This window comes from Schistocerca gregaria, chromosome 1 (genome assembly GCF_023897955.1).
Source record: "Schistocerca gregaria isolate iqSchGreg1 chromosome 1, iqSchGreg1.2, whole genome shotgun sequence".
Classification (NCBI taxonomy): Eukaryota; Metazoa; Arthropoda; class Insecta; order Orthoptera; family Acrididae; genus Schistocerca; species Schistocerca gregaria.
Window position 1 is genome coordinate 262,000,072 of NC_064920.1, and position 288,358 is coordinate 262,288,429.

The window sequence follows — 288,358 nt, forward strand, 5'->3', positions numbered from 1 at the left end:
CTGACTTTCGGAAAAGCATCATCCACATAATTCCGAAGACTGCAAGAGCTGACAAGTGCGAGAATTAACACACAATCAGCTCAACAGCTCATGCATGCAAGTTGCTTACAAGAATAATATACAGAGCAATGGAAAAGAAAATTGAGTATGCGCTAGATGACGATCAGTTTGGCTTTGGGAAAGGTAAAGGCACGAGAGAGGCAGTTCTCAAGTTGCGGTTAGTAATGGAAGCAAAAACTAAAGAGAAATCAAGAAACGTTCATAGGATTTGTCGACCTGGAAAAAGCGTTCGACAATATAAAATGGTGCAAAATGTTCGAAATTCTAAAAAAAAGTAGAGGTAAGCTATAGCGAGATTCGGGTAATATACAATATGTACAAGAACCAAGAGGGAATAATGAGAGTGTACGACCAAGAGCGAAGTGCTCGTATTATAAACGGTGTAAGACAAGGATGTAGCTTTCGCCTCTACTTTTCAATCTGTTCATCGAGGCAGCAATGATAGAAATAAAAGAAATGTTGAGGAGTGGAATTAAAATTCAAGGTGAAAGGCTATCAATTACACGATTCGCTGATAACATTGCTATCCTGAGTGAAAGAGATGAAGAATTACATGATCTGCTGAACGAAATGAACAGTCTTATGAGTACAAAGTATGGACTGAGAATAAATCGAAGAAAGACGAAGGTAATGCGAAGTTGTAGAAATGAGAACAGCGAGAAACTTAACATTAGGATTGATGGTCACTAAGTAAATGAAGTTAAGGAATTCTGCTACCTAGGCAGTAAGATAACTAATTACGGACGGAGCAAGGGGGACATCAAAAGCAGACTAGCAATGGCAAAAAGGGCATTCCTGGCCAAGAGAAGTCTACTAATATCAAATATCGGCCTTAATTTGAGGAAGAAATTTTTGAGAATGTACGTCTGGAGTACAGCATTGTATGGAAGTGGAAGATGGGCTGTGGGGAAACCGGAACTGAAGAGAATCGAAGCATTTGAGATGTGGTGCTACAGACGAATGTTTAAAATTAGGTGTACTGATAAGGTAAGGAATGAGGACATTCTGCGCAGAATCGGAGAGGGAAGAAATATGTGGAAAACACTGATAGGGAGACGGGACAGGATGATAGAACTTTAAAGTCAGTACCCCCATTACACTCTTTTTCATTTGCAGAATTACATTTACACGATCATGATTTCGGCTTTAAAGTGCTGTTATCAAGTGTTTTAACATTATACAGTGTCTAAGACGGCATACTGTCGTATTTAAATACACTATTAGACACATTGTCTAAGGGTCAGTATTTCTGGTAAAAGCCTACTGCTTTATCATCTTGAGTCAAAATCCTATACTCAGTGATAAAACTAAGTAGTAGGTTTTTACCAGAAATATTGACCCTTAGACAATGTGTCTAATAGTGTATTTTAAATAGGACAGTATGCCATCTTAGGCGCTATATAACATTAAAACACTTGATAATGGCACCTTAAAGCCAAAATCATGATCGTGTAGACATAACACTGCAAATAAAAAACAGTCTAATAGCGGTACTGACTTTACAGAAATATATTATGACTGTGGCCCCACATTATGAAAAAATTATTAAACGATGATAGGACATCTGTTAAGACATGAGGGAATGACTTCCACGGTAAAGGGCACAAACTGTAGAGGAAGACAGAGATTGGAATACATCCAGCAAATAACTGAGACTGCAAATAACTGAGATGAAGAGGTTAGCACAGGAGAGGGATTCGTGGCGGGACGCATCAAACCAGTCAGAAGAGTAATGAACAAAAAAAAAGTGATAAAGTCTTGTTTTGGTATTTTTTTACCATCAGCGCCCAGCGCGTGGACCTTCCTGCTTCACTGCAGTCCATGCTCCATCATTACGATATCGTAGCTGCCCCAACCAGGGCTCCTACAGCATCGATATGACCATTGATCTTTTCAAAAATACACACAGTTTTACATCAGTGAGCTGTTTTGTGGAGAACATTAAAAAATACAGTGCAATCGTGCACGTTTACCGCTAAAGCGCAACTTTATTTTAATTGTAAGCTACCCGTGGTTAAAATCTGGACACAGCGGCTGCGGACTCCTTGGAGGTGCATAGCCCTGCTGTGTGTTGTGTAGTTAATCGCCTCTGTGTTCAGGAATCGACTGTCACAGCCTGAACACTTTACATAAAAAGACAGTTTGGCAATGTGGTTATTTTTCATTTTTTAATGATTAAAATATAGTAACTGAGTTTAGTGACACGTTTGTTTACATGACATGGAAATAATATCCTCATATTTTCTTATTACTAAGCATTTGCCTGAAAGTTTACAATTCAAACAACAATTTAACACACACCATTTTCATTTGCATTCAATTTTGTTTTAATTCACATTATTTAACAATTGCATCTTATAATAGCAATAAAATAGTATAATTAAGACTGATAATTACAATAAAATTTCAAGTATTTAAATTTACAGATTCTATTTTAATTACTGTATTTGTTTTATTTGCGTTTGTACTATATTACATCGAATAACGACGTCTTTTCAATGCTGTGTCCGAAATGTTCAGTATCTCAGTTCACTTAATTCTACAAACGGGCAATGTTATGTTCTGTAAAAGACACTGTTGTCGTCAGCATAGGGTGACAACCAACTACTGTCGTTGTACACCCAGTACCTTAAAGAGTACTGTGCGTGTGACGCTCTAACTGAGATCAACAGAACCGAATGGCCAGCGCGTGACTTTTTGTAGTATAGCTGCTGTGTTCATAGACGGGTTCATAGAATTACGCTGAGCGGCCAAACCATAGTTCTCAGATTAAAATCAGAGCGAAGCTTGCTGACATAGTAGCATAATTTCTCCCTTCATATGCAAATATTAAATATTTTCCTCAGGCATTCTTTTTATGTCATACATTTCGGCGTTTAGCTGTAAATAATAGTAAAATAGGCAAGGAATACTCCACTCAGCTGTCTTTGGGTATTATTTTCATATTCGACAAAAATATATACATATACATATAAATTCTAGGGTCAGGCGCGCGGGATAGCCGCGCGGTCTATGGGCGTCTTGTCACGGTCCACGCGGCTCCCTCCGTCGGAGGTTCGAATCCTCCCTCGGGCATGGTTGTGCGTGTTGTCCATAGCGTAAGTTAAAGTTAAACTTACTGGCAGATTAAAACTGTGTGCTGGGCCGAGACTCGAACTAGGGCCTTTGCCTTTCGAGGGCAAGTGCTCTACCATCTGAGCTACCCAAGCGCGACTCCCGACCCGTCCTCACAGCTTCAATTCTGCCAGTACCTCGTCTCCTACTTTCCAAACTTCGCAGAAGCTCTTCTGCAACCTTGCAGAAGAACATTCTTGAAACATCCCCCAGGCTGTGGCTAAGCCATGTCTCCGTCATATCCTTTCTTCCAGGAGTGCTAGTTCTTCAAGGTTCAAAGAAGAGCTTCTGTGAAGTTCGGAAAGTAGGAGACGATGTACTGGCAGAACTGAAGCTGTGAGGAGAGATCGTGGGTCATGCTTGTGTAGCTCAGATTTTAGAGCACTTGCCCGCCAAAGTCGAAGGTCCCGAGTTCTAGTCTAGGTCCAGCACACAGTTTTAATCTGCCAGGAAGTTTCGTATCAGCGCACACTCCGCTGCAGAGTGAAAATCTCATTCTAGTTTAAGTTAGGTTGTGTGTAAACTTAGGGACCGATGATCCAAGATGTTTATTCCCATAAGATCTTACCACAAATTTACAAATTTTTTTTCTAAAGTCATAAATATAGACAACCGAACAGAGTATTTGAGAAGTATATTAATACTCACCAGTTACTGAACAAAAATTTGTTCAGTTGCGTAAAACGTTAATTAGGGCAACGAAGTTTGGCACCTTTTAAAGTCCTAGGAGAAACTTAGATTTGTGCACATTTATCTGCTATCGTAGTTCTTTGTAATTTTTTAACAGGAATTTTTTCGGCGACTGTCGTTACACTATATAGTAACATATGTGAGATATCAGACAAGTAGTGTAATTTGTGAAGAGAAATTATTCACACGTCACACATGTAAACATTGACTTACGGATAAAATTATAACGCTGTGTTGACAGTAACCTAAAATTATCATGCACAGTATACTTTCCACATAGGTCATCAGAATCAAACTCTAATACAGAAATATAAACTGATTCTACATATCCTCTGTCTACTACAATCGAGTGTAGAAGGACATGATTGTTTTTATACACCAGCTGCATACTGAAAAGTACACAACGTCCCAAAACATGTTGGGGGATGAACAGAGGAGGATACGCACGTTGTGTCAGGCTGGTAAAGCAAGCCAGCGTTTACTCTAAGAACCAACCTCGTTGTTGACCACAAATAATTTATAATGTTAACCTTACATGTTTCGGAAGTAAGAGAGTGGAGAAGTGTTGCTGGCTCCAGTTCGGCAAAAGAGCGGATCATCCTCCAAATCGCAAAGTATTTATTTCCAAACGCATCTTTTATTATGTGTTTGGTGTAGATGACAGTGATGAATGTATTTATGAAGTAGTGATTACGTTATAGCTGACGCCGTCTCAGGTGTTCGACGTTCGTAAATAACGTAGTCATAGCGCAAGCTACCTCCAACTGTATGTGAGCCGGAAATTTAAGCAATTTCTAAAGATACGTCACCACCTAATGACAAAAATAATTAATTTTCATAAGAAAATTACAGGATTCCCAGCTTAGAAATTAGCAGCAAGTCGTTCATGCCCAGTGAATACCCACTGCAGGAATCAAACTTTGGTGTAATGGATGGATGTAGTTACTACAGTAATTCGATAAAACTGTAATAATCGTGAGATAACTGTGTCCAAATCAGAAACTAACTCCAATTAACTGAACAGATATAAGAAGTATTACATTACATACAAGATGTATTTATCAAGAAGAATTCCTCAGATGAAAGTGTACAGTAACTAATCACATAGTGACCCTTCATTGCTAATTTCATCAACTGAAATACCATGTTTGACTATATTCACTTGCTGCATTTATTTGCATATTCCGTTTTACTGTTTTGTTAAAACAGGTCATATCCACATAGTACTGGAAGATGGTTATATCTTAAAGACGTTATTGACTAAGTGTGTCAAAAGATATCCTTTTATTGTATCATTCATGAGTGGGTGTTACTTCACAAAATGAGTACCCTGTATATCACTTTTTGTCTTTTGAGTACAAGTGAAATCGCAGCCATACTAAAATAGAGTATCTCGTCGAAATTATGACAGATCATTTTCACGGAATAATATTTCTTTTAGCACAGTTGAGAACACTACTGTAACTTTGAGTTATATATAACTTATGCTATTTCGGACAGCAAGTAGATTAAAGCATGCTGTCACATACATAAATGAGTGCTCATTTAATAACTATCAGCCCAGCTATTCAGAATGACACAGTTATTTTTAACATAACTCACAGCGTATTCATCTCTATTCGGCGATCTTTTACCATAGCATAACATATGTAATACTACTTTTTCTCCAGTTCCTGTTTACGATACAATCTTTAAAAATACATAGAGAAGATTAACAGCCCAATCTAATGAGTGTTTTACATTACCAAAGTACACTAAAGTAAAATGGTAGAGGACTACTATACTGTACTTAAACACGCAGGTACACAGTTCACCTACAGATACTGACATTTGTTCCGTCATCAGTTTTTGTAGATACTAGGATCAAATATTCTTTAATATTCCATAGTGTATAAGAAAGTACTATTCTGTTCAGAGTCTAGTATGTGGTTTCTTCCCCTCTGTTAACAGACTGGCAATGACAGCCACAGCTCTACTGCTGTGTCTGACTTCACATCAGCTCTCGCTAGACCTCAAAAATATCACCAGCTGCACATCGTTAAGGATGGAGAAACGGAAAATCACAATGCATGGAACAGGTAGTTTTGTAAGCCAGTGTAGTCTGATCTGAACTAGTGGCAAGTGACAGGTAGAGGGCTGGACTCCTCCCACCGCCGATACACCAATGGGAGGCTGGCATTGCCAGCTCCCAAGTGTTGCCACTTCCGCTGCACTAAGCATTGTACCTGCATGCAAATCCTCAGTGAACATTTGCACTAAGAGATTCCTATTAGGGGTAGTTTAACGTACATGGTGGTGTGCGATGAAAATAGTCGAAAGAGGAGCATAGTGGGGATACTGTAGAGTTCTATATTAAGCATGAACTACAAAATTTTTAAGTCATTTTTGCAGGAGATAGAGACTTTAAACTCAGTACATGTTACAGGTTAACTACTGTAGAAATTCAAAATACGGCGTTTTACGGAACTTATGTATATCAAAGACAATGCGATATGCAATTCTGGAAAGGTCTATTGTTGAGCGAGAAATTTTTGGTAATCACATTAAAAGTATTACAGCGAGTTTAGTAGCTTTCGAGACGGGACGTGATAAGCTTGAGGCTATTTTCCGTTTAGGAATATTTAAGCCATTTTGAAAAAATTAGGTTACAGCCATTATGAAACGAAATATAAATTGTCACATCGGCGGCAATCAGGCATTGAAATGAACTATACGGCGACAAACGAAAATTTGTGTCGGACCTGGACCGGATTTCCCGCTTATCCGAATACACTTCCTATATAACTCAAATTGCCAACTTGTCGCATACTTCTTACGTAGTGCCCCAGTTCACCACACACATTGCTCACAGCCATTCGCTGATTCCCTAAAAAATTCAGGGGAGAGTGCATCCGCACGGCAACGATATTAATGGCCGTCAAGGCATTTATGTTTAAATATTAATTGTGTCAGTTCTTTCGTACATGCTATATGTTTACAGATGTGTGATGTCTGTTCTTTCGGACATTCTCTACTTACATGTACTAATTAAAGGTAACAACAGAGTTTCGAAATTCTTAGAGATCTTCGCTCAAAGGTAAACAGATTTTTACGTGAGGTTCGTTGTATACAAAGGCTTTAAAGGGCCGTTTTACCTCCACGGAGAGCGCAGCCATATGACGGCTGACTGCAGTCAGTACTTGTTGCTACAGTGTCACAACTTTGACTTTTAAACTTCAGATGCCAACTAATTTAAACCGTCACACTACGTCTCCTAACGAGCTGTATGTTCACTTCTCAGTCACTTGTCGTTTAAACACATTATGCACAATATGATATTGGACGGAAGGTTCTGGACGTGTACCACTGAAATCCACCAGGTGTTTGATCCCGACGCGATGGTCGAGAGCGAACGAGCGCGTCGCCTGCTGTGCCAGGCGACGGCGACGCCCCCGCCGGCAGCCCCGCCTACCGCAGCACCCTGGCGATGCCCAGCAGCGGCAGCGCGGGCTGCAGGCCCTGTCAGATGGTGGGCAGCCGACCGCCCACGCCACCCCCGCCGCCGCCCCCGGGCGCCGCAACGGCACGCGGTTCCGGACTGACGCTGCCGGGAAGGTGCGGTAGCAGAGTTGTAGTACCGCCGTACGACGAGTTCTGAAAAGGAAAGGGAAGCGCTGTTAAATTCACATTTTCTCTAACATTATTGTCGTGAACAGAGCAGTCGCTGTAGTTGTAGAACTATAAATCTCCTCAATATTTTGTATGAAACATGTAATAAAATGCACACTGTGTGAAGAAAAAAACACAGTGCAGGAATTACCCGAATGGGATTAAAATATATATAATTTCCGGGAATTCAGCCAGGTAACACTTTCAGCGACCGCCGATATTTCGGCGGGAGAACACCCCGCCATTTTCAAGGCAAACTGCAATGGACTGGCGGCGTACATGCTAATTTACAACCTCGGTTCTCGGACTGAAGCAGGAAAGATAACACACACACTGAATACTAGTGCCACCAAAGATGACCATAGTCAGAACTATCGATAGTGAGACTATGAATTCGCAGGTGAGGTAATATAGACTCTGTCCCTCTGTTTTTTGACAAGGGAGAGAGCCGGATTCCAAACAGAGTTTAAACAGAAACCTCCATCCCTGTTAACGAGGTTGCTCGCTAATTTAATCTGAACTGCCTCACTAATATCACTGTCCCAATAGCTGGACGTGCATGCCAATATCTCGGTTTTATTATATAACACGAGGTGACCAGTATCCAAGCAATGTTCGGTAATAGCAGATCTTCTTGGCTGCTGTAATCGTGTGTGCCGTTTATGCTCAGTACATCGGTCCTCCACGGTCCTGATAGTTTGACCAATATATGCCATGCTGCAGCTACAAGGAACACGATATACACCCGCCTTACGCAGTCCAAGATCATCCTTAAAGGAACTCAAAAGTGCTCTAATTTTAGATGGAGGTCGGAAAATACATTTCACTTCGTATTTCCGTAAAATACTACCGATCGTGTTGGGCGTGTTTCCTACGTAAGGCTAAAAGGCACTAGACTTAGGTGTTGACTCAGAATTATCATCAATCACCCGATGTACAGTTGGTCGATAGCGCAACGCACGTTCAATCTGTCGATCACTATAACCATTTTGACGAAATGTCTGCCTTTGGTCATCTTTGGTGGCACTAGTGTTCAGTGTGTGTGTTATCTTTCCTGCTTTAGTCCGAGAACCGATGTTTTAAATTTTCATGTACGCCGCCTGTCCGTTGCAGTTTGCCTTGAAAATGGCGGGGTGTTCTGCCACCGAAATATCGGTGGTCGCTGAAAGTGTTACCTGGCTGAATTCCCGAAAGTTATTTGAAAGTTGTATACGCCAGGAGAAATTCAGGTCTCAAACCGATTACAATTTCATAGAAATTGGATGATTTATTCAAGAGAAAGAGCTTCACTATGTGAGCAAGTCAATAACGTGTTGTCCCATCCACGGCAATTCAGCAAGCAGTTATTCTTCTTGGCTTTGATTGCATTGTTGGATGTCTTCCTGAGGGATATAACGCCAATTTCTGCGCAATAAACGTGTTGGATCATCAGAATCGCTAGCTGTTCGGAGTGCCCTGTCCTTAACGTTCCACAAGTTCTCAGTTGGGGAGGGATTCGGCGACCTTGCTGGCAAAGGTACGGTTAGGCAAGCACGAAGGCAAGTGCTGGAAACAATCGCCATATCCGGGTGTGCATTATTTTGCCGAGTTGTTAAGCCCAGGATGGCTTGCCTTAGGGGGCATCATAAAATATCGCCGACGTATCACGGTGCTATAAAAGTGCTGCGGTTGACAATCAAAGGGGTCCTACTATGAAAAGAAATGGTACCCCAGGCCATCACTCATGGTTGTCGGGATGTATAGCGGATGACAATCAGGTTGTTATCCCACCACTGTTTGGGGCGTCTCCAGATACTTCGGCTCGGAATCTCACTAACAGTAATAGAATTGTATTCAGTGATGAGTCTCATTTCGAACTGAACCCCAATGACTGACGAAGATGTGTTTGAAGACGCCACGTCAGCAGTGGGACACCAATCTGCTCGTCATCCACCACACGACCCGAAAATGGTGTTTTGGGATGCCGTTTCTTTTTTTCATCAAATCTCCTTCGATTGCCATCCTGGCACTCTTACAGCATAGCGGTACGTCGACGACATCCTTCTCCCCGTTTTCTTGCCTCTCATGGCAAGCCATCTTGGGCTTACTTCCAGCAAGATAATGCTCGCCCGCACACGGTGAAGGTTCCATTGCTTGCTTTCGTGCTTGCCAAATACTACATTGGCCAGAAAGATTGGCAGATCTTTCCCCAATTGATAACGTTTATAGGATGGCAGACAGGGCTCTCCACTCAGGTCTGGATTTTAACGACCGATGGACAGAATTTGGCACGATGTCCCTCAGGTAGACGTACAATAACTCTATCAATCAATCTCAAGCCAATTAACTGCTTTCGTAAGGGCCAGAATTGGACCAACGCGTTTTTGAGTTGCCCAAATTGTGAATCTCTCTCTTTTGAACAAATTATCCCTTTCTTCTTGAAATTTCAATCATCTGTTTGGCTATACAAGTACATCACATCTACCGACTCCCATCTCATTCGGATAATTCCGTCGTGGTGCTTCGAGAATGAAAGCAATTTCGGACCGACTCCTCGCGCAGCAGAAACACAATTTCAAGAAAGCCAGATGTTGCACTGGTTAATCATCGCTAAACAAATACCGCACTGTTGGTCATTAAAGTTGCAACACAAGGAAGGATAGCAAATAACGAAATTCTAATTATCGTCATCATACAATATAGCAGGTAGAATACATGATTACTTTTATAGATGATTTTATGGGATACACGCTGGAAAACATAGCACAAGAGCTGTAAACTCTGGCAGCAACCGTGCAGACCGCCACCATTATAGGGGCATCGTGGCAATTTTCAGTTGAAAATTTTCAGTTCTAATAGGCCTAAATTAACTCTTGAGCCCTACATGCCAGACAGAAGCATCCCCTCATCATAAAGTTGTTTGTTCTGGCAAAGAACGCCGACAGGCGAAGTTACCCGCTGGGCGCCTGAACAACCGATGAAGTAAGCAGGACGCAACCAGAGCGTCAGGTGATAAATGGACGCTCTCTCTGGTCCTGACCCTCCTTCAAGGCTGACTTCTCTCCTTTCCTCTCCGCCTTGGTGGTTCTTGGACTGATCCGTTGCCTAGCGACACCCAGTATGACCCACCTGACCAGTACACTGATCTCCAGTTCCAGTGTGCGCTACACTGTTTATGTACGCGGCAATATACTTCGCATTTTATCTTGAATCTTTTGTTTTCAGTTGTAACCTCCACCTGATGCTCACTTCCTGGCATATTTTCCAGACACCACAGCAATACTTTTAACACACTTGGCATCGAATCAATTTTATCTCGGATGGCAGTTACAGGTACGTAATTACGTGCTGCTTCAGCTCTATGCCAGGCTTCGTCAGTCAAAGTATCTGGTGAGTGGTGGCATACCAGTCTCTCATTAACACATGGATAGATGTTTTTAATGGGTCAGAGACATCAACAACATGTTGGCCAGGAAAACAATCGAACCCATTCCATATTGAGGTACCGGGTAGTTAGAATGAAAATGCGGCTACTAATTGAGATCCAATCTGGGCTGTAGTTATCATATGGCAGCGATCTTGTTAGATATCTTTTGCTTTAACTCGGACCGATTTATGCTGGAAAAATAATTAGTTCTTATTTTGACCAACAGGTGCAGATGTGTGACTGCAAGAAAGATGTACAGAAATGTTTCCATAAAATGTTTCCACTCATAACGGATTAGGAAAAGGCCAATGGCAGAAAAAATGCTTTTCTAGCGTCGCAATACTCGAAAATATCCACAGAAGAACGCTTGTGAGGCAAACATGTAAGCAAATTCACAGTCTGATTGTAACTAATTAGGCCAACTCTTGATGTGAGTCTCAGTGACTTACATCTTCTTTTTCAACATTTGTGAATTTAAACTGTTCCTAATCACCATTTCAGGAGCGACAAAAATAAAGCATCACTTCATACACAGGAAAAATGTAATTGATGATATCGATTGATGGTTACTGCTGTTATTGCAATTTTCACAGGTCTACTGGAGACTTTGCATCACAGAATTATGGTGAAAAGCCTCTCTGTATTTCCTAAATTATTTTACACATTTATGACGTCACAATATTCTAAAATATCTGCAAAATATATCAGATACGTAAAAGGAGTGAGGTTTACATAAGTTATCTCGGACATTATTCAGGTTAAGTACAACAAAACGCTTTTAGGCTGAAATTATTTATGTTAGAATATTGTAAAAGAGGGCAGAAAAAGTAATTTTTGTCGTTGTAACAGAATACAAGTGTATCTAAGAGTGTATTCAGTCCGATAATGTGTGTACTGGCATGGCTTAAATTTTCTGTCGTTAGTCATAAGATTAGAAGGGTGAGGGGGGAGGAGCGAAGATAATGTACCACAAGAATAACTGCAATCGATGACAAGCATTACAAACAAACTTCGGCAACTAACTAATTAAAGTGCCACAATACACACACACACACACACACACACACACACACACACACACACACACACACACACACACACACACGATATTCTTTTTAGAGAAGAGAAGAATAAGGTATTCGATTTTCGGAGGCAATAAGGTGCTTTATTGCCACATATCACTTAAACTGCAGAACAGCAGCGACAGTTTTCTATACACACACGAACACACACTCACGACCAAAGTCGGTAACAGTGAGATATGTTACTTTTCCAAAGACAATGTCAGACCCGATATTTCTAAAATAAATGAAATTAGTTGTCATTTATTATGAAACGTATCACACTTTGCAAGCACAGCGAAGCTCCAAAAATTAAATAACTCAGCATCTATAGTGACTCTGTAACTTATTGAAAGGCATATCTCTACGAAAATTTCAACAAGAAAGATAAACATTTATTATATGTAAGTTTTTGTAGACCTTACAACCACAAAGCATAAAATTAAATACATCCGCACTTAAATTGTCTGTATTACTCAATAAATCATAGGTTATCAGATACCAGTAATTCTATAACATTAAATTATACAAACACCTAAAAATTGGCCTCTTATAGGTAAGAAACGAGGGTTACTTTAGTTTCAACTATTTCTTTTGACTATTTTCCAAGCTCATCCAACTATCCACATCCCATATGTGCAGATCATCGTAATCATAGTATTTACTACCAGTTTGTTTACGGGAGAGCAATCTTAAAGTAATGTTATTGTGCTAACTGCTCAGTGATGGGAGTTTTTCTGGAAATCACCTTATGTTATGGTACATTACAATAGCAGATGCCTTGTCTATTGCATATTGCTGTGGTGTCTGTGCCGATTGTGCGTACCATATCATGCAGGTGAAACACGAAGACGTGCTGATTAGCAGTGCCGACTAGAGGTCACCCCACATTGCTTTAAAAGTCTTTTAGCGTATCTTAGTCTCACTACAATATGTCACATATTTAATATTGGAACATAGTGGAACCATTTTCTTTCATCAGGGGCTTTAACCGCTAGAAGATGATAGTTGCAGCTCTGGGAGGAATGTCTGTAGACTACACCTTTTGGCAGAATGGCGCTGGTTGCACTATTTAGCATTAAAATATGTATATAGGTAATTCTCACGTCTGCATTACTGATTAAAATGCATGCTTACCGTAATATAAGCAAGACCTCTACGAAAATCATCAGGGGCTTTAACCGCTAGAAGTTGATAGTTGCAGCTCTGGGAGGAATGTCTGTAGACTACACCTTTTGGCAGAATGGCGCTGGTTGCACTATTTAGCATTAAAATATGTATATAGGTAATTCTCACGTCTGCATTACTGATTAAAATGCATGCTTACCGTAATATAAGCAAGACCTCTACGAAATTCAACTAAAATTAAATTGCATATTTCAGGTTACTTACACATTGCAAGAACAATGATGCTTCAAATTAAACATTGCCACATCTTAAGTGTCTGTATGCCTTATCAAAATACAACACAGCCTGCATGCTTATGGTAATATGCAAGACCTGTATGAAAATTAGATAAAGCTAAAGTTGTATTATATACAAGATTTCGCACTCTCTGCAAGCACAATGAGGCATCAGGTACATGTGCTTGCAGAGATACCTAACCGCTAACGCCTAATGCCTAATGCGTAATTCCCAATGCATAACCCCTAATGTAAGACATTTTCTGTAAGAGCGCCATTCATTACCAACTACCATTGGTGTAAGTGTAAAGTGCTAAAGAAATGACACAACACGAAATAGAGAACATAACGATGTCACGACGTAAGCACACCTACTTTCTCCCGTAGATATTTGCAATAACTTTTACTGACGTTTCTTTCCTCCAAATACCCCCACGTTTCCATTGTAAGATAAATGTAAACACATCATTTTTAAATGACTAACAGGTAGCACAGTGCGACATTTTAACAAATACACCGATAACGCACACTGAAACTAGCAGCACAGAATGATAACATTTATTTACAGGTGAAAACCATAATACAGAATTACTGTACTTCTTCGAAATGATTTACAGAGCTTCCTTGCCGATTTTTTGCGATATTTCACTTGCCGTCTCCCATATAGGATAAACTGTTGCTTTACCTTGGAAGGCGTGTCTCACAGTCACTAATTTGGAAAATTTACTACGTTAACAATAATGTTTACTAAACTTATGGGGTCCTGCACAAGGTTAAAACACATGATCCCTTCTGTTCCCAGGTAGAAGAGTCAAAAGTACCCTTTATTTTGATTCCGAATGCTATGGGATGTTCTATCCCAATACAGACGTATGAACTGCAACTAAGGTTCTGACAGCGTTAAACCAAGGCTAAGTGCACGAGGCAGAGGCATGTGTGCATCTGCTAGTGTAGTGGCAGCCTGCATCACAGAACGCTGCAACAGCTATTTGGAATTTCTGCTGCCACGTAAGGCTGTATGCACAAGTTAAGGTTACTCCAAGCAGAAATGAAGAATTATTTTCAGTGTCATTGTAGCTAGGCTCAATACCATTTCTTCCAAATCCGTCGGCAACAAACGCAAAATAATTTTATTTAAAAAAGCGGATAAAGTGCCACTAGAAGCCTTCCTAAAAGACAATTTCCATTCCTTCCGAACTGACTATGCGAATGTAGACGAGATGTGGCTCAAATTCAAAGATATAGTAGCAACAGCAATTGAGATATTCATACCTCATAAATTGGTAAGAGATGGAACGGATCCCCCGTGATACACAAAAAAGGTCCGAACGCTGTTGCAGAGGCAACGGAAAAAGCATGCGAAGTTCAGTAGAACGCGAAATCCCGAAGATGGGCTAAAATTTACAGACGCGCGAAATTTGGCACGTACTTCGATGCGAGATGCCTTTAATAGGTTCCACAACGAAACATTGTCTCGAAATTTGGTAGAAAATCCGAAGAAATTCTGGTCGTATGTAAAGTACACAAGCGGCAAGACGCAGTCAATACCTTCACTGCGCAGTGCCGATGGTACTGTTATCGACGACTGTGCCGCTAAAGCGGAGTTATTGAACGCAGTTTTCCGAAATTCCTTCACCAGGGAAGACGAATGGAATATTCCAGAATTTGAAACACGAACATCTGCTAGCATGAGTTTCTTAGAAGTAGATACCTTAGGGGTTGCGAAGCAACTCAAATCGCTTGATACGGGCAAGTCTTCAGGTCCAGATTGTATACCGATTAGGTTCCTTTCAGATTACGCTGATACTATAGCTCCCTACTTAGCACTCATATACAACCGCTCGCTCACCGATAGATCTGTACCTACAGATTGGAAAATAGCGCAGGTCGCACCAGTGTTCAAGAAGGGTAGTAGGAGTAATCCATTTAACTACAGACCTATATCATTGACGTCGGTTTGCAGTAGGGTTTTGGAGCATATACTGTATTCAAACATTATGAATCACCTCGAAGGGAACGATCTATTGACACGTAATCAGCATGGCTTCAGAAAACATCGCTCTTGTGCAACGCAGCTAGCTCTTTATTCGCACGAAGTAATGGCCGCTATCGACAGGGGATCTCAAGTTGATTCCGTATTTCTAGATTTCCGGAAAGCTTTTGACACCGTTCCTCATAAGCGACTTCTAATCAAGCTGCGGAGCTATGGGGTATCGTCTCAGTTGTGCGACTGGATTCGTGATTTCCTGTCAGGAAGGTCGCAGTTCGTAGTAATAGACGGCAAATCATCGAGTAAAACTGAAGGATATCAGGTGTTCCCCAGGGAAGCGTCCTGGGACCTCTACTGTTTCTGATCTATATAAATGACCTGGGTGACAATCTGAGCAGTTCTCTTAGACTGTTCGCAGATGATGCTGTAATTTACCGTCTAGTAAGGTCATCCGAAGACCAGTATCAGTTGCAAAGCGATTTAGAAAAGATTGCTGTATGGTGTGTCAGGTGGCAGTTGACGCTAAATAACGAAAAGTGTGAGATGATCCACATGAGTTCCAAAAGAAATCCGTTGGAATTCGATTACTCGATAAATAGTACAATTCTCAAGGCTGTCAATTCAACTAAGTACCTGGGTGTTAAAATTACGAACAACTTCAGTTGGAAGGACCACATAGATAATATTGTCGGGAAGGCGAGCCAAAGGTTGCGTTTCATTGGCAGGACACTTAGAAGATGCAACAAGTCCACTAAAGAGACAGCTTACACTACACTCGTTCGTCCTCTGTTAGAATATTGCTGCGCAGTGTGGGATCCTTACCAGGTGGGATTGACGGAGGACATCGAAAGGGTGCAAAAAAGGGCAGCTCGTTTTGTATTATCACGTTATAGGGGAGAGAGTGTGGCAGATATGATACACGAGTTGGGATGGAAGTCATTAAAGCATAGACGTTTTTCGTCGCGGCGAGACCTTTTTACGAAATTTCAGTCACCAACTTTCTCTTCCGAATGCGAAAATATTTTGTTGAGCCCAACCTACATAGGTAGGAATGATCATCAAAATAAAATAAGAGAAATCAGAGCTCGAACAGAAAGGTTTAGGTGTTCGTTTTTCCCGCTCGCTGTTCGGGAGTGGAATAGTAGAGAGATAGTATGATTGTGGTTCGATGAACCCTCTGCCAAGCACTTAAATGTGAATTGCAGAGTAGTCATGTAGATGTAGATGTAGATGCATTAATGTATATGCCGCATTTAATAAAAATTATGTACAACAATATTTGTTTTCGTATTCTCTAGCCTGACAAAAAGCTTCTAACATGACTCCTGTTAATGATTATCTATATTTGGGTAACCTTGGAAAATAGGCAAACCGAGGCAGCTCAAAATATAGTAACCCTTGTTTTTACTTATATGGGGCTATGTGCCCATGTGAAGCCAATTTTTATGTATTTAAATTTAATGCAATCTAATTACCATGTCTGCTAATGTACAGTTTACTTAAGTAATACAGATGATTTACTTATTCAAATGTTTAATTTGAAATCTCACTGTACTCACAGACTGCGCAAAATCTTAAACGTAATACATATTTATTTTATTGCAGCAATTTTCGAAGAGGGCTAGGAGCTATTGCCACAAGCATGCTTTTTAATAAGTTATACAGACAGTTTAGACGCTGAAATATTTAACTTTTGGAATTTCAAAGTGTTTGCAGAGCACTGTGAAACATATCACAGTAAATAATAAGTAACTATATTTATCTCCGAGATATACCGACTCTGACACTGTCATTGGAAATCTCACACTTCATACTGTTACTGTCTTTGGTCATCTTTCTCATGATTGTGTGATTATAACAGTCCACGTCATTCTGCAGTTAAAATGATATGTCGTAATAAAGCACCTTATTCCCTCCTAAAATCGAGCACCTTATTCCTTCCTTCCCTAGTACCGGAGGTGGTCCTTTAATTAGTTATTGTTGTAGCTGGTTACAGGTTTTAATTTCGTGAGACAGAAGTTTTTTTGTAATACTTGTCATCGATTGTATTTTTTCTTATAGTGCATTTTCTTGGTCCCCTTCCTCCTCTTAATATGTTGCTGAACGAAAGAAATGTAAGGTGTTGACAGGCAGGCTTTGTCAAACAGAATACACTTTACACGTTTACATACCGTTGCAACATTACTTGTTTCTGATGCACTTTGGAATATTGTGACATCATAGATGTGATAATGCAGTTAATTTAATCCTCACATCGCTTCTTTTGTACTTAACCTCAACTACGAGTATAAAAATTTTTGCAATATTTGTTATCAACTGTATTTTTCTAGTGATATGCGCTCTTCACTCTACCCTTCCCCCTGAAACACACTTTAGAGTTCACAATAAAGACGAGATATGTGTGAAAAAATCATTTTGATGTTCACATAGTGTGATAATCCACATAAAAATCACATATTTTGCACCGATTGAATGTACACTTAAGGTATTTAGATACTGCTACATCATAAAAATTAAATTCTCTGACGCAGTTTGGAGTATTGTGACATTACAGTTTGGTAAGGAAATAGACTTGAGCGTTGCAGGATTTTTTGTTACAGTTAACTTGACCTATTTCCTAGATAATTGGTGTCAACAATGAATTTTTTGCGTTGCTGAAACATTTTGTAGACTATTAGAATACTGTGATATCATAGATGTGGAAAATAACATAGGAAATACAATCAGTAAGGTTTTACAGGACCTTGGAACCGTTGTTCTGATTGCGAACTTCGTCAAAAGTTGTTATTGCACATAGCCTCCAGCACATGTGTCATTTGTAATAATAATAGTAACTGGCAATCAATACTATTGATTAAATTTTTGTGTCTTATAAAGTGGCGCTTGAGAACAATTAAAATTAGAGTCTTTTTTATTTTGAGGATTTTTGTGACGCACATTAAGAGTAAGCCCACCTAGTTATGTTCAGAATGTCAATTTGCTTGTTTGTGTAGTGTAGTATTCTTTAGTGTAGTATTTTACCTAATGCGTATCTTCCTGCTGTTATAAGCCTGTTCCGGTCAGTATTACTACATCGATTCTAGAGGTAGCATTAGACACATAATTTAGAATTCTGGACACTAATTTGGCGACTATGTCTGTATGTGGAAATAAAATTACGAAACTTGCACCTTCCTTGGACTTCAGATCTATTTTTGCGGACACTTCAGAATACTGTGACGCTTGGCAAACACAATTAATGTGGAGAAGAGTTGGAAAGACTATTGTGGCATTTGAGAAGCATCATTAATCTATGACTCTGTTGCATCTCAAACGAAGCGCTGTACACTGAATGAGGAATTAACTTTTCTATCACTGCAGTGCACATTTCTACAGTGCAACCATCTGTTGGTAACAGTAAGAGACTCATGGTGCGACAAACGAACGATGCGTGTTTCCTGCAATATAGCTATCTGTTGATGACAGTAAGAAACACATCGCTCAAAGATTGAACTCAGTTCACTTTATACAGTACAGCACAACACTTGCATGCTTCTTCACCATGAATTCCACATTGCGGGCGTAGTAAATTTAACTTCTTGTATCAAATATAATTACGTTACATGATCTATTAAACTGTGGTTAACTCTACATAAACTGACCCTTGCCCTCTTTCCCGCCCCCCATCCTCCATCAACCCGCATTCTCTCTCTTTCCTCTCTCCCTCCTCTCTAACCTTCCCTCCATTGGCAGGCCCTACAAATTTTACTGCAGTTACATTGTCTTCTTTTGGTTCTCTCCATGTATGTAACATCAGTGCAGCGTGTGTTTAGTGTCGTCGTCCTGTACTGTGAATGTCAGTTTTAATTGTGCTATTCGTGTCGCCAGTATCTCCATGTTACGTCTTCATTGCGTGCTATTTTAACTGTTTGTGGCTTTTATACAATAGTGCTCCATTCAACTACCCCTTTTTTGTACATTGTAACTACACTTGCTTCCTCTTCTCATGTGCACATTTCATCTTTTATCCCCTTATTTTTATATGTAATGTTCCCCCTGTGGTAATTTATATAATCTCCTGGCTGAAAAGCGGAGACCTGTACCGCTGCCAGCTCACCCCTGCCCCCATATGGCGGGGGAATGAAATGACAACAAACGGGAAAACATTACGGAAGCTGTAAGTTTGGGTTTTGCAAGCAAATTAACAATCTTATTCTGTTATATATAGCTCTACAATTCCACATTTTTGTACATGTTCGCAATGCATTCCGTATAATGCCGAACAGAATCCATTAACTCCGAAACAGTATCATCTCTATTACGATCTCCCAGGCCTTAGATTTTTTTGTCAAGTAATCACCCTATTTTCGCGTATTTGAATATAATACGCTAGAACGTTTTGGTTGTCCTCACGCATGTACTTAAAGGTTGTTGTACACGTCTGATGTTATATCTTTCAATTTTCATATAAAATAAAGAAAAATGATAATATTTTATTTCAAATTGTTACACTCATCTAGGTTACCTAAGTGGTTATAATTTATGTCATCCATTGTTTTTTCGAGTAATGTAATGATTAAAATTGTAATGATCGTAAGCTGATAACAGCTGGACAGTGACACGATACAACACTAAGTTGAAGCGTATTAAAATGCCTTTATATCATGTAATAGTTCTTGGTTTCAAGTTGCTATTACCAATATTGATTAACGTAGCAGATTCTGTTATGACATTTATTATATGTTCATCTATTGTAATTTGATTACATTTCATGACACTTATGTACATTTATTTTGTTATGGTTTTGAATTTATTCCTTCACATGTATATTTCAGATATTACCCATATTGGTTTTATGATCATGTTGTATCAGACCAGTTATTGCTCACAAATGTTTTCCACTTTGATTATTGATAAACACTAGCTCCGTAACGTTTTTTTTTTTTTTTTTTTTTTTTTGCAATGCTACCTAACGACACACTTTTCATGCCGTTAGTATGAGTTTCTCTTCGATAAATGTAACAAAAATGCTTTTGTCAAATTTGTTCATGAGGTGTTGGCATGTTCTCAATCGCAGTCTGTAGAAGTCTGTAAAGTTAATCTTAGACTTGCTTTGTATGGTCAAAACTAGCAATACCTACTGGCCATCGTTTACCTCTTTGATAGTTCAGTCGCCACACTCAGTTCAGCACTGGTTCTATTCGATAGACGAAGTATGCCTACATGAAATGAGATTTCGTATTGTATTCAGTTTATGTATTCACTTTCGTGAGCTTTGTAGTCAAGTTTGGTTTTTATGTAAGTACAGTATTAATTGGAATTTCTGTATGTTGGTATACTTAGATGCACGCTTATGTATATTTTCTATCATTAATTTCTTGTACAATTCACTCCATAGCTTCAGTTTGAGAATGAAATTTTGAAACGTGTAACGCTTAATAAGGACTTTAGCGATCAATATCTTTCTATATTTCGAAGTTGTCTTTGAAACGTATTGTTGCTTAAAGGTTTTTCTTTTTACTTTATCATAAGTAGGTTCGTGTAGAAAAGTTTTGAACTTGTTGAATGGCTGGCAAAATTAGCTGTTTCCCGTGTATGCAGTTTTCCAGATTTTGATATAAGTAGTGAGCTGTTGTAAGGCGCAAAAAAACTATCATCTCTTTGTGACGTCGAAGCGAACGTACTATCCACGACGTCATCTCTTAAAGATTTACTTTAAGATTTCGAAAGTATTTCAAATCCGTAGCTGTTTCATCAGGGAGACATCACCTCAGATGCATCTCCATCTTGGATGGTTTCATAGCATCATTGTTTAACACTTCGTTGCATATAAGGCACATAGGTAGTGCTTTGTCTGAATAATCAACCATGTACTATCTACTTTTCCTTTTAGATTTGGTAGTGCTTAGTATCAGTCATCAGTGGACAAAAATTAAGCTATTTAAGTAAATGTAAGACATAGCGATCAAAATCAACCCTCTCAACCTCTAGGCATGATCGGCGCCTCTACAAGCAATCTAAGGAACTACAACCAGAAAATCCAATAAAAAAAATAATTTACTGTTTGACTTTAACGTGTACACCACTTAACTAGAGTCTGTTCACAAAGATGAATGAGGGCTCCCCAGCTCTGGATCGGTGAGACTCGATAAAAGTCTTTCAAGTTCGGCCCGTTCATATTTTGTATCCGCTCGCTGCCATCCACTGCGATATAACACAGAACCTTGTGTATGTAGCCATGTGAACTGATTTTTGTGTTGTGTCGTAAATTAATATATGTCTTGATGTGTGACGAAGCCAGTTACTCTCTCAACTCCTCTGAGAAGGGCAATGGGGGTAGCACTTTATGGAGCGAAGGAAGAAAAGTAATCAATGATATTGCTGAATGTAGCAAGTAAGAGAGTGAAAATGAAGAATTGCTTCGTCCTTTCTCTTAGCAGAGGAGACGAACAGTGACACACACAGGAGCAAGTTTCAGCTATGAGAGACGAATTAGAAATTTTGGTAGCGACATACCTAAATGGGATCCATTCTCGCGGAGCCCCCATTTTCATCTAATGCATCGCAACTTTATTCGGTGACGCGGACTCATTGCAAATGAACGATATTTCTCACTGTGTGTTCTTAAACACAACAAATAAATTTCTTGCATGTTGATTGCGTTTGACTTCTAGAAGAGTTTTTTGTCTTTCTAGTTGCTGATATGACTTAAGTTAAACGGGTGTGAGCATAACAGGAGCTGATTATTTACTTTTGAGGCAGGAGTTTCATGTCAATGAAAGTGAACCGTAGGGCTTGGGAAGGTTAGCTGCGTTCACTTCTGAGGATTGGGCTATTGCTTTACTAAGGTACCTACGATTTTTCAAGGTAGAAATCATTTTTTCTGTTACATATAGTTCAGTACCAAACGTGCCTCTCAATTATTGGTGTCCAGCTGTTGTAAAATGCTAAAAATTCTATCATCATGTTTCATTCCTGGCTACAATCGCAATAAGTAAAAGGACTTGAACTTTTTACTTAGCGATATCAATCGTAAAGCTATTATGAACAGCTCAAAACTGCAGATCTTTCGAATACGTGTGTGTCTAGATTCAAGTGGAGCAGGTAATAAAAAAATTAATCTTGTATATTGTTAGTATTGGTCGTCATTTTCCCCCAGATGCTGTCTAAATTATTCTTTATGCTGTAGATGAGAAAAATTCCATCTTTTTCAAATGAATTTATATTGGTGCACCATAAATGTTTGCCTTATCCATGTTAGTCGTATTCAATGATCTATAACACAAAGAAAATAATTTAGTTATTAATATCTTGCAATGAGACCTGTAGTGATTCTTGGCAGTTCATTTCTATTTATTTTTCTACTGTATCGTTGTGTTTTCAATTTACAGTGATTAGGAAATAAAAATAAACCCATAATTTAGTCAGTATGTCGGAACGTGCACGTCTTTGCACATCTTCAAAATGAAAATCTGTTGCTGGATGACATTCAGTACAGCGTTGCACCACTATATGCTTCAAACGTGGACCTTCCCTGGCACACTGTCCACAGTGTGAGTGAGACGCAGCTACTCACTTCAGTAATTTCTTCCCCTTTATTGTCATTTCATTCCCCCGCCCTATGAGGGCAGGGGTGAGCTGGCAGCGGTACAGTTCTCCACTTTTCCGCCAGTAGATTATGTAAAATACCACAGGGGGAACATAACATATAAAAATAAGTGGATAAAAGATGAAATGTGCACATGGGAAAAGGAAGCAAGTTAGTTAAAATATACAAAACAGGGGTAATTGGATGAGGCACTTTTATATAAAAGCCACAAACCGTTAAAATAGCTCTCAATGAAGACGTCACATAGAGACACTGGAGGCACGAATAGCACAATTAAAACTGACATTCACAGTACAGGTCGACGACACTGAACACACACTGCACTGATGTTACATGCATGGAGAGCACCAAAACAAGACAAAGTAGCTGCAGTAATATTTGAAGGGCCTGCCAAGGGTGGGGAGGTTAGAGAGGAGGGAAAGAAGAAAGAGAGCTGGCGAGTTGATGGAGGATGGGGGGCAGGAAAGGGGGCAAGGGTCAGCTTACGTAAAGTTAACCACAGTTTAATAGATCATTTAACGTAAGTATATTTGAGACAAGAAGTTAAATATACTACGCCCACAATGTGGAATTCATGGTGAAGAAGCATGCATGTGTTGTGCTAAAATCGTAAACTTAGTCACATGAATAGCATCAAGCGCTAATATTGTCAAAATGCGATGAACCAATGCATGATGCATCATCTTTAATTAAAGGAGCTACACAGTGAGGCAGATACTATATGGTGGTGGCCAGCGAGAACAGTGGCTCCATCTCTTGGGATCGAGTGAATCTATAGAGGAAGCCTGGCAAGACAACTACATCAGATCAGCCATGAAGACTACAGCACATGATACTAATGTATATTCAGATTGCATCGTATATAGCTCACAAAATCAGATGATTATGGCTGATAAGCAACCTTACAGTATTTGGATCAAGTCCAAGACACATTTCATAAACTGTCTTCAAATAAATGTAAGAACCATTTCCTACTGAAAAACTCCTGTCCATTATGCAATCAAAGGGGTTGATAGATGCAATGTGTACATATTTCAAATTCTCCCAAAATGTCTAACCCATCTCCTTAGCATCCAATGCAAAGCCTACAATACATTCTGCCTCCTGAAACACCTTTCTGGCAAAACAGGGGGACTGCATCCTTCCCGCATCCTTCATATCTTCAAATCCTTGCTCCATCCCATCCTTTGTTACATCACTTTTGACTGGGCCTCCCACCCCTCCCAAATTCTATAAGGCCCTCCAAATCCTTGAACACAATGCGTTCCATCTCACTTTCTGTATCTGTCTCCCATCCCACATGAGGATCCTATATGATCTCACCCACTTCCCACATCTCCTTCTTTTCCTTGAACACATCTGTATCCTTTACACTACTGAAAAACTCCTGGCCATTAAGTAATCAAAGGGACTGATAGATGCAATGTGTACATATTTCGAATTCTCCCAAAATGTCTAACCCATCTCCTTACCACAATGCGTTCCATCTCACTTTCTGTATCTGTCTCCCATCCCACATGAGGATCCTATATGATCTCACCCACTTCCCACATCTCCTCCTTTTCCTTGAACACATCTGTATCCTTTACACTAATCACTACCTTGATCCCGCTCACCCCACTGGTGTCTCCATTCGTCTCTGCTCCCTGGCAGCTGCTGTGGCTTTACCGATGCTCCTCCCCCCTCTGTCCATCTACACACCCACCCTCCTCACCCAAGGGAACTGCCACTGTCTCCACCCCAAAATTTATCCTTCCTTCCTACTCTGACCCTCCTCTTCCCCTCTTCTCCTGCCCTTGGGCTTCTCCTCCTTCCCCTCCGCTCTCTGCTATTTTCTCCCTCCTCCCCCTTTCCTTCTCATTTCTCCTTTCCCAGTCCATGGGCTCCCTCTCCATTTTCTGCCCCTTTCCTCGCCCCCTTCCTGCCTCCCTGCTCTGACATGGCGCAGTGGTTAGACACTGGACTCGCATTCGGGAGGACGACGGTTCAATCCCGCGTCCGGTCATCCTGACTTAGGTTTTCCGTGATTTCCCTACATCACTCCAGGCAAATGCCGGGATGGTTCCTCTGAAAGGGCACGGCCGACTTCCTTCCCCATACTTCCCTAATCCGATGAGACCGATGACCACGCTGTCTGGTCTCCTTCCCCAAAACCAGCCAACCAACCATCCTCTGACAACGCCCCATCTGTCTTTCCTCTCTCCCTCCTCTCCAACCTCCTGTCCCTTGGCAGGCCCTTCAAATTTTACTGCAGTTACCTTGTCGTGTTTTGGTGTTCGCCATGTATGTAACATAAGTGCAGCATGTGTTCAGTGTAAAAGCAGTTTTTAAATGTGCTGTTCGTGCCACCAGTGTTAAAGTGCTATATCTTTATAGAGTGCCATTTTAACCGTATGTAGATTTTTATGTAAATTTACCTCATCCAACAACCCTTTTTTTGTATATTTTAACCCCAATTACGTCCCCCTTCTTATGTGTACGTTTCATCTCTTGTCCCTGTATTTTGTACATGTAATGATCTCCTGTGGTATTTCATGTAATCTCTTGGCTGAAGAGGGGAGAACTGTGACACTGCCAGCCCACCCCTGCCCCAAAGGGACCAGTGGAATGAAATGACAATAAAGGAAAAAGAAGTCTAACAGTCGACTATGAGGGGTGACGTGCAAAACCTAGAGTCCTGCAGCTATCGGCAACAAGCCATACTCCTTCAATTCTAAATGATGTCCCAGAGCACTGGAATTGCTGGGGTATGTGTGCTCTCTATACCGAGAACTAAAATCTCTCCCCATCTTAAGAATGTAGAAATTATCGAAATCTCCACATTGTATCTTATAAACACTTGGTTTACTAAAAAGTCTTCTTGGTTTCTGTACTACGTCAAGTCGTGATTGCATGTGTAAACTATCTTCTAACGACGCAGTTTTCATGCTGTTGGTATGAGTTTCTCTTCGGTAAAAGTAACAAAAGTGTTTTTGTCAAATTTGTTCAAAGATGCTGACATGTTGTTAATGGCAGTGTGTAGAAATCTGTAAAGTTAATCTTTGCCTTGCTTTTTGTCAAATTTTTTCACAAGATGATGACATGTTGTTAATGGCAGTGTGTCTAGAAATCTGTAAGGTTAATCTTTGACTTGCTTTAAGTGGTCAACGCTAGCTAGCACCACCTACTGTCCATCGCCTACCTCTTTTATAGTTCAATCGCCAAACTCTGTTTGGTACTGGTTCTATTCGATAGACGATGGCACTGAGAAGTATGCCTGCATGAGATGAAATTTGTATTGTATTCAGTTTATGTGCTCATTTTCGTGAGCTTTGTTCTATAGTTTGATGTTCATGTAAGCATGATACTATTATACTTCTGTATGTAGTTGCTAAAAGTCTGAGAGGTACTTTGCACTAATCTCTACAGTTTGTCTCCAAAACAAGGAAAAAATTCGAGGTAACGCTTTTAATACTATTTTATTTTCACAGTTATGTGAAAAAAATTACGAGAACTTTTATCGATTAGTCCTTCACACTGATGTAGTCTGTGTGCCAAAGTCTTAAGTTTCACAAGATTTTTCCCATTTTTGTAAGTGAAAATTTATTCAAGTAGAAACCAGACACAGTTTATTTAACAGATTTGTTTACTAACTTTAATGAGATTAAACTGAAGTTGCAAGTCGAAATTTGGTCAAATAAAATCCCGCATTTCAGCCTTTATTTCCAGAATCAAACTAATGAAGCAAAATATTGGACGCTGCGAAGTGTCACAGATTCCCAATTTGTCACAGGCAAACTATCAGAATGATGTTTCAACACACGTTCAACATTTAAATGTCCTGCACACGGTTTTTGAATTTCGTTTTGAAGAAGTTTTACCTACTTAATTACCACTGTTGATTATAGTCCATGCAATGACAAATAAGAAGTACTGATCGCAATAAGCATTAACGAAGAACTTAAAGTACAGTTTACAAAGGGACAGCAGCAGTTCTTGCTTAAGACAGACATACTTGCTGCTTGTCCCGTGTTATGGGCTATCGCGAGGAAGTTTCTGATAGCGTTTACACCTTTATAACTCGTGGAAAGAGGCCTCGACGTGGTTTCCAATCTTCTTGCAGAAAGAGAAACACACAGGAAATCACTGACACAGGAGATTTAAAGTTAATCCTGACTAATTTGAAGCTATGTAGTGAAAATTTGCTAATGAAGCATCAAGCTCATCCATCCCACTAAATGTATTCATATATTAATTTTACCAGACATGCATTCTGTATCGTTTAAATAAAAAAATGTATAAAATTAGTATACCTTATTTTACGTTTTCATTCGATCCGTCTACAGTGAAGTACATACAAGTGAGTAGTACTGTTTCAGCTGTCACAAAGACGTTTGAATATTTAAAAATGTACTATATAAAAGTCAGGGGAGCCACTCATAACAAAAATCCTTCGAATGTGGTCAGGAAGACAAAAAATGTTTGGGGACCTCTCAGATAAACACTCATAATTCTACATATAGATGCATACATTCATGAATTCCTTCTGAAAGTGTATTTTTAAACAGGAATCCGTCTTTGTTCAGTATAACTATTAGTACCCAGACTCTATGATAGACGATAGATATGCTGTATCTGGCTTCGTCGGTTGGTATCCGGTCGACTGTTCGCGATCTGCAGAACACGTTAAGATTCGCAGACGACAAAATGACTCCTGGCGAAAATCAGAAACACAGGCAACAACTTTTGAGTGGAATAGTACTTACAGCCCTGCTAAGTGATATTAGTGTTTTGTTCCGTGACCAAAGAGTGAAAGCATCAGCGAGTTTCAAAGCTATGTACAAAATGTGCCACATACGTGCAATACGGTGCTTGGAGAATATGCATGTGTGTCTAATCGTTTCTAGCGTGTCCGAATTGCGAAATGCGGAATTCGATGACGCTGAAGAAAAGAAATTTAATAATGTTTCCTCTATTATAATACTTCTGCTTTGAATACAGAATCAGTTTCGTTGTCTCATTAACTCCACGACATTAAGGTCACATACTTTGGCCAGTTTCATAAATATAACAGTCGTAAGGGAAGAGGCAGACTCTCTAGCATGGTATCATGTTACGACCTCTCGAGCTGCATAGCTACATTCATGGCCTCAAGTTTGGAATCACTTCTCATAGAACTTTTCGTTTACCTACCTAATGTTAATAAATTCCGCGTACCGGATTATTTTTCATTGCTTTAGAAATCTGATATTTCAATTTCCTGCATTAGATTTTAGTAGCAGTTCATTTTTTCCAGTGAAAAGCAATTTTCATTGAATCTTTTTACGGAGTGTATCCTATAAAATGTACGAATGACTTATCGATTAAACGATACTCATATTTTTTTGTCGAAGTAGTAGTACAGTGCCATATTACGTGTCAATAGTGAAACTGTAGGTCTCAAATTGAAAACAAACGTATGAACTAAATCTTTATTTAATATTGTCTAACTACTTCATTCTTGCAAAAGGACTTTACATCAAGTCTCTAATATTAAAATCAACAGACCACACAGCAAGAATTACTTAATTTGCAGACTGCGAGCTAATCGAAGACTGCTGCCCTGACAACATGTTATCAAAGAAAGAAGCTTCTACTAGCCACATTATCCACAAAAAAAATGGTACCATGTTACATACGGTCAAATAGAAAGCATCACCATGAGGATTTTGCAAGAAAATGACAAGACATTCTTCGGGTAGGACAGAAATAATGCTTCTAGAAGCTACATTTAGTTTCAGGAGCAGTAGGCTTTTATGAGATGGTAAACATTCACTAGATAACCGAAGTTATCACAGAAGAAATATGATATACTCGATGGTGTCATTCCGTCAGTATGTGCACTGAACTGTAGAACTGTAGCGATCACTGATGGTTTTCAATGAGGCGACTTCCAGGTGTTACTCCCAACATGGGAAATGTGTGAGTTGATCGCGAACCGAAATATATTCGTACTGTCGCTTCACTCATAGAACAAAAACAGTCGCAATAAATTATAGCCGGATTCATACAAAATCTAATTCATGCCTACCAGTACTGATACATGCAAATACGCATACGTAGAAAGCCGTTAATTTTCTAATATAACAGACGGATGTGTTTACTAACAGACTGAAGTATTACTGAAAAGAAAAGAAAAGAAAAGAAAAGAAAAGAAAAGAAAAGAAAAGAAAAGAAAAGAAAAGAAAAGAAAAGAAAGCTGGTGCAGCCAGTGACTGACTGCGGATTTCAAATAGACGTCAGTGTATTTGGAGTGGTAGGGTGGGTCAGCTAGGAGAGCACTGTTCGCATCATGCAGAAAGCCTGTTTCGGTTCCTTGCAGTAGAAAGTAGTTTTAATGTTCCAGGAATGGGCACTTCAGCACACACTCCCCTAAACAAATGAAGGCTACACTACAAATAAAAGTAAATAAAACTACCAGTCTGCGGCTACGTAGCGCAAAAGTGTGAATAGCCCGAATCAAACAAAAACAATGCTTTATCGTCATATATTCCATATTAATACAACAAAGTATTGAAACAGAGAACACGCTAAAAGGAGACGAATACTTGTTTGAGTACAATTTATTTAACACTGCCACTGCCAAATATTTCTGGGTGATTCCAAACTTTGGCCACAACTGTATACCTGCAACGCGTGCGTCGACTGAAGAAGGAAGAAAGATGGTCGATTGCAGACAGCCGCCTCAAACCACGGAGCAGCCATCTGCGATCCGAAGAGGGCACTGCTGCGACCTTGTTAAGAGAGGGCACACACCGCCCCTGACTGAGGTATCTCCTGAGGGTGACAGGGGAAAACCGCTGAAATGTTGTTGTCTATCGACTATCTTACTCTGCTAACCGTAAGAGAAATTTAATGAAATTTGAAAATTTTTTGTTATCTCTAAAATGAGGAAACAATATCATAAATACTTAATTTGCGCTCCTTGTACGAAACAATGTTTTGAAAAACTACAAGTAGTGCAAGGGAAGAGCACAGGATTAACCATAATTGAAAATAACATGGCAAGTGTGTACTCACAAAAATGTTGAAAGATACACATAATAAGAAGCTAAGTATAAGCCTCTGTTTTAGTGCATCGTGACACTTGGAACAGTGAAATTTGTAACTGGTGGAGAGACATATTTTCAAAGTACACTATAATATTAAGGTTACATACAGTACCCCAGATCCGAAAAAGCTGGCCAATATTCGAACAACTTACATGCTTTGGCGATAGGTTACGAGGAGTCCAGTGTAAGATTTCCAAACCATAAAGTGGGGTAAATTACAAATTAATCTGCAAACTGCTTTACATAACCATATAAGCTCATTTCTTGCAGATCTTAGTATTGCTGATTACAAATGTGGAGCTATACATTAACATCCATGAAAAGTAATTTTAAGCAGTGATAGATCCATAACATGTAAACAGTAAGTGCAGAGTCACAAATCACTAGGAAGAATAAAATATGTTATTGCAGAAGTAGTTAGATACAATACACAGAAACTGAAATCTGATTTGTTAAGCATTTCTTGCACATAGTGACAGGTATTAACTTTATACCACCCAGACGTATGTATAATTTATATCCTACGAAGCGCTTTACTGTCTGTATGTGAACGCTAGTCTCAGGTATTACCGTAGTGATTTTCGTACGAATCTCACTAATGAACAGACTGATTCATGAGGAATGTTTGTGTACATAGTTTACAATTATAGTGATGCTGACTGTTTAACATACGTGCTGTTATCTGCTCCCTATTTAACAGGCGTTTGGTGGACATCTAGTGGTAACTATGGGAACGACAAATTACTCAACTACAGCGCAGACGCTATCTAGCGGGAAAAACTGTGAACTACAGCCGCACTCCAGAGAGCAATGAAGCTTTACCAGATTCTGTATACATCCACACATTTGTTCTAGACATAATATAGATTGTAATCACCCGTCGCGTTTTTCTGTCACTATGTTAGGGCCCATATCAGTAACTACTTTAGAATTTTGCTACGGGTATCACTACAAGATAAACTGATTCACGAGGAAGGTTTTTTGTACACAGATCGTCCGGCAATAGGTAGCGCTACCTCTGAACAGCCGGGCCGGGTCTCCAGTTCAATAATAAATTAACGTGTCTCCTACACTGACTTTGTTCTAAAGAACGAATTAACAAGGGCCACATGGGTTTTCCTGAAGGCAGTACTCAATGCCCACAATTATGTACTTGAAAGAAAACATAAACAGAAAATTTATCTTCATTAACGAGGTAAATATAACAAATAATATTTTAATATAATTTCAAATTTGCTGTCAGCTTCATGTTTATGATCGGTGTGACTCTTTGTTCTCATGTTTATGTTCGCTGTAACTCTTGGACCCTTATTAAACTATATTTTGTTATGCATTAGCAACAGCTATATCATATAAAAACACTGACATTATTAGATAGAAGTCTTGTTGTTCTTTAGAGTGAACCTGGTACCAATGGGCAGCAGAACAATAAAATGTTTCTAAATAATGGATCTCAGGCAAATGCATAACCATGGTTTTAAAATTATTAAAATCAATTCATCACCGTAAGTGTACATTACAAAACTGTAGATTTTGAACCGTGGACCAGATTTTGAGTATTTGGCAGCCATACGTCATACTCACTCTGGATCTGTCGCGTGTTTTCCGCAGCTTTTCGAACTCCTCCAGGTCCGCCTGAGGAATTTCGTAGTGGAAGTTGTCGAAGAACTGGTGCTTCAACAGTCGCTCGCAGCTCCATCTCCTGACAGGATCCATGTCCAGGCATTTCTGCAAGCAGCGCATTGATTTTAAGTAGGAGATAGCCACAGGTGCAAGGATGTATCACACCCACTCTGTCTTTCCGTGGGCCTACTTCATGTCTTTTCCGAATCATTGACGTACGCTTGTAAGGAACATTCTACAAATTCTTTAATAAATATCTATTTTCAGAAGTATAACTTACACCATCCCGCTATAGAGTAGCCCAGAAACATTGCGCACAGAGACTAAAAATCATGCCTTAACAAATCTGAGAAGTAGCCATCTTGTCCCGTAAACCCTCCTCCAAAGCCCTACAAGAAGCTGCTCACGCTTGTGATACTGCCTCCTCTCCATCATACACTCCGTTCTTCCCTTGGACCCCTTCAGCTCCATTGCAACTTGACCACCATTGGTACCTATTCTATTGTCCTAGCAACAGCCTAGTCATTGCGTAAAGGAAAACCGTTCCGAGCATTCCACCTTCGATACTTCTGTCATACAATACATAAGCGTCCTATCCACCCATCTAAAATGTTGCTCTTCCTTGATCTAACACTTGATCTAAACCTGACCTGAAATACCCACCCTATAAGTGAATAAAAGAAAGTCCACAACAGATAAAAACTGTATGCAGCTGAACACAGAGAATACGTAAACACTACCAACATCGATATTCACAGTATAAAAAAGGATTCCACATTTCGAGAGCCCCCCCTCCCTTGAACCATGGACCTTGCCGTTGGTGGGGCGGCTTGCGTGCCTCAACGATACAGATAGCCGTAAAGTAGGTGCAACCGCAACAGAGGGGTATCTGTTGAGAGGTCAGACAAACGTGTGGTTCCTGAAGAGGGACAGCAGCTTTTTAAGTAGTTGCAGGGACAAGAGTCTGGATGATTGACTGATCTGGCCTTGTAACACTAACCAAAATGGCCTTGCTGTTCTGGTACTGCAAACGGCTGAAAGCAAGGGGAAACCACAGCCGTAATTTTTCCCGAGGGCATGCAGCTTTACTGTATGGTTAAATGATGATGGTGTCCTCTTGGATATAATGTTTTGGAGGTAAAATAGTCCCCCATTCGGATCTCCGGGCGGGGACTACTGAAGAGGACGTCGTTATCAGGAGAAAGAAAACTGGCGTTCTACGGATCGGAGCGTGGAATGTAAGATCCCTTAATCGGGCAGGTATGTTAGAATCAAATAGGTAAAAAGACGAGGGCTAGTAGAAATCCTTGGGTAACAAAAGAAATATTGAATTTAATTGATGAAAGGAGAAAATATAAAAATACAGTAAATGAATCAGGCAACAAGGAATACAAACGTCTCAAAAATGAGATCGATAGGAAGTGCGAAATGGCTAACCAGCGATGGCTGGAGGACAAATGTAAGGATCTGGAGGCTTATCTCACTAGCGGGTAAGATAGATACTGCCTACAGGAAAATTAAGCAGACCTTTGGAGAAAAGAGAACCACTTGCATGAATATCAAGAGCTCAGATGGAAACCCAGTCCTAAGCAAAGAGAGGAAAGAAGAAAGGTGGAAGGAGTATTTAGAGGGTCTGTACAAGGGCATGTGCTTGAGGACAATACTATGGAAATGGAAGAGTATGTAGATGAAGATGAAATGGGAGATACGATACTGCGTGAAAGGGTTTGACAGAGCACTGAAAGACCTGAGTCGAAACAAGGCCCCCGGAGTAGACAACATTCCATTAGAATTACTGACAGCCTTGGGAGAGCCAGTCCTGTCAAAACTCTACCATCTGGTGAGCAAGATGTATGAAACGGTCGAAATAGCCTCAGACTTCAAGAAGAATATAAGAATTCCAACCCCAAAGAAAGCGGGTGTTGACAGATGTGAAAATTACAGAACTATCAGTTTAACAAGTCACAGCTGCAAAATACTCACGCGAATTCATTACAGACGAATGGAAAAACTGACAGAAGCCGACCTCGGGGAAGATCAGTGTGGATTCCGTAGAAATGTTGGAACACGTGAGGCAATGCTGACCCTACGACTTATCTTAGAAGAAAGATTAAGGAAAGGCAAACCTACGTTTCTAGCATTTGTAGACTTAGAGAAAGCTTTTGACAATGTTGATTAGAATACTCTCTTTCAAATTCGGAAGGTGGCAGGGGTAAAATACAGGGAGCGAAAGGCTATTTACAATTTGTACAGAAAGCAGATGGCAGTTGTAAGAGTCGAGGGGTATGAAAGGGAAGCAGTGGTTGGGAAGGGAGTGAGACAGGGTTGTAGCCTATCCCCGATGTTATTCAATCTGTATATTGAGCAAGCAATAAAGGAAACAAAAGAAAAGTTCAGAGTAGGTATTAAAATCCACGGAGAAGAAATAAAAACTTTGAGGTTCGCCGATGACATTGTAATTTTGTCAGAGACAGCAAAGGACTTGGGAGAGCAGTTGAACGGAATGGACAATGTCTTGAAGAGAGGATATAAGATGAACATCAACAAAAGCAAAACGAGGATAATGGAATGTAGTCAAATTAAATCCGGTGATGCTGAGGGAATTAGATTGGTAAATGAGACACTTAAAGTAGTAAAGGAGTTTTGCTATTTACGAAGTAAAATAACTGATGATGGTCGAAGTAGAGAGGATATAAAATGTAGACAGGCAATGACAAGGAAAGCTTTTCTGAAGAAGAGAAATTTGTTAACATCGAATATAGATTTATGTATCAGGAAGTCGTTTCTGAAAGTATTTGTTTGGAGTGTAGCCATATATGGAAGTGAAACATGGACGATAAATAGTTCAGACAAGATGTGAATAGAAGCTTTCGAAATGTGGTGCTACAGAAGAATGCTGAAGATTATATGGATAGATCACATAACTAATGATGAAGTATTGAATAGAATTGGGGAGAAGAGGAGCTTGTGGCACAACTTGACTAGAAGAGGGGATCGGTTGGTAGGACATGTTCTGAGGCATGGAAGAATCACCAATTTAGTATTACAGGGCAGCGTGGAGGGTAAAAAGCGTATAAGCAGACCAAGAGATGAATACACTAAGCAGATTCAAAAGGATGTAGGCTGCAGTAGGTACTGGGAGATGAAGAAGCTTGCACGGGATAGAGTAGCATGGAGAGCTGCATTAAACCAGTCTCAGGACTGAAGACCACAACAACAACATTTTGAGAGGTAGTAGTAAGGGCCAAGAAATGTGTCAATAAACAGCGGCTCTAAAATGTAAACTTTAATACCTGTGAGTACTTGTTCATCTTCACTGTCGTGAAACACATCTCTTCTATTGCAAACACTTAGTTGTTACGAACAACCAACAGAATGCAGCAAACAAGTGAGAGCACATTATTATGTTACTATGACACAGCAGAGTACATAAAGGAAAGTGCTTGCTGTTACATACCACGTGCACTTCTGAGCCGTCGTTAAAAGAGGTACTCAGTACCGTGTCCATACATAGTAAGGCAAGCTTCTGTTCGACGTCTCTCTAAATTTCTCCACATTGGGCACAGATGCTGTTGTTGCAGGCATTTATGATGCGTTTCTATAGTATTTTTACATAATTATTGAAGCTTTGGTATGAAAGACTTCGATGTTCTCATAACAGAAGTAAATAAGATCGAGGGAACGAACTGGACAAAATAAGGGACCGTCCCGAGTTATTCATTGCTCTTTAAATAGCTGTGCGAGGTATTCTCGGGCGTTTTGGAGAAACAACATGTCCAGGCGTTTCTGGATTGGTACTATCTCTAGAAGGAAAGGAAAGTCGTGTGTTAGGAACTGACGATACCTTGCACCTATCGACCTTACTGGTAGCACTAACGCCTTACTAGTCTATTTCTGCCGACACATTAATTGAAAATCAGCGCTGGTTTCTGGCTTGGTTCAAATGGCTCTGAGCACTATGGGACTCAACTGCTGTGGTCATTAGTCCCCTAGAACTTAGAACTACTTAAACGTAACTAACCTAAGGACATCACACACATCCATGCCCGAGGCAGGATTCGAACCTGCGATCGTAGCAGTCGCACGGTTCCGGACTGCGCGCCTAGAACCGCGAGACCACCGCGGCCGGCAGGTTCCTGGCTTCTCCAAGTGCATTTGGATCGTACGAATTGACAATACCAAGTCGCGTGAAAATAGCCTTATCTGTGAATTGTGAAAAACGGATGTTTGGAAGAGCAGTTAGAAGAAGTGCATGCTGGCAGACTGACCATGGTGATCGAAGGGCTTGGACATGCTGTACGCGATATGGGTATAGCAAGTGTTCATGCAGTATCTTCGAGACTAGAAGATGAACCCAATAGTGTACGCTAGTTCCAAGATCTTCTCCCACTCGTTGCAATACCCGATCCTACCTAACTGGATCATGAAAATGCCAAGTCCACCACTATCAGCCTTTGTTGGAACGATGGAGCCAGAGTCTGCTAGTCACTGGAAAACGCTGGAATAACTGTACAAATAGTACCTTAGATTGTGAACATTTTTCAGCACTCACTACACGGGATCGACGGTTGTTTCCATTTACCAGACCATAATAAAATATCGTGTCTGTCATTTCCCGTGTAGAACAATACGCTTCCATTACGCTGATAAGTGCTAAGATAAAACAACAATTTAAAGCATTTGACAAACTTATGAAAACAAACTGGTTCCTATAGAGCTAATGTATGGGCTGCACTTATCAAGAACTGCAATACCGTCTACATGTATAACAACATCAAGAGCTCTTTACTGCTTGCTGAATCCAGCTCTACATGTTAAAGGAAATGTCCTGTCTGATGGAATCAGACTTGAAATTTGTAGAGGGTGTTGATTTTATAGTGTAGGCATCGTTTACTAAGGGATTTTCCGAAATTCCACCTCTGAGGGGGTGACAAAGGGGACGAAAATGTTTTCGACAAAATGTCGTTATTAAGATAAGGCAGAACTACGAAAATTTGTATTTGCTTTCTCGGTCAGCATTTTTAAAAAATCAACCCCTAAGGGGAAATATGGCGGGTGAATATTTTAAAACTAAGTCGTTATTAAAGAAGTTGGTTGGTTGGTTTGGGGAAGGAGACCAGACAGCGTGGTCATCGGTCTCATCGGATTCGGGAAGGAAGTCGGCCGTGCCCTTTCAGAGGAACCATCCCGGCATTTGCCTGGAGAGATTTAGGGAAATCACGGAAAACCTAAATTAGGATGGCCGGACGCGGGATTGAACCGTCGTCCTCCCGAACACGAGTCCAGTGTCTAACCACTTCGCCACCTCGCTCGGTATATTGAAGAAATACTAAAGCATTTTAAAGCTACATATAGGAATATTTTTATCTGACTTCTAGGTAAGAAATAAAAACAATACGCGTTTCAGTGCTTTTGGAAATTCAACACATATGGGGGTGAAATATGGGATGAAACGCTTTATGAAAATATTTAATTACGAAATCAGAATCGCTTTTTGCTCAGATGATGATGATGTAGTCCGTAACAGAGCGTAGGGGACGATGCGGGAGACCCGCACCGCTGTACTAGGCAAGGACCTGGTGGAGGTGGTTTGCCATTGTGTTCTTCCGACCATAATGTGGATGAATGATGATGATGAAGACAACATAGCAATACGCAGTCATCTCAAGGCAGGTGAAAATCGCTGACCCCACCAGGAATCGAACACGGGAGTCCGTGATGGAGAAGCCAGAACGCTACCGCGAGACCACGAACCGCGGTTTTGGTCAGAAACATACTCAAAAAGATCATGCGTCTACGACTTAAGTTTGAGTGAAAAGTTTAGAAGGTGTTGCAGAATCGCTTTTTTGTCAGATGATGATGATGTAGTCCCGTACTCCGTAACAGAGCGCAGTTATTTAACAAAAAAAAATGGTTCAAATGGCTCTGAGCACTATGGGACTTAACTTCTAAGGTCATCAGTTCCCTAGAACTTAGAACTACTTAAACGTAACTAACCAAAGGACATCACACACATCCATGCCCGAGGCAGGATTCGAACCTGCGACCGTAGCGGTCGCTCGGTTCCAGACTGTAGCGCCTACAACCGCTCGGCCACCCGGGCCAGCAGTTATTTAACAGTCACCACGACAACCCGCTTTGTCAGAAATCCATAGAAAAGAAACATATCTTTAATACAATAATTTTTCATTAGGCGTAATACATGTTGATAAACTACCCTTATTTTAATTACGACCCATACTAGTAATTTCTGGTGACAAAATAGGTACCATGTTTAAATAAGGTTCCATGTACAGGAATATCGGATTGAGATGAGAGAGCTCAGTACCGAATGTAACTTAGCCGATTTGTCTCGTTCTCTTTTTAACTCGCAATGACTGGCAGCCATGTAAGGGATCACTAACTGTTTTACAGTATGTAGGTTTGATCAGTGGGGGTAATAACACAAAAATTCAATTCAAGAAGAAAAAAAAAATTGTGCAGACCATTGAATCGATGCTAGTAAAGCAGCTTGACTCAAGCTTGTGGATACGAACAGTTGAATGTGTCCTCATTTGGTTACTGCACTCTGTTGGTCGTTGATATTAGTGGAAGGATACAGTACTATCCGATGTAGAAAAGATTTGCTACATTGAGTACAGTAATACCCATTGTATAACAACATGCTTCGTTGTTCATGTTAGAACAGCGGTTTTATGGTAACACAATTTTATTCAGTACACGGAAACTGGATACTGATGTACAAAAGGACAATTTGTATATATAATTATTCATGTGCACTTCCTTCAAAGATAGATCCATATATCCAGTTTTGTGATGTTTGAGAAATGAGTGAATGGTTTGTTGTCTTCTGAGTACGGACAGTGAATGTGGAATCTGTAATTATCTGTAAGACAGTCATCTGGTCACCTTTGGCAGAACCAAAGAAAGGAAGTATTCCAAGAGCACTAGAGGGCCTGGAGGGTGGCTGACCAACACGAACGGTCATGTTCCGACACTCTGTCGCTGATTTCTGTAATTGAAACATCTGTCTTCAGTGTGCTCCGTAAAATTAAAGAATATGGGAAAGGTACGCACGCGGAATATTTAAGACAAGCGAGAAATAATGATTTCGCTTTTCAGAATATCAACGAGAACAAAACTTATTGGTGGAAGGTTCATGTCAAGGTAGGCAGGTAAAACCCATGGGGAACTTAGGATTCTTTAGTAGTGACCAACAGTCACAATGAAACCACGTGTGGTAATTTTAAACTGAGAGACTTGCGTGTGTAAGTAGAAATTGAGAATATTTAAGAATTTTTTAGATATTATAATTAAATATTTCCCGGAGGCATTTAAGTATCTCCATTCTTCAATAATGATTTAAGCAGAAGAAATGAATTAAAATTTGCGCTGCGGTCGGAACTCGAACCCAGGTCTTTTATTTGCTAAGCAGAAATGCTAAACGTCACACCATCACAGTACAATGGACAACAGTGCTGTAATCATTCTACTTAGATCAGTATCGTAGATAATGAAGAGACTTAAATGTCTCAGGGAAACATTTAATTATTAGTTCTATAAAATCTTCTATGGTACAGAACTTTCCCATTACGTCCAACGCTGGGGCGCTATTCCAATGTCGGATAGCCCTAGCAGTAGTGACAATGTAATGGATAATAAGCAGAAGATATGAACTGAAGTTTGTGTTTGCGACGGCACTCCATGGGTAGTTCGTGCAGCAACTGTACTGCGGTCGTGTCATGGTTAACAATGGTGCCTAGCAAACACGAAGACGCGGTTTCGAGTTCCTGCCTCATCACAAATTTTAATTCATTTCTTCTGCTTCGATCATTATCGTATTTAAGAACCGCGTGTGCAGAATCAGAATTAGCAACAAGCACTTCCACATGGTCAGTACTGACTTTATCTCAATCTGACCAAGAGATAATGGAAAACATAAGAGCTTTTGCAAACTTTCAGTTGAGGATCCGTGTGTGAGACAATTAAGTAATCATGATACCAAAATTACCGTTATTAATTACATTCGTGGGAAGCAAGTTATAAATTTTGTTACTCTGAGAGGGAAAAAGGTGAGTTAGCCATCTTCCCAGCAACACAATGAGGGTTACATTTCAGTGGGAGACAAGCGTAAATCGTCCAGAGTATGTGGTAGGCCAGTAGGAAAGGTTACGTGTGAAATTTAATCCGAAAGTCTGTGACTTGTTAATCTGGGTTAAAACATTATTGTGGGGAAGATTTGATGCGTTCTGGCTAATGTCAGTTGTTCTGTTTTATTTTACATGTTAAATCTATGTAATTTGAAGGGGGCGACTTAGTTGCAAGTAGTTACCAAAGAAGCAAGAATTTTTTTTAATAGCCTGACTGCTTGTAAATTCTCTACGTTATTAATGAATGAGCTGATGATAATCAGAGAGAGAGAAGTAATGGATATCCGTAACAATTCAAAAAGTGCACTACAGTAATAAGGAAAAACATTAAGAGACCATATGATATTGAAATGTGCACTTAATATCATGCCCACTGGGCAGAGCATTCCTTGTTTTCTTTTATGTTTAAATTATTGAAGGAAATTTTGTGCCATTGTGGTGGCAGAATCTCAGAAAATGAAAGAGGAGATATGATACAAAATGGTGGTCATGATCATTCAATAGAGGGTAGGTATTTTTTAGACATGACTCCCATAAGCGCCCTATTACTAGAATAGCCAAGTTCTGATAAAATTATTGCAATAGAATGGGAAAGAGGTCTTGCGAAGTTGGAGTGAGTCCATCGGAAATCTTTACAGAGAGTGCCATATTTAAAATTTATTTGCCTGATGCGTTTAATTTGATTGCATTGAGATAGTTGAAAAGAAAAAAAATATAGCAAAACAGTTGGGTGACAGGGCCTTGCCATCAACGTATAGTTGTAGTGGCTATGATAAGTCATATCAACATTTCCGATGCACAAATATTAAAAGCACTCGCTTGGCAGGCCACACATCTAGTAGGCCTGACCGCTGTACACAACAGGTGGAAGAGTTTGCGACCGGAAAAGATAACAGTAGTAACCTCTCATTAGCAATCCGAGTGCTAAAGATGAACAAGTGCTCATAGCTCTTAAGGTACGCATTTTATAGTCTGTGTTCACTGAGTCTTTTTTTATTTTGTCTGTACTACGACCTCTCAAAATATTGACTACTTTGCAAACAAGATACAATCACGAGTGCAACGCCTAGAGCGTGTCCCTCTCTAGTTCCTCCTACCTTCCACCAGTAGCATCCTGCGCCATCTTATGAAGATAATTCATCTAGGATATCTTCCTCTACCCTACATTTGCGTCAAGCTCCCTACCCAACACCGTATTTTATCTCTCATCCTTGAATATCGTGATCTGTAATCGAGCCGTTATTAACAGGTCTAACGTTGCCTGAACACATGGTATGGTCTCTTAATGTTTTTCCTTATTACTATAGTGCACTCTCATTCCCATAAGCTCATTAACTAAGACCTAGAAAATTTACTAGCGGTCAGGCTATTCAAAGAAAATGCTTGCACCATCTTATGACACAGTGGCTAAATGGCACAGACGCTTCCAGCGTGGTCAAACAGTTTGAATGTCAAAGAATGAAATGACAGACCATCTCTCTGAGAAGAGAGCCGCACCGATAGTGGAAAAAATGAAAGTGAAACATCAATCTGTTTCAGAATCTTGAATGACATTTAGAAAATGAAGGTCGCCTCCAGCCTCACATACATTTAGCAAACACACCGAACAGACAGCTGGGGAAATTTTGAAGCTGTGTCAGGCCATTCCGTATGACTTCTCTAACCACCTAATCATCATGGACTAGTGCAGTGTGTATCACTATAACTCTAAGATAATGGCATAAAGCAGGCAGTGGAGCAGTGGAAACGCGTGGATCCACCAGCACAGTAAAATGCCAAAATCCAACCGTCATTGGGCAAGATGTTGCTGAGTATTTCTTACAAACTGCTGTGATGTGGTACTAACAGATTATGCCCGTGAGGGGTAAATCGTCTAAGCATCGTGCTACTGAAGACTTCCAACACGAAGTATCGTGGGAAGCTGTGTAAGAGAACGCTCTAGTTCATTCTATGTAGAACGCAATCACACATGCTTCGATCAAGAACCCCGACAAGTTGTCCATCGTTGGGAAAAATGAGTCTCATTTTAGGGTCGGGGCTTGACTCTTTTTTCCGAGATGATAATTAAAAGTTCACGACTGTCCATTGTAAATCACCACACTTACTAGTGGCAAATGCTTATGTAGAGGCTCAGGGGCGTGGAGCTCTGTCGTGGATAGGCGTACCTTGAGCAGGTCGATGGCTGTGTTGGAGGCGCTGGGGAGGCGCTGCTCCAGCGTCTCGCCAGCCTCAGGAGGCGGCAGCTTCACCCCGCAGAAGAACTCGCTGGTCCGGAAGACGCTCTGGTGCCGAGGAATCAGCTCACCTGCGGGAGGAGCCACACAAGTCAACATCCTGCTAACAGCATTGTTCTAGTTCGTAAACTTACGATAGGAGGAATACCACGTATGTTGCTTGGCTCAAATGGCTCTGAGAACCATGGGACTTAACATCTGAGGTCATCAGTCCCCTAGAACTTAGAGCTACTTAAACCTAACTAACCTAAGGACATCACACACATCCATGCCCAAGGCAAGATTGGAACCTGCGACCGTAGCGGTCGCTCGCGTCCAGACTGAAGCGCCTAGAACCACTCGGCCACCACGACCGGCGAACGTTGCTACATGTCAAACATACAATGGTGTTTTTCTATTACTTTTATGAATTTTAGACGAACCTCGACACACAAAGGCCATCAGAAAAACACCATGGATGAAAATAAAATATACATGACACACCAAAATTGTACATATAACACCGAATCTAGCTTTGATAATGATTACAGCTAAGATCTGAAGAAATTCCACAGGTTTGTTGAGGTATTCTATATCCAGAATTACAAAAAGCCCCAAACATTTTCCATGGTATTAAGATCGGCTGATTTAGCGGGCCGGTCCAAGTGCGATAAACTCCCCGAGTGTTCGCCAAACGAGAAAAGTATGTGTGCATCCACATGAAAATGGCTGTCGTCATACTGGAAGACGGGAGTGTACACAGTCTTCATAAAGTGCAGAAGACAGAGCAATAAAGTCACCAATAATGTTGAAATAAACGTCCTAGTTCATGATCATAGTGATGGGTGCACCGAAGTCATGATACTAGAAACACTCCAAAACATCAGGATCGTCCGTACACTTTTTATTTATTTGTTTATTGTTCCGTGGGACCAAATTAAGGAGAAGTCTCCATGGTCATGGAACAAGTCAATACATGAAATTACAACATGATAGTAGAAACAGATAAAATGAAATATAAAAAGCATATTCAGGAGACAAGTCGTAAGTTTAAATAAAGAAAATCAACAATGTAACACTGGAATTTGCTTAATTTTTTAGCTCTTCCAGGAGCTCCTCGACCGAATAGAAGGAGTGAGCCATGAGGAAACTCTTCAGTTTGGACTTTAAAGAGTTTGGGCTACTGCTAAGATTTTTGAGTTCTTGTGGCAGCTTATTGAAAATGGATGCAGCAGAGTACTGCACTCCCTTCTGCACAAGAGTCAAGGAAGTGCATTCCACATGCAGATTTGATTTCTGCCTACTATTAACTGAGTGAAAGCTGCTAACTCTTGGGAATAGGCTAATGTTGCTAACAACAAACGATATTAAAGAAAATATATACTGTGAGGGCACTGTCAGAATTCCCAGACTGTTGAATAGGGGTCGACAAGAGGTTCTCGAACTTACACCACATATAGCTCGAACAGCCCGTTTTTGAGCCAAAAATACCCTTTTTGAATCAGAAGAATTACCCAAAAAATAATACCATACGAGATAAGCGTATGAAAATATGGGAAGTAGACTACTTTTTGTGTTGAACTGTCACTTATTTCAGATACTGTTCTAATGGTAAATAAAGCAGGAATTAGTTTCTGAACAAGATCCTGGACATGGGCTTTCCACAACAGCTTACTATCTATCCGAAAGCTTAGGAACTTGAACTGTTCCGTCTCGCTTATAATATGCCCATTCTGTGTGATCAAAATATCGGTTCTTGTTGAACTGTGAGTTAGAAACTGTAAAAACTGAGTCTTACTGGGATTTAGCATCAAATTATTTTCCACAAGCCACGAACTTATTTCATGGACTACATTATTTGATACTGTTTCAATATTATACACAAAGATCCTTCACTCGCGCCTTGCGTCTTCTGAAAGAGTAAAAGTTCCACTGGTCGGACCACACTATACATCTCCACAATCTGTATTTTGTGATCTGAGGATGGCTGATGCCGGCTGAAACCGGTAATTTAATTAAAAATAGCTGTAATTATGCGCAATTATCGATTTATTCACAAAACAATCACTGAGTATGGTGTCCAGCGTGACAGGTATGACCTTCCTTCCACTACGCGCAGCTTCATGCGCTGTTGTTTACAGTTGCCTTTTGAGGTACATGACTCCAAATGGCCATCCATTCCAATTCCCTTCGCAATGTTCGCTCGGAATCTGGTTGAGATAGACTTGCTTTCGTTGACAGCAGCAATTCCTGTCCGATCTGAGCCGACTGTCATTTAATCGTCTCTGGTCCCTGCCGGTTAGGACCTTTCCGTTCCTGTCGGTTAGGTTAGTTTTACAACCACGTGCTTACGACTCGTTTAGCGTTCCTAATAGACTCGAAGGACACACCGCGTTGACGAACCAGTAAATCTAGCATCTTGATTCACGGTGTGCTCATTGGCACGTGCAACCATGGCAGCTCCTTTCTGGAGTAGATCCTACTTACTACGTTGATTCCATGCAAACGACTGGCACTTACAGATGACTGCACTGCCGTCACTTAGGTCAGTAGTGGAGAGAAATGCCTGGGTCATTTCTGCACCAACTGCAGCGCTCTAAACCGACTAATATGCTCATTTAATAGCGTGACTAATATTTTATCTTCAGAGCTATGACAATGTCTGAAAAATGAACAAAGATGCCGTAATATACAGTAACAAATGGTTTAATGTTAAAAAAACGAGCAATATACAGATAACCTTTGAAGAATGGTTTCTGTGAAACTGTAATGTGTTTGATGAAAATTGTTTTTGACATTGAAATGTACACTAAAGTTGATAGTATTAATTTACTTTCATTTATTTAAACTTTTTTATCGGAGCAAGTTCACTCATTATCACCCTTCATCAGCGATTGGCTAACTAAAGGCATATCAGTTTTTACTTGGTCTATATTTTCTTAGTTAGCTGCATATGATGGGCAATAATGCCTGAAACTAGTCTGGCAAATAAGTACTAATCATAGGAGCTGTAAAAAGCTACGTTAACATTTATTTTTCAAGAATGGTGTTCATGACATACACTACGTTACCTTATCACTAAGTTATAGTAAATACACTGTAAGTAGTAACGCTAAATGTAAAATACCTCGAAACTTCCTGGCAGATTAAAACTGTGTGCCGGACCGAGACTCGAACTCGGGATCTTTGCCTTTCGCGGGCAAGTGCTCTACCAACTGATCAACCAAAGCATGACTCACGCCCCGACCTCACAGCTTTGCTTCCATCAGAACCCCGTCTCCTACCTTCCAAACTTTACAGAAGCTCTCCTGCGAACCATGCTGGACTAGCACTCCTGAAAGAAATGATATTGCGGAGACATGGCTTAGCCACAGCCTAGGCGATGTTTCCTGAACGATATTTTCACTCTGCAGCGGAGTGTACGCTGATATGAAACTTCCTGGCAGATTAAAACTATGTGCCGGACCGAGACTCGAACTCGGGACCTTTGCTTTTCGCGGGCAAGTGCTCTACCAACTGAGGACGGGGCGTGAGGCGTGCTTGGGTAGATCAGATGGTAGAGCACTTGACCGCGAAAGGGAAAGGTCCCGAGTTCGACTCTCGGTCCAGCAGACAGTTTTAATCTGCCAGAAAGTTTCATATCAGCGCACACTCCGCTGCAGAGTGAGAATCTCATTCTGGAAATATCCTCTAGGCTGTGGCTAAGACATGCCTCTGCAATATCCTTTCTTTCAGGAGTGCTAGTCTTGCATGGTTCGCAGGAGAGCTTCTGTAAAGTTTGGAAGGTAGGATACGATGTACATCTACATCCATACTACGCAAGCCACCTGACGGTGTGTGGCGGAGGTACTGGTGGAAGTAAAGCTTTGAGGACGGGGCGTAGGTCTTGCTTGGGTAGCGGAGTTGGTAGAGCACTTGCCCGCGAATGGCAAAGATTGCGAGTTCGAGTCTCGGTCCGGCACACGGTTTTAATCTTCCAGGAAGTTTCATATCAGTGCACACTCCGCTGCAGAGTGAAAATCTAATTCTGGATCAAATATCTCGCTAAAACTGTTGTGTCGTTTTTTGAAACTGCCTGCGTTCCCACATAAATATTGCACCGTATCGTTACCTAGACGCTTGGTGCTTAGATCTCAAGACAATATCCCCATACTGGCAGACAATAAGCGATGAATATAAACATTAAATGCTCCTGCTCGTATGAAATGATACATGACCTCTTCAAATGTGAGTAATTGTAAAACTGAACTATTTTTATTGAGAAATCGAATAACTAAAACTTTTATAACAGCGTAAATTAGCAAAAAACTGATTCAACGGAGCGAGTGGTACAACGATTAAAACACTGGATCCACATTCAAGAGGTAATGGCACATATCTTTTTTTCGTTTCCCGTGTCGTTCCTATATCAGTCTAGATGAATTCTGAAACGGATATGCCTGCGGTAATACGGAAAAAAGAATTTTAATACTTTGTCTACACTACCCAAATTTAACAAGATCATGCCGCGTAGTTCTAAAAATAGCGACGTTCTATTGTGAACAAGTGTTAATGTTTATAAGCTTGCCTGTCTCACCACTCGTGAACTGACTTCCGTACAAAATGTTCGCTAAAAGTGATAAGAAGGTTATTACATGCTTGTGTTAAGGGATAAAAACGCAGCATTTGACTGTAAACCATGCCATTAGCTGGGCTACCCGCTTTCGATAATACTCTTCCGTCAGTCAGATCCGAACACGCATTGTTACCTTTTTCCCTTTTGCCTTCTGGGACCAGGAGATTAGTCTGATCTTACAACCAAATTACATCGTCTGTAACGGCTAAAACCGGATAACATGATTTCAAATTACAAAGGTACACTCATTTATCGGCAAAACTCTGCTTTTGTCTACGATCGACGTTCAAAAGCTAACAAGTCTAAAGGCTACAGGAGCCTAAGTTGCTCAAATAACAATATCGTGTAACAGGTAGTTATGACCAGTAAATTCACAAGAACTGTAAATCAAGTATTATTCTGGATGAACCTAAACATTTACTTGAAACGATGTATGTTAACAAATCCAGTACTTAAAAAGCCATCTTTCCCAAAACAAAAGTTTCTTCTCTTATGTTGACAAATGTTCTTCCTTAGTCATCACTGAAATGAAAATGTGGACTTTTAATTAAGTGATTAAAACACAGCAGAAAGGAACAGCTAATGGAAACGATCTTCATGATATCATCACTGCGGCTTTTACGTTTGTCAGGTATGGGTACTCCATTACGTCAATTGCAAGGCTAAGAACCGCTGTGCATGACAAATTAATTTCGTCTACACAAAATGATGTGGCCATCTGGTCAGCTGTTATTTAACGATAAATGCTGTATCTACTTCCGATCAGCATAACACGACCGGTGTGAGCTATGAAGATGCTATGACCTTAACGCGCAGCTATCGGAATCCACCATCGGGCTTTGCCATTGATTTTCTACAGGTGGTGCGCCGGTGCTACTAAATTATTAACAGACAGCTCACCGACCTTGACACGAACCGACAAACGTAGACAGCAAAGTTGTGTAGACCGCTATCTGCTATTGAACCCGAACGTTGCCAGATTTTACCTTAGCACGACAGTATAATGTGCCAACAGCAGCCAGTACACAGACGGAATTGAGGGGCAACTGCTCTGTACAGTTACAACAAGATTCTTGCGACTGCAAGGTAACTCTGTGCCAGCTGTCAGTGGCAAGTTCTGATGACTCAAGCCTCGCTGATTGTCCTGCGCCATTTGTCAGCAGGGCACATCTTTAAGTTATACTGGAGCAACTGAGCCGGAGGTACTCCAGTCTAACTTGTTCCACTCTCTCTGCGCTGATGACAAGGGGCTGTCACTGTTCTACTAACTCCAAGTAACACCAGAAACAGAGGAGTGTCCCTCTATATAATGACATGCAAACTGCCGGCCACAACCTAAGGAAGATTCTTGCAGCTACATATTTTTTCGCACACTCCTCCACATAATCCGGTTCTAGGCGCTTCAGACTGGAACCGCGCGACCGCTACGGTCGCAGTTTCGAATTCTGCCTCTGGCATGGATGTGTGTGGTATCCTTAGGTTAGTTAGGTTTAATTAGTTCTAAGTTGTAGGGGACTGATGACCTCAGATGTTAAGTCACATAGTACTCAGAGCCATTTGAACTCCTCCATATATTCCAGCCGTTTATCGCTTGGTCTTCCTCTTTGGTCGTTTGCTTCACATCTCTGTTTCATTATCTTCTTGGGATTCCTCTTGTTTACCACTGTCTTTAAGTGCCCATGCCATCTTAGGCTTGATGTTTTTATGCTACAGGGTTTCCTTTTTCACTTACCTCTTTATTCCCCTCCTTGTTACTCGTATACTACTTCTAAATAGCTTCATTTCACAGGCCTGTAATCTGCTTACTTCTCTTTTCTTCGTTACCCATGTTTCAGATGCATAGGTCAGTACTGGGATGTGGTAACTTGTATATGTAGCTTCTTTGCTTTCTTTGTGAGACGTGTTTGTTCCAGGCTCCTGACACTTCGCAGGAATGCTGTTGACTGTCTGCCACATTTACTGATATGTTTCTCAATTCTTCCATTTTCCTCTCTCACCCTTCCCAAATGCTTAACGCTTTCCATCTTCTTCAGCTGCTCACCTCCAAACCTTATTCCTCTGCTTGATCAATCTTTCTTTATAGTTGTAAACAGGACCTCAACATTTGTTTCATTCAACACTGACTTGCATTTTTTTCTCTAAGGATCCAGTTGTTCCTCAACGAACGAACATAGCTACTATTATCTTGTCTTCTCTAGTCTTTTCTGCCCGCTTTGTCATTATCTCATACAAGACCTCAATAGAAAAGAGAGGTGACAATGCACTGCCCTGTTTCACACAAACTGTTTGCTTGAACCAACCCACTCTTTCACTGAGGTATGTATGCAGACTGATGTGGCAAATAAAATTTTGTACCAAGGCCAGTATTCGAACCCGGTGTTCGTGCTCACCTTCATTTCCCACGTTAATACAACTTATACTTCACAGTACGTTACCTGCACTCTGCTTGTTGTCTCTTATTACACTCCCTTCTTTTCTATTGCTTCCCAGACACTAGAAAATGCCCTTTCTACATAAAAAAGGTCGTCATATGGCCTTCCCCAAATTGATAGTGGTGTTCTTGCAGCTGCCTCTCTGCAAAGATGAGGTCAACAGTTGATCTTGCAGGTCTGAAGCCATGCTGTTCTTCTCTGAATTTGTTCTGGACTCTTGTTTCGATTCTGTTCTCCAGGATTATTTCATCTACCTTGGCACACTGCGGTATCAGTGTGACTCCCCTGTAGTTTCTACAATCCTTTCTGGTCCCTCTTTTGAATATAGATACAACTAATGCCCTTTCCCAATCTTGTGGAGTCTTCTCATTCCACACCAACCTCATCACACGATACAGTCACTGTTCTTTTTGCTGCCTTCTTGATTTCGACACTTACTTCGTTCCCACCTGGTACTTTTCCTCCTTTCCTTTTGTCCACTGCCACATCCACTGCCACATTCTTTCAACGTCAGGTCCTTGCCTCTCCCCCCCCCCCCCCCCCAATCTCCCCAGAGTCCAGAGTTTACTTCTACCTCCTTATCCTTATCTCTGTGCGTTAGGATTTACCGTGTGGTCAAAGTACTCCTTCCACGCTATCCTCAGTGTCTCTCTATTATTGTCGAAGTACATCAATATGTCACACAACGTAATAGTTCAGCCAACCTTTTATAACGTATTTAAGAACTATTTAAAAGTTAATCCTCGTTTCGGATGACATGAGGTAACAGAGCACGTAGTATTGTCACTTACTGTGGAATACATGGTTCAGCCCACACTTGGTAGAATTCTTACCTTTAAAAAAGCTTCCAGGAAGTTACTCAAGGAGGAACGTCACGTGTAAACGAAATTACAATGGTCACTCACTGGTGGGTCGATTGAGGCACTTCCTCTGTTTTGAAGATCCACCACTTTATTTCAATCAGGTAGAAGAATTATTATATTTTGCACATGATATATTACTATCGAGCCGAGAAATGACGTAACAGTACAGAAAATAGCACACTATACGTTGAGGTGACAAAATTCATGGGATAGCGATATGCATATACACAGGCAGTAACTCGTACACAAGGTATAAAAGGGCACAGAATTGGCGGACCTCTCCTTTGTACTCAGTATTTCAAGATCCACAGTGTCAAGAGTGTGCCGAGAATACCAAATCTGAAGCATTACCTCTCATCAAGGACAAGCAGTGGGCTTCACTTCATGACTGAGAGCAGTGGTGTTTCCGTGGAGTTGTCAGTGCTAATAGACAAGCAACGCTGGGTGAAAAAAACGCAGAAATAAATGTGTTTTAGGCCTCTAAGTCTGTAATGCCTTCTTATGGTCAGTTGAAAACGTAAATCTACATACCATCGTGTTCACGTGTCCCCTGTGTCGTCCACCGTGACATCCATCTATTCGTGATTACAGCTGTTTAACACTTCTTGCAAATGCCTGTTGAAGAATATACTTGCTATACTGCTCTTGCTATTACTTCCCAAATTAATATTTGGTCAATTTTTCTATTTTATTTCTTGTAAAGCTTAGAGATTAACTATTAACTTTCAGTCTTTCCCTTCTACACGAATTTTCTGTACGATCACCATGACATTTATTTACTTCGCTTTGCCAATCAACTCCTCTAAGACAACAAATACACCACCTGACAGAAAAACTGGAACCGCGCAGAAGACATAGTGCACGCACACCGTTTTTATGTTCCTTGTAAATTCGAAATCAGTGCACACTCCGCTGCAAAGACCAAATTCATCCTGGAAGCCGCTTCGCGATATCGTTTCTTCCAGCAAGGCCCGCAAGGTAAACAGGAGAGCTTGGATGAATTTTGGCAGGTTGCAGATGAGGCACTGCAGGAAGAAAAGCTATCATAGCGGGTCGTGAGTCATGCTTCGATAGCTCAGTCGGTAGAGTATCTCTTCATTCTCAGTAACAATATTTTTGCCATTGTGAGCGAAGTAATCAAGTGAATTTTATGAAATACAACCTGTATCGGACAGGTAGCAACAGTCACGTGCCTTGAATGAACTTAATAACAGGAAAGTTGTAAAGCAGACTCATGTAACTGGTGTCGGCTTAGCTATTAGTAGTGGTCAAAAAAAAAAAAAAAAAAAAAAAAAAAGTTCAACTTGATAAGCTGATAGGGATATATTCAGTCTCTACAGCTGTGAAAAATTTCGAGCATATATCCAGATACGATCTCCTTCTAGCATTAACGTTTCGATTGCATGCTTTCCAACCATTCAGACAGGACAGCACATCATCAATACAAAAACTAAGGTACAAGCAATAGCTTGCACGCTCTAAAATACCTCTATTGCTCTCTTCACTGGGAAAACATGAGATTTAGTTACAGTTTGGGATCTCTGCGGAAGGAGGTGACTTCTGTCGACAACACTGATGGTAGTTACATAGGAAAGAAGCGGCAATGCGGTATTCGTACCGAGCGTCTTGCGGATGAGATAGAGCTGGTCAACGTCAGATTTACCGGGCCACAGCGCCTGCCCCTGCAACATCTCGGCGAATACGCAACCTGCAACAGTAAACGTACAGTAGCAGCATTCCAAACTAGTCTAAAACACGTTGTCAAAATAAAAGTATCCAAAAATTTCTCTTATAATATAAAGTAAGAAATTAGTACTCAAATAGTTATAAAGAACTTTGTTAATATGTAAGAATCTTCAAACCGTTCTTTTACAAAAAAGTTCTTTTGAATTGATGATTTTCGTGTGAATGAAGAGTTATCAACAGCTTTAGATATTATGTGGTCTTTTGCTGAGAACACTACCAGTTTCACACTGTTACGGGTGCATGCTCAGGTGACGCAATGATTAGCCTCAAACAGTCAGGAACCTACGATGTCCCGTTTGTTTGAGAACTAATCACTGCATCACCTGACGTGCGCCCATAACGGTGTGGAACTGATAGTGTTCTTAGTAAAGGACTAGGTAACAGCTAAATCGGTTGAACCATCTTCATTCAACTTTTAGGGAAAAAAAAGTTTTGAAGATTCTTAAATATTAGCAATGTACTTTTTAGCTGTGGCTGTCTTATTTAGAAAATAGTATGTAAGATAAAAATAAAATTGAAAACTTACCTGATTATCCACTATTTCTACAAATTATCCAAGTAGAGAGATGCAAGGCTACAAAGGTGGTGTTACTTATATGGCGAAGTAGCGGTGTTTATTGTATAGCTGCGTATCAAGTACTGATGGACAGTACTGCAAACAGTACTTACTGTTTAAATTTGTACGTAACCACGAGGGTCACTCCAAAAGAAATGAACACTATTTTTTTTAATCCATCTTTTATTCTACATGTTTGAGAGTTTTAGAGTGTGTAGATACATCCTTTACAAACAATATTTTCATTTCTCCACATAATTTCCGTCCTTCGCAACTGCCTTACGCCATCTTGGAACCAGCGCCTGTATATCCGCACGGTAAAATTCTGGACCAATCTGTTGGAGCCACTGTTTGGCAGCGTGCACAAGCGAGTCATCATCTTCAAAGCTCGTTCCACGAAGAGAGTCTTTCAGTTTTCCAAAGAGATGATAGTCACATGGAACCAGGTCACGACTGTTAGGCGGGTGTTTCAGTGTTGTCCATCCGAGTTTTGTGAACGCATCAATGGTTTTTTGACTGACATGTGGCCGTACATTGTCGTGGAACAGCAGAACATCCTGCTTTTGCCCATGTGGTCGAACACGACTCAGTCGAGCTTGGAGTTTCTTCAGTGTCGTCACATATGAATCAGAATTTATGGTGGTTCCACTTGGCATGATGTCCACAAGCAAGAGTCCTTCGGAATCGAAAAACACTGTAGCCATAACTTTTCCAGCAGAAGGTGTGATTCTGAATTTATTTTTTCTTAGGTGAATTTGCATAATGCCACTCCATTGATTGCCTCTTTGTCTCTGGTGAAAAATGATGGAGCCATGTTTCATCACCTATGACAATTCTTCCAAGAAATTCATCTTCACCATTCTTGTACTGTTCCAAGAATTCGCTGCATACCGCTTTTCTTGTTTCTTTATGAGCCACTGTCAACATCCAGGGAACCCATCTAGCACAAACCTTTTTTAACGACAACACATTCAGTATTCTGCAAACACCTCCTTCCCCTATCACAACGTAGCGTGGCAATTCGTTCACTGTGATGCGTCTGTCAGCAGTCACCAATTCGTTGACTCTCTGCACATTGTCTGGAGTGTGTGTAGTACGAAGGCTGCAACTGCGAGGACAATCCTCAATACTGCCGTGCCCGCTTTCATCACGTATCCTGCTTGCCCACTGACTGACTGTACTGTGATCGACAGCAGCATCTCCATACACCTTTTTCAACCTCTTGTGGATGTTTCCTACTGTCTCGTTTTCACAGCACAGGAATTCTATGACAGCACGTTGCTTCTGACGAGCGCCAAGTATAGCAGCCATCTTGAAGACATGCTGTGACGGCGCCACTCACGGGAACAGGTTGAACTAAGTTTGAAAACAAGCGGAAAGGATGTATCTACACACTGTAAAACTTTCACACATGCAGAATGAAAACTGTATTTTTACAAAAATAGTGTTCATTTCTTTTGGAATGACCCTCGTACCATGTGTCAGAAATAGCAGTGCAATCATGTAAATATTCACCTAACAATAGTAGATAAACAGCAGATATTTAGTATAATTAAGAAGACAGGAGATTTTTTTCAGACTAGCGGCGTTCTTTGTAATTTCCTTGTAAAATTTAGGTAGGAGAAGGATCAGTAGCACTAAGAAGTATAGTGATGGTATGTTGTTAATATGGGATTTTTTTACAATTATTTTGTCTTTTGTTAATGTGTGCTTTGTCCTATCTTGTCGATGGGAATGCATGAATTGTGTAGTTCATGTCACAGACGTGATGATCTGCGCGCTGTTGTCATCTAGGAAATGGTCGTATTAACGTTACTCCAGCGTGTGCTTTGGAATTACTAAGGAAAATTGTGTGCTGACAACCTGGAGACAATAGAGTGAAGATGCAGAGTGAAACACATGGACAGACCATCGTCCGCGCTGCGCTGTGACCCGTATTGGCTATAGCCGCTGTCGCGTACACACCAATGGCCCAGACGTCGACGGGCGGTCCGTACTGCGTGTCTCCGACGAGCAGCTCGGGAGCTCGGTACCAGCGCGTCGCCACATAGTCCGTGTAGCTCTCGCCGGGATCTGCCAAACAGACGCGCAGTGTAAGCTAGTTGCTATGCGAGGGCAACTTACCGCGTCACTAGTCCCCCCGGCGACTCACTGGGCACTGTTCTATATGGAGGCAGCCCGTCCTGTTTGCCGACGGCAGCTAGTGGCGCCACTGAGCTGCTAGTGGCAGGGACCTCAATTGCCCTGCCCAGTCAACCAAAACAGATACGGAACGTTGTAGTAAATGGAGTTTTTTATCTGTGGCCGAATAGTGGCACCACTCCTTGCTTGACAGGAAGATTCGAGCTCATGTGGTACATCACTCTAGCTCGTACTATCTGCACCACAAACTTTCAGTAGCTTGTCTGCTACAGTAAAGATTAGACTATATTTGTTGTAACTCCTCACGATTTGTTAATTTTTTAATAGACATAGAAATACCAAATAATGTCACGCGATTTTTAACACACTGAAGCGGTATTGCTTCTTGCTTTATAAACACTACTAATTACTCATCTTGTGGTGTTGCAGTTCTTCTTGTTATGTCCGTTCTTGCTACGAAATAGGATGAGAAATTTCGCCTTATGCAAGACACCTTCTTCCTCTTTTCTTTCATCCAGACGTGTTTCAGCATTTTTTGTTCTATCTTCAGTGGCTTATTTTTTTTATTATCTAACTTACATGATACTATTGGATATTTATTTTGGTAGCTATTCTCCTACACAACCTACAACTTCTCATGATTTTGATATTATGGTCCTTTCTCATAAGTTGTTGGTGAATTGAATAGGCAGATTTTGTGACTTACAGTCCCTTGACACTGCACTTTCTCCGATTTTTCAGAACATAGGCAGAGTTTTCGCCCACCATTACGTGTTGTTGTGGCTGTGTAGTATTAATGAAATCAATGAAATGAATGAAATGAATATTACACAACCACAACAATACGTAATGGCGGCGAAAACTCTGCCTATGTTCTGAAAAAACGGAGAAAGCGCAGTGTTAAGAGATCATAGGTCACGAAAGCTGCCCACTCACTTTGCCAACAACATATAAGAAAGGACGACAATATAAAAATCATGAGAAATTGTAGATTGTGTATCAGAATAGCTACCAAAGTAAATGTCCAATAGTTTCATGTAAGTTAGAAAATAAAAAAATTACCCACTGAAGACAGGACAAAAATTGCTGAAACACGTCTTGGTCAAAGAAAACAGGAGAAAGGTGTCTTGCATAATGCGGAATTTCTCTTCCTACTAGTAATTACTGTAATTACTTAGCATAGCTAATTAGTCTTCCGAATCTTATAAAGTTGTATAACACACATTATGAGAAGTAAAGTAGGGACTATAACACGAGGTTTTTCAGTGTTTAGACGAATGTTTCTCCTGCTGAAAAGCACCTGTTTAGTTGTTGGTTGATTCCTGTTGAATTTTCATTTACACAGTCAAGCAACTCGTAAAACGACAATTTTGGCACCGCAAGACAACTAAAGAAACATGGACGCCAAATGTATTCCTTAACATCTGTGAGCACTTTTTCATGGTAGTCATCAGAAGCCTTACGGTGTCCATTTTTGCGCCCAGGTTTACTAGATTTTGTTTTTCTAGTGATTGTTTCCGTCCCATTCTGAATATTCAACATTCTTCCTGGGAAGCACTCTGTAGAATGTTTTCGCATTTTCTAAACCCTCCGTTTTTTTTCTTTTTTTGATAGAAGTGCAAAGAGAGTTCTTCATCGGATGCTATTCAAATAAATATTCACCGATTAGAAGTGAGCAATTATTCAAATGATAACAGATGTCAGGATACTTTATATCAGATAGCCTATATAGTTCCGTAATATCAACGACTTCTGTCTAGTCATGTAACTAAACTGTCGTATGAAGTTGATTTTAATCAGAGGAATCCTCTTTTTGTTGCAATATATGTAGTCATTAGTACATAAAATTCAAAATAAATGTACTAGCACTGCTAGTGATAGCATCCTTGTCTTACACGTTGTAGCGCTTCTGTAATCGGACGACGGAAATGTGCGTATTTGATGGTAAACGTCGAAGAGAAGTGATTTAATACGCAGGTCATACTGGTTGTGTGTGATAGGATTAAAATCATTGGTGCAGGTAGAGTGCATTATTTAGCAACAGTGGCATTTTGTGGGAAAGCAGCTCACACAATTACAGCAAGAATAGGTCTTCCTGAAAATAGCCCATTAGACACTCGTCAACAGATGTCTTGGCATAATACCTCTCTTAACCCCAGGCCAACCACTTCGACTCTAAAATCATTGGTCTCCGGCGAATTAGTGTGGCGGACTGTAAAATATGTATCACACATGTCTTTAGAATAGATTGAATGGAAGAGAATCTGGCCGTCCTCGAAGGAAATTTTCCAAGACACAAGCTCATGGTGGACAAATGTAGAATTTCCCAATGGTAACATGTTTCTGAGGGAATTTCCTTGGCGAATTAACAAAGTTAGCACCAAGAAGACCTAATGTTAGCCGCAAACATGTAATTTCAAACCCCAGTTAAACGTGGCTGGAGGCCAAATGGGTAACGAATGGGAGTAAAATGTGTCAGATTTGTTGCGGAATTTGGAGAGCATTAAGCAGTCGTGTCAGGTGTACCTAGTTGGTGTGTTAAAAGCACGTGGGCAACAGGTGGGGAGGGAAGGGGGACTGAGACAGCTTTATGTAGTATGTGCGAAGAATGCAGCTCACAAACCTCTTGGAGGGCGTACAACAGCCGAACCAAAGGAAGCATATCATGTGTGAAAGAAAAGAGAGGTCCGAGATTCTCCATATCTGGTTCAGCACTAAGGCACATGGGCTGCCCTGTTCTCCCTGATGAACTTCACCCATCCATACAGAGCAAGTTCCTTCAATTCGTGATGCTATCTATACGTTCTTTCACCAGATTTTGATGGAATTAAAGGACAAAACAGCACCTGTCCATATGTTCTGTAACGTATTCAAGGCATTTGACTGCAAAACCACAAAATTTTACTGCAGAAACAAGCATTCTATGAAATTAATGGACAGCTAACAGATGGCTCACTCCATACTTCAGAAAATTTAAATTAATAGTTCATAAACTGTAGAAAGAGGGTATTTTTCTGATTGTGGATAGGGTTAAATCATTAGTGGACTCTACAAGGTTCAATAATCTGTCCACTGTTTCGAAATATGGTCTCTCTCTCTCTGTTTCCTTATTTATTTGTAATACAGTATATCAATTCCGCACACTACACGATACAACAATAGTGATAAACATAAATCATGAGCAAGAGTTAGGAAGTAATGTAAAATCTTCGGAATTTTAGAAGTGTACATGTTAACGACAGTTTGAACCTGAAATAACAAAATTTTAGAGAGCCTTAAATAACTCAGTTCAGCCACTTTTATCCTTTATGTTATTTTAAGTCTTGTAGAGAGTAATTTAATATGCTTTGCACTAATATCAGATGGAATTATATTCTGGAGTGGCTCATTATTAAGAAGTAAAGGATTCGTTGGACAAAAGAGTACCATAAAAATATGTGGTCCTCGCCATTAATCAACTTGAAGACAACTATTTATGAGATGGGTATTTTAACAACAGTACAACAGGACACATTCTCCGTCATGAATTTGTTGTAGATAATCAATTAAGAAAACGAATAAGGATATCCATAACTACGATGTAACAGAATGAAAAGACATTCATTCCTATTCATTGCTTAGAAAAGTATGAATAACGTGCTACAAAAAGCTTTGATGACTTACGCAGGCATAATGTTTGCCTGACAAATGGTAAATTTAAATTTCCTTCGTGGTGAACGACAAATATATTTAGATACTTGAAGCTTATTCTGTGTTAAACTGATACATCCGGCACGTGCTGTGTTGTCCAACTCACCAGACGACATAAATTTTTCTGAGTTCCACCTTACGTGATCTGGGGCTCCACATTAAAATAACAGCAGCAGATATCATTGGGCGTACAGTTTTGGCCGCCGCCCTTCGGCCTCTAACAACCACTCCATGACCAGAAGAGTGCGCAAAATTGTAGCTGCAGTAATTCTGTGTTAATTTAGACTAATTAAGACGTTGCATTGTTAAATAATATCAACTTTTGTATCTATACACATCTGAGGTGATCAAGAACATGCTCGTAATGAGTAACGTTATGTTAAGGTAAACAGAAAATAAATAAGAGTATAAATATGATTGGCTGCAGCGTATCACAGACTAATTTAGCCACCATGGTCACAATTAATTTTTCACATCTGTTATTAAAAGAAATATTGTTTTCTGTTATGTGAACTTATAATGAAACGCTATTTAGGTAAGATAAAAGCATGTAAAGTTCCGCGTTCTGGCTCTGATGGGCCAGTCAGGCCAGACAGACCGCCGTGTCATTCTCTGCCAATGGGTACAATGAGCGCAAGGAGAGCAATGAAGGAAGCGGCAGATACTGAGATAACCGATTGCGAAATTGAAAAGCAGCTACAGTCGCTTAGTAGTGGAAAACCTTCAGGACCATATGAGATACCTACAAGATTCTATAAATATTATGTGAAAGAAATTGCTCACTTTCTAGCAGTAATTTATCGTAGATCGCTTGAACAACGAAAGGTACCTAACGACTGGAAAAAAGCGCAGGTCATTCCTGTTTTTTGGAAAGGCTGTAAGACAGATCCATACAATTATAGACTTCGATGTCTATCTGTTGTAGAATTATGCAACTTGTTTTATGCTCAATAATTATGACGTTCTGGAAAAATAAACAGCTCCTCTATAAAAATCAACATGGATTCCGCAAACAGAGATCCTACGAAACTCAGCTCGATCTGTTCCTCTATGACATCCACAGCAGCGCTCAGGTTGACGCCGTGTTACTTGATTTCAGTAAGGCATTTAACATCATCCTTCACTACCGTTTAATGAAAAAAATACAAGCTTACGGAGTATCGTTGCAGACCTGTGACTGGATTCAAGACTTCCTTGCAGATAAAACTCAACACGTCGCTCTTGACGGAACTAAATCGACAGATGTAAAGGTAATATTCTAAGTACCACAGGGAAGTGTGATAGGACCGTTGCTGTTCACAATATATATAAATGATCTCCTAGAAAGCGTCGGATGCTCTCTAAGGCTATTCGCAGCTGATGAATGTGTTCATACCAAAAGTAGCAACGCCAGAAGATAGTAAGAATCTGTTGAACGACCTGCAGAGAATTGATGAATGGTGCAAACCGTGGCAGTTGACCCTGAACGTAAATAAATGTAGCATATTGCGCACACATAGGAAAAGAAATCCACTACTGTACAGCTACACTATTGATGACAAACAACTGGAGACAGCGTCTGCCATAAAATATCTAGGCATAACTGTCCAGAGCGGCCTTAAGTGGAATGACCATATAAAATAGTGCGAAAAGCATACTCAAGACTCTGATTCATCGGAAGAATCTTAAAGAACTCCTCCACAAAAGAAGTGACTTATAAGGCCCTTGTTCGCCTGATTCTTGAGTATTGTTCATCTATCTGGGATCCCCATCGGGTAGGACTGATAGTGGAGATAGGGAAGATCCAACGAAGAGCGGCGCGTTTCGTCACGGAATCATTCAGATGGGGAGAGAGCGTTACGGAGATGCCAAACAAACTCCACTGGCAGAGGTTACAAGAGAGACGTTGTTCATCACGGAGAGATTTACTATTGAAATTTCGAGACAGCACTCTTCAGGAGGAGTCAGACAACATATTACTCCCCCCCCCCCCCCCCCCCCTCCCACACACACACACACACACACACACACACATACATCTCGCGTATTGATCACGAGAAGAAAATTCGAGAAATTAGAGCCAATTCGGAGGTTTGTGGACAATCGTTCTTCCCATGCACTATTCGCGAGTGGAAGAGGGTTGGAGGGATTAGATAGTGGTACTGAAGGTACCCTCCGTCACACACGATTATGTGGCTTGCGGAGTATGATGTAGATGTAGATCGGATGTGGTATGTGGTTAGCACACCGCGCTCCCGGTCGTTGTCGGGTTTCTTGGCGTTGGAACCGTTACTAATCTGTCGAAGAGCCCCTCAGTCGGCCTGACAACGCTACTACACCCCTTTACGAAGCCTCCCTACAAGGAAATATACATGGAAGTTCCGGGAAGCGAAGCCCGCTCTCCGTATGGTCGTTAGCCGTCCCGAGTACTCAGCTACGGGGCGGATTTCAACATTATTTAAGTACCAATTGTATTAATAGCCTATAAATTGAATCATTCGACTTCATTGTCGCATATGATGCAAAGTGGTTCAAGGAACTTGTAGCTGACTACGTAGCTTGTGCGCAGCGAACCTGTTCGATAAGGGATAGTTGCCCCACTGCACTGCAATACGGAACGTCTAATGTCACACAACGTGTCTCTACGGTTAACCAGGCAAAACGTCCTGGAAGAGTTTGGCTCTTTTAGCAGCCAGTCAACATTTAATGATTCTTCCTTCCTAGGGGCGTCGGTCATGTGGAACGGTTTGAAATTCCCCTCATTTTATTACAAATTACTGTAACATACAGTAGCTTACACTCAAAACGTGAAAATTTCCTTTAGTCAATACATGCTTTTTTAACAGTCATCCGTCACAAGATCTACACTTATTTCCAACGACTGGTTTGTGAGTTTCGTACAAGAAAGCAACTAAACAAGAGTGGTTTGCTAATTGAACACAAGGGTAAGAGTCACGAGTCATTGCGTCAGTACTTACTAACTCGAATATTTGATGCCCCGATACCAAATTTTCTATGTAGCTTTCCTGGCATTCTTTCTTCCAGAAGTGAAAGTACAATGTAGCACGTTTTAATTTACTTAGTAAAACCAACACATGGATCATATGAATAAATCAGTTGAATCTCTTAAGTGTAAACTGACAGCAGATGGATTAAACATCTTAGAAATTCAAGCCTTAACTAGCAATTCATCAAATCTCAATACATTTAGTTCTGTGGAAGACGCCGCACTAGGGCTGTAGTCGTAGTGTCAGCTTTGTGATACCAACGTGAATCATGTTCAATTTTCTCTTCTATTTGTTATCCAACTTTTTATTGTAACTCTTCGTGCAATAGAAGTCCCATTAGTCTCGCTCTTTATTAGCCTCACCGGCGTCTTTCTATGAAACTGTGTTCCAAGTCATTCTCTTTCTCAGTACATCGTTAATAATCTACTTTCGTCGCTCCCCTAACCCCTTACCGCAAAAGATTTTTATTCATATCTCTTTCAGTTTTACTTACATTATTTAGTGAATACAAACATCTCATACAGACCTAGTAACGAAACAACCCTAATGTATAAGAGAAGTTTACTTTTTAAAATTGCTACATTTAATGCTTAGTATTCAAATTATATCCTTTGTAATGAATTAACCACAAGTCAGGAAGCACAAAATTTGGTTCTGCCGAAATAGAACACTATCACTAAATATCTGGCGCACCCGCTGATGCCAGTGGTAGCAAGCATATATCTGTATTTCAGGTAAAACGATACATTTGCATATATCGCTCTTTCACGTATTACTACAAATAGGTTATATGACGGGAAACAAGCAAAGATTTTTAATTTTTTTTGTTTTAGTTTTCGATCTAAAGTTGGGCAAAATCGACTGAAACTGGCAATAACAAGTAAACAGAAAGTGAGGAATACTGTTTTTCTCATAAAAGACTTTTTAACAAATTTATAAATTTCATAGAGTGAACGAACTAAACAACAACCAGCTGAAATGACAATAGTTACGCTCATTGCATCAGCGTACATTTCGCATTATCAAGACGTGGTTGGACTAAAAATCTCTGGAAGAAGTAAGAAATGATCGCAAGAGGAGGCCTACATTATGTAATAGTCTTCTGAGTTAACTGAAGAGAACGACCAAAGATATGAAATGTAGTGAGCCTGTGAATCTGGCACGATGGTACTTGTTGTAAGACGCTCGGCGTACTCACTGGTGAGCCTCGCGAAGCCGAAGTCGCAGAGCTTGAGGACGCCCGAGGCGGTGAGCAGGATGTTCTCGGGCTTGATGTCGCGGTGGATGGCGCCCTGGGCGTGGCAGTAGGCGACGGCGGTGAGCAGCTGGAAGGAGAGCTGGCGAGACTCCGCCTCGGACAGGCCCTGCGGGTGGCGCTCCAACTCGGCCAGCAGCGTGCGCTCGCAGAACTCGAACACCAGGTGCAGCCGGCGCTTGCGCCGGAACACCTCCACCAGGTTCACCAGGTTCGGGTGCTTCAGGCTCTGCGCACACCACCCCAAACTCGCTCAGTTCACTCCCACCTCTTACCTGCTACTTGCCGACGCCTCCAACAAGTTCGGGTGATCCAGGCTCTACAGACAGCACGAGAAACTAAGCTCAGACCCCAACACAACAATCAAGTTCACCTGCTCACACATTACTGATTGTAAAATATCTTTTTCAGAACCATCTGAAACTTACTTCTAAGAACTCTGCTAATTGTACCGAAAGATAGCTCCCCGGGTCTCAACTCAATGTGCATATGGCTGAGCAGAAATCGTACTGGTGAATTTTTTTTTTAGTTGGAAAGATAATATATAGGATGTTCGGAAATCCCCATTGCAAACATTTAGGATTTGTAGAGGGGAGTGAGAACACATGTCTGGAGACGTAACGTTACCGTTCTATACTAACATGAATTCTTTACGGACGAATGGAAAAACTAGTAGAAGCGGACCTCGGGGAAGATCAGTTTGGATTCCGCAGGAATGCTGGAACACGTGAGGCAATACTGACCCTACGACTTATCTTAGTAAATAGATTAAGGAAAGGCAAACCTACGTTTCTAGCATTTGTAGACTTAGAGAAAGCTTTTGACAATGTTGACTGGAATACTGTCTTTCAAATTCTGAAGGTGGAAGGGGTAAAATACAGGGAGCGAAAGGCTACTTACAATTTGTAAAGAAACCAGATGGCAGTTGTAAGAGTCGAGGGGCATGTAAGGGAAGAAATGGTTGAGACGGGAGACAGGGTTGTAGCTTATCCCTGATATTATTCAGTCTCTATATTGAGCAAGCAGTAAAGGAATCAAAAGAAAAATTCAGAGTAGGAATTAAAATCCATGGACAAGAAATTAAAACTTTGAGGTTCGCCGATGACATAGTAATTTTGTCAGAGACAGCAAAGGAGTTGGAAGAGCAGTTGAACGGAATCGACAATGTCTTGAAAGGAGGGTATAAGATGAACATGAACAAAAGCAAAACGAGGATAATGGATTGTAATCGAATTAAATCGGGTGATGCGCAAAGGAGTTTTGCTATTTGGGGAGCAAAATAACTGATGATGGTGGAAGTAGAGAGGGTATAATATGTAGACTGGCAATGGCAAGGAAAGATTTTCTGAAGAACAGAAATTTGTTAACATCGAGTTTAGATTTAAATGTCACGAAGTCGTTTCTAAAAGTATTTGCATGGAGTGTAGCCATGTATGGAAGTGAAACATGGACGATAAATAGTTTAGACAAGAGAATAGAAGCTTTCGAAATGTGGTGCTACAGAAGAATGCTGAAGGTTAGATGGGTAGACCACATATCTAATGAGGAGGTGTTGAATACAATTGGAGAGAAGAGGAATTTGTAACACAACTTGACTAGAAAAAGGGATCGGTTCGTAGGGCATTTTCTGAGGCATCAAGGGATCACCAATTTAGTATTAGAAGGCAGCGTCGAGGGTAAAAATCGTAGAGGGAGACCAAGGGATGAGTACACTAAACAGATTCACAAGGATGTAGGTTGCAGTAGGTACTGGGAGATGAAGCTTGCACAGGATAGAGTAGCATGGAGAGCTGCATCAAACCACTCTCTGGACTGAAGATCGCAACAACAACCGTTCTATGACGGTTTAAGTTCAGATGTGTAACGATTCTATGTCTGCTGAGGGAAAAAAAGTCTCAGCTTGTCCAGGTATCACTAGGGTAGACAGAATGACTTGTACTACTTCAGATGGTCACCTGATGTCACTTGACGTCTGTCTTGCTCCGATACCTACTCAATGCCGCGCGGGTGCACGGTTCGTGTGGCTCCTCCCGTCGGAGGTTCGAGTCCTTCCTCGGGCATGGATGTGTGTTGTCCTTATCCTTAGTTAGATTAAGTAGTGTGTAACTCTAGTTACCGATGACCTCAGCAGTTTGGCCCCATTGTACCTTCCCAAAAATTTTCAAGAACAATTCAGTGCCTGTGCGTCACCGATACTGTAAACATGGTTCGGTACACGTTTCCGGAATACTCAGGCATGCTGCTTGTGTAGGACGAAGCTAGTCAACTGTATCACGAACAATCACACAAACGTTTTGCCGAAATTACGCAGTGGCTCCGTGAAACAGGGTTGTTCCATGGCAACGCAGCTCGCCAGAATTTACATCGTGTTAGGAGAACCCGTTAACGAGTACTCGAACAATTGCGCGTGTGATGTGTTTTACTCACGGTATCGTCTGGGACATTCTGCGTGAGCAACAATTACATGTGCCTCTTACAAACGGTGCACTCTATGGGTCCAGCCGATTTTCACAATGCGTCACCTAATGCACGTAATTCCGACACCTCCATCGACACATCCGTGTTTCCACGTTCACAGATGAATGTAAGTACACTAGTGACTGTGTTCTGAATTTTACCATTTGTTGGCTGACGAAAACAGTCCATCCTCGCACGTTCAGAGACTTCAACTTCGGTTTGATATTCACGTTTTGGCAGGAATTTCGGACGATCATGTGACTGGACCGTACTTCCTTCCACTCAAGCCAACTGGTCCCGCATAATTTATTTTCCTACAAAACCTATTCGACTCGTTCTTGGAAGCCCGTCAGATAACGTAATTTCAGCGTGATTGTTCACCCCATTACATCTCAGGTGCGGTTGGGAGACATCTCAACAGAGTATATGGTGAAAAATGGATGGGTCTTGGTGATCCAACCGTGGCTGCCGTGACTGCCGAATTTAACTAGTATGACCACATCTTTGCGGTCGTATGCAAATTTACGACACTCCTGTAGAGACAGAGCAAAATCTGCTGGCACGAGCTCTGGCCGCTGCACTAGACATTGAAGAGACATCAGGTTGGGTGAAGAGTACGTACGAGAACGTGCTTCTTAGGTACAACGTCTGTAACTCTAACAACGTTGGTGGTCACCACACCGAGCCTCTGTTGCAATGCGCCAGTACCGTTCTGTGCGTACAGAGCATGCTGCTCGCCCCCTCCCCCCCCCCCCCCCACCCCTTCTGTCGAGAATTTGAGGATGATATTTCTGTGTAGTTTGAAGCACTGAATTGCATGGTAGTGAAACATGGACTGTGGGAAAAAAGGAGAAGAAGAGAATCGAGGCGTTTGAGATGCAGTGCTGTAGAAAAACGTTGAAAATTACGTGGACGCATAAGCTAAGACATGAGGAGGTTCTCCAGAGAACTGACGAGGAGTGGAACATGTGGACAACATTGACAATAAGGAGGCACAGAAGGGTAGGCCATCCGATAACAGAGAATAACTTCCATGGAAGCAGACAGAGCAGCAGAAAAAACTGTAGGGAAGACAGAGACTGTAATATATCCAACAAATAAATGACAATGTTGGACGTAAGTGCTATTGTGAGATGGAGAGATTGGAAAAGGAGAGGAGGTTGTGTTGAGACACATCAAGTTAGTCAGAAGACTGATGACAAAGAAAAACTCCTCAATTCAAGAAATCGTCGATATTACAAACGTAAAAATAACATTCTTAGCCAGAATAGGGAATCGAAACACGGACATTCTAAGAACGAAAGAATAATTAAGCTAGCGAAAAAAATATTCATACTGTTCCAAAGTATTATGAACTATAGGAATTCTACATCAACTGAAATATAGTTTGCATGGTCAAGCGGTTCTAGGCCCTTCAGTCCGGAACCGCGCTGCTGCTACGGTCGCAGGTTCGAATCCTCCGTTGGGCATCGATGTGTGTGATATTCGAAATGGCTCAAATGGCTCCGAGCTCTATGGGACTTAACTTCTAAGGTCATCAGTCCCCTAGAACTTAGAACTACTTAAACCTAACTAACCTAAGGACATCACACACATCCAAGCCCGAGGCAGGATTCAAACCTGCGACCGTAGCGGTCGCGAGGTTCCAGACTGTAGTGCCTAGAAACGCTCGGCCACCCCGTGCCATGTATGATGTTCTTAGGTTAGTTAGGATTAAGTAGTTCTAAGTCTAGGGGACTGACGATCACAGATGTTAAGTCCCATAGTGCTTAGAGTCATTTGAACCTTTTTTTTCAAGTTTCCAAAATCAGTATTTCACTCTGGAATGAGGTTTATGCTGCTCTGAAACTTTCTAACAGATTCAAACTCTGTGCTGGGCCACGCCTAGGGCCTTTTATTTCACAGGTAGAGCACTAACCGACTAAGATATCTATTCACCTCGGGTTTTACTCAGTCCAGAACCGCGCGACTGCTACGGTCGCAGGTTCGAATCCTGCCTCGGGCATGGATGTGTGTGATGTCCTTAGGTTAGTTAGGTTTAAGTAGTTCTAAGTTCTAGGGGACTGATGACCACAGATGTTAAGTCCCATAGTGATCAGATCCATTTGAACCATTTTTTTCGGGTTTTACCACTAGCATTGAAGCTACGATTATATATGTCTGCAGGCTTTCGTGGCCAGTGCCACTGACGATAAAATAAGCCATTAGACAGCGTCAAATTCCTCTTCAAACATTCACTACCCAGCAGCAGGAAAGCTGTGAGAGCGTGTCGTGAATCGTTACATCTGATAGTAAGTTTCGGGCAAACAGTATGATTACATGTGTCATCAGGCTTTCGTGTCCAGTACCACTGATGATAGAATAAGTTGTTGGACAGCGTCAAATTCCTTTTCAAACTTATTCACTGCCCAGAGTTTATAGAAAACTTAGAATTCAGACAGGTATTTAGACGCCGCTTAGCACCATACCCAGCCCAAAACCCATCTGCTCTGAACACTCTGCCTTCGCTTGCATCCCGCACCAGTGACAGTTACAGCTTGCTATCAGTGCTACATTTCCTTAAGAAAATATTGACGGCCAACAGCTGTAACATCTTACTGTAAATAGAATCTTAAAATAAAAGCAATAATAATGAAGCAAACAATAAGAACGAGGTACCTGCTGCTCATTGTGTAACGTTACTGGTTGTGTCTAGAGTATCCAGCTCCACAGGCAAAATCTTACCGAAGAATTGATTAAGAGATACGTTTTTCAGTCAACACAAGATTAAACACTTGCTCCGAACTGTAATCGACGTATATGACCGCTTCCATACTGTGAGATTATCAGAAGTGTCGTGTAGCTGTTGTAAAATATATATCAACGATACAGGAAGAACAGTAAAAGAACGTGTTAAGTAACACGAATGGCACACTCTTCGACTACGGAGCACCAGGAAGAATTTGATCAGCTATGCATTTTAAGAACATAAGCGCGCTAACCAAAGAAATAAATAAATGTAGGCGGAAAGCCCGAGAAGTAACTGAAATATCGAAGAATGAAAACAGTTTCAATAGAGATGATGATTAGAGCCTTCCATCTTCGTGGCACCCTATCTCCAGGAAGTATACATGCAGCCGTGCCTAGGGAAAAACAAAAAACAATTACGAGGGAAACTGAAACTGTACAAAGACGATAATATAGTGGTTTCACCCTCTATGGCAATATCTACTTTCAGTATTTACCTAATGACGACAGTCCTACCGAAGAGTTTTCCCCAATAACTCCGTTTCTCCGAAGTCCGCCCCCGGTAGCTGAGCGATGCCGACGAGGTAGCTCAGCGTGCTCGATCAGAGGGTATGCTACCCTCTGTAATAAAAAAGAACTGAGTGAACGGATCAACGAAGAACCTGAAGGGTATCATCGGACGTCCGCGCCGAACAAATTCAACGAACAATATAGATCAAAATGAGATCTACCATAAAGAAAGTCGTCAGCGCGACAGAATGTCAGTCCTAAGGGCCCGGGTTCGATTACCGGCTGGGTCGGAGATTTTCTCCGCTCAGGGACTGTGTGTTGTGTCATCTTAATCATCAACATTTCATTCCCATCGACGCGCAAGCCGCTGAAGTGGCGTCAAATCGATAGACTTGCACCCGGCGAACGGTCTACCCAATGTGAGGCCATAGTCATACGACGTTTTTTATTTCTCCGAAAAAGTGCGGGAATATAGCTTTTCATAAGTGAATGTGACACTGTCTTTCGTCATTGTTTAGCCATCTAGTACCAGCAGTGGAATAGTGAAGAAGGCCCCGCCAAAGTGGTCGAAACGTCGAGTAGTGAAGAAGAGTAAAGAGGTATATGACGCTGCCTATCAACTCAGAAGATTTTGTCGTCAAGATGATTGTACATCTATCTTTCCAGCAAGCATCCGTCGATAGGCAAGAACCTTAACATTAGTCTTCCGACTCGTTTATACCGAAAAAAATAGAAAAATATAATAGCCAGCAGCCCGAAGATTCGCTTGAGCATGACATTGCTTTACATGGCACAGTCCTATTAAAAATGTTATACGCTTCTCCCCCTAAGATCATAGAATCTCTTCACTCAGCTAGAAATACAGGACCCTGCAGTTCAATTTTGTATTTCAGCCACTAAGTTGATCAATATTTTTCATGCACTAAATATTGCGAGAGAAAACGTAGCGCCAGGTCAAATAGCCCTACATTACAATTTACGGAATTCACTCTGTCTCCGTAATCTATCAACGTTCGCTTTAGAGCCAATTTCTCAAATAATTCTTCTATAAAACGATAGTCTTCTCTCTCTCTCTCTGTGTGTGTGTGTGTCGTCAGTTTGATAAAATCCTCTGTAATATTTATGATCTACTTATTCCTTCATTATTAATTTCACAAATCTTGAAGTCCAGTGTTTATAGCTGGAGGGTCCTAAATTGAATCGCTCGACACAAGGATTAGTATGTTCAACAGCAGAGTACTGTGTGTCTCTCTGGGTGAATAGTCCCTGTGTGAAAAAGACAGATGTACAACTTAACGAATCCAGGCGCACTGTTAGTGGGTCAGGTACGATCTACTACCACATAGTGGTTATCCATTTTGGGTCACATTCACCTCCTGGTATCAAACAGGTGAGTGCGTCACTACGTGAAGACCAGAAGATTTTTGACAACCCCGACCCTACAATATTTAACGATGAATTTCCTGTGGAACAAAATAAGTTTAAGCTCAAGACATCCCACTCTTATCAGAGACAGGTTTCTTGCTGAAAATGAATGCAAGCCATCGATGAATGGAAACGGTGTTGGTAAACTTCCTTACAAGAAGGAGAAATCCTCGTGACTTGACCATCCTAGGGCAATTTGGACTACCCTGAACCGTATCCGAACGGGCCATAGAAGACTTGCAAAGACCTTGCACAAGCGGGACAACATCACTACCTTGTGACTTTGGTGCGGAACAACAAATTTGCTCACGTTCTATCACCATGTCTCATACGTGCCTACAAACGTCCTTTCGAAGATATACTAGCAGTGAAAAACTATGCCTACACCTATGATAGAGGACTGTGATGAATTATTGATGTGCAGTAGTCTAGTAATCTTTCTACATCTGCAGCTACTCTCGTGAATCAAAAACGCTTAATTTATGTCTTACGATAAATAAATAAATAAATTTATGGATTTGTAGAGGATACTTGTGCTCTGCTAATGATAAAATTTTTGAAGACCCAACCACTCTTCTATAGCTGTCAACACCACAATTCTGTGAAAGTAACTTTGCTCTCCGAACACAGAGCACTGTTTGTGCAACAGATAGTTGAATATAGGTTGTCGCCTCGTCACTTGCCTTCGGGGGAGCCCCCGGTAAAGGTCAGCAGATTGTCAACTAAACTAAATAGTCTAAGAATATCACTGCTACTACCGCTATACGAGCTGTCAGACAAATTCATAAGCTCTGTGCCGCAGTTCGCGAACGATGCAATTACGTAAAGAGGTTCATTTCATTACACAGTTGTCATGAGTTGCCGAGGATATGGTCTACGCTTAATACAAAGACAGTCAACGTAAAAAAAATTAAACGAAATGCGTGTAAACAGACAAAATACTCGATAGCATGTAATTACAAAAACAGTGGCCTGACACTGTAATCATTCGTAGTTTTACGTAACGATGTAAGGTGTAACATCACATAATCTATCCATGGAGAAGACAAATGACATGCCTATTTATTTGAAGTGTAATTCAATATTAAAATAAATGGCTGAAAACAAAAGAAAAATGTTTTTCCCGACCTATTCTTGTGTATTTTTTCTTGGTCTGTGATCCTGTCGCGTTGTGTCAAGGGAGAAGCTGGAGATAATTTACAGAAGAGCTGCAGAATACATAAAGGGTTTGTTTGTCTTCGCGAGAGCATCACAGAAATCATAGCCTGCAATGGGAGACCCTACAACAACAGCTCTGTACATCATGGAGCGTCTCAATGTAGACAGTGGCAGTTAGCACTGCACTATGAATCAAGAGACCTATTCTTTAATACAATGTATATCTCGAGAATTGACTATGATAGTAAAATTAAAGAAATCCCGCGTATGCAGTGGGTTCATATAGTTCAAATGGCTGTGAGCACTATGGGAATTTGCATCTGAGGTCATCAGTCCTCTAGAACTTAGAACTACTTAAAGCTAACTAACCTAAGGACATCACACACATCCATGCCCGAGGCAGGATTCGATCCTGTGACCGTAGCGGTCGCGCAGTTCCAGACTGAAGTGCCTAGAACCGCTCGGCCACAACGGCCGGCTATGAAGTGAGATGCCAAAACCTAACACAAACGCGACTGGAGGGAGGAGAAATTACTCCAATATTCCATGTACCTCATACCACACACCGGGTACATATGCACACGTAGATGCAGATGCAAAATTCTTTTTCGAAAATCCTCTTCCGTCACCAAAGGTATTATTAAACCTTCTGAAATGTTCAAAAATTGTGAAATCGTCCTAGCCTAGATCAAACAAAAACAAGAGGATTAAAATTCATGTAAAAAAGCACGAAGCAAAGGTGCACGGAAAAATACTGTAAGCATTATTATAGCACCTTATCGCAACAACCTTCGTGCAGGATAAAGATCTCCGGGTGGCGTGGCGCAGCGGTAAATCGATAAAGCGCTAATAAAGAACCCCGTTTCAGACGTTTGGTGCCGTAGGAATTAGCGAAAAAGAAAAGCACAAGAAGGTTTTATTTCAGTTGGTTATAACGTAATAAATACGTCGTCAGCAGTCACCTTACGCGCATCGCGATTGCTATGCAGATATGTTGTATGTAATGTTTTACCAATTGCAAAGTTACATCAAACAATTAAAACCCAAGTTCCCAGGTGAAGGCGGCCTTATAGCACAAATTCTAGAACCTAGTGGAGATGTAGGTGTAAAAATTATAAAAGAAATACTGCATAATGTCTGAGACACCGAAATAATTTCAGAAAACTGAAGGGTTGCATTTATTAACCCACGTCATAAATAAAGGGGACAAAAGAGATATCAGTGTTTACAGAGGAATCATCATATCATTAGAATACGAAATCTATCATTAGAATACGAAATCTATCATTAGAATACAAAATATTTTCGAAAACTGTTCTGCACGTAGTAAATCCTCTAGATGGTACACAAATCAGAAAGTATCAAGTTGCGTTTAGGAGTAGCAGATACATCCCAAAGAAATATTGTAAACCCCAAATAAATTACGAGATAGGTGAGAGTATCAAGTTAAAATATGATACTTATATCTGTTCAATTGGTGTGAAAATTATAAAAGAAATACTGCATAACGTCTGGAACACCGAAATAATTCCAGAAAACTGATAGGTTACATTAATTCACCCACATCATAAATAAAGGGCACAAAACAGGTATCAACAATTACAGAAGGATTTTCATAAAGCATTAGAATACAAAATCTATCGTTAGAATACAAAACCTATCATTAGAATACAAAATCTTTACGAAACCGGTTCTGCACATTCTAAATCCTCTAGTAGATAAACAAATCATGGACTATCAAGTTGTGTTTGGAAGTAACACATACAGTTCAAAGAAAAACTGTAAATGTTAGATAAATAATGAGATAGGTGAAAATACCAAGTTAAAAGATGGTACTAATATTTGCTCATTTTAAGAAAAGCATATAATTCAATAAATAGAGGCTTCCTCCTCAGAATTCTGAAGGTATTAGATAGGAAAACTCCGGAAATAATTAAAGAAACTCTCACAAACACAGTATCTATAGTACAATTTCCAAATTGTATTATCAGTCTGACAAGGAGGCGGTTTGTCACCAAAATGGAAGAAAAGCAAAAAACTTATAATTGAAGTTGGGTTAAGCGAAAGAAGCAATAAACTGTTTGGCCTTTGTAGACGATCTCGTAATAATAGAAGCAACCCCAGATAATTCGAAAAAAAGATCAGAAATTCTGAAGGGAAGGCTGAGAAGATAGTTCTAAAATATCGTTTCGAAAGACAGAACACATCACCAATGGAAGTAACTAAACAAGAGTTTTAAAAATTAAGTATGGCAACATCAAGAAAAGAGACAACGTTAAGTATATGGGTGAAAATATAAACACAAAATGTTTAAACAAGCAATTAAAATCAGGATTGAAAAAATGATAATTCCATACATCTAAGTGAGAAATCCATACAATAAAAATGTTTTTCTAAAGATGGTAAATGAAGGCATTATAATACTGTTTTACATTAGACGTAGTCTATGGATCAGAGACAGTTCTTTCATCCAGGTAGAAAAGGGCATTAGAAAATTTGGAAAAGAAAGGAAGAAGAATCCCGCGAAAACTATTAGGTCTAGTCAAGAACAAAGATGGCAAATCGGCTTCCAGACCAAATAGGAAAATATATTCTTGCTGCCCTTAACAGCTGAAATTTGGAAATTTGTGGTAGGTTCTGTGAGACCAAACTGCTGAAGTCATCGGTCTTTAGGCTTACAAGCTTTATCTAACTTGAACTAACTTACGCTAAGGACAACACACACACCCAAGCCCAAGGGAGGACTCGAACCTCCGAAGAGGGCAGGCGCGAGAACCGTGTCAAGGCGCCATAAACCGTGAGGCTACCCCGAGCGGCTTTAACAGATGACATCAGCAAAAGATGTATTACACATTATGAACTTCAAGAGAGAAAGAAGGAAGACATATGAACAAAGAAGGTCCACTCATTACTCAAAAACAGGAAAACAGACAAAAAAGTACTTCGAACAAATTCAGACTAGCAACCAAGAAATTCAAAGCTTTTCAGGAAGCCAAAAGAAACAAAGAACAACTGTTGTCAAATGATCATAGTGAAAAAGAGTTTATTACGTCAAAATGAAAGAGTTTTGGTGGAAAATGGAGGAAAAGAGAAACAAATAGTTATCTTGGTATGATCCTTAGTTGAGCTGTAGCGACATTAAAACAAAAAAATTCAAAACCTATAAGTACATGAAGAAAAGTGAGGAAGTAATTACAAGTAAAAAGATCGACACGGAAAGGCACGGGATAACTGCAAGAAATTTTGTGCTGTGGCCAAAAGAATTTGTTATATTTCATAGAACTAACTTTTATTACGTAAAAAATTAGCTTATGACGAACAAAGGCCTTCATTCTGACACAATCGACTTGGAATAAATCGGGAAATCGCAACCAACCTCTGAATAGTAAAAAGACCAGATGATTCAGATGAGTTAAGTCACCCACATGTTAGTTGTAAGGCAAAAAGTATAATTACGGGGTTTCGTCTCGATGAGTGGATTAGAAGGGAAAAATGCATCTGGCCCTTTGGTGTCTGCTTATCGTAGGGAGCAAATTCTTCAGAAATCATAAGCCAGATACCTATACTACGAAATGACTTGACGACACAGGGGGAGACCATCTGTATCACAAAGGTATACAATCCGCCACTTGGCTGAAAGCTACACGCAGGTCAAAGATGTGATCGCAGATCACAGTGTAATAATAAACAAACTATGTGCTAAAATATCAGAGACCTTGTAAGGAAGTGGAACACCAAAAAATTAATAAACTTCCGACAAAGGCGTCAGTCAGAGGAAGATCAAAAACACTGAGAGACATTCAATAAATTAGGAACGAAAAATAACAAGAAAAAAATAATTAGCCTGGTGAAACCAGTAAAAGATTAGAATTGAGGGACTACATACATACGAGTAACAGAAGGAACTTTCAAACTTATAATTGTTAGATGGATTTGACGCAGTGTACACAATATAAATCAAAGTTAGGAGCATATGTCACTTATAAAAAGAAGTACAAATAACTAAAAGTAGATGGCCGACAAAAGAAAGTAAATAAGTGGAAAATCAATGATTTTTGGGAAAATATGATTCTGTATACACAAAAATCAAGAAGTTACACGAAATTAAAAGGCAGACTTCCGCAGAGTGGGCGCCTCAGCATCGAAAGGTTTGAAGTTGGATAATGTTTCCAAAAGGCTGTTGTTCTGAAATAGTACTTTATTAAGTACTACTAGCTAATTTCGAATTTTTGCTCGTTGCCAAGAGCAACTATAAACATAAGAAAACACTAGAATTACATGGAGGTTCAAATTTAAAACGCTTTACTACCGCACTGCATACAATTATACGTCAATTATGTACTCCGACACTTCCTGGCAGATTAAAACTATGTGCCCGACCGGACCTGAGTTCGATTCTCGGACCTGCACATAGTTTTAATCTGCAGGAAGTGTCATATCAGAACACACTCAGCTGCGGAGTGAAAATCGCATCATGTATGTTGACGCTTACCTCATACCACTTAACGAAGTTCATGTATCCACATCTACATCTACATGGATACTGGCAGAGGCTTCATTCAATTCTTAATTATTCCACTTTCGCACAGCGCGCGGAAGAAACAAATACATGTATCTTCCCGTGCGAGCCCAGATTTCCCTTATTTTATTATGATGATCGTTCCTCCCTAAGTAGATCGGCGTCAAAAAATACTTTCGCGTTCGAAGAAAAAGTTGGTGGCTCAAATTTCGTGAGAAGGAAAACGACTTTGTTTCAATGGTGTCCATCCCAAATACTGTATATGTCGGTGATTCTCTGTCACCTATTTCGCAGTAATACAAAACGTGCTGCTCTTCGTTGATGTTTCTGGATGTACTTCTGGTAAGCATCCCAGACTGCTTACCAGTACTGCAAAAGAGGACGAACAAGCGTGGTACGGACCTGTAATTCAGTGGATGACTCCTACTACCTTTGTTTAATATTGGTGTGGCCTGAGCAACTTTCCGGTCTTTGGGAACGGATCTATCGTCAAGCAAGCGGTTGTATATGATTGTTAAGTATTGAGTTATTGCATCAGCATACTCTGAAAGGTACCTGATTGGTACAATCTTGACCACAAGCCTTGTGTAAGGTGTCATGCAAATCCAACACCTTCCATGAAAACCCTGACATAATAAGCAAATCTAGTAGTATGTCACATAGCTCCGAATAAATCGTGACATTAAATTAACCAAAGTGATACGAGTAACGAGTGAGCAAATGGAATACCACAGACTAACACAAGAATGCCTAAATGCATGTCGTACCTTCCCACCGAGAGACCAACGCAGTTCCGAGGGGAGAAACGAGAACAGAAGCCGAGAGCAGAACCGTGTTAAGCTAGAAGGCCCTACGATAAAGGACGGACTGGACACCCACATCGCCAGCTAACCACTAGGGCTCACCACCCACACGTTTTAGCGTGAGACATTTTCGCGTCTTAGGTACGTGAAGGACCACCCCCCAGCCCACGTTAAAAGATAGAGCCCTCCAGAAGAACAGTATAGATCTCACGATAACGCTAAAAGGACCACACGAGCTGCAGGTTTTAGCGTGAGACTTTTTCGCGTCTCTGCTACGTTGCAAACGTTAAAAACATTGCCCCACCAAGAAAAGTATAACGTTCTCATTGGATAGACAGAATTTTTGTAGGCGGAGCTTAAGGTTAACATAGAGACCCTGATTGGTCAGATGAAAACACAGCCAGATAGTTTTTTTAAACCAACTTCGGTAAATTGTAGTAAGGAGAAGTTAAGAGGAGAGCTTCCGAGATGGCGAGGTGAGCGGAACTGTGCTGCCCGCCGCTGCCCTGACGCTGCCTAAACACCGACAAGGTAATGAACGCACGCGATGCCGCATTTTTGAGCTCATAAGGCTTCACTCAGAACTGCAGAAGTCTCATCTGTTACACCCCCTTTTTGCGTAATACTAGTGTCGATCGTTAATTAAAACTCATGGTGTTCACATTTGCCACTTGAAGAACAGATCTGAAACGCAATGATTTTTCTTTTATATAGTTATTGAGAAGCCACATCAGCCACTGTAATTTACGACAAGTTAGATAATTAATTGAAGATAATTCAGGTCACTGTAGAGCATTTTGATAGTTTTCTCTTTTGTGAAACTTAAATTAAACCTAGATTATAGATGTGATATTGCATAGGTCATCCTTCGATCCATCGTAGAACTTGGAAACCCATTCAGGGAATATTCGTTCACATTTATGTTGAACGCTGTTGGTTTTTACCATCCTGTATTAAAACATTTCCTTTTATCAATAGTGCAATTTATAAACGATGTTTTGTGAGTAGAATAAAATTTCCAATGGTAAACTTAACTGCTTTTTTGACGTTATTTTACCAGCTAACTATTAATAGGAAAGCCTTGAACCCCTTCCACTAAATTTAGTTAGTATTAAGATTCTTTTACAGGGAGTGCAGTGGAGCTGACGCTGAGATCATTAAGTATTTGGCTATATCATCGGTAGTCTCACTGAACTCTTCTGAATTCTACATGTCATGTGTGGTCTGGCGTCTCCTTACCAGCAACAGGTCCCAGGTTCAAACTAATTAATTCCCTAAAAAAACACGCTCAGAGTGGTAGGGAGACACGATATAGAACAAGCAGACACCACCATGAATGTTTAGACTTGCTTTCATTAAGCTGCTTCACTACTCCAAGGAAATCTACTTCCAATTTATTCATTTTGGCAGCTGGTCTTGATTCGATTTCTTTAATATTTGCTTCGGCTTCTTTAGTGAAGCGATTTCGAAGGGCTGTGTTCAGTAACTCTGCTTTCGCAGCACTGTCGTCTATAGTAATTCCGTTGTTACCGCACAGAGGAGGCACTATCTGTGTCTTGCCGCTAGCATACTTCACATTTGACCAGAATCTGGATTTTCTGCGGCATTGATGTCTCCGCTAAATTACGAGCTTCTATAATCAATTAAGAGCATTTGTAAAAGATCGTCAATCTTGGAGATTTTACGTTCGTTAAAATTTGGCATGCCTTTTTCGTTCTTACCGCCACTGTGTTCTTTCCCGTTTATTTGGTATAAATCTCAACTGCTGCCGATATTATTTCTTTTAATTTCAGTTACATCTGGTCTACTCTTACACAATTAATTTGGAAGGAGTGAACATTGCCTCTCAGGAAGGCCTCAAGTGAATTTTCATCTGCTTCTTCGAGTAAGTTTATGTTTCGTTTATTTTTGGAAGGTTTGGGGGTTACAGTATTCAGTCTCGCTACGACTGCCGTGTGTTCACTAATCCCTGTATCCGTTTTGATGCGCGTTATTAGCTCAGGATTATTTGTGGCTAAGAGGTCAAGTGTGTTTTCACAACCGTTTAATATTAACTTGGTCACATGAACTAACTGCTCAAAATAATTTTCAGAGATTGTATTTAGCACAATTTCGGATGATGTTTATGCGTATCTCGTGACTGAAACATGTGTTTTCACCAACACATCGAGGGTAAATTGAAGTCACCACAAAGTATAATTGTATGAGTCAAGTACTAGTTTGAAATTAAACTCAAGTTTTCTTTGAACTTTGCAGCAATTGTATCATCTGAGTTGGAAAGTCGGTAAAAGGATCCAATTATTATTTTACTGCGGTTGTCAAGAACGGCCTGTGCCATAAGTACCTCACAGGAACTATCTGCTTCAGTTTCAGTACAACATAAAGTACTTCTAACAGCAGTAAACAAGCCACCGCCAACTGTGCTTGGCCTATCCTGTCTAAATATCGTTAGTTTCCTCGCAAAAATTTCGGCTGAACTTATCTCCGGCTTTAGCCATCTTTTAGTGTCTATAACGATTTGAGCGCAAGTGCTTTCTATTAGCGCTTGGATTTCTGGTACTTTCCCAACACAGCTACGACAATTTACAACTTTTATACCGAAGGTTGCTGTATCTACGTTCTTCCTATATTTGAACTGCACCCTTTGAGACCCTTTTTGTATTTTCCCGAGACATTCTAACCCAATATCTACACCTACGTGATTACTCTGCTATTCACAGTAAAGTGCCTGGCAGAGGGTTCAATGAACCACCTTCAAGCTGTCTCTCTCTACCGTTCTACTCTCGAACGGCATGAGGGAAAAATGAGTACTTACATTTTTCTGTGCGAGCCCTGATTTCTCTTATTTTATCGTGATGATCATTTCTCTCTATGTAGGTGGGTGCCAAAAGAATGTTTTCGCAATCGGAACTGGTGATTGAAATTTCATGAGAAGATCCCATCGCAACGAAAAACGCCTTTGTTTTAATGATTGGAACTCCAATTCACGTATCATGGCCGTGGCAATATCTCCGCTATTTCACGTTAATACAAAACGAGCCGACTTTCTTTGAACTATTTCGATGTCATCCGTCAGTCCCAACTGATGCGGATCACACACCGCATAGCAGTACTCCAGAAGAGGACGGACAAGCGTGGTGTAAGCAGTCTCTTTGGTAGACCTGTTGCACCTTCTAAGTTTTCTGCCAATGAATCGCAGTCTTTGGTTTGCTCTACCCACAATATTATCTACGTGATCGTTCCAATTTAGGTTATTTGTAATTGTAATCACTAAGTATTTAGTTCAATTTACAGCCTTCAGATTTGTGTGACTTATCGCGTAATCGAAATTTAGCTGATTTCTTTTAGTACTCATGTGAATAACTTTACATATTTCTTTATTCAGGATCAATTGCCACTTTTCACACTATACAGATATCTTATCTAAATCATTTTGCAATTTTGACTTTCCTTCTATTACTACGAACTGTGACCTTTCTGACAGGAAATCACGAATCCAGTCGCACAACTAAGGCGATACTCCGTAGGCACCCAGTTTGGTTAGTAGACGCCTGTGAGGAACTGTGTCTAAAGCCTTCTAGAAATCTAAAAATATGGAATCAATTTGACATCCCCAGTCGATAGCACTAATTACTTCATGAGTATAAAAAGCTAGTTGTGTTTCACAAGAACGTTATTTTCTGAAACCGTGCTGACTATGTGTCAATAAATCGTTTTCTTCGATGTACTTCATAATGTTCGAATACAGTATGTTCCAAAACCCTACTCCAAATCGACGTTAGTGATATAGGCCTGTAATTCATCGATTACTCCTACTTCCCTTTTAGGGTATTGATGTGACTTGAGCAATTTTCCAATCTTTAGGTACTGATCTTTCTGTGAGCGAGTGGTTGTATATAATTGCTAAATATGGACCTATTTTATGAGCATACTCATACAATAAACCGGCCACTCCACGCCACACAGCCTCTGCTACACGTGTAGCCGCCTCCAGCGTGTGATGGCCTCCTGACTTATTAATCTGTCGTTAAGTAATCACATTGTTTTTGAGAAAACACCACACCAGTGCAGTTCAGAATCTTTCATATTTCTTGGTATCCATTTAATTGTGCTGTATTGTTACGTTTATAGATGCAATAGACAATGAACGAAGTTCGTAACTAACTGATAGTGCTAAAAAAAGAACAATAGTCTGGTGGAAACGATGTCATTCTTCGAATTAAACACTAATTTGTTAATACTTGCAGTCACAACGGTTAACAATTACGTTTAGAGATGGGAACAGATAGTAACAGCGTATTAACAGTACTTGTATAGACTTGAAGAGCTGCTTCACAGTGCAGTAGAAGGCGTGAAATTAATATGTCTCTAAGAAGAACTTCAGCGAAGTCTGAAGAATTTAGCGCAGCTAGAAGACCTCAACACACAACAAAACATCCCGGAAATTCCAGGCATCCAGGACCGCAGTTATATAGACAAAAGAGGTTAAAGAAACAATGTATGGATTGAATACATCAAGCTATAAGACGTATTGAATGTACTCTGCGTGCGAGGCCCGCAATTTTTAACATGCTTAGATTTCTGCTTTGAAACAGGTGACCATGCCTTAAACACAAACACTGTCGGCTATAATGTGTCCACGGTGGATTTCTTCCTGTGGTGTTGCAAGAAGTCGTTTACCTAAGAAACATATGTAGCATGACCTGATATTTACTTTGGAGCCATATTGAAAGCACATTGCATGTTTAACGCGCTTTTCGTCATGAAAACTAAATCTGGAGAGCAAGCCCAGAAAACCTCTATTAGATTACGGACAAGACTCCAAGGAGTATTTTGATGCAAATCATGTACATATACAGTACATAAACTACGAAAGATACAAGAGAGTTTATTATGAAACGTTTACCAAAAATGCTGGTCATTTGGATTCTAGTGAAGTGTGCCATTGTATAATATGCAACAGGAACATTCGGGAGGGCGGTATAAAATTTTAAGTGTGACTGAAATGCAAGCATTTAGGCTGACGGTCTTCATTTTAAACCATTGCTATGGTTTAAGTGGTTACTATATGTCACTTAAAGTCTGATTCCCCATTTCCACCCAGCGAGGTGGCGCAATGGTTAGACACTGGACTCGCATTCGGAAGGACGACGGTTCAATCCCGCGTCCGGCCATCCTGATTTAGGTTTTCCGTGATTTCCCTAAATCACTCTAGGCAAATGTCGGGATGGTTCCTCTGAAAGGGCACGGCGGAAGTGGAGACTCACAGTTGGGGCTAGATGCTTGAGACATTCCATTTCGGAAATCATTGGGGAATTCGTTATTCCAAGATCCACAGTGTCAGGAGTGTACCCAGAGCTGACGGTCTTCATTTTAAACCATTGCTATGGTTTAAGTGGTTACTATATGTCACTTAAAGTCTGATTCCCCATTTCCACCCAGCGAGGTGGCGCAGTGGTTAGACACTGGACTCGCATTCGGAAGGACGACGGTTCAATCCCGCGTCCGGCCATCCTGATTTAGGTTTTCCGTGATTTTCCTAAATCACTCTAGGCAAATGCCGGGATGGTTCCTCTGAAAGGGCACGGCGGAACTGAGACTGATGACCACACTGTCTGGTATCCTTCCTCAAACCAACGAACCAACCAACCCCATTTCCAACCATTAATACATCTCGAAAAACTCCGTATAGGATCGTCTATCATATGAGTAACTATGACCCTAAAAGTTTAAGACCCTCCCCCCTCCTTACTTCTAAAGGACACCTTGCAGATAGTACCAAACAGGAGATGCACTAGCAAATGTACAGTGAGGTGACGTAAGTCTTGCGATACTTCCTAATGTCGTGTCTGACCTCCTTTTACCAGGCTTAGTGCAGCAACTCGACATTGCATGGATTCAACAAGTCGCTGGAAGCCCCGTACAGAAATACCGAGCCATACTACCCCTACAGACCTCCACAACTGCGGAAGTGTTGTCGGTATAGAATTTTGTACACGAACTGACCTCCCGATAATGTGCCATAAATGTTCGATGAGATTCACGTCAGGCGATCTGGGCGCCCAGATTAATCGCTCGAACTGTCCAGAATGTTTTACAAACCAATGGAGAACAATTAAGGTCTTGAGACATGGCGCACTGTCACCCAGAACAATTCCATCGTTGTTTGGTAATTTGAAGACCATGAATGGCTGAAAAGGCCTCCAAGTAACCGAATATAACCATTTCCAGTCAGTGATCGTTCAGTCCGACCAGAGGACTCAGTCCATTCTACGTAAATACAGCCCACACCATTATGGAGCCCCAAGCAGCTTGCACAGTACCTTGTTGACAACTTGGGTCCATTGCTTCATGTGACCTGCAGCATACCTCAAACCCTACTATCAGCTCGTGTACTACCAGCTCGTACCAACTGAAATTGTGATTCATCTGACTTGGCCACGGATTACCAGTCGTTGATGCTCCAACCAGGGACAGTTTCTGTAGGCGATGTTGTGCTGTTAGCAAAGGCATTCGTGTTACTAGTCTGGTGACATGGCCCATTAACGCCAAATTTCGCCACACTGTCCTATCGGATACGTTCATCGAACGCCCCACAATGACTTCCGCCGCTATGTCAGGGAGTGTTGCTCGTCTGTTTGCACTGACCGCTCAACGCAAATACCGTTGCTGGCGGCCGTTAATTGAAAGCCGTCGACCACTGCGTTGCCCATGGCAACACCTGAAATTTTGTATTCTCAACACACTACTAAGACTGTGGATATCGAAATACTCAATTTCCTAACGATTTCCCAAATAGTATGTCCCATACTCCGCAAACAAAGTCTCTTAATTCCCGTCGCGCGGCCGTAGTCACGTTGGACATCTTAAAATCCGATTCCGAAGATATTGGGCAATGAAGTGAGGAAAATATAATCCTTGTGAGTGGTAACTACAAAAATTTGATACGATTAATTATCATTCCTCTTCTTTCTTCAAATGTTAGACGTTTGTCTGTTTCTTCCACTTTTTCAGTACCTCTACTGTCGGTGGCTAGTTTCAGTTCGATCTCTCCATATCTTTCTTGGTATATCTACTGATCTTTTGCATATTGGTCTATCATTCGTTATTATTTTGGGCGTTCTGTTTTCATTCATTCATGTAGGATTATCTCTGTATTTATTTCTATACCCGTTGACCTATTTATTTACGCTTTTAAGTTCCGATTACTGTCTGATCTTTGTATTATGTATCATATGAGGTAATCTATTGCCAGCTGCTCTTCTGAAAAAAAACAAAAAAACTCCATTTCACAGTTCGTATTCTTCATTTTGATCTGTTGCTGTTGAATAACAATTGTTGTTGTTGTTGTTGTGGTCTTCAGTCCTGAGACTGGTTAGATGCAGCTCTCCATGCTACTCTATCATGTGCAAGCTTCTTCATCTCTCAGTACCTACTGCAACCTACATCCTTCTGAATCTGCTTAGTGTATTCATCTCTTGGTCTTACTCTACGATTTTTACCCTCCACGCCTTTCATCCAATACTAAACTGGTGATCTCTTGATGCGTCAGAACATGCCCTACCAACCGATCCCTTATTCTAGTCAAGTTGTACCACAAATTTCTCTTCTCCCCAATTCTATTCAGTATCTTCTCATTAGTTACATGATCTACCCGTCTAATCTTCATCATTCTTTTGTAGCACCACATTTCAAATGCTTCTATTGTCTTCTTGTCTAAACTAGTTATCGTTAATGTTTCACTTCCATACATGGCTACACTCGATACAAATACTTCCAGGAAAGACTTCCTGACACTTAAATCTATATTCTATGTTAACAAATTTCTGTTCTTCAGAAACGCTTTTCTTGCAATTGTCAGTCTACACTTTATATCCTCTCTACTTCTATCATCGTCAGTTATTTTCCTTCCCAGATAGCAAAACGTATCTACTACTTTAAGTGTCTCATTTCCTAATCTAATTCCCTCAGCACAACCTGACTTAATTCGATTACATCGTCGCTTTGCTTTTGTTGATGCCCATCTTATATCCTCATTTCAAGACACTATCCATTCCATTCAGCAGATCTCCCAGGTCCTTTCCTGCCTCTGGCAGAATTGCAGTGTCGTCGGTGAACCTCAGAGTCTTTATTTCCTCTCCATGGATTTTAATCCCTACTTTTAATTTTTTTCGTGTTGCCCTTACTCCTTGGACGATGTTAAATAACATCGGAGATAGGCTACAAACCTATCTCACTCCGTTCTCAACGATGTTGAATAACATCGGAGGTAGGCTACAACCCTATCTCACTCCCTTCTCGACTACTGCTTCCCTTTCGTGACCCTCGACTCTTATAACTGCCATCTGACTTCTGTGCAAATTGTAAATAGCCTTTCGCTCCCTGTATTTTACAACTGCCACCTTCAAAATATGAAAGAGAGTATTTCAGTCAACATTGTGAAAAGCTTTTTTTAAGCCTACAAATGCTAGAAACGTAGGTTTGCCTTTCCTCATCTATCTTCTAAGATAAGTCGTAGGGTCAGTATTACCTCGCATGTTCCAACATTTCTACAGAGTCCAAACTCATCTTCCCCGAGGTCGGCTTCTACCAGCTTTTCCATTCGTCTGTAAGGAATTCGTGTTAGTATTTTGCAACCGTAACTTATTAAACTGATAGTTCAGTACTTATCACAGCTGTCAGCACTTGCTTCCTTTGGGATTTGAATTATAATATTTTTCTTGAAGTCTGAGAGGTTTTCGCCTGTCTCACACATCTTTCTCACCAGATGGAATTGTCATGGCTGACTCTCCGAAGGCTTTCAGTAGATCTAATCGAATATTGTCTTAAGGCTTTCACTGCTATATCGAATTCTTCACGCAGTATCATATCTCATAATTCATCTGCATCTACCTCTTTTTCCATAATATGGCCCTCAAATACTTACTCCTTTTATAGACCCTCTTTAAACTCCTTCCATCTTCCTGTTTTCCTTTCTTTGCTTAGGACTGGTTTTCCATCTTAGCTCTTGATATTCATACACGTGGTTCTCTTTTATCCAAATGTCTCTTTAATTTTCCTGCAGACAGTATCTATCTTACCCCTAGTGATACATGCTTCTACATCATTATTTTTGTTCTCTAGCCATCCCTGCTTAGCCATTTAGCACTTCCTGTCTATCTCATTTTCCAGACGTTTGTATGCCATTTCCCGTGCTTCATTTACTGCAATTTTATATTTTCGCCTTTATCATTTAAACTCAATTTCTCTTCTGTTACCATAAAATTTAGACGGCACTGCCATTGTATAACATTATTATGGTTTCTTCCTTCACGTATTTGTTCAATATTCTGTGTAGGGTCCGATTAATTTAATCGGAACTTTCAATTTTTTATATGTCTTTTTCGTTTGTGAAGGCAATGGTATTTGCCAGGAAGTTGAATTCATTCACACTCTCCATTCTCTGGTTGATTCTTAAATTTTTTTTCTCGGGATCAGGTTTTGACCCTTAAAAGCAACATTTGTGTGTTTATAGTCGAGAGTGTCATGTTATAGCTCCTGGTACTTATATTTACACTGAACTGCCATAGAAACTGATATTGGCATGCGTACGCAAATACAGAGATATGTAAACAGGCAGTATACGAGCACTGGGGTCGGAAACACCTATAAGATAACGTGTGTCTGGCGCAGTTGTTAGATCGGTTACTGCTGCTACATTTGTAGGTTATCAAGATTTAAGTGAGTTTGAACGTGCTGTTGTAGTCGGCGCACGAATGATGGGACACAGCATATCCGAGATAGAGATGAAGTGGGGATTTTCCCGTAGGACCGTTTCACGAGTGTACCGTTCTAACATTCTGGGTGGTGTCTGTTTGTTCTTCTGTTTGTTCTATATCGTGTCTCCCTACCACTTTCGCGCAACGACGCTCTGAGCGTGTTTTATAGGGAATTGACTAGTTTGAACCTGGGACCTGTTGCCAGACCACACATGACATGTAGAATTCAGAAGAGTTCAGTGAGACTAAAGATGATATATCCAAATACTTAATGATTTCAGCGTCAGCTCCACTGCACTCCCTGTAAAAGAATCTTAATACTAACTAAATTTAGTGGAAGGGGTTCAAGGCTTTCCTATTTTTAGTTTGCTGGTAAAATAACGTCGAAAAAGCAGTTAAGTTTACCATTGGAAATTTTATTCTACTAACAAAACATCGTTTATAAATTACAGTATTGATAAAAGGAAATGTTTTAATACAGGATGGTAAAAACCAACAGCGTTCAACAAAAATGTGAACAAATATTCCCTGACTGGGTTTCCAAGTTCTACAATGGATCGAAGGATGACCTATGCCATATCACATCTATAATCTAGGTTTAAATGAAGTTTCTCAAAAGAGCAAAGTATCAAAATGGTCTTATCTTTAATTACTTATCTAACTTGTCGTAAATTACAGTGGCTGATGTGGCTTCTCAATAACTATATAACAGAAAAATCATCGCGTTTCTGATTTTTATTTCAAGTGGCAAATGTGAACACCATGAGCTTTAATTGACGATCGACACTAGTATTACGCAAAAACGGGGTGTAACAGATGAGACTTCTGCAGTTCAGAGTGAAGCCTTATGCGCTCAAAAATGCAGCATCGCGTGCGTTCATTACCTTGTCGGTGTTTAGGCAGCGTCAGGGCGGCGGCGGGCAGCACAGCTCCGCTCACCTCGCCATCTCGGAAGCAACTCTTCCTAACTTCTCCTTACTACAATTTACCGAAGTTGGTTTAAAAAAACTATCTGGCTGTGTTTTCATCTGACGAAACAGGGGCTCAATGTTAACCTTAAGCTCCGCCTACAAAAATTCTGTCTATCCAATGAGAAACGTTATACTTTTCGTGGTGGGGCAATGTTTTTAAAGTTTGCAACGTAACAGAGACGCGATAAAGTCTCACGCTAAAACTTGCGGCTGGTAGTGGCCCTTTTTATGTTATCGTAAGATCTATACTGCTTTTCTGGAGGGCTCTAGCTTAACATGGGCTGGAGGATTGTCCTAATGTAACAGATACGCGAAAAAGTCTCACGCTAAAACTTGCGGGTGGTAGTGGCCCTTTTTATGTTATCGTAAGATCAGTACTGTTTTTCTGGAGAGCTCTAGCTTTTAACATGGGCTGGGGGGTGGTCCTTGACGTAACGGAGACGCGAAAAAGTCTCACGCTAAAACTTGCAGCTGGTGTTGTCTTAGTGGTTAACTAGTGACGTGAGTGTACAGTCCGTCCCTTATCGTAGGGTCTTCTAGCTTAACACAGTTCTGCTCTCGGCTTCTGTTCTCGTTTCTCCCCTCAGAACTGCCTCTGTCTCACGGTGTGAAGGTACGACATGCATTTAGGCATTCTTGTGTTAGTCTGTGGTATTCCATTTGCTCACTTGTTACTCGCTATAACTTTGGTTAATTTAATGTCACAATTTATTCGGAGCTATTTGATATACTACTGGATTTGCTTATCATGTCAAGGTTTTCATGGAAGGTGTTGGATTTGCCTGACACCTTACACTGTGAATATCAGGAGTCCGGTAAAACATCAAATCTCCGATATTGCTGTGGCCGGAAAAAGATCCTGCAAGAACTGGACCAACAACGACTACAAACAATCGTTCAGCGTAACAGAAGTGCAACCCTTCCGCGAACTGCTACAGATTTCAGTTCTTGGTCGTCAACAAGTGTCAGCGTGCTAACCATTCCACGAAACATCATATTTATAGACTTTCGGAACCGAAGTCCCACTCGTGTACCCTTGATGACTGAACGACACAAAGCTTTGCGGTTCTCCTGGGCCCATCAACACCGTTATTGGATTGTTGATGACTCGAAACATGTTGCCCAGTCTGACGAGTCTTGTTTCAAATTGTATCGAGCGGATGGACGTGTACAGGTATGGAGACAGCCTCATGAATCCTTGGCCCCTGCATGTCAGCAGAGGACTGTTCAAGCTGGTGGAGGCTCCGTAATGGATACGACGCTGACAGGTAACGTGCATGTAGGTATCCTGTCTGATCACCTGCATCCGTTCATGTCCATTGTGCATTTCGACGGACTTGGGCAATTCCAGCAGGACAGTGCGACACCCCACACGTCCATAATTGCTAAAGAGTGGCTCCAGGAACAGTCTTTTGAGTTCAAACAATTCAGCTGGCTACCAAACTCCCCAGACATGAACATAATTGAGTATGTCTGGGATGCCTTGCAACGTGCTGTTCAGAAGAGATATCGACCTGCTCGTAATCTCACGGATTTATGTACAGCCCTGCAGGGTTCATGGTGTGAATTTCCTCCTTCACTACATCAGACATTGGTGGTGTCCATGCCATGTCGTGTTACGGCACTTTTGCGTGCTCGCCGGGACCCCACGCGATATTAGGCAGGCGTACCAGTTTCTTTGGCTCTTCAGTGTAATCTATAAATGATTTTTTTAGGGTGTCCTTACTGCCAACTATTAAATGTTAGTTATCAGGGAAGAACGTTGTCATGCGTTAAAAAGTAATCAGTTTAAAACTCCATTTATTTTACTCATTATCTCAACACATCGCCAACACAAACATTAAAAAGTTCTGAAAAGGAACTGCATCTTTGTAGTGAGCTTACAGTCTTTTCAAACATTTTTCTTTGCAGACATGGCAATTTTGGAGTCTTGGATCATTTGTTGAATTACTCGTAGGATACTTTCACAATGTAGAGAGGAGAATGGTGTGTGAAATATTAGAAAGGAGAGCCATACCACAACAGTTATAAAGGAAAGAACTGCAGTGAATGCCTCAGAATAAATCTACTATTTTTTATTACTATAGAACAACTGCAGATGACAAACTGAGAAATAACACAATTGCAACAAAAAATATAAAAATCCAGGAAAACCACAGCTTTTGGTACAAGGTTTCTATACAAAACTTTGTGTGTTTTTCAAATTCGTAAATATTGTCTTTAAAATTCGAATGTATATGTGTGAAAGTAATACAGAGCGTTTTGTTTCTTTTTAATAGACAGATGAAGAAAGCCGGTTGTTCCTGCTGAAACTTCAGTGAAACATGCATGGGAAACAAACGTCAAGAGAAAAATTGTGTTTTGCTCAAGGTAGACTACCTCCAAAAACAAATCTGCTAAATGAGCGTTAGTATATAAATAATTTCACACAATTAGTCGATAAAATCTCTGAATGCGCTCAGCTGCAGTACAGAAGAGTAACTATGAGTGAAAAACCCCATTTTCCAAGGTCTTGAATTCGTCAAATACCGAGAAAGTCAATAAGACCTCCCAGTAGAAGCTAGTGACCTACGCTCAGGATCAATTGTAAATCGACGACTAGACACAAACAGGAAGGGAAAGGAGGCAGAAGAGATGAGCGACAGCTGGGGAATTCCCGTTGTCTCAAGATACAGAAGAGAGTTAGTCTAAAATAATGTCTCACTGCTTTCTGCCTCAAAATCTTCCGCTTACTATTAAACTTACAACCATTTAAATTGCTTAAACAATTGTCTGATGCACTGAGAATTCTTTCGATGACTTCTGTGAGAGAAAGCTCTTATGGTACAAGAAGTCTTCCGGAGCGTGATTCATCGGGAGTGTTTCCTGTTCTTTGGACTTTGTTCAGGAGTCGCTAGACACTTGGTCTTGTTGGTGCTGGTTTGTGAAAATTTCGAACGAAATCTTATTGCTGCTCCAGGTAAGATGAACCTCACAGCCATACGCTGACAGTCACATGTATTTCTATCGTGTTCTTCTTGATTATGCTCGAAAAAATAGGCCCACGTAAGGGCTATAACTATTTGTTATGTAAAATAGTGGCTATTATTTCTTACAAGGACACCTCCCCATCGCACCCCCCTCAGATTTAGTTATAAGTTGGCACAATGGATAGGCCATGACAAACTGAACACAGATCAATCGAGAAAACAGGAAGGAATTGTGTGGAACTAGTTTTTCAAGTCCTATCCACTGTGCCAACTTATAACTACATCTGAGACGGGTGCGGTGGGGAGGTTCCCTTCTTAGAAACAGATCAAGACTTCATGACCTTGCTCTACATCGTGCGAATGTGAAACAGAAATGAATAAAACTTCGGTTCACAAAAGATGAGTTATATTTTCCTGCTGTTCAGAAGAGAACATCATTGACAAATCATAAACATCTGAGTGTAGGGTGGGGCCGTCCGTGGAATGATTGCGGGAGGTAGAGACAGACAGTCTCATGAGAAAGGGAAGTCTCTTGCTGCCGCTCGTCTGTTGTGCCTCCTTCCTCTTTCTGTCAATTTACAACAACCAGTGATAGAATCAACGTATTTGAAAGTTTTATGCTTAACGCTAAAGAAAACGGCATCCCTTATCAGATAGCAAACAAATTAGACCGCGAAGATTATGCATCTCGCCAAGCAGCGTGATACATTTTGACAGAAGCTGCAAACAACGAACAAACTCATGGATCACATTTTGTTCACTGGTAAGGTAACATTCCACACCTGCGGAAAAGTTAAGGCACATAACTGCTACATATTGAGAGACGAGCAGGATCACACTGTCGCTGTATGGCTGAAAGGCACAAAAACTGCAGTTTATTGACCCTCCATTTTTTTCAGGAGATACAATTACACGAAACATTTACTTTCATGTGCTGGAGGGATTTCTTGACAGCACAGTTTCATCAAGAAGACATTTCTGCGACAGCTGTCTTCCGTCAGGATCCAGCACCCCCTCATTTTTCTTTCACAACGTGTGAGAACCTAAATACCCGCCAGGGTAGCCGAGAGCGCTAATGCGCAGCTAACTGGACTCGAGTTGGCGCGATGGGCTCCGGGTAGAAACCGCCCAGCGGCTTAACGACGAGTGCTGGTATGCCAGCCAGCCTGCATGCGGTTTTTAGATAGTTTTCCACAACCCACTAGGTGAATAGCAGGCTGGTCCCCACGATCCGCCTCATTTAGACGACTCGCAGACATTTGAAATGTTTGCACTATTCCATGTCTTTCAATAAACACAGAAAGCTGGGATACACTAATTCTGTCCCAGGGAGTTCAGGTGACCGCAGAAGGGCATTCGGCCACCCTCTGCAACTAACGCTGCCATTTGCACTATTCCATGTCTTTCAATAAACACAGAAAGCTGGGATACACTAATTCTGTCCCAGGGAGTTCAGGTGACCGCAGAAGGGCATTCGGCCACCCTCTGCAACTAACGCTGCCAAGTCAATAGTATCACAACCGACCCTGCGTTGAAGCAGGACTAAGGCTCCGAGAAAGAAAGAAAGAACGTGTGAGTACCTAAATCGAAGATTCGACAACACATGAATAGGCAGAGATTAACAACATTTTAGTCATCGCGTTCACTTGATTTGACACCCTTGAATTTCTTCGCTGGGGACTGCATAAAGTCGAAGATGAACATAAAAAAGGTAAGGTTCCTACAGACTTTAAGAGTTCAACATTTTTGTTAGATAAATGCCTCCATTATTTCGTAGAAATGGATCAAGACATTATAATCATTCTGCATTCACAAGATCAATCATCGCTGATGGCGCTAGGATCTCACGGAAAGAACATAATCTTTCATGAGAGACGGGTTCCTTCTAGTCTATGCTGGCGGGGTGGAAGCGATGACCTTCCTATACACACAAAAGAAAATATTCTTCTGAAAATTATATGTACTGGATTCACCAGTGGCTATTTGCAGGTCTCCACAAACACAACCCTCGTTTTCCTCTTATTCTAGTGTGGAGTGATATTTAGCAGTTTACACGGAAGTAAATTCATCGCGTGCATGATAACTGCATGGAGCACAGTTCAGACCTCTGCGCATTTTGTCGCACGCGAACTACACCGTAAATAACACGTCAATACAACAGAGGAGAAACTACGGGACGGTAACACCACTCGAAATATTACTCGGCAAACTAAACAGAGACTCGGCCATTGCAAAAAGTGACTTGGTCACGTGACCAGTTACAACCAGGTTAAAATTCAAAGTAGTGTACCTTGATATCTCGCAGTGCAAGCACTGAAACTGATTTCGGAGTAAGCCTTTTTGGGTGGCAGCGATTGTGTACTGTTAACATCATTAATTTTAAAGAAAATCTTTCAGCCACTGTATTTACTGGAAACCTTACCACATGGACTGGTATTTGCAAGCTATCGCTACCATCATTCAGCATAGAAACGCTATATTCTCAGGACTCTGGTGCACGGAGCGGAAGCCGTTTCAGATGCTGAAAAGCAAGGGGAAAACTGAGCCACTTAAGGTGTTTGTTCCAAAAAAACAGCTACAACAGACAACAAATTTCGTTAGTTTTTCTTTGAAGACACGTATACAAAAGGCTCGTGAGGAGGCCACGAAGAATTTTGTCGTTGTGTCTCAGTAACAAGAAATATTGACCGGGTCGTAAAAAGGCATAAAATCGTTCCAGTGTTCAAACCTGTTTCAAAAATTCGAAGACTCGTCATGCCCGTGAGTCTCACAACGCCAGAAGTACACGAAAATCCGTGTGAGTGTGGACAGCTTTTTTCCGGGCGGGTTGTGCGGACATTTCCGAAACAACTGGTACCACACATTCATATAACACAAGAAGTATTTTCTCTTAGGCTACATTCAGAAATTAGCAGTAGCAGACCGCACTCTGGATAACGCACAACGAATTTCATTCGACGAGACATCTGTCATTAATCGGACAAATAGTTCCTATGTCATAAAAGAAGCGACATTTCTGCCAACACCCACAATAGTAGCGATGGTCTGCAGCTAAGCACAGCTTGGCACCCGATCGTGGGAAGGTTATATCATTCGCTATGGGTGTGAAACGAAAACATCCCCATACTCTGTAATATGACACTTGTGCGGGGACGAGTGACGTCACAAACCGCACTAGGGTTGTTTCAGAACGACAGCAGCAGTCACAGGACAAAGACCGAGATGAACGCGACCTAAAGTTAGTGGACATTCAGCCACGTGATGCAGCGCCAACAGCAAGAAAATTGTATCAGAATATGTCACAGTGAAGCCAAGAGTTTTTGCTTTTTGCGTATTGATAGGTGTCAGAAACACCTGTTGTGTTCTTAATCACAAGAATATAACAGCTGATACGAGCAACGGCACTATCCCGAGACATACGTTTGGTTGCTTCTTGGTGTCACTGGACAATTGGCTCTAAGGCCTGCCCTAACATCACCACCAAACAAGCAAAATAACCTTTTCTATCCCTGATAACAACCAATAACCCAGGCTGAATTATGGTTTTACACTCTAACAATTTAATAGTAACAGTTGAAGCGAAAGTAAAGCCGCTGAGTGCAATCGTCTAGCAAACTGTAAATAACATTTCAAGCACAGAAAAAATCTCAGACTATCTGATATTAAATACTTTTAATGCATGTCTCATGTTCCAGAAACTGGCACCAGTGAGTCCCACACACGATGCGCCAATCTAAAGAGTACTCTCGATTTAACGTAAATACATGCGCGACGCCGGAAAAAAGTTATTGCTGCAGTCATTAAGATGGAAAGGGGCTTTGCCTGACAGCCAAACGTCGTTAACGACATTTATGTTGTCGTTAGTTTTAACCTAACTTTTTACGTAACACAGGGTGTCTAGTATTGATTTTTGTTCCTACAACCTACAATTACAGAAACAGAACTGATAATCATGCAGTATTGTTCAAAAACTTGTGTTCCACATTGCACCACAAATCACTCTATCACTTGGCGTGAGAGAGTTCATTTTAGAATCAAAAGACGTGTTTATGAGGGTATAAGAGTGTTGACTGTATTTGGAGAAACAAGTACGCAGCTTCGGCTGCATTATGTGTGGAACTAAATTTGTGAATCAGAGCCCAAAATACAAAACGCTCAAAGACGTACTCTGTATAGATACTTCTAGTCATGGCGCCCACAGAAATCTTCTCCAGAGGAATCTAGATTCTAAAAGGGCTAATTTTTATCCACCTCATTCGAACAGCAAAGAACATGTTGTCCCAAAGTTTTAATGTAACAGTAACTACACAAAAAATACTGTATCTCAAACGACTAATATTCATCTCGTCTTTTTATGGTAGATCACTTAAATGCGTAACCTTTAACAGTATATGCACTGGAGACCCAAAAAAGCTGGTACACCTGTCTAATATCGTGTAAGGCCCTCGAGAACACTGAGAAGTGCCACAACACGACGTGGCATGGACTTTACTAATTTCTGAATTAGAGCTGGAGAGAACTGACACCATGAATCCTGCATGGATATCCATAAATCCGTAAGAGTACGAGGGAGTGGAGATCTCTTCTGAATGGGACGTTGCAAGGCATCCCAGATATGCTCAACAATGTTCATGTCTGGGGAGTTTGGTGGCCAGCGGAAGTGTTTAAACTCAGTGTTCCTCGACCCACTTTGACACAATTCTGGGGTGTCGCATTGTCCTGCTGGAATTTCCCAAGTCCGTCGGAATGCACAAGAGACATGAATGGATGCAGGTGAACAGACAGGATGCTAACGTACGTGTCACCTATCAGAGTCGTATCTAGTATCAGCGGTCCCATGTCACTTCAACTGCACATGACCCACACCATTACAGAGCCTACATCACCTTGAACAGTCCCCTGCTAACATGTAGGGTCTAAGGATGTATGAGGTTGTCTCTATACCCGAACACGTCCATCCGCTAGATACAATTTGAAACGAGACTCGTCAGACCAGGCAATACGTTTCCAGTCATCAACAGTCCAATCTCGGTGTTAACGGGCCCAGGTGAGGCGTAAAGCTTTTTGCCGTGCAGTCATCAAGGGTACACGAGTGGGCCTTCGGCTCCGAAGGCCCATATCGACGGTGTTTCGTAGGCTGGTTCGCATGGTGACACTTATTGATGGCCAAGCAGTGAAATCTACAGCAATTTGTGGAAGGGTTGCAATTCTGTCACGTTGAACGGTTGTCTTCAGTCGTCGTTTGTTCCGTTCTTGCAGGGTATTTTTTTCGGCTTCAGTGATGTTGTAGATTAGATTTTTCACCGGATTCCTGATATTCACGGTACACTCGTGAAATGGTCGTACGCGAAAATCCCCACTTCATCGCTATCTCGGAGGTGCTGTGTCCCATAGCTCGTGCACCGACTAAAACAACAAGTTTAATCTCAGTTAAATCTTGATAACCTGCCATTGCAGTAGCAGTAACCGATCTAACAATTGCGCCAGACACTTGTATAGGCGTTGCGGGCGGGCGTTGCGGGCTGCAGCGCCGTATTCTGCGTGTTTGCATATCTCTATATTTGAATACCTATGCATATATCAGTTTCTTTGGCGCTTCGGTGTACAAAGTACACCTATTATTTATCATAAAAAAATTAGATGTCACTAATTCAACATTTCTAAAATTCCTTATCGCCTGATTAAAGCGATTTCCTTCAATAAAATTTGAAAATGTGCACTAAAATATTTATTCATATTTCGAAAAGGTTAACTTGAAGCTTAAAAGCATGAACCAGAAAAAATTCAGAATAAACGATAAAATAGTGTTGTATATCAACAAAAATAATCAACAAAAAGTATTTCTTGAAGTGCAGAAACAGGGAATTAACTTTAAAAAATACTTATCCAACTACTATTCACCTGCAGCAGTTTGATTGCTGAACAGTTCAGAGAAAATTTGAGTCTCGTAAGAAATAAATATCCCACTCATACGGTTATAGTTGGTGGGGACTTCAACCATCCCTCGATATGTTGGCAAAAATACTTGTTCAAAACCGGTGGTAGGCAGAAAACATCTTCCGAGATTGTCATAAATGCTTTCTCCGAAAATTATTTCGAGCAGTTAGTCCACGAACCGACGCGAACTGTAAATGGTTGCGAAAACACACTTGACCTCTTAGCCACAAACAATCCAGAGCTGATAGAGAGCATCATGACTGATACAGTGATTAGTGATCACAAGGTCGTTGTAGCTAGGCTCAATACCGTTTCTTCCAAATCCACCAGAAACAAACGCAAAATAATTTTATTTAAAAAAGCGGATAAAGTGTCACTAGACTCCTTCCTAAGAGACAATCTCTATTCCTTCCGAACTGACTATGCAAATGTAGACGAGATGTGGCTCAAATTCAAAGATATAGTAGCAACAGCAATTGAGAGATTCATACCGCATAAATTTGTAAGAGATAGAACTGATCCCCCGTGGTACACAAAACAGGTCCGAACGCTATTGCAGAGACAACGGAAAAAGCATGCGAAGTTCAGAAGAACGCGAAATCCCGAAGATTGGCTAAAATTTACAGACGCGCGAAAATTTGGCACGGACTTCAAGGCGAGATGCCTTTAATAGGTTCCACAACGAAACATTGTCTCGAAATTTGGTAGAAAATCCGAAGAAATTCTGGTCGTATGTAAAGTACACAAGCGGCAAGAGGCACTCAATACCTTCGCTGCGCAGTGCCGATGGTACTGTTACCGACGACTGTGCCGCTAAAGCGGAGTTATTGAACGCAATTTTCCGATTTTCCTTCACCAGGGTAGACGAATGGAATATTCCAGAATTTGAAACACGAACAGCTGCTAGCATGAGTTTCTTAGAAGTAGATACCTTAGGGGTTGCGAAGCAACTCACATCGCTTCCTACGGGCAAGTCTTCAGGTCCAGATTGTATACCGATTAGGTTCCTTTCAGATTACGCTGATACAATAGCTCCCTACTTAGCAATCATATACAACAGCTCCCTCACCGATAGATCTGTACCTACAGATTGGAAAATTGCGCAGGTCGCACCTGTGTTTAAGAAGGGCAGTAGGAGTAATCTATCGAACTACAGACCTATATCATTGACGTCGGTTTGCAGTAGGGTTTTGGAGCATATACTGTATTCAAACATTATGAATCACCTCGAAGGGAACAATCTATTGATACGTAATCAGCATGGTTTCAGAAAACATCGTTCTTGTACAACGCAGCTAGCTCTTTATTCGCACGAAGTAATGGCCGCTATCGACAGCGGATCTCAAGTTGATTCCGTATTTCTAGATTTCCGGAAAGCTTTTGACACCGTTCCTCACAAGCGACTTCTAATCAAGCTGCGGGTCTATGGGGTATCGTCTCAGTTGTGCGACTGGATTCGTGATTTCCTATCAGGAAGGTCGCAGTTCGTAGTAATAGACGGCAAATCATCGAGTAAAACTGAAGTGACATCAGGTGTTCCCCAGGGAAGGGTCCTGGGACCTCTGCTGTTCCTGATCTATACAAATGACCTGGGTGACAATCTGAGCAGTTCTCTTAGGTTGTTCGCAGATGATGCTGTAATTTACCGTCTAGTAAGGTCATCCAAAGACCAGTATCAGTTGCAAAGCGATTTAGAAAAGATTGCTGTATGGTGTGGCAGGTGGCAGTTGACGCTAAATAACGAAAAATGTGAGGTGATCCACATGAGTTCCACAAGAAATCCGTTGGAATTCGATTACTCGATAAATAGTACAGTTCTCAAGGCCGTCAATTCAACTAAGTACCTCTGTGTTAAAATTACGAACAACTTCAGTTGGAAAGATTACATAGATAATATTGTGGGGAAGGCGAGCCAAAGGTTGCGTTTCATTGACAGGACACTTAGAAGATGCAACAAGTCCACTAAAGAGACAGCTTACACTACACTCGTTCGTACTCTGTTAGAATATTGCTGCGCGGTGTGGGATCCTTACCAGGTGGGATTGACGGAGGACATCGAAAGGGTGCAGAAAACGGCAGCTCGTTTTGTATTATCACGTAATAGGGGAGAGAGTGTGACAGATATGATACGAGGATTTGGATGGAAGTCATTAAAGCAAAGACGCTTTTCGTCGCGGCGAGATCTATTTACGAAATTTCAGTCACCAGCTTTCTCCTCCGAATGCGAAACGCTCATCATAGCCTATAGAATACTTCTCGTTGACTCAGAATCGCGAAATCCGGAAAGAAGCCAGGTTTCACAATACAAGTAAGGGAAAAAATTCGAAATTTTTTAATGCAATTACATCACGTAAAAGTATATGTTTTCGCCTTTAGAACTTACATTGCATTCATCTACCGCTAAAACCATAACAGAAAAATGTTAGTAGGGACAGATAAATGGCCAGTATCGACATTGATAACAGGAAAATATCGTTGAGATTCTCGATTTCTGCGTTGGATGAACTATATAGATATCCGTGCTGTCTAACGCACTGCTTTTTGGGAGGGAAGGCGTTCCGGTCCCCGCCAAGAATCCGCTCGGCGGATTAGTGTCGAGGTTCGGTGTGCCGGCCAGTCTGCAGATGGTTTTTAAGACGGTTTTCCTTTTGCCTCGACGGATGAGAGCTGGTTCCTCGTATTCGCCTTAGTTACACTACGTCGTCGATTGCTGCGCAAACACTTTCTCCAAGTACACGTCCACCATAATTGCTCTACCATGCAAACATTGGGGTTACACTTGTGTTAGACGTTTCTGTGGGGGTCCAATAACCCTGGATTCGGTGTGGGGTGGCGGTAGGGTGAGTGGATTGCTGTAGTCTGTTGTGGGGTTGTGAAGCACTGAGGGCTACGGCGGGAACAAAGCCTCTCCGTCGTGTCTAGGTCCCCGGTTTCATACAATACAATCTATATATACATATAAGCTTGTACCGAACCCTCAGTGCGTGATTCCTAATCACACTTGGCCTATTTTATTATATCTAAAATAATTTCACAGTGGAAGAACTACCCACAGTCCATTACTACTGAAAGACAGAGTCTCCCATTCGATGCCTGACCAGTACCGAACAAACACCAACGCCATAGAATTGTTAACTGTACAGGCTTACCAACTGAGTGAGCTGGCTTATCGAAGAAAGGAAGACTGGTGGTTTAAATGACAATCTGTCGATACAGATTTAAGTGTTCCGTGATTTCCCTAAATCGATTAAGCAGAATACCAGAGTTATTCCTTTCAGATGGCACGGCCAGTTTCCTTAGCCACCATTCCTCAATCTAAGGTTGTCCTCCACCTCTAATCTTCCTACCTTGGAGTACTCTGTATTTGAAATATATCTGGAATAATTCGTTTTTTTTATGTATATATCTAACCCTACCGTAAGCTGCTATCAGTTTTAAGTGCCAATCTTGAATTTTGGAGCTGCTAGCAAATCCTGGTCAAGAAAAAAACAACAAAAAAGGAGTTAGAGGCGCAAGCATGTAGTGTTCAGCATTACTAGTATGATTACACAACCACTTGTGTCACAAACACAAGTAGTACTGTATAATCTTTTAAAAATATGGAAATTCTGCAAAAACCTCACAAGTTGGACTGTTGCTGAACACCACTCGTCAGTGGTGCTTCAGACAGCTGTCTCTCAGCTCAACTCCAAATAAAACACTGATACGCTACACTTCTTTTAAAACTGCCCACGTTCTTCTACGTTAATGTAAATGGTCCAGAGTCGCCGCTCGGAAGTCCCGTCACTCATTTAGAGATAATCCCAATAAACCCTGTTTGGCAGAAGACCTCATTATCAAGGATGCGTCTGACGATTTCCGTAATGCCTACCGAATAAATGTACCTTACAAACCTTACTGGCAGGTTTCCAAAATTTCTAATAGACATTACGGATGTCTTTGGTCTGACACTTGACAAAGAATACGACTCGGTTCAGCAAAAAATACAAGCGGGCGAAAGAGATACGGCACCTCAGAAAACTGGAGCCTTTCTAGGATGAAACAAGAGCATTTATTATGAAAGCCAGACAGGGGAAAGTTAACTGTATCTCAATTGATTTTATGCCGAATTTACATCGTCCTCATTTACTAACAAGTGATGTATCCTACGGGCGTCAGTTGTGGTGTTACGTCTCTGAGATACACGATTTTGGAACATGAAGTATCAAAATATACAGACCTTTGGAAAACGAAGGAAAGAATGGGACACAATGAGTTTAACTCGATACTGATACATTTCATAAACAGTATAGTTAACGGAGGAGCTGGTTTTAGTAAGCAACAGTTGCCCTGGGCAAAACAAAAATAAAACAATGGTGTACTTCCTCTTCTGAGTGGTGCACATTCTAGAATTTTTAAAGAGCATCATGCCTTTTCCCCGTTGGTGGTCATAGCTACTTACGACCAGGATTTTTCGCTTATTTCTGCTTAACGCAGGAAGATTAGCACCGTCAAACTTTCCGAAACCGTGGGTAAATGTATTCTGAAGGCCCGAATGGGTCCATCTCCATTTTGTTTGGAAATATTCCCGCACCATGATCTCAAGTATTTTAAAAAAGCAACCGCCAGCTAGTTTTTCAAAATCCAAAAGCCAGCGTAGGCTATAGGGTGTTCGATCTACGGAGTTTGACTTTAAAAACAAAGCTGTATATTTGCGTCCCACGGTACTAGGGACATCACCGCAGCTCAGACGTTGAAGGCTCCCGACACAATGAACTTACAAGGAGCTTTCACATCCCCTTCTGGCTGAAGACACATTAAAACTTGCGAAATTATTCGGAAATCGTGCAAGCAAAGAGAACTACTCAAGACTGTTTGGCTTAGCTGCATCAGCGGATTCACCTACAACTGGTTCTGACTATGAAACAGACAATGAGGACAATAGTTATGGAGATGAAGATTAATGTTTTGAGATATTATTGTATGCTATACGACAGTAACAAGCAATAGCGAAAAACCAACACACAAACTAAAGGAAAATCGCACTACACACATAACTAATTCACGAAAAATAAAGAAATGTAGAATCGACAACAAGAATTCTCCTTTATAGCTCAAATACAGTTGTCCATTCAAGGGCTGTATTGTGAATTCTTTTACGATTTTCATTTTTGGTACCACTTTATGTTCTCTTAGGTTCCTGCCTAACGTCACCCTTCGGAAGTCTTGCCACTTTCTGAGAACACAGCCACGTGTTTGTGAGAACCAGAATTACTTTCATTTTATGATCATTACTCGTTTCACTCTCAGAAACTGAATCTGTGCTCTTAGAATCCTGCCTAACATCACCCTCGGAAATCATAACACATTTGAAAAGAAACCGCCAAATATTTGTGAGAACCAATATTACAAATATGATCGCTACTCGTTTCACTCACAGCCATATAAACAATCTTTTTACGTTTCTGCTCAGCCACACGCTCGGAAATCGTGACATATTGGAAAGAACACCATAATTTTCCCCCTTTTATTCACACAACCATAGATAACATTTAATAATAGGCCGCTCCACAAGGTAGCTTACGTCCTTCGCATCGTAACCTCATAACGTCACACAAGACGTCGATAGTGAAACGTGGCATGTGGAACCGGACACTAGAATTGATCCGGCAGCTTTCCTGTGACGAGCAGCTGTTGGTAACGGCCTGGTGAATCAGGGGAACGGGCAAAGACAAATCATGAGGCACATGTTGGGAGGCAATACGAGTTTCGTCCTTCATTTCTTTTGCCTCGTAAAAAAAGTATCTGATATTTTGTTTCACTCGGAGCAATATAAAAATTAAGTTTGGATACCCCCCCGAGGTGGTGCAGTAGTTAGCACACTGAACTCGAATTCGGGAGGACGACGGTTCAAACACATGCGTAGAGCCATCCTTAGGTTTTCCGTGATTTCCATAAACACTTCAGGCAAATGCCGGGATGGTCCCTGTGACAGGGCATGGCCAATTTCCTTCTCCATCTTTCCTTAATCCGAACTTGTGCTTTGTCTCTAATGACCTCGATGTCGACGTTACGTCAAACATTCAACTCCTCCTACTGCTTAAGTTTTGATTTTATTACTGTATAAATGACAGCTACAAAAGCAAAAATTGTGAGAGGTTTGCAAATAATAGCCTAAAATATTCGACAACCAACATATTACACTACTGGTCATTGCTACACCACGAATATGACGTGCTACAGACGTGAAATTTAATCGACATGAAGAAGATGCTGTGATATGCAAATGATTAGCTTTTCAGACCATGCACACAAGGTTCGCGCCGGTGGCGACACCTACAACGTGCTGACATGAGAAAGTATCCAACCGATTTCTCATACACGAACAGTAGTTGACCGGCGTTGCCTGGTGAAACGTTGTTGTGACACCTCGTGTAAGGAAGAGAAATGCGTACCATCACGTTTCCGACTTTGATAAAGCTCGGATTGTAGCCTATCACGATTGCGGTTTATCGTATCGCGACATTACTGCTCGCGTTGTTCGAGATCCAATTACTGTTAGCAGAATATGGAATCGGTGGGTTCAGGAGGCCGTGCTGGATCCCAACGGCCTCGTATCACTAGCAGTCGAGATGACAGACATCTTTTCCGCATGGCTGTAACGGATCGTGCAGCCACGTCTCGATCCCTGAGTCAACAGATGGGGACGTTTGCAAGACAACAACCATCTGCACGAAAAGTTCGACGATGTTTTCAGCGGCATGGACTATCAGCTCGGAGACCATGGCTGCGGTTACTCTTGACGCTGCACCACAGACAAGAGCGGCTGCGATGGTATACTCAACGACGAACCTGGGTGCACGAATAGCAAAACAACATTTTTTTCGTATTAATCCAGGTTCTGTGTACAGCATCATGATGGTCGCATCCGTGTTTGGCGACATCGCGGTGAACGCACATTGGAAGCGTGCATTCATGTATCACACGGCGTGATGGTATGGGGTGCCATTGGTTATACGTCTCGGTCACATCTTGTTCGCATTGACGAACAGTGGACGTTACATTCCAGATGAGTTACGACCCTCGGCTCTACCCTTCATTCGATCCCTGCTCAACCCTACATTTCCGCAGGACAATGCACGACCGTATATTGCAGGTCCTGTACGGGCCTTTCTGGATACAGAAAATGTTGGACTGCTGCCCTGGCCAGCACATTCTCCAGATCTCTCACCAATTGAAAACTTCTTGTCAATGGGGGCCGAGCAACTGGCTCGTCACAATACGTCAGTCACTATTCTTGATGAACTGTGGTATCGTGTTGAAGCTTCATGGGCAGCTGTACCTGTACACGCCATCCAAGTTATGTTTGACTCAATGCCCAGGCGCATCAAGGTCGATATTACCGCCGGAGGCGGTTGTTCTGGGTACTGATTTCTCAGGATCTATGCACCCAAATTGCGTGAAAATGTAATCACATGTCAGTTCTAGTATAATGCATTTGTCCAATTAATACCCGTTTATCATCTGCATTTCTACTTGGTGTAGCAATTTTAATGGCCAGTAGTGTAAATACGAGGAAACATGATTCTATCGTGAACAGTCGTTTCACTCGCAGCAACTTAAGTTGTGCTCTCAGGTTTCTGCCTACCATCATCCTTGGAAACGGTGAAATTCAGAAAAAGCAGCAAAGTATGTTTTCACTCGTAGCAATTTGAACCATGCTCTTACGTCACTTCATAACCACACTTTCGGAAATATCAGCTTACTATATTTAGGAAGCTAAAGTAATGCAAAGCTACATTCTCAATGGCTATCCACAACTGACTGAAGATTGGTCGTCTTGATTTCTGTCATTCATCGTGTTGTTACCAACGGCTGCATCTCACGTAAAAATTGCAGACAATGTAAATGTACTTTAACCCATAAAACTATTAACGAAATTTTAAAATTTTAAATGCTTTTACAATATACTCATTAAGAGGGATAATCCTTCCTTAAAGTGTTCCCACAAAATGTCAAGTATTAAAGTTAGAACTTCCAATCAGCATTACACATAATTTGAAACATTTTCGATTCACACACACACACACACACACACACACACACACACACACACACACATACATATATACATACGTACATCATACACACACACACACACACACAAACACACACAGACACACACACATCATACATACACACACACACACACACACACATACAAGCACATAGAAAATAGTGAATGGTAATAAAATTATCACTTATTGCGTTCACTAAAGCTTCAGTGTCAGGCACGACGTTTTAATTTAATACTTATTTCTTCTTTACTACTAACTCCATTCGCTACACACTTTTGGAGGGGTTGGAAATTTTATTGGGGTTCATAGCCATTTGGAAGGTAGGAGACGGATACTGGGAGAAGTAAAGCTGTGAGTACAGGGCGGGAGTCGTGCTTCGGTAGCCCAGTTGGTAGAGCACTTGCCCGCGAAAGGCAAAAGTCCCGAGTTCGAGTCTCGGTCGGGCACACAGTTTTAATCTGCCAGGAAGTTTTATTGGGGTTGTTTTCTAGGATAAAAAGTATACGTAGCTTCTGAAGCAGTTCGTTACTAATAGCAAAGGTAGTATGATGGTGGGACCAAGATAGGAGTCCGATCTAGTTCTCTGGCCAGTTCTTGTCTTTCACATTAACAGGCTGCTATGTCTTATACCTGAGTCGAAACAAGGCCCCCGGAGTAGACAACATTCCATTAGAACTACTGACGGCCTTGGGAGAGCCAATCATGACAAAACTCTACCAGCTGGTGAGCAAGATGTATGAGACAGGCGAAATACCCTCAGACTTCAAGAAGAATATAATAATTCCAATCCCAAAGAAAGCAGGTGCTGACAGATGTGAAAATTACCGAACTATCAGTTTAATAAGCCACGGCTGCAAAATACTAACGCGAATTCTTTACAGACGAATGGAAAAACTGGTAGATGCAGACCTCGGGGAGGATCAGTTTGGATTCCGTAGAAATGTTGGAACACGTGAGGCAATACTGACCTTACGACTTATCTTAGAAGAAAGATTAAGAAAAGGCAAACCTACGTTTCTAGCATTTGTAGACTTAGAGAAAGCTTTTGACAGTGTTGACTGGAATACTCTTTTTCAAATTCTAAAGGTGGCAGGGGTAAAATACAGGGAGCGAAAGGCTATTTATAATTTGTACAGAAACCAGATGGCAGTAATAAGAGTCGAGGGGCATGAAAGGGAAGCAGTGGTTGGGAAAGGAGTGAGACAGGGTTGTAGCCTCTCCCCGATGTTATTCAATCTGTATATTGAGCAAGCAGTAAAGGAAACAAAAGAAAAATTTGGAGTAGGTATTAAAATTCATGGAGACGAAGTAAAAACTTTGAGGTTCGCCGATGACATTGTAATTCTGTCAGAGACGGCAAAGGACTTGGAAGAGCAGTTGAACGGAATGGAGAGTGTCTTGAAAGGAGGATATAAGATGAACATTAACAAAAGCAAAACGAGGATAATGGAATGTAGTCAAATTAAATCGGGTGATGCTGAGGGAATTAGATTAGGAAATGAGACACTTAAAGTAGTAAAGGAGTTTTGCTATTTAGGAAGTAAAATAACTGATGATGGTCGAAGTAGAGAGGATATAAAATGTAGACTGGCAATGGCAAGGAAAGCGTTTCTGAAGAAGAGAAATTTGTTAACATCGAATATAGATTTATGTATCAGGAAGTCGTTTCTGAAAGTATTTGTTTGGAGTGTAGCCATGTATGGAAGTGAAACATGGACGATAACTAGTTTGGACAAGAAGAGAATAGAAGCTTTCGAAATGTGGTGCTACAGAAGAATACTGAAGATAAGGTGGATAGATCACGTAACTAATGAGGAGGTATTGAATAGGATTGGGGAGAAGAGAAGTTTGTGGCACAACTTGACTAGAAGAAGGGATCGGTTGGTAGGACATGTTTTGAGGCATCAAGGGATCACAAATTTAGCATTGGAGGGCAGCGTGGAGGGTAAAAATCGTAGAGGGAGACCGAGAGATGAGTACACTAAGCAGATTCAGAAGGATGTAGGTTGCAGTAGGTACTGGGAGATGAAGCAGCTTGCACAGGATAGAGTAGCATGGAGAGCTGCATCAAACCAGTCTGAGGACTGAAGACAACAACAACAACATGTCTTATACAGAGTGAGGGAACTAAGACAGTTTACCACAAGTACAGACAAAATGAAAAAATATATCGGGGTGCGGTTTTCGTCAAGCTGTAGCGGACAACAACGCAAATTTCCTGTCTTTCGGAAGTAATTTTTATTGTTAATTGTCGCCAAATTACGAAATCGCCTTTGTTTTGTCGGGGGAAGGGCGCTTTCATATAGAATTTCGGATAGGTTTCAATAGGCTACCAAGTGAAACAAAAAAGTTTCACACCAAGGCTACTTTCGATGGCCATAGTAGATTATTCGCTGGCGATAGAACGGGGGGGGGGGGGGGGGCGGGAGGAAAATACTACCTTTCAACCAGATAATACACAGTCTGCCACAGGATGAAGGCGCACAGTATAAGAAGACTAAAAGAGGTAGGTGCATGTCTGGACCTAAATGCCATAGACAACATGTGTAATACACATTTCAGGACTTGTTCCCGTAAGAGATGTACTAAGTGTTTATCGATGAGAAGGTCAGTTTTCGTGAACCAACAATTGTTTTGCCACACGTAACTATGCAGTTTCCTATTAATATCCACATGATTAAGAAGGGAGTAAGACAAGGCTGTAGCCTTTCGCCCCTACTCTTCAATCTGTACATCGAGGAAGCAATGACCGAAATAAAAGAAAGGTTCAGGAGTGGAATTAAAATACAAGGTGAAAGGATATCAATCATTCGATTCGCTGATGACATTGCTATCCTGAGTGAAAGTGAAGAAGAATTAAATGATCTGCTGAACGTAATGAACAGTCTAATGAGTACACAGTATGGTTTGAGAGTAAATCGGAGAAAGACGAAGGTAATGAGAAGTAGTAGAAATGAGAACAGCGAGAAACTTAACATCTGGATTGATGGTCACGAAGTCAATGAAGTTAAGGAATTCTGCTACCTAGGCAGTAAAATAACCAATGACGGACGGAGCAAGGAGGACATCAAAAGCAGACTCGCTATGGCAAAAAAGGCATTTCTGGCCAAGAGAAGTCTACTAATAACAAATACCGGCCTTTATTTGAGGAAGAAATTTCTGAGGATGTACGTCTGGAGTACAGCATTGTATGGTAGTGAAACATGGACTGTGGGAAAACCGGAACAGAAGAGAATCGAAGCATTTGAGATGTGGTGATATAGACGAATGTTGAAAATTTGGTGGACTGATAAGGTAAGGAATGAGGAGGTTCTACGCAGAATCGGAGAGGAAAGGAATATGTGGAAAACACTGATAAGGAGAAGGGACAGGATGATAGGACATCTGCTAAGACATGAGGGAATGACTTCCATGGTACTAGAGGGAGCTGTAGAGGGCAAAAACTGTAGAGGAAGACAGAGATTGGAATACGTCAAGCAAATAATTGAGAACGCAGGTTGCAAGTGCTACTCTGAGATGAAGAGGTTAGCACAGGAAAGGAATTAATGGCGGGCCGCATCAAACCAGTCAGTAGACTGATGACCAAAAAAAAAAAATTATTCTGGTTTGGACATCTATGTTGAAGACGGTATTTTTACATCCAAAGTGCAGCATTGAGCACGCATACAAATATTATTTTAGTTCTAGCAATTTGGCTGGCACAGTTACTGACTGACGATTCTAAGAACACGCTCGCAACATATATTACTGGATAATGTGTACACAATACTTTATTTTGAAGAACAGCGATTTTAGGCACAATATTCGACTCGTAACTACTTTGTATCAGATTCCAGAATCTTCAAAATCCCACTCGGGATTCGATCAATTGGTGCCCGATCTGCGACTGAGGAGGACGTCGTCCGATGTCGCTAGTCATACTAGATGTCAGGGAGTCTATCACGGAAGAAAAACTACTGTACAGGTGAACTTCAGTTGATTTTCCACTTCGCTCTACTGTCGGCTGCCGTGCAGTTCCTAACTACACTGCATCCGAAATGATACTGAGAATAAAACTTCCTGGCGTATTAAAACTGTGTGCCACATCGAGACTAGAACTTCGAGTCTCGGTCCGTCACACAGTTTTAATCGACCAGGAAGTTTCATATCAGCGAACACTTCGCAGCAGACTGAAAATCTCATTCTGGAATCGTCCCCCAGGCTGTGGGTAAGCCATGTCTCCGCAATATCCTTCCTCCCGGGAGTGCTAGTTCTGCAAGGCTCGCAGGAGAGATTCTGTAAAGTTAGGAAGGTAGGAGACGAGATACTGACGGAAATGAGGCTGTGAGGACGGGGCGTGAGTCGTGCTTGGGTAGCTCAGTTGGTTGAGCACTTGCCCGCATGGATGTGTGTGATGTTAGGTTAGTTAGGCTTAGGTAGTTCTAAGTTCTAGGGGACTGATAGCCTCAGAAGTTAAGTCTCATAGTGCTCAGAGCCTTTTGAACCGTTCTTGAACTTCCCCGCGAAAGCCAAAGGTCCCGAGTTCGAGTCTCGGTCCGGCACACAGTTTTAATGGGCCAGAAAGTTTCATATCAATACACATTCTGCTGCAGAGTGAGAATCTCATTCTGGAAACATCTCCTAGGCTGTGGCTAAGCCATGTCTCCGCAAAATCCTTTCTTTCAGGAGTGCTAGTTCTGTGAGTTTCGCAGGAGAACTTCTACAAAGTTTGGAAGGTAGGAGACGAGGTACTGGCAGAAGTGAGGCTGTGAGGATGGGGCGTGAGTCGTACTTGGGTAGCTCAGCTGGCAGAGAACTTGCCCGCGGAAGGCAAAGGTCCCGAGTTCGAGTCTCGGTCTGGATTACAGTTTACATCCGCCAGGAAGTTTCGTATCAGTGAACACTCCGCTGCAGAGTGAAAATCTCATTCTGGATACTGTCATCTACGAGACAGATGCTGCAAAATAGTGCGGCAAAGGCGGCTCCCTCTGTACACCCGACCGAAACTAAAGGGTATCGTTTCGCAGCTCAACGCCTGCTCGTCAGGCAACCCTTTTAGCTCTGCTGTACCACGTAGAGCGTAATTCGCCCGGGGTTACACTTCAGTCATCTTTCGATGAAACATCTGTACTACTTGTTCAAATGTTCAAATGTATGTGAAATCTTATAGGACTTAAGTGCTAAGGTCATCAGTCCCTAAGCTTACACACTACTTAACCTAAATTATCGTAAGGACAAACACACACACCCATGCCCGAGGGAGGACTCGAACCTCCGCCGGGACGAGCCGCACAGTCCATGACTGCAGCGCCCTAGACCACCGGCTAATCCCGAGCGGAAATCTGTACTACTATCTAGTAAGTAAAATACTTGGTTATGGACTGCTGAATCAGGCATGTGTTTTGAATGAAGACTTCTGATCAAGAAGCAATCATTCTCAGTAAGGAGATATTAGAGGTGAATGTAGCATCGTTCCTAGAGCAAGGAAGCAATAATAGTGTTATCCGTGTTCCTGAACGAGCATCTTTTACTAATTGTGAGAAAGCTAACTGCGTACGTGATAGGTATCGGAAGAAACAGTAAGGAGTTGTAATTTGCCCACGAAGCAAGTCACGTACAAGCTCCTCGTCCATTAGGCTCTTGGATATCGGATTGTTGCTCTTAAGCGTGGAATTCACACCAAATTGAATCAAAGAAAGTTGCATAGAAGATATAAAGAAGAAGGGAGAAACTTCAAAGTTTAGCGTTCCATCGACCACAAGCTTATTAGAGACGGATCCCAAACACGAAATGTCGAAGAATGAGGAAGGAAATCAGCCATTCAAAGGAACCATCGCAGTATTCGTCCTAAGTGATATATGAAAAACACGGAAAACCTAATTATGGATGGACAAACGGGTATCTGAACCACCGTCCCCGAGAATACGACTCTGGTGTCTTAATAACTGCACCGAATGGCTGGGTAATTCAAACAAGACCAGCACGACTCTCAATAAAATTCTACGTGGACCTAAGTTAGAGCATAAAGGAAATGTTGCAAAATTTCCTTTGGTGAAATATTTTCGTTGCGAAAATATTTATTCTTAAAAGTCCTGGAACGAAACTTATAACATGTCTCACATAAAGATAATGACTGTAAAATGGGAGAATACACCACTGGCCATAAAAATTGCTACACCGAGAAGAAATGTGTCGGAAGTTCCATGCTGATTTTCGCGGATGATCCTGTAGTATACAGAGAAGTTGCAGCATTAGAAAATTGTAGCGAAATGCAGGAAGATCTGCAGCGGATAGGCACTTGGTGCTGGGAGTGGCAACTGACCCTTAACATAGACAAATGTAATATATTGCGAATACATAGAAAGAAGGAGCCTTTATTGTATGATTATATGATAGCGGAACAAACACTGGTAGCAGTTACTTCTGTAAAATATCTGGGAGTATGCGTGCGGAACGATTTGAAGTGGAATGATCATATAAAATTAATTGTTGGTAAGGCGGGTACCAGATTGAGATTCATTGGGAGAGTCCTTAGAAAATGTAGTCCATCAACAAAGGAGGTGGCTTGCAAAACACTCGTTCGACCTATACTTTAGTGTTGCTCATCAGTGTGGGATCCGTACCAGATCGGGTTGACGGAGGAGATAGAGAAGATCCAAAGAAGAGCGGCGCGTTTCGTCACAGGGTTATTTCGTAACCTTGATAGCGTTACGGAAATGTTTAACAAACTCAAGTGGCAGACTCTGCAAGAGAGGCGCTCTGCATCGCAGTGTAGCTTGCTCGCCAGGTTTCGAGAGGGTGCGTTTCTGGATGAAGTATCGAATATATTGCTTCTCCCTACTTATACCTCCCGTGGAGAACACGAATGTAAAATTAGAGAGATTAGAGCGCGCACGGAGGCTTTCAGACAGTCTTTCTTCCAGCGAACCATACGCGACTGGAACAGGAAAGTGAGGTAATGTCAGTGGCACGTAAAGTGCCCTCCGCCACACACCGTTGGGTGGCTTGCGGAGTATAAATGTAGATGTAGATGTAGGAATGCAGATGATAAGCGGGTATTCATTGGACAAATATATTATACTAGAACTGACATGTGATTACATTTTACCGGCCGAAGTGGCCGTGCGGTTCTGGGCGCTGCAGTCTGGAACCACGAGACAGCTACGGTCGCAGGTTCGAATCCTGCCTCGGGCATGGATGTGTGTGATGTCCTTGTTTAGTTAGGTTTAACTAGTTCTAAGTTCTAGGGGCTAATGACCTTAGAAGTTGAGTCCCATAGTGCTCAGAGCCATGTTTTTTGATTACATTTTCACGCAACCTGAGTGCATGGATCCTGAGAAATCAGTTCTCAGAACAACCACCTCTGGCAGTAATAATGGCCTTGATAGACCTGAGCGTTGAGTCAAACAGAGCTTGGATGGCGTGAACAGATACCGCTGCTCATGCAGCTTCAACACGATATCACAGTTCATCAAAAGTAGTGACTGGAGTATTGTGACGAGCCAGTTGCTCGGTCACCATTGATCAGACGTTTTCAGTTGGTGAGAGGTCTGGAGAATGTGCTGGCCAGGGCAGCAGTCCAACATTTTCTGTATCCAGAAAGGCCTGTACAAGACCTGCAACATGATGTCGTGAATTATCCTGCTGAAATATAGGGTTTAGCAGGGATCGAATGAAGGGTAGAACCACGACTCGTAACACATCTGAAATGTAACGTCCACTGTTCAGAATGCCGTCAGTGCGAACAAGAGGTCACCGAGACTTGTAACCAATGGTGCCCCATATCATCACGCCGGGTGATACGCCAGTATGACGATGACGAATACACGCTTTCAATGTGCGTTCACCGCGATGTCGCCAAACACGGATGCTACCACCATGATGCTGTAAACAGAATCTGGATTCATCCGAAAAAATGACGTTTTGCCATTCGTGTACCCAGGTTCGTCGTTGAGTATACCATCGCAGCCGCTCCTGCCTGTGGTACAGCGTCAAGGGTAACGGCAGCCATAGTCTCCGAGCTGATAGTCCATGCTACTGAAAACATCGTCGAACTTTTTGTGCAGATGGTTGTTGTCTTGCAAACGTCTGTTGACTCAGGGATCGAGACGTTGCTGCACGATCCGTTACAGCCATGCGGAAAAGATGCCTGTCATCTAGACTGCTAGTGATACGAGGCCGTTGGGATCCAGCAGGGCGTTCCGTATAACCCTCGTGAACCCACCGATTTCATATTCTGCTAACAGTCATTGGATCTCGAACAACGCGAGCAGCAATGTCACTATACGATAAACCGCAATCGCGATAGCCTACAATCCGACCTTTATCAAAGTCGGACCGAGCGGGGTGGCGCAGTGGTTAGACACTGGACTCGCATTCGGGAGGACGACGCTTCAATCCCGCGTCCGGCCATCCTGATTTAGGTTTTCCGTGATTTCCCTAAATCACTCCAGGCAAATGCCGAGATGGTTCCTCTGAAAGGGCACGGCCGACTTCCTTCCCCATCCTTCCCTAATCCGATGAGACCGATGACCACGCTGTCTGGTCTCCTTCCCCGAATAACCAACCAACCAACCAACCATCAAAGTCGGAAACGTGTTGGTTCGCATTTCTCCTCCTTACACGGGGCATCAGAACAGCGTTTCACCGGGCAACTTCGGTCAACTGCTGTTTGTGTATGAGAAATCGGCTGGAAACGTTCCTCATGTCAGCACGTTGTAGGTGTCACCACCGGCGCCAACCTTGTGTGAATGCTCTGAAAAGCTAATCATTTGCATATCACATCATCTTCTTCCTGTCGGTTAAACTTCGAATCTGTAGCACGTCAACTTCGTGGTGTAGCAATTTTAATGGCCAGTAGTGTATTTAGTAAGTTAGAGCATCAAGGAAATGCTGCAAAATCAAAAGAAGATATTCGTTACGAAATGATTTATCTTTGTAAGTCCTGGAACGAAACTTATAATACGTCTCACATAAGGATAATGACAGTAAAATGACATACATGGTGAGTACCGATCGTCATTCTCGTAGCGTGGTCCCTCGGATGGAATTGAAATGGGGTGAGAACAATACTGACAGGCTAAGTATCCTCCGTCACAAACCATTCAGTGGCTCGCAGAGTGCTGTAATGCTGCCCTGAGGCTGACTCATTTCACACTAGCATTTTCTTTCGCCATTTTTATTCCAATTTTATACCACACACCTTCGGATTCCAATTTCGTAGAACATCGGCCCTCTCACACACTGTCAGCTATGTTTCGTGTCTCCTCGCTGGTCGATCTTATGTGATTAACGGCCGAGGTCAGTTACGAGTGAGTGACGTGTGTGCCGACCTTATGGTAGCGGTCAAGGCGAGCGGCGATCGATGTACTGCGGCGATGCTCATTAATATCGCTGTCTGGTCGAAGCGACTGTGGTGTAATCCCAAACTCACGTACTGTCTGCCACATAACAGCCACACAACGTTCATCAGCGCCCATTCGGCAAGTTAGTAGTGGCATTTAAAGGCAGTCGTCAACTCTAAAATAATCTAAAACGCTGATATAGTGTGAAAAGACAGTACCTTCTTATAAAATCGTTTGATCTTATGCAAATGATTTCAAAAATAGTTTCAACTTGAGCCTATCCCTCTTTTGACTCCTTCTTTCCATTTGTTCCTAGCTTTACCTACTTACAGGTTGTATAAGTTGAGGAAGGTGAAGTACACCTCGTTTGCAAGTTACATTTGTCATCAAAAGTAGGGAAGTTTCCAGGAGCGGTCAAAAGAATTCATGATAAAGGCTCTCAAATATTACAAAATAGGTGAGAAAAGTAATAAGACTGACAACACTGCGAGCGATCTGGTAACGCTGTGTTCTTCTGCTTGTGTAGATTGCTGTGTTCATCCCTTCCAAACGCTTAGAGTTTCAGCTCCGTACAGCCATGACGTGATTTTTGAGAGCGCCGTCAGTAAAGTTGTGTTTTTGTTGTGAGTTACGAAAATGGAACATCGGAATTTAGAGCAGCGTTATGCCATAAATTTTTGCGTTAACGTGGGGAATACGCTAGTGTGATCTTTAAAAAAATTGAAACAGGCTTGTGTGGAATATTCCTTGGCAAGAACACAAGTTTTCCACTGGCACAAATCCCTTTTGAAGACCGAGAAGATGTTAAAGGTAAACCTTTCTCAGGCAGGCCTTCAACTTAAAAAATCGAAAATGTGCGTGCTCTTGTGAGATCAGACGGACATTTAACTATAAGGACGACCTTTTAAACACATTCACCGTTCATCAAATTTTGACCGAAAATTTGCACATGCGAAAGGTTTGTGCCAAAATGCTGCTGAGCAGAAGGACAGTCGAAGAAACGTGTGCGTTGATCTTCTTCAGAGGACTGCGAATGAGCACGAATGGTTTAGTCGTGTGATCACAGGTGATGAATCCTGGATCTTTTATTACGATTCAGAGACAAAAGGGCAAAGTGACTTGTGGCATACTGGGACATCTCTTCGACCGATAAAAGCTCGAATGGACAAATCAAAGATCAGAACAATGCCTAAACTGTCAATCAAGGCTTTTAAAATGATGTCCTTCAAAGGCTCAGGAAAAGGTGAATAGACTGCGACCGGACATTGCAGACAGGTGGTTGCTGCATCATGAGAAACTCTCATGTAGTACTACCTCTCCCAATACGGAATTTTTGACCTCAAAAGGCATTTCTCTTGTACCACAGTCCCAATATTCACCTGATATGAGTAGTTGTGACTCTTTTTCTTTTCCCGAAATTGAAAAATGTCTTAAAAGGACGTCATTTTGGGACTCTGGAGTATGTCCAAAAGAATGGGAGCGACATCGTAAAGGCTCTACCATTTGAAGCTTTTCAGGGCTGATACCGAGACTGGGAACGACTCAGCCTGTGTATACCCGCCGAAGAGACCTGCTTCAAAGAGGACAATATTGTTGTTTCAAACAACTAAAAACTCTGATAGATAAAAATAAGTTTCATTACTTTTCTCGTACGCCTCATACACCACAGGAATAACGACGTTGTAGCTAATGAAGAAGTAAATTTCACTTTCTTAGTGGCATCATACAGCGGTACCGGAAAAGTAAAACAAAGAGGTACCAAACTGCAAGTTTTCGCTTATTAGGTATACATGCAGGTTCGAGATAATAGTCTAAATCTCTCTGACCAGATTTGGCCTCTATATTAGATGGAACTTTTTTTTTTTTTTTTGGACCAAACTGCTGAGGTCTCAGATGGGATTTCTTACGTAATAACAGTAATTATAAACTGCTGATTTATTCTTATTAATTTAGTAACTAATTTTAGATATGTTTCGAGGAGTATGAATCAAATTTTGTTACATCATAAGGTTTATACTGGTAACAGACGTCTTGCAATGAATGTAATAAAACTGATTTGTGAGTATAAAAGAAAATGAAGAATCTCATTGCGAAAATGTAAATTAAAGGTATATCAGTCAGTGTTCGTAAATATGGACCAAATTGCAGAAGAGACGTCGGGCGGTCTTACCAACGATGCAAAAGCTCGTGGACAAGAACAGATACTAAGCCCTCCACATTTAGCTAAGTACTATGATGAATGAAATACTTCTCACGGACAGCAGAAATAAGTTTCAGTTAATACTAAAGTTAGTCCCCTTTGAGAATAATATTTGGATTGTTTGATGGAAGTAACTACACAGTTAAATTCCAGAAAATGTTCAGCGTACAGCGATGCACACTGAGCCGGTCTCTGTGGCCGAGCGGTTCTAGGCGCTTCATTCTCGAACCGCGCGGCCACTAAAGTCGCAGTTTCGAATCCTGCCTCGGGCATGCATGTGTGTGATGTCCTTAGGTTAGTTAGGTTTAAGTAGTTCTAAGTTCTAGGGGACTGATGATCTCAGATGTTAAGTCCCATAGTGCTCACAGCCATTTTGATGTACACTGATCAAACGTAATATAAGAGCATTCCTCACTGCGGGATTGCATCTGCTCGCTAAATGAAATACATAAGCGAAGCAGAGAGGAATGGAGGACGTTCTGGTGACGATACAGACCGGGAGACTTTACCATAGGGAAAATTTGAAGATATTAACTGTTCCCGAAATAACAGATACCATTGATTACCGTGCAGCTTCTCTAGTGTAAATGATAATTAATCGAAACCCTCAGCTGCCGACAGGTGTTGTTGATTTACTTTCACGGGAAGCGTGCAAGTAATAAGTCCCTGCAGTCGCGCTATTCATCTGTCTCCTCGGTGGCTCAGGTGGATAGAGCGTCTGCCATGTAAACAGGAGATCAAGGCTTCGAGTTCCGATGGGGCACACATTTTCAGCTGTCCTCGTTGAGGCAAATCAGCAACACCTGTCGGCAGCTGAGGGGTTTCAGTTAATTATCATTTATAGCGAAAATTGTTATGGTCCGGTTCCAGGGAACGAGCATCTTCGAAACGGCGAAACTAATCGACTTTCAGCGTGTTACTCTTGTGAGAATCTATGGAAAGTGGTTGCAGCACAGTGTAACGACGACTGTGCGTCAAGGTTTTGGACGACCATACATCACAGAAAGTGGAGGTCGAGACTGGTTCGCTCTGTAAAACAGCGTAGGTGGCAATTTGAGCAGATCTGATGACTGAGCACAATGCTGGTTGCACGCAGTTGCAGTACACCGTAAGCGCAAATTGTTGTACGTGGGGCAGAATGAATCACGTTTCTTGTTGGACCGTTTCGACGCTCTGGTCCCGACATGTAGCCATACCAGCGAACGTCTGTTCGAAGAATACACCGCACTACGGACAAAGACGGGTGAGGACAGTATTATGCAACGGGGAACATTCACCTGCTATTCCACGGAACTTGTGGCATACTGTCGTATTTAAAATACGCTATGAGACACATTGTCAAAGGGTCAATATTTCTGGTAAAAGCCTACTGCTTTGTTTTATCACCCACTGCGTTAACATTACTGTAGACTATCGACACACTTTCATGCTTGATGTCTTTCCCCGACGACAAAGGCATCTTCCAGCAGTTAACTGTCCGTGTCGCAAGATCCGAACCGTGTTGCAGTGGTTTAAAGATAATCATTGCGCACTCACGTTGATTACTTGTCCAATAAATTCCTCTAACATAATCCGATGGAACACATGTGGAAGGTTATCGGGTGCCATCTTCACTCTCACAAACCACTCGCCGTAATTAATAAGAATTACGTGATTTGTGCTTAGACACGTGGTGCTACATACCTTCTGAAAACTACCAACGACTTGTTGAACTCATACCACGCATATTCGCTTCTGTATCGTGCTGTAGATCAATTTGTTATTAAGCAGGTAGTCGTAATGTTTTGGTCCATTAGTGTATTGGGTGTTACAAAAAGATACGGCCAAGCTTTCAGGAAACATTTCTCACACACAAATAAAGAAAAGATGTTATGTGGACATGTGTCCAGAGCCGCTTAATTTCCATGTTAGAGCTCATTTTAGTTTCGTCAGTGTGTACTGTACCTTCTCGATTCACCACCAGTTGGCCCAATTGAAGGAAGGTAATGTTGACTTCGGTGCTTGTGTTGACATGTGACTCATTGCTCTACAGTACTAGCATCAAGCACATCAGTACGTAGCATCAACACGTTAGTGGTCATCACGAACGTGGTTTTGCATTCAGTGCAATGTTTACAAATGCGGAGTTGGCAGATGCCCATTTGATGTATGGATTACCACGGGCAATAGCCGTACGTTTGTACCGAGATTGATTTCCAGAACGAAGGTGTCCTGACAGGACGACGTTCGAAGCAATTGATCGGCGTCTTAGGGAGCACGGAACATTCCAGACTATGACTCGCGACTGGGGAAGACCTAGAAGGACGAGGACACCTGCAGCGGACGAGGCAATTCTTCGTGTAGTGGACGATAACCCTAATGTCAGCGGCAGACAAATTGCTGCTGTACAAGGTAACGGTGACCACGTCACTGTATGGAGAGTGCTAAGGGAGAACCGGTTGTTTCCGTACCATGTACAGCCTGTGCAGGCACTATCAGCAGCTGATTGGCTTCCACGGGTATACTTCTGCGAATGGTTCATGCAACAATGTGTCAATCTTCATTTCAGTGCAAATGTTCTCTTTACGGATGAGGCTTCATCAAAATGTAAATTTTCACAATCAACATGTGTGGGCTGACGAGAATCCGCACGCAGTTGTGCTATCACGTCATCAACACAGATTTTCTGTGAATGTTTGGGCAGGCACTGTTGGTGATGTCTTGATTGAGCCCCACGTTCTGCCACCTACGCTCAATGGAGCACGTTATCATGATTTTATACGGGATACTCTACATGTGCTGCTAGAACATGAGCCTTTACAAATACGACACAACATGTGGTTCATGCACGATGGAGCTCCTGCACATTTCAGTCGAAGTGTTCGTACGCTTCTCAACAACAGATTCGGTGACCGATGGATTGGTAGGGGCGAACCAATTCCATGGCCTCCACGCTCTCCTGGCCTCAACCCTCTTGACGTTCGTTTATGGGGGCATTTGAAAACTCTTGTCTACGCAACCCCGGTACCAAATGTAGAGACTCTTCGTGCTCGTATTGTGGACGGCTGTGATACAATACATTCTCCAGCGCTGCATCAGCGCATCAGGGAATCCATGCGACGGAGGATGGATGCATGTATCCTCGCTGACGGAGGACATTTTGAACATTTCCTGTAACAAAGTGTTTGAAGTCACGCTGGTACGTTCTGTTGCTGTGTGTTTCCATTTCATGATTAATGCGATTTGAAGAGAAGTAATAAAATGAGCTCTAACATGGAAAGTAAGCGTTTCCGGACACATGTCCACATAACATATTTTCTTTCTTTTCCTGTGAGGAATGTTTCCTGAAAATTTGGCCGTACCTTTTTGTAGTACCCTGTGTTTCTATTTGGTAGTGGAAGAAAATAGAGGTCAAAACTGTGGAGTCCGTAACTAGAAAACAGTAGGCGTGTTTAAATGGTTATAGCGGAGGTGATGAGGCTTGCACAGAACAGACTAGCTTGTGAAGCATCATCAACTGAGTCTTCACTCTGAAGAAAACAACATGTACAGAGGGTCGGGCAAAAATACGGAAACACCAAATCACATTACCAAGACTAATAAGGAGTAGGAAAACCGTTAGCATTCAAAGTACCTTACAGTCTTCTCTGAGTGGATAAATACAGTTGTGGTTTCCAAAGGAACCATATACCATTCTTACAGAGCGAGGTGGTGCAGTGGTTAGCATACTGGACTCGGGAGGACGACGGTTCAATCCCGCGTCCGGCCATCCTAATTTAGGTTTTCGTGTTTTCCCTAAATCGCTCCAGGCAAATGCCGAGATGGTTCTTTGAAGGGGTACGGCCGACATCCTTCCCCTTCCTTCCCTAATCCGATGATACCAATGACCTCGCTGTCTGGTCTCCTCCACCCCCCCCCCCCAAAAAAAAGAGAAGTATACCATCCTTCCTGCAAAATAAAAGCAACTTCAGGTAACGACGATGGAGGTGCATAGCGATCGCTCGCCCTTCTCTCCAAATAGGTCAAAAAACCTCAGTCATACTGAGATTTTCTGGCTACGTTGGCCAGGGGAGATGCGACATTTATCCTCGTGTTCAAAAAATCAGTTCTGGGCGATGTGAGCTGTGTGACCAGAGGTCCTCTAGTCTTGGAACACAGCATCACCATTGGGGAACAAACATTTTACCATGGGATGGACCTTATGACCCAAAACAGCATAACAATAACTGATCTTTGACAGTAATGCAACCTTGCAGAATAACCATGGGGCCTGTGGAATACTATTACACAGCTGCCCAAATCATCACCGAACCCACGCCATATCGCACTCTTGGAACGTAAACTTGGACAGACGTAGGAAAGTGTGAAACAGGACTCCTCATACCAAATGACTTTCTTCTATTTCTCCACAGTCCAGGTTTTACAGCTTCAGCACCATACTTTCCTGTTACGAGCATTTGCATTACTTATGATTGGTTTTGGAGTTCCAGCCCGCCCATCAGATCTCTGCTTACAGAGGTCCTTTCATGATAGTTTTGTACTGAGAGAGTTGGCGACTGCGACATTAATTTCTGAAGTGACTTTAGAAGCCGCCATACTCTCATTTTTCGCCACAACCCTCTTCTATGACCGTCTGTCAGGACCACTCAACCCCCATTTTCGTCTGTGTCCTGACTTAGCGTATGATGTTCTTCTGTTGTATACAGATACGGTATAAATCTTCATCAGGTGCCTCTTGAAACACCTAAAGATTCAGTGACGTTGGTTACTGAAACACCCACCATTCGATCACCAACAATTTGCTCACTTTCGAAGTTTACTTAGCTCTGACTTAATGAACTCACAACTCCACAGAACACTGTTCTGACCGCGATTCATACTTGCGTCATACTGAGGATATTTCATACATACCGTTTGCGGTGAAATGTTAGACCGCAACTTGCATGTTTGTCTAGCATCTGTATTTATCTCCAAGCATGATTTTCTGGAGATGTTTCCCCATTTTTGTCTAACTCCTGTTATAATCTAACGCTTAAACGGTTGGCGTGCAATAATATCGAACCTGAGGCGTTTGTTATCTTCGAATTTTTTTATTAAATGGTCGTTTGAAAGCAGTAAATTATTTGTCAACAATCTATGATGATGCGAGTGTCCAACTGTTTCAAATTATACATACATCGCATACAGTAGTCGAAGTCGTTTTATATATACACTCCTGGAAATGGAAAAAAGAAGACATTGACACCGGTGTGTCAGACCCACCATACTTGCTCCGGACACTGCGAGAGGGCTGAACAAGCAATGATCACACGCACGGCACAGCGGACACACCAGGAACCGCGGTGTTGGCCGTCGAATGGCGCTAGCTGCGCAGCATTTGTGCACCGCCGCCGTCAGTGTCAGCCAGTTTGCCGTGGCATACGGAGCTCCATCGCAGTCTTTAACACTAGTAGCATGCCGCGACAGCGTGGACGTGAACCGTATGTGCAGTTGACGGACTTTGAGCGAGGGCGTATAGTGGGCATGCGGGGGGCCGGGTGCACGTACCGCCGAATTGCTCAACACGTGGGGCGTGAGGTCTCCACAGTACATCGATGTTGTCGCCAGTGGTCGGCGGAAGGTGCACGTGCCCGTCGACCTGGGACCGGACCGCAGCGACGCACGGATGCACGCCAAGACCGTAGGATCCTACGCAGTGCCGTAGGGGACCGCACCGCCACTTCCCAGCAAATTAGGGACACTGTTGCTCCTGGGGTATCGGCGAGGACCATTCGCAACCGTCTCCATGAAGCTGGGCTACGGTACCGCACACCGTTAGGCCGTCTTCCGCTCACGCCCCAACATCGTGCAGCCCGCCTCCAGTGGTGTCGCGACAGGCGTGAATGGAGGGACGAATGGAGACGTGTCGTCTTCAGCGATGAGAGTCGCTTCTGCCTTGGTGCCAATGATGGTCGTATGCGTGTTTGGCGCCGTGCAGGTGAGCGCCACAATCAGGACTGCATACGACCATGGCACACAGGGCCAACACCCGGCATCATGGTGTGGGGAGCGATCTCCTACACTGGCCGTACACCTCTGGTGATCGTCGAGGGGACACTGAATAGTGCACGGTACATCCAAACCGTCATCGAACCCATCGTTCTACCATTCGTAGACCGGCAAGGGAACTTGCTGTTCCAACAGGACAATGCACGTCCGCATGTATCCCGTGCCACCCAACGTGCTCTAGAAGGTGTAAGTCAACTACCCTGGCCAGCAAGATCTCCGGATCTGTCCCCCATTGAGCATGTTTGGGACTGGATGAAGCGTCGTCTCACGCGGTCTGCACGTCCAGCACGAACGCTGGTCCAACTGAGGCGCCAGGTGGAAATGGCATGGCAAGCCGTTCCACAGGACTACATCCAGCATCTCTACGATCGTCTCCATGGGAGAATAGCAGCCTGCATTGCTGCGAAAGGTGGATATACACTGTACTAGTGCCGACATTGTGCATGCTCTGTTGCCTGTGTCTATGTGCCTGTGGTTCTGTCAGTGTGATCATGTGATGTATCTGACCCCAGGAATGTGTCAATAAAGTTTCCCCTTCCTGGGACAATGAATTCACGGTGTTCTTATTTCAATTTCCAGGAGTATATATATATATATATATATATATATATATATATATATATATATATATATATATATATATATATATATGTGTGTGTGTGTGTGTTTTCGACGTCTCATTACAGGATCGATTTCAACCAAATTCTTCTCTCGAAAGAGTTGTCGAGGGACTAACATGTGTGTGAAATCTTATGGGACCAAACTGCTAAGGTCACCAGTCGCTAAGCTTACACACTACTTAACCTAAATTATCCTAAGGACAAACACACACACCCATGCCCGAGGGAGGACTCAATCCTCCGCCAGGACCAGCCGCACTGTTCATGACTGCAGCGCCCTAAGACCACTCGGCTAATCCCGTGCGGCGAGGGACTAACAACTTCCTACCATACATACGAGCAGAAGTGGGAGTAAAACAAGATGACACAGAAGAATAGTTCAGGAATATCTGGAGAAGTCTCAACCAAGGTGGAGGCAAGGACAGCGAGACAACAGGCCATCTAGATAACATCTAAATCAATATCTACCATGCTATGCACACTTTCCACTTACAACTGTAAAAGAAATCCTTGTTACAGTAAGACTCTCCTCCCTTCCCTCCCCTCACACACACCCATACATATACACACCCTAGCACCCCTATGGCTGTGTGCGGATATAAAGTCGTAACATAAAAGTGTAACTCAGGGGCGCATGAAGCAATTTCAAACAAATTTGGTATATACATGCCTCATTATTTTTGCATAAAGGAAATGTGGGAGTAAAATACTTCCCCTGGGGATGGGGATGCATATGAGGAGGGAGAGATATGTAAACATGTTCTAAAACGACTGTTGATTCCAACATTTAGCTTACTTGGAACGATGTACAATTTGTTTCTTATTTGTGATTTCCAGTGTGTCAACCTGGTCTCAGGACTGAACACTAAAGTGGACCAATAACTTTTTGAATGTGTTTAGGGGCCTGACAAACGGCTAAATAAAAAAGAGAAATTTAATATCGTCTCTGGAGTTTTGTGGCGTAAGATAGCACATGTTTGTGTGCAACAGATGTGTCACAGGCATGCAAAGGCGAAGCTATGGATAAAAAGCTAACTTACTATGATTTTACTACTAAAATTTGTACAGAGAATACAGCGCTGATAACTGGACAATTCCTCCTAGATGAGAGAACAAGTGAGTGTCTTAGATGTGTAAGAGATAATGTAATGTACCTTAAGCACAAATGAAAGTAATTTTTTCACATTTGAGGTTTGCTTGTGTTTCTAGCAATGCAAAATGTAAAATGCAGCTCGCATAAGCGACCAAGTAAACCTCATGGTGCAACTGTTTATCCTTAGATATGTCACTTGTATCATTAAGTTCAAATGATAAATGATAGTACTAGTAGGAATGGGCTAAGAAGAACGTTTGTCACTTCACTGATGAGAAGCAGAATTTGCAATTATGTCCATTTTACAAATATCAGACTCAATTAAATAAATTTTGCAAGGCCCAATTGATACAAAAATATTTTGGGCCATATGGATAAAAGTTTAAATGTCAGTTACCAGTAATATCAGGTTAAATAGTTAAAAAAATTAGGATAGCATTGTTATTTAATCTTCATATATTCAAAGGTTCTTATGTATACATCAAACAGAAAATATTAAAATAATTACATATTGTGCTATGTACTAGTGTCTATTTGCAATTGATATCGAATCAGCACAGCCTCAAAAATTCTTTCTTTTCTGAATTACTTAGTTACTATAAGAAGAATACATTGTTAGATGAGAACTTCGGTCATACTGCTCAAAAAAGGAACAGAAAACTCATGACGACAATGACACTTTTTACAAGATGTTCTCTTAACGTTCGACGGCTCTACAACTATATGAACCCATTGACCCGATTGACAGTGTCCCATACATCACGACAGAGTCTAAAAATTAATCCTGCAAGAAAGAATACGACAAACATCACAAATTCATGAAGTAGGAATACATATGGAGTCACCATATACATGTGCAGAAGGGAACATATATTGCATCTACAACTCATTGGACAACAGCACATCCCAAGTGTTGCTTATTAAGGCTCTGCATTATTTGAATGGCATTACATCTGTAGTCTAGACGAAAATAGTGCATGTTCTGTCATGTTTCATAAGTATATCAATTTCCATTCCATATCTGGAATGAACTTAGCTTAAAGCTTTGAAGAGATGAATTCAAGGGCACTATTTGTGACCATTATCACAACACAGATGTAGCTATTTTTTATTGTTATGGAGAATAAGTATTAGATACTACTACTTTTAAGATTTTTAGTACTCTTGCTTGTGTTGTCAATAATCAACACTGTGCTGGCACTGAAAGTTGGTTTCCTAGAGCGCCAAAGAGAAAGTGTTATGAGAAAACATCGAATCTGAATACGTTTAGAGACGAAATAATTCCGTTGATACTTTTTGGAGCAAAATGTTTAATTTTCGTCCATTTTGGGAACTAACTATTAATCGAACATTCTCCTTAAAATGGTTTAGCAATTTGTTCTAATGGCAAATTGGAAGGTCAATACAGTGCTTTTGAGATCTACAGGGTGCATTTGAAATGAATGTAGAAAATGAGAGAGCTAGAAGAGTGGGTCATAACGAGGATATTTCACATAGCAAGCCATGGAGGCCGCCGTAATGCGCGCTATCACTTCACAGACAACAGATTTCAAGTGGCCCCAGAAGAAAAAATCAATGGGCGTCAAGTCAGGGGAACGTGCAGGCCACGCCACCGGCGTGCAGCGCCCTATACGGTTCTCATCGAAGGTTTGATCCAAATGCATTTGCACTGCATGTGTGAAGTGCGCGGGTGCACCGTCGTGTTGGTACCACATTCGATGTCACACGTTTTTGCGTTCAGTCTTCGGGGGAACATGTATGGACTTACCAGCAGGGCCCAATGTTTACAGCGAAGTGATCCTGGTGACCACAAACAAAGGCGACATGCGGATTTTGCCATGCCCACATGTGTAGATTGTGGGTGTTGAACATATCCTCTAGTGTAGAGGGTACCTCATCTGTAAAAGGTACACAGTTCACAATGTCCAGTTGTATGCCACCACTGGCATACTTCAATTAGGCGTGGAAAATCGTCTGTGTTAATGGCATGAAACTTCTGAAGATGGTATCGGTGCAAATGATCTACATGCCACACACACAACATTGTGGAATGGCTTATGTCAGGTCTTCGCACCTGTAATATAAAATCAATACCTCAGGTTTCAAAGAAATCCTTAAATGCCATTACGAGAACGTGCCAGTGGAAAATGTACCTCAAGCGAACAATTTTCTCGTAGGGACCTGTGGGTGGCAGTAAATGTGCATGGAGCAGGCACTCGGCGATTCGGACACCACCGAACGTATCATACAAATGTTGGGCAACATGAGCATTTCCATCTGTCTTCCCATAGGCATACTCACATGTCCGCCGTTTCCTACCAAGAAAGCGCTCCATCTCCTGTCGACAGAGCACAGTAACAAACATAACAGTGTCCTCATTTGAAGACAAACAGACCCTGGCCAAAACAGCCTCCACAGTGTGCACCTATCAAACAGGCATTTTCATAGCCAAAACCAATGTGTTCACGTCGTAGAAACATGTGGAAAATCCGTAGTGCTGTCCCGCTGGAATATGCGCAACTATGTCGACTATTATGTTTGAAAATAAAGGTCATAAAGCTCTCTTTTAATTGATGTCACATGTAGTACGTCTATGCCGATTCTGGTGAAATGAGTCAAACGTCCAGGATGACAACCACCTATATAATTTCTCTTTTTCCCCCAATAAAATAATCTCATTTCCCCCATTTTGAAAACTTAAATTTTAGCTTAATAAAATGGCAAAAGTAACTACGAACAAAGCTGAGCTATTTAAAACTTAACAAATTATAGCAAAGGAAATATTAATTTAATTTTTTTTAAAATACAAAACTTTTTAAAATTTATTCAGAACCAGTAACATGAATTGATGGATATTTATTTACTTTTTACCTCAATAAAAAGTATGTAAATATACAAGTTCATTTAATTAATTAAAAGACTTTAAAATAACAACCTTGAAGAGTAAGTTCATATTTTTCATCTAAAAGTTTATCTCCAAATTTAGTAGGTATAAGTCAGATTTTGAAATTACATAAGTTATTCGTTTCTTTTAACACTTATTAACAACCATTAGTATAATTTTTAAATTCACTTAATAGATTTTCAGTGCTATCAATCAAGGGCATTTTTATTTATAAAAAAATTTTAAAGGAATATAATGAATTGTAATGTTTTCCAAAAGGTTCGAAAAGTATGCAGAACATTTTAATTTTATGACGAACTAAAATTTCCAGTTTCTATCTTCCCTAGTTCTCTGAAATTAGATGAAAGGAAAGAAGGAAGTTAAAAGTTCTTTGAATTTTACTTAATTTTTCAGACATTTAATTAATTAAAAAGCTTTGGTAAGCATACAATGTTGGGAATTATATGTTATATCCTATCTACCACTTATGCAATACTATCATTTAAAATATTCTGTTTAAGGAATGCACATAACTTCCTTGTTGTTTTTAGTAGTTAAAAAATTCATCCTTCTAGGCTTATTATTTAATTAAATAGAATCATTGTAAATGAAATTGGAATACTATCATTTAAAATATTCTGTTTAAGGAATGCACATAACTTCCTTGTTGTTTTTTAGTAGTTAAAAAATTCATCCTTCTAATCTTATTAATTGAATAAATAGGATCATTGTGAATGAAATTGGAAGGACTAACATTTACATCATTATTTAGTTGAGTTATTTTTTTAAAATCTGTAAACGAAAGTTAAGGTTATAAGAAGATATTTGGTGGATCAATATTCCAAAAGTCTTGTAGAAAAACTAAATTTATTCCATTTTTAACAGATATGTTGCAATTTAACTTGATCAAATAAAGAAGAATCAGATAAGTGATAATTCTTTCGACTACTTTGAAGAACAACAAAAATAACGAAAAGCATAATAATTTCTGTAGAATTATAATAATAAGTAAAGTCTAGTTCAAAATTTCTTCTTCCCTGTCAACTGTAAAAATCAATTGTTTGAAGTTTGGAAAAAGAAATTGGAATTTTGGAATTTTTAGGTATTTCTTGCTTTGATTTGTATGAATATTCTGCTTCGTATTAAACAACAAGAACACACTTTTCCATACTTTAAATAACAATTTTGCTTTCCTTTGGAAGAGTGGAATTACCATTATCAGAATTCCAATGAAGAATAGACTCTTCTTAATCTTTTCTCACTGTCCACTTTAGCTGACTGTTTCTAGGTAGTTCAGTCCAGTACTGCACTGCTGCTGCTATTATTGCAGGTTCGAATCCTGCATCAGGTATGGATGTGTGTGATGTCCTTAGGTTAGTTAGCTATAAGTCTAGGGGACTGATGACCTCAGATGTTCCATTGTGCCAAAAAAACCTTTTATCGACCTCCAAGTAACAATAACAGTTAAATCATCTTGGAACACAGTTTATTTATAATGCTTAAGACATCCACCAAATAATTCTGAGCGATAAAGAACTTGATTTTGTTTAGTTTCAATTTTTCAATATTGAGAATTTGATTTTATTTATTTACTACATTCGAAAGGGAAGAAAGTTAAATTAATAAGAGTTGAAGAAGAAATAAAAATATGCACAGTTCTAGATAAAGTGATAATCCCTTTCTAATAGTAATATCAGCAAACAATTTTCAAACATAACTGATAATCAATTTTATATTTGATTCAGAGAAATTAGTACTATCTGTATAAATGAAATCGTCCTATAAAGTTGTGAAAAATTGTGATGAATCCTACCATCATGAATAATTATATTAGTTTCACTTTCCTAGTTAGTAAGAGTAAATTAACTTGTTTTCATTAAGGGAAAATGAGTAAAAATATAATAAAAAAATTAAATCATGATCATGTAATCTTACAATGATACAAGAAGGCCATAAATTTTTATCATTTAATTGAGGAACCACATATGATTATAATGTATTTATTTTTAATTTCTCATCTTAATTAAATTACGTAAGTGATTTACTTTCTGTTTCACATTATATTGACAATGAATTCTAATGGATGGTAAACATCACAAGAAACACATTTGCTTAATGCTTCTTCCTTCTTCCCTTCTTTGATTTTAATATTAAACAAAATAATCCCTATTAATTAATTAAGTTTCTAGATCAATATTTTGGACCTTATATTTTAAGGTGTCTGAAACATCTTTAGATATTTGTTTACAGTCTTCAAAATACACATGCTGGAATAGCATCTCTAGATCTATTTCAAGTGTATCTTTCCCTTCTTTGATTTTAATATTAAAGAAAATAATCTGTATTAATTAATTAAGTTTCTAGATCAATATTTTGGACCTTATATTTTAAGGTGTCTGAAACATCTTTATATATTTGTTTACAGTCTTCAAACTACACATGCTGGAATAGCACCTCTAGATCTATTTCAAGTGTATCTTTTCTTTAAACCATAGATTTTAATACTCGTCCACAATTATTAAAACATTATACTACATTTAAATAGAAAAAACTTTATAATATTTATTATTTTTATTTCAATAAATTTTGTTCCCTATAACAGGAAATCAAAAATAAAATTCATAAAGAAATTACAATAATAACACTTAATTTGCCTTCAAAATCAGGTTGTAAAAATTGTGAAAGAAAGAGACAAAGAGAACTTCTTTGTAATTCGTCTATTAAAACATTTGTGAAAATTCTGAGAAGGAAATTAAAAATCTTCCTAAATATGTTGAAACCTGTGACCATTCAAAAGATGAAAAATTAGCTTCAAAAAAGCAAAATATAAAAGTAGAGATTATGGAAAATTTGAATGTTTTTGTGGAAAATGAGTTTGTAAATTTTATTTAAGAACACTGCAAACATTATCATATCATGAAAAGATATTGAAAACTAATTACGTTTTCATTTTTCATTTTTTACTTTAGTATTCTGTGCAACTGTTGAATTCTTGTAAGAAAACATTTTTATTTTCTGTAAGACTGTTTTATTCTTTTAAGAAATCAATCTTTTCATCTTTTTTTAATTTAATTTATAATGTATATATTGTAATGTATTGTTTCCATCTTTTAATATGACATGTTCATCATCATCAGAACTTAAAACAATTTTAGTACAATCGCCTCTACATAAATTATGTTTAAATGATCTAATCAAATTCATATTTTATACTGCTTTATTTTGTAACTGAAACAAATTTTATAATCATCAAAAGTGATTTCATTTTCCTCATCTGATTTTTCAGCTCCTTTGGATTCTTTGTCTTTTACTTTATAAGCATAAATTTTGTGCTTGAAATTAACTTGTTCTATTATATTTTTACATGATTATTACATTTCGTTTCTCCAAAAACTCTCTTTAATACTTGTGGAAGTCCATAAATCTTTCTTTTGGGTATTCACCTATACCAAATTGGTTTATTATTGATTTCTTTTTGTAATAGAAATGTTCCATTCTTATCTCATATGTGAAAGATCAGTATCTACATAACATAAATCAAAATATTCTCCAGACTTAGTTTCATAAAATTATAATGACAATATTACATTTTTATTTTCAAAATATCGAGAATACTCATTCCAATGTAAATATTCAAAAAATATTTTAATTTATTCATATACTGCTAATAAATAATCTGAAAATACTGTAGTGCACTCATAATTTGTTTTCTGAAATATAATATCCATATTTTCCTGGATCGGTAATGATTTTAATATTTTGTCTAATTCCAACATTTTCAATTGCTATTCAAAATACTGAATTATTCATTAACTTCTAGACATATTTTTCAGTTTCGTTACTTGTATTTTCAACATTTCTGTTTCAAATTCAATATATTTCTTCAACCATCTTTTTGTTAGAATGTGCAGATTTTATGAATTTTCTTTAATTTTAATCCAAGAAATTAATTTTTACAATAATGTAAGACCGATTTTTGTATATTTATATTTGTTAATGATTTATTTACTCCTTCTGGTGTTAAAGATAAATCTTTATACAAATTGTGTAATTTTATTTGCATATTATAAATCAGTTTCGAAAATACAACGATTTTTATTATTATATGCCACTTACAGTATTTTTTCAGCATCAAAATATTTGCATCCATCCACTAGAAATTTCTAAATGGTAAATGAAGTGTGATAAGATATCCATATAAGCTATTTGCATCTAAATATTCAAGATAATTTTATAATTTTTTTGGATCAAAATTTTTCTTATATTTGTTATTTGTTTTTGCATATCTTCGAATACTTTGTGTAATTCCAGATGACATACCTTCCTCAAGAAACAAAACCAAAACATACTATTGCAATAAGTGAAATTAAAGTTTTGTCATTTTTAACATAGAATCCTAAGCTAATCCTGGAACTGTAAAGTACCAAGAGGGATCAAGTTTATAAGATTTATTAAATGTGTTCTTATATGTTCGAAAATATCTCCTTAAATTAAAATGTTAGATTTATTATATAATCTTGTATATTGGACTAAATTTGTAATATTAATTATTTCAAAACTGTTTTCGCTCATTCATAATCTTCATGAGAAATATTATCTTTATTAAGTCTCGATTAAGAACACTCTTTTTTGGGTAATTTTTTTCATTTAATTTTCTTCAGAATCAATATATTCATAAGGATAAACATATTTTTTTCATTTATTAAATCTGTGTACCTTTTGCTGTTCCTCTAAACGTTTTAGAAAATTAGAAGATAATTTATCATTTTTTGAAGCCATACATTTAAGAGTGAGTAAAAATCTGGATGTTAATCAATCTTTAACATCTTTACTCAAGGAAACATATTTTTGTTCATTACTTAGAACTGCATCAGTATGTATATTATCAATTTCAAACTAATTTAATAAACAAATGATAATCGTAATTTGTGAAATGATGGATATAAACTGCAATAAATTTAGGGTATTTATAATTAAGCTTGGAATCTTCCTGTGCATCTTGTTAATATTTTCTTGTTACTTTCTTTTCTTCAAATTCAAACTCATATTCACAAGTATGGACAATTTCTGAATTTTTAAAATTGATTACATTTTCTTTAGTCAATTTCACTAGAAAACATATCGAATATACATTCCAGTAATTTCTCTTGGTTCTTCTTTCACATTTCAGCGAATTTTGGGCTGCATTTTCACATGGTAAATAATGGGATCATGTAATCTCCATTATAATATTTGTAATCATTTCTGACATTTGTTACTATAAGATTTTTTAGGATTCAGTTGACATGGTTAAGTATTCCAGAATGAGATTTTCACTCTGCAGCAGAGTGTGCGCTGATATGAAACTTCCTGGCAGATTAAAACTGTGTGCCCGACCGAGACTCGAACTCGGGACCTTTGCCTTTCGCGGGCAAGCGCTCTACCAACTGAGCTACCGAAGCACGACTTACGACCAGTACTCACAGCTTTACTTCTGCCAGTATCCGTCTCCTACCTTCCAAACTTTACAGAAGCTCTTCTGCGAAACATGCAGAACTAGCACTCCTGAAAGAAAGGATACTGTGGAGACATGGCTTAGCCACAGCCTGGGGGATGTTTCCAGAATGAGATTTTCACTCTGCAGCGGAGTGTGCGCTGATATGAAACTTCCTGGCAGATTAAAACTGTGTGCCCGACCGAGACTCGAACTCGGGACCTTTGCCTTTCTTTCAGGAGTGCTAGTTCTGCATGTTTCGCAGAAGAGCTTCTGTAAAGTTTGGAAGGTAGGAGACGGATACTGGCAGAAGTAAAGCTGTGAGTACCGGTCGTGAGTCGTGCTTCGGTAGCTCAGTTGGTAGAGTGCTTGCCCGCGAAAGGCAAAGGTCCCGAGTTCGAGTCTCGGTCGGGCACACAGTTTTAATCTGCCAGGAAGTTTCATATCAGCGCACACTCCGCTGCAGAGTGAAAATCTCATTCTGGAAACATCCCCCAGGCTGTGGCTAAGCCATGTCTCCACAGTATCCTTTCTTTCAGGAGTGCTAGTTCTGCATGTTTCGCAGAAGAGCTTCTGTAAAGTTTGGAAGGTAGGAGACGGATACTGGCAGAAGTAAAGCTGTGAGTACCGGTCGTGAGTCGTGCTTCGGTAGCTCAGTTGGTAGAGCGCTTGCCCGCGAAAGGCAAAGGTCCCGAGTTCGAGTCTCGGTCGGGCACACAGTTTTAATCTGCCAGGAAGTTTCATATCAGCGCACACTCCGCTGCAGAGTGAAAATCTCATTCTGGAAACATCCCCCAGGCTGTGGCTAAGCCATGTCTCCACAGTATCCTTTCTTTCAGGAGTGCTAGTTCTGCATGTTTCGCAGAAGAGCTTCTGTAAAGTTTGGAAGGTAGGAGACGGATACTGGCAGAAGTAAAGCTGTGAGTACCGGTCGTGAGTCGTGCTTCGGTAGCTCAGTTGGTAGAGCGCTTGCCCGCGAAAGGCAAAGGTCCCGAGTTCGAGTCTCGGTCGGGCACACAGTTTTAATCTGCCAGGAAGTTTCATATCAGCGCACACTCCGCTGCAGAGTGAAAATCTCATTCTGGAAACATCCCCCAGGCTGTGGCTAAGCCATGTCTCCACAGTATCCTTTCTTTCAGGAGTTCTAGTTCTGCATGTTTCGCAGAAGAGCTTCTGTAAAGTTTGGAAGGTAGGAGACGGATACTGGCAGAAGTAAAGCTGTGAGTACCGGTCGTAAGTCGTGCTTCGGTAGCTCAGTTGGTAGAGCGCTTGCCCGCGAAAGGCAAAGGTCCCGAGTTCGAGTCTCGGTCGGGCACACAGTTTTAATCTGCCAGAAAGTTTCATGGTTAAGTATTGTTTAATAAATATTCGAAATATGCATATTACAAAAGGTACCCTTATTGAATGATTATAATTTTTAAAATTTAATTTCCTTACCTTTACATGGCATATCTAAGTTTACATCTGTATGTTCATTACCATCATTTTTGTGAATATCCAAGTTTCCTTGTGAATAAAAGTGTCTTTAACTTCGATTGCAAAGATAAATTTAATGTTCATTTTTAGTTTTTCATTTACTTATTAATCTACACAGATATTTTATCCAACAATAATGTGAATTATTTTCATTTCGAATTAAAAGAAGATTAGCTTGTTTTTCTTGTTTATTTTTTGTATGGTAAAGAGTATATTTAATTTTATCTTCTACACTGCCCTGATTTGTATAAATGTTAGTTGAAATATTTCTTTTATTTTCGAATTTGGCGGTTTAATTTACTCTTTTTCAGAATTTTGTCTAATTATTATCCAACATTTCTATATTTTGCTTACACATTCTGCATTACATTCTACAGGATGAAATGCTGATTTAATTGAATACGAGGTGCATTCAAGTTCTAAGGCCTCCGATTTTCTTCTCTGAACTGGAAAGAGATAGAAACATACAAACTGTTTTAAAATGAGGCCTCGTTCATTGTCAATACGTCTCAGAGATGGCAGCACCGTACGGCAGATGGAATTTTACCACCAGTGGCGAGAATGAGAACTGTTTTAAATACTTAACATGCCGACGTTTCCCTTACTTGAACAGCCTGCAATCAATCGTTTTCTGAATTTGCGTGGTGTGAAAGCAACTGAAATTCATCGACAACTGAAGGTGACATGTGGTGATGGAGTTATGGATGTGTCGAAAGTGCGTTCGTGGGTGCGACAGTTTAATGAAGGCAGAACATCGTGTGACAACAAACTGAAACAACCTCGAGAAAGTGGATAGAATTGTTTTGGGGGATCGCCGAATGACTGTTGAACAGATCGCCTACAGAGTTGGCATTTCTGTGGGTTCTGTGCACAAAATCACGCATTACGACCTGAAAATGCGAAAAGTGTCATCCAGGTGGGTGCCACGAATGCTGTCATTTTCATTGTTATTAATATTGTCAACAGGATCTACAATAATATTAATTAATTATGTTTTCGAATTTTATAAGTATTCTTCACTTTTTCTGTTTTGCTATTTACTGAAGTTCTTTTAAAGTTTTAGGCTTTAGTTCTGCCTTCTTTATTTCTTTATTCATTTCTTCCTTATTAAAATAATACATTCAAACAGATCTTCTTTATTACATCTGAGCAATCATTCATTTCTGCATAATTTTCTGAATCTTTTAAACTCAATCCCTATATACTTTTACAATAATTTCCTAAGCTCTTAAAGATCCAAGCTATCTTCATCATTTCTTTTTCTATTGCATTTATAGAGAAGGAAATTTGATTTCTTACTTTTATTAAAATGTTTACTGTTATAACATACCTTTGAGACTGTAGGTTTGGAGCTTCTTATTTACAAAGAAAAAAATGTATTAGATTTGAAATTTTTCATTGAGAAAATGGGAATGTGGTTTTTCAGTATGAACAAATCAGATTTTTACAAATTTTGTATTTTCTTATGTTTAAATTAAGATTTGCTTTGCTACAATTTTCTAAGTTTTTGGAATAGAGCAGCTTTCTTCATCATTTCTTTTTCTAATTATTTATGTAGAACTTAATTTTTCCGATATGGGGCAAATGAGATTTTTTGATTGGGGGGAACTGGGAAATTATATCTTTGGTCAGCATCCTGGAAATTTGACTTCGAAATTCTCATTTCACTAGAATTGGCATATCCATACAACTATCACAAATACATTAAAATTGTGGCCCCACAGGCTTGCCACCACAATGGCTTGGATGACATGGTGGCAGAATTTTTAGCTCACTGGATTCACTCACAGGAGGACGATGCGTCCAGCTATCTAGACCTAAGTTTTCTGTTATTTCCCTATTTGGGAGGATGATGCATTGATCCATCTAGACTTATGTTTTCTATGATTACCCTAAGTTGCTCCAGGCAAATTCTGGGATGTTGTTTTAAAAAGTGCATGGCCTATTTCCTTCCTTATCCTTAGCACAATCCTACCTTGTACCCCATCTCTTGTGACCTGGATGTCGACGGCATGTAAACCCAATCTTCCTTCCTTCCTTCAGATGGCATGTTATGTGCCTATCCTTTTGGCACCATGCGACGCTACTCAGCAACGCCTAGTGCTGTATGTTAAGGGATGGGGAGATAGGGGGTTGCTGTTTGGAATATGCTTGTTATGACCCACTCTACCAGCCCTCTCATTTTCCACATTCATTTCAGATACACCATGTACATAATCCGGAGGTAACGACTTAGACTGTAGAATATAAACTGAAGTCAAAACTCCTCGAAATGTTTATAGATCCAGTGGTTGACTGGCAACACCATCCCACCCTGCCAAATTTATCTAGCACTTGTCTCCTACATGAAAGGCTATATAGTCAATTAAATTAGCCACACGATATTTATTCTACATTCCACTGTATTTCAACATATAAAGGCTCTTTCTGGGATGATAAAGGGAATTAGACATCATGGTACTTAACAATGGAAAGTAACTTACCCACTTTCGATGTATTTTGTATGAGCTCAGCAAATTACTGTAGTGCCACAGTTTCAGTCTTAACTGAAAAAGTCAAGTATGAGCGTTAAGCGTAAGTAATGTGCCTATTTCGGTTTAATGTTGGCAATACAGTTTGCTCATTCTTGCTCCAAGTGACGTAACATCTACCTCTACAACTATACTCTGCAAACCACTGTGAGGTGTATGGCAGAGGGTACGTCTCATCCTACCAATTACTAGGGTTTCTTCCTGTTCTATTCATGTATGGAGCACACGAAGAATGATTGTTCGAATGTGTCTGTGTGTGCAGTAATTATTCTAATCTTATCCTCTCAAATACCATGTGAGCGATATGTAGGGACTGTATGTACCTAGAGTAATCATTTAAGGCCCGTTCTTGAAACTTCTTCAACGACTGTATTCAATATCCTGCAGGTTCAGATCCTTCAGTGTCTCTGTGACATTCTCCCACGAATTGAATAAACCTATGGCCATTCGTACTGCCCTCCCTGTATACATTCGATATCCCCTCATAGTTCTATCTGGTATGGGTTCCACATACTTGAGCAAAATTCTAGAACTGGTCCAGGCAAATGCTGGGATGGTTTTTTAAAAAGCGCATGGCGTATTTCCTTCCTTATCCTTGGCGCAATCCTACCTTGTAACCCATCTCTTGTGACCTCTCCTGATACATAAGCTGTCTCCTTTTTAGACACATTGCACATCCGCCAGTTTTCTACTAATATACCGAAGTCTACTACCTGCTTTATCACAGATGAAATTATGTGATCATTCCATTTCATATCCCTACAAAGTGTTACACATAGGTCAATTCTAACAGTGAAGCACTGTTATTATAGTCACAGGTTACTAAGTTTTCTCGTTTTGTGGTGTGGAAAATTTTACATTACTGATCATTTACAGCTAGTTGCTAATCTTTGCGTTATAGATAGCTACATCACCTGCAAAGAGAGCCTGATTTTACTGTTAATATTGTCTGCAAGTTTATTAATTTACAACATGAAGAGCAAGGGTCCCAACATACTTCCTTGGGGCACACCCGAAGTTACTTATACGTCTGACGAAGTCTCCCCATTCAAGATACTGTGTACCTCCTACCAAAAATTTCATAATCCAGTCACAAATTTCACTTCATACCCCACATGATCGTACTTTTGACAATAAGCGAAGGTGCAGCTTTTTTCCAAGTCATCGGTCTCCCGACTGTTTTGATGCAAGCTGCCATTAATTCCTCTCCTGTGCCAACCTCTTCATCTCAGAGTAGTACTTGCAGCCTACGTCCTCGATTATTCTATAGATGTTTTCCAATCCCTGTCTTCCTCTACAAGTTTTGCCCTCTACAGCTCCTTCTAGTACCATGGAAGTCATTCTATGATGTCTTAACAGATGTTCTATCATCCAATCCCTTTTCCTTGTCAGTGATTTCAAATTATTCCTTTTCCATTCTCTTTATGCTTAGAACCTCCTCATTTCTTACCTTATTAACTCACCTAAATTTCATATTTCGTGCGTATCACCACACCTCAAACGCTTCGATTCTCTTCAGTTACAGTTTTCCCACAGTCCATGTTTCACTGCTGTACTCCAAACATACATTCTCAGATACGTCTTCCTCGAAATTAAGGCCTGTGCTGGTAACTAGTAGACTTATCTTGGGCAGGAATGCACTTCTTGCCAGTGCTATTCCGCTTTTGATGTCCTACTTGCTCTGTCCATCATTGGATATTTTTCTCACTAGGTAGCAGAATTCCTTAATTTCATCAATGTCATGACCATCAATCCAGATGTTAAGTTTCTCGCTGATCTTGTTTCTGCTACTTGTCATTACTATCGTCTTTCTTCGAATTTCTCTCAATCCATTTTCTGTACTCATTATACTGTTCATTCCAGTCAGCATATCGTGTAATTCTTCTTCAGCTTCACTCAGGATAGCAACCTAATCAGTGAATCGTATCATTTATATCCTTTCACCTCGAATTTTAATTACACTTCTGAACCTTCCTTTTATTTCCATCATTGCTTCTTCGATATACCGACTGAGCAGTAGGGACGAAAGACTACACCCTGTCTTGCACTTTTTTAATCTGAACACTTCGTTCTTGGTCGTCCACTCTTGTTATTCCCCCTTGGCTGTTGTACATATTGTATATGACACATCTCTCCCTATAGCTTACCCCTGTTTTCCTCATAATGTCGAACATCTTGCCCCATTTTACATTGTCGAGCGCTTTCTCCAGGTCGACAAATCCTATGAATGTGTCTTGATGTTTTTTAGTCTTGCTTCCATTATTAACCTCAATGTCAGAATTGCCTCTCGTGCCTTTACGTTTCCTAAAGCCAAACTGATCGTCATCTAGCACATCCTCAATTTTTTTTCCATTTTTCAGCACAGTATTCTTGTCAGCAAGTGGGACGCATGAGCTGTTAAGCCGATTGTGCGATAATTCTCGCACTTCTCAGCTCTTATAGTCTTCAGAGCTGTGTGGATGATATTTCTATGCTGGTATGTCAGCTGGTATGTCGCCTGGTTCATACATTCTATACAAAAAATTGAATAGTCGTTTTGTTGCCATTTCCCCCAACGATTTTAGAAATTCTGATGGTACGTTATCCGTCCCTTCTTATGTGTTTTATCTTAGGTCTCCCAAAGCTCTCTTAAATTCTGATTATAATACTAGATCCCCATCTCTTACAAATCCACTCCTGTTTCTTTTTCTATCAGATCAGACAACTCTTTCCCCTCAAAGAACCTTCAGTGTACTCTTGCCACCTATCTGCTCTTCCCTCTGCATATCACAGTAGAATTCCCACTGCACTGTTAATGTTATCATCACTGCTTTTAATTTCACCGAAATTTGTTTTGTGTGTCCTGTATGCTGAGTCAGTCTTTCTGACAATCATTTCTTTTTCGATTTCTTCACATTTTTCATGTAAGCATTTCGTCTTAGCTTCCCTCCACTTCCTATTTATTTCAGTCTTCAGCAACTTGCATTTCTGTATTTCCGAATTCCCTGAACATTTTTGTATGTCCTTCTTTCATCGATCAACAGAAATATTTTTTCTGTTACTCATGATTTCTTTGCAGTTACCTTCTTTGTATCTATTTTTCTTTCTAACTTCTGTAAATGCCTTTTTAGAGATGTCCATTCCTCTTCAACTGTACTGCCTTCTGAGCTATTCCATACTGCATTATCTATAGCTTTAGAGACTTCAAGTATATCTGTTCATTCCCTAGCATTTTCATATCCTATTTCTATGCATATTGAGTCTTCCTGACTAATCTCCTGAATTTCAACCTATTCTTCATCACTACTAAATTGTGATCCGAGTCCAAATATGATCCTAGGTAAGCCTTACAATTGAGTTTTTTTATTCGGATTCTCTGCCTGACCATGATGCAATCTAACTGAAATCTTCTCTATTAGCTAGCCTCTCCCAGGTATAGCTTTTGTGATTCCTTAACAGAGTATACCGTATTACTAGCTTAAGCTTATTACAAAACTCAATTAATCTTTCTCCTCTCTCGTACCTTGTCCCAGCCCCACATTCCACTGTATACTTACTTCTACTTTTCCCCCTACAACTGCATTCCCGTTCCTCATGACTATTAGATTTTCATCTCCTTTTATTTACTGCATTACCTTTTCAATATCCTCATACACTTTCTCTGTTTCTTGATCTTCAGCTTACGTCGGCGGCATGTATACCTGTACATTCGTTGTAGATATTGGTTTCCTGTCGATTCTTATCAGAACAACAATATCTCTGAACTGTTCACTGTAACTCACTCTCTACCCTACCTTCCTATTCATAACGAATCCTAATCTCGTTATATTACTTTCTGCTGCTGTTGATAAACTGAAGAGCCAAACAATCTGGTACACTAGACTAATATCGTGCAGGGACCCGCGAGCATGTAGAAGTGCCGCAACACGACGTGGCCTGGACTCGACTAATGTCTAAAGTAGTGCTGGAGAGAACTGAAACCTTGAATCCTTCAGGGCTGTCCTTGCCCATAAGAGTACGAAGAGATGGAGATCTCTTCTGAATAGCACATTGCAAAGCATCCCAGATGTGCTCAATAAGGTTCATGTTTGGGGAGTTTGGTGGTCAGTGGAAGTGTTTAAACGCAGAAGAGTGATCCTGGAGTCGTAGCAATTCTGGACGTATAAGGTGTCGCATTGTCCCGATGGAATTGCCCAAGTCCGTCGAAATACACAATGAACATTAATTGATGCAGGTGATCATCCAGGACGCTCTGTACGTGTCACTTGTCACAGTCGTATCTACACGTTTCAGGGGTTCCATATCACTCCAACTAAACGCGCCCCACACCATTACACAGCCTCCACCAGGTTGAACAGTCCCCTGGTGATATACACGGTCCATGGATTCATGAGTTTGTCTCCATACCCGTACATGTCCAACCGCTCGATACAATTTGAAATCAGACTAGTCTGACCTGGCAACAAGTTTCCAGCCATCAAAAGTCCAATGACCATGTTGACGGACCTAGGCGAGGCGTAAACCTTTTTGTCGTGCAGTCGTCAATGGAACACGAGTGGGCCTTCGGCTCCGAAAGCCCATATAGATTATGTTTCTTTGAATGGTTCGCACGCAGCAATTGTTGATGGCCCAGCATTGAAATCTGCAGCAATCTGCGAAAGGGTTGCACTTCTGTCACGTTAAACGATTCTCTTCAGTCGTCGTTGGTCCCGTTCTTGCGGGATATTTTTTCGGCCCCAGCGAAGTTGGAGATTTTATGTTTTAACGGATTCCAGATATTCACGGTACACTCGTGAAATGGTCCTATGGGAAAATCCCCATTTCATCGTTACCTAGGTGATGCTGTGTCCCATCGATCGTGCACCGACTATAACAACACGTTCAAACTCATTTAAATGTTGATACTTGTCATTGTAGTAGCAGTAACCGATCTGACAACTGCGCCAGATACTTGACTTATGTAGGCGTTGCTCTTCTTTCAATACGCATGTCTATACCAGTTTCTTTGGCTCTTCAATTTATTACCCTATACTCATCCTACCAGAAATTCTCATTTTCTTTCCATTTCAAACGCTGAGTCAAATGCTTTTCGGAAATCAAGAAACACTGCATCTACCTGGTTGCCCTGATCCAACGCATTCAGTATGTAATGCGAGAAAAGTGCGAATTGAGTTTCACTTGTATTTTCTAAATCCATGCTGTTTGACATTGAGGATGTCATTCTGTCCAAGGTACTTCATTATGTTGAGTTCAGAATATGTTCTAAAATTCTACAATGAGTCGATGTCAAGGATATTGGACGGTAGTTTTGTGGATCACTACTACTATCCTTCTTGTAGACAGGTGTGACCTGTGTCTTTTTCATAGAACTGGTCATGGTTTTTTTGTTCTAGGAATCTACGATAGATTGTAGTTAGAAGAGGGACTAACTCAGATGCAAATTAAATATAGAATCTGAAAGGGATTCCATCGGGCCCTGGATCTTTGTTCAATTTTAACGATTTCAGCTATTCCTCAAAACTTGAGACTGGATAGTGTGATTAAAAGTGGAAGAATACGTTCATCAACATAACATAATCTTTTCATATTATAGTTTCGTTATTTAGACTATACACATTGCGCTTCCGTATGTGGTAACCCCTCGTGGATCGCAACGTGCTTGCTCACTCCCAGATCGAAGACGACGCATGAATTTTGAGGTCATCCGCTTCTTGGAACACGAACGGCTGTCTGCATGAGTGAAACTGCTGCGGGTTTAAGCTGAGATTTTTCAGGTTTCTGTGGTTTGAGACAATACGGGGATGCCAGGCTAAAGGAGATAGATACGGTGGTGATAGGGAAATGAGACTCTTGGTTGTTTTACTGATCTGTTTTTTTATTGTGTCTTCACGTGTTACAAATGAACGTGCAGAAAAGCACAGACATTGGTTTACAAAAACACGGATGAGGCTTGCTAGAACCAATTAGCACCCCGACTACCAGATTTCAATCGAACACTTAGACTCAAGTATTCGTCACAAAGAAAGTGACACAGAGGCATAAGTACGTGTAGCCAAATTTACACTGGAAGCCAGTATCCCTAGTCCAGATGTAAGTACAAGGTTCGATTTTTTTCTAAATTCATTTTACGTCAATCGTTAAAAGACCATAAAGGTTAGTTGTAATTTTGCGTACAACGGATCGGCTGAGGAACTGCACCATGAACTGAATACTCGTTCTTGAACGCAACCTAAACTCAAATGTCGATATTGTCAGTGATAAGGTTTCAATTGAGTAAGAGTCATAACCCGTTAATTACACACTCCTTGCAACTAGTAAGTGCCACATTTGAGTCTATTAGAACGTATGACGTAAGTAAACATATCTCTGTGGATTTTTTTTTCACGAAAAAATAACCAACGGCCTCCAAAGTAATGCTCGTTACATATCGTGATTACTGGCAAAATTCCGTTTCTTCACGAGACCACTGCGGTCAACCTCAGCGATCTAACAATTGTGGCACCATAGTAGCGTGGCAAAACCTCATGTCATGTGTTTCATTGTGTTTCGTGTGAGGCGTTTTGAGTGCAATAAAGTTTCATAGTTTTCTGTAATAGCGAATCATGGATAAAGGTAACTTTTAAACTGAGTACTTCCTCTACATCTGCAAAAAGTAATCGTGAAACAAATGAAATAGTAAATGTATTGCAGCCAAAAATCAATGAAAAAGATTCATATGGGGTTCCTAAGACAAAACGCTTGCAGAAATATAAACACAATGGGAAACCGAAACAGGTGATGGTTAATTAATGATCCACAAAACAGATTGAACTGAGAATGCAAAATACATATAGTTACATTTACAATTTCTTCGTCTGGGAAACGACAAAAAATTTATTTTTTGCGTGCATGTGTTGAGTACACGTGTGTATATTCTGTTATGATCACGATGGTTGGCTGGACTGGTGGTTGGTGGTGGGTAACGTGAACTGTTTACTCTTGTTACTTTCAGATTAATTAACACCTAGAATCTTAACATCATAAACCAGAAAACGAAAAAAACCATCAGGACTGCCTGAGAAATTTCTGTACTCTGCTTCTGCTATCACATCTAAAAGTTCATCTTGCGATCAGTAAAATGTTACTGCAGTTGAACTACCTTTACTATACCTCACTGTAGGAGCCAATTTCTCCTACAACATTATGGACTCAATTATGAAAATGTATAAAATCATTTACATTGATTCAGGTACAACAAAGCTGGGATGAAGTGTATAAGGAAACCAATGTGAATATGAAATTCTCCAAATTCTCCACATTGTTTAAATTGAACTTTGAAACAGCATTTCCAAAAGTATGCATGACTGTATCAACATCTCACAAAAACAGATGGATAACAGCAGGTATTAAGAAGTCCTCCCAAACACTTAAACACCTCAGTTCCATGAAAAAGATTCACAATGATCCAGAATTCTTAAATTTCTATCATAGATACAAAAAGATTTATAGGAAGGTGCTGACTGCTGCAAAAAAGTCATTTAGTGACAAAATAATATATAATGCAGAGAATAAAAGCAAAGCAGTCTGGGATGTTATAAAAAAGGAAACGGGGAGAGGCAAACAAACGCAGAATAACATACTGCTAAGGGAGGGGGATAAGGTAATAAATGATCCACAACACTTAGCAAACTATGTAAACGAGCATTTTTCAAGTATTGCAGAGAAGTTACAGCAAAAATTCCCCAAAACAAATATAACACCTGCAAAAATTGTTGCACTAGATACAATGATGTTACTTCCAACCACAGAGAATGAAGTCAATAAAACTGTTGAAAAGCTAAAAAATAAAAAGTCAGAAGGCTTAGATGATGTACCAATGTGTGTACTGAAACAATGCATAGGGATTATACAAGGCCCATTAACAAATATAATAAATGAATCCTTCACATCAGGGACATTTCCAGAGCAGCTAAAACAGGCAAGAGTTGTACCTCTGCTTAAGAAAGGTAATGCAGAAGACATAGAAAATTACCGGCCCATTTCCCTGCTGTCAGCATTCTCAAAAATAATAGAAGCAATTATGAAAGACAGAGTAATGAATTATCTGAATAAATACAATCTTTTAAGCAAATCACAGTTTGGTTTTCGAAGTGGCAAAAATACGGAGTCAGCCATAGTAGAATTCACAAAAGTTGTACTTAATGCTCTTGATAAAGATGAGTGTGTCACAGGCATATTTTTGGATCTTTCTAAGGCTTTTGATACAGTCGACCACAAGATTCTATTAAATAAATTAGAAGCATTAGGAATAAGAGGGGTAGCTAATGACTGGTTTCGATCATACCTAACAGATAGGGTACAAAGAGTAGAGATAACACATACTTCAAATAGATCTAAACATTTAGTAAAATACTTATCAGAACCAAAACATATTAATATAGGGGTTCCACAAGATAGCATATTAGGACCAATACTATTCCTGATATACATCAATGACTTTCCCAGTAGTGTTACTCATGGTGAGAAAATTCTCTTCGCTGATGACAGCAATATTATAGTCACTGAGAGAACAAGAGAACTCCTTACCGAGAAAGCAAATGAAACTCTCAAGGAAGTTTACGATTGGTCAATAAGCAACAAATTGACATTAAACATAAAGAAAACTAATGCCATGAACTTCAGTTTGAAGAGGAAAAATGACAATGTTAAATTAAATGTAGATGGCACCTCTATAGACTGTGTAACAAATGCAAAATTTCTAGGAATGAATATTGACTCTCAGCTGAAGTGGTGCAAACACACAAAGGTACTTGCAAACAGAATGTCATCAGCATGTTATGCCCTTAGAATTCTATCATCTGTGTGTAACATGCAGTGTCTTTTAGTTACATATTATTCATATGTACACTCAATTCTTAGCTATGGCATTCTTTTTTGGGGAACAAATCCACAAAATATGAACACAATTTTCAAACTCCATAAAAGAGCCATAAGAATAATAACCAGAAATAGTAGTCGAGCTCATTGTAAAGATCTGTTCAAAACACTGGGAATTTTAACTGCTCCATGTGAACACATTTACCAGTCAGTTGTACACATCAAAAGTAACATTGGCAATTTCTGCACAAACAGCTCTGTCCATGACCATGCAACAAGAGATAGACTCAACTTACATTTACCAAGAAAAAATAAACATAAAACTCAAAACAGCATTTTCTACCAAGGAATAAAACTGTACAGTAAATTACCAAAAGAGATTAAAGAAATTTAAAAAATACACTTATTTAGGAAGGCAGCTAAAAAGTACCTGTTATGCAATACATTTTATACATTGAAGGATTACTTAGATAAAGCAGAGTAGGGGTTTGATAAAAAAATGTTATACAAACAAATAATAATAATAATGATGATTATAAAACATCCAATATTCCACATAACACCTTCACTTTATTATTTTTCTTCTTTTTTCCTTTCTAGAGACACTCTCCCCTCAAGCTATGCATAGCACAATACTAACACCTCTTCCTCTTTCTGAGCTCAACATCTCACTCATTATGAAGGGATGCTGACTCAGTTTTTCAGGATAGCAAATGGGAACTTGCAGTACAGAAAATGGCCCAAGGATCACCTGTGTGTGTGTGTGTGTGTGTGTGTGTGTGTGTGTGTGTATGTAGTGAGTGAAGTGTTATGAAACAACGTGTGTATAGTGTGTGCAGTGACTGATAGTGAAATATGAGTGAATAGTGTGGCATTACATTATTTAATGAGTTATTTGTAAATAAATTATTGTATACCAGGAGTAAAATCTAATGATTGTCTCTAACTAGAAGTCTGTAAATATATGTGTATACGAATTAGCTTATTGTAAATTGATCTAAGCTTCTAAATACTTTGACATGTCCTATATCCTTGTAAAAAGAGATCTACGGATGAATAAAACTACTACTACTACTACTACTACTACTTCAAGTATTCGATTGACTAGAACCAAAATGGACGCTTTTATCAAAAAGGCGTTGAGCCACATGTTATTCAAAATGCATAGATGATCTACATATAGACAGTTTATGTTATTGCTTGCAGAATGTTGCTTCTGTCAAGAAAAAACGTAAAATCGTTTTCATTAGTGTTACAACATTTTACAGCCCAATAAATAATTCAAAAAAGTTAACAGATTTTAATTAACATAGCGCTGAGACAACTGATGGCATGTTTTAAGCAATTCAGTTTCAATGAAGACGTACAAACTGTCTTTACGTAATGTATCTGGCGTAATTGCTGACAACACAAATGCTAATTTTGGAGTTAACCATTCTTTACTTAAAAATATGAGATATTTTCTACCAGATTTGATTAAGAGAAATTGTCGTGCACACATAATACATAACTACATGAGACATGCTATGAGTTTTTGTCTTATGACAGAGACTGTAATTCTGGAAATTTATACCACTTTTACCCACTCTGCTGTAAAATGAGAAGTACGGAAAAAAATTATAGAATCAATGGATGGAGACTTTCATGAAGTGACATGCTATGTGGGACAAGATGGCTTTCTCTTTTACACTGCATAGATACATTACTAATAAATTAGAAAGTCATCATTAGTCATTCTGTAAGCTTCAGAGAAAATTGTCCAATGATTTTCGCCAACTTATTGATACTTAGCTTTGACGATGACTTGATTGGACCTTAGATTTTTGTAGCCATATTTTAAATCTGTTTAACAAAGCTGTGAAATGCCTGGACAGCTACTACATTACAATTTTAGATGCGTATAATATCATGGATAATCTTAAAAATGGACAGATAAAAAGAAAATATTTACTTTGGGGATGAAACGAGCAAAGAAATTAGACTGTGGTCTTCACCTAAACTGAGCATTAAGATGCACAGAATTCTTTATTATGATCTGTTGACAAAGCTTTAGAGTACCTAAATAATTGAGTTGATCGCAAATTGTCTGAAGTGATCGGCGTCTCGTTATTATGTAGGAAAGGCTAACGTTTCGAGCAACAACAAATAACTTTTATTATTTAAGAACTGATCTGTTGCGCAGAAGAAAAATTCAGTCTATCGACGTACGTGGAGATTCAGTACCATTTATTACCACGAATCTAAAGAACGGTGTTTGAGCACTGAAAATGATACTTTCTGGACGCCCAAATAAGGTAACGAACAATTTGTCGATAAACTGCATAGTGCGGCCGTAGAGATTCGCTCAGATGGTTATAATTAAAGTGAAGCTACTCGCGGAGACAATTAATTATGTTACTGTGGCAAAACATCGTAGATATGCTAATGCTATAATGTGGAACCGATTTACACTCGAAAAAATTAATTACTATTTTGGTCACCAGCGGCAAATCTGGAGCTGTTGATCACGTCGTTTTACGGATGCAGCATCCCGTCGATTTGTCCAGACCTCATAATGAACTAATCGTATAGGCGGCGGTTAATAATAAAATCGACATTGTACCTTTCTCCCTTGTGTGACCTTTTCTGCTATTGTCCGGTTCCTAATTCATTACATACAGAAACATTTCTGTACGTCTTTCTTGAATTCACAAAGTCAGATTTGCACCTGGCGGAAAAAATTGGAACTAATTTTTTTGTTTGTTTCGGTATAAATCGGTTCCGTATTAATGCAGTTACGCATTAAGCATTAGCATATACATCAAGTTTCGCTACCATACGACAATTACAGCCCACATTGGATCTCTGTGAATAGTTATACTTTAATTATAATCACCCAGTACAGCTAGTATGGTACTGGTGTGTTCGTATTACATATGGTGCCCATAGCTACGACAGTCAAGGCCCTGGTTGTCAGACTCGATGCGAGAGCCATTCACGTGCAGGAAAGAAATATCGTCGCAGTCAGCACGCAACCGGCAGATGTCACGATTAAACATGCGAAAGCTTTTGCCCATGCTATTTCATAGAATAAATGGACGTTTAGGTGATCTTTTTGAGACGCAGTTAACAGACAGTAAGATTCCCAGATATAAAATAATGTTGTTGCTGTGGTCTTCAGTTCAGAGGCTAGCTTCACGCTTAATTATCCAAAGCATGTTTCTGCATGTCTGCTGCAGCTTACGTCCTTTTGAACTTTCTTACTGCAGCCAAACCTTAGTCTCCTTCAATTTTTATAGGGCATGCATTTCCCTTCGTTACCAATTTAACTATTCTTTGGTGACTCAGAATGTGTTCTATCATCTTAGCCCTTATTTTAAACTATCTGTTGCATATGAATCTTTTTTGTTCGACTCTCAGCATTCTACAATAATACTACACACAGTTTTAATCTTACAGGAAGTTTCACATCGGCGCACACTCCGTTTCAGAGTGAAAATTTCATTCTCGAAACACCCCCCCCCCCCAGGCTATGTATAAGCCACGTTTCCGCAATATCCTTTATTCCAGGAGTGTTAGTCCTGTGAGGTCTGCAGGAGAGCTTCTGTGAAGTTTGGAAGGTAGGAGACTACGTACTGGCGAAATTAAAGCTGTAGGGACGGGTAGTGAATCGTGGTCGGGTAGCTCAGATGGCTGAGCACTTGCCCGCGAAAGCAAAGATCCCATGTTTGAGTCTCGGTCCGGCACACAGTTTTAATCTGCCAGGAAGTTTCATGTATGTTACACTTTCGTATGGGCTACAGCGACATTTTACGACCATAGCAGCACACGTCTGAAGTGATCCGATCTTTTGTCCAGCTTGTTTGATACAACCTTCAGACAATGGCAAAATAACTACCTGATCAAAAGTATCCGGACACCCCTACGTAATACAAAATTGATCACTTGATGTAACCAGGTGCGGACCCATCAATATAAAAGGAGGCGTATACTATTGTGTTGTCAGCAGAAAAGGAGTAACAGCAGAATGAATGGGAGAGTGGAGCTCACTGATTACGAATGTGAACTAGTCGTTTGCTGTCACATGAGCAACACATCCGCCAGGAGCATTTCGAAACTTCTGCAGCAGTCCAGTTTGGCTGTTGGTGACGTGATTCTCACGTGGAAATGCTACGGAACAACCACAGCATTACGTATTGTCGAGCATTGGAGACGATGGTTGTAAAAGATCACACTAAAGCAGCGAAGGGAATCTCACTCGTGAGGACGACGATTCAGTCCCACGTCCGGACATTCTGATTTAGGTTTTCCGTGATTTCCCTAAATCGCTCCAGGCGAACGCTGGGGTGGTTCCTTTGAAAGGGCGCGGCCGACTTCCTTTCCCGTCCTTCCCTAATCCGATGAGATCCATGACCTTGGCGTTCGGTCTCTTCCCCCAAACAACCCAAACCCACTCGTGAGTTCCGTAGTGATACCAGCAATCCAGCTAGCACTATGACTATAGGATTTAAAGAGATTACATTTAGCCAGTCCTCATAGAAGCACGCATTTCTCTAGCCAGAGCTGAGCACCACTCACACTGATGTAAAGAGCGTAGTATGACAGACAGTCAACAAACATTTAAAAGCAAATTAAAAGAATTTCTGAATGACAACTCCTTCTCCTTAACAGATGAATTCTTAGATATGAAGTAGGAACATTAAAAAATTAATTAATTAATTATTGTGTGTAAAGAAAATTTATGTTAAAGTGACATGTTCCACATCATTACGAAATGTCGTATTCACGATCTATGGAACAAGGATCAATGTATGTACGTATTTATGTATGATGTCTACGCACAAGTGACGCACTTTCAGTACATTACGGACCATTAGATTGTGGACGCAGAAATGACGCCCGATGTCCTCCCAGATGTGTTTCATCTGGTCCGGATCAGGAGAGAAGTTCACTATGCTGCTCCCCAAACAATAGTAGCACAATTCCGGCCAGTTGACACGGACAGTTATCGTGCTGGGAGATGCCATCATCGTTGGGGAAGATACCAAGCATAAAACGATGCAGGTTACCTGAAATAACATTCACGTAGTCCACAGCTGTCTTCCGAGTACTGCCTATGTTTACTGCCACTAGTCCCGTAGAGGACCCGGTGAATGTCCGCAACATCTTGATACTCTCCGTGATGCGGGTTGTGTTTCACGCAGCCGTTCGCCTGGGTGGCTGTGTATATAGACACGATTATCGATCTGGTGTAAAAAGACCTGGCGGACTTGGCGACAAGTTTTTATTAACTACGGTCCAACATCGATAACCCCGTGCCACTGCATTGGTCCCTGACGATGTTCTGGTACCGCGCGCCGAGGAATTTGTATCCCTGCCAGACATCATGGACGTCGAAGACCCATAGAGGTCTCTGCAATATCGCGCCATAAGCTGTGGCGGCGCACGCTCCCTGGCCTGCTTTTAGTGTGAGGGCGCCACAGTAGAACACCTGGTTCCAGCGGCCAATAGCGGCGCCCCGGATAGACTACTTAAACGCCTGCCTCTCGCGTATGTCTGTGAACACATCGCCTCGCGTTAGACAGCTTACTTACTTTCTTGTTCTGCGTACGAGTTGACGTGTTTGTTAGGTTTCCTTGTGACTCCGTTGTTGGATATTGTTGTTGTTCTTTCTGTCCTTCGTTGGTCGTGTCCGTCCTCTCGCGTTGTGTTGTTGTTCGCGGGTCCCGCCGCGCTTTCCGTCGTTTCAACCCCCGAGACCGTCCCGGTCGTAGTTACAACAGATGTCTTTAGTCCGGTGTGGAGTCCCATATTCTACCACGTGCAGTGAACGGGGTGCTGCGAATTACTTGTACCTGAACGAGCACTGTCCTCTGACATCGGATCGGCCGCAGATCCACGCATACCGCGCTTCTGTCAACCACTTTCCATAGAGGCACACTATATTAGCGCGCAAGCAGCCGACCAGCTCCGCCGTTTCCTAGACATCTTCAGGCGACTGTCCATAACAACATGTCCTTTGTCGCTTATGTATTGGATTGTAGTGTTCCATTTGTGATCCGCGTGGTCGCTAGAAAAGATTTGCCATTCGTCTATGCTCGGCAGATATGCTTACCTTACTACGTAAAACGAACATTCATGCCAACAGTCGACAAAGCCAATGAGCAGGAGTCAGAAAATGTGGTAGAAAGCTCCAAACTTTTTTATGTATATATTGATGAAAACTTGAACTGGAAAAAGCCTATTACTGACACTTAAGGTCAGCTACTTCTGCTCTTCGTATAATTGCTCATCGACCTCCTGACGAATTTTGCATATCTCCACTCAGTAATGTCTTATCAAATTGATTTAAAAATAGTTGCAGTTTATGACAAGATAGATGAGAATAGAATGAAATGGAAGGACGACGCCGGTAAAAAGACAGAGAAGAAATAGCCTAAAAAGATAATGAATTATCGGATGACTGAAAAAGAGAACTAGGTAGACCTCGGATGATGTGGATGGATGGATGACGATAGCGACCAGGACAGGTGATTACAAAACCTTATCCTTGGAATGAGATGATGATGATGCTGATGATGATGATGACGAAATAATTTTCTGGGGCAACCTATCACTTAGAAAGAAAGTACTAACCCACGTACGTCTTTTAGGTACCTCTTCAGTGAGCTAGGTATTTTAACTGTATCGTCGCAATACACATTTGCTAATGAAGTTTGTCACGATTTGAGAACAGTTACGTCGGTATCTACAAACCTAGAGGGAAAATGACCTTTATTACCTGTTATTAAAGCTGTCAGTGGCTCAAAATACAGTTCAAAATGCCGAAACACAAATCTTTGAGCTTTAACCCAATACCATAAAATGCCTGATAGATAACAAAGCAAATTGTAAATGTAACCTTCAGTCACTTATCCTGAACAATTCCTTGCATGCCATCGACGTATTTCTATTTAAAAACTGTTAGTCTTGGAAAAAACCTTGCTTTTAACTGTAGCTGCATGAGAAGGATTAAAACATGACATGTTCATTAATGTTTACATTAATAACGTACGCGTGTCCTGTAGATGGGCTCGTTCCACATCATTTCGATAAAAGAATCGTTCAAATGATCTACGGAACAAGTCAAAACCTGCAACGCCACCATACGGCACTCAATCTACTGGTGGGTAGTGGCCTCATTCATCTTTGTATTTGCGAGTATGTGCAACAATAGCATATACTTCTACGAAAAATGCAAAAGAGAGGTTGTCAATCCACCAGTAAAAAAATATGTGTTAGCAATCAGTTGTATAAGATGAGCAGTGACTAACAATCAGGACAGTAACCCTTTGGTGAGATACGTCTGTCGCACCAAATTAATACACAGTTTGGAGCGTTGGGACGTCTGTACATCATGTCTACCTGGTACTATCATGTTGCGAGATGCTTTAGAAACTTGGAGAAAGATAATACAGACCATGGTTTGGCTATGTAGAAGGCTGTGAACGATCAAAGGGGGCGGCGTGTCTTTATAGTGCATCTACTTCACGAAAATCTGATCATATCACCATCTTCTCCATTCCAAGAATGTCTGAAATAACTAACTGTGTTTTCTTGTACTACACACCATAGTAATTCTTCTGGTTTGTACATAATTTGTATGTAGTGGGACGCATACAGAGGTTCGGAAGGTTCCGTTAAAAACTACTGGAATTTTTTGAGGGGAGTGAGTGCATAATACGAGCGTTGGAACATTAATAGTGGCGACTATTTATTTATACCTCGTAGAAAATAGATACGTGTTTCAAAGTTTTACTGATCTTCAAAGTAGTCATCAGCACTGTGATTAACCCGTTGCCAGCGATGTGGAAGTCGTTGGATACGCTTAGCAGTGCCAGTTGTGTTGACAGTTCGAGTGGCGCGGTCTATTGTCCGAGGAATTTGTAGGTGTTCTGAAGCGAATAACGTGAAGTGTTTCCTTCAGTTTAGAGAATCGAGTTAAACTCACGAGATTTTAAGTCAGTGGAGTGCAGTATGTGGTATAGCACTTAGCAGCCCCATCAGTGAAACAAATCAGTAACAGCTTGCACTGTACGAGCTTGAACGTTGTCCTGCAAAATGATGGTCAGGTCCTTCAGAAAGTGTCATCACTTAAGTCTCTAAGCTGGTCGTAGGTTGTGTTCCAAAAGTGAACAGCACAGAGACAGATGTGATGACACTTTCCGCTGGACATGACCATCATGTTGCAGGACAATGCTCAAGCTCATACAGTACAAGCTGTTACTGATTTGTTTGACTGATGGAACTGCTAAGTGCTGTACCACCTACTGCACTCTCCTGACTTAAGCCCTCGTAAATTCAACTCGATTTCTAAACTGAGGGAAACACTTCACGTCATTCGCTTCAGAGCTGCTACAAATTCGACGGGCAAAACTTCGTAACACGTAAAACTTCGTAACACGTATCTATTTTGTACTAGCTGTAAATAAATAGTTGCCACTATTAAGTTTCCAACCTCGTGTTTTTGAATAGGAACTCACATCCGGAAACGTACTGTTTCCGTTCTATGACGGTTTCAATTCAGACGTTCCACGCATCCTCTTCGGATTGAGGAATTGATTTACGCATGACGCAATACGGTTATTACGTAACTATTCGAAAGGAAATAACAAAACGTACATTTATCACTTAACTATATTTGTTTGTATTAACACTTAAACATTACGTGTTTACAACATTCTAAAACAAATTTAATCCAGCAGGTAGGAGCCTCGCAGCAATACAGACGTCAAGTGATATCAGGTTACCGCCTGATGCAGCACACGTCTTCCTGTCTACCCTATTTTGTACCAAGTCAAGCAACTCTGGGACTTTTCTCTTTCCCTCAGCAGACGTGGAAGCGTTACACGTCTGAATTCAAACCACTGTAAAACGGAAACCGTTCGTTTCTGGACAGTGGTTCCATTTCAAAATATTATATACTCACTCCCGACTATAAGTCCTTAACGTTTGTAAAGGGAATTACCGAACACCCTGTATCCACACAAAACTTCGTAGAACGCTGGCGTCTGATACGTCGAAGCCATCTGCAAATGTTAGGTCAAAACTTTGTGAGTGATACGTTTTTCACTGACAGGAGAAGAAATTTATTTTCGGTTCCATTTGTTCTACATTTTTCCGTAATTGCCATTCCGACAAAGAGATTGTAAAATTAAAAATTTAGCTCTGAAAATCCTAGGTTTATTGTTGTTGTTGTTGTGGTCTTCATTCCTGAGACGGGTTTGATGCAGCTCTCCATGATACTCTATCCCGTGCAAGCTTCTTCGTCTCCCAGTACTCACTGCAACATACATCTTTCTGAATCTGCTTAGTGTATTCATCTCTTGATCTCCCTCTACGATTTTTACACTCCACGCTGCCCTGCTATGCTAAATTTGTGATCCCCTGATGCCTCAGAACATGTCCTCCCAACCGGTCCCTTCTTCTTGTCAAGTTGTGCCACAAACTCCTCTTCTCCCCAATTCTATTCAATACCTCCTCATTAGTTATGTGATCTACCCATCAAATCTTCAGCATTCTTCTGTAGCACCACATTTCGAATGCTTGTATTCTCCTCTTGTCCAAACTATTTATCGTCCACGTTTCACTTCCATACATGGCTACACTCCATATAAATACTTTCAGAAACGACTTCCTGACACTTAAATTTATACTCGATGTTAATAAATTTCTCTTCTTCAAGAAAGCTTTCCTTGCCATTGCCAGTCTACATTTTATAGCCTCTCTACTTCGACCATCATCAGTTACTTTGCTCCCCAAATAACTAAACTCCTTTACTACTTTAAGTGTCTCATTTCCTAAGCTAATTCCCTCAGCATCACCAGACCTAATTCTAGTACATTCCATTATCCTAGTTTTGCTTTTGTTGATGTTCATCTTATATCCTCCTTTCAAGACGCTGTCCATTCCATGCAACTGCTCTTCCAATCCTTTGCTGTCTCTGACAAAATTACAATGTCGTCGGCGAACCTTAAAGTTTTTATTTCTTCTCCATCGATTTTAATACTTACTCCGAATTTTTCTTTTGTTTCCTTCACTGCTTGCTCAGTATTTACCTGAGCAAAAGTCTAGTTCCGCCTGCCACCTAACTTCACTAATTCCCACTACATCTAACTTTAACCTATCCATTTCCCTTTTTAAATTTTCTAACCTACCTGCCCGATTAAGGGATCTGACATTCCACGCTCCGATCCGTAGAATTCCAGTTTTATTTCTCCTGATAACGACGTCCTCTTGAGTAGTCCCCGCCCGGAGATCCGAATGGGGGACTATTTTACCTCCGGAATATTTTACCCAAGAGGACGCCATCATCATTTAACCATACAGTAAAGCTGCATGCCCTCGGGAAAAATTACGGCTTTAGTTTCCCCTTGCTTTCAGCCGTTCGCAGTACCAGCAGAGCAAGGCAGTTTTGGAAAGTGTTACAAGGCCAGATCAGTCAATCATCGAGGCTGTTGCCCCTGCAACTACTGAAAAGGCTGCTGCCCCTCTTTAGGGACCACAGGTTTGTCTGGCCTCTCAACAGATACCCCTCCGTTGTGGTTGCACCTACCGTACGGCCATCGATATCGCTGAGGCACGCAAGCTTCCCCAGCAGCGGCAAGGTCCATGGTTCATGGGGAAAGCCTAGGTTCATAGGAAATCAGTTAGGTCCGTGGGACACATGTGTCACACTTCAATGATTTTCAAAATCGGTCAGCTTAAAATTTTTTTTGGTAGTGGAAGTGTATCGTCTATCACAAAGGAACACAGTTTTCGACCTTTTGGCTTTCAACCATTCGCTAAACAAATTTTAACCGTGAAAGAGTTAAACACTGTTCCCTGCGCACTCTTTCCGATAGACATGTCTGGACACAAGATGAGGACAGCGAGTGCGCCGGGAGCCGTAAATAATTCGTCGACGGCAGGCAGCGACGCCTCGCGTGACAACAACAGACGGCGCTCTCGCATCGACCGACGCGGACGCCGCGACGCTGGCCGTGCAACAAGGCCCGGCACGCAGCAGCCGCTCCAGCGGACTCCTCCAGCAGCACGTTGCTCTCCTGGACGTGCCACCGCGATATGCAGCGCAGTCTGCAAACGTGGGAGGAAACGGCTCCAGATCTCGCGGACCGACAGTCAGAGATAGTGGGGTGAGCATGCAATGCCACTGAAAGGTCATGAGAACAATAGAACGTCGCTGGACAGTGCTCCACGTAACATTGCTCCAGCAGCTATAGTCCTCTGTTTGTGGCGAGCAGGACGCATATTTTACAGATAAGGAGATCTTTTAGCACCACATCCCATAAACTGTCACTGCTCCTCTAATACAGCCGAATAGTGGCGTCCAAGGTTTCTGCGCCTTTTTGTCGGCTCAGTCACAAGATCTCCTCACGTAAAAGCAGGGTAAACCATGATGATGATGAGGTCCCATACTCCATGACAGAGTGTAGAGGACGATGCGGGAGACCTGCACTGCTGTACTAGGCGAGGTCCTAGCAGAGGTAGTTTGCCATTGTCTTCCTCCGACCGTAATGGGGAACAATGATGATGATGACTACGACACAACAACACCCAGTCATTTCGAGGCAGGTGAAAATCCCTGACCCCCACGGGAATCGAACCCGGGCCTCCATGCTCGGGAAGCGAGACCGCTGCCGCGAGACCACGAGCTGCGGTCAGGGTAAGCCATACATGACGCAATGAGAAATACCGCACGAGAGAAGCGTCTCCCCCCATGACGATGTGTCTGCGGATCAAATTTATAAACAGCGGTTTGGAACCTTCCTATTCCATGTTGTAACTTTCTGACTGGCTGATGTTAAAAACATTCCGCTACCACAATCCAACGATCCTGTACCCAGGCCCCATGTCAGTAACATTATTGTTGCGTCCTTAAACAGTCTTTCTTGGTGAGCGACCCCCCCCCCCCCCCCAGTGCTCAAACGGTAAAATGTTTTATACACTAGCTACACATCATCCTTACTCGTAAATTTATTGTGTGATGTGAGATGAGAAGAGGAGGTTATATGGCACATCAGTAAGACTCGAATCACCGAGCAAACCTTTACAGGAATTGCGTTTTAATTTTAATAAAAGCAATGAAACAACAAAGTTTTTTTGGTGCACATATTTTTTCTCTTAAGACATTCGGCATTAAAATATACGCATTTTTGATTGAGTTCGAACCAGTTTTCCACTTTATTATTGGTAATCCAGAAATACTGTTTTTCAGAGAATTCAGCTAATTCTTGAGGTGATGAAAGTTGCTGTCCAGATACTTTTTGTTTGACTTGAATAAACAAACAGAAGTCATTAGCCGATAAACCATGTGAATACGAGTAATTATAGTGGAGTCGGAGTAAGATCATCCCTGACATTTGGCAGCACTGTTGCATGTTTCAGCTACGATGCGCAAACGGTCGCAGTCGAAAACAATAGCCTTGTATGGAACTCCAGCAACACTGAGACGTTGCCATAGAGGTGTTTACAAAAGGTGTAACGTGACTGGCTGCAGTAGCCGCCCGAAGCTATGCGCCCAGCCTACTGGAGCTGTAAGAGATGATCTTACAGCGACTGAACTATAAACATTAACTCGATATTTTCTCTGATAATTGTTTGAGTGCCGTGTGATAGCTGACACTGTCGTGACGGCAATGACGCGAGAACATTTCGATTACTTTTTTTTAAATTTCATCGACGACATGGGACAAGCAAATTGTTGTAGACCATTCGGCATTAAATGCTTTTCGATACTCTGCTCAAAATCGATGGTTATGACATACGCATTTCAACCTAAGGTATGAGTGATTATTTTCTTGGTAGTGCACTTTCATTGTTTTCGGTTCTTGGAACATGCAAACAGTTGATTGCTGCTTTGTTTACGGCTTACACCAGTGCATCAAAGTTTAGTTTCCTCTAACTATGTATGTGGATTTTACTTTTCCTCAGTCTAAACTTTTGAGCATTTTCTTACACCGATTACACGAACTTCTTTTTGAGCATCGGCCAAATTGTGCGGAATCTACCGGAAACACGCCTTCCTCATACGCTAATTATGCTACATTACCTTGGATGTGTCTAAAGGTGCCATCATGTCAAGGTACAGGAGTGAACAAAACCATGGAAACACCAAAAAGGCGGCCGTTGTAGCCGAGCAGTTCTAGGCACTTCAGTCCGGAACCGCGCGACCGCTACGGTTGCAAGTTCGAATCCTGCCTCGGGCATGGAAGTGTGTGATGTCCTTCGGTTAGTTAGGTTTAAGTAGTTCTAAGTTCTAGTTGACTGATAACCTCAGAAGTTAAGTCTCATAGTGGTCAGAGCCATTTTTTGAAACACCTAAAACAGAACACATTGTTATCCTTATTACGATAGGAAAACCGTTGGCAATCGTAACAGCTTCCAGTCGTCTCGGAATACGTAAATTGGGGTCCTCTTTTCTTTCAGGAGTGCTAGTCTTGCAAGGTTCGCAAGAGAGCTTCTGTAAAGTTTGGGAGGTAGGAGATGAGGTACTGGCGGAAGTAAAATTGTGAGGACGGGGCGTGAGTCGTGCTGAGGTAGCTTAGTTGGTAGAGCACTTGCCGGCGAAAGGCAAAGGCCCCGAGTTCGAGTCTCGGTCCGGCATACAGTTTTAGTCTGCCAGGAAGTTTCATACCTATCAGCGCACACTCCGCCGCAGAGTGCAAATTTCATTCAGGTCCTGTATGGTTTTCAAGGGAATCTTATGCAAAACAGTGGCAATTTCAGGTAACGATGATGGAGATGAATAGCCATCACACATTCTTCTCTCTAAAGTAGACAATAAAGGATCAGTAATATTAAGATCTGGTGACTGCAGTACCCACAGGAGATGCAACAAGTCATCCGCGACCTCGAAAAACCAATCCTGGACGATCCGAGCTGTGTGAACAGGCGCCCTGTCGTTTTGGACCACAGCGTCACCACTGGGGAACCAACATAGCATAGGATGGACTTCGTCACCCAAAATGGCCATATTATCCTTGTCAGTAACGCAGCCTCTCTGATTTCTCATGGAATAAGACGATTTGGTTTCCAAAAATCACCACCGAGGCCCCCCCCCCCCCCCCCGTGTGTTTCACTCTCAAGACATAATTTCGGTCAGTAGTAGGAAACAGTGCGCAATAAGACTCATCTCAGCAAATTACTTTGCTTCATTGCACCGTATACCAGGTTTTATGGCTTCGGTACCGCTTTTTTGTTACGGGAATTTGCATCACTGATGAGTGGTATCGAAACTCCAGCCGCCTTGCAATTCCCAGTTTTTGGAGCCTCTTTCGTGTTGTTTCGGTGCTGACAGGGTTCGGGAGTGCAAAATTTAGTTCTGGAGTGACTTTTGCAGCTGTCGTCCTGACTTTTGCAGCTGTCGTCCCCTTATTTTTCGTCACAGTCCTCGTCAATGACTCTCTGTCACGATCACTCAGCGAACACTTTCATCAGCGTTGTGGCTTAGCGGATAATGTTTTTCCACTTTCCTTGTAAGTAGTATAAATCTTCGATACTGTGCTTCCTAAAACACCAAACCCTTAGTTTCAGAAGCACCCATCATGTGAGCACCAACAATTTGCCCAGTATCGAATTCACTTAGCTCCGACACAATGCACCCGTAACCACACATAACATTCTGGCCACGGCTAACACTTACAAACGTATGGAGGACACTGCGCAGGTTCCGTTTTTGGTAAAATACAACAGCGCAACCTGCAGGTTTGCATCTGCTTACATGTTCAAGCATCCATTTCTCGCTGTGTTTCCATATTTTTATCCAGCCCCTGTAAGTCACATGGCAATCACCTTCAGTCACGTTGCGCGCAGCGTCCATGTTTCTTGAAATAACAGCCAATTTTGGTCGACCTTCCCGAAATTCGTCGTTTACAGAAGCACGACGATGATATAATTCTGCAAACCACTTGTCATTTCTTAAGGTAACTTATTGACAAAAATTTGTAATGCGAACAGGCGCAGCCACTAAATTTCATACTGAAAGGAAGTAAAATGAACCACAAGACAGCTGTAATGGTTTATTTATTTTTTATTTTTTTTTACTTTCACAATCGGTACCGCTGCGTTAAAACTGCATCTTCAGGTGAACCACGTTAAAAGGAAAGCATTCCATATGACATACATATGATCAAAATATTGTAAGAAACTTTTAACAATTTTAAATATTTTAGACAATTTTTGAGAAATTTTTTAAATTTTTTTGTAGATCTTGCGTAAAATATTTAAACAGGCATCACAATTAAAACATACTTACAAGACTGTCACATCTGCTCACCAAGGCCACTGAAGAAGGGAAGTCGTCAAAATAAATAAAACAGGGCTTCGGGGCGAATAGTGCGGTGGCGCACTACGAAAAAAATATATATGTAAGTACAATGAGTAACAACTAAAGACTTAAATAAGGTAAGATCAAAATTGAGGTCTCCAGCGAGCTAAGTAACTATTTTGCCCCCCCCCCCCCCTGACATTTGCTCACACGTGACCATGGCAGATATTACTTCAAGTTATCAAGTTATGATTTTTTACCTTCCTATCTTAAATTTCTGTCGTCATTAGATGTCATTACACTTGATACAGTTTGCTTCATAAAAGATTACATCGAATAATAACTATATCAAAATGTTACGGCTTTAATTTAACGATTATCACACGCATACGCTTAGCTGCTTGTTGCCCTGTCGTTCTCAGGATCTTGAGATTTATTCACAATCGTGTGAGGGTGGGTGCGTGGAGGCGGGTGGTGAGGGGTTGGTCGAAGTTGGTTATCCAGCTCGTTGGAGGCCCCAGTTTTAATCTTTCCTTGTTTTTGTCATTCATTTTTACTCCTTGTTATTACAAATGTTTTTTTTTCTCGGATTACACCACAGCATTGTGCACCACGATGCCGTAGTGTATTTATTTCTAAGGTTTCACCTCATTAGGGATTTGATTGATTTTTGATTGGAAATTTTGGTGGGCAGGGGCGGTCTTGATGCGTTAATGTGGCACTGTTATAAGTACATTTTAATTTTGACTTTAATGTCTGTTTAAATAATTTATCTAAGATCTGTAACAATATTAGCAAAAGGAAATTCTTAAAAATTCTCGATACAATTAAAATTTCTCATAAATGCGACGAAACCGGTTGTAAAAATAAAGAAATCACCAGGTACAGCTGTCTTGCGATTTTTTTTATTGCCGTTCATTATGACTGCTGAAAGTTGAACGCAACAATTATAAATTCTGTTCCTGAATTAGGTATTCATGAATATCATAAAAATATCACCCGATAAAAGCATTTAAGTGACATTTCCTTTTCTTACAATGCTTTATTTTAAACGTCTGATGTAAACAAAACACATGGTCAGTTCTGAGGTGCCATTGTCTTAACAATAACAAATGACAAATTTTAATACAACTGTAATGTCATGCTTCAGTAGCGCCATAGTTTGGAAAAACCCTCCTACCTAGTCGAGTCGTGAATTCGGAAATAGTGACTGTCGACACATTCACTCAAAATTCCGCAGATTTTTGTCGTTACAGTTACGATACGAAACATGTAAATAGGCGAACAAAGTACGTGCTTACGATAGACGAGAACCGATACGTGATTGAAGACGGGTTAGCCAGCGGAAGTTAATACATGGTTAAAGTGAAGTTAGTATATCAGTTTTTTTAATACTGTAAATGGAAAGAGTCTCAGGCCTGTACACAGCAGATGTGCCCAAACCCCGTCCCTCCCCCTCCAGTCCAGTCCAGTATGCCGATGACACTGCGTTCCTTGTGACCTCATTCATAAACTTCAATGGTCCCAACGCCTTCCCCAGAATCACCTTGACCTTTTTGCCACATGGTGTAACCAGTGGCACCTCAAAATCAATTCTGCAAGAACCAGGCAATCATTGTAGGTCGTACCACTCGCTCCTTCCGGCTCCCTGATTTTTTTCCTTACCATCTTCACCCTTCCTGTCCGCCTCTCCCCCACCCTCACCTACTTTGGACTTACCATTGACCGTCACCTCACCCGGGTCCTTCATCTCCGCTCTATTCAATGCAGAGTCCACAATAGCCTCCATCTTCTTAAACTTCTCTCTGGCCAGACATGGGGATTGAACCCCTCTACAATCCTCCACACCTACAAATCGCTAATCCGCCCCATCCTCTGTTATGCGAATCCTACTTGGATAACCTTCCCCCCTCCCCCAAATTCTATAAGTCCCTCAAGATCCTCGAGCACTGTGCACTCTGCCTCACCTTCTGTACACGCCTGTCGTCGATTCCTTTCTCTCCCCCGAGTCGTTTTTCTTTCCCCTCCAGTGTTTTTCCCACTCCATCTTGCGTCCGCCCAGCTCCTCCTTTTTCTGTGTCCTCTCCCTCCATCGGCTCCCCCCTTTTTTTTTGCTTTTCCTCTCCTCTCCCCCTTTTCCCCCTCATCTGTATGGGTCCTCCCCCTTGCCCCCATCTGCATTTGTACTCTATAGCGCAGTGTTTTCCGTAAGTATTTAGTGTTGTGTGTCCTCCTTTTAAGTGATGTGAACAGAAATCAGATTCTCGCCATGTTTTATTAATTGTACCTGTCTAATTGTGTTTTAATCAGTATTGCCCATTCTTTGTTTTTATATTTTCTTCACAACTTTTCACCAAGCTCGTCTTAAGCTGTCACCTTTTATCACCTGTTTTTATTGCTATTTCTCCTCATTATGTTTTTTTAACTTCATCTGTAAGCTGCAGAGCGGTGTATTACGCTGCTGCCACACCCCATCCTCCCTCTGGAGAAAATCGAAATTGAAAAAGGAAAAAATAGAGCCTCCAGAATATCACAAAGAAGAATGTTTGTTGTCATTGTGCAATAAGAGCTCTACATATTGTGCTGTAGTTATGAGGCGCAGCTAAATTACGCTCCAAAGGAAGTTGAGGCTAAGGTTCATGGTGCCTTGGTGGTGTCTTCCTGCCACACCAGGCGGTGCCCCAGTACCAGAGCACCAGAACACAGGGCACCGAAGGTGACAAGCGTGCTATGGTGACAGCGTTATTGGGTCTTGTGTGTGACAATGGACCAATCGGAATTTAGAGCCAGCAGAGAGGTATATGATGGGCGCCGGTGGCGTATTACACAGCAAAAGCAGCAGCCATCGCATGGTGGGTATAAGCACATGCTTTGTTCCCCTGACTTACCGAGGAGCTGTTTCTGGAGCCTTGTGTGGAGCATCGGATTCATCAGGCCTTGCTGGCGGACTGGCGGACAAAACAAAGATTTGTTTTCGTCTGTCTTCTGACTGGACGGACGCGGCCCGGCACGAATTCCTCTCTTGTGCCAAACTCTTCATCTCAAAGTAGCACTTGCACCCTACGTCCTCACAAAAAAAAAAGGCTCTGAGCACTATGGGACTTAACTGCTGTGGTCATCAGTCCCCTAGAACTTACAACTACTTAAACGTAACCAACCTAAGGACATCACACACATCCATGCCTGAGGCAGGATTCGAACCTGCGACCGTAGCGGTCGCGCGGTTCCAGACTGTAGCGCCTAGAACCGCTCGGTCACTCCGGCCGGCCTTACGTCCTCAATTACTTGTTGGATGTTTTCCAGTCTCTACCTTTCTCTACAGTTTCTGCTCTCTACAGCTCCCTATAGTACTATCGAAGTTATTCCCTGATGTCTTAATAGATGTTCTATCATCCTGTCCCTTCTCCTTGTCAGTAATTTCCAAATATTTCTTTCCTCTCCCATTCGGCACAGATCCTCCTCTATCCTTACCTCTCAGTCCACCTAATTTTCAACATTAGTCTGTAGCACTACTCCTCAAATGCTTCGACTCTCTTCTTTCCCGGTTATCCCACAGTCCACGTTTCACTACCATACAATGCAGTGCTCCAAATGTACATTCTCAAAATTCCAGAAATTCCGGGAACCGACACGATTATCACAGGTGAAGAGAAGGCGACATTGCTTCCGAGGAGCGCTTCTGAGAAAATTTAGAGAACATTCATTTTAGGCTGACTGCAGCATAATTCTACTGCCACCAACAAAAGAAACTGGTACACCTGCGTAATATCGTGTAGGGCCCCCGCGAGCACGCGGAAGGGTCGCAACACTACCAGACATGGACTCGACTAATGTCTCAAGTAGTGCTGGAGGGAACTGACACCATGAACCCTGTAGGGCTGTCCGTAAATCCGTAACAGTACGAGGGGAGGAGATCCCTTCTGAACAGCACGCTGGAAGGCATCCCAGAACTGCTCAGTATTGTTGATGTCTGGCGAGTTCGGAGACAGCAGAAGTGTTGAAACTAAGAAGAGTGTTCCTCGAGCCACTCCGTAGCAATTCCGGATGGTGTGTCCTACTGGAACTGTCCAAGTCCGTCGCTATGCATAATAGACATGAATGGATGCAGGTTATGAGACAGGATGCTTAAGTACGCGACACCTGTCAGAGTCGTGTCTAGATGTATCAGGGGTTCCATATCACTCCACTTCCACATGCCCCATACTGTTACAGAGCCACTATCAGCTTGAAAAGCGCCCTACTGACATGCAGGGTCCATAGATTCATGAGGTTGTCTCCATACCCGTACACGTCCATCCGCTCAGTACAATTTGAAACAAGACTCGTCCCACCAGACAACATGTTTCCAGTCATGAACAGTCCAATGTCGGTGTTGACAGGCCCTTGGCTTTTTGACGTGCAGTCATCAACGGTACGCGAGTGGGCCTTCGGCTCCGCAAGCCCATATCGATTATATTCCGCCGAACGATTCGCACATTGTCACTTGGTGATGACCCATCACTGAAATCAGCAGCAATCTGCGGAAGGGTTGCATTTCTGTAGCGTTTAACGATTGTCTGCAGGCGTCGTTGGTCCCGTCGTTACAGGACTTTATTCTGGCCGCAGCGATGTCGGAGATTTGATGTTAAATCCTGATAACTTGCCTTTATAGCAACAGAACCGATCTAACAGCTGCGCGACCACTGCGCCGTATTCAGGCTCTTTACATATTCCTGTATATGAATACGTATGCCTCTACTAGTTTCTTTGGCGCTCAGTGTATATTTCACATAATGACCAGGAAGATAAAATGAGATACATTAGGGCCCATACGTGGGCTTATAGCAAGTCGTTTTTCCCTTGCTTTACTTGTGAGTGCAAATGGATATTATTGTTACATTGCTGTCACATACACCATACTGTGGCTCGAGGAGGATGTATATTTAGGTGTAGGTGACTATTGTCACACTGATGAGAAGTACACAAAGTTCTTCTTGGTACCCCTCCCTAATAAAGTTGAAAATGAAGAAAGCCGTAATCGGCTATTTTGGTACTTGGTGCCTAGGGTGAAACATCAGCTTGGTGGTGGTTATATCGCAGGAGCTATTTGTTGTATTTCAGTTTGAACTCATTCTCTACATACTTTAGCGCAAAGTATCAACGTCAACATTTACAAACATTATATCACGGCAAACCCAAATCATCTAGTCGGACGTAAACTCCAAGATGATGGTATTTGAGCGGTTGGAAGACCCACCTCCTCCATTTGTACCCCGCCCGTCCACTCCCCAAGTAGCGCCTTCCAGGTAAACAAACTTAATGCCGCTGTTTCAAATAGAAGAGCTGCAAGGATCAATTTGTTGCTCTTTCCATCCTATACACAGAATGTTCTTTATGCCATGTGGGATTCACGAAGCACACAGCCAGAGACGATAGTTGCTACTACAATCTACCGCAAACAACTCACCTTGAGCATCCGGACTTCACGCAGCGCGATCTTGCGGATGAGCGGGTCGTCCTCAGATTCGACGAACTTCTTGATGGCCACCAGCTGACCCGTGTCCCTGTTGCGGCACTTGAACACCAGCCCGTAGCTGCCCTCGCCCAGCTTGGCCAGCTTCTCGTAGCGCTCCATGAGGCGCGACGAGGTGCGCGACCTGCCGGCAACAAAGCGCACGGTACCATCCACTGTTGCTCTGAGCGAACCAATTGCTCCCTAATGAAGTATATCTACCAGGGGTGTTCAGTAATTAGTACAATACATCTTTTCTGAAAGCAGGTTGGTTTTAATAAGTTATCCAGTACACCGTATTGTTCCCCACTCTTCTGGCTACAAAACCCTATTTTTGAACGTAATCCCCGTTCAATGTGATGGTCTTACTGGGATGATATGGATGCCCGCATGGCACACCTCTACGGGTCCTGCTCCATTAGTAACCTCCCAATCGTTCACTTAATGCTTCCCACGAAGAGCATCCTTTAGTGGTCCAAATAGATGAAAGTCGAAAGGTGTGAGATTCGGGCTGTAGGGTGAATGAGGAAGATCAGTCCATCTCGCGTGCACAGATTTATGTGAGAACTTGCACTGTCATGCCGAAGGAGAAGTTCGTTCGTATTTTTGGGAAGGCGAACACGCTGCAGTCACTTCTTCAAGTTCCTGGGAGTATAACAATAACTACTCACTGTGCTTTTGATCACTGCCAGTTCTCTGTAGATATTCTGCAAGCGCTTATGAGTATCTGTGATGATCTGGTTTTCTGACAAATGCAACTCAATCATAGTTCTCTCTTTGGAATGCACCTCTGTTGCAGACGCCATTATGAAGGCGCTGCCACCTATAGGAAAGTAATAAAATTATGGGGTCCGAAGCTGGAATGTTCCACGATGCCCGACAGCAGAATCCGCAATTTTTCTCCGTAAATACATCGAAAAAAAAGTGTTACAGTACTTACTGAAAACACCTCGTACATCCACACTCCAGAAACCGCCTTGTGGTGTGTCACGGAGAGTATTTTGTGCACCAGCGCCACTTCCCTTCTTTCCTTTTCCAGTAGCAAACACTTCACAGAAAGATAGCTTGTTGGTAAGCCTACATGTGAGCTCGAACCTCTCTGATTTTGTGCTCATGGTTCTTTCTTGAGAATACGTAGGAGGAATTGGTTGACTCCTCTAGGAACGTACGATCTCGGAATTTTAGCAGTAAAACACACTGTGGTGCATAACGTCTCTCCTACACGGTCTGACACTGGAGTTGGATGAGTATCTCTGGGATACTATCTCGCTTACGTAATGAAAAAATATACTTTTGTTTCTATCTTCTCTATGTTCTGTATCGAAAGATACTTTTGTTTTTATCTTCGCTATGTTCTGTATCAATCCTATCTGGTACAGATCCCACACGTGTGAGCAACTTTCAAGTATTGATCGAACGAGGATTATATAATCTGTCTCCTTTGTAGGTGGACCACAGTTTTTGGGGATTCTTCCAAAGAATATGTCTCCCATCTATGTTACATCAAATTAGTTTTGTGTGGGCGTTCCATTTTTAATCAATTTTTACGCAAGCTCCTGCATGTTATATTAACGTAACTGCTCCCAGTGATTTTTCTGCAGTTGTATTATCAAAAAAATATTAATTCCATGGAAATGTATTAATCACAAACGACTTTATTTATGACATGTCATCATAATTGTGGCAAAATAAGGAAATGACATTATTTCATTTATTGTAATTTCATTCCTCTGCTCCAAATGGGCACGGGAAGGCTGGCAGCAGCACAGGACATTCATGTGGGACAGCTAAAAAAGTCCACATAAAGATAGAAAATACAGTTGGTGATTTGTGGAGCACATAAAGTACACTGAAGTCATATGCACAAGGTAAAGGTTGGCTAGAATAGTAAAACACACCGAACGACGACAATTTAAAACCACTGCACGAGATGGAGCACACACGACGAAGAGTAAAAACTGGGGCAGGAGACGGGTAGGTGGGAGATGGATAGCGAAAGCAAGTCAAGAGGGAGTGCAGATACACAAAAGATGTGCACTGGAAATGGAGGGCGTGTATGAGGGAGGAAAAAACCGCTCAGGAGAATGGGAAGGGAGTGGGACAAAGGACAATTTTTTTCTTTTATTGTGATTTCATTCCCCTGCACTATATAGCCAGGGGAGGGCTGGCAGTAACATTAAACAGTGCAGAACAATGAAACTTCACTGTAGAAGATTGATCACACATGACAAAGAATAAAAACTGCTGGGAGAGACCTTCCAAGGGAGTGGAGGCCTGAGAGGACGGAAAAAGGGAGGAGAGGAGGGGGTAGTGAGGGAGGGGGCTGGGGACAGTGGAATGAAATATGAGGTTGGGGGGAATACGAAGGGGCAGGAGACGGATGGGCTGCGAGATGGAGAGGGAAGGCAAATCAGGAGGGAGCACAGAGACACAGGAGGGGTGCACTGGAAAGGGAGGGGACAGCAGAGGGAAGGGTGGAGGAGGGAAGGGATGAGGATGAGAGAGGGAGCTCTGAGGAGGGAGAGAGGGAAGGTGGGTTTAGAGTTGGTAAGAGGGGATATTAGGACAAAGCTCATCATCTGGAAACAGTAGGCACTGGAAGCAGTAGACATAGCGAAAGGAAATTATGGAGATGGAGATAGGGCAGGACACGATGGTGAAGGAACATAACAAGCTTGGGGTAGAGAGGATAGAAGACACTGGGGGGGTGGGGCATCTTATGTGGGGATGATGGATAGGGTGCTGATGTGTTCGGCGAAAAGGAGTATATGTGGGAAGAGGATGAAGTTGTTGAGGATGAATGCAGAAGGTGAGGGCAAAGTGCATGGCATTCAGCAATTTGGAGGGCCTTATAGAATCTGGGTGGGCCAGAGATCCAGGCGATACTGGCATAACAAAGGATTGGATGGATCAGGATTTGTAGATGTGAAAGATGGTGGAAGAGTGCAGTCCCCATGTCCGACCTGGCAGGGGTTTCAGGAGGCAGAGTCTATTGTGGGCTTTGTGTTGGATCGTAAGAAGATGGGTAGTCCAGATGAAATGACGGTCCAGGGTGAGGCCAAAGTATTTCTGGGTAGGAGTGAGGTGGATATCACGGCGATAAATGATGAGGAAAAATTGCGAAATTGGAAGGACCAGGTGGTATGACATATGATGGTTGCCTGGGTCTTGGACGGGTTGATGCAAAGGAGCCACTGGTTGCACTGTGTGATGAACTGGTCACGATGGTTTGAAGGTTAGGATAAAGGGCCAAGAATGCGGTGTCGTCAGCAAATCTGAGGGGGTGAACGGGCAAGGGAGATTTGGGCTAATCTGCAGTGTACAAGAGGTAGAGGGGAGGGGAAAATATGGAGCCTTCGGGCACCCCTGCGGTAGGATAGATATTAAGGGAGTTGGTATAGTGGACAGTGGCATCATACATTAAGCATCATATTGACGACGCCCAAAATAAAGCATAGAATACGTTATGAGTCAAAATCTATTATGGGGCACATACAAATGTCATAGAGCACACTTAGCAACTAGGCACAATATACAAATATTCCACTGAGAAAGAAATCAATGCAAAAGCCACCATTATAAAGGAACATACTACAATTATTCTAACTACCATTTTCTAAACAAAGCAGCAGAGGGGTCGAAATGTCGATTATTTTAGAAGAAAATCTAACATGGCCTAACAATGCAAACGATTTTAACTTTAGTTAAAACGGCCACGAAAGCCTGCAGACTTACATAAAGCGAGAAATATACAATTTACTGAGATGACAGGTGAGTCATGTCAAAAACAAAACAGTAATTTTCCCAACTCTGTCAGGGTGGCCTGGGATGGATAGGAACAAGGGGGATTGGCTGAGGGAGGGGGAGGGGGCGGAGGAGGGGTGTCACCAAGTGCAGATTGGAGGGCAGATGGAGGCAGATGTTGAATTACTGAATTACTCGGAGGGGCGGGAAAGAACAGCGGAGGTGTGTAGGAAAGTAGGCCTGAGTTGGGGAGAGTGGAGAACCAAGGAACAAGAAGGTTCAAATGGCTCTTAGCACAATGAGACTTAACATCTGAGCTCATCAGTCCCCTAGAACTTAGAACTACTTAAACCCAACTAACCTAAGGACATCACACACATACATACCCGAGGCAGCATTCGAACCTGCGACGGTAGCAGGCGCGCGGTTTCGTACTGAAGTGCCTAGAACAGCTCGGCCTCCGCGGCCGGCGAACAAGATGGAAGGGCAGCTCAAAATGTGTGTGTGTTCCTAAGGGAGCAAACTACTGGGGGCATCGGTCCCTAGACTTACATACTATTTAAACTAACATATGATAAGCAGAACATACACACCCATGCCCCAGGGAGGATTCGAACCTCCAGCGGGAGGGGCCGTGCAATCAGTGACATGGCGCTTCTAACCACGCGGCCACTCCGCGCGGCGGGAGGGCAGCATAAAGGGGAACGAAGAAGGAAGGGGGTATTCCTTTCTCTCTCGATGAAGTATGTGGACATTCTGCTTAGTTGCCTAGCGTGCTGTACGATCTTTGTATGTGCCTCATGACAGGTTGGTACATCGTATGTACTACGGTTCCTAATGTAACATTGGCCTTATAATTATTATGAGTTAGCTTTTCTAATTTCTATTTCATCTAAATTTTGTCACAGTTACCAGATGATGATGACTCGAACCAGGTAATAAATATAGTTTTCAGCGGTCAAGATGTTTCCGTGAAATTATCACGGGTAAAGTCTGAATGGTTGCATATCTTGCAAATGGAAAACTTCATCGGTCAAATGGAAGAACCATACGATAATGAATGTTTCTGCTATTCATGAGCAGTACGTTACATTTGTTAACGTTGAGGGTCAATTGCCATTCCCCGCACCAAATGTCGATTCCCTGCTTGTCATCCTGCATTTCTAGCGTCGCGACTTCTCTGTATACATGGTCTTATGGAAATTCCGACTATTTCCACTATGTAATGGTTCTGAAATACTCCCTAAAGATTAGTATGAATTTAATTTCAAGTCTGAAGAATTCTCTCTATTTACAATGGTAAGTTGTGTTTTGTTTGCTAGAAACTCTTCAATCCTGTCACCAGTTGGTCTGATATTTCGTATCCTCTTATTTTATCCATTAGGCGGCAGTGCCGAACTACACTGAGGCACCAAGTAAGTGGTATAGGCATAAGTAGTCAAATACAGAGGTATGTGAACAGGCAGAATACATCGCGGGGGTCGGCAACACCTATACAAGATATACACAGTTGTTAGATCGGTTACTGTTGCTACGATGGCAGCTTATCACGAGTTAAGTGAGTTTGAAGGTGGTGTTATACTCGGTGCACGAGCGGTGGGACACAGCATCTCCTGGGTACCAATGAAGTGGGGATTTTTCCCGTACGATCGTTTCACGAGTCTTCCGTGAATATCAGGAACCCGGTAAAACATCAAATCCTCGACATAGCTCAGGCGGAAAAAAGTCCTGCAACAACGGGACTAACGATGACTGCAGAAAATCGTTCACCGTCACAAAAGTGCAACCCTTCCGCAGTGCTGCTGATTTCAATGATGGGTCATCAAAAAGTGTCAATGTGCGAACCATTCAACGAAACATCATCAACATGGGCTTTCGGAGCCCAGGCCCACTCTTGTACGATTGACGACTGCACGACACAAGGCTTTACGCCTCGCTTGGGCTCTTCAACACAATGGACTGTTAATGACTGGAAACAAGGTGCCTCGTAGGACGAGTCCCGTGGTTACTTATTCCAACATCTGTCATTCATTTCTCCGTGCGACTATTTAAAGGATGAATCGAAGTAAAATGTCCTCCCCTGCCCCCTCCCCGTCGTAAAATAGTTTTGGAAAAAGGGGTTCAATATGATGGTTTTCTATCTGACATAGATGCTATTACAGTAACAGAGTGTCTGTAGAGATGCCTTCGATCCGTTTACTGATTTAACATAAGACGAAAGCTACTTATACTTCTTTGTTAAATCAATAAATAGAATTTTTTTAGAGTTCGTTGAACGCTTCACATATGGCTCTCCGTATGCTAGTTTTGTTTCGTTCATTTTTTGTTTTTCTTTGAGTCTGTGGCTACGTTTGAGTTTGCACAGAAGTTCTCGTTGCTTTCGATCCTGAGATGAACATTTCATGTTGACCCTTCAGGAAATATGAAATTCCTTTTTGCCACTCCTGCTGAGCAGAAACAACTTCTTACCTTTGTTTATACTCCTATTTACAGCCGTATTCAGTTATACTGTAACGATCTTATCACTGATTTCCTGTTCTACCTACACGAGTGTAAAATTCGGACCTATTGATGAACAGTAGATTTAATATGTCCCAGTCACGAATCGGTTCTCTGCTCAACTTAATTTTTGGACAAGACAGTTAGAGCTATTTCAGATGATTTCTTGTCCCTACCCACCCTAATCAATTGAGTCTTCCAGTGTATAGCTGGTAATTTGAAATCTGCACCTAACACTATTATACGACCAGGAGACGTATGTGAAATCTTCTCCATGTTTCTCCTGAAATGTTTATAACACCTCATTCCAGTCAGCTATCTGTCTCTCCCTAGTACCCTGCGGGGGCATTGTTACCGTTTATAAGCGAGACTAGAACTTGGACTTTTCCACACAAGCTCCTGTAGTCATTACTAGTTCCGACAATGTATTTCCATCCTCACATCCATAGAATTGGGCAGTGGTATTTAAATCATTATGGTTACACTGCTGTCACATGAGGACTATAGAATATGTAATGACATTTGTTGTATAACTTTGAGTACACATGGCACTAACAAGATAGATACTCGTCGCATCTTTCCGCTTCGTGGAGCCCCCCAAAATCAATCAATGTTCCTTCTCATTACTTTAATATTTCCCAGTGCAGAGCATGGTCAGCAAAAAGTGGCGAAAATTACCCCATAGTAATTGCTTGCAGTGGTCATATCAGAAAAGACCTACAGGAACAATATGTATTGTTATTATTACCGACAAACTTCGTACTGTAATATGAAAATTGAGCTTCGCCAGGCAAATCTACCGTTCAAATAACTTGCAGGTATGCAGGCAAGTAACGTCTCACATCCAGAAAATATCTCAGTTGACTTAGCCCGCCCTGAAGTTACCTTTCGCTGGAATTGGTACAGCGAGAGCCAAATCAGGCACTTGTTGCGCTATATACCAACTGTGAATTGGGTAGGTGTTGAGAATAACGATGTGATGCCTGAGTCTACAGCTTTCATGCCATACGTTCAAAGAGCATATCTAACACTAAAAGTCAGCCATTAGAAAAGTCATGCAAATCATTCAACTTTATTCATCTTCCAGAATGAGATTTTCACTCTGAAGTGGAGTGTGCGCTGATATGAAACTTCCTGGCAGATTAAAACTGTGTGCCGGACTGCATCTTATCAGTGAAAAGACACTCTACGTACGGACCTCGTCTGCTACGAATGCCAAAGACTTTGACTGCAGATCGAAGACATAACTATCTCCAATACTTCGGAGGAGAAGCTGGTGTCAGCGTCACAGAGTTTGAGCAGCGTGTCCATGGAGGCTGCTGACAAAATTCCACTAATAGTGTTTCCAGGATAGTTAGGACTAGAAACATAATACACTGTCCAAATATTAATGTTATCATTCACCAAAGGCCCGAATAACCACCTTTGCAGCCCAGACCTTTGCGAGACGCGCAGGAAGAGATTCAATGAGGTTCTATTCAAATGTTCAAATGTGTGTGAAATCTTATGGAACTAATTGCTAAAGTCATCAGACCCTAAGCTTACACACTACATAACCCAAATTATCCTAAGGACAAACACACACACCCAAGCCCGAGGGAGGACTCGAACCTCCGCCGGGACCAGCCGCACAGTCCATGACTGCATCACCTGAGACCGCTCGGATAATCCCGCGCGGCAATGAGGTTCTGGAAGGTATCAGCAGGGCTGTGGTTTCTCGCCTCAGGACCCATGAGGCGAACAGCCAGATCGAAATTGTCTCACAGATTTTCGATTTGGCTAAAATCCGGGGAGGTTAGTGGCTACTAGAGTGTGATAAATTCATCCTGGTGCTCTTTGAACCACGCACGTACAATGCCAGATTCGTGGCACGTTGTGTTGTCCTGTTGGTAGATGTCACCTTTCGGTGGACTAAAAACTGCATGTGGGTGTGAATATGATCCCCAAGGAATGCCACGAAAACATTCCCCAAATCGTAACGCTACCTCCTCCGGCCTGAACCCTTCCGACAGTTATTGCAGGGTGTTTGCTTCCAAACGTTTAACGCCACATGCGCCAACGGCCATCCGTCCGATGGAACATAAAACATGATTCTTCTGGGAAGGCCACGTGTCGTCATTCAGTGGATGTCCAGTTGCAATATTGGTGTGCAAACTCCTCCCAATGGACAGCAGTCAGGAAAGGTACATGAAACAGACACCTGCTCTGGAGGCCCATACACAGCAATGTTCGCTGAATGGCCGTTGAGGAAACACTTTCGGTAGTTCCTTGAACTCATCTGGGTGGTCAGTTGCTCAACAGCTGCATGTCTATTCGCCAGTGCACCTCACCTTAGCCTTCGCTCACCCCTATCATTTACGGCCCGTGGTGCACCACAGTTGCCTCGTCGCCGGTTTTGGTTAGCGCCATTTTGCCATACACAGTATACTTTAACCACGGCGGCACTCGAAAAGTTTAGAAACTAAGCCGTATGGGAAACGCTTTCACCCTTGGTCGAAAGGCAATAATGATGGTCTTTTGGACGTCAGATAAATCGTTCGTTTTCGCATTACGATAACGATCGCACTGTCCCCCTCCCCCCCCCCCCCCCCCCTCTCCTATCCCACGACATGCTTCACGCTTCATATACTGTGTTAGTGGTGCCACCTGCCGTCTGCGAGTGGTTTTTGCACGTTGATGTCGAATAAAGGCGGTGGTCACATAAATGTGGGTGGACCATGTATTTCATTTGAAGAATTTTCAGCTATCCTTAGGTACGAGATTAAATTCACTGCTCATAATGAGAGACTTTGATTCCCGTTCAAGGATGACCATCGGTATTTCATTTAATCGTCCTTGAATATAGATCATGGCACACGTTACTAACCCATTTATTTAGCATTAGTGTGGAAATATAGAATTATATTGGCTTCTTTTCAGTTTTTATCCAAAAGATGTTTGGAATTGTAACCTTGCGTCTGCAGTTTATCACGTGTTTATTCACTAATAATTACTTTTGTATCACAGTCATTTCTGAAAATTATTACAAACTAGCTGAGAACGGAGCGTTGTCTGGGTATGTATTTATTCATTAGTCCATCTGCTTCTTCTCCCTTTCATTGTCCATCTCCTCGCCCTCCTCTCTGTCAACCTCCTTCTCTCTCTCTCTCTCTCTCTCTCTCTCTCTCTCTCTCTGTTCAGCTCCTCCAAACCACTTTCTGTTCATCTCCACCTGTCCCTTCTTTCTGTCTGCTACTTACCCACCTCACAGTCCATCTGCTTCTGTTAACCCCCTCTGTCCGTCTGTACGTACCCTCTCTGTCCATCTGGTCCCTTTACCTCTGCCCATATCGTCTTCCTCCCTCTGAATCCATCTACTCATCTCCTCCTTGATTTTCTCTTCCTCCTTCCCCCTGTCCAACTCCTCGTCCCCATCTTAATTATGAATTATAAAAAAAACGCAGATGACACAATAATACTTTTGAAAGGCCTAAAATAGGCTGTCAGATGCAATGAATAAAATGAATCTAAATATCAAGCTCACAGTTGAACACCAGACCAGTGAAGGAATTACTGTCTTTAACATGGCTCTCCCCACTCACAATAAGAAGCATCCTTTCAAATACTCAAAGATAGTCCTCGCCTCACTATGCTTTGTTTTTACACTGTAAGATGTATCCCTGAAGGCCAGAAATGGTGGTTGTAGCTCAGAGAGACCAGAATTTTGTTACTAAGTGCAGTTACAGGTTACCTATTATTTTTGTTTGCGATGTGATTTTGATTAGTTTTCTTTTCCTAAAATTTTTCTAAATAATTATTATTTTTCAAATCAGTTTTCTACTTTTAAACCATTTTCGATGTTTTACTGTGTGTGTTTGATTATTTACGTGTAAGCAGACACGTGACTGCCTGCTATCACAGTTTCTCATGCGTACTTTGAATCTAATTGTAAATCTTCTTCCTATTTGCCCAATACAAAACTCAGCGCAGTTGTTTTACATGAAATTTTGTAGATACTTATTGGAATAAATGTAAGCTTTTGTCTTTCCTTGACCTCAGTTTCACTCTTAATGTATTCTTTGTGCGAAATGCTACTTTTACGAACAAAGTATGAAAGAAAACGAGCATAAAACTGCAGTTAGTTACAACATTCTAATATCTGTGATATACAGCCATCATCTCTGACCTTCAGAGATGCGATTTACAATGTAAAAATAAGGCATTGCGGAGCGAGAACTGTCATTTTGTCTTTCAAAAATAGTATTCTCCACAGCCGAAATTACGTGGTTCATACTACTTGCCACTAGACAAATAACCACTGAAAAATATATTACGAACATCACTCCAGCTAGACGTAAGTAAACTTGTAAACTAACTTTATATAAAACTTACATAGACGTAAGTAAGCTATATTAATTGTAAAATCAACAGGTTGACTTCAGAATGGGACGCCATCCGAAATGAGCCTGTGAAGAAATACCACCTGCACATGCTGAATAAAATAACTAGGAATGAATTTATATGCGGCGCAGAGTGGCCGCTCGGTTTGAGGCGCCATGTCACGGATTGCGCGGTCCTCCCGCTGGAAATAAGAGTCCTCCCTCGTGTATGGGTGTTTGTTGTTCTTAGCATAAGTTAGTTTAAGTAGTGTTAAGTCTAGGGACCGATGACCTTAACAGTTTGATCCTTTAGGAATTCACACGCATTTGAACATTTTTTTTTATTTATATATAGCACAACGAGATTTAATGATGTAAACAATTTTACATGACATTCCAACACAGCCACAGTCCTTACGTCGTTTCGCCTTCGATTAATCTTATTTATCTTGCTCTAACAGCATCTGTTACTCTAACTACTTCCTTTCTTGATGTGGAAGAAATCGTTAATTGTTCTTCCTATAATTCCTGTGTACCTAGTAGGCTAAGATTATGGCAGGTGCTATACTTTAATAGCCTAGTTTCTAACCACAGATTTTCCTACAGCTTCATTTTCGACTTGCAGGTGACGTAATGTTAACACTGGATGCACACGCATGAGGATAACATTTTAAATCTCAGTCCGACCATTAAAATTTCAGTTTAATACAGTTTTCCTAAATCGTTAAGGCAAATACCTGAATAGTTAGAGTGCAAAGATCATAGAGAATTTACTTCCCCATTGTTTTCCATTCCAAGCTGGCCCTCGGTCTCTATCAACTTCGTCGTTGAGGCGATATTAACCTGCAACCTTGAATACTGTTGCTGACACTGTCGTACTCAGCTCATTCGCAGTTAGGGAAGAGATTGTCTCTCGTAGTTTGGACACCTTGTTCTGCACCGCTAAGCAAACTGTTCGCTGGATGCAGAGAGGACGTCATGTAGTGAGGTCTGCCGAGTTAGCAGGAATAACACGTTGCGGTTCTACGACAGGGTTATGTAACAGGGTGAAGACTGGACGGTCGCTCTGTGCAGCTGGCGTTACTGTGCGCGTGTCGGTCGATGCGGTCGCACTGCGGCACGCCACGGCACGCCCCCCTGGCCGCCGCCGCCGGCTGACCAATGCCCAATGTCCACCACTGAAGCTACGCTCGATAAACGCTGTATTTTCAACACAGCACTCAGAGTCACTATACTCGTTTTGTGGCTAGGAAAGGGCACCATTTTTTCAGCTATTTGTCCAGTATTTCCTTCGCAACGGAAGAAGTCCGCAAATCGAAATAGCCTATCTGCTACAGCGCAAATATCCTCAGATTAATAAAATTTTATTCCTATGTACAGGGTGGCCAAAATAATCTTAAACTGTACTAACTCATAGAAAATATCCACTCAATGCCAAACTGACCACTGGATATCACGAAATTGCGATCTCCGTCGGTAGAAAAGCATGGGGGGGGGGGGGGGGGGGTATTGTGTTGTCAGTAGAGAAGCAGTAACACAAAATCGATCGGTTACGAGAGCTCAGAGACTTTGAGCGTGGACTAGTCATTGGATGTCATCCGGTTAACAATTCCGTCAGAGACATTTCAGTCCCTCTAAAACTGCCCAAGTCGATTGCACGTGACATGACGGAAGTGGAGGAAACAACCACAGGTAAACCAAGACAATGTATATCTTACGTACTGATGGACAGGAGTGTCGAGTATTGAGGACAGTGGTTGTAATATTTCGCATGAAATCATAGGGAGGAATCACTCGTGAAACGGATTGGCCTCCCCGTAGTCCCGACAGAACCCAATGGAACGCTCTCGGGATGAGTGAAGAATCGTAGAATTCGCTCCAAGCCGTAGCATCTACCATCACTACATTCTCGGGCTTCGGCTCTTGATGCAGAGTGCTTGCGAATGCTTCAGATACATCCAAACATCTCATTGAAAGGATCCCAGAAGGAATGCTCTGTTGCAGCTCTTCTAGCGTGCGAAGACTATTTGAAAACACCTAACCCTGTAATTTGCCCCACAGGTACACAAGTAGACTTATCACGCGGAGATTGCGCTGCCTATGCTGATCTCCTCTCCTCACTGAACACCCAAGGTACTCCCAATGTCGTTGTCAAAGCGTTGAGTACTGTTGCCCGGTCTTCCTAAAAATATCCGTAGAGTCGTTCGACAACTGTGAGTTGGTCTCCACACGGGTCAGCTCTTGAAACCTAATAAATAGACTTTTTCGGGACAGTTTACATCATCTTCAAGACGTCCACCCCCCTTCTTCAGCGTCGCTGTGACACTTTCTCGCGGGTCAAACAAACTTGTGACTTTTCGTGCTGCCCTTCTCTCTATGCGTTCAATATCCCCTCTTAGTTCTGTTTGGTATTGGCCTCGCACAGTTGAGCACTATTCTACAATGGGCCGCACGAGACATTTGCAGGCAATATCCTATATAGGCTGACTGCACTTCCCCTGTATTCTATCAATAAACAGAATTCTGCCACCTGCTTTACTCGCGACTGAGCCTGCGTGATCATTCCATTTTCCTTCAAAGTGTTACACACAGGTATTTGTATGAGTTGAGCGATTACAACTGTGATTCATTGATGCTATAGTCATAGGATACTATGGTTTCTTTCGTTTTGTGAAGTGCACAGTTTTACGTTTCTGAACATTTGAAGCAAGTTGCCAATCTCTGCATGACTCTAAAACTTATCAAGATCTGACTTAACACATATATAGCTTCTTTCTGACAGGACAGTACTTCATCACAGATACAGGGTGTTTCAAAAATGACCGGTATATTTGAAACGGCAATAAAAACTAAACGAGCAGCGATAGAAATACACCGTTTGTTGCAATATGCTTGGGACAACAGTACATTTTCAGGCGGACAAACTTTCGAAATTACAGTAGTTACAATTTTCAATAACAGATGGCGCTGCATGTGATGTGAAAGATATAGAAGACAACGCGGTTTGTGGGTGCACCATTCTGTACGTTGTCTTTCTGCTGTAAGCGTGTGCTGTTCACAACGTGCAAGTGTGCTGTGGACAACATGGTTTATTCCTTAAAACAGAGGATTTTTCTGGTGTTGGAATTCCACCGCCTAGAACACAGTGTTGTTGCAACAAGACGAAGTTTTCAACGGAGATTTACTGTAACGAAAGGACCGAAAAGCGATACAATAAAGGATCTGTTTGAAAAATTTCAACGGACTGGGAATGTGACGGATGAACGTGCTGGAAAGGTAGGGCGACCGCATACGGTAACCACAGAGGGCAACGCGCAGCTAGTGCAGCAGGTGATCCAACAGCGGCCTCGGGTTTCCGTTCGCCGTGTTGCAGCTGCGGTCCAAATGACGCCAACGTCCACGTATCGTCTCATGCGCCAGAGTTTACATCTCTATCCATACAAAATTCAAACGCGGCTACCCCTCAGCGCCGCTACCACTGCTGCACGAGAGACATTCGCTAACTATATAGTGCACAGGATTGATGACGGCGATATGCATGTGTGCAGCATTTGGTTTACTGGCGAAGCTTATTTTTACCTGGACGGCTTCGTCAATAAACAGAACTGGCTTATATGGGGAACCGAAAAGCCCCATGTTGCAGTCCCATCGTCCCTGCATCCTCAAAAAGTACTGGTCTGGGCCGCCATTTCTTCCAAAGGAATCATTGGCCCATTTTTCAGATCCGAAACGATTACTGCATCACGCTATCTGGACATTCTTCGTGAATTTGTGGTGGTACAAACTGCCTTAGACGACACTGCGAACACCTCGTGGTTTATGCAAGATGGTGCCCGGCCACATCGCACGGCCGACGTCTTTAGTTTCCTGAATGAATACTTCGATGATAGTGTGATTGCTTTGGGCTATCCGAAACATACAGGAGGCGGCGTGGATTGGCCTCCCTATTCGCCAGACATGAACCCCTGTGACTTCTTTCTGTGGGGACACTTGAAAGACCAGGTGTACCGCCAGAATCCAGAAACAATTGTACAGCTGAAGCAGTACATCTCATCTGCATGTGAAGCCATTCCGCCAGACACGTTGCCAAAGGTTTCGGGTAATTTCATTCAGAGACTACGCCATATTATTGCTACGCATGGTGGATATGTGGAAAATATCGTACTATAGAGTTTCCCAGACCGCAGCGCCATCTGTTGTTGACAATTGTAACTACTGTAATTTCGAAAGTTTGTCTGCCTGAAAATGTACTGTTGTCCCAAGCATATTGCAACAAACGGTATATTCCTATCGCTGCTCGTTTAGTTTGTATTGCCGTTTCAAATATACCGGTCATTTTTGAAACACCCTGTACCTGCACCACCTGCAAAAAGTCTGAGGTTACTGTTAATCTTGTCCGCAAGGTCATTGTACAACATGTACAGCAAGGGTCTCAGCACAGTTCCCTGGGGCATAACCGAAGTTACTTCTACATCTGACGATGACTCTCCATCCAAGATAGCATGCTGCATTCTCCCTGCCAAAAAGTCCGCAATCCAATCAGAAATTCCTCTTAATACTCCGTGCGATCGTAGTTTTGACAATAAGCATAGTTGTGGTATTGAGTCAAAAGATTTTCTGAGATCGGGAAATACTGCATTTAGTTGACTACTATGTCCGAAGCTTCCATTTATTAACTGAGAAGAGTGTGAGCTAGATTTAGTATGATCGATGGTTTCGGAATCCATGTTGGTTGGCATTGCGGAGGTGATACGGTTACAAATGCCTCGTTATGTTTGAGCTCAGAATATCTTCTAAGATTCGACAAGAAATCGATATCAAGGATACAGGGCGGTACTTCTGCTATCCTACTTGCAAACGAATGTGATCTACGCTTTCTTCCAACTAATGGGCATGATATTTGTTCAAGGGATCTACGAAATTATAGTTAGAAGAGGGGTTAACTCAGTATAGAATCCGATACGGTTTCCATCGGGCCCTGGAGCTTTGTTCAATTTTAACTACTTCAGCTGTTTCTCAACACCGCTGTCACTAATACTTATTTCACTCATCTTTTCAGTGGTACGACGATTAAACTGGAACAATTCTCTTGGGTTTTCTTCTGTAAAGGAACATTTTAAAATTAAGTAAGGGATTTCAGCTTTTGCTGTGCTAACCTCAGTTTCAGTTTCTGTGTCATTTGTGAATGACTGGACACTAACATTTGTGCCACTAACAGCCATTACGTAAGACCAGAATTTCTTTGGGGTTTGTGAAAAATCGTTTGACAGTATTCTGCTATGGTAGTGATTGAAGATTTCACGCTCTGCTCTCTTAAAACTCATTTCATTCAGCAGCTCTCTGTCAATAACCCAATGCTTTTTTTTCTTTTTTTTACTCTTATTACTATGCGGACCCCAGGCATCGAGCGCCGAACACTTTTAGATCATGCAACAACTCTTCATACTACTAATGGCGATTTTCTTATACACAGAGGCGAATGTTCTGTGAGTTCACACATATCGACAGGCTGAACTAGGCCTCATCTGAAAAAAATGAAAAACTAGACATCCAAAAGTCATGATCCATGTCGCTCTGTAACCACCAGCAGAAGTCAACACGCGATAATTCATCTGAAAACCTTAGTTTATGCAAAAAAATAAATTTGTAAGGATACAGATGCAGATCCTTTTTGAAAACGTTTCGATACGACGATCTCTTAACCCCAACTTTCACAGATAAACGGTGTTGGGATTTCGTCGGAGTATGTTCCAGACTTCACTCGAACAATATTTTCCGGTGCTGAAATTCTTTCATGAGCCTGTAAGTGCACTGCTCACATTACTGACGGCGGTGTACTCTTCCTTACAACATTGGCTCTTTCTGATCAGCAGAGCGGCTGCTGCGGACCAGTCCGCATTGGTTGAGTTAACAGTGTGGAGTCTGTCGGATCTGGCGCTGCAAGAGGACGCGAGGCGAGTGGTCGCCTTAAAGATATTAAAGGGGTTATAAGTCAGTTGGTTAACGAGAGAGTGACGAAACGATATTGCGATTTATTTTCGCAAAATTTGCCTTACGTTGAGTACTTCATGTAACTGGAGCAATTATCGCCGGTTAGTGTACTGACGAGTGCGCAAAGTAGAGCTGTAATTTCAACAGTGTGTGTGTGTGTGTGTGTGTGTGTGTGTGTGTGTGTGTGTGTAAGAGCTAGAGTTCATTATGATTGATATTTCACACTAAATCCCAGATAGGCTGTGAAACGAACTCTTATCATGCAATATTTTTTGCAGTCAGTAATGGTACGTAGTGAGAATAACGACTTTAACCGAGGTCGTGTTGGTAGGCCATACGGCTTTGAGGATTAAAAAACGAATACGACAAACGGAAATGAACTCTACACCTAATTAAACAGTCCAATAGCCTTTACTTGTAGGAAGCTTACACGCAATGTTTGTATAGAAAGTACAGTAACCCAGTGCGATCATCTAAAAGGCAGACCAATGTCTTTGAGTAAGAGACATGTAGTTGACGTGGTTCCAGCTTATGGATCCTTCTCCATCATCAGTGTGGGGGCATTAATAGCCAATACTGCTCTCAACGTGTCTTCTGTGGAAATATGCAGTTTCCGCAAGCGATTAGGGATCAGTGAAGCGTGTCTCTGTACAGAAACATGTTTCAAGAGAGCAGAATAGCTGCACGTATGGTAGTGAGGATGTTGCCCAACTAGCGGGTCTTAGCGGGGCTCTTTGGCGTGTCAGTGTCGCAGCAGGCCCCGTCCCCCTCACCCCAACCCTTCCCGTACACACACCACAGGAAGGTGCGAAAAAGGAGTGGTGAAAATGCATAAACACCCTTTCCTGTTTCCGATCATGTTCAAATTTCGTCGAATGATTTAGAGCGATAACTAGCCTTATACCAGAGAAAAAAAAATGCGGTCGTCCTACAATCCAAAGAGTTGAGTTTGGAAGGTCTACTGGGGAACACTCGTATGTGGCACTCGAATACGATTAACAACATTAATGTAAACTAAAGTGAAACTAGTACATTATAAACGATGTCTCGTATGAGTCTACTGGAGCACGCTAGTGTTTGGCACCCAAATACGATAATAATGTTAATGTAAACTAAAGTGAAACTAGTATACTATAAACTATTTATGTCTCTGATAGATTTTATACAGCGGATCGCTGACTGTAGAGCCAAAGATACTGTTTCTGGTCTGAGATTGTAGTGTTGGAGTAAGGGAGCACTTGGCGCACAGTGGTAGGTAGCTGTCTGTGAGTGAAAAAGATTGGTGTAGGTAGTTTTTGTGGTGTGCTCTGTGAATCCACCAAGTGTTAGATTAATGTAAAAATTACGAGAACTTCGAAGCAGAAGTCTTCATGTGAGCAACGTAAAGCCGTTAAATAATTTTGATTTTCGTTTTTCCAGAGCGTTAGTATAGATGAGTTGGCTGATAATTTGTAATTGTTGAGTAACCCCAGAATGTACGTTAATTTTATTGATCAAAAGGCTAGTTAGATATTTCACTTTTGTACTACTTCAAAGATTAAACAGTTTACAAAAGTGAGACATCGAAATTCTCGTCAAATAATTCTCAAATTTGTCAGCTCTTTCTTTCTTTGGTGGTCTAATGACACGTTTCTGAATAAAGAATGGAAATGAGCGTATGGCTTCGTCGGCCGGGAGGCCCCAGCCGGGGAAGTTCGGCAGCCAACTGCAAGTCTTATTTCATTCGACGCCACTTTGGTCGACTTGCGAGCCGGTGATGACGGTAAAATGATGATGAGGGCAAGACAACACCCCGTCCTTGGCAACAGAATATCTCCAACCGGGCCGGGAATCGAACCCGGGCCCCCTTGCGTGGGAGGAGAGCACTTTACTACCCTGCTAAGCAGGAGAGCGCATTTATAAAAATTAGATGGTACTTGTCCTGTTTAACTTACCTTAATATCTCAGCATTTCCTTATAACACGTTTGAGCTCTGATCTGTAGAACTTTGTCAGATGCTTGCTTTATAAAACTGCAGTAACTGTTTCTTCAGGATAATGTACCTACCACATTTCTAGGCCACCATTCCCTGCCATAGAATATATAACTATACTTCTGCGCTCTGTCTACCACTTCTTCACTTAAAATAAACTTGCCATCTGCATCTTGTGGGTTAAGACATTCAGTTTTCACATTCCCGGAATTACAGAGACCAGTCACATTAATGATTTCACAGCCTATGTTCAAGGTCCACGTGCAGTAATCACTCACCGACAGTAGTTGGCTGCACTTGCACTGGAGAATATATAAAGTGTGTCGGGATGACGGGGAAGGTAGTGCAGTCGTTGTGGTAATGAAGAAACGGAGCGAGTTATCTGAGGTTCAAGTGGCCATGATCCATGACTTTTGGACCAAGGGTGGAAGCTTTTACCAAACGGCTAAGTTTGTAAACTGTTCGACTACCGTTGTGGTTAAAGTACACCGTATACGGCAAAATGGCGCTGTCGAAAACTGGCGCCGAGGCAGCTGATTGCGCTATGGGCCATACGTCACGGATCAACAACGGCAGTGGAGATTTCAACGCACGAACAGACGTGTGGCTATTGAGCAGTTGACCGCCCAGATGAAACAAGGGGCAACCAACAGTGCCTCCTCAACGACCGTTCAGCGAACACTCCTTCGACCTATACTTGAGTATTGCTCATCAGTGTGGGATCCGTACCAGATCGGGTTGACGGAGGAGATAGAGAAGATCCAAAGAAGAGCGGCGCGTTTCGTCACAGGGTTATTTGGTAACCGTGATAGCGTTACGGAGATGTTTAGCAAACTCAAGTGGCAGACTCTGCAAGAGAGGCGCTCTGCATCGTGGTGTAGCTAGCTCGCCAGGCTTCGAAAGGGTGCGTTTCTGGATGAGGTATCGAATATATTGCTTCCCCCTACTTATACCTCCCGAGGAGATCACGAATGTAAAATTAGAGAGATTCGAGCGCGCACGGAGGCTTTCAGACAGTCGTTCTTCCTGTGAACCATACGCGACTGGAACAGAAAAGGGAGGTAAAGACAGTGGCACGTAAAGTGCCTTCCGCCACACACCGTTGGGTGGCTTGCGTAGTATAAATGTAGATTTAGATGTAGACATATGGGCCTTCACAGAGGACGCCTGATTCATGCACCGATGCTGACTACCGTTCATCGGCGACGAAGGCTGGAATTCGCACGTTCATGCCGAAACTGCAAGTGTACTGAGGGGCGACATGGGGCCTTTTCAGAGGCTCCGTGGGACAGATGCTCGTTGGCGTGGACTGCTTGAAACGTCTGAAACAATCGTCAGAAGCGTCGACGTCAGAAGAGGGAGCATTTCGGTCTGGCGAAACGTTTTCGTAGCAATTTCTGGGTGATCTCGTCATTCTCGAAAGCACAATGGATCAACCAAAATATGCACCCGACCTTGGGGAGCATCTCCGTACCTACACTTAGTATATTTTTCTTCGACACGGTGGCATCTAGAAGCAGGGAAATGCAACATGTCAGTCAACTAGCAGTGCACTTGCGCGGTTCGAATAGGACCAGGAAGAACTTATTGTGCTCCCCTAGCCACCAGACTCCCCGGATTTAAACGCAGTCGAAAATTTTCGGGATCACCTCAATACCACTGTTCGCGCTGTAATATCCACGACTATATTTTATTCAGAACAATATTCACGACAGCATCGTTTGTGGAATTTGAGCGAACGTTATCGTGATATTAATAGAAAAGGACTTCATCGATACTAAAATAATATGAAATAATTATTGTCAGTGACATAATTTAATTTTCTGTGAAAATTGTATCTCAGAGAATACTCATGGAAAAACATAATGGCAGTCTTCTTCGTTTGTTATCTATGATTCTTCTAGAATAATCTTTCTTCTTGTTCGAACTGTTGTAATTATCGAAAGCGATTGATGTCTTGTAGCACTGAGATCGTTAAAAAGTGTATTACGCTGTTAAGTAATATTTGAAAAATAAAATTTCTGTGTCATTGAAATCTGCACGCGTGTTTTAACTTTTATTTTAAAATGAGTCTCGCCCTGTATAAATGTTAAGTTTTCTGTTCAGCTACAATGGAGCGCAGCCATTAACGCTACTGATCTACAGAGCGGTATATAGGTAAATGCTGAATAATAAGCGATTAACATTGAGAAATATTTTCAAATGCTAATGTATACAGTGAAGGTACAAAAAGATTTAATATACCAGTTAGTAGTAAAACAGGACCTGAAGCAGAATCGATAAGTGATTGTCTTAGGTCATCCGCCATCTTAGTGAAATATTGCGGCAGTTTTACATTGATTTTCTATACGGTCATAAATGTTGTTGGTCATAATTGCGATGATAATTGTGTATTAGTGGCCCAGAACCCACTTTGAGAAAGTAAATTCGACTTAGATTGTGAATAATCTGTAAAAATGATGCAAATAGCATGTTACGTGATATAAATTCTTGTCTGTTGATGTATGAAGCCTGGTAATTTCGTAACAACTTTTATAAAATATTTTGACTGGAAAAGTACATTAGTGTTGTATGCCTGTGGTATTGTTCATTTTGCTTAAAGGAAAGTGCTGCCACCTCAAATAACAGTAGCGTTAAATTCGATAAACGATCTTCAACTTAGTGCCATTTACGCTGCTTGACAAACAACATTGCTACACGTTCCCAGGTGGAGATTTCTTTTACAAAATAACGATCATTAGCTGGGAAAACAGTGTTTACATAAAACCTCATGTTACATTCATAATAAGTAACTATTTTTATTGTAATCTTGCTAAAATTGTACAACACACAATCAAACGACAATACTACGCACGCCACGGCTCCATGGTCTCCGGTAAAAACAAGCGCAACTGGCCCCGACGCTCCAAGGAGATAGCTCCACATCTCTGTCGATGCCAGAATTTCACTGACTCTCTTCCCGCCCATCTTGCAGAGGTCCGCATTACAAAAGGTGGTTATTAAGGCTTTCGACAGGTGATCACATTAATGTGACTGGCCAGTGTGTATTCACCTTTCGACCATATCTCTGTCAATTGCTGTATACGTATCAGATGAAGCTTCATTCTGCATCTTTGCTCACCCTGTCGATTTTATAATTTTACTACCTAGTGTACTGGTTCCCTCAGTAAGACAAATAACAAGGCTTTGGAAATTCTGAAAGCGCACAGAAAGAAAACAGAAGCTGTGAATGCAGGTCCCAATGTAGCTCCTGGACAAAATCTTAGTTAACTGTGCACGTGCAAGGAGCGTGAATTTGTTACACCAGAACATGATGTATTACTCTAGATCGCCTTCACTAAATTGCCGCAGAAAGTCGCCCGAGCCGTTGAGAATAACTGTTTGCTGTCCTATTCATCCCTAGAAGCCGGCCGCGGTGGTCTCGCGGTTCTAGGCGCACAGTCCGGAACCGTGCGACTGCTACGGTCGCAGGTTCGAATCCTGCCGCGGCCATGATTGTGTGTGATGTCCTTGGGTTAGTTAGGTTTAAGTAGTTCTAAGTTCTAGGGGACTGATGACCACAGCTGTTAAGTCCCATAGTGCTCAGAGCCATTTGAACCATTTGAACCATCCCTAGAAGAAATTTAGCTTCTGTGGTATTTTAGTTAGCTCAACGAAGAGCAACTAACATTGCTTAAGTACCGCATTCAATAATTCTTCGCTCTTATTAAATAAGAGGATGGTGGAAGATAATAATTTAGAAGGCACAGCAAGGATCGTTCGACAAAGATAGACCAAAACGCGGTACGATAACAGGCGTCAAACCCATGGGGAAACACCAGCGGACAAAGCAGCTGTTCTGCTGTCGACACCACTAAATTATTTCTTTGAAGTAATTGAGGGAAATGTCTTAAGCATTTATTCGAGGTAGACGGCAGCCGGGAGCTCATAAGCCGTTCAATTACTACTCAGTCATAGCCTAAGTCCCCAGGCGGTTATCTTCTGGTTTTTAACGTTCGATCCTCTAAATGTAAGCCAGCATTACCCAGCCACTTTTATCCAACTACTCTACAATTCTTTTCATCTTGTAAGTGACGTGCGATCGATAGTGGTAGCAGTTATGTACGGCTTTTTCCTCTGCCGCGTACATGTCTAGAGCTGTCAGTGCTAAAGCCCAGCTTTTTCTCAACGCACTCTGTGTGAAAAATACGATAAGGAACAGACAATCCAGCGGCTCTCTAAAGTTCATCAACAGCCTTTCCCTGACGGTAGGCAACTATTATGTACATAACGCCGCCACAAATGAATACGCCAAGAGCTTCACTGAAGAAACCACACTCTGACAGATTACCTGCAGTCTGCTCAAAGCGCACTCACACGCGTCGACGCCATTGTGCTGCCCCTCCTATGAAAATCTAAGCTCCAAGTTGTGACACTACTTCGCAGACACTCGTGCAAATTCCATACGTCCGAATCTAGTTTATTGGATAGAGGCAGTGTTTCATCCGGGACCAGTTAGTCTTTAGAATGGTAGCTTATGACATATTACGCTTGCTTATCTGGTCCTACAAGAACATGAGTAGCTCTCAAATATTTTCTCTTTGAAAAGTCACGGCTGTGCTGTACCGGCGCCAACCTTGTGTCAGTGCTCTGAGAAGCTAATCATTTGCATATCACAGCATCTTCTTCCTGTCGGTTAAATATCGCGTCTGTAGCACGTCATCTCCGTGGTGTGGCCAGTAGTGTAGTAGCCAGATGAATACTGATACCTTAAAAATAAACATGTACATTACCATTATTTGCACGACGATTCTGATGGTGTAATCAGATTTTCAATATCTTTGTTAGTTTAAAGTTTGGTATCTGACGATAAATTATACAAGTAATACCTAGCAACGAATGTCCTAAAGCTAAACGATTCATGTCTTTAGGAAGCTATTAGTGTAAACCTAAATTGGTATAAATTACAGGCATGTAACTTAAATAGTACATGAGTTATTGGAGGTCAAAGTGGCCGATTACTATCGATCGCGTCAGGCAATAAGAACTCCACAGTTACATGAAAAAACGGTAGCAGCATGGTCTTAAATATATTTATTCATCTATGTATTTGTTTTTATTCGATATATACTATTCATGAAGAAATTGGTCAATTATTTAATGTGTTTTAGAAAGCACAGAGACATTAGGCTACTGGCCTCCATTTTGCTATTCCTCTGATATACGGTTATTTAATTTGTTTATGTATTTAATAATGTGTCTTAGAGCGTGTTTATGGTCCACCCGTAGGAATATTTATTTACTTTCAAGTTATTTAAATGTAAATCCAGTATTTCGAATGTGTTTCTTATGTTTGTGAGTGTGCGTTGGCTTCAAGAAATGGCGAAGCGCTCTAGCCAGTCACAGCGCTCGTTAATGTGGAGACTGTATCGAAGTGGGGGAATATGGGACAATAGGGGAGAGGTGTTGGACGGGATAGGCCTTGACAGTATGGCGCGGCGGAAGCACAGTCGCGTGATAGACTTGGAGGGCGGAGCAGTGTGCGTGTAGAAATATTTCGTAGTGACGACTTGTGCACTTGTGAGATTTCCATGACTTCTGCAGTGAAGACGTAGTATGCGTGAATATCTCGCGAGCTATGTTGTTGCTCATAACTAATTAAGTGAAGCAGGAATCTATTGTTTCCCTGTTATTCAACTTATATTTTATTTAATAGCTGGACCATCGACACGAATAAGTGTTTTACAGTAATAAAGGGCATTCTTAAAGGTACTTCTGCTATCGTACTCACCATTTAAAGTCGTTAAAATAGTACATGCAGAATTATGTTAATTGCAATCTTTCACGTATAAATGTTTATGTTACGTTCAAATTTCGGAATTGCCGAGTAATAGGAACCTTCGACCATTCGATTCTTGTTATATTCATATTGTACACTGTAGACTCAGTAGTATTTGGCTTGTAATGCGGCAATTCCCCTAGACAACGAAACCAGCCAAAACTTTCAATATTTCAACTCTGAGTCGGAGGGTACGTAGTTGAGGGCCATCATTTCATTTATTTTTTAAAGCCCGCAGGCCCTTACTGGCCAAAGGACATTGGGATATATGATCGTACTATCAAATTACACAAGTGTATCGGATAGGTACAGTCACTGTCAATGGCATTTGTTCCACAGTCAATACCTAGCTGTTAAAGGATATGATTTCGGTGATGGAGATTGATACAGTGCTTCTTATCTGCGCCTGGATGTTTATGGATACACTTCTTATAGCAACTCAGTTACCGAAGGTGGTAGTGGTACGGCCATAATATTGTGCGGTGGCACAGAAGCAACAGAGAAATAACAAATATTCAATATTTGCCATCAACTTAGGGCGTTACGCTCCCCAGCAGTGAGGTTCGCCTTGTGAGTCTGTACGTATGCAATGGCGAAGTGTAGATAGCCAACAGGCTATTAGTCTACGAAAGTGTCTCCTTTGTTTCAGGGAGCCACGGAGCACTTAATGGTGGGCTGGGACTCAAACGGCCCTGAGGATCAGAACCCACCTCCAGCCCTACACGTGATTCTTAGGGAACTAGCTTCGCACAATACATGGACAATCATCCACCGTGAACGCCTTGGCTATATGTATTTAACCAGTCACTCCGTCAGCAAGTTGGGCAATATTCACGTTTTCCGAGCTCTTTGAGCAGTGACTGTGCCGAACTGTGGTCGACCGCATTCACCAAACATCTGCACTGTGTCTCTTCATGACAGCAGACGAGTCGTAGTAGAGATCCATGGACTCTTAATCACCATCATTCTTCAGGAAGAGGTATGCCGCCTAGCCGCCAATAATAACTGGCACAAATGTGAACAACGACGTCATACCTGCGATTCCCCAATACGGTGTTGGCAACACTGGGCCAAACAGCTATTTGTCTCCCATCCGTGGCATATGTACCTCACAGGACGCTTTGGCAATGGTCGACCTCTGATTTTTACTACTAGGAAACTAGTGTCACAAAAAACCTTCACCGGAACGCTAAACAGCAACCCGCCTTACACAGATCACGGCGGCGAGATTGGAAAGCATGCAGATTCGAGACAGACTGCAAGATTCCGTCCCACATGAAAGTGCTTCTGTCATGTCCTCAGACAACCGAGACATCGTAAGAGACGCTTATCACGGCATTTATTGCGGCACACGGGCAACATGCGGTGACAGAGATCACCATCTTCCGTGACACTACAGATTATTACCGCACACTCTATCTGGCTGGTCAATGGCCTGACAGCTATGTTGAAGAAGTCCTGCACAACCTGTCGCCTACGTAAAGGCGAGCATTTACGTAGTGCTCCTGCAGGAGGTATGGCTTGATGTGCACCTGCATGTTTATGGATACGCTTCTTTCTGCAACCTAATTACCAAAGGGAGTGATGGTACGGTCATGCTATTGTGCCATGGCACAGAAGCAACAGATATTCAGTAATTGCCAATACCGTGAAGTCGATACGCGTGAAGAACTGCGTCGTGCGGCATGAGAAACAAATCCCCTGCGCTTGAATTTCATAGCACCTGTTCTGATCTGATGTGGGAACTTTGGTGACAGATGCTCTGCAAACTACTGGACCCGGACGTTCATTCCCTTCCCCTCTCCCCTCCTCGAAGTTTTGGATGGAAAAAGTAATCCCTGTTCCACAACCGAAAGTAGGGTGCAGACCGTAAGACGTCCGCTCACTGACGATTCTGGTCATGAGCTGTTCGCACGCATGCTATGCGCTCGCCTCCTCGCTATGGCCATGATGCCACTCACAGCCCCGCATCTCGTGGTCGTGCGGTAGCGTTCTCGCTTCCCACGCCCGGGTTCCCGGGTTCGATTCCTGGCGGGGTCAGGGATTTTCTCTGCCTCGTGATGGCTGGGTGTCGTGTGATGTCCTTAGGTTAGTTAGGTTTAAGTAGTTCTAAGTTCTAGGGGACTTATGACCATAGATGTTAAGTTCCATAGTGCTCAGAGCCATTTACACCATTTTTGAGCCACTCACAGCGACCGAATATGTCTGGGAGTTGGCAGTAATATAAATATAGCTTAAGCTGTTATAGAGATGTGGTGGTATTCATGTCGACAGGTCATCCAGAAGGCGCTCTTGTGACAGTTAACCTAGACCACGCATTTCACCGAGGTGAGCGCGGTTTCTTGTGGGCTGTCTCAGAGAAGGTAGGTCTGCAGCCATTATCAGCTGGTGTAGCTTGTCTTATCAGGTGGTGTAGTTCTTCGACTCATCCACAGCGCCCCTTCCATTGTCCTGATCAATGGATGCCGCTCACCGCCATTCACTACCGAGCGCTTGGTGAGACAACGCTCCCCTCTGTCAGTCTTTTTTCTCTGTTGTCACCATCGAGCCTGCACTTCACGGTCCATATCATCATTTGTACAGCATTCGCCTTCTCAAAGTCCATTTTAAATGTTTCACCTACATACCGATATCGTTTTCTTGAAGAGGTTGGCAGAAGTATGTACGGCGATTGTGTGACTTCAGCGCTACGACAAGGTGGCGGGCAGCCTTATCAAACTGCAGAAGTCAGTGCCCGTAACCAAGGTAACAGCGATGAAATTTTTAGGAGTGATCTCCCACGGGGACATGCAGCGTACAGTGGCAGCTACATATCTCACTTTATTTGATCTGTACACAAGCTCGAAGTTTGCACCTGTGGTCTAGGGATAGCATCTTTGATTAGTTCGAAACCCACCACAGCTTAAATTTGGATTAATAGTCAGCATTGGGTGCCGAAGACTTCCGGAATAATAAGTCATCCGCATTCTGCCGACGGCCTTGTCAAAGAGGGCAAAGGAGATGGCAAATGTTCAGGGCACTCTCTTGTCCTACGGATGGGAAACTGCCCCTAAAGGTGGAAGAATCGGCAATGATCAACGGTATGAGGTTGCAGAAGGCAGTGGAAACGACTGCATTGAAGACGTGTGACGTGTATCCACAGGACGTGTAGCCTGTAGTTGAAAAGCGCAATGATGATCTCTCCATTGCCAAAAGATTCCGAAATAGACCTCCATTCGGATCTCCAGAACGGGACAGTCAAGGCTGAAGTAACCATGAGAAAAAGATTGAATAATCGACATCAGGATAACGTTCTATAAGTCGGGACGTGGAATGTCAGAAGCTTCAACGTAGAAGCTATAAAATCTGAAAATTGAAATGCAAAGTCTCAATCTAGATGTAGTAGTGTTCAGTGAAGTAAAATGTAAAGAAGAGAATTTCTGGTTAGATGCGTAATGGGTAATATCAACATCAGCAGAAAATGCTAAACGGGAGTAGGATTCGTTGTAAATAGGAAGGCAGGGCAGAGAGTGTGTTACAGTGAACAGTTCTGTGATAGGGTTGTCCTTATCAGAATCGACAACAAACCAATACCGACAACGATAGTTTAGGAATACATACTGATGTCACAAGCTGAAGATACAGAGATAGGGAAAGAGTATGAGGATATTGAAAGGGTAATACAGTATGGAAGTGTATAAGGATATTGAAAGGTCATTGGTACATAAAGGGAGATGAAAATCTAATAATCATGGGGGACTGGAATGCAGTTGTAGGGGAAGGAGTAGAAGAAAAGGTTTACAGGAGAATATAGGATTGGGACAAGGAATGAAAGAGGAGGAAAACTAATTGAGTTCTGTAATAAATGTCAGCTAGTAATAGCGAATACTCAATTTAATAATCACAAGAGAAGGAGGTATAACTGGAAAACACGGGGGATGCGGGAAGATTTCAGTTAGATTACATCACGGTCAGAGAGAGAGTCATTAATCAGATACAGGATTGTAAGGCGTACACAGGAGCCGATATAGACTCAGATCACGATTTAGTAATGATAAAAGAGTAGGCGGAAGTTTAAGAAATTAGTCAGGAAGAACCAACACCCAAAGAAGTCGAATACGGAAGTACTAAGAAATGACAAGATACGCTTGAAGTTTTTTAACGCTATAGATACAGCAATAAGGAGTAGCTTAGTAGGCAGTACAGAGGAATGCACATCACTAAAAACGGCACTCACAGAATCTGGAAAGAAAAATACAGGTACAAAGAATGTAACTGAAGAAACAATGGGTAACAGAAGAAAAACTTCAGTTGGTCGATGGAAGAAGGAGGTACAAAAATGTTCAGGGAAATTCAGAACTACAGGTATACAAGTCGATCAGGAGTTAGATAAATACGAAGTGCAGGGAAGCTAAGACGAAGTGGCTGCATGAAAAATGTGAGTAAATCGAAAAACAAATGATTGTCGGCAGAACTGATTCAGCATATAGGAAAGTAAAAACAACCTTCGTTGAAATTAAAAACAAGAGTGATATATTAAGAGTGCAATGGGAATTCCGCTGTTAAATACAAGAGGAGATGGCGGATAGGTGGAGAAAGTATATTGAACGCCTCTATGATGAGGAAGATTAATCGAATGTGATAGAAGAAGAAATAGAAGTAGATTTAGAAGCGACAAGGGATCCAATGTTAGAATCAGAATTTAAAAGAGCTTTTCAGGACTTACGATCAAACAAGTCAGAAGGAACAGATTACACCCCATCAGAATTTCTGTGATCTTTGGGAGAAGTGGGAACAAAATGACTATTGACGTTGGTGTATAAAATGTATGACTCTAGCGACACACCATCTGACTTTCGGAAACGCATCATCCACACAATACCGACGATGGCAAGAGCTGACAAGAGCAAGAATTATCGCACTATCAGTTTAACATCCCATGCATTCCAGCTGCTTACAAAAATAATATACAGAAGAAAGGAAAAGAAAATTGAAAATGCGCTAGAAGACGATCAGTTTGGCTGTAGGAAAGGTAAAGGCAATTCTGACGTTGCGGTTAATAATGGAAGCAAGACTAAAGAGAAATTAAGATACATTCATACCATTTGTCGACCCGGACAAAGCGTTTGACAATGTAAAATGGTTCAAGATATTGGAAATTCTGAAAAAAGTAGGGGTAAGCTTTAGGGAGCGACGGGTCATATACTATATTTACAAGAGCCAAGAGGGAATAATAAGAGTGGACGACCAAGAACGAAGTACTGGGGTTAAAAAGGGTGTAAGACAAGAATTTATCCTTTCGCCCCTACTGTTCAATCTGTACATCGAGGAACTAATGATGGAAATAAAAGAAATGTTCAGGAGTGGAATTAAAATTCAAGTTGAAAGGATATCAATGATACAGTCCGCTGATGACATTACTATCCTGATTGAAAGTGAAAAAGAACTACAGGATATGCTGAATGGAATGACCAGTCTAATGAAAATGCAATATGGATTGAGAGTAAATCGAAGAAAGACCAAAGTAATAAGAAGTAGCAGAAATGAGAACAATGGAACGTTTAACATCGGGATTTAAGGCCATGAAGTAGATGAAGTTAAGGAATCCTGCTACCTAGACAGCAAAATAACCAATGACGGAGAGAGAAACTGGCATAGCACAAATAGACCAGCATTGGCCGAAAGAGCTTTCCTGGCCAAGAGAAGTCTACTAGTATCAAACATAGGTCTTAATTTTAGGAAGAAATTTCTGAGAATGTACGTTTGGAGCACAGCATTGTATGGTAGTGAAACATGGTCTGTAGGAAATCCGGAACACAAGAGAATCGAAGTATTTGAGATTTGATGCTACAGATGAATGTTCGAAACAAGGTGAAATGATAAAGCAAGGAACAGGAGGTTCTGCGCAGAATCGGAGTGGAAAGGAATAAATGGAAAACATTGACAAGCAGAATGGACAGGATGATAGCACTGCAGAGACATACTGGTACTAGAGGGAGCTGCAGAGGGCAAAAACTGTAGAGGAAGACAGAGATTGGAAAACATCCAGCAAACAATTGAGGACGTAAGTTGCAAGTGCTACTCTGAGATGAATAGTTTGGCACGGGAGAGGAATTCGGGTGGGCGATTTAAACCAGTCAGAAGACCGATGAAGGAAAAAAAAAAGACAGAGAGAGAGAGAAAAAGAGAGAGAAACATACACACACAAGATCGTCTCCATACCTTTCGAACGCCTGACATAATCATGCAGGTACATTTAGTGAACGTATACCGCGGCCCGCAATTTAATTATCACACTCAAGCTCTCCAGCTACCCGCTACTGTGGCTGCCAAGTTCCAGACTGCCTATGGTTATTTCTTCGCCGATGGAAGGGTGTTCAAGACTCGTTTTGAGATACTGTCGATGCCCATATATATACCTTCACTGGGACCCTGACTGAGGAGACAGCGGAGCGCGTCCATCCCTCTGGCCAGCGCCGCCTCTACATGACATTCGCTCCTATCTGTACATGAGTTATCTGTTGGATGTCCTAACAATCACGCGGGTGCCTAGAACCAAGGATCTCTACCGCTACTTTCACCAGACACTGCCTGCTAATGTGATTGAACGCCGACATCCGGCTGTCATCTGGAAGCTGGGGTAGAGTAACATACCCTCCCCTTTCCTTCCCTCCACAGTGAGAGCGCTGTGGTAAATGATAACGACTGAAAAATTCACCAACAGCCACCGTTTATACGCTACACATCTTGCCGAGGAACCTCTCTGTCCCAATGCACCGATGTCGTCGCCAACATCCACTGTCTCATTTGTGACACGCCTGCTGAGTGTTGGCCCCTCATACTGAACGCCCCTATGCGGGGCAATATTTGTCTGATGTGACAGAAGAAGAAACGGGAGTCGATTTAGAAGAGGTAGGGGATCCAGTTTCAGAATCAGAATTTAAGAGAGCTTTCGAGGGCTGAAGATCAAACAAGGAAGAAGCGCTAGATAACATCCATCACAATTACTAAAATCATTGGAGGAAGTGGCAACAAAACGGGTATTCACGTTGGTGTGCAGAATGTTTGAGTTGGGCGACATGCCATCTGACTGGAAAAATATCAACCACACAATTCGGAACACTCCAAGAGCTGACTAGAGAGAGATTTATCGTACAACACAGCTTAACAGCTCATGCATCCAAGTTGCTTACAAGAATAATATACAGAAGAATGGGAAGGAAGATTGAGGATATGTTAGAGGATTTGGCTGTAGGAAAGGTAAAGGCACTAGAGAAGCAACTCTGACCTTGCGGTTGACAATGGAAGCATGACTAAAGAAAAATCAAAACACGTGTGTAGGATCTGACGACCTGGAAAGAGCTTTCGACCGTGTAAAACGGTGCAAAATGTTCAAGTGGACGACCAAGAATGAAGGCTCGGATTAAAAAGGGTGTAATGCAGTGTAAGACAGGGATGTAGTCTTTCGCCCCTATTCCTCAATTTGTACATCGAAGAAGCAATGATGGAAATAAAAGAAAGGTTCAGGTGAAATGATATCAGTGATACGATTGGCTGATAACACTGTTATCCTGAGTGAAAGTGAAGAACAATTACCCGATCTGCTGAAAGGAATGAACAATCTAATGAGTACAGAATACGGACTGAGAGTAAATCGAAGAAAGACGAAAGTAGCATAAATGAGAACAGCGAGAAACTTAACATCAAAATTGATGGTCATGAAGTAGACGAAGGTAAGGAATTCTGGAATCTAGACAGCAAAGTAACCAGTGACGGACTGAGCATGGAGGACATCAAAAGCAAATTAGCACTAGGCAAAAAGGCTTTCTTGGCCAATAGAAATCTGCTAGTATCAAACATAGGCCTTAAATTGACAAATTACTGAGAATGTACGTTTGGAGCACAACATTGCATGGTAGTAAAACGAGGACTGTAGGAAAACCGGAATAGAAGGGAATCGAAGCATTTGGGATATGGCACTACAAACGAATGTTGAGAATTAGGTGGACTGATAAGGTAAGGAATGAGGAGGTTCTGCGCAAAAACGGAGGCGGAAGGAATATATGAGAAACACTGTCAAAGAGAAGGGACAGGATGATGGGACATATGTTAAGACGTCAGGGAATGACTTCCATGGTACTAGAAGGAGCTGTAGCGGAAGACGAGACTGGAATATATCCAGCAAATAATTGAGAACGTAAGTTGCACGTGCTACTCTAAGAGGTTGGCACAGGAGAAGATTTCCAACAAGTCAGAAGGCAGATGACTGAAAATAAAAAAAAATGGCGTTAGAGGCCAACACCTGAAGTGGAAGTGGTCAAAAAAGAAAAAAAAAGCACTGACGTTGCGCTTCCGGAATTCGGGATGGCTAGTCTGCCCCGGATCGTATCCGCCTCCGGATTAACGACGAGAACCGGCGGGCAAGCAAGTCTGGATGTGGTTTTTAGGCTGTTTACAACAGTAACATAAGTAAGTGCTGGGCTGGAACTCAAGACCCATCTCAGATATGCGGTAGGCGATCCGTTGGAAAAACGTTCTCTCAACTGATCATGAAATTTATTTAAGAAGCAGACAGATGGAGTAGACAAATTCCGTCCCGTGGGCAGTGGTGCTGTAAGGAAGAGCGTTCGGCCACCAGCAGTCAATAACAGTCAACTGATAGCAGATTGCGCAGTGCCTTATAACAATACCGACGCCTACGAGGTACGTGAAGAGGCAAATAGGAAGAAGAAGAACTGTGTACCGGACCGAGACTCGAACTCTAGACCTTTGCCTTTCGCGAGTCCCGAGTTCGAGTCTCGGTCCGGCACACAGTTTTAAACTGCCAGGAAATTTCATATCAGCGCACACTCCGCTGCAGAGTGAAAATCTCATTCAACAATAATCTGATTGACAAAAAAAAAAGGAAGGTCAAATGGCTCTGAGCAATATGGGACTTAACTTCTGAGGTCATCAGTCCCCTAGAACTTAGAACTACTTAAACCTAACTAACCTAAGGGCATCTCACACATCCATGCCTGAGGCAGGATTCGAACCTGCGACCGTAGCGGTCGCGCGGTTTCCAGACTGTAGCTCCTATAACCGCTCAGCTACTCCGGCAGGCTCTGATTGACATTCGACGACTTGATTTGGGTAACTAATACTAAACGATATTCCAGCCTTTCAGGTAACAAGCAACCTAAGGTTGTGACCTTGATAGGGAACGGCGTGTTGGGAGCCGCCTGGGTGCTGCGCGTGCAGCAATGGCGTCTCGAGGCTCTTGATTGCGGCCCTTATCAGGAGGGGCGATGGTGGAGCGAGATGGGCGCCTCGCCCTTTGGCCCTTTGCGCGACTTGTTGCGGCGCGCCACGGCGTCGCGTGATGCCTGCCAGGCTTGATAGCTGGGGCGCGCTTGCAAATAGTAACAACAGCAGAGGCAGCGGCCGCAGAAATACGACGCCCGCCCTGCGGTGCCCCTCATTTGTCGGGAGCGCCGTGGAGTGGCCCTGCGTGACGCGGTAGCGTGCCAAGGCATGGAAAGCAGCTGTCCTAGTGAGCTAGCGCATCTGCAACAGGACTGTGTTCGCTTCCGTGGGATTAATATTCGTAAAAGCTTCGCTGTGCCCCATTTCCGTATGAGACCTATGATCATGTGCGTGCTCCTGACAAACTAGAAAAATTCGAGGCAAACGGTCTTTTAATAAGAGTGGTACTTTCTAAAACTGTTTTAGGGTTGTTTTTTGCCGGCCGGAGTGACCGAGCGGTTCTAGGCGCTACAGTCTGGAACCGCGCGACCGCTACGGTCGCAGAGCACTATGGGACTTAACTTCTGACGTCATCAGTCCCCTAGAACTTAGAACTACTCAAACGTAACTAACCTAAGGACATCACACACACCCACGCGCAAGGCAGGACTCGAACCTGCGACCGCAGCGCTCGCGCGGCTCCAGACCGCAGCGCCCAGAACCGCTCGGCCACTCCGGCCGGCCATGCAGTGCAATTAACTGTTTTTTTGATCGACTACGTTTTGAGTTCACCAGTGTAATTTTCTGTCTTGTGGCCGTTTGTGTTCCGGTTATCTTCCCTGGCCACTAACGTCCTTTCCTCACCTGTTGTCGCTGTCCAACATGGTGTGTAATTTTGACAGCTAATATGGTACATATTCCATTGTGGATTATCACGTTTGTAACCTGACCGTTTTGAGTCATCATGTATTGACGGGAAGCAAGTCGTTGTGTCGGTCGGTCCGTGGCTGTCCCCTGGTTGGGTTCTGACGGATCAAGTATACACTCCTGGAAATTGAAATAAGAACACCGTGAATTCATTGTCCCAGGAAGGGGAAACTTTACTGACATATTCCTGGGGTCAGATACATCACATGATCACACTGACAGAACCACAGGCACATAGACACAGGCAACAGAGCATGCACAATGTCGGCACTAGTACAGTGTATATCCACCTTTCGCAGCAATGCAGGCTGCTATTCTCCCATGGAGACGATCGTAGAGATGCTGGATGTAGTCCTGTGGAACGGCTTGCCATGCCATTTCCACCTGGCGCCTCAGTTGGACCAGCGTTCGTGCTGGACGTGCACACCGCGTGAGACGACGCTTCATCCAGTCCCAAACATGCTCAATGGGGGACAGATCCGGAGATCTTGCTGGCCAGGGTAGTTGACTTACACCTTCTATAGCACGGTGGGTGGCACGGGATACATGTGGACGTGCATTGTCCTGTTGGAACAGCAAGTTCCCTTGCCGGTCTAGGAATGGTAGAACGATGGGTTCGATGACGGTTTGGATGTACCGTGCACTATTCAGTGTCCCCTCGACGATCACCAGAGATGTACGGCCAGTGTAGGAGATCGCTCCCCACACCATGATGCCGGGTGTTGGCCCTGTGTGCCTCGGTCGTATGCAGTCCTGATTGTGGCGCTCACCTGCACGGCGCCAAACACGCATACGACCATCATTGGCACCAAGGCAGAAGCGACTCTCATCGCTGAAGACGACACGTCTCCATTCGTCCCTCCATTCACGCCTGTCGCGACACCACTGGAGGCGGGCTGCACGATGTTGGAGCGTGAGCGGAAGACGGCCTAACGGTGTGCGGGACCGTAGCCCAGCTTCATGGAGACGGTTGCGAATGGTCCTCGCCGATACCCCAGGAGCAACAGTGTCCCTAATTTGCTGGGAAGTGGCGGTGCGGTCCCCTACGGCACTGCGTAGGATCCTACGGTCTTGGCGTGCATCCGTGCGTCGCTGCGGTCTGGTCCCAGGTCGACGGGCACGTGCACCTTCCGCCGACCACTGGCGACAACATCGATGTACTGTGGAGACCTCATGCCCCACGTGTTGAGCAATTCGGCGGTACGTCCACCCGGCCTCCCGCATGCCCACTATACGCCCTCGCTCAAAGTCCGTCAACTGCACATACGGTTCACGTCCACGCTGTCGCGGCATGCTACCAGTGTTAAAGACTGCGATGGAGCTCCGTATGCCACGGCAAACTGGCTGACACTGACGGCGGCGGTGCACAAATGCTGCGCAGCTAGCGCCATTCGACTGCCAACACCGCGGTTCCTGGTTTGTCCGCTGTGCCGTGCGTGTGATCATTGCTTGTACAGCCCTCTCGCAGTGTCCGGAGCAAGTATGGTGGGTCTGACACACCGATGTCAATGCGTTCTTTTTTCCATTTCCAGGAGTGTAGTTGGGCTCACCATCTGTCTCACCTAAGTGAACGGGGCAGACCGACCTCCCTGAAGGCTTTCTGAGTGCCACCGGTGTTTAATTATCTGTTGTTAGCTATTTTAAATTTTAAGCGTATGGTTATTTGTTTTGTTTTCTTAAAATTTTGCAAAATTAATTTTTAAATTTATCTTTCAAGCTTTAACACTGCTGCCTTCTACCTATAAAGATTATGGTAATATGTTTTGAAGATTTCTTAGTATAATTGTGGCCCTCAGCCATTGGTGTTGCACGTTGCATATGTTGTTTCTTTAAATTATTTTATTGCTACCTTAATTGGATTTTAAGATTTCTTGTTATTAAACAATTTAATTGTGGCCCTCAGACATTTGTGTTGCACCTTGCATATGTTGCTTTTGAGGGTTTTAAATTATTTTATTGCTATCTTAACTGAATTTTGATTCTTTTAAGATTTCTTGTTGGCCTTGTGCCTTTAAAGGTCTGTGGTAATGTATTATAAAATTTAGGAATTTCATTGCGGCCCTCAACCATTTTTATTGCACATTGCGCATGTTGTTTTTTGAATTCTTTTATTACTATCTTAATTGGATTTTTATCTTCTTAAGACTTCTTGTTGGAGGCCTTCAGCCGTGAAAGAGTTGCATTCTGTAAAGATTCAGCTATATCCCGCTTTGGTTTTAAAGGTTGTTAAATTACAATAAATGACAATTAGAAGCAGTAACTTACCTCAACCTTTGCCCCTTTCCACGATCCTATTACCTGTTATGCCCAGCGGGTTTAGCGGGCGTCTCAACATTATTTCAACGGTACAACGGAGCACCGCCACCAATATACGGCGCATTAGCCGTCAGCTCGATATTCCGCAAACTCGTGTGTAGCATATGCTACATTCCGAGGGATTATTCCCCTTTGTATGTGCAGCGCGCCCAACATCTGCAGCCAGGTGAGTAAGTAAGCAGAGAATAGTTTTGTGAATGGTTGGCTGGACATTGAGATGTCGTGCAATGCACCTTATTTACAGGTGTGCTGCATTTACACACGATAGTATCATGAAGACCCGTAGTTCTCATTCCTGGACAGCCAGGAACCAATGCGAAGCTAGGGGTACAACAATACAAGTTAGGTTATCTGTGACCGTCTGGCGTGGTCGACTGATGATTTATAGGCCTTGTGTTCCTGAAAAATAGCACGACAGCCGAAGTAGACGCACATTTCCTGATAGACATGTACCTCCACTTTTGGAAGATGTGACGTTAGAGTAACGACGGTAAATGAACCTGCAACATGATGGATCACCGACTCACTGTTTCGGAGACAAGTTTCCCAGAATCTGAATAACACCTTGTCTCAACGGTGGATTGGCCATGGTGGACCCACCAGATCACCCGACCTAACCCCATTAGACTGTTATGGTGTGTACGCTACGAAGGTGGATACACGTGAAGGACTTGTCGTTCACACTACGGGCGCTATTGACCGCATCAAAGCCCACCAAGGTGATGTTCGATGTACAACACAACACGCCGTCCAACGGTTTGACAAGAGCATTATGATGGATGGAGAACTTTTATAACACCTCTTGCAGGATGGATCAGCTATCTGTCCCGCCATTATTCTGTCGACCACAGCACCTATACAGCATGTCGGTAAGTAATATTCACACTTGCCCTCATAATCATTCATGGATGTGTGTATTCTTCAATCCGCTCCAATTCCATAACGATCGAAAATCGGATATATGCTCATAGGACTTTTTCAATTTATTTTCACATTATTATGTGGCATTCTTCTTGAATCATCCCGTGTTTTTTGGTGTGCTTCGAGTTTTGAAAATATCCAGCTCGATTTTAAGGTCCATCGTGCAGCGACTCACGTTTCAAAAATGGTTCAAATGGCTCTGAACACTATGGGACTGAACATCTGAGGTCATCAGTCCCCTAGAACTTAGAACTACTTAAACCTAATTAACCTAAGGACATCGCACACATCATCCATGCGCGAGGCAGGATTCGAACCTCCGACCGTAGCGGTCGCGCGGTTCCAGACTGTAGCGCCTGGAACCGCTCGGCCACTCCGGCCGACGACTCACGTTTCCTGGACGTAATGAATCATTAAAAAAGTTGCCAGAGTGACAGCTCAGGTGTGAAGGCCCATCGTTTGTTCACCAGAGAATTGGGTCGCCATCTCTGTTTCCCTCCTCAGGCCATACGCCTCACTGTGGCCAAGATTGAGTGGGATTCCACTCTACACGACCAGAGGCCACAAATAAAACTACGAAAAGCGTGAAGTGAGGACAATATCGCAGCACTAGCGGCCTGTATTAAGGAAGACACAGTGTGTCCGTTTCAAGAGGATCTCAACGATTGCGTTATCGGAGACAGCAGCTTCGGAATCTTGCGAAAGGATTTTGCTCTGCATTCAAAGAAAGTTGAGTTAACAATCAAATACAACCGCTCGCTCGATGAAAGATCCGTACCTAGAGACTGGAAAGTTGCACAGGTCACATCAATATTCAAGAAAGGTAGCAGGAGTAATCCAGTAAATTACAGGCCCATATAACTAACCAGATAAGCAGCAGGATTTTGTAGCATATATTGTGCTAGAACATTATGAATTACCTCGAAAAAAAAAACGGTCTGTTGACAGAGAGTCAACAAGGATTAAGGAAGTTGATTCCGTACTTCTAGATTTCCAGAACGCTTTCGACATTGTAGCAGACGAGTGGCTCGTAGTGAAATTGCGTGCCTATGGAAAATAGATCCAGTTATATGACTGGATTCGTGATTTCCTGTCACAGAGGCCACAGTTCGTAGTAAATGACGGAAAGTTACCGAGTAAAACAGAAGTGATTTCTGCCATTCCCCAAGGTAGTGTCATAGGCCCTCTGCTGTTCCTTATTTATATAAATGATTTAAGAGACAATCTGAGCAGTCGTCTTGGATTGTTTACAGATGATGCTGTCGTTTATCGTCCAGTCAAGTCATCAGAAAATCAAAAGCCGGCCGCGGTGGTCTCGCGGTTCTAGGCGCGCAGTCCGGAACCGTGCGACTGCTACGGTCGCAGGTTCGAATCCTGCCTCAGGCATGGATGTGTGTGATGTCTTTAGGTTAGTTAGGTTTAAGTAGTTCTAAGTTCTTGGGGACTAATGACCACAGCAGTTGAGTCCCATAGTGCTCAGAGCCATTTGAACCATTTGAAAATAAAAACAAATTGAAAACCGACTTAAAAAAGATATCTGCATAGTTGGCAATTGACACTAAATAATGAAAAGCCTGAAGTTATCCACATGAGTGCCAAAAGGAATGTGTTGAAGTACGCTTACACGTTAACTCAGTCAAATCTAAAGGCCGTTAATTCAACTAAATACCTAGGAACTACAATTATGAACAACTTAAATTGGAAAGAACACATAGAAAATATTGTGGAGAAGGAAACCCTAAGACTAAGTTTTGTTGGCAAAACACTTCAAAAATGTAACCGATCTGCTAAAGAGATTACCTATACAGCGCTTGTCCGTCCTCTTTTGGAGTATTCCTGCGCCGTCTGCGACCCTTACGAGGTAGGATTGAAGGAGTATACCGAGAAAGTTCAAAGAAGAGGAGCACCGTTTTATATTATCGACAAATAGGGGAGAGAGGGTCACTGATGCAGGATTTGGGATGGATATCATTAAAAGAAAGGTGTTTTCCGTTGCGACGGAATCTTCTCACGAAATTCCAATCAGCAATTTTCTCCTTAGAAAGCGGAAACATATTGTTGACGCCGACCTACATGAGGGAAATCAGAGCTCGCACGAAAAGATAAAGGTGCTCGTTTGTTCCGCGTACTTTACGAGATTAGAAAATTACTGTGAAAGTGGTTCGATGAGCCTTCTGCCAGGCACTTAAGAATGATTTACGGAGTATCGAAATAGATGTCTCAAGAACTGAAGTCAACTGATAACAGATTTCGTTGTAAGTTCGCTCATTGCATCGTACATTGGTTGGATGCTGCTCGTGATTTCTATGAAAAAAATCATCTTTGTCTTAGTGACTTCGTCATTACATAAAATTGTCGTTATTGTAACGAGAAGAACACACAACGGTTTATCATGTGGCGGCGTATTGGACCTTACTGTTTCGAGGCAATAAGACCCGTTACGGTAATGCCAACCGATACGGATCCACAGTACGCGAATATCTGTGGCCGGAGCTTGAGTCCATAGATACTGAAAACACATGGGTCCAAAAGGATGGCACTACGTGCCGCACAGGTAAGTACACTGCCTGACAAAAAATAAGGAGGCACTCAGAAGGAGAGGAGGAAACGAAATGAAACCTCGCAGGCTGTGAGGGTATGTGATGTTACTCCAGTGCTTACAATATCGAGTCGAATTTACAAGCAACTTGGCTCTGTGTACAGACTTATCAGTATGCAACATTATATTATTTATGGCCTAAATGCTTGCACAGATCCGGTTGAAAAAGGTGTCATAAAGCCACTGTATACTCTCCCGGGGCAAGTGGGCCCACAGCTGCTACTTTATGTCCTGGGTACTGAAACTGGAACGGATTTCACGTCCAGGCCGGTCCTACATACATCGGGGACTGATCTGAGGAACCACGGAGGCACCTCAGAATCACGCAGACAGTTCAAGTCACGTGCCATAAGTGGACGAACATTGTCCTATTGAAAAATTACGGTATGTCGGTGACGTACCGTTGTGCCGCCTAATTTCTGCCGTGATGTGAAGTCACACCCGATGGCTGCTCACGCCATTAAGCCAGCTGCCAAAATATTGGAAGAACCGAACCTCTCCCGAGGTGCCCGTCATATTCGCCGACGATAGACAGCCATCAGCAGTCAATACTTCAAGGGCACGGCACCACTTTAAACGCACCCGTTTGTGTCGTGTTAACTGCAAAGCATGGGACGCTTATATCCTAGCACAGTTGCTGCTAGTCTTCGGCAAAAGTAAGGAATGGCACAAATTGTTGCAGGCAGTCCGCTACTTGTTCTCGAATGGCAGGCGTAGATGTGAAGGGGTTACGATGTGACTCGTTGACGATGATGATGATGATGTCTGGTTTGTGGGGCGCTCAACTGCGCAGTCATCAGCGTCCGTACAAAGTCCCAAGTTTTACACAGTCCAATTTTTTTACACATTCCAATCGAGATACTATCACGAGTGATGATGATGATGATGAAATGATGAGGACAACACAAACACCCAGTCCCCGGAAAGAGAAAATTTCCAACCCTGCTGGGAATAGAATCCGAGCTCCGTAATCCAGAGGCAGCAACGCTACCCACTAGACCACGAGCTACGGACTCGTTGACGACAAGTATGCCTCCCACAAGTTCTGATGCAGTTCAACGTGGGGCCAGTCACATCAGAACGCCCCACAAATCTGGACATTGCGCGGATCGACCATCCGGCCGAGTGGAAACCCGCAATACCACACACGAGTAGCCGTCTTTCCCCTCAGCATATGAGGCTGTTCACGTCCCTTATCTACCCTACCGAACTGTAACAGCACTAAAGCACCCTGGTGACCGTTCTACCTGTCACAGAGAACTGCAGCTCTAATCATTGACATACCGTGTATGTGTACGAAGTTACACTGACTTCCCATACTGTCTTCTGGGTGCTTCACTTTTTTTGTCAGGTAGCATAAAGATATCGTGATCGGTGTTCGCCGGGTTATGTTGACACGGCAGGAGATGTATTGATGTGCGTGAGTAATTTTTTAACGTGTATAACTGCCGAATTTTGATACGGACTTTCTTGAAAGGAAATTATATAATTTTATCTGTCGCATTGTGAAGAGACGTCGAGGTGTACCTCAACGCTGCAACATCTGTGAACCTTCAACGTCGGCCGGAGTGACCGAGCTGTTCTACGCGCTTCAGTCTGGATCCGCGTGACTGGTGCGGTCGCAGGTTCGAATCCTGCCTCGGGCATGGATATGTGTGATGTCCTTAGGTTAGTTAGGTTTAAGTAGTTGTAGCTTCTAGGGGACTGATGACCTCAGATGTTAAGTCCCATACTGCTCGGAGCCATTTTTTGAACCTTCATCAGTAGTAAAGAGACTGCAGTGCCCCACACCACTACTGTCCCACTCTCAGGAGAAGAGAACCATTCAACGTGGGCCCTATTGTGAAAATAAATAAATAAGTAAAATAATCCATTACATTTCGGGCATGCAGCCGTGCAATTATTACTTCTACAACTGATATTTCGGCCGCGAATCGTCCGGCCACCCTGTTGTGACCTATTCTCAAGATAATCGGAGGGTTCGCAGACGACTTATCACTTGCAGAAGTAGTAATTGCGCGGCTGCATGATCGAAATGTAATGAATTATTCATTAAGCCGCGAGAGGCTAAAAATGCGCAAAATAAATAAAATTAAAAGGAGACTTTGTAGCTATCAGAGAACTTTGTCGTGAAGCTATTCAGAGTCTCATGTTGTATACGTCACCTGAGAAGTGAATACGGTTTTCGTTTGTTGTGAATATCACGAAACAGAGTGGGGGTGTAGATGTGTGTTGGAAAGTGTTACAATCGTGTCAAGCCATCACGAACTGTTCTTGCGAATGATATTACAATTTGGAGTATTGTCAATAATAAAATATACCAATGAAAAAGAAAAACAAGTGATGAAATACACACGATTAATACTTTAGAAGAGATAACATTCAGTCCACCTGTCACCATATGCATTTCTTGATGTGCGAGTGTTATCAGCCGAAGGAGTGTTCTGCGAATAATGCAGTCCATCAAGTCTCATCCTTTCTATATTTTGCCTCAGCAACAGCCTCATTATAATATGTATTGACATCTGTTACAGTTCTCCAAATAGTGTCTACGATAACAGCGAAGGGATGGGGCATTTCTATGCAAAATCTTGTTTACCAATGTAGTATCGTCTACAAACCAAGGCATAACCAGTTTTCGCTATTTGCACTACTGGGCTGTTGAAAATCTGCACGGTTGAAAGAAGTTATAAGCAACATGACTGTCGGTGGTATGGGCCTTTCAGGTGTCGAATCATTGGACCCTATTTTGTTGATGGCACTGTAAATAGCCACAAGTACCCAGTTCCTAACATACGCTGCCCCGGTTGCTGGAAGACAACTCTGGACATCAGGCTATCCATGCAGTACGAGGAAAACGCATATACGTTCCATTTCGTACAGATAATTACAGACCTTAACTGAACATATGCAGATCGTCGGATCTGCCTTCCAGGGAAACAGAAAATGTCCTGCGCTCTCACCAGACTCAAATCTCTGGACTTTTATCTGCGAGGATAATTAGAACAAAAGTTCTACAAGGAAGCACCTATGCCTCCCAAAGATACGAAATGCTGTGTAGTACAGAGGAGTCTATATGCAATTGAGTGTGCAAACTGTTTGTGCTGAATCGCTTTATAACTTCTATGGGATTGATTTTCTAGTCAACCAATTGATAATGTCATATCTAATTAAAAGAATGCAGGAAGTTGTTCTTAGTAATTCAACCAATGTCATCAAGAGAAATTGTTCTGAGAAATCACGTGTGGAGTTCCTCAAGGATCAATCTTAGGTCTGTTATTGTTCCTCACATATTTAAACAATCTTTCATTTAATGTGTAACGAGCATAATTAGTTTTTTTGTCGGTGTCACTGTAAGTATAATCAGTCCAATCATACATACAACAATGTATGAAATAGTACAAAATGTTCTTAAAACTATCATTGACTGAGTTTCTATGAATGGTTTCTCTCTGAATTTTAAAAAGACACAGCAAATTCTGTTCTGGAAACCTAAGGCTACTAACCAATGGTTAATGTACCACATGGGGAAAAAAATAATAAATATGGTGAAAACTGGTAAAAGGCACATTTTGGAAGTCCTATAAGAATTTAATTCAGTCACATTTACGCTTAGACTCATTGCAAATCTTGGGGACAAACAAATGAGCAATTTGACATGTTTTGCATATTAGCATTCAGCAATGTTATACGGAATAATCTTCTGAGATAGCTCATCTTTAAGAAAGGAATTCTTCGTTGCCCAAAACCATGCTTTAAGAATATTAAGTGGGGCTCACTCACGTCTTGTTGACATATTTCTAAGGAGTTAAGCATTTTGACTACTGCTTCACAGTATACTTACTCCCTCGTGAAGTTTGTTGTAAACAATGCAGTGCAATTCAGAAGTAAAAATGATATACATAATTACAGTACGAGAATAAGGAAAAAATGACAGTCATTACGCCACATTAGTGTTGTCGTTATCTCAAAAGGGTGTGCACAGTGCTCCAACCAACAGTTTTTATCATTTACTCAATTGTACAAAATGTAGATTTACAGCAAGATAAAATTGGTAAACAAACTGAAAAAACTTCTTTTTGACAACTCCTATTTCATATAAGAATTTACATTATTGGAATGTGTAAAGAGGGATTAGTAGAAAATACTAACTCATATCTTTATACTAAAAAAACTTATAAAACGATCAGCATGTATCCATATTTACAGAATAATTTGTGATGTGAATATAAAATGACTCGTTCAGCATCATTACAACTCATTGTGCCAGTGTTCCATGGCAAATGAAACTTAATAACTTAGCGATGAAAGTCAAAATTTAGAAAGCTTGACATGTGATAATGATATGTATGACTCCTACCTGAGTCTCATGTTTGCTTGCATTCGGTATAGCAGAGCAGAGATTTGTGGGAAGTCTTCTCCTGTAGGCGGGACAGTGGGCTGCAAAATTTTTATCTTGTTACTTTCTGACCAAGTTCCACAGGTGATATTTTTAAGAAATCAACTTCCAATGTACATTCCAGTGCCACGGAAAAAGTATAGAGTTCAATTAAAAAAACAGTTGTTTTTATAATAAAGTAGATCTAAGCGTTAAAAATTACTTGTGTACCTCAGAAAATTTAACGCTTCGTAGACGATAACATAACGAAAATTGTATTTCAATAAATTTACTCGTTTCTAAAATATTGTGGGTAGTCTATTTTAGCTGATTCGCGTTGTACGCGCGCTCATTGAACCAAGCTCTATGGCTTATTGCTTGCAGATGGTCAATGATCGGAATGACTTCCCTGTATCGTCGCTGTCTCGCGGAGTATACGACGCATTGTAGAAGTAGCGTCCATGGTTATCTTTCACTATCACAATACGTGCGTTATCGTACTACTCAAGTACAATGAAAGTGCTACTGGCAGCTATAGTGGGTCTTAACAGCGAAATGCTAGTCTCGGGGCAGGGCAATAGATCATTCCCCAATTCAGTGATAGGATGGTTGTCGTTCACGGTTTTCGTTCCGAGACAATCCTCGATTTCAAAAATCAGAAGCGTAACTTCAACCAAGGAAGACCGCTACTGTACAGAATTTATAGTGACGACCTGTTTCAACAGAATACGTTGTCATCATCAGATAATCTGCAGAAAATTTCACTGAATCTTGACCAAATGCACCTTATATCGTGTCGTATCACAGAACAATATTTCATGAATATGACAACAATAGTATATCTGTAAGTCAAGTATAAAATAACTGTTACATACAACAACGTACATTTTGCACTGATTATACAAACTCACATCCGTACATTATCCTGGGTCTTGGGCATGCGCTAACAACCCTAGTTTGTGTCGGTGTGGCTGGCCATAAGGTCGTTGTGGGATGCAGACAGCTGGAAGACAAGGAGAAGACATCGTCTCGTGACACCACCAACTGCCACTGTCGTAATGGGTACAAGTCGCGGGACGGTGTCGGGGCCTCATGGTCCTTTGTCCCGATCTGTCTTCTATCGGCATGGCTGGTAAGGGAGTTGGCTGTACTTGTCTGCATGAAAGGGGTACTCTTGCGAAGAGCAGCTAGCATTGTACAACATGGTTCGTGGAAGAAGGCTAGCAACGTCTACGATGTTTGCCGCTGAGCAATCACGCCGATTGTACCTCACACGTTTGGCATCGTGACTGCACAAGCAGTAATGTGGTAAGCTGCTTCGTGGTGCTCCTGCCCTTACCATTGCTTCAGAACTCTTAACTCGTAACTCTCCTTTTTCGCAGTCTGTCTGTTATAACCGGTTCACGTTCTCTCTCACTCTCTTGGGTCTGGGCTAAATTATTGATTGTTTTCTGAGTACATTTGATGTGCTTTTTTTTTTACTTGCCAGCCCTACAACCCACTCAAAATTGTGACAGCTCTCGTGCCTCAGTCTGTCGGTCTCTCTGGCTGTCTGACTGTGGGACTGTTAAGAACCATTTTTCTCAGCAACTGATAGGCGTATCACGTTCAAATTTAGGCCCCACATGTTCTGCGGTCCTTTGGAGGTGTAAAAATTTTGAGCTTCTAAGTCAAAGCAATCGATACGGCCATTTATGTATAATATTTTGATAAAAACTAACTCACCAAAACCTATAGGGCGTTCCCGTTGACCTTCAATTGTAATTTTTTGTTCATCTGTCTGTTTCTTTGTCCATCTATTAATGCCCTTTTTTCACTGGAACAGTTTCGAGTATAAAGTTAAAATTTATGTCACATATTAAAATCTACTGTCCATTGGTAGCGAAAAGATTCTAATCTGAGTCAACGCAGTCAAAATACATGGTCATTTATGATACATATTTTGACACTCGAAAGCTCATTCATAAAGACCTGTAGGATTCTCCCCGTTGACTTAGACTCATGAAATTTTTCAAGAAGCAAAGTTTCACAATAAAAGTAAAAGAAAATATCGGAAAATTGTTAACTTGCAATTACAGTAGCGCCAGTAGTAAAATGCGGAAGAGATGGTGTTATGGTGTTGTCGTGTTTTTCATGGAGCGGTTTGCACCCCTTGTTGTTTTGCGTGGCACTATCAGAGCAAAGGCCTACATTGATGTTTTAAGCAACTTCCTGCTTCCCGCTGCTGAAGAGCAATTCGAGGATGGTGATTGCATCTTTCAAGAGGAGCGAGCACCTGTTCATAATGTACTGCCTGTGGCGGAGTGGTTACACGACAATAACATCCCTGTAATGGACTGGCCTGCACAGAGTCCTGGCCTGAATCCTATAGGACACCTTTGTGATGTTTCGCAACGCCGACTTCTTGTCAGGCCTCACCGACCAACATCGATACCTCTCCTCAATGCAGCACTCCGTGAAGAATAGGCTGTCGTTACCCAATGAACCGTCCAGCACCTATTGAACGTATGCTTGCGAGAGTGGAAGCTTTCATCAAGTCCAATGATGGGCCATCATCATATTGAATTCCAGCATTACCGATGGAGAGCGCCACGAACTTTAAGTCATTTTCAGCCAGGTGTCCGGATACTTTTTATCACATAGCGTATATAAACTGAAGTCCCATGCCCGCTTCTATTCGTTTGTCCAGGCTAGTCTGAGGAACTACTGTAGAGATTTTCATTCGCTCTTGGAATTCCGAGACCAATATCTGGCCTGTAGCGATGTCGATAACAGACAAAAATCGTTGAGATTCTCGATTTGCAGGATAGATGAAGTACATATACAAAATTCATATGGAAACCTCAGAGCGCGAGTCCTACTTGCACAATTTCATTATACTCATGTTAACTTTGTTTATTGTTTTTCGTTAACTGTAGCTTTCCCTTTACTAATTATTTCATTAACTACACCTGCAGCAGGTGATGAAGTCAGATGCCTTCATAGTCCAGAGACGGCAAGATTAGCAAGTGAGTGATCCACTCTGGTTGATAGGGAAACAATCTTAGGCAATAAATCATCCATCTTACAGTGAAAGTCACTTATCTTATATTCTCCAATCTCCTGTCGTTCTGAAAACATTAATTTGGTGAAAGGAATTAAATTATGTACCACAAAAGAACAAAATTGCTCAAAATAAGATGAAGACTGTACAGCGGATGATCATACAGCTCCCTGCAGATTTCCTTCAGTTGTTGTGCGCTGAGCCGCATTTGGGTGAACATTGTCATGGACAAGCACAAACCCATATCGGGACCCTCATTTTGAATGGCCGCTCGAAATTTCCACAGTATCTCACACTGACATAAAGCGTTAACTTTTTCTCTTCTGGCACGAAGTCAATGAGCAGAAAGCCCCTCCTGTGCCAGAACACTGCACGTCACTTTCAGCACACAGTGTGTTTGAACTTGTATAGCATGTTAGTCGGGGGCCTAGAAACGACGGAGAGGCTCCGTCCCCGCCGCAGCCGCAGTGGTCCACAACCCTACGACGACTACCACAGTCCACTTCACCCCTCCCCCGCCCCACACCGAACCACTCTTTCAGGGTTGCGGTTCGGCTCCCGGTGGACACCCCCCCCCCCCCCCTCCCCAGGGAACATCTCACACCAGACGAGTGTAACCCCAATGTTTGCGTGGTAGAGGTGGTAGAGTGATAGTGGTGTGCGCGTACATGGAGAACTTGTTTGCGCAGCAATCAAAAAAATGATTCAAAGGGCTCTGAGCAATATGGGACTTAACATCTGAGGTCATCAGTCCCTATAACTTAGAACTTCTTAAACCTAACTAACCTAACAACATCACACACATCCATGCCCGAGGCAGGATTCGGACTGACGCGCAGCAATCGCTGACAGTGTAGCGGAGGCGGAATAAGGGGAACCAGCCCACATTCGCCGAGGCCGATGGAAAACTGCCTAAAAACCATCCACAAACTGACCAACTCACCGGACCTCGCCACAATCCGCCAGGCGGATTCGTGCCGGGGACCAGGCGCTCCTTCCCGCCTGGACTGCGTTAGATTGCACGGCTAACCGAGTGGGCTGTTTGAACATAGTCTTCACTTCACATCCATTGTGACATCAATGGCTTGACTGCTGCTCGGTTTCTGGGATAAAGTCTCTTCACCCATGACAACCTGTCAAGAAACTCGTCGTCGTCAGGAATGTCAAGAAACTCGTCGTCGTCAGGAATGTCAATGCTCCTCCTAAGCTAATTATGTCTTCTGATGTCAGGTTTTTCGTCACCCACCTGACACCAGATTTCTTGAACATCAGGTATTCAGTGGCAATTTCTTGCAACAAGGATCGCTATATCTGCGGAAAATGGCTGCGAGGTACATAAACATGAAGCGACAGTTCTCTAGTGTTCACTGGGGGTGACTCCCTTCGAGGGTTCAAGACGGTTGAGCGAGGAGGCGTTACGGAAGACCTGTGTCATAGCCAAGGCGTCAATGTCTTCGTCCGAAGAGGCCTCGGAAGGCCCAGTAGTACTGTCCGACCACAGTGTCATACTTACCCTGTCAATGAGACGCCATCCATTTATTTCTGAGAGTTATACAGTGATTGTCTCCTCCTTGGCGCGGCCCGATAGCAGCTGTGCTATGTCCACGATGCAGGAATGTTCTCTGTGGCGCATCAGTACCATCCTGGAATATGTGATCAAAGCACCTGGTTTTGCCTGCTGCCAGTTCCATAGCTTTGTGCAGGGCGGAGCGGTGGTTAGCGTATCCTCAAAGCCTAATGGGACTGTGGAAGTCCGCTGAAGGTTCAGTGCTGTCGTTGAATGTAGTTGCACTTAGGCTTGCCTCCAGTAATATGAATACCCTTGATGATGGATGTTGTGTTGATGTGAAGATTGAACTCCAAAATGCAACATGAATAGCCCAATGGCAGTCCCTGTACATGGCCTGTGATGTGATAGAACAGAACAGAGCAAAGCAGAGTCGGTGCCTTCGAGATGTGGTGCTACCAAAGAATGCTGAAAATCAGGTGGGCTGAAAAGTAAGGAGATCTTTACAGAACCGGCGAGGAAAGGAACATATGGAAAACACTGATAAGAAAAAGGGAGAGGAGATCTGTTAAGACAGTAGGGGAGTGAGGGGCAACTGTAGAGGGCAAAAACTGTAGTGGAAAACAGAGATTGGAATACACCCAGCAAATACTTGAGGATGTAGGTTGCAATTGCTACTCTAAGATGGAGAGGAACTGTGGAAGGCTGCTTCAATCCACTTATCTGACTACATGAATAAAAAAAAGGTGGAACACACATTACTAAAGAGTGGTGGCATTAGGCATGTGGCTCCCGAGTTGAATAACTTGCAGTCAGACAGATCAGTTCCTCATCCACAGGAGATCTGTCTGGCTCATAGAGCTGCCAGGTGGCTATAGACTTGTAGAAAGAGACTCCAAACTGTCAGTGGCTGGCAACGCTTCATTGTATGCCATCAGGTCAACTTGTAATTAATGGAGCTGGCCTTTCATCAGTATGAGTGATGCAAACAAAATCACCAGACTCTGTGGCACGAGTGGAAAGAAGGAGAGGGTTATACAGTGTCATGACCTGATTTCCCTTGTACAGGTGACCTAACGTGTTCTAGCTTTTTGAGCGTGTCAACATTCTCTGCTGGAGTAAATTTAGTTTCAGAGCTTTAGTGCATTCTCTTCTGCAAGGTTCGCAGCCTGAAAGGCGTTCTTGCGTAGTCTTTAAGTGTAGTTTCTCCACACTTCCCCATTAACAGAGTATCATTATGCCTCCTTTGCAATGATGTCATGGTGCTGAACCAAGCGGCCGCGCGGTATTAGCCTAGCGGTCTCAGGCGTTGCAGTCATGGACTGTGCGGCTGATCCCGGCGGAGGTTCGAGTCCTCCGTCGGGCATGGGTGTGTGTGTTTGTCCTTAGGATAATTTAGGTTAAGTAGTGTGTAAGCTTAGCGACTGATGACCTTAGCAGTTAGGTCCCAGAAGATTTCACACACATTTGAACATTTGAACCAAGTGTGCTGTCTCTCGCACAGTCTGTGACAATGTATGCCTTACTTGTTTGTGCTCCAGCACTCCTTCGTGTCTATATTCGTTACTCAACCATTGCCTACCATGCAGTCTGGTTCAGCAAAACACGTTTTATTCTCCGCTCTAATACTGTTGTGCAGCAATGTGCTTTTGCAGTCGCCCACAGTCCTACTCTAAATAGAACCTTCAGAAAACTGCCTGCACCAGCAGAACGTCTTAAGTTTGTTCATGAAAATCGGTCTGTCCTCCTGACATAGCTAATAATAAATTTCGTTTGAAGCTCTGATTTATGCACTAAAAAACTTTACCACAGATCGAAACTCGTGTTCAGAGGCAGAAAGAATAAGAGCTGCCATTTCCAGGCAATGCTTCAGTAATGCCGCCAACGATCGAGACGCATTTGGCCAACATACACTATCTGATAAAAGAGTGAAGCACCCAGAAGGAGAGTAGAGAAATACATGAAACTTCATGGATTGACAGGGGATCAGTAATTACAAAAGAGTAATTTAGCAATATGAGCTCACTTAAACATATGATGTTCCACCCCCTTTAGCCAGGTAGCATGCACTGACTCGGTTGAGAAGGTGTCATAAGTAGGGGGACATAAGGGACACAGCCCTACAATCGAATGTTGTCAGATGTATCCAAGATGGCGGCGATGACGTCATTCAAGATGGCTCTTGGAAGACATGGCAACAGCACATGACGTAGTTCAAGATGGCTGATTTTGGCGGTAAGGTAGGTCAGTTGGGCTACCTCCACTAACCTAACCCCCTCCCCAAGAAAAATGGCACGAAGTTCAAATTCCAACATGATAATGCACTGCACCCCGTTTATCTCTACTAAGCAAAGAAAATCGCCTGAAGACAGTGCACTTGGCCTACCTCCACTAACGTAAGTCAACCGACCGCCACCTCCTCCTAAGGATTTGTGGGAAAAGGACTTGGGCATAAGTCTTTATTTACACTATTTCCTGCAGGTGTGTTCGCCACGAGGATCGGACTCCAACTGACTTAATACACAGCGCCACCACCAGACGGCGCTCTCATCTGCGACATACTCAGAGATGGCGACACCCAGTGTATATAGGTAAGGAAAGGGGTACGCTACGCTTTCATATAGGTAAGAAAAGGTGTTTGCTATGCTTTCAACTACCTAGTTGCAACTACTTTTCAAGGAGCAGACGTACACCTCTTCCAAGGAACTGGCGCCGAGTTTGAATTCTAGCTCTAAAGAAAGGTCACTTGCGCTTTCGCTACCAACCTAACAAAATTGTTGCAAACATAGCTCACTACCACTAACTTAAGCCTCCAATACACAACCTCTTCCTAGGGGCTGCTGGTACAAGGACTCAGCCTGCACTAGGCTGATGGAGAGAGGAAGGAATGTACGTTATTTAGTTGAGAGCATTTTATTTAGGGATGGAGTATATATATCACAGAACACAAGCATTGACATGCCCCACAGCATACAGACCTGCAAACCACTCTTACATAACTCATTTATAAGGCTCTACACACACGCTTGTTAATTCTAAACCGTAAAAAATAACGCATTGCACAGCCAATAGACATGCGAACCACTCGTAAATAATGCAATACATTTAAGTCCAGATAGTCAAATAACTCGTAAATCCTCAAAATAATAATCAATCTAAAAGACTCTGCTTGCTAATCGTCAACTGTGGAAATCATACACCAGCCTTTATTTAAGCAATTAGAGGCAGCACCACCACCCAGTGTATTCTCCACTGAGTCCAGTGCACAACTGACTTAGTTCATATAGATGCCATTAGGGGACGCTGTAGTGACGTCAGATGATGACGCAAGTACCATAATCTAAGATGGCATGTCAGTGCTTGTGTTCTGTGATACATATACTACATCCCTAAATAAAATACTCTCAACTAAATAACGTACATTCCTTCCTCTCTCCATCAGCCTAGTGCGGGCTGAGTCCTTTTACTAGCAGCCCCTAGGAAGAGGTTGTGTCCTGGATGCTTAGGTTAGTTGTTGTGAGCTAGGTTTGCAACAATTTTGTTAGGTTGGTAGCGAAAGCGCAAGTGACCTTTCTTTAGAGCCAGACTTCAAATTCAGCTCTGGTTCCTAGGAAGTGGTGGCGGTCTGGTCCTTGAAAAGTAGTTGAAACGAGATAGTTAAAAGCATAGTGAACCCCTTTTCTAACCTATATAAAGGAAATAATTTAGAAAGTGCTGAGATGATAAAATAGAGAACTTTTCAGTATTTAGGCATGGTGTATGGCAGAGAAGATGAAATTGTAGTCTATTTTTTGGTAAAGAGTTTATGTTGGAATTGGGGGTGGGGGTTCAATAAAGGGAACGTCACGTATTTGTGGAACAACGTAGAATTTCGGTGAGTTCGACTTGGTTCTTTTTTTTTCATAGTGATGTGACTTGGGAACTTTGTCAGATAGACTTGAGGCGGTACGTAGCTACGAGCGCGCGAGAGAAAGCATTGGAGCCAATCTCTCCTCTCAGATCTTAACCTACAGGAGGAGCGAGCTATGTTCTCAGCTAACATAATGCAAGCGTGCTCTAGATGTGTCCTAAACCATGTGGATTTAATAACAATACTCACGTATTTTTGGTCATCAGTCTACTGACTGGTTTGATGCGACCCGCCAAGAATTCCTTTCCTGTGCTAACCTCTTCATCTCAGAGTAGCACTTGCAACTTACGTCCTCAATTATTTGCTTGATGTATTCCAATCTCTGTCTTCCTCTACAGTTTTTGCCCTCTACAGCTCCCTCTAGTACCATGGAAGTCATTCCCTCATGTCTTAGCAGATGTCCTGTCATCCTGCCGGCCGCGGTGGTCTCGCGGTACTAAGCGCGCAGTCCGGAACCGCGCGACTGCTACGGTCGCAGGTTTGAATCCTGCCTCGGGCATGGACGTGTGTGATGTCCTTAGGTTAGTTAGGTTTAAGTAGTTCTAAGTTCTATGGGACTGATGACCATGGATGTTAAGTCCCATAGTGCTCAGAGCCATTTGAACCATTTTTTTCCCTATCATCCTGTCCCTTCTCCTTATCAGTGTCTTCCACATATTCCTTCCCTCTCCGATTCTGCGTAGAACCTCCTCATTCCTTACCTTATCAGGCCACCTAATTTTCAACATTCGTCTATAGCAACACATCTCAAATGCTTCGATTCTCTTCTCTTCCGGTTTTCCCATAGTCCATGTTTCACTGCCATACAATGCTGTAATCCAGACGTACATCCTCAGAAACTTCTTCCTCAAGCTAAGGCCGGTATTTGATATTAGTAGACTTCTCTTGGCCAGAAATGCCTTTTTTTTGCCATAGCAAGTCTGCTTTTGATGTCCTCCTTGCTCCGTCCGTCATTGGTTATTTTACTGCCTAGGTAGCAGAATTCCTTAACTTCATTGACTTCGTGACCATCAATCATGATGTTAAGTTTCTCGCTGTTCTCATTTCTACTGCTTCTCATTACCTTCGTCTTTCACCGATTTACTCTCAAACCATACTGTGCACTCGTTAGACTGTTCATTCCGTTCAGCAGATCATTTAATACTTCTTCACTTTCACTCAGGATAGCTATGTCATCAGCGAATCGTATCATTGATATCATTTCACCTTGTATTTTAATTCCACTCCTGAACCTTTCTTTTATTTCCATCATTGCTTCCTCGATGTACAGATTGAAGAGTAGGGCGAAAGGCTACAGCCTTGTCTTACTCCCTTCTTAATACGAGCACTTCGTTCTTGATCGTCCACTCTTACTATTCCCTCTTGGTTGTTGTACATATTGATAATGACCCGTCTCTCCCTATAGCTTACCCCTACTTTTTTCAGAATCTTGAACAGGTCGACAAATCCTATGAACGTGTCTTGATTTTTCTTTAGCCTTGCTTCCATTATTAGCCGTAACGTCAGAATTGCCTCTCTCGTGCCTTTACTTTTCCTAAAGCCAAACTGATCGTCACCTAGCGCATTCTCAATTTTCTTCTCCATTCTTTTGTATATTATTCTTATAAGCAGCTTCGATGCATGAGCTGTTAAGCTGATTGTGCGATAATTCTCGCACTTGTCAGCTCTTGCCGTCTTCGGAATTGTGTGGATGATGCTTTTCCGAAAGTCAGATGGTATGTCACCAGACTCATATATTCTACACACCAACATGAATAGTCGTTTTGTTGCCACTTCCCCTAATGATTTTAGAAATTCTGATGGAATGTTATATATCCCTTCTGCCTTATTTGTCCTCCAAAGCTCTTTTAAATTCCGATTCTAATACTGGATCCTCTATCTCTTCTATAGTTAGATTATAGTTAGATTATTTATAGAATACTATGTCCGACGTGGGTATAAGGCCCAGGCTGTGACGTCAGCGCTGCGATAGTGAAAGCTGACGATCCCGAGTCATCACTCGTCATTGCTGCGCTGATAGTAACTAGGTCAACACCACGTGGTGGATATACGGTGTGCAGACATCGTATATAACGGTGCATGCATCATGTTCTGACATGCACGTGGGGCTCACTGGTGGCAGAAATATGAAGTAGGCTCTAGGCCTCTTGGTGGACGAACTGTTTGCTGCCATCTTGGATAATGGTACTTGCATCATCATGCCATAACGGTAGCGACCTCTGGCAGTGGCGATGTCTACTAAGTCATTTAGAGTCCGGCCATTGTGGCAAACACACCTGCAAGAAATTGTTTAAATAAATACTTATGCCCAAGTCCCTTTCCCACGAATCCTTAGGAGGTGGTGGCGGTCAGGTGACAGGTTCGTGGAGGTAGGCCAAGTGTGCTACCTTCCTGCGATTTTCTTTGCTTAGTAGAGATAAATGAGGTGTGATGCATTATCCTAAAGGAATTTTAACTTCCAGCCCTTTCTCTTGGCGAGGGGGTGAGGCTTGTGGAGGTAGCCCAATTGACCTATCTTCCCGCCAAAATGAGATATCTTGAATGACATCATGCGCTGTTGCCAAATATACACAATGCCACCTTGGATGACGTCATCGTGTCCATCTCAGATACATCTTTCAACAATGGAATGTGGGGCCGTGTCCCCCTTGTCCTCCTACTGTCATAAAACCGTTGTATCCTCTTTGAAGCAGGCCATACCACAACTACTGTAACTAGTCCTTGAAATCTTCAATACTGGTACTGAAACACAGCTTACATCTTAGTTGGTACACATCTATAGAAGACTGATACAGAGATGTTTCTGGCCATGACAATACCACAGCAACATGCAAACAGCTCATAGAGACATGTCTCATTGCAGATAAGCATTATCCTGATGAAAAATTTCACCAAGATAATGTTATATGAGAGGAAACACACCCAGACACAGGATGTCTGTGACTTGCTATTCTGATGTGACAGTTCTCTCAGCCATTACCAGCGGTGGCCTGAAATTGTACTCAATGGTTTCTCATGCTCTGACATCACCAGTGACACCACCGTCTACCTCTACAAAACAGTGGAAGGATAGGACCTCTCTCCAGGACGCCAACATGCTAGCCAACGATGGCCATCGAAAGGTAGTATAATACTGGACAAAACATAGCGTCATTCATCAGCCATCGAAAGGTAGTATAATACTGGACAAAACATAGCGTCATGCATCAGCAAATCATGTTTCCCATTCACGGCACCACTCAATATGCAGCCGTTCCTTTTATCTTGTTTACCACAGCCTATGCACAGGGTGGTAATTACTTAGTCTGACCATTGGTGTAGGTTCAAGTGGTTCAAGTGGCTCTGAGCACTATGAGACTTAACATCTGAGGTCATCAGTCCCCTAGAACGGAGAACTACTAAAACCTAACTAACCTAAGGACATCACACACATCCATGCCCGAGGCAAGATTCGAACCTGAGACCGTAGCGGTCGCTCGGTTCCAGACTGAAGCGCCTAGAACCGCTCGGCCACACTGGCCGACATTGGTGTAGGGTGACACAGAATGTCACAATATGTCTGCTCTCACATTCCTATGCAGTCGTTTATCGAGCCACAAATCTGAATACTGCACGACTCGACCAGCTGGTCAAATAGCAAAGACGACCCTTTCGAACTCTGTCATGCGCTACTAAATGTGTCTCAAGCAAGTATGCGTCATCTACATGTCCTTCATAGCTGAGGCTCAACATATGATACTTTTCATGCCCTTGTATATCGTACCAGACCTTGTAATAACACTAAATCACAAATAATTCCAGTGCATTCTGGTGGCATTCCTACCTACGACAGTGAATTGCAGCTCTAATCATTTGCATACTTGCTTCACTGTGTACGAGTACCAAGTTACACCATATAGTCCGACTGGTTCACATTTTTCGTCCGACAGTGTATGATAGTTGCATCATATTTTGCTCAAGCGCTATATTTCCGGCTAAATACGTTTAATTTAAATAAGAAGAGACACATAATTTGAGGAAGAGTCTCGTAACAGCTACTACAACAACGCTTACCTCAAGTACAAGAACATTATGCACAGCGGTGTGAGGCGACCTCTGCCGCTGGACAGAGAGCAGCTGTCAGAGAGCTGCCTGCCAACGCTCACCCTCCTGACGGCCCACACTGACGCTATCTCAAGGGCAGCCGGCGCCAACTCGCTGGGCGCGCAGCCACCCCCGTCTCCTCCTCCGCCCTCCCCCGCCACCTCCAGCCGTATTCCTTATCGAGATCCCCGTCGACAACTGCCCACACCTTCCTCTGCACTCCCCCCCCCCCCTCCCCGCTCCTTCCTTCCCCCCCTCCCGTCCTTATCGGGATTCCGTGTAACAACTGCCCGCCTGTCCTCCCCCCCCCCCCCCCCCCCCACTTCCCGCCGCCCGCCACAGCGCCTCGTTACAGCACCTATTTCCATATTTGCATATTCATTGGCTAGCTCTCTGCCACCGGCTATTTCTAGTGCCTTTCTGAACCTTCCGAAGGATCTCCTAGCGCAATTCCTCCGCGTCGATTCTGTGTAATAGTGCCATGACAAGCACCCAATTCTTGGAACACATTCCATTTTCGAACACCAAACAAACGGAGGAATCTCTCATTTCTCACGCAGAAAATGAAATAACTCCCTCACGTTTGCAATATTTTGGCAGAAATCACACCAGTCCTTATTGAATTTCTTGTAGAACGTGCTTCTCACAGATTTTTGTAAATAATTGGTTTTTAAATGAAAAAGTCTAAATACATTTGCTTTCACACTATAAGGAAGAATCACAAAAACAAGAAGCCATGACCATACGGCACTTGAGACGACATTTCAGTTGGCTTTTATTTCACTGGTGACGCACACAATCATTGCATACCAACTAGCTGTGACTAAACAGCTTGTTTCGGTTGTAGTCAGTATGCTTCTGCCATCTTGACGGGAGAACGTCCGTTATTGCTCTAATGCCCATATTATACCGCGAAGTACCATACTCAAACATCTTTTATAAACGTTCTTTTGCAAAATCTTTGACAATACCATAGATTACTCGTATATACCGGGTGATCAAAAAAATCAATATACATTTGAAAACTTAATAAACCACGAAATAATGTAGATAGAGAGGTATAAATTGACACACATGCTGCAAATGACATGGGGTTTTATTCGAAACAAAAAGAAACACCCCATATTGCTAGAGGCGTGAAAGATCTCTTGGGCGCGTCGTTTGATGATGATCGTGTGCTCAGCCGCCACTTTCAGTCATGCTTGGCCTCCCAGGGCCCCAGACCTCAGTCCGTACGATTATTGGCTTTGGGATTACCTGAAGTCGCAAGTGTATCGTGATCGACCGACATCTCAAGAGATGCTGAAATACAACATCCTAAGCCAATGCCTCACCCTAACTCCGGAAATGCTTTACAGTGCTGTTCAGAAAATTATTCTCGACTACAGCTATTGTAGAGGAATGATGGTGAACATATTGAGCATTTCCTGTAAAGAACATCATCTTTGGTTGATCTTACTTTGTTATGCTAATTATTGTTATTCTGATGAGATGAAGCGCCATCTGTCGGACATTTTTTGAACGTTTGTATTTTTTGGTTCTAATAAAACCCCATCTGATTCCAAGCATTTGTGTCAATTTGTACCTCTCTGTTTACATTATTCCGTGATTTATTGTTTTCAAATTTATACTGACTTTTTGATCAGCCAGTATTATGAGAAGACAGAATGAAATGGAAGAATACTGAAAACAAAGTAAAAAAATCAATGTGAGAGTTTACAATTTACAAATTGTAAAAATTTAATTTTACAAATCTTAATGAAGAAAATGTAAAGAAGAATCTTTCAACCATGTCCAGTTAGGAATCATATGGAATGGCTTGAGAAGCCAATGAAAACACCAATCATGGTAACTGCACCAGATAAAACAGCCTGAACCCTCCTTCCTTGCACAGCTTCCTATCTTCCCAATATATTTTAATTTCATATTATTACCCTAGCACCAAGACATAGATCTCAGTTTCTTCTGCGTCGACGGTATTGCCACCTGTTGTATCCTCTTTAGTGATTTCCAACGCCACGACACAATTAGTCAGGTCTGAAATATTTGTAAAGTGAGCAGAAAGAGTTTCATTATACCTGTTTATTGCCATTAACACTTACACTGATGAGCGAAAACACTGTATTCACCTGCTTAATAGGGTGTTAGCCTAATGTTCCACCCGATCGCGTCCCAAACGTATTCCACCAGATCCATATCAGACCAATTTACTGGCCAACACATCAACGTTTCCATTGACGCACGGTCCAATCTCGGTGATCCAGAGTCCTCTGCAGTAATGATTAACGATATGTTTGAGTCAACATCGGAAGACGTAGGAGTCTTTTGGTGCAGAACCTCTAGTACTCGTCTTTGTTTGTCCATTCTTTTCGCAGGCGGTCTTTGCGGCGACGGCCGTGTACCATTGTGACGAAATAAAACACGTACAGCCGTCCCTATGGTTTTATTTTATTTTGTTGCAACCAGTTTCAGCGCGTCAGTGCACCACCTTCACACTGTAGTTGATGCGGACAGGTTGATACGATCCTTATATATAACGTATGTGTGGCGATACTGCCTACTGAGTGTAAGTCAGTTGGCAGTTGAGGGTTAGAGTGCTTGCACACAAGTTTTCAGATTATGTGTATCCAGTTATGCTGGCATATGATATTACATATATAGGAATCGTATCAACCCGTTCCGCATCAACTACATCCTGAAAATGGCGCACTGAAGCGTCGAAACTGGTAGCAACAAAATAAAATATAAGGACGGCTGTAGGTATTTTATTTTGTCAAGTACTCGTGGTTCCACCGTAATTCAACAACTTTCCGAGGCTGCTCATCACGATTGCACACGAACAGCCAACCAGCTTTGGCGTTTCCGAGATGCACGTTCCCAGACGCGGGGTCTTTGCTAAAGTCGCTTACCTCAGTGGATTTCCCCCCTTCTCAACTAGCGCCGTTCCTAGAATGTTTCGCCGCGCGGAATTAGCCGAGCTGTCTCAGGCGCTGCAGTCACGGTCTGTACGGCTGGTCCCGTCGGAGGTTCGAGACCTCCCTTCGGACATGGGTGTGCGCGTTTGTCCTTAGGATAATTTAGGTTAAGTAGTGTGTAAGCTTAGGGTCTGATGACCTTAGCAGTAAAGTCCCATAAGATTGCACACAGATTTGAACATTTTTTTTTTTTAGAATGTTTCCCTGTTCGTCTCTGCTCCGCTCATATACTTTCCTTATTGTGCCGAGTACCCGCAGTGTTACCAGGCGACATTCAGTGCCCAAGTGTCCAAAGTTTATGATATTTTTGATCGTGAGTGTGTAATGTAGGAGAGCGAGTAACATAACATAACGTTTTCAATTACTTCTACAGATTATCGCACTCCTATCGGTGAAACGGAGTACTAGACTTTAACGCCCCGTCTATGATGGTGTCATTACAGACGGAGCACAAGCTCAGCTTTTTCCTTTTCAAAGAAACCATCCCGACATTCGTCTTTAGCGATTTGGAGTAACCACACGAAACAAATACGATGAGAAAAACGTCTCGCTTCGATCTCTCGATTGTCATTGTACCGTTGTGTGGCCTTCTTTGCAGTTGTAAGGTGAGTTCCAAGCAGTAAGGGCTCAGAGGAAGCACCGAGGCGTGAAGGAAGTGACCACGGAGCATTGTACTGTTAGTCTGAGAAGCCGTGAGCCTGCTGGGGCAGGGAGGTTGAACGCAAGGAAAGCAACGGTGACTGAGTTGCCTCCAGTCGCCTCCACTGTTTGTGCCTGCCGAACTATGTCTCGAGGAGTAAGTTTATGAGCGACATTCTCAAACGTGGAATTGCGGCCATCCACTGCTAGATACGAGCCGCTGGTTGCTGTTGTCAAAAAAAAAAGGAAAAAAGCTGATGAGCAATTTGAGATTTTGGTTTACATTTATCGACTGTTGATGTCTTGTTGTGGAGGTACTGTCTGAACCCCATGTCAGAGAGTTAAAGCACTGACCTTTTACATCCACCTTGGCGTCGTTAAACTGTATGCAGTTATCGTGTATTGGAACGCAAGGCATTCTACCAGGAGACGTCAAAGGCTGTGCATATTCTGAATTTTACCATGCCCGAGTGAATTTGGGAGTTGTAATTGGTATTCTGCTTGTTTAACTCGTATTGCTGTATAGGCTGCAACGCCCGTTTTATTGTGGTTTATTTTTAAGAGCCTGGGAATTCGTACATCCTCCCAGTTGCGTAAGCGCCATTAAGTAAGCACATCGATTAACCTTTCTGGCGCTTATATCGTAAGTTCATGGTTGTCGGTAAACTACGACTTATGAACTTAGTGTCAATTTGGACTTCTAGGGTTCTACTAACCTAACGGCTGTTAGCTAAAGGCCGAATCATTCTAATTGCTTATTAACAGTAACTGTTCCCTAAAAATTCGCCAAAGCTGTAATTATAATTTTGACTCTAATTCGCGAAATATTTAGGTCGAAATTTTAAGCCAATCACTGCCTGCACGTTATGAAATTATCTCTTGAATTCTTTATTAATACTTAAGTTGCGGCTACTGACAAATTTTAAAAGGCCTTCTGTAGGATTACACCTTATTAGTTGAGCCTGGCCATCTTACTATCACTGGACTCGCAATCGGGAGGACGACGGTTTAATCCCGCGTCCGGCCATCCTGATTTAGCTTTTCCGTGATTTCCCTAAATCGCTCCAGGCAAATGCCAGGATTGTTCCTTTGAAACGGCACGGCCGACTTCCTTCCTACTCCTTCCCTAATCCGATGAGACCGATGACCTCGCTGTTTGGTCTCTTTCCCCCAAACAATCCAATCCATCTTACTATCACGTTCCTCTCTGGGGCCCTTTCTAACGTTGTATTGCTTTGTGAGTTAATTGTCCTGTAATTATGTAATCTAACTTAAGTTTTAGTTCTTTTTATAGGTTTCGGTATTGCTCTGCCTAGCCTGGTCGGTTGTTGACTTGTCTTGCCGAGCGAACTCGATCGTTCCGTTGTTTCCGGAAAGCTGTGTCGGCGTCCTACCTGACTGCAATACCACTATCGCTTCATACGGGATCTTGGCCAACCAGTCCATTTCCTTGAGGGCTCTAGCATTGTTGAATCTTATTTAATGTTGTTAATTTTGAACGTGAATATGTTTACTAAGTAACTACATTCGGTTGTTTTTATAGAGTTGAAATTTTCATTTGTTGCTGTAGTTTTAAGATTCTGAATTTTGTTTGCTTGTATATATATTAAATTCATTAACTTAACAGTTGTAAATAAATGTTAATTTCAAGAAGAAGCGTTTGCCATTAATGAGAAATAATCAAAATACTTTTAGTAAGCTTTTGTGTAAATAATTCGTAACTGTCACCTGAATGATTCAGTAAGCTACAGTGGTGTAATGTCTTGCCACACTTTGCTGAATGTTTTATTAAATAAAGTGTTGTCTTCGTCTGAACTGTGCATGATGTTGTTGTTGATACCCCCTTCGGTCTGCCATTCCATCCCACGGCCGAGTTTGCTGAATCCTAATGTAGCTTGTTAAGAAAATGCAATGCATTCTCAAATAGATCCAGTGTCTTAAAACTGCATCACATGGCTCGATAATTCAAAGTTGAACACTACGATTCTTCAGAAACTTATTAATTAATGTGAGCAACATTGAAGTGCATTTTTCGTTTCGGAAAGACTTATTCTTAAAATTAGTGACACAGACTTTACGATACTTGTGAAGGAGCAGATTAGTATCAATTACACCCTTCTAACAAAGTGATAACGACAGTAACAATCGATCTCTCACGATGGAATCGAAATGAGGTAAAAAGTGTACTGGCTAAAAACCTTCTGCCACATACCACACAGTGGCATACATAGTGCTGCAGAACTGCCGTGGGACAGATATCGCTGATTAATCTGGTCACATACCACATTAGTATTTTCTCACCTCATTTTAGTTCTAGGTTTATACCACATCTTCGGATCCCAGTTTCGTGTAACACCGTTTTCCTTCAAAATCTGTTTGCACTTTCATTATTTTCGTCAACGTTTAGTGTCATAATACTGTATAACTCGGTCACTTCCTGTGGTACCTACCGTCTATATTGACCTCGACGTCGAGGGGACGTTCAACCCTATTTTTCCTTCTTTTCTTCTTCCAGCGGTGCCTGAAATACAATACTCCTACAGTATTTTTTCCTGCTAAACAAGCTATACGCATACTAAGTTCAGTTTGGATTTCTCGTTGCTTTCCAATGTAATGTTCATATGTCACCCATTCCCTCTCACAGCAATCCCTAGCAGTAGTAGGAGCATCCTAGTCCCTCAGTACTGTCTTCCAGATAGTAAGTGATCCTTATACCAAGTTAGGCTGAAATTTCTCGAGCCATTCAAGATCCACGCCGAAAACCATACACACGTAATTTTTATATAGCTATGTAGATTGTGCGAAGGTCTGCCGTGTTTCAGTCACAGCCTCTAATCGTCATAGTGAATAATCAAAAGTAGCCTGGATTCGTTCTCCAACCACAGGAAACGTAATCTAGTCATCAGAGAGTCAGCAGTAATTTCTGATGGTTGGTTGGTTTGTGGGATTGAAGGGACCAGACTACTAGGGCCATCACTCCCAGTGATTTCTGAGCGACTGACATGAATAATTTGCCAATCAACTATATTCTAGACATGTTCGTCGAGTCTTTTCCATCTCTGACAACCTAGTTGCGAACAGATATGGCTAAATCATATTGGACTGTACTCCTGAGTTTTATGCATTGATCATATTATTGCCTCCAGCAAACAATACGTATCTGTTTCTTGACGCATATGCTAAGTAGAAATATTTGCTTTACAGTCCTTTCAATCTCAAATACCTGTAGACGTAGATACAATAAGAGCCTTATGAGCACTCATTCCGTCGCCGATATTAACTGTCCCTAAAAGTCTGTACCTGATACTGACGATAATCTCCCACGAATCCCTGTCCCTCGCATCTGTTTTAATCGTCTGAGTCTCCCAGTCATCATTTTTAAGGCAAAATCTCCTGACATTAGCAAAGTATGGGTCGGCAATTCAAGCTCGGTGTTTCCCATGTTTACTCTGAAGAATTCTTCATCTACAGGCCTTGGAACAGGTGGGCTGCAAAAGCATCTGCTTACCGTTTTCATACATTCAGTGGAGTAGCTACGCTATTTACAGCTATATTTCCGTGGGAAGATGGTGTCTCCTTCACATAGCGCTCACCTGTTTACGTAGGCGCACCTAAAAATGTATTAATCTGATACACTGACAAGAAGCTTCTCACTGGCTACAGGAAGGACCGAAAGACGATGAAGTGTCCAAAATAGGCGCGTTCCCATATGCACCAAAACGTATGATGGCAGCTCTGTATTTGCATTATACAGCCTTATTTTGGTTTCTCTGGACAAGGTACAAGAGGTCATACACTACTGGCCATTGAAATAGCTACACCACGAAGATGACGTGCTACAGACGCGAAATTTGACCGACAGGAAGAAGATGCTGAGATATGCAAATTATTAGTTTTTCAGAGCTTTCACACAGGGCTGGCGTCGGTGGCGACACCTACAAAGTGCCGACATGAGGAAAGTTTCCAAACGATTTCTCATACACAAACAGCACTAGACCGGCGTTGCCTGGTGAAACGTTGTTCTGATACCTCGTGTAAGAAGGAGAAATGCGTAGCATCACGTTTCCGACATTTGTAAAGGTCGTATTGCAACCTATCGAGATTGCGGTTTATCGTTGGTCCAAATCCATAGACTGTCAGCAGAATATGGAATCGGTGGGTTCAGGAGGGTAATACGGCACGCAGTGCTGGATCCCAACGGCCTCGTAGTCGAGATGACAGGAATCTTATCCGCATGGCTGTAACGTATCGTGCAGCCACGTCTCGATCCCTGAGTCAACAGAGGGGGAAGTTTACAAGACAACAAGCATCTGCACGAACAGTCCCACGACGTTTGCAGCAGCATGTACTATCAGCTTGGAGACCATGGCTGCGGTTACCCTTGACGCTGCATCACAGACAGGAACACCTGCGATGGTGTACTCAACGACGAACCTGGGTGCACGAATGGCAAAACGTCATTTTTTCCGGTGAATCCAGGTTCTGTTTACAGCATCATGATGGTCGCATCCGTGTTTGGCGACATCGCGGTGAACGCACATTGGAAGCGTGTATTCGTCATCGCCATACTGGCGTATCACCCGGCGTGATGGTATGGGGTACCATTGGTTACACATCTCGGTCACCTCTTGTTCGCATTGACGGCTCTTTGAACAGTGGACGTTACATTTCAGATGTGTTACGACCCGTGGCTCTACCCTTCATTCCATACCTGCTCAACCCTACATTTCAGCAGGATAATGCACGACCGGATGTTGCAGGTCCTGTACGGGCGTTTCTGGATACAGAAAATGTTCGACTGCTGCTCAGGCCAGCACATTCTCCAGATGTCTCACCAACTGAAAACGTCTGGTCAATGGTGGTCGAGCAACTGGCTTGTAACAATACGCCAGTCACTATCCTTGATGAACTGTGGTATGGGCAGCTGTACCTGTACACGCCATCCAAGCTCTGTTTGACTCAATGCCCAGGCGTATCAAGGCCGTTATTAGGGCGAGAGGTGGTTGTTTTGGGTATCTATTTCTCAGGATCTTTGCACCCAAATTGCGTGACAATGTAATCACATTTCAGTTCTACTATAGTATATTTGTCCAATCAATACCATTTCAACATCTTCATTTCTTCTTAGTGTAGCAGTTTTAATGGCCAGTAGTGTAATTTTTTACATCCAGAGCTACTGTTTTGGAAGGATTAATAATCCATTGTTCTGCCGCCAGCTTTCAATGGTTGTGAATATCAAACCATAGGCCAGAGCATCTAATGTTCTCTACCTCCGACGATATCAAATCTCAAACACCGCGTCTAAATGAGCACTGACTTTCAGGTCCCCTTTACTTGTGATCTGATTTCCTCATTCACCCCTCCACCTCAGCGCCTATCAATGATAGGGCTGCGATTTCATCTGCATATGTCACCACAAGACTTCTCCCAACCTAGTTGCCAACTTTCCCATCTCCATTCACTTCTTGAATGATATTTCGAAACACTATTAAACGGTCTTAACGAAAATGCATCACCTTGTCATTAATCAGTAAACTCGCTTTAAATATCTCCCTGTATTCACCTTTGTTCTTTTCTTTATAGTCCAGCTCTCAACACGACTCTTTCCATGGCACCCCACATCCAATCGGCATTATATAGGCTTAGCCTGTAGGCACTGTGTTGAACTGGACAAAACAACTGCGGACAAAACTGCCTTTTTTCTGAACACTGTACCTCGACTAACGCCAACTCTCCTCGATTGGCGAATGCGTATCCAAGTACGTGTTTCCAAAATGCTTCACATACAGCCCCTACGTTTTATGGTCATTACGGTAGACACTTCGGGCGAGCTGAGGGCTATGCACAACCGCTGTTTGCATTTACAGGGTGTCCAGAAAAGGACTCCCTGATTTCAAAATTAAATATCTCGAAAACAAAGATCGATAGAGGTCTGCAGTAAACGGTATGTTTATTGTGAAAGCTGTAAGAAGTTTATACAGCAGTTTAAAATAATAGTTACAAAAGCTGCTAACAGATGGCACTGTAATCGCCATACGTAATGCGTAGTATAAATAGTGATCCGAAGTCCAGAGCGATCAGTTCCACTATTGAAATGTGAAAGGAGGTTAGCGTACCGAAAGAAGAGATTAAAACCATGTACTCCATTGAACAACGCGTTTTTCTGGTGCTGGAGTACCACAGGTTAGTAGAGAGTGCTACGGCAACAAGGCGAAGTTTTGAGGCACGATTTAATGTTCCAAAAGGACCCAGTGCGAAAATCATTGGTACTCTCTTCGCAAAATTTCTACGAACAGGCAGCGTAACTGATGATCTAGTGGGGCATTGTGGCCGCAAGCAAACCGCAGTTACGCCTGAAAATATCGCCACAGTTTCTGGAATTATTCAGCGAAATCCAATGTCATCCGTCCGTAAAATTGCATCTGAAACTGGTTTGAAGCGTACCAGCACGCAGAAAATACTGAGAAAGAGCCTACAAATGTTTCCATTCAAAATTCAAATACACCAGGCCACACCCGTACGAGCTGTGCAACAAAGGGTTGCCTTTGCTAATCAGATGCTCACAATGACTGATAGTGAAGGACATGATGTTGGCTGCATCTAGTGTACAGATGAAGCACACTTCCACCTGAACGGATACGTGAATAAACAGAACTGGCGATTTTGGGGTTCCGAAAAGCCATATTGGTGCGAAGCGAAACCCCTGTATTCTCCTAAAGTTACTGTGTGGGCAGTATGCAGCAAGAGGCATTATTGGCCCTTTTTTCATACGAGATATGGTCACTGGTGCACGTTACGTTGCAATTTTGGAACAATGTCTTGACACACAGCAAGCGTTAGAGGATCGACCAGGTACTGAATGGTTTATGCAAGGTGGAGCCCGACCACATCGGACCGAACAAGTGTTTCGCTTTCTTGAGGAATACTTCGGGAATCGAGTCATTGCTTTGGAATATTCCAAATTTACTGGTGCAGGCATGGATTTGCCTCCATATTCGCCGGGTTTGACTCTCTGTAACTTTTTTTTGTGGGGCACAGTGAAATACATGGTCTACCCGAAGCATCCCGCCACGCTGGACGAGCTTGAATCGGCGATCTCTGTGGCATGTGAATCCATTTCGGTTGAGAGACTACGAAATGTGATGACGAATTTCATTCCTCGTTTGCGCCACCTCTGTAGTGCCAATGGTGAACATTTTGAAAACATTGTGATGTGATTGTTTGCAAAGATTGTTTTCATACGATTATTTCACTTATGTATGCTAATATGAGCTGTACAGCGTACAGCGCCATCTGTTAGTAGCTTTTGTAACTATTATTTCAAACTGCTGTACAAACGTCTTACAGTGTTCACAATAAACATACCGTTTACTGCATTCCTCTATCGATCTTTGTTTTCGAGATATTTAACTTTGAAATCAGGGAGCCCTTTTATGGACACCCTGTAATTATATATACAACTGTAGTAACATAAGGTGCACGAATTTTAACTGTATTTGTGTGTCATAATGTTCAAAAAAAGAATGCACAGCGTACTCCAAATTGCAATATGAGATTAAACTCGCCACCAATAACAGTACAGAATTGTAATAAAAATACCACTCTTAATAAGGCGCATGAAATGAGCTTAGCAAGAAACAAAGAAGTAAAGGAAGCTTACGTTCAGAAAAAAGAGCTCTGAACCAAAGTGCAGGTACAAGTTATGCGTCAAAGAATATTGCACACAATTGAAGATAAAATACTTAATGTCCATAAAAGACATTGCCCTTCATGAGGATCACGGTTAACGACTTAAACACGTACTTCTTTTTTTTTTCAAACGCCTATTTGCAGTCCCAGGAGTTAATAACGTGGCAACTGCCACTACAAACTTATCGTCGAAAGATAAGCCTTGCAACTTTCAGCAAAAGATAGTTACGAAATCGTGCCTACGTAGTTGGGTCTATGCGTACGCGGGAGACGGCGGAGTAACGTGGTCTCACCTGTCTAGCGGCACCTTGAACGCGACACACAGATCGAAGCAGAGCCGGCGCTCGATATTCGCTGCTGTCTTGTTTGTTCAAGTGCTTTGGCCTTCACATTCGGTCACCTCAACTCGGCCGGGGTCATCACGTCTCCTTTATGCCCGCCGAATTACAGAGGTGTGCAACTATGCAACTCATGCGGTATACCAGCCAATTCCCTCTTGTGGCTGAATGATAAAAAGATTTCCCTAACTTGATACATTCCTTTGCCACACGAGTGTGTGATATTTACAGCTGTCATACACTATTAAAGCATCACTTGATGCACTAAATTTACTCTTCATGTGAAACGATAACCATGAATGTATAATACATCCTTGTAGATACATTTCCAGACATATAATTTTGAACAAAATACTTTATAGAGCATTATATTATCTCGATGTAAACCGTATTTGACGTAATCTTCGTGTGCTTTTAGCTTTTCATTTTCTTTAAGGGATACAAAAACGTTAGTTGATTTAGTTACCCTTGAGAAGGCTACACACAGCTGTCTGTGAGTGAAGATAGGATTTGGTAAATTGAATCCTGCTCTTTGAATCGTTCCTCCCTACTAATTATTTATAGTGATTGCAAATGCAGTTTTAATAGTCAACTGTCTTCTTGTCAACTGAAAAGGCTGCTTGGATCAGATGGTGTTACGTTTATCTGGGGTATTGTTCTCCCGGTGTCAGTCAGCTGAGCATTAATTGTTAATTTATTGATTTCTGTTACAACCAAGCGTGTTCCATTACTTAACCCAGTTTAGCTTTCATGTTTCTTATCCACACGACAACAGTGTTCTTCTTGAAGTTTATGTGGCGGTGATCCTGACGAATCTAATAAATGTAAGAATACTATAGGATGTTTCTCGTTTCGGAAAGTATATACGTTTAGGAAAGTCAACTGGTACGACGGACAGAGATATTGAACCACCGCAGTGGTCATGCTTATTATCTATGGCAATGCTGTACGCAAATTATCCAGTTAATAAGGACATTAAATCGAGTAAAATGATATTTGTAATAAGGTAATATGAAAAGGAAGTCTGTTATTCGTTATTAATAATTTAGCTTCGGAAAATATAGGTACGATGGCCTCTTGTCTATGATAGATAAAGGTTTCAGCACAAAATCGATATGCAGTGTCAGAAGACGGATAAGAAACCTTTCTCATGGCACCTCATTCATACCTGTACGGCTAGTGTGCGTTGAGATGTTGACAGCGTCTAATAATCAACGGTGTGACATACCAAGTGGTTATAATTCCAATGTGGGTTGTAATTATCGTCAGCGAAACTTCATAGGTATGCTAATGCGATAATGTGGAACCAATTCATATAGAAAAAAATTAATTACAAATTTAGATACCAGGTGCAAATCTGGCGCTGTTTAGCATCTCTTCGACATCTCCATTGCCTATATTGAACAAATTGTTTAAGTGGCAGTTAAAAACGAAATCAAAGTTATGCCTGTCTCACTTCTTCGAACTTTTATGCCCACGTCCTGTTCCTAATTCGTTACGTATGGAAACATTTCTATACTTCTTGTGTGCATTAACAGCGCCACAATTGTACCTGGTAGCCAAAAATGCAACTAATTTTTACAGCCTAAATCGGCTGCGCATTAAGTCAATAAAATACGAGTATCCAACAAGTTTTGCTGCCATACGATAATTACAGCCAACAGTGCACCTATATGAGTAGCTCCACTTTAATTATATCCATTTGGTACCTGACGAATCTAGAGGACTGTTCCTTGCCCAAATGAGGCCTTTATCAAGGTTAGAGACAGTGTTATTGGTAGCAGTGTGATGTCTCCTGAAGCTGACAGATTTTTTTTTTTTTTGTCCATTGTGCATACATACACAAGTCCATACCCACAGAGGAGACTTATTTAACGGCAGTTTACTGCACTGAATTCGTGCCACATGTCGTAAGAGTGATGAAAATGTTAATACGGTGCAGAAACGTAGTTCCACCTGCGCAGCAGCACTCGAGTCATGATAGTGCAGGTCCATTTGTGCAGAGTGGGATTTCGCTTCCCAGTCTGTCTATCCATGTATAAAATTTCTGTTATGTCCTCTCGTAGCGCAAACTTCGTCAAAACTGCAGATAGGTTCTGCTTTTGCTGTAAGTTCTCTAAAGTTCTAGTCTTTCGACACAGTTACCATGGCAAATTCAAATACCTACTTCCATATCGTTTCGTGGTATCTACAGGAAATTTTTCTTAAGGCGTAAAAAATATTTACCAACGCAGAAGTAATACCGGAAGCGAAAGTCGGCATTCTACGCTGCTGGCCACTAAAATTAAAACACCAGGAAGGATAGCGAATAATGAAATTTTACCTGTTTTTCTTATACAATAGTAAGGAAGAATAAACCGATAGACACCTGTAGACACAAAAGCGTCAAGAATGTACGACGAGTGGAGACGTGTGAGTCTTATGGCGCGCAGAAGCTCTTTTTACTTGTCTTAGAAAGCGTGAAACTGTCGACAGTTCCGACACCCCACAGGCACTGGGAAGCAGCGTACTAAGCCACGATTTCGCACAGAGGCGTGTGAAGCTAAAGAACTGCGAGAGAAGTCAGCCTGCTTAAAAATTTTCTGGACCGTAACGATGTTACCTGTAATTCACGACTGCCAACAGATTCTGAGACATAGTACAATCATTGAACTGTCCAGGCCTGTCGCAGAGCTAGCCGTCGCAAGGAAGTGTTATGTGGCTGCTTTCACAACTTAGGAATGCAGATAAACATGGAAAGTATGTGCGATCAAAGTTGGGAACAGCATAGACAGTGAAATCGTGAGAAAGAAGCCAGTTCCTGAGTACACACCAGCCCATGCAAGACAGAATTTCCACTCTGCACTTGGACGTGCGGTCATGTTAGGACTGTCAGTCACTGGGCAACACTGCTGGTATATTCCCCCAGTGACAATGTCGAGAGGAGAAAACTTTCGAGGAGTCGTGGAGCTGAGATGATGGAAGAAGGGGTCGGTGAGACAACGCGGAAGCAGGAGAACAAGAGAGCTTTTCCACCCATCAGCAACGTTCGCCTTCCGACACCGCGATAACCATGGTTCGGCTACAGTAAGACACAGCGGCCTGTCAACACAGACGCAGCACGCCGATCAGAGGCAACACGCTGTCCCGTCCTAGTACCTGCCGCTGCCGTCACCACCACACAGACTTCAGTACAAAAATGGTGAGATGGTTCATCCCCCCTTATTTCCCTTAGTAACTGGGTCTGTCTACGCCCTGTAAAATCAGCCCTTAGATTTGTAATTTTTTGTTTTGTTTTGTGTGTGAAAGTGACTGAGATAAATGCAGTCATTTCATGTTTTATTCCTCTAAACAGTCTGTTCCATTCACTTATCAGTCCCTTACTCTCATAATCTTTCCTTTTTTATTTGACTTAATTATTGATGTCAATTATTTGTAAAAAATTTCTTTTTAAAATTCAGTCTTGGTTGTACCACGTGTGCTAAAGGAACATAGGTCACCGGTTTCGGTCATACCACATGGCCATCATCAGACCCATGGCATCCTTCGAAGATGCTGTGTGGAGCACTCTTCTCAGCTGCTGTAATGTCAATTGACTCAGTCATGTGATATGACTGAAACCGGTCACTTATGTTCTTGTAGTATACATGGTGCGATCGAGACTGAATTGTAAAAAGAAAAGTTTTTTTGATCGGTGTGCCAAAAATGTTTATTAAAACTGTTCAATTATTTGTTCTCGACGTGGGATGATCTCATTATTCATTTTCATATCATTCCATGTCTGACACGAGAATCTCCAGCTTACTAAGTACTGTGGCTCAACGTGGGACGTTCTCACTGGTAATTTTACGTGCCATGTGGTATCACAAAGAATTCTCGATATACTACCATAAATGGTGCGTAATTTAGTACACAGATTTGCCACCTCTCACAGCAACACCCTAGTGCATCGAGTCGAACTGAGTTTGGATGACAGTTGTTCTATGCTCGTTCAATTCTGTGTCATGGTTATCAGTCGCGGTCTGGAGAATTATGGGGTGCTAGTCTTTCGGCTACCCTTCACATCTCGCACTCATGAAGAATGTTCTGGGCAAAACGACAGTCGAACACCCTGTGTATAGAGGTAAGATTCGACAGCATAGGCAAAATGCGATCTTGTATTATTTTGATGGAAGATAACGTCATTGAGACCTCGAAGATAGGGCAAAGCCACTTGCCTTAACACTTCAGAAATATAACGGCTGCTGAGTAAATTACTGGCTATGCGATTAAGAGGTATGACGATGACGAAAGAAACCCGGCAACCCTGCTTCTACTCGAAACATCTATACTCAGATACGTACGTTGTCATGCTGTAAGCAGAACGGTGACTCGTCCTAAGAAACAAAGTAATGCCACTATGTGTCGAGTATTGTCACTAGGCACACCGCTGCCGGCCCGCCTCTCTCTGCTGCCGCGTCTGGGTCTCGCGGTTAAGGCGCTCAGTCCGGAACCGCGTGACTGCTACGGTCGCAGGTTCGAATCCTGTCTCGGGCATGGATGTGTGTGATGTCCTTAGGTTAGTTAGGTTTAAGTAGTTCTAAGTTCTAGGGGACTGATGACCACAGATGTTAAGTCCCATAGTGCTCAGAGCCATTTTTTTTTGCCGCGTCTGGGGAACGGGCGCCGAGCCGAGTCCGTGGTGCATCTATGCACTGTATGTGTGGATACTTACAATGATGCAAACAACGACGTTTCCTCATTCGTGGTACATAACGTAGTTGTACGATCCTGAACTGCCAAGCCAAATATACACTCGTGTTCAGAAGAAAACAGAACATCTTCAGTGACTAGAGAGAGGACGTTCATACTCACGGGACAAGTACAGTAGTAAGTTCCGCAGAAATGATCAGCATTGGTACCATGTCGGCCCGCAGGTTCAAGGACAACATCGATATCGTGACACACCACCACCTACCGGTGAAATGTGCCTCCGGCACACGTTGTCGCTATAAACCGAAGGTAATGGATCAGTGTGATTTGAGCAGACACGCAGGATACCTCACAGACCAATGCGCGAATCGTGCCGTCAAATCAGTGAGTTTGAAAGAAGGCGCATTATTAGTATGAGAGAATGTGATGCATCCATCCGGAATTTGCTGCTCGTGTGTGACGAAGCGTTCCTGCAGTGCAACGGGTGTGTGCACAACGGTTCACGGAAGGTCGTAGAACACGACGAGATGGGTCAAGTCGCACCAACCTGACAAGATCCACACCTCATCCGAATGGCACTGCAGGACATATCCGCGTCCTCCTTGGTTCTGGCGCAACAGTGGAAAGGTGTAACACATTTTACACTAGCATGGATGATAGTCCGTCGCCGTTTATCACGGTATGGGTTAGTGCGCGTCGTACACTTCTCCGCCTACCTTTCCGAATGTGTTGAAAGATGCTAGACGGCAATGGTGTATGGAACGACGTCACTGGGGCCAGGAATATTATGAGACACTGTTTTCGTACGAATCCAGATTGTTTGAAAGTAATGCCCGCATTTTGGTCCGGCGCAGACGGGGGGAGCGACATCACAGTGGCTGCATTTCCGCAAGACATACAGAGCCAACTCAAGGCCTTATGGTGCGGTTTGCTATTGGGTACGACGACAAATCACATTTGGTACGTGTACAGGACACTGTGACCAGTATGACCTTCGCGAATGACATCCTTCGACCCGTAACCACACCCTTCCTGCGCAACACCCCAGACGCAATTTTTCAGCAAAACAATGCACGACCACTTGTTGCTACACGAACACATGCCTTCTTCGTGTCACAGGATGTCAGCCTTTTGCCCGCCAGATCACCAGACTTGGCGCCAATCGAAAGAGGGTGTGATATGGCTAAATGATGGGTGCAGCGCTGTGACCCAATGCCAAATACCACAGATGAGCATTGGAGCCAGGCGAATGCTGTATGGATGGCTCTACCACAGGACGTCATTCGCGACTTACTCTGTTCAATGCCATCATGCAAGGAACAGGTTATGAGGGGCCATGGCGGATCCTGTGCCTATTAGGCAACGAGACACATGCTGAACTGAGGGGACTGAAATGCTAATCATTTCCGCAGAACATACTAATGTACATCCCCTGTGAATGTGAAGTCCTATCTCCAGTCGTTCAAAGTGCTCTGTTTTTTTTTTTTTTTTTTTCAATGTCGTTACTCTCGGCCCCCAGTAGGGTTTCCCAAACAATTAACCTCGCAAATTTAAAGATTTCCCTTTTTCAGCCTTTGACGGTATCTCCTGCAACAGAATATGAGCCGTTATCAAGAAAATTGATACTAAGATCCAAAATATATGAGTCAACGCGGACGTAAAATGGTTCAAATGGCTCGGAGCACTATGGGACTTAACATCTATGGTTATCAGTCCCCTAGAACTTAGAACTACTTAAACCTAACCAACCTAAGGACATCACACAACACCCAGTCATCACGAGGCAGAGTAAATCCCTGACCCCTCAACGCGGAAGTAAATACATGCCTTAAGAGCAGCCTTTTTATTTTATTGTCTTTCTTTCCATCAGTTGCCACTATTAAACACTGGGATGATTACTTCCGTACGATTGCAACAAATTCCTCCCAATATCGTTGATCAACCGAAATTGTGCTCCGAGTTGAAACGACATCGATATTAACGAGACGTTAAATTCAAGCATCACAATCTTTAGTTTACTGTTGTGACACTCGACGGGACCACTGCTATTTACATATTACGTCATGAGTGTTTTTACTGTTCCTTTTTTTATCACACTTTTAGAATAACTCAGGTTTAGGTAACAGAAAATGGACGTGAAATCCTAACAAAATAACAACATATGATGATCTGTGGTTCTTGGAATTTTCCGGGCGCAAAGAGTATTCTATGAAGTTCCGGGATTGCAGCCGGATGATGTAGACAACTTGCCACGGTATTTCGTCTGACAACCATCCAGCCATCTTCAGGTGAGTGTTTTGCACTGGAGATTGCTAGTTCACATTGCTAACTTTATATCAAAAATTGTCGTTCATGTAGTGGCTGCCTATGCGCATGCGTCTCGGCGCCAATTTTTGGTATAAAGTTAGCGAAATGAACTAGCAATCTCCAGCGTAAAACATTCACCTGCAGGCAGAATTGCAGCTCAGAGTTTACTTTATTTTCTAATTCTTCACTGGAGATGATAGATACGAAATTTACTCTTTAGCGTTAGGCTGCAGCGTATAGAATTATTATCGTAACTTACTGATTTAGCTTTCAGAACAAGTGAATGAGAGAATTTATACTTCACAGGAATGAAAAGTTGTTCCATAATTACTACACAAGTGTCCTGCAAGCCCACGTAGCGTATTACAGAAGCCTTTTTTGAATCACGATAAGAATATTGATTTCTTCATTGATTACAGTGTACTGTGTGCTGATTTGTCGATCACATATGAATCTTAACATGATTATTTTTCATTGTTCTAAGCAAAACGTTGTTTCACATGCTCCGTTAACAAACACATAAAACTTCAGTTTGTACAACGGTAAGTCAAATGTAAACCTTAAATGTATGATAACAAAGCAAAAAGACAAAACCAGCTTGTAACTGGGCATTCTTCCTTCTAAAGTGTACCAGACGTGCAGTAGATCGTCGTGTATGTGTACAAACACCAACACAACGACACAGTGAAGATGGTTGCATCATTAAATACTTGCTTCAGGTAAGGAACGCATTCTGCTACTCTGTTGATGCTGTGAAAGCGAGAAAGACACTGAAATTTAGCTCTAAACTAAGGTCTAGTATAACGATGCATGTTCGTGAGAGCAGCATGTTTGTTAATGGACTAGGAAATTTGCAAATAGTTTGAAGTCCATGGCCGATGCTTCTAATCTGGGTTATGCCACAAGTAGATGAATGTAGAGTCTAAACAGCGTTTGAACTTCGGCGGCTAGTTGTAGAAGATGACCTCCTTCTAACAAATATCTCTGGCGAAGGAATCTGGCCCCACTCCCAAGAATGGGAAAGCGTGAGATATGTCGCCTTTCTTCATCATCTACCTCAAAGAAATTCTGAGCGTAATAATCTGCAGTAGAGATTAACCTGGCCATTTTAAAGGTAAAAAAGGGTATCGTCAAGCAATACACGACGGGCGGGACCACTGTCAATAATACATCACTCATATCTCCTAAAACAATTAACGTTGACCTTCAATCAAATTGAAATGGAGTAGATTACTGCCTGTAGGTATTCTACTGCAGTATGACAAAGTACGTCCCGATACTGACCTTGCAACAACAGCGGCGATACACTAAAACTGAGTGTTTTCCAAGTCAATCATACGTACCTCACCTTCTCCCAAGTAATTTACATATGTTTTAACCACTCAAGGACACAAAGAAGATCAAGAAGTTTCGGAGCGAAGTGGCGTACATTGTTGCACTGGCTTTTAAAACAAGTTCTTGTTAACGGGAAAAAAACACTTTGTAGTCCGTAGCGTAGAGGAGATTATATCGAAAGGAGATGCAGTTTTCAAGAGAAATGTATTTTTGATTTGGCTCATACTCATGTTTCAACGAATATTCTTCCTACGCTTGCAACAGCGATTTTGTCCTACTTCACGATATTCTTTACCTTCCTAGAGAAACGGGACGCAAACATAATGATGTGTACAACAGTTCATCACGTGTTTTAGAACAATATAGTCACTATGTAGGAGACACTCTGTTATTCTAATTATCTTAGCCTTGTAACGGCGGATGAACAACGTACATACAACGATCTCACGTTACTAATTCAGTCCTTTATAGCGACGATGTATAAAGGCTCATGTTTTGGCCATAAACACTACACAAATTATTTCAATACTTTTCGCTTCTTAATAGAAATTTCATAAGGTTTATTACTGACGCTCTACTTGTGTCTTATAGCCGTAAGCAGACCTTTGAATGATGTATAGATCTTTGAGTGACATACGAGTATAGGAGTCCAATCTTTTTCACTCTTGAGAATTTCAAACAATCGATTACAAAAGGTTGATAACATTTTGCTGTGTGTTTCCAGTAAATGACCACAAACAAATGTCCCTTATTGACGTGTTATGGCCATTAATTACAGGTCTGAATAGTATAAAGTTGAGAAATGAAAGACTGATATCTCAGCAAGGCGACATCACAAGGACATGGCAAGACAACAGGTGAAATTATGCAGGGGCTGAACGTGAAACACTGTCACTTAATATTGCCTTGCTGACAACTCTTTCATGTTTCACTTGTTTTCTGATCTCAGTATAATCATTGATGACCAAAATCAATAAACCATAGATATTTAGTACGCTAATTGACTATCAATAAGGAGACAATTTCCTATAATTCTTAGGTCGATATGTTTTGCATCACACTCAAAAAAAAAAGAATAATAACGAAAATAGCAATTACATTTGATTCTTTGTCCAAGACAGACGATTTGTTGACGGGCTCCACGAGCGTATTACTCGCGAAATTGTCCACAATATTACAAAGTTGTGATGATGGCATACAGCTAAAATAAGACGTAAAGAGGTGAGGTGAAGTGAGCGACAGAGTTGTTAGTGCAGGTGCAGGTGGGAGTGAAAAGCGTTACCTGCGCGGCAGCAACGGCAGGCGGCTCCCCAGCAGCCACAGGCGTCGCTCGGACAGCCAGCGCTCCATGCGGCGGCCGCAGGCACACTGCGAGGCGCCGGCGTCCGACGCCCTCCGCTAGGCAACCCCCACTACTCCGCCGTCGCACGGGCCGACAGTCGAGGCGCTAGCACCGGCAGCTGCTAGCTGAAACAGAATTTGCTCAACACTCTCTTAATGACATCCCGCCTGTTATGCGTTTAGTATGAGCTCCTAATTGCCCACTGGAGCATATCTCTTCACGCTGTGCTGTTTTAAAACATCTACAGTGTGTTACAAAAAGGTACTACCAAACTTTCAGGAAACATTTCTCATACACAAATAAAGAAAACATGTTATGTGTACATGTGTCCGGGAACGCTTAATTTCCATGTTAGAGTACATTTTAGTTTCGTCAGTATGTACTGTACTTCCTCGATTCACCGCCAGTTGGCCCAATTGAAGGAAGGTAATGTTGACTTCGGTGCTTGTGTTGACATGCGACTCATTGCTCTACAGTACTAGCATCAAGCACATCAGTATGTAGCATCAACAGGTTGGTGTTCATCACGAACGTAGTGCAATGTGCAATGTTTACAAATGCGGAGTTGGCAGATGCCCATTTGATGTATGGATTAGCACGTGCCGTGGCGCGGTACGTTTGTATCGAGACAGATTTCCAGAACGAAGGTGTCCCGACAGGAAGACGTTCGAAGCAATTGATCGGCGTCTTAGGGAGCACGGAACATTCCTGCCTATGACTCGCGACTGGGGAAGACCTATAACGACGAGGACACCTGCAATGGACGAGGCAATTCTTCGTGCAGTTGACGATAACCCTAATGTCAGCGTCAGAGAAGTTGCTGCTGTACAAGGTAACGTTGACCACGTCACTCTATGGAGAGTGCTACGGGAGAACCAGTTGTTTCCGTACCATGTACAGCGTGTGCAGGCACTATCAGCAGCTGATTGCCCTCCTCCACGGGTACACTTCTGCGAATGGTTCATCCAACAATGTGTCAATCCTCATTTCAGTGCAAATGTTCTCTTTGCGGATGAGGCTTCATTCCAACGTGATCAAATTAGAAATTTTCACAATCAAAATGTGTGGGCTGACGAGAATCCGCAAGCAATTGTGCAGTCACGTCATCAACACAAACGTTGTGTGAACGTTTGGGCAGGCATTGTTTGTGATGTCTTGATTGGGCCCCATGTTCTTCCACCTACTCTCAATGGAACACGTTATCATGATTTCATACGGGATACTCTACCTGTGCTGCTACAACATGTGCCTTTACAAGTACGACACAACATGTGGTTCATGCACGATGGAGCTCCTGCACATTTCAATCGAAGTGTTCGTACGCTTCTCAACAACAGATTCGATGACCGATGGATTGGTAGAGGCGGACCAATTCCATGGCCTCCACGCTCTCCTGACCTCAACCCTCTTGACTTTTATTTATGGGGACATTTGAAAGCTCTTGTCTACGCAACCCCGGTACCAAATGTAGAGACTCTTCGTGCTCGTATTGTGGACGGCTGTGATACAATACGCCATTCTCCAGGGCTGGATCAGCGCATCAGGGATTCCATGCGGCGGAGGGTGGATGTATGTATCCTCGCTAACGGAGGACATTTTGAACGTTTCCTGTAACAAAGTGTTTGAAGTCACGCTGGTACGTTCTGTTGCTGTGTGTTTCCATTCCATGATAATGTGATTTGAAGAGAAAATGAGCTCTAACATACAAAGTAAGCGTTTCCGGACACATGTCCACATAACATATATTTTCTTTCTTTGTGTGTGAGGAATGTTTCCTGAAAGTTTGGCCTTACGTTTTTGTAACACCCTGTATTTGTTCAATATCGTCGCGTTCAAGTCGGGCTCATCACGAAACACGATCTGTTCATGTAACATAAAAATTGTGTTCAGAAAGTAACGGAATTTTGAAGTTTCGCGTGTTGTAGTACTACTATTCGCGCGATTGTTTTTGCTGTGTTGGTAAACAGGTATGAACTGTAGCTGTCAGTGTTAGCCATGTTTGATATATTGACTGTTGTCAGCTGACAAAAAGTTGACTTGTGCATTGGTAGCCTCGGAGACTATTTTCAGTAAAAATGGATCAGAGTATTTGTATTACATTTAGCAATAAGAGCGGAATAAAGTGCAGAAAAGTTTTAGAAATGTTAAGTATGGCTTTTAGTGAGTCTTCTGTGAGCAAATTATCGGTTTACGAATGACGTAAGCATATCGAAGAGATTGAACATTTCTTGAAAGCTATTGCCAGCAGCTGTCACATATTATTTAAAATAATGATATGCAGCTGTCTAATCGTCTTCTGTTATAACTACTGGTTTCAGTTTACCCCGCCATCGCTGTCTGTACAGGTCAAAACAAATCTTGAAACAACTATAAATGCATGAAGTCCAATTAATTACATTCTATGTGGTATAAAATTAGTGCTAACAAAGCTCAAATATTAATGATGTCATATAATATTATATCAATGTGGCAGTCAATATAATTACGGTTACATCTGAACTACCAAACATTTAAAGAATCAAATATAACAAGAGGTGGTATGTCCAATTTGAAATATTTATAGCTTATCAGAAAGGTGTCTAACCAAAGATGTTTGTTATGAAGAACAAACCAAACCAAAGAGATAACTTAACGTACGAGATGTTACTATCTTCTTTGCTTTGGTCTGTTCTTCATAAGAAACGTCTGAGGTTGGATACTCTTCGATACGTTTACACTTACCTGAAGATCATTTGTAGCTGTCATTTGAAATCGCACACAGTACTCCTCATTTAAAGTCGCCTTTTTTTGCTTCTGTAGATGTTTAATATTTTATATGACGCAGTAATTTTATGGTCTGCCATTTTGATGTGACATCCTGTGCCACATTATTAGTACCTGACTTTTTTAAGTATTAATTAACACCACCTATGTACAATTGATTGGACTTTAAGCTTTTCTAGTTGTGTCCCGATTTGTTTCGATATCATTATTAAATACGTCCGAATGTAACCAAAAGGCTGTTCTTATTTTCTTGCCTGCCGAACTACAAACACCGGTAAGCAGCTATCGGCAAACAAGGAATGTGTTGCATCAGGCAGCATGACTTTCACTTCCTGCACTAAGAATGAAAATCGGTATTGACGGATATGAGCCAATGAGGGCTAACTCAAAATGTAAAGCTGTTGGCTCAGTGGTGCCGTGATTTTCGCGTGAGAGATTTTTTTTCTCGGCACCAGTGAGCTGAATGCACCTTCTTGTTGGACAAACAAAGAAATGTTAACATGTTGCAATGTTTTTTGAATAAAAATTTTTTGTATGGGCATTTGTTTGGTTCGATTGTTTTTGACCCGTTATTTATAAATAATATATTATTGTTCACGGCTCATTCCGACGAGATCTTACTTGCCACGAAAGGAAATGTCGACCTTTGTCAGGCTGATTTAATTGACATAACTGGATATTCCAAATATAATTTGAGGTATAAATACGTACAAGGGAAGACAAGAAAGCTCCTGTTAGAGGGCTTTGCTGCAGCACTAAGCAATGTAGTGCGACTCCGATGCAGGTACACAAGCACCGACGTGCAGGCGAGGGATTGGTGTCTCATGTTTGTATGACATATTGTAGGTGGGTCAATGGCATGAATATCAGCTTTGAGTGAAAGCGACTCCACAAAACGAGAATGTAGAAAAAAAGGCAAAGGAAAGAGCGTATTACTTTAAAAGAAAGTATTGTTCCGTTATCTCACCAACTTTTAAATATAACCCGTTCATATTTTTCACGTAGTTGTTAGCATATCATGCGACAGCGCGGCTTGTTCTCACACATTCCTATAAACAATCAGTCCGCCTACATGGATAGGTTTCAGGTTTACTGCCCCTTCACTCTGCGATGATACATACTGGTTCAGCCGACAAAAGCAGCCTTGGCGAAAATTCGACTAAATACCTACCACGCAAATGCCACATAACTCCAGACCACGGACAGTAACTGAAAGTCTGTAAAACAATAGAGCGTTCGGGATTTTTGCATGACTCGTTTGAAAAATTTCTAAAATTTCCTTTAAGTCGGTTCATTGTCTTTAAAATACGGAAAACGACTATCAAGTCCGTATTTAATATTCCGACATCAATTATGCAATGTTACTGTCTCTATTACAAGTTCACATCCGGAAGGAGTCAGACGATATTTATTCCGACCGGATATTTTGAATGTCGTAATCAATCACTGACCCATGAATACGTGCCAGTTAACACATTCAGTCGTTCAGCAGGCTTCCTGTAAAGAAATTCTCACCGTAATGACTCGTAATCTGCACGAAACACCCCACGCGGAGTTTATGTACGACATGAACTGTTCACACGTGAATATCTGCTGAAATAAACCACTCACAAGGCTCAAAGTTTCACAAAATACTCATTACTATAGTCGCTCTTCGTCAATGACACGAGAACCGATCAAAAGGGGGATTTTTTTCATTTTGGTACAAACTTGTGATTACCGCGATTTAACTTAGGTGTATACCAGAAGACGACTATATCGACACTCAGATCTGACACACAAAGCCCTACTCAGATGCGCAGGAAATTCTGAAGTCCTATTGGCTAGTATGTTAAGCAGCCAATCAGATCATCTCGAACACTTCTATAGTCGTGGTATTTCTACAGTCATCAATCACGTTACCACAATTAATTAAGAGTAGAAGTTTCGTAATTCCGAAACTGAATAAAATTGAATAAAAACAAAATACGATTATTTTCCACACAATAAATTACTTATAAATTTTATACTAAACGCTCTTTCTGGAGGTTTTTCACAAAATCCAGTTGACTCAGACACACACTATGTGATCAAAAGTATCCGGACACTTGGCCGACAATGACTTAGAAGTTCGTGGCGCCTACCATCGGTAATGCTGGAATTCAATATGGTGTTGGCCCACCGTTAGTCTTGATGACAGCTTCCACTCTTAAGAGAATACGCTCAATCAGGTGCTAGAAGGTTTCTTGGGGAATGGCAGCCTCTTCTTCACGGAGTGCTGTACTGAGAAGAGGTACGAATTGGGCGTTCCAAAACATCCCAAAGGTGTTCCACAGGATTCAGGTCAGAACTATGTGCAGGCCAGTCCATTACAGGGATGTTATTGGCGTGTAACCACTCCGCCACAGGCCGTGCATTATAAATAGGTGCTCGATCGCGTTGAAAGATGCAGTCGCCATCACCGAATTCCTCTTCAACAGTGGGAAGCAAGAAGGTGCTTAAAACATCGATGTAGCCCTGTGCAGGGATAGTGACACGCAAAATAAAAGGGGTGCAAGACCCTCCATGAAAAACACAACCACACCATAAAACCACCGCCTTCGAATTTTACTGTTAGCACTACACACGCTGTTAGATGACGTTCACTGGGCATTCGCCATACCCACACCCTGTCTTCGGATCGCCACATAGTGTACCATGATTCACCACTCCACACAATGTTTTTCCACATTTCAATAGTATAATGTTTACGCTCTTTACACCAAGCGAAGCGTCGTTTGGCATTTACTGGCATGATGTGTGGCTTATGAGCAGCCGCTCGACCATGAAATCAAAGTTTTCTAATCTCCCGCCCAACTGTCATAGTACTTGCAGAGAATCCTGTTGTAGTCTAGAATTCCTGTGTGATGGTTTGGATAGACGTCTGCATATTACACATTACGAACCTTTTCAACTGCCGGTTTTTTTACCTTTTTTTCCTTTATTAAAACAACCATATATGTACATAAGCACAAAAACAGAATATTCAAGTGTTGTAACTGATTCAACACGAATTGTATCCTACAATAGACTAAAGAATACATTTCAATAAAGTGTCATTTGTAAGCTCACAAAATAGAACATAAATAGTAAACTGACAATAGCCTCTTCAGTCCAGGCAGAGACATAGAACCGAAACGTAAACATATATATGATTGTCTTAACTGGAATGACAGTTCTGTCATTTAATTCATAACCGTCCAAAACTCAAAGCACACAAGAGGATATCAAGAGATGCACAGGAACATAAACTAATGAAAACATCATAATGAAGTTAATAACACCATTGAGAAGTCGGGAGTAGTCCTAGTAACTGGTATAACCCCTTATTCGTTGTGTATTTTGTTCGCTACATAGTCTTGCATGTGTTTTATGTCCTTACCGGCATCGAGAATTACCCTACGCCTTGTTTTTCAAACATTATGTCTAACATGTTAGCAAACATCTTCCTGGAATTTGGGTAACGTTTCATCTTCCAGCGTGCCGTTCTCATGTAAGCCTCGAAACTAATGAGATTTTCTTCACTATTGTGGATGATGATCCTATCATCCACATCACGGTGTTGTTTTTGGTGGCGGGAAAATGTTTCGCGTCCGGCCAGAGCAGGATGTCGGTGCAGTGGCTGGCTGGGCTGCTGCGGGTAATCAGGCTCAGCCTCTGCTGCACCCATTTCCAGTTAATGAGATGACCGCCACAAGTGAAGCGATGGCGTAAGGTGTCGACCAGACCACAGCAGACGCATTTATCGCTGTCACTTAAACCGATTCTATGCAACCTTTCATTAGTGGGCATAACATCGTTTACCACTTTATACCATGTGGACGCCACTTCAGCAGTGTGGACAGTTAAACTTATGTTGTCCCAAACTGCCTTCCAATGAACACTCGGGTATTTAAGTTCAATGGGATTCCGGACTATTGGAGGTGTCCATCTTTTTAATAACAGGTGCGTCGTCGGTAAATCCTGCGTGAAATGATGTCCATCAATATAGCTTACTTCAAGAAAAAAACTGCTTGACATGTCGTAATTTGTAATGTATTTTACCTACATCAATGGGTGGATGGATATCGGTGGGTTGTAAGGTTCGGAAGAGCCAATTGGTTACGCTGAGAAGTTCCTTGTCCAACAAAGGGGTATTCGTTTAATATATAACGCAGTACACTTTCGGTTAATGTCAGGCACGATTAGTCCGACGGCCTGTCTGGAAGGCGTCAGCGTGGTATATTTCACTTTGAACAGATGCCCTTGGCAGATAAATGTATTAGAGGGTTTCATCATGTGTTTGGCCTGCATCTTGGGAACTGGAAATACACTCCTGGAAATTGAGAAAAGAACACATTGACACCGGTGTGCCAGACCCACCATACTTGCTCCGGACACTGTGAGAGGGCTGTACAAGCAATGATCACACGCACGGCACAGCGGACACACAAGGAACCGCTGTGTTGGTCATCGGATGGCGCTAGCTGCGCAGCATTTGTGCACCGCCGCCGTCAGTGTCAGCCAGTTTGCCGTGGCATACGGAGCTCCATCGCAGTCTTTAACACTGGTAGCATGCCGCGACAGCGTGGAAGTTAACCGTATGTGCAGTTGACGGACTTTGAGCGAGGGCGTATAGTGGACATGCGGGAGGCCGGGTGGACGTACCGCCGAATTGCTCAACACGTGGGGCGTGAGGTCTCCACAGTACATCGATGTTGTCGCCAGTGGTCGGCGGAAGGTGCACGTGCCCGTCGACCTGGGACCGGACCGCAGCGACGCACGGATGTACGCCAAGACCGTAGGATCCTACGCAGTGCCGTAGGGGACCGCACCGCCACTTCCCAGCAAATTAGGGACACTGTTGCTCCTGGGGTATCGGCGAGGACCATTCGCAACCGTCTCCATGAAGCTGGGCTACGGTTCCGCTCACGCCCCAACATCGTGCAGCCCGCCTCCAGTGGTGTCGCGACAGGCGTGAATGGAGGGACGAATGGAGACGTGTTGTCTTCAGCGATGAGAGTCGCTTCTGCCTTGGTGCCAATGATGGTCGTACGCGTGTTTGGCGCCGTGCAGGTGAGCGCCACAATCAGGACTGCATACGACCGAGGCACACAGGGCCAACACCCGGCATCATGGTGTGGGGAGCGATCTCCTACACTGGCCGTACACCTCTGGTGATCGTCGAGGGGACACTGAATAGTGCACGGTACATCCAATCTGTCATCGAACCCATCGTTCTACCATTCCTAGACCGGCAAGGGAACTTGCTGTTCCAACAGGACAATGCACGTCCGCATGTATCCCGTGCCACCCAACGTGCTCTAGAAGGTGTAAGTCAACTACCCTGGCCAGCAAGATCTCCGGATCTGTCCCCCATTGAGCATGTTTGGGACTGGTTGAAGCGTCGTCTCACGCGGTCTGCACGTCCAGCACGAACGCTGGTCCAACTGAGGCGCCAGGTGGAAATGGCATGGCAAGCCGTTCCACAGGACTACATCCAGCATCTCTACGATCGTCTCCATGGGAGAATAGCAGCCTGCATTGCTGCGAAAGGTGGATATACACTGTACTAGTGCCGACATTGTGCATGCTCTGTTACCTGTGTCTATGTGCCTGTGGTTCTGTCAGTGTGATCATGTGATGTATCTGACCCCAGGAATGTGTCAATAAAGTTTCCCCTTCCTGGGACAATGAATTCACGGTGTTCTTATTTCAATTTCCAGGAGTGTAGTTGGGCCATATAGTACGCTTTACTGAATATATAACTGCTGAGGAGTCGTATGCGTTGGAGAATGTTAACGGGTCGCCAACTGTTTTCATAGATAGCACCTTGCATTTTATTGGTGACCTGCATCCAATTTTTTGGATTCATTTTTAGCGAGCATTTGTCGATGATCATCCCCAGAGTGGTGTGGGTTTCGACACGCTTCGCCCAAGGTATATTAACTGCGTCGAATAAGCGAATGTTGACAAAGGTGCATTTACCGGCGTTGATTTTAGCACCGGAAGCACGACAGTACTCGTCTACCGCGGTCTTGAGGGTTGATACGTCTCCGTCGTTGCGCAATAACACTCCGACGTCGTCGGCGTAAGCACGAACCACGAAGGACGTCCCGGCGATCGAAAGACCTGCAAGTTTGTCATGAATAGAGCGTAAGAGCGGCTCGAGCGATAAAACAAATAACGTCATGGAGAGAGGGCTCCCCTGCGGCACTCCTCTTTGGACCTCGATGGGTTGAGTAAGCTGTCCATTTACGCTGATTCTGGTTGTAATAAACGTGACGAAATGTTGCACGATATTTATAACCCGTTGCTCGGAACCACAACGCTGCAGTAGCTGTAGGAGGTACTCGTGGCGCACGCGATCAAAAGCCTTGCAAAAGTCGATAAACAGCAATGCGAGATTCACGTTAGTGACTGACGCTATGGCTATTACATCTCTATATTCCGAAAGGGGCGTCATAATAGTGCTACCAGGGATGCATGATTGATGGTTGTGAATCACTTGCTTCATTAACGGAGACAATCTGCTGTTGAGTGCTCTGGCGAAGGTTTTGTAATCAAAATTGAGTAAAGTAATAGGTCAGAAGTTATCTCTAAGGTTTTTCGGTGTTTGCTTTTTGGCATCAATACAATTCGGTCTTCCTTCATTTCAGCCGGCACGTCACTTCATTGAGAACATCTGTAAATGCGTGTCCGATTATGGGCCAGAAGCGCACACAAAATTCCCGTGGCAAACCATCAGGACCAGGGGATTTATTCGATGGCGAGCCAGAAATCAGTTCAAGTATTTCGTCTATAGCAAAATCGTGTACGACCGCCGAGTTGTCCGCAGCCGTGACTACGATGGGCAGAGCACTCACGATATCGCCGCCGTCATCACCATATGTATCACATTGCGAGTACAGATCCGTGAAGTACCGGTAAACTGCAGCAAGAATATCACTCTGTCGGGTCAAACGGAGTCCATCATCTGTGTCCAGCTCCCCGATAGAAGCTCGCTTGCGATGGGCACGATGTTTTATGAGGTGATATAGCGACGCAAGTTCGTCCTCTTGACGCGATTTTGCATTAGATCTGATCTTCAGTCCTTCAAGCTGCGTTCGCTTTATGCCTATAAGCTTCGCCTTTCTTTGTTTGATGGTCGTCAGCTGTGTGTTGGTTGGTGTCGGAGTCGCATACAACTCTCGCAGAACTGTTTGGTTTAAAGCAATCGTGCGTTTGGCATCTTGCGCCCGTTGCCAACTGTAGTTTCTTAAGGATAATCGCATTTTCGGTTTAACCACAGCATTCCACCAGGCTATCTTGCTCGCATATCTGCAGCATTGCTTGAGGCAATCCGCCCATGTCGTGGAGATGACATCTTGTAACAAGGCATCAGTGAGAATAGAAACATCTAGGCTCCACGGAATCATATGCCATTTAGTATGCTGTTTGGCCAGATTTATTGTGACACAGAGGGCGCAGTGTTCGAAGAAGATAGCTGGAATGACATCGGCGTCCAGAACATGTTGGCAAATGTTCTCAGAGATGTACAAACGGTCTAGACGGCTATATGCGGTGGTGGTCAGGAACGTGTACTATACCAGGGTAGGAAATTTTAGTTCCCAAGCATCCTTCAGCTGCAGGTGACGCACCAGATCATGTACTTCCCTACAGTAATTAAAGTTTGGTGATTGGTCTTCCCTGTGGATCACACAGTTGAAATCAGCACTAATTATCAACTGGGTTGGGTTGCGGCGTAGCAAGTATATAATCCCTTGTTTAAAGAAGTTAGCCCTTTCTGATTTTAAGGTCGTTCCAGATGGAGCATAGATATTGACGAGGGTGACGTCAAAAATTTGGCAAGCTATACCTCTACCGGAGTCCAACATTTCGATGTTGCTCACTGGGATTCCGTCTCGTGATAGAATGGCCGTACCTGTACCCCCGTCCGCCACGGTGTTTACGATTGTTGCAAATCCTGATACATGAAAACTTAAGATAGACACTTCCTGTTACACAACTATATCTGCTTCGGACTCATAGATAAACTGCCGTAGCATTGCTAATTTTAAATCTGTCCTAACTCTATTAATGTTCAGGGACAAAAACTTATAAGCTTGACTCATGATCGTCCGAGACATGTGGGTGATGGGAAGCTTAGGAAGCTCAGACCATCTCACCATCGGACTTCGAACCTACATCCGCAGGTTTTGTACTAGTTTTTGCGCTGACTTTACTTTTTGAGTTACTTCCAGCCACGGAGTCTTTTGGTTTAACTTTATTTTGCCGTCGCAAAGTCGTCCGAAGTGTCATTGAAGACGGCGGAGTCGACGTGTCATGGCTGTAAGCAGTATGTGAAAGTCCTTGCTTCGGAACGGGTGACGCCAAGTCCGAAGACGCGGCTTCAGTGGGCTCACTGTGTTTGTTTGGGGCCGCACTGACTGTTTGTATACAGCTGTCCGGATCCTCGTGTTGTTTGGAAGCAGTTTCGAGGTGGCGGCTGTTTATGTTATGCTCTACACCGCGTGCTTCATCCGCCGTGTTTACGAGTTGCAGTTGACTGACTGCCGCCTCTTGTGTGTTGGCCACCTGCGGCGAGTCGGCAAGCGGCATCGGAACGGATTGCTGTAAACACTCGGCTGCACTCGAATTGACAGTTTCTGCGTCGGGCGGTTGAATGGGAATTTGGCGGGTCGTAACTGAGCCATCCGACACATGCGTGTCCTGTGTGGAGGCCCGTGGCTCCGCGTCATCGGTTTGATTTTTTACAACCTGGTCGCCGGAACCACTACCGTCACCTATAATACGTCGTCGTTTGTTACCGACAGATAATGCAACACCGCTGGATAAGGGGTGACTGGCCACGGGTTTTTAAGGCAAGGGTGGGAAGGTGCTGTTACCGAGATCGTTGTCCTCTGACACAGATGCACTCCGTTGGGAGTCAGTCACAGAAGGCGTCTGATTTTGAGTTAGGACATCAGCCAATGTTAATCTCCGTCGTTGTTGCTGATTGTTTCGAAGTACGACAACTCGCCGTGGGCAATCCTCTCGTAAATGGCCACTCGTGTTACAGATAAAACATGTGCCTACTTGCCCCTCGTAAATGACATGAGCCTTATAACCACAAACCATTATATAGGATGGGATATTGACTTTAACGGCCATGTCAACTGAGCGAACCCCACTATAACATTGGAGTTTGTGACGGCTCGACCATTTTTCGTTTCTAATCTGTCGGATGTCACCGTATTTGGCGAGGACATCTCTAAGAAAACAATTCTCAACCTCAGGTGGCAAATTGAACACTCGCACTTGTTTATACTCAATGTCAGCGTTAGTTATTGAAACTGTACTCACCGACTAATCACGATGACGGAACTCTGCTTTCCCACTAGTATTCACCAAAATTTTCTCCAGTTCTATCTGGTCTAAAAACTTCACAAAGAAACAGTATTCCGCCATATCATAATATGCTGTGTGGACCTGATCGGATGTGATGCCAATAATATCTACTATCCAGTCATGGATTTCTAGAGAACTGGGTTGCTCATTCCTGGAAGATTTCTCAAATGCAAAACACAGGGTATTCTTACGAGGTACACTGGGAGCCATAACTGCACTTTATCAGCGGTCGGGACCGCTGTGAGAAAATTAAAAAGCTTGTGTACGACGGTAGTGAAGAAGCACTGAGAATATCACAGGTCACAATCCACGAATTATTATAAACACGGCTTGCAGCGCTACGACTACGCGGAAGTACCGACACGTCCGATCGATGTCGCGTCCCAAGCGGAAGTGAATGGTGGTCAAGAGACGAGGTCGGCCTAGACGCTTTTGTGCTGTAGTGTCCCTTCACGTTTCCACTTAACTATCACATCCGAAACGGTGGACATACAGATGTTTAGGAGTGTGGAAATCTCGCGTACAGACGTTTAACACAAGTGACATCCAATCACCTGACGAAGTTCGAAGTCCGTGAGTTCCGCGGAGCGCCCCATTCTGCTCTCTCACGATGTCTAATGACTACTGAGGTCGCTGATATGTGGCACCTCGCAGTAGGTTGCAGTACAATACACCTAATATGAAAAACATTTGTCTTGGGGGTGTCCGGATAATTTTGATCGCATAGTATACGTCGCACACTCCCCTATTGCACAATAAGTGTGTCACGCATACATTTACATAGTTTTAATAAAATATCACATTCTCACTTTGCGTATGTCCTCCATTCACTATCTCAATCTCTACAAAACTCTCTCACAACCAAAACACGATGAAATAATAATTTTCCACTGTAATTTTAATTACGTCAAATCTGTGGTAATTAAACTAAAGAAAATTCCAGAAAATTATATTATATGGGCCTATCCTTTTGGTTGTAGTTTCAGTGGATACCGTAGATGAAAGCATTACAGTCCGTAACTGAGTTTCGCAATGCCACCACAATTAACACGGTTATTATATGTTTCAGGTAAAAATTTCTCCGGAAGTACTGAAGTAATTGATTTGAAAGTTTAATAGTATGGTTGTGTTATCCACAGAACTTTATTGTATACTATAACGAAAAAGACAATTTTGGGTTGAGAAGTGAAGGGAAATTATGTTCAAAGTTCCATTAGATTGATAACTTCAGCACACAGCAGAGCTGCGTTTTAAAAAATGTAACAGTGAATGTACTCCAATTCACGACGTCTTATCTATAATGCGCAACGCTTACCGTTACACTACTAGCTGACACATAGTTACAGCCGCTCCAGTAGTGAACACTAAGAACTTCCGCAATTCACAGTGCTGTGAGGTAATGGATTTGGAAGGATCTAGACTTCTGAGAGACAGACAGTTACAGCTTTTCTTTTACACTGCACGACGTTTCCAACAAACATATAGCATAATACAGTAGCTCAAGTAGAAAGGAATACTTGCTATTGAAATTTCTGGATCCTAAACTGTTGGCAGTGCTGTGTAGGTGGTAGTAACGTGATTTTATTTCGGTGATTACAAAACACAGTCTAATGTATGCACTGGGTAGCCAAGGCAGCTACTTAATGGCGATTTGGTCAACCAAGTAAATGAATGTACTGAACATGCTGAAAACCACTACAGGGAGCCTGTGTGTCAGAATTCTCATACAGTGTAGCACAACAGCGTTATGATAGAAAAACTGGTCATAGAGAACAGGATTTGGTGGTCTGTTGGATTGATGATAGTTTCATATACTTATGGTCTGGGTTCGATTCCAATTTCTGTTGATGATTTTTGATAGGGAGAGACAGATTCTGTTCCCTTATGGCTACGCCAAGTGAACAAGGTACAATGGCATTGTGGTCTGAAATTCACATTAAACATGATATTCCTTCTCTACGAAGTAGACGTTAGATTGAACCATAATAAAGTCAGGAGTGGCGACATGTAGAAACTCTATCACCAGTAACCTTTCTTATACTAGTTATTTATTTCTAGTGAAGAAACAAACGCTATGTAGGGTCACATGACACTTATTCCACCTTTTATTTGAGCTTCTGTATCTCGCTGGAACTGGTTCTGAGCTGGGAATGAAGCTTAGACCGCCCTTAACGCGGAATTTGATCCCATCGTTACAATACAGCTCGACTACAATTTATTGTTTGTTCAATACTACAGATTCCTCAACATCTCCACATATTGCGCATGAATGGGTTCGAATCCTGGCCCCTCACTAAAGCATTCACTATGTATTGTCAATCTCTAGCATGCTAACACCTATCTGCTGGTGGATAATAATTTTGATTTTTAATGTATTTTCAGTCTAACGATATCTGATGTTTTTGACTCCCAGTGAGACACAGAACTATTTGCTAGATCTCTGTAAGTTCAGGGATGTTATTCTGAGCTGCTGGTGGAGAAAAATTATGTAGCTAGCGTCTCTTTGCGTGTAATCAACAGCGATATGTGTAGGTTTCGATTCCCAGTCAGCACTGAACTCTTCGTCATATTATTTCTAGTTCAAACATGCTCACATGTCGCTGCTGGTGTAACAAACCCATATTTAACGTTCGTTTTCTCTAGAATATAACAGCGATAGTTGCAGGGTTGGGGTCTTGGGAAGGAGAAAATTAACGTTTCGTCTCGTCATTTCAGTTAAAACATCTAGCTACTGCCGAGAAAATCCGAAATGTTACAGTTGATTGTGCTTCGATAACAATACGGTTAGGTTCTGGGTTCGAATCTCTGTCCAACACAAAGCTTTACCTCAAGGCATTTCAAGTAAGTTTCTTGTGAAGAAGCAATATTTAACATCTCTCGTAGTTCGTTAACAGGGACAATAGATGCTGGGTAGGAATTCGCGTCCGTTAAAAATGTTTACGTTATATAATTTAAAGTTGATGTTTGCTAACTGATGCTGTCTAAAATCGAGGTATATCACTCTCTGTATGCCTAGTCAGGAATGATTGTTAGTTTCCGTCAGTCACAAAATCTTTGCTTAGTCTGCATGACCTGTGTTTGAATCCATATGCAGAACGAGACGGTTCGTCGTGTCATTTGAAGTTCATACATATTCTCAACTAGCTGCTCGTGAATAACTTAAATTTTTAATGGCATTTTGTGTTAAATAATAAGTACGCTATGTTACTTTGAAGAGGAAGTCCTGAATACGACGAACTTACTACGTGCATTACCTATCTGACGTAATAATGAGAGTGGTAACATCTGAGGTATGTCATTTATTGTAATAAATGTGAGCTTACAAGCCTTAAGGACAGTCTTATTTATGATAAGGTGTTGCCTGATATTTGTAATATCGTGGTATTACTTTACATTTTGAGTTATTGCGATACAGTGCAGTGTTTTCTAATGGTGACTTGTTGGAACCATTTTCAATAGCCAAACGACTGTACCGAGAAGCGATTAGAGGACCTGCTAGACAGCGGGTTCAATGCGAACCAGGCGAAATGCAATTCAGGTCATTCGGATACTTTTGAGCGCGACTGTGTGAAAAACTATGCAGTTCACTACAGAAATCGGAAACAATGATTGCATCAGAAATGAATGTTAAAAGATATTCATAGAATTGTATCATTTAGCCAAGTACCGTGAATGAAGTAATACACCGAAATTAATGCACAAAATCCTATGAGGGGCATGCAAAAATTTCAAACTGTCGAATAATAGTGTGATTGGTAGAACAATGTACAATGTTCGAAAGAGAAGGGACATTGAACTAGCGGCACCTGGGAAGGTAGAGGAGTTGCTACATGGATTGCAAAACACAGTTTCCAAGTGAGTGACATTTTTAGTGAAAATTAAGTTGCTGCTTGAACTTAACAGGTTTAATGTAGCGTTTGATAAATCCATTTCAGTTGGAATGGCTTTTTTGTGCATTTCAGAGACCCTTTTTATAGTTACTAAATAAGTTTCGAACAAAGACATAAATTTGGGTTAGGCAGACAGCGGTTTCTTAATTTATCATAAACTCCTATTATTTACAGAGATATCAGGAGTGATATACATACTTGCTTTAATACTTTAGGTTTCCCTGTAAATATCATATACAACATTCAACTTGCGAATAAAAATGAGGTAGGATTAATGAAAGATGGGTTGAATGGTGAACCTATTACTGCATTTGTCTTTCTATGGGGTAAAATATATGCACTCAAGACCAAGTCAGGAGACGTAATGTGCAGAGCAAATAGTGCAAAACAGTATTCTGTTAAGGAGTTAACCATCTATTATTACTGACAACATGTGTTGGATTCTAAAACTAAAAAAAAAAATGTTCAGCATATAACAAAACAAAGTTCCATGCAGTTTCTGCTATTAAACAACACAGGCTAGGTTTATCAGTGCAGGATGATAAACGTTTTATACATATAGATAAGGTGAATACATTAGCTTGGGGTCACTAACACCTGAAAAATGATGATAATAGTGGTGATGATAACTGATATGAATACCTTGGCTTGAAGGGGTAACTACCACCTGAAACATGGCGATAACTGATTTTGTTATGTATGTATGCAAACTGTAAAATATGATTCGTAGCTGCTTTTAGTATACATTTGGAATATGTAAATTGCAACTGATGTGAATACCTTAGTTTGTGGTCATTGCCACCTAAAAAAATGTGAAAAACGTTAAATGTTATTTGTAATTATTTTATTGTATGAAAATGAACACCCATATCAAATATGCTTTTATTCATTTCATATGAAAGTTTCTTCTGTATTCAAAGTTGCTCTATCTTATGACACTGAAAGTAATGAAAGAGTAAATTTAGATGGCTCAGAATTTTAGGGCCTGTATTTCTGGTAAATAATACAGATGTGGAGATATAGTACGTTAGACTCATTACGTAATTTTTCCTTCTGTGTTCGCATATGTGAAATTAAAATATTGGGATAAGCATTTTTGGTGAAGTGTAAAAACAGAGAGAGAAAGAGAGAGAGAGAGATTAAATGCAGAGGTGTACGAGTATTTCGTTTTGGATGGATAGAGTCACTCCTACTGATTGTGCCTTTGTTCCATCTTAATGTTCACATCCTTTTAACCAACACGGTTTCACGAGAGTTAGGTCTTAATTTCTCCAGGGAATTCCGTTTAAGTTTCTGAAGCACTTGTCTTACACTTTCCTGGGGGCTGTATCGACCGGTTAAGATCCTAGCAGTGGATCTGTGAAATCGATACCTATTATCATACCTTCTTTATATGGTCTCCAAACAAATTAACACTAACACGGAATTGACAGTTCTAGTGCCTTGTACGCCATTTACGTAAAATGATCATTCCTTCCTTAACTGGACCCAAAAGCACAATTGCGTTTGGATGTTTCAAACCGCATCATAATATTCTATTCTTGTGCCATATATTACAACCACTCGTAGTTCTAATAGTGGATAGTTTTCCTATCATGAAAGTAGGTCGGACAATCATAGTAGTGCAATGTTTGTGCACTATAAACAGAGTTAGTTATTCAGAGGCAATGGCGCGTGCTGCTGAAAATAGCTGCCATATCCTTCCAGCACAGTAGGCTGCTACCCAGTCGCTCACAACGTCAGCCCAGATGCCGAGCTGTACTCTCATGGGAGGGCTGCATACTTCGAAAGTGACTGCCGTTGATGGAGAGATACGTGACACATCGCGGATTGGTGTGATTGTATAGCAAACGCTTTTCTTATTTACATAAGCATAGTGTTTTGAAGTTAATATGCAAGTCATGTCTTTGGTTTAAATTGCAATGTCAAGGAGGGACAAGAAATTGTTTTAACATAGCACAAGTGTACTTTTGTGTAGGGGAGATGAACCGTAATGTCATAGGAGTCGGGAAAACTAATGATTTTTTAATTTCCCACCATTTTAAACTTAGGACTGGATTCTACACTTCGCACAATCGATCTGACAACCATACAGGCTACGGCAGTATCCAACAAGTCCACAATTTGTCTTCTGACATCACAGAAGTTGTACTATTATCTTCATGTCTGCCATCTTGGAGCGCCACCTTTAATTGATATAGATGCTGTGCTAGTACCCCAAGATGTACCAGCTCAGTTTCTGTCTTTGAGCCTGCACCTGCATATGTGATCGCTATTTTTAGATTATGAAGTCATAGAGTCTGTAACAGTATCACAGGTCTGTCGACTCGGGTTCTAGCGTCATATAGCATGTGTCAGTTTTCCCAGGTCCACCATATTAGATTTCCAACCAACAAAACAATGTTTCCTTTGGAAGTTTTTGAATATGGTGCCAGTCAGGACAAGCAGCCGACTTCCACTGTGACATCATATGAGTTGGGGGAAAAACCCTGCCTATTTTGAATTTCCCACCAATTTTTGAATTTCACACCAATTTAGGAATTTCCAAGCGCTTTTTACGGAAGGCAATTGGTCAGTCAGAGGGGTTAGAGCGCAATCTGGCACCGCAATCTGGCAATGATGCATGAAGTAATGAGTGACATCATAGGAGGGAGAGGGGGAGAGTTGGCGAAGGGGGAGGGGGTAAACCTGGCAAAAATGCAGGCTGTGCCATAAAGACCCTCTTATACTACTGGCATGTGACGCTATTGAATGTGATCTGTCTGGAGTGGCAACGTTAAGCTCGGCAGTTCTCCTGGTGCTATACGAGAGAAGTAGACTATGTGGAAGCGCCGGGTCTGACCCTCAGTCTACTCTCATCATCCAACGCAAACATGACACCACACAGCACACGCACACACACACACACACACACACACACACACACACACACACACACACACACACACACACACATTTATCTACATACTTCAGACACAACTAAGACAAACGCATTTCACACTTTGAGAAGAAAAGGTGCCATTGTGGGCAAAGGGAAGAAAACCCTTTCCAATTAGGTGGTGTAACCGGCCCTTCAGGATCTCTCAGTCAGTAATATCATATGGCCTTACTTTACTTTTACCACAATATCAAATGAGAGCTCACAGAGAATGATTATAGTATTTAATACACCATATATCCTGGTGCTGATGGTATTTGTTGACTGTAAGGAGTTAAGCCATTTTTCACAGCCTTCCAATTCTTATTCTTATTGTTTTCAGCCGTGGTATGCCGCCTGCACATGATACTCATTACGTTTCTTTCAGCAGAATTCAAAAATTATTTCTTCAGTGCCAAAATCCACTATATTTCCATCTTTAATTCTGAAATGTACCTTGTGTAACACCCCAAAAAACCCGGAAACCCAAATAAGAATGTCATGATAATTTAAATTAGGGAACAGTATTATCCTGACAGGTACGACAATTTTGACAATAATATAACACTTTAAAGTTTGGATGAATTTAAATAATTACTGCTTATGTCATGATATAAAGGTAGAAAGAAAGAAAGGTTGTTTATAACTAGCTATCAATCATCTTAGTAATAACTGCAAATCAGTACGACGAAAGTTAAGTCAAAAGTAATATGTCGGTCAGAGATAACATTTATTGTGAAAGAGAGTTGTAAAAGCGGCGAAAAGAAAATTCAATGCGTCTACAATGCTCGATCATGTAAAAGTTAGTCGCTTGCTAGCTTTCTTGATATCAAATCGAGAGAGAGCACCATTTGTTATAGTACTACAAACGGAACGTTACGAGATTGTTTCTTTTAAAAAAAACAGTAATATTGTGTGATAGAGGTGCGCGGACTTTGTTCTCAGCTATTCTGACTTCAGAACTTGAACTGAAGTGGTATTCTGATAGTGTACGACGAGTTAATGAACTTTAATTATTGGAGATATTATTGTTGGACTAAACATTCATCAAAGTGGATAGTTACAACGAAGAATGGACATAGTATCGAAGACTGCAATACCTGATTACCCTGGAGTAGGAAACATTAATACGACCACTCGCAGATGATACAAATATGCCGATTGTAAAAGTTGTCGTAATTGTCACGATCATCGAACTGAAAAGAATCATAATTGATCTGATTCATAGGTGTACGTGTGTGGTGATTATTATAAAGTAATTGCTAAGAAGGAACAATAAAATTGTTAGTCAGTAACGGAAATCTGACGTGTTGGCTCCTTCATTAATTGAACTGTGTGATAGTTGATAATCAAAATTAATTAACTGTGGACATTTTAATTTAAAGAGTGACTTGATGAACATCGAAAATTGAAAGGAGTGTTTTGCCGAAATAATATCACGACGCACGAAAGCAAGATCGCATTATAGATTATCTCTGGATTTGCGTCGTACCGAAGTGAATAATTCTGCCTTGCAACGTAACAACTATTGATACTGAACCGCAAATGAATTTTGCCTCTCTTCAGTGACGTGGAACGACTCCGGTGATGAATGTTTCACTCAATACTGCAGTAACTAACTAACCGGTCATAGCAAATCATCATAAAACCATAACAGACAACTAAAATCAGCAGTTCGCATCGCTGAGAAGACTGTGCGGACTCGCAAACGGACTTTCATACATTACGCGAGGAACAATTTTCTTTAGAGATTTTCAGGAGCTGTGCCACGTTATCCGACGGGGATAACCATCACTGCGCGTCGTGTCTCCATTCCACCAACCGACCTGTGGCAGTAGCGGCTCAACATCAACAGCGACAGCAAAAAGGGGAGAGGGGACGTCTCATTTGCCACAACTGGCATGTAACTGGGTGATTCCACAATCTCGTAGCCAGGTGGTGCTGCAGGAAAGGACGTATGTAACGTTTTGTAGAAATAGCTTTGTGAAATGATCCTCCAGAAATGTCACAGTCAATGTACAGGATGTTAACTTCACGAATATTTACTGGACGTTCTGCTGCCTTTAAGATTTCTTTTTCATACCATTTTTGTCACTGTATTGTACATTACGGAGACAAATACAACGGGTTCAAAACTGAATCGTGGTCAGAATAGTGGTGTTCCATGTAGTTGTGAGTATACATTATATCGGAGCTCAGGGCATTCGAAAGTGGACAACATGTTGTTGCCCGGACGGCGGGTGCTACCGAAACAGTGGTAGCCGAAGTGTTTGGTTTTTCGAGAGGCAAGGTATCGAAGATTTATGTCGTATGCAGCCAAAGCAGTAAGGCTCACGCTCTAAATAAGAATGCTGTGTACGTGACAGACGGCCATTCAAGAGGATTTTGACGAAAAGTAAGCGGACGAAAACTGCAAGATGTCACTGCAGAACTGAATGTCGCACTCGCGAACGCTGTCAACACTAAAGCAACTCGAAGGCAACTCCATAAGTCTGGAGTTGCAGCGCGAGCTGGAACTTCAAGACCACTCGTAGATGACGCAAATCCCAATAACTGGGAAAAGTGGAGCCGAAGCCACAAAACCTAGATGTGAAGCACTGGAAGAAGGCCATTTCATCACACAGGTCTTCTTTCACGCTGTCTTCAGTCTTTCACCGAGTTTGCGCGTCCTAAGAGGGAAACACGGCTGGTGATTCGGTGATGATTTGAGCAGCCATATCGTGCTATTCCATTGGGCCCCATGGTTGCTCTGCAAGGTCGTATTCTTACCAAGAATTATGCGACCATTATGGCTGATCAGGCCCATCTCATGGACGAATGATTGTTCCCCAGTGGTGATGCTGAGTTCCATGACGACAGGGCTCCTGTTCGCAGAGATCACAACCATGACTGTGAGAAGTAGGGTAACCTGTCACTTCTCCCCTGCCAACCACAAGCACCAGATCTCAGTATTATTGAGTCTTAATGGTCTACTTTGGAGAGAAGGGAGCTTGATCGTTCTCCATCACCACTAGCCACTGTTTTGCAGGAATAATGGTATAAGATTCCCTCAAAAACCATACAGGACCCGTTTTATCCATTTCAAAACACCTGGACGCTGTTTCGAGTGCCAAAGGCTTCCCTACACCCTATTAGGCGTGGTAATGCCTTATATTTATGGTGCTTCCGTATTTTTGGTTAGTTCAAATGGCTCTGAGCACTATGGGACTTAACATCTGAGGTCATCAGTCCTCTAGAACTTAGAACTACTTAAACCTAAAGACAGCACACACATCCATGCCCGAGGCAGGATTCGAACCTGCGACAGTAGCGGTTGCGAAGTTACGGACTGAAGCGCCTAGAACCGCTCGGCCACGCCGGCCGGCTCCGTATTTTTGTCTACACATGAGTGCCTGACCTATTAGATTTTGTGACTAAAAATTGAGTGTGTCCGGAGTCTCAGATATATACGGTATGTTCGAGGAGGATTACTAATAATTTTACGATAGTACAGACTATTCCAATAAAACGTTCCACATAACATGTTTCCCATTTTTATTGGTTATAGGGGTACAGCTTTTAAATTATAACCCAAAACACATACTCACAGACAGTTTTAATCAAAGACAAATGATTAAGTCCAAAGCTGATTTTCATGAATCCCATCTCCGACTTCTCTGTAAATGTGAGACGTGGCACGCTAGGCAATCGATTGGCAGGATCTCTTGTGTTACCTCATCGTCTTCCAGTCACTTCTTTGCTAGACTCTGCTTGGAAACGACCTTCCAGCTTTCAAGGGTTTGCTCTTCCAGCATGACGGCCTGCACATTGCAGTCGATAGGTGACAAGTCATCTATACCTAACATGTTCCGGAATATGGATCTGCAAAAATGAGACGAACTGATCATTTGGAATATGAATAGTGCTGCCCTTATAAAAAGTCGTCGAGACGACCTCCCAAGAGCTGCACGCTGTGTTGTTAAGTCTGTGTTGAATGCACTGAAGTCGGAAATGCAATTTCCGATAATCACCTTTGAACTTAATCGTCTGCCTTTAATGTTTTCTGAGATATACTGGGTGTTACAAAAAGGTACGGCCAAACTTTCAGGAAATATTCCTCACACACAAATAAAGAAAAGATGTGATGTGGACATGTTTCCGGAAAGGCTTACTTTCCAAGTTAGAGCTCATTTTAGTTTCGTCAGTATGTACTGTACTTCCTCGATTCACCGCCAGATGGCCCAATTGAAGGAAGGTAATGTTGACTTCGGTGCTTGTGTTGACATGCTACTCATTCCTCTACAGTACTAGCACCAAGCACATCAGTATGTAGCATCAACAGGTTTTGCAGTCAGTGCAATGTTCACAAATGAGGACTTGGCAGATGCCCAATTGATGTATGCATTAGCACGTGCCGTGGCGCGGTACGTTTGTATCGAGACAGATTTCCAGAACGAAGGTGTCCCGACAGGAAGACGTTCGAAGCAATTGATCGGCGTCTTAGGGAGCACGGAACATTCCAGCCTATGAATCGCGAATGGGGAAGACCTGCAATGGACGAGGGAATTCTTCGTGCAGTTGACGATAACCCTAATGTCAGTGTCAGAGAAGTTGCTGCTGTACCAGGTAACGTTGACCACGTCACTGTATGGAGAGTGCTACGGGAGAACCAGTTGTTTCCGTACCATGTACAGCGTGTTCAGGCACTATCAGCAGCTGATTGGCCTCCACGGGCCCACTTCGGCGAATGGTTCATCCAACAATGTGTCAATCCTCATTTCAGTGCAAATGTTCTCTTTACGGATGAGGCTTCATTACAACGTGATCAAATTGTAAATTTTCACAATCGACATGTGTGGGCCGACGAGAATCCGCAAGCAATTGTGCAATCACGTCATCAAAACAGATTTTCTGTGAACGTTTGGGCAGGCAGTGTTGGTGATGTCTTGATTGGGCCCCATGTTCTTCCACCTACGCTAAATGGAGCACGTTAACATGATTTCATACGGAATACTCTACCTGTGCTGCTAGAACATGTGGTTCATGCACGATGGAGCTCCTGCACATTTCAGTCGAAGTGTTCGTATGCTTCTCAACAACAGATTCGGTGACCAATGGATTGGTAGAGGCGGACCAATTCCATGGCCTCCACGCTCTCCTAACCTCAACTCTCTTCACTTTCATTTATGGGGGCATTTGAAAGCTCTTGTCTACGCAAACCCGGTACCAAATGTAGAGACTCTTCGTGCTCGTATTGTGGACGGCTGTGATAACATACGCCATTCTCCAGTGCTGCATCAGCGCATCAGGGATTCCATGTGACGGAGGGTGGATGCATGTATCCTGGCTAACGCAGGACATTTTGAACATTTCCTGTAACAGAGTGTTTGAAGTCACGCTGGTACGTTCTGTTGCTGTGTGTTTCCATTCCATGATTAATGTGATTTGAAGAGAAGTAACAAAATGAGCTCTAACATGGAAAGTAAGCGTTTCCGGACACATGTCCCTATAACATATTTTCTTTCTTTGTGTGTGAGGAATGTTTCCTGAAAGTCTGGCCGTACCTTTTTGTAACACCCTGTATTTATTGGGGTGATATTCTAACATCTGTAACTTGGTAACCAATACAAATGGACGCACGTTAAATTGAAATTTTCATACGAATTATTCTAAACCACCCCTTCCTAACGTATTTATTAATCTTTCTGAAGCGCCCTGCATCGGGCTTTCACTGAATCTGAAGCTCTGTTAAATGTTTTAATAAAAGATGTTTTTCACAAACAAATCCATCAGTCTGAGATTAGGGAAAATGGAAAGGTTTTTTGGCTGAATGTTATTTTTAATGACTTTACTTGGTGTTTTAAAGGACGGCGATAAACCACAGAAATCTGATGCAATTACGTAGGGCTCCATCCCGTAGTATCTCTGAAGAATTAGTTGGTATAAAGAGATCAGTAATAGCATAATGTCAATAAGAGCTACTTCTCAACTACATTGTACCGCTACCGCCCCGGTCCGGACACCGTTTAACGGCATACGACTCACCGCCTTGGCAATACAGGATTGCGTAAGGCGATTTTAGAATCTGTTAAAATTGATGGCTACGTGGAGCTTTCGTAGAGATAAAAACGTAAACGTAATTTCAGGGATTATATTGCGTGTTATCACATTAAAAAAAACTGCTGCAGGATATCGTTACCGTAGCGAATTTTAACTAAAACAAACCTTTCAATTAAAGAGACTATTTCCTTTTTTAAACGGATTAATCTTTGTTTTGCCGTGAAACGGCCAATGTCTGAACTGAACTGAATGTTCTTAATTTTTAGTTTAATAAGAATAAATTAATTAATGCGCTTTCTTTTCTTTACTAATTATGATGAGAGACTTTTAAAGCATCCCTTGAGGTCGAATGAAATTATTTAAATTATTCCTACGCAAAATGTCGATCGTTCAGCCGTTTTTGTTGTTTATCAAGCGTACTGAAAATTTTTAAAATAATATTTTTACTTCTGCATGAAGGTCACTATACACATGAAAGAAAAATGTGCAATTTCATAAATTACCATGTATTATTTAAAATTCACAACTTGCAATGCGAAATGGCCGCCGTAGCGTGCGTTTTCTTCAAGGCTAGCACTGAGAGTCGTGTAATAACGCTGGTCTTTCTAGTTTCTTCGGCCACTGACTGAAAGAACAACTACACTACTGGCCATTAAAGTTGCTGCACCACGAACGTGATGTGCTACAGACGCGAAATTTAACCGACAGGAAGAAGATGCTGTAATATGCAAATGATTAGCTTTTCATAGCATTCACTCAAGGTTGGCGCCGGTGGCGACACCTACAACGTGCTGACATGAGGAAAGTTTCCAACCGATTCCTCATACACAAACAGCAGTTGACCGGCGTTGCCTGGTGAAACGTTGTTGTGATGCCTCGTGTAAAGAGGAGAGATGTGTACCATCATGTTTCCGACTTTGATAAAGGTCGGATTGTAGCCAGTCGCAATTGCGGTTTATCGTATCGCGACATTGCTGCTCGCGTTGATCGAGATCCAATGACTGTTAGCAGAATATAGTATCGGTGAGTTCAGGAGGGTAATACGGAACGCCGTGCTGGATCCCAACGGCGTCGTATCAATAGAGTTCGAGATGACTGGCATCTTATCCGCATGCCTGTAACGGATCGTGCAGCCATGTCTCGATCCCTGAGTCAACAGATGGGGACGTTCGCAAGACAACAACCATCTGCACGAACAGTTCGAAGGCGGTTGCAGCAGCATGGACTGTCAGCTCGGAGACCATGGCTGCGGTTACCCTTGAAGCTGCATCACAGACAGGAGCGCCTGCGATGGTGTACTCAACGACGAACCTGTGTACACGAATGGTAAAACGTCATTTTTTCGGATGACTCCAGGTTGTGTTTACAGCATCCTGATGGTCGCATCCGTGTTTGGAGACACTGCTGCGAACACACATTGGAAGCGTGTATTCGTCATGGCCATACTGTCGTATCACCCGGCGTGACGGTATGGGGTGCCATTGGTTACACGTCTCGGTCACCTCTTGTTCGCATCGACGGCACTTTGAACAGTGGACGTTACATTTCAGATGTGTTATGACCCGTGGCTCTACCCTTCATTAGATCCTTGCGAAACCCTACATTTCAGCAGGATAATGCGCGATCGCATGTTGCAGCACATGTACGGGCCTTTCTGGATACAGAATATGTTCGACTGCTGCCCAGGCCAGCACATTCTCCAGATCTCTCACCAACTGAAAACGTCTGGTCAATGATGACCGCTCAACTGGTTTGTTACAATACGCCAGTCACTATTCTTGATGAACTTTGGTATCGTGTTGAAGCTGCATGGGCAGCTGTAGCTGTACACGCCATCCAAGCTCTATTTGACTCAATGCCCAGGCGTATCAAGGCCCGAATTACGGCCAGAGGTAGTTGTTCTGGGTACTGATTTCTCAAGATCTATGCACCCAAATTGCGTGAAAATGTAATCACATGTCAGTTGTAGTATAATGTATTTTCCCAATGAATACCCGTTTATCATCTGCCTTTATTCTTGGTGTAGTAATTTTAATGGCTATTAGTGTACATTGTTACATAGATCCTAGACAGTTATCTTATAGAGTATTTTGCTTCGTTATCATTTCGTTTCATTACAAATTACGATTCTGACAGTTTATAACGCGCCTACTTTCTGAGGTTTACAATTTTCGTTTTACTTTGCTTTGTGTCCGACTTGTCGCTCGATTTAATATTTTGTACTGAGTATCAATACAAGGACCCCCTGCTATTAATGAGTCAAGAACACCAGTGGTTTGCGAACAGTCATAAGACCTTTATTATAACACATATCACTTCTTACACATATATTTTTATAGACACATGTCACTCTACGTCTCTTTTGTTTTTTATACATATGTATACATTCAGTATATATTACTTTACAATGGCAGGTAATTTACATTCATTTTGTCAAAATTAACAATTACGTTCTTTAGAAGGCTTCAACTATTTCTACTATGGGCATTGCTCTATCTTTCGGCCTTCCACAACTCTGAGAGTGAAAACAACTTCGTATGATTGAATAGTCCCGGTGAACAATAGCTTTACTCTCCAATTTAGGTTACGAGCGGCGGGAAAAAAACGAGTTAAAGAAACGCGTCCGAAGTCTTCAAACTGTTCACACTCCCGCTATTATCAAGTATTGATTGTCAATGATGATATCATGTTATCATTTGATTACCTTTACAGTAAATACTTTTACACAAAATTTAAAAGTTACATATTTAAATCATTTTATCGGGCTTATAATATGAAAATATGCAACTGATGGTTAATTTCACTAAGTTCGTTCACTTTTCTAGTGCATCAACTTTCAATGTACGTCCAGTTTACATATGTAACATAGTTTTTAGGAGATGCATAAAGCACAAAAACTTTTTTGTTCATGTCTCTCGAAATCAATACTGCAGAATATATCAATGATTTGGGGTTACAGAATTTTACATAGTTCTCGTAAGAAATTATTGCGATGCTCATCGTCGGTTGACTTCGATGTTCGATGCCGCTGGATTGCTGGGCAGACGCTCGGAAAATCGCGTCCGTCGTCGTAGTAGCGGTTCCCGCACGCCTCGCGCTGATCAGCTGTTGGACGGTCGGCCGGCTCCGTCATCGCGCCACCCCGAACCAAGCATCAAACAAGTCCATCACGCATCAACTTTCTTATCATGAAGATATATGCACACATAAGCTGAAAAGACGTTTTGGTTAGTTCACAATCACTCTTCAACCACACGTGTCACATTCTTGTTGTTTGTGTAAGTACTTTGTTTTTGATGTCACTAGTCCAGCACTTTACAAAATTTAGCATTACGCTTCTACTACCTCACTGTCTAATAAAGTGCACAGCTCATAGCTTGTCAACCCTTCCTGTCACACACGCACTTTCACTTTTATATTATGTAGCAAACATGGTACATCCCTTACAATAAAAGTCTTTATATTTCGGTAGGATTCATTTAGCCAGTGTCACCTCATGCAGAAATTTCGACTAATTGGTCACCTAGACTATTCAGTTCAGTATATTAACCAACATAGTTGCTCTCAACACTGATTCATTCCCTAGTGTTTACTTTGCTTTCTGACGATAGGATCCGAGCACAATACTCCCAAGTATCTAACGTGTGAAGGGTTTATACCTTCCTCCATGATATCAATACTTAAGTTTGACAATCCTGTCATTATGGTTATTCAAAAATTCTTTGATATTTGTTTATGATTTGCAGGTTCACATTAGTCAGTCAGGAGCCATGCAAATTGTCTTCATTTCCTTACTCACACTGGGATTTTATGGAATTTACTAATTCACTTTTTGTTGCCATTGTTCACACGATCTCTCATCTATTCATTCAGACATCCTACTTTCATATATAGACTCATAACTGTACATATACATAAACGTTTAGACACATATTTACAATACACAAACAAGAAAAACGCGAGAATGAACCTAAAACTAATAACCTCACACTACTGTAACAACGTCAGCCTCGTGATCCATATCAAGGTTGCGACGTCTATTTTGTCCAATAATATTATGGCAGTTGCAGTCTGTCCCATTCCAGCAGCTCAGGTTATTTATTTTCCGTGTTCAGCAATGGATTGTAGTTGTTATAAGTACATGGAACAAAACATTTACATAATTACATCCTGTAAAAAGTTGTTATTATATATACATAAATACAATGCGGAACTATTAATTTTTTCGGCAATATTGTACTCACTACAATAATATTTCTGACCTGTAAGTAGGATACTGAACAGCAATATTCATTTATTTATTTAGTTCGAGCCCCAAGTTGGGCGCCATTTGTATCGCTACCGGCCCGGTCCGGACACCGTCCCAAGCATACTTACGGTGCCCTAACGAATGTGGCGAAAATAGTGTGAGAAAAAAATTAACGCCTAACTTTATTAATATTTTCGCCCGGCAAGAGCGTGAATAGAGCACTTATTTGGCGGAGCGGACACAAGAAAGAATGATGATAATATGGGGGACCGATATCTATACTTCCATAAAATAGTTCTCTGAGCTCTGATTATTTAACAGCATGCGACTCATAGCCTTGTCATTACAGGATTTCGTGAGGCGCTTTTAGAATAGATAAAAACTGATGGCTACGTGGAGCGTTCATAGAGATAAAAACGTAGACGTTATTTCAGTGATTATATTTCGTGTTATCACATTAAAACGTTGCTGCAGGATATCGTTACCACAGCGAAACTTAATTAAAAGAAATCTTTGAATTAAAGAAAGTATTTCCTTTTTTAAACGGAATAATCTGTTTTGCCGTGAAACGACCAATGTCTGTACTGAACTGAATGTTCCTAGTTTTTACTTTAATACGAATTAATTAATTTCTTTTCTTTAGTAATTATAATGCAAATATTTTAAAGTTTCCGTTGATGACGGATCGCAATGAAATTATAATGACATTATTCCTACACAAGATGTCTGCCAAGAATGGTCGATTGTTCGGTCGTTCTTGTTGTTTATTCAGCGTACTGAAAACTTCGAAAATAATATTTTTACTTCTGCATGAAGGTCACTATACACATGAACGGAAAATGCAAAATTTGCATAAATTACCATATATTATTTAAAATTCATAACTTAATACGAGATGGCCGCTTTAGCGTGCGTTTTCTTCAAGGCTAGAACTGAAAGTGAGTGTAATAACGCTGATCTTTTTGGTATCTTGGACCAGCGAGTAAAAGAACAATTACATTGCTACATAGATTCTATACACTTATCTTACAGAGTCTTTTGCTTCGTTATCATTTCGTTTCATTACAAATTACCGTTCTGACAGTTAATTACACGTTCATTTTCAGCGTTGTACAATTTTAATTTTACTTTGATTTATGTCTTACTTGTCGTTGCACGAATTAATATTTTGTACCGCGAATTGGTGCAATATGTTAATCTGACTTCGATAGTTATGACTGAGATTATGTTTTTATTGACTTTTTAAGGCCCGCATCGCGTGGTCGTGCGGTAGCGTTCTCGCTTCCCGTTCCCGGGTTCGATTCCCGGCGGGGTCAGGGGTTTTCTCTGCCTCGTGATGGCTGGGTGTTGTGTGATGTCCTTAGGTTAGTTAGGTTTAAGTAGTTCTAAGTTCTAGGGGACTGATGACCATAGATGTTAAGTCCCATAGTGCTTAGAGCCTTTTTTTTTACTTTTTAGGTAATGAACTTAAAACATTCATGCATGTCTACACAATGAACAAAAGCTTACAAATAGTATGTTCGCAGTCTGTGATCTACAATGAGTCGAGACTACCATTTCATGGCCACCTAGGAAAGTTATTAACGGACAGAAACCACATGCGACACTTGACAGACACTGCACACTTATACTCATGAAAGTTTAATGAGGCTTTATTTTTAATTTTAATCATTTCCTATATGCTATCGTGAGTTTTTCAAAGATGGCAGTGCACGTTCGGACAGTCGTCGTACAGGTATAAAGTTTATGTGTACATTGAACAGATGTCTGCAAAAGCAGGTTTTAATTTTGATGCAGTTTTGAGAGAAGTCAGTGATTCTTATTTGGCAGTGCGGTTTTCTCAATGGACTTACAGATACCGTCTGTGAAAGCGCGATCTCTGATAAGAGATTTTAGAAGTGAACATAGAAAGCTCTTTACGTCCCGAAGATAGCCCAGGTTGTTATTCGCTCTATTTCTTACGCTAACTATGACAGCTGGCTGAGTAAGAGTGATTCAGTTATCACATACGACCGGCTTGTGTGGCCGAGCGTTTCTAGGCGCTACAGTCTGGAACCACGCGATCGCTACGGTCGTAGGTTCGAATCCTGCCTCGGGCACGGATGTGTGTGGTGTCCTTAGGTTAGTTAGGTTTAAGAAGTTATTAGTTCTAGGGGGCTGATGACCTCAGAAGTTAAGTCCCATAGTGCTCAGAGCCATTTGAACCATTTTTATCACATACGGGGCTAAGATATAACAGATGTAGCAGTTACTTCTCTTTAACTGCCCAACCCTATTAGGTTATTTGATGCAACAGTTGCTCACAAATACGATTAGAGATATGGGAGTACCTTCAGTGTGTGGTGGGCAGACGGGGCAATAATTTGTTCTGTGCATAAAAAGGCATCCTTCAGTCGAATGTCCGCTTGCCTTTTACTTGATTCATGCACACAACACAATCGCTACAATTCCGAAGTACATTGACATTTTTTGCTGTCGTACATTTATTTGCTCAAATTATTTTAGTACACTACAATGTTCGCAATTCAGTACTACTGCGTTATTTCCACTGCGATGATTAGAACTTTGAAGATTACGCTAGAACTAAGTTACGGTACAAGTGCAGAACTAGTGAAGTGACAAACCGCTTATCGATCTCTCACAGTTAGCAGAACTACGTCACACTAGTCCGACCCGACAGTTAATCACACATGAGACATTTACGACAGGCACCGACCGTAGATCTTCGTTAACTATTTAATATCTCCTCTCATGGTCTATTAGCTGGTAAACTGCTCTTTGCAAATTATACTGCCTCTACTTTGTTACAACCTAGTCCAACCTTTATCCAACTTCACAACCTGTCTCACTCACTCATGATTTAAACTGACGACGAGATTTCATGGAAAAAAGGTCTAACGCCAGATAATGGACTTCGTTTCCTGCAAGTTGTAAACGATATTAGAAGAAAACAAAGAAAAAATTTCAAACCAAGAATTTTTGTCGCTGTAATTATGTGATAATTATTAACCTCTGGAAATATGCAAGTAATTGGTATTTCAGAGAACATATTGTAACGTAATTACATAACACGTAAAAATTTGATATGGAACGTCCTATATAATATTAATATTAGCTTTTTTATCAGTAAATGAATGAACTTATATGGGTGTGCTCGTTCCAACATAACCCTGAAACCCCTGGAGGAATTTTAACTGATGTTGGAGCACATATAAGCTTACTAGTTGCAAAGAAAGTACCTGAGTTTAACAATTTGTGTGGATATGAAATAGAATGAAGAAACAGGCTTAATGACAGGTAAAGCAGCTGTTGGTAAGATACTATGAAAATACGTTCAACAAAGGAGACTGTAATAAAACTTCTAATGTCTAAGTTTCAAGACTAAGTATTGTATGAAGACTCTAGAAATACAACACAACCCCCATGTCTTACTGACGTAGCATGAAAGCGTGATTGGGCTAATTTCACAAATACAGCCAGAAGAAACTTTGATTGTAGTAAAATTCGAAATACCATTTCACATGCACTTGACAATGGTTTGCAGAGCATAGGAGGAAATATAGATGTAGATGCCGAATCCATAGTTTTCGCAGTTTCTAGGCTGATTAGTGGCAGTCCTGACTACATTCCACCGATTGGCGTGGGGCTGACGATAAGAAGGTGTTGCCATGCAGAATGGCTCGAAATGCAATATTAATGTCGAATTAAGGGTCACCTGTGTCATTAGGCTGACTGGCGAAAGTTGCAATGATGTGTAAGCTTAAATATTACTGGCAAAAAATTATGACGTGTAACACTTATATCGATTAGTAGCAGGTTTATATTAGGTAACTGTATCTACGATTAGGCAGTGTGTGTTCTTTGTTATTTTGTTAGTTAAGGTCCTTGATTTGTGACAGGAAATCAGTTTTCTGTAATATGCATATGGAAAAAGCTAAATTGTATTTCAAACAGTGAAATTTTATAATATATTCATAAATAAAAACATTGTATATGGGAAGCTGGTTCATGCTTAGGGCAGTCCCTCCGCAACGGAAGTGGCTTGGCACAATGTAAAAGGTGGTCTTGGCGCTCGAACTGGACGGCTACTTGGTGGGAACGGTAGGCAGCCATTGGCTAGCCGTCGCACGGTACACATCGGCGGTGCCAAGGGAGGCAATTGGAAGCCGCTTCCTAAGGAATTTTTCCTCTGATGTGGATTTCGCTGTTACATGGTACTCTCGGCAATAAGGAATGTCTCTAACACGTTAAAAATCCGTCGCCAAGAACAAGTTTAAAGAGCATTCAAACGTCAAGAGCCGCGAGTACAGTTAGCCACCATGTTGCCACCACAACTTCGGCACTGCTCCACCATCTTGATGCATATAGATATTTATCAGAGCATAGACCAGTTCATTTGTGTGAGTAATTTAATAATAATCCAAGTGCTATAAATCTGTGTTTAGAACCACATCTTTTATCCTGATCATGAACCTATGCAGGATGCCCTCCTAAGTGTTCAGAAAACTGATTATCCTATTTGAAATCAACTAGTGATTTATTTATTTTTGTCAAATGTGCAAGGATTAGCTAGAGTTGAAGTTAGTTAGAATGTTGCTAAAGTTATCTCATTTTATTGCAAAACATCGTTTTGAAAAAAATCAGTGCAGCACTGTGTAAGTGTTACTGTCTAAAATAACTGCTTCACAGGTGATGAAAAAAGCACGTAAGTTAAACTTATTTGAAACATAATTTAGCCTTTATTACTATCATGAACAATTAAATTTGAAGTTAATTGGGCATCAGTGTTGAATAATTTGTCCTGAAAAGAGTAAAACCATAAACTATTCCAAGTGAAGCTAAGCACTAAATTTAGTTGAATTGAATTATATAGGTTGACTAGTGATACAATATCAGTTTATGAGTCCCCACCAAATTCTTCTCATATTAGAAAGATCATTAGAATATTATAGCGAATAAGGAAATCTGGTACATTTCTATACATGGGAGTATAAACAGTGTAACTGTGGTATTACATATTTTTATTTGTGGTATTTATATCTCAGTTAAATCAGAAGCCCCTCCATGTCCAACTTTAGTTCGGTGCTTCCTGCAGTAACATCTCAACTAATGATTGTGATTGTAACTGTCATTATTATAAGTTGGGTACAATTTTGCTTTCTGTGATTACTGGTTGGTGCAGTATTGGTAACTACTGCTACCCACAGCTTAGATTGTCCTGCATTCGTTTGTATCCAGTGTGTTATTCAACGGGATCTAAACGAAAGATACTTCCACAAATAATATTCGGTTTTCCTAAACATATATTTTCAAATTAATGTCCCTAATTTGGCTGGCGACTATTCGATTTTTTCATTCGTATATGAATTTTACTACTTTCGTTAACGGGGGTAGGACGTCAAACGGGCCGACTTGGAGTAGGAGAGGCACCACAGGACATTTTATTTTCTACTGTCTATACTTTTACAATTAAATTCATAAAACTTTGTCAGCATAACCAGGAAGGATTCCGGATTCACACTCATAGCAATGGAAGTGCAAAAACTAAACAAAATAATTTTTTTTAGGTAAGAAATTTCATTATTTTTTCACTTACCGTTAGCTGCATTTGTTGCTATAGGTACATTTTTCTTCACAAGTAAGAGAGATTCTTTGATGAATTTTGGACAGCTTACAAACCATACTTACAGGTATATGAAACTCTAGAATTTTCCGAATCTATTAAGAACTGTAGTAAAAGTTGAGATAATTAACTACAAAATTTGATTTTTTTCTAAACATAAAGTTTAAATCGTAACAGCTCATTCATTTTTTCATAAATTAAATAGATTCTAGAGTTGAAGACACCTGTAAGTATGATTTGTATGCTGTGGAAAATTCATCGAACAGTCTCACTTACTTATGAAGAAAAGTGTACCTATAGCAAACAAATACATCCAATAGTAAGTGAAAAAAGATGAAATTTCACACGCAAAAAAATTATTTTGTAATGTTTTTGAACTTCCGCTGCTACGAGTGTGAATCCTGTTTCCTGGTCATGCTGACAAAGTTTTATGAATTTACTTGTAAAAGTATAGACAGTGGAAATTAAAAAGTCCTGTGGTGCCTCTCCTGCTCCAAGTCGGCCCGTTTGACGTCCTACCTCCCTGAAAGTTTAAAGCTGGTTTAGTTTTTCTATTAATTGCACTATATTCAAAATTATAGTCAAATATCTTCATCCACCAGACACACGCACGGTCAAAATTACCAAATCCTCTCAGAGGGTAACATTAGTTTGAGTCACAGCAGGCTAGTGTTATAGCCGTTCTCAACATCTATAGAGAGAACTAAAAAATAGTTCTCCGATGCCTTTATTTTCTGAGAAACAGAGATAAATAAGTAACGAGTTTTAATTAACTAGTTCACTATAAAATTGGAAGACGTATGAATGTACAACATATTAGAACTACATATGAGGAACATTTGGTCTGCTGTAAAATATGTAAAGTTCACTGAATAAAAAATAGAAGGGGCGATGACAAAGTTTGCGTTTGAGGACGCTTCTGCAGCGTATACCCAACGTAGTGCGACTCCGATGCGGGTATACAAGCACCGACATTCAGGCAAGAGATTACGAAGTGCATTCGGTAAATCGGAAACGTGAACTGTGGCGATGTTATTACCTACTGCATCCAAAGAGGACCAAAGTGCTATTGCTCGGATTTCGGCAGACGTCCATTTGAGAATGAAGAATGTGTATGGGGCAGCATGTCTGTCGAAAACCTCCGCTGTGAAATGGTGCGCCAAGCTTCGACAAAGGGCGCTGCTGCTTCAGACAACACACGCCCCCATATCACAAATGTCGTAATACAGAAGTTACGCCAAGTGGCAGCCACTCGAGCCCCCGCCCCCTCCCCCCCCCCCCCCCCTCTATAATCATGATCTCTCCCCATGCGATTACCAGGTCTTCGGCCCCTTAAAAAAGGACTTGACGAATCGACGACTCCTGTCGGACAAAGATATGCAGCAGGCAGTTACGGAGTTCTTCACGTAGCAGGACAAGGTGTTTTCCCAAACGGTATCTTCAGCCCTGTGCGTCGTTTGTGTGATTGCCTCAATGCTCACGGCGATTTCGATTCATTAGCTTACAGATTCTGGGCTGTACGGTCTTCGAATGGAAACTTTTTGACCTCCTCTTATCACAGGTAAAAATACTGACTCTGGAGCAACATATTTAAAGTACTGGCAAAGCGTGGTAAATGAGGATTCACCACACATTTCATTCTTACGAGCAATTTATGGACGTTTGCTGGCAGAACGAGATCTCTACAGAGGAATCATGCAATCAGTAAACTACTAGCAAATGTTCTTTATTACAGGTCGTAACAATCTGCTGGTCAGTTGCAACATACTGTACATTACCTGCAAGGTTTTTGTGACTAGCGAACACTGGAATAGCTTGATGTAAAGCTTGATAGCAGTGTTTCATAAACACGTACCGTTGTGGGCTAGTAGATGACTACAAGGCGCCGCGCGGGATTAGCCGAGCCGTCTGAGACGCTGCAGTCATAGACCGTGCGGCTGGTCCCGGCGGAGGTTCGAGTCCTCCCTCGGTCGTGGATGTGTGTGTTTGTCCTTAGGATAATTTAGGTTAAGTAATGTGTAAGCTTAGGGACTGATGCCCTTAGCAGTTAAGTCCCATAAGATTTCACACACATGTGGACTGTAGAGTTAGAAAGGTTACTTATGCAGTGAGATTATGTAAAACAGGACAAACAGTATCTCCAGTACGATATAATTGAGATATAAAGGCGACTGAATCCTTTCACAATAACAAAATGTGTGGAAATATTATTTTTTAATATAGATACAAATGACTCTAAGCACTATGGGACTTAACATCTGAGGTCATCAGTCCCCTAGACTTCGAACAACTTAAACCTAACTAACCTAAGGACATCCCACACATCCATGCCCGAGGCAGTATTCGAACCTGCGTCCGCAGCAGCAGTGCGGTTCCGGTTCAAATGGCTCTGAGCACTATGGGACTTAACATCTATGGTGAGCAGTCCCCTAGAACTTAGAACTACTTAAACCTAACTAACCTAAGAACAACACACAACACCCAGTCATCACGAGGCAGAGAAAATCCCTGACCCCGCCGGGAATCGAACCCGAGAACCCGGGCGCAAGGAGCGAGAACGCTACCGCACGACCATGAGCTGCGGACGCGCGTTTCCGGACTGAAGCTCCTAGAACCGCTCGTTCACAGCGGCCGGCAATATAGATACCATCAAGTTCATTTAAAATTAGCATAACTACAACAATTTGCAGGAAGAATTATTCAATAATAGTTTTATCGTACCTACAATGTAAATGTCGTGTGACTAGGGCCTCCCGTCGGTTAGACCGTTCGCCGGGTGCAAGTCTTTCGATTTGACACCACTTCCGTGACTTGCGCGTCGATGGGGATGAATGATGATGATTAGGACAACACAACACCCAGTCCCTGAGCGGGAATCGAACCCGGGTCCCTTAGGATTGACATTCTGACGCGCTGACCTGACCACTCAGCTACCGGGGGCGGACGTTGTTTCACAGCAAAAACAATGGTAAACCAGAGATTCTTCACTTTTTGTGTTACTCTGCAATTAGTTTTTATTTTTAGTCATACAAAGTTCAGCACGATTTATCGGTCTCATTAATTTGGTAAGATACGGGAGATACTTACGGTACATCTTACTATTCCTTCCTTTGCAGTCACTAGTGGAAATTATGGTTTGCAGGCAGATGATGCTTTATTTGCTCCTGTTGCTGGTAAACGCAGTCGCTTTAGTCTAGCGGGCAGAATGCTTGACTGGCTGTCACGGTTCCGCGTTCAAACGTAGGTAGGACGGGGGATTTTTCCTCTAGGTCAGACCAGCTCCACTCAGCCTGCTATCAAATGAGTAGTGGGGATTCTCTTTGGGCGGAGGGACGGAGGAGTGGTAAAAGGCGGATGAAGCGCTGAGCTCCCCCTCCTAGTGCCGCGCCAACCGAGAGGCTGCACAGTACCTGCAGTCAGTCCAACAGCCGATTCACAGGTTTGCACCACGGACTTTTCTTTTGCTGTTAGAGAACTTATTGCTGCTTCCACAAGCCCTGCAACGACAGCAGCTCTAAACAGCTGAAAAGTCATTCTGTCTTCAGCATTAATTTCGCTGAAGGCTATCCTAGCACTAATCACAGCCACATCATGAAAATGCCTCATTGTACAGTGTCCCCGCTTCACTTTGTCACTGTAGAACATCACTAACTTTTGATTACGTGATAATTCACGTGGCATCTGATACAACATGTCACTGGACATGTTAGCAGTATGCAGATTCCACGATTCCCTGCTTATAACATGACTGACACCGCTTCTTGCGTAGTATGAAATCTGACTATGAGTAATGACTTGCTTCACACATTTTAAAGACGTATCAGTACTTACCATCAACAAAATGTGAAGTTATCTGATCACAAACGAGAAATAACTTACGTAAAGCGCAGCCCACAATAGGCACGTGCTGCAGCAATTATCTGAAAGCTAGAGGAGGCGGAAAATGTATGGTATTCAACGCCGAGTTCTCGAGGTAGCTACATGAGGTCAAGAGATATTCGGTAAACATGGTTCACTATTACACAGCTAGTTATCCAAGTAAATCACACAAAAAGCAAATTCCGCACAGTAACCACTGGTAAACTAAGATACTGCAGATAAAGTAACTGTTATTGATACCAAATAGACTATGTTTTATTATTTTAGACGTATTGTGTATGTCCAATTTTATGCATTCTTGTCATGTGCCATACTCGCAAACGTAAAGAACTAATTCGTTAGATGACATCGTCGCGTTAAATCAGTCTGTTCACAGTACTGCAAAGAGAATATTAAAGTAATTATCAGAGAGCTCCACTGCTATCTTGTGGATTCAAAGAATGTTTCCCAATGGAGAATACTTTTCGTGTTATGGTACTTCCAGTGTAATATCTGGACAAGTGCTGTTGGATTGCTATCTATTTTGTCATATTGTTTTCGTAGTATCATTGCCTGTGGCAATCAAATCCTCAGATTATCAGATATTTCTTTATTTCTTCTCTGTAGAGGCTGGCTTTTCAGGCACCAAAGGTGTCCATGAGTGGCCTCCTAGTTTGTTGTCCACGCTTGACTAATCTCAGAATACTTGCAGTCTTGGAATATAGAACACGTGACAGTATTGTAGTTCTATTCTTCCTGTTTCACTCATGCGTCTAACTATGCTTCTGTGGACATTAATTTCTGGTGTATCTTTCTGGCTGTCCTGTTTATCGTTTGCTGTACTGTATCAATATGCAATTGAGACTGAATGTTCATAATCTTGGTGTGTCTGCTGGTCTATGAAGGCGTCTAAAGACTTTTATTTTTGTGGTATAACATATTGATGACACCCCACAGGAGTCGTTACGTTGGTACCGGAATTGCGAGTTTCCATTCGACGTCAACAACTGTCGTGCGGGCTCGGGCGGACTCAATGGCGCGCATCCGCTGAGCCACACCTCCAGCAGCTCTGTATTTCAGGCGCCCTCTGCCTCGTTAGTACAGGTTGGCCGGCGGCAGCGAGGCGGCTCACTCGCGCTCGGAGTCACTTCTCTACGGCACACCACGCAGATGCCGCCTGGTCGTGGCTTTGTCTTCACCTCCCGTGCTTCAGTGCACAGAGACATTGTGATAGTTGGACTCGATTTCTTGTTGCACGACATGCGATGAGTTTTTGTACATTTGGAGAAATATACGATAAGTAAATCTTCTGCTTGCTATGTTTCTTGTTCACTAATCGTTTCTGCTCCTGTCCAACTTTCCTACGACGACAGTTACTACACCACTCAGCCCACCTCTCCTTACTGTTGTGTATTAATACAACAGTTTTCTCGATCTGTACTTTGGTGGCTAGTCCCCATGCTGAGCCACTGTCAAGGATCGTGGAAAGCAGCCTTGTTTTACACAGTCTGAGTTTTGTCGGTTTATTAATCCCAGAGCTGCTAAAAAGGGTCATAAACTCTTCTAGTTGTTCGTGAAAGAACAGTTGTTTACCCAAATTAAATCCTAGGTATTTCAAAGATTTGTCGACAAATGTAGGCGTTTCTTGCTGAAGTAAACTGCTGTTGTTTTCTCTGGTTTCAGCTCGATTTTATTGTCCGCGCACCAAACGCTTGTCACGTCTAGTTGGTTCTGTAGTCTTTCGGATTTTATCTTTGATCTGTCTTCCATTGTAAATAAAAACCGAGTCTTCAGCAAACAGAGCTAGATGGACATTTCTTAATTTGGGCATATTATTAACGTGATACCACCCCACAGTTGTCGTTATGGGGATAAAACCGATCCTTTTGCTAATATTGCGCTGTCAGGTTTCGTTTCATATTTCTCGTCTTCGATTTGTTCTATCAGTCATCAAGTTTTCATAAAGTCTGCTATTAGTTTCACACAGCAGACCTGAAAACTAGTGTTCTCGTCGGTTTTTCTAATGTGTTGTTCCCTCCAGACCCTGTCATAGGACTTTTCAGTGTGTAAAAATGGAACTGCTGGATTCTGAAATGTTCAAATTCTTCAACACCTGCTCTGTCAGTCTAAATAGTTGAAATTAAGATGACTCTTTTATTCAAATTATACAGGTCGAATAATATAGTCGACCGTCAGTAGTTTGACTTGCGAGTGCATGTGTGTGTATGTGTGTGTGTGTGTGTGTGTGTGTGTGTGTGTGTGTATGGTTCATATGTTCAAATGTGGGTGAAATCTTATGGGACTTAACTGCTAAGGTCATCAGTCCCTAAGCTTACAGACTACTTAACCTAAATTATCCTAAGGACAAGCACACACACCCATGCCCGAGGGAGGACACGAACCTCCACCGGGAACAGCCGCACAGTCCATTAGTGTGTATGGTTCTCTCGAGTGTTTTACGTAAGTCAATTAAAAGCCAGATCGTCCTTTAGTTCTCTGTGATGTCAGGTCCTTGCCCCCTTTCGGTATCCTTGCGATCTACCAATTCTCAGGAAACGATCTATTTGTTAAGCATCCGATGTAAATTCTTGTAAGGATAATTATAGGTTTGTGAGAAAGGTTCTTCAGGTGTAAGTCAAGTAACTGCTCTAGTTTCTCGTTTGTTTACTTATTCTTCTTTCGTTATGCAACAAACGGTCATTCGCACTTTCCTAAACACTGTTAGTCTCGGATTTTCAACGGTAGCGCTACCATAATTCTGTCAGCGACTTCGCTGGTAGTGAGCTATGTAGTAGATTAAACTGTTACCTTATCGGTGTTGTCTGTTCCTCGAAGGTTGTTATAAACGTCAGTAACTGAGTAGTTTGAATAGGTCTTCTTGGAAGTCTTCTCAGTACGAATATTTTCAGATCTTGATTGTTCCCTTCCTTGGGGCATTACCCGTCTTCCATTCGAGGTGTCGCCTTTTGAGTTGTCGTTCCATTATTTGCATTTTTCGCCGATATCTCGCGTCTCTGGACTCTTCGCGTCGCTTCCTGTCCCGTTCTTCTGTTTCTTGTAGTAGTGGTGGAAGAGATTCGTGTTGTTGGGAAGCCTCTATAATGGCACGCGATGCGATGTTCTGCCTCTTGAGTGGTCTGGCTCTTTTGGAGTGTAACCATTGGCCTAAAGTAGTTGTTTAAATATCTTGCAAACTGGCGCTAGTTGTCTTTTCTGCAGAGACGTTCGTTCAGTGGCTTCTCTGTCCTTGAGAGCACCTAGCACTGGATTGTGATCAAATGACGTCATGAACTGTTTCCAGTTTAGGATCAATTTCAAGTCCTTTAGCTGCAGCAATCTCAAGTACGTCACGTTGATGATTACTAGGGCTGGGAATATGAGCTGGTTCAGTAGGCCATCAAATCAAAAGATCTAGTTTTCTTTTTCGAGTCAAATTTGGCAGACGTTTTCTTAGGTAACCTGTAGTAGAGGAAGTACTAGTAATACTAGTTTATCCATCCGTGGATGAATTTTACAGGGATACTGAATATGTCAAGGTATTACAGTTTAAAAACAATAAAACTGGCATAATTCGTATGTATAGATATTTACATACTTAGAGATCTCAAAAAATTATCCTGAGCACTATGGGACTTAACTTCTGAGGTCATCAGTCCCCTACAACTTAGAACTACTTAAACCTAACTAACCTAAGGACATCACACACATCCATGCCCGAAGCAGGATTCGAACTTGCGACCGTAGCGGTCGCGCGGTTCGAGACTGAAGCGCCTAGAACCGCTCGGCCATTCCGGCCGGCTTAGAGATCTAGTTTGTCAACAATGGGGTGGGTAGTCGGCCGTGCCCTTAGAGTAAGGACCATCCAGGAATATGCTTGAAGTAATTTAGAGAAATCAAGGAAAACCTAAATCACGCTGGCCAAATGAGAACATCTATCTAACGTAACAAAAAAATGGCTCTGAGCACTATGGGACTCAACTGCTTAGGTCATCAGTCCCCTAGAACTTAGAACTACTTAAACCTAACTAATCTAAGGACATCACACACATCCATGCCCGAGGCAGGATTCGAACCTGCGACCGTAGCAGTCGCACGATTCCGGACTGCGCGGCTAGAACCGCGAGACCGCCGCGGCCGGCCTAACGTAACAGAAGGCCAGTCTATGTGAACAGTGTTACCTCATTCGGTTCTCACCATCATTCTCTGCAAACACAACGCACGCCACACACACAACTTCATGTTGTAACACTATAGATAAAATCAGTAGATAGCAGGACCATAGTTTTGATGTCTAGTTTCAGTTTATTTATTTAATTTTTTTTTTTTTTTTTTTTGCCCATTTGCTAGTCCGAGAAACTGAGTCAGTATCCCGTAACAATGATATATTGCGCTCAGTATACCTATTATATAGTGCGTAGCTTTGGGTGCAAGGTTTCCAAGAAACTTACGAACAAAATTAACTTTCGCGTGACCTTTCACTGCTAAGTAACATAGGTCGATGAAACGTGGACCTTACGTAGAAAGTAATGCTACAGGATTGTACAGAAGATAACTGAAATAAATATGGAATGATACGAACAGAAATATCACTTTTACTTAAATTAGACTGAAGTAACCGCGATTTATGACGGTTCCCTGAACATTACAAAAGGCGGGACATAGTTCTTAATAGAGTGACTGATCACCACCTGCAGAAGTTCGTGCTCTGGGACGACACCCATGTTCGCCACAACGTTGGTAGAGAGTACTTGTGGTAGAATGTTCCAGCGCGGAAGTGCTGGAATACATCTCCGCAACCCGTCCCACACATGCTCGATAGGGCTCAAATGGCTCTGAGCGCTATGCGACTTAACTTCTGAGGTCACCAGTCGCCTAGAACTTAGAACTAATTAAACCTAACTAACCTATGGACATCACACACATCCATGCCCGAGGCAGGATTCGAACCTGCGGCCGTAGCGGTCGCTCGGTTCCAGACTGTAGCGCCTAGAACCGCACGGCTACTCTGGTCGGCCATGCTCGATAGAATTTAAGCCGGGAGAAAGCGCAGGCCAGTTCATTCACAGGACATCTTCCCGTTCCAAGAGCTCCTCCACCTGTACTGTTCGATGCGGTCACCTTTTGTCATCCATAAAAAAAGGAATTCGGGGCCGAATGCACCGCTGAAAAGACGCACATGGGGAAGGATAATAGCGTCACAATAACACTGAGCTGTGAGTGTACCGTGTGCAAAGATCTGCAGGTTAGTATTCCCATGCAGTATTATGCTACGGCATACCACAACACCTGGACAACCAAAACGATCATGTTCGACAAAGCTGTACATACCCTCATATAGCGAGAGGTGAGAATGCGTAATGCATCCAGGAACATTGTCAAACATGGTCGAAGATCTTAATATGCTACTCTGAGGAACTTCTGTATTAATGTATTTTGGTTCTGAGGTTAGTCTAAAAGTTTATTTGAACTTGAGGTTCGAGTTAGCTCTAGTCTATCTGATAGGTAGATACTTATCTGATAGGTATTATAAAACGTCCCCTTAGAAAAATTATTGAATTACTGTGCTGGTAAACCCCTTACGTTATTTGATTTTCAAACAGCTGAGCAGAACTGAACGTATTCAGACATTTCGCTCTTTACTTACTCTGATCAACACTAAACTGACATACAATATTTTTAGCGCAACACAATCTGACTTTCAAAAATCCCTACAAAAGAATGGCCCTAACTAACAATAACCTATAACTTTCATGAATCACTTACCTCACAAAAATCTTTGTTACTCAAACTACTGCAATACAGCGAGCGCCAATACTGCCAGCTAAATAAAAGATTCTTAGCTACTGAAAGCACTAACTACTGATGGGCATAGTTAGCAAATGAAAGATTTTGATAAAGAACAAACAGTGTTTTTGCCTTATAGTGTTCAAAAGTCATAATTTCATGACATCCAGTCTCTGATGGACACACGTCCAGATCATCCGCTCGCAAAACTCCGCATCTCTCTCCCCACATCCACCACTGCTGGCGGCTCACCTCCAACTGCGCAACGCTACGCGCTGTTAACAGCCAACTGCCCAATACCACAATAGCAAATTCCAACAATGCAAACCAGCCACAGACTGCACACAGCACAGTCAGTGATTTTCATATAGAGCGCTACATGGCGTTACCAACATAAAAACCTAAACAGCCTACTTACAGTATGATCGGGTCCAATGATTAGTCATGTCT

General features: G+C 41.9%; 1 protein-coding gene and 5 non-coding genes across 6 annotated transcripts; 3 read left to right on the forward strand and 3 right to left on the reverse strand.

Moving 5' to 3' along the window:
• Positions 1–3,279: 3,279 nt before the first annotated feature.
• Positions 3,280–243,422, reverse strand: LOC126339814 (cyclin-dependent kinase-like 4). The gene is made up of 8 exons (XM_050001663.1): positions 243,339–243,422; positions 164,788–164,977; positions 62,246–62,531; positions 54,194–54,301; positions 51,545–51,634; positions 41,969–42,108; positions 31,615–31,758; positions 3,280–7,497 (listed from the first exon to the last, which is right to left on the reverse strand). Exons 1-8 carry the CDS (start codon positions 243,404–243,406, stop codon positions 7,366–7,368), a joined length of 1,158 nt encoding a protein of 385 aa, XP_049857620.1. The 5' UTR covers positions 243,407–243,422; the 3' UTR covers positions 3,280–7,365.
• Positions 37,673–37,756, reverse strand: Trnap-ugg (transfer RNA proline (anticodon UGG)). Its single transcript has one exon. It is a non-coding gene; the product is annotated as a tRNA-Pro (tRNA).
• On the reverse strand, positions 131,108–131,182 carry Trnas-cga (transfer RNA serine (anticodon CGA)). The gene has a single exon. It is a non-coding gene; the product is annotated as a tRNA-Ser (tRNA).
• Trnas-cga (transfer RNA serine (anticodon CGA)) lies at positions 131,855–131,929 on the forward strand. Its single transcript has one exon. It is a non-coding gene; the product is annotated as a tRNA-Ser (tRNA).
• On the forward strand, positions 132,155–132,229 carry Trnas-cga (transfer RNA serine (anticodon CGA)). Its single transcript has one exon. It is a non-coding gene; the product is annotated as a tRNA-Ser (tRNA).
• Positions 132,455–132,529, forward strand: Trnas-cga (transfer RNA serine (anticodon CGA)). The gene has a single exon. It is a non-coding gene; the product is annotated as a tRNA-Ser (tRNA).
• Positions 243,423–288,358: the final 44,936 nt, after the last annotated feature.

What these genes read in the sequence shown, in the direction of transcription:
- LOC126339814 (XM_050001663.1), bottom strand. Translation starts at nt 243,406, where the DNA reads ATGGAGCGCTGGCTGTCCGAGCGACGCCTGTGGCTGCTGGGGAGCCGC. An exon ending in CTGCCGTTGCTGCCGCGCAG is followed by an intron (nt 164,978 to 243,338) that starts GTAACGCTTTTC and finishes TGTTGCCGGCAG; the next exon opens with GTCGCGCACCTCGTCGCGCC. An exon ending in GTGAAGTCCGGATGCTCAAG is followed by an intron (nt 62,532 to 164,787) that starts GTGAGTTGTTTG and finishes TGGTGTGCGCAG; the next exon opens with AGCCTGAAGCACCCGAACCT.